At 43.3% G+C, this 288,358-nt stretch overlaps 1 protein-coding gene and 1 pseudogene across 2 annotated transcripts; one reads left to right on the forward strand and one right to left on the reverse strand.

The window, feature by feature from the left end:
* Window positions 1–40,716: 40,716 nt before the first annotated feature.
* Window positions 40,717–206,387, reverse strand: SORL1 (sortilin related receptor 1). 2 transcript variants are annotated; one of them, XM_045555782.1, is made up of 48 exons: window positions 205,980–206,387; window positions 190,531–190,647; window positions 184,087–184,212; window positions 177,068–177,229; window positions 174,745–174,812; window positions 169,440–169,623; window positions 155,442–155,543; window positions 154,263–154,432; window positions 149,079–149,271; window positions 147,243–147,360; window positions 146,961–147,034; window positions 131,973–132,061; window positions 121,858–122,036; window positions 120,128–120,314; window positions 116,133–116,261; window positions 115,548–115,633; window positions 111,933–112,105; window positions 110,725–110,856; window positions 108,690–108,781; window positions 107,255–107,501; window positions 106,446–106,584; window positions 100,029–100,202; window positions 98,342–98,455; window positions 94,218–94,340; window positions 91,345–91,464; window positions 86,464–86,589; window positions 84,497–84,604; window positions 82,739–82,870; window positions 81,654–81,785; window positions 80,877–81,011; window positions 79,901–80,056; window positions 75,629–75,778; window positions 68,198–68,329; window positions 67,424–67,550; window positions 67,093–67,262; window positions 66,024–66,136; window positions 65,705–65,809; window positions 64,807–64,879; window positions 62,012–62,094; window positions 60,690–60,786; window positions 58,522–58,706; window positions 55,044–55,163; window positions 54,017–54,181; window positions 52,705–52,879; window positions 51,697–51,803; window positions 49,057–49,249; window positions 46,606–46,818; window positions 40,717–44,864 (listed from the first exon to the last, which is right to left on the reverse strand). In XM_045555782.1, the coding sequence occupies exons 1-48, from the start codon at window positions 206,262–206,264 to the stop codon at window positions 44,797–44,799; spliced, it is 6,648 nt and encodes a 2,215-aa protein (XP_045411738.1). In that variant the 5' UTR covers window positions 206,265–206,387; the 3' UTR covers window positions 40,717–44,796. The 2 variants fall into 2 exon arrangements, with proteins under 2 accessions (XP_045411738.1, XP_045411739.1); XM_045555783.1 differs by lacking the exon at window positions 98,342–98,455 and having other exon boundaries at window positions 205,980–206,320.
* Window positions 206,388–214,917: 8,530 nt separating this feature from the next.
* LOC123641969 lies at window positions 214,918–228,365 on the forward strand (annotated as a pseudogene).
* Window positions 228,366–288,358: the final 59,993 nt, after the last annotated feature.

Raw genomic sequence — 288,358 nt, forward strand, 5'->3', positions numbered from 1 at the left:
TTGGTAAATGATTCCCCCTCCTAAAACCACTAACAATCACATTCTATGATATATTTAAGTACCTTACGATCTTCACAGGAAAAGCATTAATTAAACTCATGCAGGTGTTGTAGTCATGATTGTACCAAATATATCTATGAACTTTAAATGCACATTCTCATTAGTAGTACCTTATGTATTTGAAATGTGTTTCTTTCTTTTCTGTCCTCACAACATCCACGTGTAGTTACTACAAAACATCCCCATATTGCATTTGAACTAATGAGTTCTGCAGTTTCATGCTTCTGCTGTTGTTTTACATATTGTTGCATTTGCCTGGAATGCCCTAAGAATAGAAAGAGATTAAGTAAATTAATCAGTAAAACATACCCAATACACACAGAAGAGCCCCATATTATTGCTCATATTTGGCATTCCTTGGGTGTTTCAAATGATATTTGGAAATAAAAGAAGAGTTAAGATGTCTGATTATAATACAAATGCTGAGAAATCACGAAGACTGAGAAAGGTGATGTTAACAATAGCCTGGTGGTTAAACTGGCATTTTCTAATCAAACTGCCTTGATTCAAATTTCAGTTCCATCTTGTTCTGGTTGTGTGCCCTGAGGCATGTTATTTTATATCTCTAAATCTCAATTTCTTCATCTACTAAGTGAGGATAATAGAAGAACTCATATTATTATGATGACTCAAAACTCATAGTATTATGATGACTCAGAAAGATAATGTATATAAATGTTTCCAGGCACATAGTAAGCATTCTGTAAGTAAATGAATGTTATTTATAAATATTGTGTCGAAAGACCAGAAGTAAATAAATGTTTTTGTATTTTTAAAAAAATCACTTTCCAAAAGCTGCTTAATGATGAACATTATATTCTCTGGCAGAATCCTAGAAAATGTGATTAAACAGCTGACTTATAAAGAAAAAAATAGGTGATCCTTATTGGCTGGCATGGGTTTGTTATGACTAAGTCAAATCCACTAATCTTATTTCCTGTTTGGTAGGGATTATCAGACAGGTGAATTAATGTGATCATGCAGAGGTCATGTATCTTCATTTTTTGTTGGTTTTATACTCTTTTTGGTGATTTTTTTGGAAGAAATGTATACAAAATGAAAATTCTGTCGTGTAAGCTGGTTCAAAATATATGAATGGGCATGATGGAATAACTAATACCAGGTTTGCCCTCCTGTAGTAAATAGCTAAAAAACTGGACAAAAGAAATGAAACTATTATTTTCAAGCACTAGAAAACAGGCCATGCTGGATTGTGATCCCCAGGAAAAGAGATGCAAACTAGATGAGCCCTGTAATAGGCTAGGCATTCCATCTGGAAGCATTTTCAAGGCCACATTATAGGGAGAAGGAGCCCAAGCAAAGCACGGCAGTCTTGTTGAACTAAGGAGGCAGAAATCCGAGTTTGAGTAGGCTGAGGCTGCTGGAATTTATAGAATAGAATATCATAGAGAATGAATCTACACAGGAAAAGAGCTCCAGAAATTTGCACAGTGGGACCCTTGAATCTTTCATTAAGTATTAAGCTGCACATATTCAGGAAGAAACTTTATGAGGCCAGGCAAACAACAAATATTAAGGAACTGTAAACTAAACAATTTATTGCACTCACACGGGGCTGGAAGATAGTCAAGTTCCAACCAGCCAACATGGAGAGAGTTCATTGACCCTCAGAGAATTCAGTAGAGACTACAGAAGGTTCACTCTGTAGTAATATGATAAAGCTATCTTGAGGGTAAAGACTATTCTAGGCCCACCTTTTCAATTTTTTAAAACAAATCTCAAGAGGATCAGGCTGATGCACAAGTAACTTAATGGCTTTTCAAAACAAAATTTACCACTCTTTAAATAAAGACTACAAAATACAGATGCTCAACAATATAACATTCACAATGTCTAACACCCAGTGAAGGGCTGAGTGTGGTGGCTCATGCCTGTAATCCTAGCACTGTGGGAGGCTAAGGCAGGAGGATCGCTCAAGGTCAGGAGTTTGAGACCAGCCTGAGCAAGAGTGAGACCCTGTCTCTACTAAAAAAAATAGAAAGAAATTAGCTGGACAACTAAAAATGTATAGAGAAAAAATTAGCCAAGCATGGTGGTGCATGCCTGTAGTCCCAGGTACTCGGGAAGCTGAGGCAGAAGGATTGCTTAGCCCAGGAGTTTGAGGTTGCTGTGAGCTAGACTGATGCCACAGCACTCTAGCCTGGGCAACAGAGTGAGACTCCGTCTCCAAAAAAAAAAAAAAAAAAAAACACCCAGTGGACACCCAACACCAAAAATTGTTGGATATGGAACCTGTAGTCAGTTTAAAAAAAATCAGGCAGTAAGAACAACAGCAGAACAGACAGAAATGAGGAATGTAGCAGACAATGACTTAAAATGGCTAATATGAATATGTTTGAGGATTTAAAGAAAAACACAAAAGTATTAAGATAAAAGTATGAAAAAGAATCAAAATGGAACTCCCAGAGCTGAACAATATTATATCTGAAATGAAAACACTAAATGGACTTAAAGCAGATTAGACAGTGCAGAAAAAAAAACTGTGAACTCTTAGACAAAGCAACAGAAATTATTGAAACTGAAGCATAGAAAGAAAAAAAAGATTGAAAAAAATTAACATAACATCAGAAACTTTCAAGACAATAGAAAGCAATCTAATATATGTGTAACTGGAGTCCTAAAAGGGCAAGCATAAAAGGATAGATAAATAATGGTCACAAATTTACCAAATTTGATAAAAATTATAAATCCAGAGATCTAAGACACTCAACAAAGAGCATATAGGAAAAAAAAATGGGATACATCATAGTGAAAATAGCTGTAAATCAAATGTAAAGAGAAAACTGCAAAAGCATTTAAAGGATAAAAGGCATTATATACAAAGAAACAAAATAATAATGACTGCAGACTTCCCTCAGAAAAAATACAAGTCAGAAGGCAATTGAATGATACCTCTAAAGTGCAGAAAGAAAACAGTCAACTCAGAACTCTATATCCATTGAGAATATTCCCCCAAAATGGAGGCAAAATAAAGACATATTAAAAACAAAGCTAAAAGAATTTGTCAAGAGCATATCTGCATGGAAAAAGATGTTTTAAAAGATCAGGCTGAAGGAAAATGACACCATATGGAAACTTAGATCTACCAAAATGATAAATGTATGAGTAAATATAAAATATACTTGAATAAATTGAATCAATAACTTCAAATTTTCCCATAAAATGAATTCCAACCTCAGATGATTTTTTACTAGTGAGTTTTATCAAACCTATAGGGGAAAAAATACCTTTCTCACAAAAACTTTTTCAGAAAACTGAAAAAGAGAAAACATTTGCCAACTCATTTCATTGGACAGCAATTCTATGATACCCAAATCAAATAACAAAATTACCAGAAAAAAAATTCAAACCAATGTTTTTCATAAATATAGACATAAAAGTGTTAACAAAATATTAAAGAAGAATGAATTTGGAGAACTTATAGATCTGACTTTTTATTTACTGGAAAGCTTTGATAAATAGCACAATTTAGCACTGGTGTGAGGACAAGAAGACCAAGCAATGGAGAGTATAAAGAGTCAGGAAATAACCCACACACACATCTGAACAGCTGATTTTTCAAATTTTTTGGTCAGTTTATTCAAACAGTTGAATTGCCAAGGTAATTATATGGAAGAAAAAACAGTGTTTTCAAAAAACAGTGTTAGCATAACTGGAAATTTGTGGAGAGAACTATAAATCTTTACTTTTACTTCATGTCATATACAAAAAGTAACTAAAAATACAGTATTAATCTCAACCTAAAATTTATAACTACAGAATTTCTAGAAGGAAATATAGGAGAAAACCTTATCCATCTTGGGGTAGGCAATGGTTTCTTAGAGCTAATAAAGTATTTTATTTTATGATTATAAAAGAAAAAAATAATAAATTAAACTCCATAAAAATCTAAAATTTCTTTTCTGCTCTTTGAAAGATACTGGTAAAAAAATAAAAAGGAAATCCAGGGGTGAAGAGAATACATATATACTTAGGATTTGTATCCATAATGAAGAACTTTTAAAATTGATAATAAAAATACATAGCAAACAATCCAATTTAAAAACCACCACAAGAGATTTGAAGACACTTCCTAAATGAAGATATATGAATAGGCAGTAAGCATATAAAAAAAAGTTCAACCTCATTACTAACCATGGAAATAAAAACTAAGTCCACAATGAGATACCACTGCACACAATGCCAAGTGTTGGCAAGTATGTAAAACAACTGGAGCTCTCATACATTGCTGGTGGGAGGGCGAAATGGGACAACTACTTTGGAAAGCTGCTCTGCTGTCTCTAATAAAGTTAAGCATACACTGACCTTATGATCCACAATTCCACTCTTAGGCATTTACCCAAGAGGAATGAAACACACATCAACACAAAGACTCATACAAGAATAACTGAGATTGATTGAATCTTAATGTAGCCCAAAACGGTAGACAACCCAAATGTCCATCGACAGGTGATTGTGAGAAATCCATGCAATGGAATACTCCTTGGCAGTAAAAAGAACAAACTACTAATATATGTTAGCTCATGGGTGAATTTTGAAGACATCATACCAAATAAAAATAACCAGATACAAATAGTGCATGCTGTATGATTCCACTTATACGAAATTCTAGACGAGGCAATACTATAGTAATCAATAGTGACAGAAAACAGATTTGTGGTTGCCTGGATCCAAGGCAGGGGTGAAGACTGCATATGAGGAGGCGTGGTAGGTGATGGAAATGTTCTCTGTCTTGACGGGTGGTGCTTGCAGGGGTACATACATTTGTCAAAATTCATCCAAGTGAACACTTTAAATGGGTTCATTTTAATGTATGGAACTTATATATAAATTTTACTTCAATATTGTTGATTTTAAATAATCAAAAAAGATTGTATAAATTGTATTAAAAGTACAGGGCTTTGTTCTTGACCTTGCCCTATTCCATGTTTTTATCTACCAAGAAATCTTACTTATTGAAATTATTGGTGGCACTTGGTTTGGGATTGTTTCATTTATTTGTTTATCCAACAAACATTCTTTAAGTATCTATTGTGTTCCAGCCATTTAAGACTATAATGGTCTCTGTTCTCATGCCATTGCAATCTTATAGGGGAGGCAGATATTAATCAGATAAGTAGAATGTTTGAATTTAAGGTGAAAGAAGCTGTGTGGCTGGAGCCCTAAGAACAATGAAGTGAGATGAAGCATGAAAGGCAGGAAGTCATGTCCCAGCCGTGTCCTGAGAGCCATGGAAAGCCAGCCAGGGGACCCGTGCAGGAGTGCGGGCACTGATGCAGCAGTCTGGGTGAGAAAGACGGAAACTCATATTAGGATGATGGCAGTGGGGAGAGGGGGAAGTGGATGCATTTGAAAAATAGCTAGGAGGTGAAATGGACAGCTCTTAGTGAAGGACTGGATTTGGGGGATGAGGGACAAGGAGGCGTCAATTATGACAGCCAGGTCTCTGCCTTGGACAACTCTGTGGATGGAAGCATTTCCATCCTATACAAGGGCGAAGAGGCAAACTGGGAGTGGGAGGGGGCAGAGGATGAAGGACATGCTGGACCTAACGTACCTGGAGGACACTGACAGGGAAAGTGCTGATCACTGGACTGGACACAGGGTCCTGAAGTCTGGGACATCTGGGCTGGAGCTACAGCTATGGCAGCCATCAGGATAGAACCAAACCTTTGGGAGGATGAGATCACAAAACGGAAGTGTGAGGAGAGAAGAGTAGGGCCCAAGACAGAACCCAGAGGAGAACCAGTCCTTATAGCCTGGCCAGAGGAAGCAAAGAACAATGAGGAGTGTCCAGGAGGTGGGAGGAAAAATCTTAAACCGCAGAAGCCGAGGAAGGGAAGGGAGCATTTGAAGGAGGGTGCACATGGGGATGGTGGCCCTTCTATCTCAGAGTGCCAGACCCGTGCATGAGACCAGTGGGAGGTCATGATGATAATGTCTACCATGCTTGAGTGATTATTGTCTACACTGGACAGTACTCTGAGCACTTCATGAGGATCATCTCATTTTATCACTGCCACAGTAGCACTGGGTAGAAAAGGGGATCACTCTGCTCTAGTGCTCCCTGCCAGAGCCAGAATGAATATAAGACTCCCAACTCCTAGTCCAGTGCTCCTTTCCCTTGTTACCTTTTCCTTGGCCTAGCCTGCCTGGCCATCTATTTCTCCAAAACTGCCTCTCCGCCTAGGCTATCCAAATCTTCTGCACCATGGGATAAGAAATTCACCAGAGATATTTGAGACTTTGGATTTCTTGGTCTCCTTCCTGGCCCATGGCGAAGTCAGCTGACTCTCTGGCCAGAGAGGGGGGCAATTGCCAAGCATGTCACCAGGCAAAGGTATCCATTCCTGCAGGTGCCTGGTGCCCTTCCCACTCCTACTCTTTAGTTTTCCTCCTGCATCACACAGTTGGTGGCAGACCTTTTGCAGGAGTTATCCCTGCAAACTGTTGGGGGTGTGAATGAAAGGGAACATCTCTAGCTCAGTCGTGAGCGGCCTCCCTGCACTCTCCCTCCTCGTTAGCCCTTAGGTTGGCATCGTTCTCTTTCCTTCTCGGGCCTTATATAGTCAAGCAGTTTCTCAAAGACCCAGGCAGACTGTCTGCCAGCACCTCTAACCGCTCTGCTGCCAAGGCCATGGCTGAGGCGAGCTGCAAACTCCACGTTGGACCAGGCACTGAATATCCCTATTTTCTTCTTCTCTGAGCAAGGCATTGGAGACAGCCTCAGGCGCCCCTTCCCAGCTCAAGCCACCGGCATTCCACACATGCTTACAAGGAAACCAGGATGCCAGAGTGCACGGGCGCCTGTGCCTAGGACTGAGGGGCAGGCAGTGCATGGTGCCCGGCAGGTGCTAAGCACTGGCCCTTCTCCCGCTTGGTGCCTGCACGCGGCTGCAGTTCTTTGTGTCTGAATCTCTGCTCTCTGTCTGCACTAGACTGGGTGGGGTGGAGAAGCCGGAAGCAGCAAATCAGTGTCTGGTTCTTGAAAAATGCCTAGAAGGGTGGACATTTTCATTAGAAACCCTTGCCCATTTGGAGAAAACAGGTCTGCGTGTGCAGCAGCCTTCCCCTCCCTGGCCTCCTTCCCTCCCCCACGCCCACTCCCTATCACCCCACCTCCCCTTTCTGATTTCTCTACCAACACCCCCTCCCTCCCTGGTCATCTGGATCTCGTTGTTCTTGCATTTCCCCAGCTGCCTGTCTGCATTCGCAGCCCTGCACGTGCACAGACACACACGTGCTCAGGACACCCCCACCCTGTGGCTCTTCACCCCGACAACCCCACACCTTTTGCAAATTCACAAGGCAATTCCTTTCTTGGCTCCAGGATCCCCTTAACAGAATGGGCCCTTTATTCCAAAGTAGGAATAGAAAGGGCCTTGGGTATAGTTAACTGGAGCAGGAGAAGCCACCAGGAAGGACTGCATTTTTGTATGGGAGAGTGGGTGGGCGGCTTGTGTGGTTTGGAATGCTTTAGTCCTTTCCCAAAGAATATACTATAGGAACAATCTATTTCTGCACTTCGGGGGCTTCCCTGAACAAGACCGTTGAAAGGAATGTACTGGGAATGCCATTAACAAAATGTGCTCCCCTTGCTTCACCTACAGGCCTTTTGCTACTTCAACTACTACTCGTTTTTTATTTTACATGTTAACCGATGTGCTGAAAAAGATTAGCAAAAATATAGGACATTGTCACTTTAAGAATCTAGACTAAAACACCTTAAATGAACTCTGCAGTAGACAGAGGGGGAAAAAAAAAGCCCTTCTCTGGCCCTTGCTGCTTTTGCCATTATTCATGATGTAATTTTTCAGGTGTTAGTTTGGCAGAGAAAGATTGGAACAGGGCTTGTTGCTAGGACATGAATGAAGAAGAGGAATCCCATTGGTTCCCTGCAACTTGGCAGGAACCAATGGGAACGAAGGGGATGGAGGGTGGGGGGAAAGCCACCAAAAAAAAAAAAAAAAAGACTCTCCAGACTATCATTGCATTTTCTATGCTAAAGTAAAGTGGGGTATTGTAAATTTGTAGGGGGATTTTTGGTCTAGTTTTTAGGGTATAGGTGGGCAGTGGTGCCCAATGCACCAATGCTGAGGATGAGCAGTTAAGACAGCTTTGTTCAGACTGTCCTGGGTTTCACTAATAGCTCACTGACACTAGCAATGGGAGCAGTATGCAAACGAGGCTGGGCACATTTCACACCCTTGCCATGCTGCCACACACCGTTTGGGGAATGCGATTATGCCAGAGCTGGAGGCAGGGAGGCAGGGGCGCGGGCGGAGGGGCACTGGGATTCTTCCTCTGTTCTCAAGATTAGGTGAACCCCAAACAATGTAAGTGAAATTACAATGTAAGTGAAACAGCTCCGTGTGTGTAAGCGAAGGGCTCAGCGTGTTCCCTGCCCGAGGCTTCCCAGCCGCCTCCCAACACGCTGCCCCCGGCATCTCAGCGGGTCACAGGTGAGATCTGGCCCAGCAACCCCTCCAGTTCTGATAACAACCACGTGGACTCACAGTGCAACAGAGACTGTCACTGGGGTTTCCAGACAGGGACTATAAAACGTTCACCCACTTAAGTTGTGTGAGTCTCAGCCTCCTGGCTAGCAAAGTAAGCAGTTCTGTGTGCCAGTCATGCTTAGCTGCTGGATTCTAGGCAGTTCCTTGCAAAGCTGGGCAGGAAGAGAAGTATCGATCCCTGTAGGGTCCCCTCTTCTGATTGTGAAGACTTGACAATCATCGCAGGGCCCCCCTTTGCCATATTCCATTGTCTGGGCTCCGGCTGTAACCCACACCTTTTTTTTTAATAAATGGGCAGGCTTTGGGCTGAGTGACTTGAAACCCAGACACATAATAAATTGACTTCTATTGGGTTATAGACCTGGCCAGTTTATTTACACCCTGGAGGGGGCTCAACCTCTGCCAGATTCCTAACATCAGAGATTTTGTGGCTGGAGTCCAGCAACATAAAAGGATTTCTCCTTGTAATCGGAGCACTTCCTAAGACCACAGGCAGTTTCAACCAATTAACATCTCTGATTGCAATAGAAAAATTTTAGGAGACTCAGAAGGACCAGGAGGCAAGCACAAGCCTTTATTGAATCCACGGCAGGAATTGATCTGATTATTGATTTCTTTGTTGCTGATTTCTTCTCAGGTTGTTGAAGATTTGGGGGGAAGGAAGGTGGGGCGGAGGCAGAAAATAGGAAGACATGAAACAAAAGGGGAATTTTTTAATAGGCCTCTCTTTTTCTTTCAGCCAAACAAATCCGGGGCTCTGTTCACATCTACCCCTCAGCATTGATAGAAAACACATCTCCAAGTGCAGACCCTAATTGCACCCTTCAGGTGACAGGTAGCACGTGTGCCTCAGTTCAAAGCCAAAGTCCGGGTTGAGTAAATCTGATTTCAGACAGTCAGCATTTCAAAATAAAAGCATTCGACCTGAGCCCCAAAGAGGAGGTCTCCCTGCAGCTCTTTTCCAGGAATCCTATGAGATGCACTGCAGTCAAAGTCACCACTCAAACCTCACTTTGTTCTCAGTTCTCATAAAACCTCAGACTGCTTGCAAAGCTGCCCCACCCAAGCTGTGCAGAGGCTCCAGAGACTACTGCCAGGGAGCGTAAAACGCATAGGAAGGATGTTGCAGGCAGCCTGCCCCACTGGAGGGCGAGGAGCCAAGCAGGCAGCAGCCAAGGGGGGCAAAACAGTCCCAGGAAAGAAGAAGGAAGGTGACATGGTGTCTCTTTCCCTGTATCCCAATGCATTCATTAATCATTAATTAATTAGGAACCTTTTTATATTTACTGGGGGAAATGGGTAAAAAATCAGAAAGATCTGAGCTCTCCCTTTTATGGAAAAAAAGGCGGGGGGGGGGGGAGTAAGAATATGGAGCCAGCTGAACAATTGGTATTAGAGCTCTGTCATTTAAGCAATACAGGCTGTATTCAAAGCCAGCTTCTAACTTCAAGCCTCCAGATATCCACCTTATGTATTATTAACTTTGTATAAAAGCATTGTCATTCCTTGGTACAAAGAATTAACAAAGACCCCACAAGTTAACAGAGCTACTTAGTGACACACAGTCAGCCTGGGTCAGAGACCAGGAAGAGACATCCCCCCCCCCTCGGATCCACCCACGAACAGACTTTAGAAATGAGCACATTTTCATTGCCACTGCATGAACTATAAGCTAATTATGTTTTCCTGCAAGGGAAGCAAATTATATTGATTGTACAATAAAAGCTATTGTCATTCCCAGTATATTCATCATGACTCAGAAAGATGCAAAAATATTGACTTGCTCTAAATAGCATTTTACTTTTGTCTCCAGGCAGCAGTTTTTAAGGCACAGAATGACCAGAGATGGTTTTGTTTACCAGTCTTAGGGAGGGATCGTGGTGGAAGAAATGGAGTCATGGATATGACCTGGCCCACCACAGGTGAACAACAGCACGCTCTAAGAAAAAGGATGCATGCTTCAGACTTCAGGAAAGAGTTAACCTGGGTTGTTACATATATATTTTTTAGATTCCCTAAAACTCCCAATAGTACCTACAGTAACAAGAAAATAACGAAGCCCACTGACATCTTTGAAAAGAAGGTGATTAATTAAAGTAATTAGGCTGCACTGAATTATTAAAATATGAAGTCTTCTGTAGGGATGACCAAAAAAGGCAGAACACTTTTGCAGTTCAAAAATTAAAACCATATTCTGGTTCATTAGCTGAGATGGGAACTCACACGTTTTAGCCTACAATCTTACTCACAGATGCTTAAACATCTAATATTTCACACCTTTGTAAATGGTTCTTGTAAAAATTTTTGAAAAAAAAAAAGAAAGAAAAAGAAAAGGAGAAAAAAACAATCTGACTTTAGTTATTTTATTGCTTGTAGAGAAGAGGTGATCTTTTGAAAGAATGTCAAGGAGCCTTTCGAGTTTGCTTTGAAAATGCCCCCAGGCTTTGAAATGCCAGGTGTGTTGGGGCCGTGTCTAGAATCAGACTGGGGACAGTGAAGGGCAAAGAGGCACCTCTTAACACATTCCTCTGCTGCGTCTTCAAAGCAGTCCATGTCTCTTTCCCTCCTACTAAATCAAACCAGACTCCTTGGCCTGACTTTAAAATCCCTCTCCATGTTGCTCTGCCTCCTCTCACCCACCTTGTGAAACCTGCTCTCAAGGTGGTCAGACAAATCTCACTATCCTGTTTCAAACCATATTCTACCTCCCCAGCGGGCTTGTCCCCTGCCTGGAACATCCTTCGTTTCTCTCTGATGTGGCCATAGCCTCCCCATCACTCAGAACCCAGCTCCGAGTCCCCTTCTCCACTGCTCCCGTGTCTGGTCTTCACACTCAGGACCTGGGCCATGTATGATTTAATTACAAATCTGGTCATGTCCCTCCTGCTTTGAAATCTTCACTTGCAATCTCTGCCTTCAGATTGAGTGTGCAGGTGCATGAGCCTGGTGTTCACTGCCCTCTGGGATCTGGCCCTCACTTGCTCCTCCAATCTGTGGTTAACAGTATCCACTACAAATTCAGATGGCCTGGGTGACAGTCCTAGCTCTGCCATATAGTACTAGTGTGGCCTTGGGCAAGTTAACTTAAACTTAACCAGTACTTAACTTCTTTGAGCCTCAGTTTCGACAAAGGATTATTGAGATGATTAAATGAGTTAATATACGTGAAGCGCTTGAAATTGAGGCTGGCGTATACTTCGCAGTCAGTAAGTATTACTCATTATCATTGCCATTAGTATTATTCCTCCTCATCACAAATGCTGCCCTCAAGCAAACCACTCGATGTTCTATGTTGCTTTTCTGCCAATATGCCTTTGTTCAAAGAGTCTATAAAAACCTACCACATCCTTCAGGCCCCAATGTGATGCCATGTTCTCCAAAATCCTGGCCTGGATTCAGTCCCACCAATCTGTCCAGTCTCTCAACTAACTCAGCACTTTATCTGTACCTCTCTGAGGGTGCTTAGCACCATCTGTTTTGTATCATCATTTTGAAAGGGAATTGAGGGTAGGAACTATATCTATCTTTACATCTACTCCCACGTGTCGCAGAAGCTGTTGGTGCTCATCAAGTACTTCATGTGTCCTATATTGAAGTTCAGCTACGAGGAGGTGAGCTTCCAACTGTGTGGGTCCCTGAGTGACTGTGTGGAGCAGACGACTCCTGGCAAGCCCGGCTGGATGTATTACCTGAGCAAGCAATGATGTTTTGTGGTGTTAATTAAGGCTCTGGAATTTGGGGACTGCTGTTACTTCAGCATAGGCTGGCTTATCCTGACTATTATACCACTCCACCTTTTCAACATCTGATATAGAAAATTTAGTACGTAGGACACATTTAATGTTCAAATGAATGAATAATATGCAGAATTATTCTTTTTTAATGAACATGTCTAAAGCGTATGTTGTTCAATCTAATGTTTTATTTTGACTCCTTACCTAGAATGCACAGCCTTCATGGGTTTTCTTTATTGCCCAGAGGACCTAGCGTAGACATGTGCTTAATAAGACCTGTTGATGAATGGAGGGTCAGCTTCAGTTTGCCAGTTCTCCAGAAGTCTACTCCACCCGAGACCACAGCTTGGTAGTAAGGGCTCCAGTGATGGCTGATTCCTCCAAAGCTGCTCCTGACTCCACACCCTGAGTGTATAGTGGGTTTATAGCCATGCAGTGCAGAGACTGTCCCAGTCCCAGAGACCACAGCTCTTTGGTAGACATAGAGAACAAAAGGGATAAAATTGTTTTTCAATATTTTGTTTAACCCACACACCATTAGTCAAGATTTTGCTAGGACTTTTGTTAGGTGGTTTATATTATAAACATTCATTTTCTAAACATGAAAATATAATGAATATATTTCTGAAAAGCACTCAGTTTCTTCTTCCTTTGCCCACTCTGAAGATTCTGATATCCACCGGATGGTAGAGAGCTAGGTTAAGACCTGCTTTCTACCATCTTCATCCCAGATGGATGAACCAGGCAGTACATGTGATTTCTATAACCCGCAAAGAGCCTCTTCCTGTGGTAGGAATCCAAAAACCCAGGTTCAAGTCCTAGTGGATAATTCATCACTTCTGTGTCTCGGTAACCATCTGCAAGAAAGGGGGAAAGCTATTTCTCTCTCCTTCTTTCCCCTGTAGGATTGTTGTAGTAAAGATCAAATGAGATACAATTCGGAAATGCTTTGAAATAAAAAGACATGAATATTTTCCTTCTGGCTTCTTAATAAAAGCCCTATGCCCTAGAATGCTCCTATACCTTTTGAAGCTCTCACAGGCATCTGAGCATATGTTCTAGCTCCTGATGAGAATGTGACTCTCAGAAACCCAGGTGTCATGTTCCCCTTTACTGTCAAGGTCATGGAAAACTGACACGGAGGGAAAGACTAAAATAGCTATAGGATAAAAGCAACTCAGTTCAGAAGAAGAAGGGCAAACCTGGGGCTTCTCAGAGGGTTAAGAGAAGGCAAATTTGGTCAACACATCCAGGGAAAGTTCTCCACTCTGGGATCATGCTCTGAACCAAGATGTCATAAAACCAAGGTCACCTACCCTCAAAGAAAAAAACACTGAACTTTAGAGGGGGAATAGTTTAAGAATAGACGTCATCTGGGGTGAGATGAACCAATTAAAAGTATGTCCAGGATGTCAGAACGGTGTGCAGAGCATCCAGGGATTCAGGTAATTACCCTCGCCCTGGCTTGGAAAGTCCACCAATGGTAGATTATGCCACAGGTCCCAGGCATCTCTCAACTGCCCTCTTAATTGGTTTTATCCTGTGCCAGCTACTCTCCGAGGCTCTACGTGCCAGTTTGCCCTGTGGGGCATTGCCCCTGAGTGGACAGAACTAGCTCGGAGCTGCCAGGGCCACCAGGATGTCAGGCTGGTCTGAACAACTCAATGGGCAAGGTCAGGACATCCCAGAGGGGAAGGGCTGGCTGAAGTTGACCAGATGAAATCTCAGCCAGGAGAGATGGGCTTTGTCAGGTCACTGCTTAAAATGCAACAGGGAAGCAAAGCTGGTCTCTTGGGCCAGGTGGGAGCCAAGGCTGGTAATTAAGAGGTAAGAGACACTGGAGCCAGCGGGCTGGGAATTAACTAAGCAGATGGTGGAGGTGGAAGTGCAGTTGCTCTCCAGCCAAGTACCCTGGTGCACAAATGACATTGTTGGGTACATGTCCTACCAAGGGCTCCAGCTCTTTGACACAGCAATGTGACTGTCCTGCCTCCTGCTGTATGGAGACACATCATACCACACCACACCCACTGCTACATCTCCCCGCCCGGAGACAGGGCCAATCTCAGCCACAGATGCCTCGGCTTTGAGGGTATTTTATTCTCCTTGCCCTTTGGGATTTTTTTTTTTTTTTGCATTCATTAGACAATAAGCAAGTTCCAATTATTTGCCCAGCTTTTTGCTATGCCCTGGCAATTCTAAGATAAATAAGACATGATTCTTACACTCAAGTTCAGTCTAGACAGTGAGACAGACAGGTAAATAAGTACACTAAAGCGACACAGTTTTTAGGAGTGAAATTATCACATGGCTGACCAACGCTTCCTTCTTCACACAGTCTCCTCTGGGCTCCAGGGATAACACACTCGCCTGGTTTTTCTCCTAACTCAGTGGCTCATTCTTCACAGCCTCCTTTGCTGGATCCTCCTCTCCCAGCAGAGGTGGATTTCTTAAATCCACCACATTTCAGAAAGTCCTGTGGCTCATTCCCTGGCCTTCTCTTGCCCTAAGTGATAGCCAACCCAGTGCCTTACATATTATCTATGCACTGACAATTTCCAAATTTATATCTCCAGCCCACTGCCTCCTTGAGCTCTCCTTCATACATCCATCTGCCCTGTAACGTCTATCCATGGATGCCTAACAGACATATGAAGCTTACTTACTATTCTTCCTCTCTCCCAGTTCTGCTCCCACCTCCATCACCAAACCATCGCCCCCTCAGTACATGGCAGGTCATCCCCCCATCACTCAAACAGAAAACCCAAGCATTGTCTTTGCTTCTGTCCCTGCTTTCATGGCCTTCATTCAATCCACTGATAAATCCAAGACAAAATCCAGCATCTGCGACTTCTTACCACCTTTTATGCTCTAACTCTCACAGTGCTCTTGGACCTTATTCTCGGAATATGCACATATGCACCATTTTCCAGAACATTTCAGAAGTTTCATAGACTCATTCACAGACCACTGGGGGAGGGGATTGTCAAGGCTAAGAACCCGAGTCCCTGGCTGCTATAAATGAGTGTTTTTATCTGTTTAACAGTTTTAGATGTTAAGCCTCTTAGGGACAGGGATCCTTCATGTAATTATCTCAGCAGGACACCTGGCACAGTGCCTCGTACAGATAATCCCTTAAGTAAGTGTTTTTGAATATAATATGGAGAAGAAAATTAACCATTCATCCAATAACTATTTATTGAACCCATACCATGTGCAGTGCCCTGCGCTGATTGTCATGGAAAATACAAAACATACAGAGAAAGTCAGTCAACACCACAAGGAATGGCACAGACGGGAAGGTGATATAGGTGGGGACAGGACAAGGTAGGTTTGTTAAAGAATAAGGCAACTCGGCCTGGCGTGGCGGAGCCGGGGTTAGGAGTGAAGAGCAGCAGAAGCAACGCTCAGTGCTCAACCTTCACACAGCTGAGTTGGCAGGAGGACCATTTGGCACCATTCAAAATCCACTAAGACACCCGAAGGTGATGGGCACCTCCTTTATTGACCCATTTTCATGCTGAAAGATGGAAAATGGTTGGATCAAACCCTCATAGAGGGCACTGGGGTATCAGGGTGTTTACAGAGGGAACAGGGTGATCATACCATGTGTTTTTAAATGTTTCACAGGCATGTATCATGGCTTCTTGGTATGACTGTAAGCTCTTTGAGGGTGACTATAACAATAATGGCTCTCATTATTACAGTAGCTAAGAGCTTACAAGACACTTTAATGCGCATCACATTACTTAATCCTTAAAAACCTCCCAGTGAAGGCGCTGTTGTTAACCAGCTACATTTTGCAACTAGGAAATTTAAATTTAGAGAAAGAAAGGGAGAGGAAACTCAGATTATTGAGACTTGACCAAGTGCCAGGGCTTGCCATACATATTTCACTTATTTTTCACCAAAATCCCACAGAGTAGTATGAGTATTCCTGATTTACAGGTATAGAAACTGAAGTTCTGAAGAGTTAAATAACTTGCTGATAAACAATGAGGACAAGGTAAGATCAGCTTTGAGGGTGGGACAGACCTCCTTCCCACCAGCAGTGAGCACAGTGCTGGACACCTAGCCGACATTCATTAAACACAGCCCAAACCAGTGGATTAATGGATGGTGAGTTGACAGCAGGCAGAATTGCCTTGTGGAGGCCCTTTCAGTACAACATAGAACGGTGGTCTCCAACCTCCAGGCTGCGAACCAGTACCAGTCCATAGCCTGGTAGGAACCAGGCCCATAGCAGGAGGTGAGTGGCAAGAACCAGCTAAGCTTCAACTGTATTTACAGCCACTCCCCATTACCCACATCACCTCATAAGCTCCATCTCCTGTAAGATCAGCATTAGATTCTCATTGGAGTGCAAACCCTACTGTAAACTGCACATGAGAGGGATCTAGTTACATGCTCCTTATGAGAATCTAATGCCTAGGTAGAAGTGGGGCCAGAAAAAAAAAAGAGAGAATCTAACAACTGATGATCTGAGGTGGAGCTGAGGTGGTGATGCTAGCTCTGGGGAGCATCAGCAAATACATATTATCATTGTCAGAGAGGTTTGACTACACAATAAATGTAATTAACTTGAATCATACCAAAACCTTGCCCCTCACCCCGGTCCATAGAAAAACTGTCTTGCATGAAACTGGTCGCTGGTGCCAAAAAGGTTGGGGACCGCTGACATAGACCACAGAACCATCCAGAGTCACAGTGACTCAAGAAAAGGCCCCTGCAAGAAAGAACTCTGGAAAACTTGAGCAAAATTAATTTCAAACTTATCACTAACTTTTATCTAGGAATTCCTGAATTCCACCAGATAAAGATTACTAATGTTTTCCATTAGCCACTCTGAAAGTCCTACTTGTCAATATCTGCCTCTATTTCCATAGGTTTTTACCCAGTGCCCCAGTTCTGACTCTCCTTTCTGATGGCTATGGACCCCTGGCACCAAAGTCAAGGGAAGAGGAATGTCCCCAGATAATGAAAGCAGACCATTTGTAACCCTCTTATCATCAGTCCTCTGGATGGCAGGCAGAGGGTAGCTGTTTCTGAAGTCAGAGAATTTAAAGGTAATATTTCTAAGGGAATGGGTCTTAGAAAATTGAACTCAGAACTGAACCATTCTTTTACATAGCAACTTCGTTTAAGACTCTCAGTTGGGCCAGATGCAGTGGCTCACACCTGTAATCCTGGCACTTTGGGAGGCCGAGGCAGGAGGATTGCTTGAAGTCAGGGGTTTGAGACCAGCCTAAGGAAGAAAAAGTGAGACCCTGTCTCAAAAAAAAAAAAAAAAAAAAAGAAAAGAAAAAAATAAGAAAAAAGAAAAGAAAAGAAAAGAAAAAGACTCTCAACTGAATATAATCTCTCCCACTCCACCCATGTTCCTCTCTCCTGCGGTCCTCTTCCTCTACACCCAATTTATCTAATAGAATCTTAGGAGGAAATCAGTTCTGTGGCCCTATAAAAAGTTGGAGTAGAGATGGCTATAGACAGCCTTGAGGATAGGATCAATGTCTAATTCATAATATCATGGCCCTATAGCACCTAGTGTACCTTATTCATAAGAGCTTCTCAACAAAAAATAGTCACTGAATTTCATGGAGTTGAGCTGAACCAAAGTGGTTCTGTGAACAGCGCTCAGCAGAGAGTATGGTGTGGGATTCCTTGGTCACAGGCTTTGTCATTTATAGGGAAAGGATCCTGGTACTTCTGGTTTAAGAAGGTGGAATAAAGAGATGACAGGCCCTCTCTATCACAGGGTCAAGTCCCTAAGCCAGGTGAGTCTGCCAGGTGTCCATTCTTGGACAGTGGAATCAGTCCCCAAAGCCACTTCAAGTTGTCCTGCATGGGATTTAAGCTGTTATTTGATCCAGTATGAAACTTTTATTTTCTACAAGAACCCCACAAATATGGTCAGCTTAGTCCTGAGTTATGAGAGCACCTGGAGACTTGTTTTCATTCTTTAGAGATAGGGGCTCAGGGGTGACAGGCAGGGACAGAGAGAATATTCTGAAAACAGTAATCAAGGAAATACTGCCAGGACAAAACACACAAGCCAACACAATTACCCACCATCTGTTATATGGACTAGGGATGATTATTTAGTGCTCAGAAGAAACCCCATGGTTCCTGGCCTGGGCTCTTCATGGAAACTGCTTTGTGCTCTGAAGTTGGTACCTTTGTCCCTCAGCACACAATTTACTGGTGTGTCAAACAGAAGTGAAATGGCCATGCCTTTGTGGATGTGATGACAGTGCATTTTCCACATGGATTGGACAAGAATGTGACTCTACCAGTCTGTTGATTCAATTAGTGTTTGCAACATATTTGGAGGATCTACTAGAGAAAAGGGCCACATATAGCAGCAAAGTCTTGTTACTATGGTTTATGACTCAACTCTTTTCTCAAGCTCTCTGTTGATACATTTTGAAATCCCACTGTGATTTCAATGGCAGAATTGATCTCTTTTGCATGCATAGGAAAAACAGCTTCCCAGAGGAACACCACTAGAGGCTCTCAACGTCTTAGGAAGCCATACTTAAAACTCACATTAATACAAGTGAATGCGGAAATGAAGCTTCAATAAAGTAGACTCTCTGTGACCTATTTATGGCAGCTGATTTCTACACAAATAGTCAATTCTCAATTATATACTCAAATAAGGGACTAATGGTGCAGAAATCTAAATGGATGTCAATGAAAAGATACTTCTCTTTCTGTCCATTCATTTATCTACCCATTCTTTTAGTAAGCATTGACTGAGCATCTACTAAGTACCAGGCAGTGTGCTAAATTCTAGAGACTCAAAGCTATAAGACTTGCCCTTTAGGAACTCACAGTGTAGTAGAAGAAACAGACAAAGAAAATAATCACAGGAGAAGGTGATAAGTTCCATAATAATAAAGGTACACACAATTTCTCTGGGAACATGAAGGAAGAAATGCTCTTATTCCTATGCTGGTGAAGTCCCACTGGCAATGGCCCAGTTGCTGGGGGCCCCTGGCATAAGCTGGGCAGCAGTCAGGCCTCCTTTCTGTGGTCCTGGATCCACAGAGCGGATAAGCCAAGCTCACAGGAAGAAACCAAAGAACCGTGAGATCCCCTGTTGGTCATCCAGCAAGCAGAGCCTGAGGCAAGGGTGGGGAGCTGAGTTGTGGCACCCGGGGACTAGAGATCCAGAAAGGATGGTAAGCAGCAGTGAGTTAATTCTAGAGAAAGCAGCTGGAACTGGCTGTTGCCAAGAGTGGCCTTTCATGCTCCCCGTAACAGTGGCCATGAATGTGATTTTCAGGAACAGAAACAGAAGAGGCCAGAGTACCTGATTTTACCTACAGAGGCCGGGCAAAACTGTAGAGAGGAATTGTACACGCTAGTTCTGAAGAATGAGTGGCAATTCGCCCTGGAAAGTCCATTAATTCAATAACTGAATGTTGATGGTTATATAGTAGCCAGCTGTGGACGCAGGATGTTTGCTTTACTTCTCCTTGAGAAGATCAGAGTTTTAATTGCTTGTATGGCATTCGAGGCTGCCCATCATCAGACACCAACCAGTATTTATATCCCAGTACATCCCTCCCCACCCCCACTATCTTCCAGTTACATGGACTAATCTCTGTTCCTTAAACAACTTCAGGCTCTGTAACTTTGCTGCTATTGTCCCTCAGCCTGAATCCGCTGCCTTGCCCTTTTCCTATTGAAATTGTACTCAACTTTCTATACCTAACTCAAAAACTGCCCCATCGTGGGAGCCTTCCCTTATTACCACCAATGCCCTAGGAAAAATTAACCATTCTCCATTCTGGGCTTTCAAGATCTGCCACTTATGCCCCCTCTGGCCATGCATTCTATTCTGCCTTGGGTTAAATATAGTGATTCACATGTCTGCTCATCTTTCATGGGCAGTAAATGGTGAGTAAATGATAAATGGAAGCTCCTTGGGGACAGGGACCATTCTCCCTTTTTGTCTTGTCTTTTTATTTTGAAATTTTTTCATTTACAGAAAGATTGAGTTACTAGTCAATGAACACTCGATACACCCCATCCTTGATTCACCAATTGTTAAATTCTGTTTAATTTGCTTTTTTTTCTGAATTATGTGACCATAAGTTGCAAATATCATGACACTCACCCCTAAACACTTCACCATGCCTCCCCTAATGATAAGGACTTTATCCTGTAAAACCACAATGCTATTGTCAAATCTAAAAAAATTATCAATAATCCCATTATGAAATCTATATTCAAATTTCCACAATTGTCTCAAAAACATCTTTTCTGGCTTTTTTCCCCTTGGATCTAGGATTCAATCGATCTGACATTGTATTTAGTTATAATACCTCTTAGTCTCTTTTAATCTAGAAAAGCCATTCCTGGGAATGAGCATTTCTTGCCTACCCTTTTTTTTTTTTTAACATGGTAGGTATTTAATAAATGTTTATGCAGTGGAATAAATAGGTGGATGGACAAACAAACCCCAGTGATGCAAGATCTCTGGGTGGTCCCTCCAAGAAGAGACAGAATTCCAGAGGAAGTTCTCAGAGCAAGTGTACCATGAGAAATCACCAGGCACCAGGTAGGGAACCAACCTACCTCATTGTTTTTGTGTGGTGGCTCATCTCCAGACCTCCACTTTACAAAATCACCAACGAGTCCTAAGGCCTCTGGGGAAACGCCTAAAGAGGACTTGCAGAGAGAAGAGAATCTGGGCCTTCACATCTGACTGAAGATGGGAAGGTCCCAGAGATCAGGAACTCATTCTCTGATGGGATGTCAGAGCTGGGAGAGACCTCAGAGATTGTGTCCCACCCCTTGTCCTTCCAGAGGACATGCCTCAGGCACATAGAGGTGCAATGGCTTGTCCAAGGTCACATAGGACCTCAGAGATCATGTCCCACCCCTTGGTTTTCCAGAGGACAGAACTCAAGCACATAGAGGTGCAACGGCTTGTCCAAGGTCACACAAGACACCTGTGCCCTGGCTCCAGTCCAGCTTCCTGTCTACTTTACCTGGTCACCACAGCAATGCCTGAGCTCTTTGTCCCTCTTGTTCCCCAGGAGTTATGGTCATTTCCTCAACCTTCGAGCATCAAAGATCCCAACATATTCAAGTCAAACCTATTCTCAGACACATGGGGATGAGCCAGCAACTGCTTCCTAGCCTACAGAGGGTGGAGTTATTTCCCAGGGTGTTTGTTACCTCCAACAGGGAAAGACTAAGAAGCTAACAGCACCTTGAGCAGCCCCAGGGAAAGAACAGTGGGATTAAAGCCAGTGATCTCACCAGCTGGGAAGTAGGATGCCTCCATGCTCATTTTGCCTCTGCCGTCTACTTTAGCCTGAATGTGGTACTAAACTCTTCTAGGGCCCGCAAGCCTCGCCTATAAAAACAGACCATTGCAGAGCTGCTACCACCAAGAAGGCCATTTGCAGGTGTGAACTCCTTTTGGAAACAGTGATAAGAGGGCGATCAGGGTGATGGGTGATTCTCATTCTAACTGTTTGGGTATAAGCTTTTATTTACAGCTGGAAAATTGAAAATTCCTGAGTAAATACAGTCACCCCTGGCTATGTGTTTGAGGCTGGTTCCAGGACCCCTTGCAGATACCAAAATCTGTGGATCAGGCATGCTCAAGTCCCCGGTACAAAATGGTGTAGAATTTGCATATAACGGAAGCACATCCTCCCATATGCTTTAAATCATCTCTACATTACTCATAATACTCATACAATGCAAATGCTATATAAATAGTTGTTGCACTATACTGTTTAGGGATTAGTGACAAGAAAAAAGTCCATACATGTTCACTACAGATGCAAGCATCCATTTTTTATTGTAATATCCTTGATCCAAGGTTGTTTGAATCCATGAATGTGGAACTCCTTACACAGAGGGCTGGCTGCATAGAGGAATTTTTTACAGACAACAGCAACACAGATTTGTGTTGATGGAAGGTTTCATTGAACACGGACAAGAGGTGACTGGCTCAGTCCCTGATGAGCTTGAGGATTGAGGAAAAGCCTGAATCATCACTGAGGAGCCAAGGGTCTAATACAGAAATTCCAGGCTTGCACTTGCACGCTTAACTCAGGAAACTCATCTGTAAGACAAGGGAAATTGGGTTAGAATTGCAGTGATTTTTTTCTTCTTTTTTTGCTTCTGGCTATACGTTACAATCACCTGGGAGGGGGGGGTAAATTGTGAAGTCTATCTCCCACTTCCTTTCCACTATGATTTCAGTAGCCCTGGGTGAGGTCCAGGTGAGTCTTCAGTGGCCAGGCTTGAGAACCTCTGGATTATAGGTTGTCCAAAAGCTGATTCTCAGAAGGGAATGAAGTACATGTAGCAGTGCAAAGGAATACTGAAATTCCTCAACTACTCCCGGGGCATAAACTGTGAGCCTGTTCTGCCTAACTTGCTTATTTCCTCCCTAAAAGTCCAAGCATCCTCTAGGGTTGGGGTGTGGCTCTTGCCAAGACGATCAGCACTTTCCCAGCAATCTGTGGGGACACATGTATTTTTCAGGCTGAAAGGAAGATATCAGGAATCCTGGATTCCTAAATATTCTGAAGGCACTGGGCCAGCCGTATGTATGGAGGTCCCACCACCTTTCCTATGCCTGATCCACACAGTGGGGCAGCCTCTGGGGTGGGGAAGAGGAGAGAGAGTCCCCAGCCACATCTAACAAGATGGCTGCTCTGTCTGCCTGCCTGGCCGATGGCAGTGCCAGCCGCTAGCTCCCGACACGCAGGACTTGAAGCATCTGCCAGACGGGAGCCGGCTTTTGATCAGTACCATGTCGAGCCAGAGACCTGCAGGGAAATGGCCAGGCTCCCTGGAGCTGGCTAGCAGGAATGTTTCTTGCAGCGTTGAGAGAGGTGCTTGAAGAATTTGAGCACAGATTTAAAAGCGGGGTGCAGGTGGCAGGGGAGGGGGACGGTACTGCTTGGTGGTGACTGTCTCTTCAAGGCCAGGTTATTCCATCTCACCTAAGGGACGAAAGACACCCTTTCTTGTCCAGTGGTCGGAGCAGGATTTCTGGGTTGCCTTTGCCCATTTGGCTGTTCTGCCCCGGGGCTCAGAGAGAGCCTTTTAGTCAAACGCTGAGACCACCCGAGTGGGTCCCCAGTCTCCTCCGTGCCCAGCTCCGGGGTGTGGCAGAAACACTGCAGCAGGGCTGTTTACAAGACACTTGAGGACTCCAGCCCATCCGCTCGCTGGAGGGCCTGCAGGAGGGCTCCCGGCTTCTAAATGGGTCCAGTGGGGCCAGGGCTGCTGCTCTTAGGAAACCCAGTCTGCACCTTTGGCATGGAGATTCAGAATGTCCCTGAAAGCTGTGTGTTAAGATGGGAGACCCCCTCCTGCTCGGCCCCCTTCCCAAGCAGCCAGGCCAAGTGTTAAGCAGAGGCCCAGCCCCACACAGTGTGTTTTGTGTCTGACAATAGCAGCCTACGTGACTTGAGGGGCTCTTCTCTTAGTAAACCAAATGCCCACCAGTTTTGCTTATTTGCTATAACCTTCAAAGAACCCAGAGGTCCCTTCCTAGTTTAACAAATAAGTCCAGTTCCACTCTAGCAGGCCTCGGGACAGAGTTCTATTGTTATACCTTCCCCGGTCACTCCCTCTCCGGGCACCCCAGCCCCATGCCTGTTCCCCCTTCTTTCGTTTTTGGGATAAATCAGCCTCCGATTTTTTTTTTTTTTTTTGGTTTTGTTTTGTTTAATACTTTCAAAGGGTAAGGAATGTTGACACCCCCCCGAAACATGCCTCTGATGTCTGGTTAGACTTCAGACGGCTGTATTTGAACGTGCGCTGACGCAATCGGGCAGATTGGGTTAAACCAAATATTACAATTGCAAGAACTCATCTGGAACTAATAATTTTGAGGCCACCGAAAGTAGAAGGGCCCTGCTTTGGGGCCGGCCGGCGGCGGAGGCCAGCTCGGGCCGATGCTGCCACCTGCCGTGGGCGCGGGGAACAGGGCGCGCCGCCGCGGCCTTCCTGTGCTGGTCGCGACCCCCTCGCTGGGCTCCCACGCGGGCAGGTCCGCCACCAGCCAGACCCCGGCTATTTTGAAAGGCTAGCGCCTCTTCCCAGCCCTCGGTGTAAAGATAGCCAGTCTGGCCGTCCTGTGCCTTCGCTGGAAAAAGACAGCTTCCCAATTATAGAGCCAGGGCTGGCTACAAAGGCAGCTGCCGCTGGAGCGCGGTTAAACATGTGCCCCTTGGATGAAACGGATCATGTGTCAGTGGCTCACTTAGGAGGAAGGCTCGCTTAAGTTAAGAATTTTTATTTTGCGGGGGATGAAGGCGCCGTACAACTCTGGGTTATGTCGGCACATTGCTGAACTGCAAGTCACATGCCAGACCCAGAAATGATGAAAACATCTGTTTTTGCTTTAGACCAGCGAGGCTCCGGCGGCGGTGGGGAGGGGCGGGGGCAGGGCCGGGAACGGCTCTGCTCAGGAGCGCCATCTGCTGAGCCTGGCGTGGAAACGCGTGCGTTGGCGGCACAATGCAGGTTGCCTCTCGCCCCGGGAAGGGGGAGATCAACAGGTGGGGGTCTCTGCCCCGGCGATCACTCTCCGTGGAGGACAGCCCTGATTGTGCCCCGGGGACTGTGCAATTCCGTATTGTCTCGGAGTGTTCACAACAAAGAGCTTTGTCCCTGGGGACTGCTGTAGGGCAGAGGAGGAGGAGAGAGAAGCAGCAAATGAATTCCCAGGTTGGGAAGGAAGGAGGTAAAGGGGGAGGGGAGTAGCTCGCTGGTGGTTTGCAGACAGTAAAATTTTGCTTTTCCTTTTGGCTGAAATCTACCAGAACAAAGGAACCGCGTCTCTAGGAAAACTCTCAGCTGCACTCCCCCCCCAACCGTCCCTCTTTCCCGCTATGGTGGCTTTTACTCAGCATGCCTGAGAATGTTCCAGCATTCACAGAGACCACTGTGGTCTGGCAAGGCTTGACCAGACCTTTAACGCAAAATCCTCCCGGCCTCATGAACAGAGCGCTGGGATGTGTCCCGAGTAGGAGCCATACTGACAGCCCAGCCACCGCATTCTTTCAATGTTCGGCAAATATTTACTGCCTGCCTCTAGGTGCCCAGAACTCACTCAGCACAGCTATTTGTCATACAGTTTTAAAAACAATACAGATATGTCAAAGGAAAATGTATGTTTAGTGTCAAGAGCGTGTTCGAGACAACGACAGCTCTGAGCTCAGAGGCAGGGAGGATTGCAAACCCCGAATCTACCTTTTCTCAGTGTTTCGGGGGCAATGCTGAGAAGCAGCGCGATTCTCCTGATGAGCACTGGTTGTGTAGCCAAATCCCCTGAGTAACTGATTTTAATCAACGTGCTTCAGCCCCCCAGCCTAAGTCCTGCACAGTTCCCATCCCCATCCACACTGCATCCATTACTCACAGTCAGAACTGGGTGGGGACCTGAACTCCATTCCCAAGCATCTCCTTCGGGCCAGGCACAAACTTCTGAGACACAACCGATACCGAAAATTCTGTGTACAGCTGATACAACTCCCCACGTGAACAGTGCTTCCCAACAATTCACAGGCTGGGGTTAATCAAAAGGAGAGAAAACTTTGGTCAAATAAAAGGATCCAGGCTTGCAGATCTACTGAGTACCTACCTCTGCCTCCCCATACACTCGGCTACTGCCCACATTTGAGGTTCTCACAAGAGCAAATGCTGCTAATCCAGACCGAAGTCAGTCTGTCTGCTCCTTTTTGTCCACCTTACGTATAGACTCAAGAGGAAACTGAGGCTCTCTATTAGAGCCCAATTCTTCCCCTTCTTCTATTTCACCCCCAAATAAGTATAGAAAGAGCTGCCCTTTGCAAGGGTCTGGGGAATAACATCTAAGGGATGAGTCAGGAAAAGGCTCCTTCCCGTTTTATAGCTGGACAAATAATATAAGAACCAGCCCAGTCCTCACAGATCTTGCCACTAGCTATATCCCCAGTGGCCACATTTGTTTCCATGGGACCCCCCTGTTCTTAAATTATTAGGGCCCAAACTAGCCCTCAAGGCTGCCTACAAGTCCGTCTGCACCTGCAGCTGCTTCACTCTGGTGTTGGAAAATGACTAGTTTAGGGAACCATGCAGATCAATACGACCATCTTCACTTTTTGTTTCAAGGCCTCAAAAGATTAGAATGGGAGAATTCAGATTACTCTAGTTTCGTATTGTTCTGACGTGGTGGAGAGTTTTCATGAATTTTCTTTGTTTCATAAACTGAAGAAACCTGGGCACTGGCCCCTATTTCTTTTCTGGACTCTCTTGATAGTTTTTCTCATTTCTACCTGGTTTTGCAACAAGTCTGTGTGTGGATCCATTGAGGCCTCGTTATGGAATTTTTTATGCTGTATTGACATCTCTGAGCTCAGGACTTCAGGTGTTTTGTCAACAGTCAGCAAAATAAAATCTCTGAATAAGGTTGAAAAACTGCAAGAGAAAAAAAAAACGTGGCATGAAAATAAACTTTGGTGATTTTGTGTTTTAGTAGGTATAGCATGCCAACCTCCCAAACTATTTTTCCAGCCCTATGTAAGACTCTCTTTTTGTCATTATAAAAATAATTTCTATTGCCCCACTTCACTCCATATATCTTGGTGTGATTCCCTTCACACAGAGAAATAACCTTTGTTCAAAGCTCCACTCTCCTAAGCTGTGCTGAATTCTGCAAGATCACTCTCCACATACAAGATTAGCACCTCCTTTCCAGCTCCAAATAGACTATAATCCAAAAGCTGCTCTTTTAAATAGAGGTTTCTTTTATGCTTAAATTCCTAAATAAAAGAAACATCAATGCTACTGCTAGTCTCCCCAGTTAAATCCGATTTGCAAGAAATGCTGCATGCTCAAAAATCTGGGTGTGAACCGAAGTCTGGGCTCAGGGAACACATTTGGGATTCTCCAGTCGTTCTCTATCTGGAGGGCCCTCCAGTGGCCAAAATAATACCTGATATAAACAAAGACCACCAAAGCAAGTGTTACAACAAAGGCGTGGACGCTAGCCTGCATTGAAAATGCTGCATGTGAGCCCCACGTTTTGCCCCGTAGAGGTGTGTCTCATTTAAAGAAAGCCAAGACGGAATCTCAGCTTATGGAACAGAATCATTATTTGCATTATAAAAAGACCCTTCACTGAATAAAAAAAAAAAAGAGGCAGATTTGAACTCCATTAAACGACAACTCCCTTTATTTTTTTTTAAGATTCTATTGAATTTGCAAAAATACGCACACACACACGCACACACACAAACACAAAACCCTGACATACAAATTTCTAGAATGCATATGTGGCATAAAACAGGGAACATTTGTACTCAGTCTGCATTACTCCACCCACCGCACACACATTTCCACCTCTGAAAGCCTCATAAGCACCCTGACCGTGAGACACAGGAGAAAATGGAAGTCAGAACCCGGAAAGGTAAGATCTGAAGATGTGGAGCAAGTTCAAGGTCCTCTGGCTGAGAGCTGCCTTTCTGGAGGACTATGAGAAAAGCAGGTGCTTGTTCCAATGTGCTTTGCTCTGGACTTGGACGATGCTGCTCGTTTTCCATAGGAAGTTTCTAGCATGTTCTATCACACAGACATGCCTCAGTTTCTTCTGGTGTAAAATGAGGGGGTGGACTACATAAACCGGATACAAAGTTCTAGGACCTTGGATTCCCAGCCACCATGAGCTTTGTTCCTTTGGAAACATTGGGAAAGGAGGGGTGGGGAGAGGGGCGAGAGGCTTTCTCCCATAAAGTCCCTTCAGGCTTTCTGCCTCTGGCCCCAGCACCTTCTCCGCCCCTCAACCTTGCCCCCAAGCCTGTGACTTCAGCACCTGCCACACCCGCCCTCACCCCATTCCCACCTAGGAAAACTCCTCATTCCTCGTGGCCCAGGTCAAATGCCAATTCCACCCTGAAGTCTTAGCAAATTCCCCAGATATTGGGCTGTTTTCCTCCCCTATTTTATGTTCCCATGGTGTTGTGTGTCCGCCTCTGTCCCAGGACCTGGTAATGCTGGTTCCCTCTAGCTTGAGGATTGCAGGGAAGCCTTTGTCCCTGCATCGCCAGTGTGTGGTGCTGGGCATATGACAGGTGAGCGAATGCTAAATGAAAGCAGGGGACTGCTGAGAGCAGCTCTGTTTCCATTCCCTTGGGAGGAGAGACAGTGGTCAGGCGCTTGCAAGGCCTGCTGTGACCCAGGGCCATAGCAAGATGCTGCGAGAAACAGAACAGGTCCCTCCCCTCTGCGCAGCGTGGAGGGGATGGCCTGTCCTCTTCTCTCAGTCCAGCACCCACCGTCAATCAGCTCTCCCTTGGGCTAGAGACTGAATGCTTGTATCCTCCCCCGGACGTGTACAGGTGGAAACCTGATCCCCAACATGATGGTAAAAGGAAATGGGGTCTTTGCACTGTGATTAGAAGATCATAAGGATGGAGTCCTCATGAATGGGATTAGTGCCCTTATAAAAGGGACGCTGGCAAGTTCCCTCACCCCTGTCCCTGTTGCCATGTGAGGACACAGTGAGAGTTCTAGGAACCAGGAAGCAGGCCCCCACCAGACGCCGAATCTGCCGGCACCTTGATCTCAGACTTGCCAGGCTCCAGAACTGTGAGGAATACATTTCTGTTGTTTATAAGCCACCCAGCCTGTAGTATTCTGTTACAGCACCCAAATGGACTCGGACAATCTGGGCTCTCTTTTTGCACGTTCGGCAGCAGCAGCGAACATTCTGGAGCAGCAAGTATCTGTCTGGAAGCTGTGCTAGTGCTGGGCCCAGCTCCATCCAGTTCCAGAGAAAGGACACGTCTGAACAAGATGATGACGTTCCGAGGCAGGTGGGGGTACAGGCAGCAAAGCAGTGACAACTGAGTCCCCGGGCACAGGCTGCAGGGCCAACCTCCTGCTCTCCTGCTCTCCAGGCCGTCCACACTTCCCGTCAGCCCCCTGCCCAGCAAACCTGTCCCAGCCTTCCCTGGGCCATGGGATTCCCTCCCTTGATCTTTTTTCATGTTGAACCTACTGTTCTATTTCTCACTGTCTCAAACATTTGGAAAGAGGAGCCTAAAGTCACTTCTTCTCCTCATCTCCCATTCCCTGCTTGTCCTACATTAGACTAGTGTCCCTGCATATTGTGTGATTCTGCATGAAAAATGCACGCAAAGGTGCCTGGCGTGGACGAGGTGCTCCACAGTCGTCATCCCTGGGTTCTCCACGGTATCTGACAGAACTGGACGCTGCCTCTTTTGGTCTCTGTGGCCCCGGGTTCCTGAGCACGCCTGATCTCTACCTGCCTCCCTGGCCTCCCGATTGCAGTTTGTCTCTTGGATGTTGGAGGAGTCCTGACATGCATGTGTTCCTTTGAGATCTCCTGTCACTCCTGACACCCCTCTCCAGACTCTTCCACTTGCCCACGCCTCTAACTGCCACCATTCCAAATACAAATCTCCAGCAAACATCTGCAGCCTGGGTCTGGCTCTGAACTACAAAAACTGTCTACACCGCCCTCCCCAACACTCCCGCATGTCCAGTTCTCCTTTCTGAGCTCTGTTCCACCCCCTCCCGTAGCACTCACCACCTTCAGACACACTACGCCATTTAGTAATCTCGTGTTTACCATGTGTCTCCCTCTGCTTGAGGCGAAGCTCCCCGAAGACAGGTATTTTTGCTCGTTTTGTTCACTGTAGTATCTCCAACCCCTGGAGTGTCCCTGGTACACAGTCTCTCAGCAAATGTTTGCTAAATGAAAGAAGCCAGCTGTCAACTGGTTGACTCTGCCTGGAAATGCCACCAGCCCTTCGAACTCCACATTTCCAAAACAGAATGCCCCACTGTTCCCAGCCCTGGCCTCCCTCTAACGCTCCTGTCCTGGTTCATAGCGTCAGCCAACCCCTCAGTTTCACAGGCTGGGAACGTCACAGTCATCCCGAGCCTCACTCTACCATCGTGCCCCTTTCTTCTAGAGGCAGCTGTGCTGAGTTCTCTGGGGATGGCCTTCCCCCTCTGGGGATTTGCAAAATAATAATCTCTGCACTCAAGGAGATCTCTTACAACCTTATTAGGGAGAAGAGGTTTTCCTAGATGAAACAGTCGAAGACCCATGTAAGACTGGGTAATGAACTGTGTGGCACAAATACTGGCCGGTGCAGAGCAGTGGCGACAGCCACGAGAGGTACCAGGCTGGGCTGGAGTGATCATTCTCTGCACACCGTCTCCTTTCTCCAGACACCTGCGGAAGCTGTATTCTCACAGTGCCTTCCAGTTTAAAATCACTTGCTCATCTATTTCTTTCAGACCTCCCAGCAACCCTGTGGGCTCAGCTTGCACGTTATTCCACTTATGGACAAGAGAACTAAGGCGCGGGAGAGATCTGGCGAATGGTCTCAATGTCACAGAGCCAGTAAGCACCAAGGCAGGCTGACGCCTCAGCCCGTACTGTCTCCCCCACAGCTCCCTCAGAGTCACACCTGGTCCTCTATATAAGCTGGCTTGCTTTGCCTTCTAACTTTTGATTTGTTTTACTTTAAAAAAAATTTAATAGATGGGGTCTCTCTGTCACCCAGGCTGTCACCCAGGGTGGAGAGCAGTGGCATCATCATAGCTCACTGTAGCCTCAACCTTCTGGACTCAAGCAATCCTCCCACCTCAGCCTCCCAAGTAGCTGGGACTACAGGCACACACCACCACATTTGGTTAATTTTTTAAATTTTTTGTAGAGGCAGGATCTCACTATATTGCTGAGGCTGGTCTCAACCTCCCGAGCTCAAGAGATCCTCCTGCCCCGGCCTCCCAAGGTGCTTGGGTTACAGGTGTGACCCACTGCACCCAACCTTGTTTTACTTTTGTGTACCAAAGATGGTATGGTAATGATCACCAGCTGCCTGCTTCACATCTATTCTCTCCTTCTCCCTTCCAGTGCTGGAAGCGGCAAGGAGCCAGACTAAATGCATACAGTTTCCAGACTCCTTGCAGAAAGGGGAGACCAAGGAAACACAAACAAGAGTTGTTAAGTGGAGATTCTGGGAAAACTCTTGAAAAGGAGCCAACACATCTGAGAGGTACCCTTCTGCACTCGCCTCTTCCTCCTGCTTGACACCTGGCCCATGGACGTGGTGGCTGAACAGGAGCCCCGGGAAGAGTGCAGACAATGCACTAATGAAGAAAGCCACGCTGAGGATGGCAGGGCAGAAAGGTGGGAAAAACCTGGATGTTTAATGTCTGAAGCTTCTATACCAGCCTAGAACTTCTTTTACATGAAAACAAATAAATATATTATACAATCCCTCCCTTTTAAAACCCCTGTTCCATGGGTTTTAGGTTGTATGCAGCTGCGCCTCACACTAACTGACTCTTCAAGAACAGGTTAATTCACCCCTTCATTCATTCAACAGATTCACCAAGTGTCAAGGATTGTTCTAGGCTCTATGGAAAAGAACAGGTGAGGAACTCCAGTACAAAAGATTCTGTGTTTTCTGCTTCTTCATCCCCGCCCTGCCCCAACCTTCACTTAGGATCCAAGGCTGATGAATGACAGGTTTTATTCCACAAAAGCAGGCCCATTTTTGGGTAAAATCAATGATCTTCACTTTTGTGCTCTCCCCACCAAGCTCGCCACCTCCATGGGGTGACGCGTGCTCCTGAAATGGAGAGGTGACATTCTGTGCAGTCTCTCCCTATCACAGCCACTAGGGCCCACATGTCATATGGTGAAGAGGGACAGCACACGAGCTTAGAATGGCTTTTCAGGAAGAGTGAGTTCCAAAGCACTGCCTTCATCTGGCCCTTATTTGGAAAGTTGTCTATGTCTTAGGAATGTGTCCATTCATTCTAAACTGTCCAATGTATCACCAAATTTTGCAGCAGTAAGAAATATTAAAGATCATATAGCTATATAAAACAGGTTAACCTCTCTGTGCCTGTATGTGTCTCTGTCTCTCATGCTCAGTGAGGAATATGATGGTTAATTTTATGCGTCAACTTGACTGGCTGTCTGGTGCCAGATTAAACATATTTCAGGGTGTGTCTGTGAGGGTGTTTCCATTTGAATCAGTAGAGCATCTACTCATAGAACAAAAGGTGGAGAAAGGAGGAATTTGCCTGCTTGAGCTGGGTCATCTCATCTCACCTTCTCTGGCCCTCAGGCTGGGAGTTACACCATCAGCACCTGTGTTTCTCATCCTTTGGAAGAAATTACACCACCAGCTTTCTTGGGTCTGCAGCTCACAAGCAGTAGATTGTAGGACTTTTTAGCCTCCATAATTTTGTGAGCCAATTCCTTATGAAAAAATATATATCCTACTGGTTCTACCCTAGTGACTAATACAGGGAGATAGGGAAGTCACATAAATCTCTGGACTCACCCTTCCATGTCTTGCTATTGCCTGCAAGACAGAATTGTTCTGTCTTCACCTATTAGGTTATTAAGTATGAAATGTCCAATTTCCTTAAGTACTAAGTTTGGCAGTTGATATCTCTGACATTTCACTTTGACGCTTCCTATTTTATGTTTATTGTGAAGGTACATCCTCAATCTTTCAAACGTTTTGGCTTGTGATTATCTTTCAATTTTTTAGAGCAATTTTTGTGAAATTATGGATAAGTCAAAAATTTGTGTTATTTTCGAATATGAGTTCCGTCGTGGAACTAATGCAGCACAGACAGCTGGAAATAGAGATGAAGCGTTTGGGACGGATGTGGCTAATGAACACACAATATGGTTTGAGAAGTTCCGTTCTGGTGATTTTAATCTTGAAAATGAGCCGTGTGGGCGACCTGAGACCAAGGTGGATAATGAAAGCTGTAGTTGAAGTGAATCCATCTCAACCTATGGGTGAATTAGCAGCAAGGTTTGACATTACTATTCCAACAATATTGGACCATTTGAAACAAATCAGCAAGGTAAGGAAGCTGGATAGATGGGTACCACATGAATTAAATGAGTGTCAGAAGAGAAATCATCTCGAAGCTTGCCTTTCTTTGCTGTCACAACATAAAGGGGAACCATTTCTACACCGTAATGTTACTTGTGATGAAAAATGAATTCTTTTTGACAATAACAGCATTTGGCACAATGGTTGGATAAAGATGAAGTGCTGAAACACAGTCCAAAGCTGAATATTCATTAAAAAAATAAAAGCTAATGGTGTCTGTTTGGTGGTTCAGTGCTGGTATTATCCACTACAGCTTCATGAAACCTGGTCAATCGATTACAGCGGATGTCTACTGTCACAAATTGGATGAAATGATGAGGATACTTGTGATTAAGCAGCCGAGATTGGTCAACAGAGATAGGCCAATCCTCTTGCAAGACAATGTTCAACCACATGTTGCACAAACAATGCTGCTCAAACTATAAAGGCTGGACTTGGAAATTCTCTGTCATCCACCTTATTCACCAGTCCTTGCACCAACTGACTACCACTCCTTCCAGGCTTTGGACCACTTCTTGTAAGGAAAAATGTTCAAGTCTCAACAAGCTGTGGAAAATGCCTTTAGCGATTTCATTGCTGCTCACTCTCCAGGCTTCTCCGCTGCTGGCATAAACAAGCTACCGTTAAGATGGCAAAACTGTGTGGATAGTTCAGGTGCATACTTTGATTAATTGTACTGCTTCTTGTTTTAGATATAATAAACCACATTTTTGATTCGAAATTGGACATTTCATATTTATGACTTAATATCTCCCCTAGAACATCCAGGGCTCTGAACACAGGAAACATGCAAAAAGTAAACATTGATTCCATAAATCAGACCATCTACCAACCAGCACAATGGGATTAACCTCTGGGTCAGACAGACCTGGACTCAAACTAGCTTTATTGTCTATGTACAGTGAGATGATTGTACTTTTACTTCAAAGGAATTTTCATATTAAAGGAGAGGGCAGTCCCTGGCACATCACTGGTCCTCAATAAATGGCAGAGATTATCCACTCATCCAGCCATACACCCAAAATCATTTCCAAAACAATCTTAAATTCAGAGTAGTGTAGTGTCAGTGATAGAAAAGAAGTAGACAATGTGGTCTTTAATTTTAGAGAACTTAATTTTGCCATCCAAAATAGAAGTTGGGGAAATTTTTACCAGGTAAGAAGGTAAAATGAATTTCCCATCAAAGGATTCCAATAGCCATGGATCTCTGCAATCAAAACATTTTTTAATGAGTCCTCCAGTGTGATAATAAACCACATCATACCTCAGGCCATGTGTATATGTGTCATTCTTTCACGCAGCCCAACCTGGAAGATTAGCAGGAGAGAGCTGCCCTTTAAATGAAGCCTGGCACATGGCAAGAAGCTAGCCTCGCCTAGACTCAAAGATGCATTTTTCACGTTCATCCTGCTGGTACCCCTGTTATGGAAGTTGACAGGCAGAAGCATTCAGGGAAGGACTCCATCCCCTGCTCTTACGTGGTTCTTTGGGAAATGATGCTATGTTCACATCAACCTACAGCCATACGGGTATAGGATACAGCTGTTTGCACCACTGGTTCCACAGCTGTTTAAAGGATGAGGCAGGGAGAAGGAAGGTTCAGAGCAAGAAGGAAAATCAACTTGTTAATTTATGTTTTAGAGACTCGTTTTCAGCATGAACTATATTGTAGAGTTCAGGGTGAAATGGTTAAGATGGACATATGATATACGCTCCATTAAAAAGGGGAACTGAGAAACCCTGGAAAAACTTTAAAAGGTGGGTTATTAAAACTGGATTTTCTATGTGTGTTTCGTAAATAAAAAAAAAAGATTGCCTACTTTCATACATGTTGCTGAGATCATTACAATCAGCTTTCATTTCCCTAGTATAAAATAACAGAATGGTGTTAGGTTATATAATAGTATTTGGGTGCTGGGATTCTTCCATTCATCCCCCCTTCCATCTGAAGAAGTCTACATGTAAAAAACAATGGCCAAAGGAAACAAGGTATCATGTTATTAAAAAAGTCTGCATAAGCAGCCAACCACACAAGTCTTCCACCCCAACCAAGAGTTTCTCTGAGAAGCTGAGTTGGAGGCTGTGGCTTAGGCTGGAAATCAAATTGGAGCCTAATGCCCACCCCCACCCCCAATAGAATCACGGGATGCGCAGGCCCAGGTTTCACTTCAGGGTTTCAGGATTAAACTGATCAGCTCAGTGATTACCTGAGCTCTTGGGCAAGTCATTTAACATCCTCAATCTCCATTTCCTCTCATATAACATCGTTTATACCATGCATACAAGACACAAAATGGCTTCCCAATGTTGAGGTTTTATTATTTGTTGCTCTGGAGAGCAGGAGTCACACCTGTCCTGTGCTCTATTATATTCCCAGTGGCTAATACAGGACTAGACAGAGCACAACAGAAGTGCTGTATTTCTCGAATAAATGTTGCTATTGGATCCATGCATTGGGTGCCCTACTGACCAGGGAGTTTTGAATCTTGCCAGTTAGAGCCTGAGACCTGACATTAACTGTGAATTTCTCCAGAAACTACTCAGTCCTCATGATTCTCTTTCCGCTACTTGATGCCTCTCTATCCTACAGACTGCAGACATTTATAACAGATTTCAATAGGGGCTTTAGCATCTATTCACATAGAATTCACACTTTATACCCTCTAGCTCTGGCATAATAATCTCTGTAATATCCTTGTGCTGCAATTTAATCCTTAGGAAAACTGTTTTGCCATTTAATGCATTTCCGTTCCCAGTTGAAATGGAGAAAGTATTCACTATCCAACACTAAATACCTTCAAAGCTCCTTCCAACTCCTTCTCTTTATCCCTCCCCATCACACAGACTCGTGCAAACCAGTCCCATCACCCAGCCTTTAGCAGGATTTAGACACCCCCTTCTCTTCCTAGAGTTCAGACACATCCCCGTTGGCCAGTCAGGCTCCTTTTGTACTAAACACGCTTCACTTGACAGCTATGTCAGCTACCCGTCTGCTGCTTATGTTCTCTTGTGTCTACTTATGCTGCCTAGTTCCTTTGGTGGGATGTATTGATAGCTGTTTCTCCCATCTTCCAAGCAGCAAAACTCTGAATAAGGAAAATTTTCCATGTGGACTTAGTCCTTTTACCACGACAGAACTGTAAGCTGATGCAATTGCCCATATAGAATAAAGTGATAAAAGGACACTGTGTTAGTCTGTTTTGTGTTGTTATAAAGAAAATATCTGAGGCTGGGTAGTTTATAAAGTGGTTTATTTTGGCTCACGGTTCTGCAGGCTGTACAGGAAGCATAGCCCCAGCATCTGCTTCTGGTGAGGGTTTGGGGGAGCTTGCAATCAAGGTGGAAGGCAAAGGGGAAGCAGGCCAGTCACACGGTGAGAAAGGGAGCGAGAGAGGGAGGAGGTACTGCCAGGCTCCTTTAAGCAACCCGCTCTCTCGTGTGAACTAATACAGCAAGAACTCACTCATTATAGCCGGAAGGGCACCAAGCCATTCATGAGGGATCTGCCCTCATGATCCCAACACCTCCCACCAGGCCCCACATCCAACACTGGTGAGCACATTTCAACATGAGATTTGGAAGGGCCAAACAGGTAAACCATATGAGACATTCACCAGATATTAATTAACAGTAGTTATCTCTGGGATTACCTGGAAATCTCATTTTCTTCTTGGTGTTTTTCCCAAATTTTCTATAATGAATGAATACAAATTCCTTTTATAATCCCCCCAAAAGAACATCACTGCATTGAAAAAGGTAAACTGGCTGGTTAAATTCCTGGTGTCTGCACCCTATCAACAGGGTCACTTGGAGGGGCCGTGCAGTGAAGTAATTGAAAGCACATTCTGGAGCCAAGGCACCTGTGTTCAAATCTCAGTTCTGCCACTTACTAGCTCTTGTGACCTTGGGTGAATTTCTTAACCTTTCTGTGCTTCAGTTTCCTTATGTATGCGAATAATAATAACCTTGAGGGCTGTTGTGAGGATTAAATGAGTTAACATATAACAAGCTCTCAGAATAGCATCTGACATGTAGCGATTACATATTTGCTGTCACTACTTATTGCTGCAGTACTGCCATTGCTCAAAATATGTTTGGACCACCTTTTGGGAACATTGTCTTCAGTCTTAAATGTATTCCCTTGACTCACCTCAATACGGATAAAATTTCCTCCTTTGAAGGTGCTAATTCTAGGGAGCAGTCAAGTTGTTTGGGGTCCAAAATAAGGTGTATTTTGAAGCCAAGAGTGTGATGTTCTTGTGTGTTGTTCATTTACTGCCTATGAAGAATTCCATAAAACACAGGTACACAAACATCCCCCAGACAGTTATGCACCATCCAGGGCTTGATCAATCCCTGGATAATTAATACATTCTGCCTTTGCTAGAGAAAGGTTGAAAAATAAGTTTTAATTACGAAACTTCTTTGTTTGATCAATCTTGAAGATTGGTGTACAGATTGGTGTACAACCGAAGGGCAAATTTCATAAAAGGCTGATTTACATTTAAATCTGAGTCTTTTTTCTTCCTCAAAGTTTGCTGATGCTGAGTTTTAAGTATGAAATGTCATTGTTTTCATACAAATATTCGCAAACATTGCCAATTGTCATTTTGGCATTAAAGAGGGTTGCAACGTTACAATTGTTAACATTAGCATTTTTAAAAGCATAACATCATTGTTCTGTAAATTGTTGGAGGCTCAAATTACCCTACACATAATCTTTTTAAAAAATTAATGGGGCGCTAGCATCAAAGCCAGTTGGGGCTGGATGAAAAGAATGGCAGTCACCTCCTTTTGCTGGGACGCTGACAGTCTCATGCTAACCCAGTTATCACCCTAACAGAACATGTTGAAATGACTTGCCTCACTGTATAATATATAAAAGTGAATAAAATGTGTGCTAATCATTCTTTTCCCAAGATGCAAAGGATTTTGATAAAATCTACCTGGGTTGTTGCAAAGCAAAAGAATCCTCAGTGTTCCTAATTACTGAACTCTTTGCAAAAACATTTTCCAGTTAAAAAAAAAAAAAAAAAAGCCAGCCTGAGCAAGAGTGAGATCCCGTCTCCACTAAAAATAGAAAAATTAGCCGGGCATGGTAGTCCCAGCTACTTGGGAGGCTGAGGCAGGAGGATTGCTTGAGCTCAGGAGCTGGAGGTTGCTGTGAGCTAGGCTGATGCCACGGCACTCTAGCCTGGGCAACAGAGTGAGACTCTGTCTCAAAAAAAAAAAAATAATAAAAATAAATAAGTGAATAAATAAAGGCTTCACTGATCTACCATCAGTTGGGAATATTGTGTTCCACATAAATGACTTGATAAAAAAAATGTAAGTACACTTCTTTATGTCTCCAAACATCGTTTTTAATCTTTCTAGTGAGAATCCTTTAAAAATGTATTACCTGTATCCTTGGAATCCCTAGACAGGCAGTATCATTATTATAGACCTCTAATATTACACCAACAGGGCAAAACAGCATGTCAATTCAGTGCAGCAGTTTAAGGATGCAATAAATCTAGATTATTTCGACTCTGCCACTTATGTGAGACCTTGGAGAAGATACTCAATCTTAAGACTTTCTTTTTTTTAAAAAAACAAAGATTAATATCCAAACCATAGGATCACTTAGAATTTAAAAAAAAAAATTCATATGGAGTTTAACACAGTGACTAGCAAAGAATAGGGGCTCACTAGAAGGAACTATAATTACTCTAATCTGAGAGGCTCCTTAATTTAATTGCAGGACTCTGGCCCTATGCTAAATGGCCCCAACGAGTTGCATTCCTTGGGGTTCCTCTGTCTCTAACATAGATTTTCTAGCAGTCGAACTCTAAGGCTCTTCTCTCATTTCAGGGTATTTGCTTTTAGTTGCTCCAATCCACCTGTAATTTGCTGTGTGCCAGGGAGCCAGATAGATCATCAGAGCTGACAGGTGTAGTCAGAATTTGGGGACCACACTGAGTTATCTCCTAGGACTTGAGAAAGTTCCTACCAGAGAAACTTTAAAATCAACACATAATAGAATAATCTGACAGATACAAGAGTTCTCAAACCAGGAAGATTCTATGGTAACCCAGTCTAACTGCATTAATATTAGCTCCAGAATGTTTCAGTGATGGGGAGGAGTTTGCTCAACAACACAGGAAACAATGAGTCAGGGTGGCCAATACGGGTAGTACCCAAGCCCAGTCTAGGGGAACCGTGGCGAATGGACTTCAAATATTAGACCCCACTGGCAAGACCTTCTTAAATGGAAATGGATACAGGGAGTACATTATTCCTGCTGTGGAGTGTCAAACATTCGTTCATTCATTCCATATTTATCGGGCAGCCACTACCCTAGCCCAGACCCCTCCTACTTTATTCATTCTTCACCCCTGCTCATCAAGCAACCTTCCAGTAGTGACGGGCTCCCTGGGTAGATCTCCCCACCGGTGGAGAATGCACAGGTGGTGCTGACGTTGTGACAGGACTCTTAATTAATGGGCATGATGTTGCGTACCAGTCTCCTGAGCTTGGCTAAGGTGTGTTCGGCCACGAGAGATAAATTCGCTATCGTGCACTCCCAAAAATTATCTAAGCCTGAAAACCTAAGGGCTCAGCCATGACCAGGTAGGTTCATCCAGGTGGTCAGTCCCCCCTGGGGATTTTGCTTGGTGCAGTGTGTTGGAATGACGAGTTCTGACACTGAATCGTGACGTGAGGCAGTGTGGCACAGTGATTTGGGACAGGGTCTGGGGTCAGAAATACCTGGGATTAAAAGCTGGTTTTGTGTTTATTCTCTGGTGTCCCCTAGGCAAATGACTTAGCCCCTCTGTCCCTTTTTTCCTCCTCCGTGAAACTGGATGATTACTTCAAGGTTTTGCTTTGGCTCCATATCTAAACAAAAACTGCATATCAGAAGATCTGTTAAAATTTCAAAAACATGCTGCTCCCCCTACTCCCCCAGTCCCACACCCTGCAATCCTGACTTACGGTCCATTTGCCGTTCACCTGCCCGGGCGCGGCATTCTTCACAAGATTTGTCTGCAGAAACCTCCTCAACGTGCTCTTAGACACACAGCTCATCTATGCTGCTGTGCTTTCTTCTCGTAGATCTGAAAATTGCCTTCTTAGCAAACTGTCTCTTAGCAAATGTAGTTACAGCCTTAAGGGAGCCACTTTACTCATCGCCCCTACGGAATAATTCTATTTACTTCAAAACAGCCGCCCTGTCTCCCCACCCCTCAGCCAACACAAAGACAGCGTGTTCTTCAAGGATCCACCATCTGAGACCAGCTTGTTAATAACAAAATTACTCCAGGTCTTCGTGTTCTCTCATCTATGAAATAAACACCCTTTGAAAACAGACGAATCAAATGGTGTTTGGAGACTGCGTTAGCCATCTTTATTGCACTCAAAAGAACAACTCAAGACACATGTAGAGAGTGGGTTTTCAAATAGACATTTTCTTGACCCAGTTAAATTTTTATTCAGTGAAAAAAGTTGACTTGAGACAAAAATCATCTTAACATTATGCAACAATATAGTAAAATCTTCAGCAGAAATCAGTGACTTGGAAACGTATCCAGGCAATTGAAATTATAAATACCTAATTTCACTTTGGAGAGAAACAAGTATACAGTGTTTCACTTTAAATAAGAGCAAAATAGGCCTTTATTTTGCTGCAAATACTTTTGATTTTTGCCTAAAGTTTCTAATAATTCATAACAAGAGTCTTTAAATGAGAAGTGACATGGAATATCTGAGGATAATGTTCCACTTCAGCATTCATGCCTATTCCATTTGAGCTATTACACATGAAACTAATACCATTCTTGGGTTATTACTTGGCTCTGATGATTTAATTCATAATATGGCTGCTCAAAATTAGTGGGCAGAAACGTATGTGTAATCTATCCTCCCTCAACCCATGTTCCGTGGTGGTACTCCTTCTGAAAACAACTCTATTGTCCGGGTACCCAGCAGTACATATCTCTTGCTATCTATTCCACATCTCAGTCTTGCATAGAAAGTAGTCTATATAAACTTAATGCACTGGCTTTTATTACACAAAAATTGTACCTGAAAGGCAGCACACACTCCAGTTAAGAAAAATAACATGGTTAAGAACATCAAGATACAGTCCCAACACAAGATTCTGCACAGAGCTTTAGAGTCAATTGCCAAAATCAATACCGGGGTGGTTTTCAGTTTGGTTCTATCTATGGATCCCTTCTCTTTGGGTTTCCCCCAACTGTCTGCTGAAGGAAGAGAATTCTCGGGGATTCACCATGATCCCCCCTCCCTTAGTGGGAAAGGGACCAACCAAACCTGACAGCATAGGGTTTCTGCCCCTAAGCAAGTACTGTAAAAATACTCTTACCAGCTGGAGTGACCACTGGGCAGGTATCTGAAGGCAGGATCCCCCAAGCAGAAGTGGGTGCTTATCTATAGGGGGCTCACCATACTATTGCTCTCCCAGTTCCCCCCAAAATGGCCACTGCTTTCAAAAGGGTCACATTCCCTAAATAGTTGAGTATAGTTTAATCTAGTGGCCACACATGATGGGAAGGAGAGAACATGCAGCTGTGTGGCCCCTCTGTCCTACCCAAACATCCCTAGTGACACTACCAGAGACAGAACCCCAAGAACTACTTTTCCAAAAGTCAGAAGTTTCAACCAGTTACCCAGAATCATAACTTTTTACCCAGCTTGCCAGGGTGGCTGTAGTTACTAGAGCTTCTCACCTGTCTGGAAACAGGCATCAGAGACATGGCCTCTCCCTGGAAACCTCTGTAAAACTCCACTCTCTGTCACTATACCCACATGGACCCATGTCTCATAAGGCTCAGTACACCTAAGGGCAAAATCAGCTTCCAGAGAAAACTCACACAATCCCCCTGCCCACCAGGCTCTGGTGGCCCATCGTGGTCCATGTGGACACAGGCATCTGACATTCTAATGTACTCTGGGAGAGAAAAAGAACTTCTCCCTGCACAGTGTAAACTTCCAAAGTGACATCTCCGTCAAGGTACAAAAGCCCCTTCTTCACAAGCAACCAGGGGCTCCAGCTGGTCACAGTAAAGATAGTTATCTGGTCACCTTCAAAGGCTGCATGAAATAATTTGTTTTCATTTCCTCTTGTCACTCCAGCCTCTGGACTCTTGCAGACAGCATATATACATCAAATCCCCACAAAGCTATGCAGAGGGAAATAGGAGTGCGTGCTTCAAAAGTTCATAAAAATATACAATTTACACATAGCTGCAACTATCTAGCTTAGTCTTCAGGAACTTAGCTCTTCTGTTTATATAAAATACTCTAGCCCTAAAAGGCTGCTTTTTTTTCAAACAGCACAGTGGCATTTTCCAAGGAGGGGGGTGATGGCCAGTCTATACAGTACTGTGTACTAAGCATTGGGAGGCACTGGTAACTAGAAGTGGATGCTCGAAATGTCTCAAGCTGCCAACTGGAGACATATGCTCTGTAAAAAGGCTTGCCTATGGAATAATTGAAAATAACATCTCAGAGCCTTTTATATCATAGCTTTTACAAATGCCACCAAGAAGTTGGCAGAAAAAGAAAAGAAGAAAATACACTTTCTAGTGGCTCAATTAAATGACTTGCCTCCCACTAGATTGTTAATCTTTCAGCTACTTAAAGAGCTTATTAAAGGAGAGGTGGTAGGGCTCGGAGGTTTGAGCAAAACTCCAGGATAAGAAAAGATAAAGCCAAAGAAATTCCAGTCTTTAAAAAAATAAAAAAGGAGAATGATAGGAAAGAGAAACTATGCTAGAAGAAGGCTCATCGTTACTACCACTTGTTAAAATGAAATAGAGCCCTACCTATATGGCACACTAAATGTCTACAGTTTAAAATATTCCTCACCTAAAAAAACATATAAATAAACATTTGAAAAACTAAAACATTTAATCAGCTCTTTGTTTTCCAAACAATCCCTAGGTAGAATGAAACTATATTATCACCCAAGAATGATACCAACCACTGGTGAGAAGGTGATACATTGCATCTAAGGTGGCATGGGGTTTTACAAAGCTTGCATATAAAGGACATGTGTTTAGAGGCATGACTTTGGAATATTCCCAGAGCTCACTGCTTCTTGCAGGGAGGAGAGTGTGCAGTGAGGTTCATACAGTACAAGTCACAACAATGCTAGACATTGTGGGCTACAACACTACGTCTGAAGGGTGGGCATCAGTCCACATGGAGTCTACATAACTATCAAGTGGCCGTGATTGGAATACAGGGGTGGCATTTTAAAAGCAGAAGAAAAAAAAAGCACAGTTAGTTTTACAGAAAGAATAAATGAACAAACCCTAGTGTTTGTGGCTATTGTTAATTGGATGGAGTGGTCTCAAACTTTTAGATCTCTTCTATCTCTGTGAGAGGGTAGAGCACTTTCTTGTTAGATTGGGTAGGGGCACAGGTAAGGGAGTTGGAAGAAAAGAAAAAAAGAGAGAGAAGGCACTGACCCAATTCAAAATGACTGCATATATCAATATGGATTTTTAAGGACAGTTAAGTGGCCACCTCAACCCAAATACAAAATTTTACATTCGAGATTCTTCAGTGGTAAGCAAAAACAAAAAAACATAAAATGGAAAAATCACATGCTATATTTGCCAGTGTATCTATCATGGCACAGATGTAGAACTCCCATAACCAGGGTAATTTTTTGCAATGACAATGAAGCCAGTGTATAATAAAGCAGTGTTATCATTTTGTAGCTTTCAATGCTACATCTTGTACAGAGGCAGAGGCATATACAGTGAAATTCCACAAATTATTAAGAGCGGAAGCTGTTGACTTGCAGGGCTCCCCAGGCTGTGGCTCTGTTAAACTGAAATCCAGAATGACTCAGTGCTCTCTCCTGCCAAAGACCATTTCATGACACACAAGTGAATAAAAACAGATTACTTCTGGAACGGCAACAAAAACGCTTCGGTTCCTCACCCCTAACCCTAGGGGTGAGGGGCTCATAACACGTGTGGTGTCTGATGACACTGAAGTCTGGCCTTATACAGAGTCCCAATAAATTAACAAAATAACATAAAAATAACCTTCCCCCATAATACACCCAAACACTTTCATATAAACCAAATCCAAACAATATTGAAAATTTTAGCACACTTTCAAGGAGAAAGGATTCCACCCATCACTCTCTCCTGAGGTTTTCATTAAATACATTTCTGTGTCTTAGAAAAATAAAAAGAATGGCCAATTTACTGAACCAAAATTATCTCACAGACTTAAAAGCATGCCCAGCAAGCACAGCCCTGTAAGACTACATTAATGTCAAATCAAAGCAATTTGGTTACTAAGATCAACCTGGTTTGAAGTTCACAGTTGATTACTACAAAGTTTATTCATTCCTTTCCTTTTTTTTTTTTTTTTTCATTTTTGTTTTTGGCCCATATAAAAATAACATATTGCAACTCAAAGTGCATCTTTTAAAATAAACCATCAACTATCTTTATCAAATAAAATATTTACACCATTTGGTTTCTAGTGAAGGAAGCTCTTTCAGGCTATCACCATGGGGACGTCGTCTGAAAATCCAGTTATCATAGGAGCATCTTCATCATCCTCCCCTAAAGACAAAACAGTCAGGCCTTGGTGAGTTCCAGCACACTTTTACCTGACCCCACGTCCCACCGCTCTGCCCACCCCCTCCAACCCTATCGCACCCCACAACTGGGAAAGTCAACACCACAGCCAGCCAGGTACAATCATCAGTTCTAAAACCCAGCCCAGCTTCCCTCTGCCACCCCTGGTCACCTTCTCCCCATCAACGGATGCCCAAGCTTATTTTAATGGTAGCTTGAACTTAGCCAAATCAAGAAAGTAAAGCTTTTAGAAAAACATAATCTCATTACCTGCCTAAAAGCTCAATAGGTGATTTGGCTTCTGCAATTTAAGTTACCTACACCCTAATTAGCACAGTGAACGTCATTGTCTGCTTTCTCTTTTGAACCAAATTGCCTGAGGAAAAGGATCTTGGAGGGGTTTAAGTATTTTGAGGACAGCTTCCCAGACTAATGTCTGTCCCCCTGTGACCCGTGGTACAATCCTATGCAACTGAGTCCCAATCCGTATTCAGGGGTTACTGCATGGCACCACGGTGGGTTGACTTCTTTGGTCCCTACAGCAGAAGCAAAGAAGTGACCCCATTCATGAAAGGCAGTCCAAGTACTTGCTTATTAAATAAGAAAGGAAACTGGGAAAGAAAGGGAGCAGAGCTAATATCATATAATCAGTGGATGGGAATACATACATATCTCTATAAACATAGAAAAATAATTATAACTAGTTTACAGAAAAAATAAACATAAACTCACATTCAGCAGTCTGAGTTTAGGGAAGCCTTTTAACACACCCACTTTGTTACATGGTCTACTAGCTCTATCGTTGTTTAGGAATTACTGCCTGTAAAGACTTCAGAAAGGGAAATTTCCTTATTTTTCCCTTGCTATGTGTTACCAATACATAAAAGAATGGCTGGTGAGGTTACACCAGCAACTGGAAAGAGAAACATTAACAGAGGGCTGGGCATGGTGGCTCATGCCTGTAATCCCAGCACTCTGGGAGGCCGAGGCGGGAGGATCGCTTCAGGTCAGGAGTTCAAGACCAGCCTCTGCAAGAGTGAGATCCCATCTCTACTAAAGATAGAAAGAAATTAGCTGGGCAACTAAAATAGAAAAAATTAGCTAGGCACGGTGACACAAGCCTGTAGTCCTAGCTACTCGGGAGGCTGAGGCAGGAGGATTATTTGAGCCCAGGAGTTTGAGGTTGCTGTGAGCTAGGCTGACGCCATGGCACTCTAGCTCAGGTGACAGAGCAAGACTCTGTCTCAAAAAAAAAAACGAGGGAAAGGGCCTCTTTCAATAGAAGCTGATTGGGAGGCATCACTTTTTGACCTGACTAGGGTCTCCAGAGATGTCAGACCTGCAGGTCTGTGAAGGGGGACAGAGAGGTTGGGCATTCGTGAGAATTTCCCCAAATGTCAGGAGTCTCCAAAGCCCAGGGCCTGTCTACCCTTCTTGTGCAAGGCGAGTTCCTACCATTTCTTCCACAAAGCCGCTCCCTGATGGAGGCCACAACTGCACTATTGAGAACGTGGAATTTTAATTTAAAATTTAAATTTTTAACTTAAAAGTTAAAAGCTAGGGCCGTGACTAGTTTTAATCTGAAGCAGTGGAAGCACTGCTTGAGGAATAACTCTCTAGTGTCAAAAGACGAGCGGAAGGTAGGTGTTTCCTAATCAAACCCTAGGCTTGGTTTGGGGGCGGGTGTCTGTCCTGGGAGGAAACCAGCTTCCTCCGCCCCACTTACCCAGGTCGTCCCCCGAGGAGAAGATGGCTGACCCCAGCCTGGAGCTGTAGTGGCTGTTGGCAAAGGCAGTGAAGCTGCTCTGCAGCCTCCGATGCTTTGTGTACAGGACAGCAAACCCGACCCCCAGGCTGAGCAGTATCAGGAACAAGATGGGCACCACCACGGCGGCAACATCCGTAGATTTGGCAGCCTGAATCGCGGATGCATCTCCACCTGCCGAGGCAAAGTTCTCACCAATAAGCCTACCTGAGGGCAGGAGAACGGACCGGGCAACCCCTCAAGGCTCCACCCACCCAAACAGCGAGGAGCTGGCAACAGCTACCCAAACCGCCTGTCTGGTGTGACACGTTCCTCCTGCACGTGCATGATGCTGATTGTTTCCCAACTACTTGCCATGAGCTGATAGACCAAGGGCCTTGTGCATGCAAATACGGTAATTACATTAGACTCCTAATCACTGCCTTGTTGGTTATTTAGATAATCTCTTGGAACGGAGACCTTTGTTGGGGTATCAACATTGATTTCATTAGCATTATTACTTAAGACCACTTGCTCCCCTTACATAAGAGGATGTGAAATCAGACCACTAATTAACGAGATTGCAATTATTTCCCCCTACTTGGCACCAAAGTCACTCTGAACTGCAATTACCTGAAGCTCCATTAAGTGATACAAACGAGATTCCCTTACTACAATGCCGACTTAACAGCTCATGAAGTTTTATGAGCTTTTTTTACTTAAGTAAAAAAGAGAGAGAAAGAAACAAGTTTCTGTATACATTTAACATTTTTTAAAGCTCTTTGCAAAGCCATTTAGGTATTTATGTCCTAAAAACAACACCCCCTTCCCACTGTCTTGAACAAGCACTGGCTTCCTGATGATTTACTAGTAGATTTGTCCCACTAGGGCTCTAGGGCCAAGCCATCCCCCACCTCTCACCCTGCTGGGGTAGGGGCCCGTCAGTGTCTTTGAAAGGAGTACACTTTTTTCATGTCGAAAACCCTGGGAAAAGTCTGAACTTGAAGCAGGAAAATGACACTTTGGAATCAGATGTTAGCAAAGGAAGCAGGGTGGACTCTCCTTGGTCCAGGTGTCCATGAGGAGCCTTAACAGGCAGGGGCTGCTCCCCAGCATAGGGGGTGGCAGGGGCAAGGCCTCTGCCTCAGGCAGACAGCTCTGCAGCTGCCCGGGGTCTCATCCTGACGGGGATTTGTAAAGATGGATGAGGAAGCAGCCTTGTCTTACAAGCCTAATCTAACCATTCAATATTCATGTCTGTGTTTAAGTTTCTTGCATTTTCTCCTTGCCAGAAAAAGCTCCAGCAAAATCGTAATTTAATGTGTCCCAACCTATCCCAACCATACAGTGGTAAATCAAGGCAATGCCCTCGGCTGGAGGGTAGCGCAGGGAAGGCAGCAGGAATACGTGAGCTCCCGCCCTGGCCCCACTCCCGAGGGGAAGGGCAACACCGAGGGGCAAGATGCAGGCCAAGAGGCCCGACAAGAGAGTCCTGCCCAGAACCGTGGGTTCGTAAAGGTGGCTGGCAGGGGGTCCTCACGATAGGTTTTCCCACGGTATATTTCACAGGTTGCTGATTGGTTTTGCCTAAAAGTGGGGTTCTATTTAGGAAACACTACGCCAACAGGAATTTTGCTGTTTGTTTTTTGGTAGGACCTTCCCAGAACCTCTAACATATTAATACTGTGATTCCCCAAAGGGAGGTGGTAGGCAGTGTTTCCCTCTTTCAGCGGGGTGCCAAGGATAAGTACTGCACGAGATCACACCCTGGGAAGCATTATGTGATGGAACGTTTAGCAGCTCTAACACGAGATTCTGGCTTGAGCACTGGTTAGTTCTTGGCTGGGACTAAATGGAACTAAAAAGACCAGTGGCAAAACATTTGTTGAAATCCTGGCCAAGCGACTACAATATAAGCAGACTTTCTGTACAAACAGAAAGGTCCTTTCCTCCACGACTAGCCTGGCTCCAACACCAACATCTTTGAATGTCCCCAAGACAGAGATTACAGGCCTGATGTTGGTTCTGTGGTGACAGCTAAGGAACCAGGGGAGGGCTATAAAACCAGTGACTGTCAAGAGATCATCTGCTGACTTGGAGGATCCCAGGTTAGAGGCCCTGAGAAGTCCCATAAAACACAAACAACAAAACTCCTGTTAACCTAGAACCCCCTTTTTAAACAAAACCTTGCCCTTATTGCACTTTACATTCAGCATACGGTCACCTTGCAATCCCAGCCCCTGGTATCACACCTGGTTCAGGAAGCATTTGTTATATAAATCAGTACCTGATTAAATTGATTCATAAATGATTTTCTTTTGAGCTGAAAGACTATTTTAAATGTCTTATAAAGACGCATGGTTATCAAACCATACTATATTCTTGCGATTTTCCCAGAACTGCAGATGAAAACTGGCAGGGACGGCGACTTACCAGACCCCAGCTCGTCGTACAGCAGGACGGCAGCCTCCCCGCAGAGCTGGCTGCCAAAAAGGCATCTTGCTTGGACAGTGAAAGTGTAATTATGACCCATCTTCAGGTTGGAAACTTTAAAGAAATTGTCAGTAGTATTCCCAAGGTAAGCTGTGATATTCATGGCACTATCAAACATGTGTATTTCATAGCCCTGCAAACAAACACAAGAGATTGCTCAGCAAGATGAATAAGGAACCTGACAGCCGCTATTACTGCTTCCAGCTTTATGTGAGCTCCTTATTGCAGGCTTTTATAGATGCTAAAGCACTTTGGGTTTCTCACTAGCTCTTTTTACATTACCACGGAGATACTGACTTCGGAAAATGGAAATTTTCCCATCCCGAATGTCTCAAATAACTATCACACCCACTTGTGAGCTGCATCGTGGAAATGAAAACTGTAGCCCCAAGGAAAGCCACTTTAACGAATTCCCACTCAAAGTTCTGGTCAACAGTCCACTCCTCTCAGGCAATATTAAATGCCACAAAGAATATGGATAATTCAGCAACAGCTTGCTGCAATGGGATTTGGCTAATAATAAATCCAGATCACGGGGGACTCCAGCAACGGATTAAGAAAGGGGAACCTGCAATTACAAAAAACAGGACCTTTTCCCTTAGAACAATATGTAGGACTGTCATGGCCGGCTCACCCCCTGACTGCCTACTTTCTAGCTCTGCCTACGTTGATCTCAGCCCCTTAACAACCTGGCCTTGAAACAAGAAGCATTTCAGCAGGCTCAGCCCCTATTCACGGGAGGGGAGGATGAAATAATCTTCCTAGCTAGACTGTCTCAGAAGAGTCCTGAACTCCTGTGCTGGGAAAAGTCACACTTGGGACGGCCCCAACCCAGGATGCTGGCTGAGATGAGGGTTGACAACCTGACTTCTCTGCGATCCCCAAGTATTCCAGAGTCAAAGCTGCCAGCATCCCCACAGCCACCCAAAAAGACTCAATCCCTTATGTCTATCCATGTATTGGGCCCCCCTGCATAACCATGGTCTCTGGTCTCTATTCCACTGACCTGCCTATTCTCTGCACCCCAAGTCAGGGGGAGGGAAGAAGGACATGCTATGCCTATGCCAGAACCTTCCACTAAGAATGGAATACTGACCTGTAACCCCAACCTAAAAGCTGGGCTTCTCCCACCCAGGAAGGACCCCCTAATGGCAACTGGCTGCCAGACTGGGCTTCCCAATACCTGCCTAGAATCCCATCCCTGCATTTTTTTTTATAAACTAGTAGTTATTATTTTCTACCTAATATATATTTGGTGTAGAACATTTGTAAAATACATAAAGGTATAAAGAAAATGAATTACACAAACATCAACCACTCATAACTTAATTAACCAGTCCTCATCTGTTGGGCATTCAGGTTGTTTCCTCTTTCTTGCTATCGTAAATATTGTACATAAAGTCTGCATGCACATTGTTTTCTTAGTGTAAAATCCTAGAAGAATTACTGGATCAAAGAGTATGAACGCTTCTAACATTTTCGATACATATTACCCACAAGCCTCACAGAAGGTGAAACCAATTTATATTCCCAGAGTGCTTATTTCCCCAACTATTATCCACACTGGTAATACTCTTGCCCCCAAACCTTGCCAATTTAATGTGAAAGTGCCGTATCTTTGCTGTTTAGATTGCTAGTGAGTTTGGAACTTTTCCTTTTGCTTTCTTACTGTCGCTGGAATTTTTTAATCTGTTACCTGAACCTTTTTCCAAATTAGAATACTTCTGTTGTGAATTAATTTGAAAGCTTTCTTTATATTTAAGGATGGTATATGTCATCATTGTGAGATTTGTGAGAATTCTCAGAGTGGATGGTGAGCATTTTCAAATTTTAATTGAGCTTTGCTTCTGGCATTACACGGTGACTACTTAGAGTCCTGGGCTTTCTGCCTACACTGAACCTCCAGGTAGCCACAGCTGGTTCTCCTATTTAGCGTTGCTGTCGATGGGGCCAACCCAGCTCCTCTCAAGAATCTGCCCACCCTTGGTTGGCGAATCTACTCCCTAGTCTCACTCTCCTTCCCCTATTTCCAGCTGTGAATGCAGCATGGGCCTGCCAATGGCCAAACAAAACAAAGATGTTCTCTGTAAGTCAATAGAGTATCTTCATGTGCTTCTGGCTCCCTCTCATTTCTCTGCAAAGAGAGTGATGAGATGCCAGGTGGAGTGTGCAGCTCCGCTCCCGGGTCTGAAGTCACTGCCTGGCCCTCGGAGGGTGCAGGAAAAGTGGGGGCCCTAGGAGGTTGTGGGAAATGTAGAGCTCGGGGTTACCGTGGGAGCACCAGGCCACCTGCAGGAAGCACAGCAAGGGCTCCAGCCCATTTCCCTTTCCTCAGGGAAGACAAGTTCAGGATTAAAAACGGCTTGGTGCAGAGACTCTCCTCTTTAATGGGCAGTATAAACATTTCACTAATTAGCAATCCCATAGAAAATGGTCCTTTAATTCTCAAGTTCACTTCCATGCCCTATTCTTTTTTTTTCTTTTTACACTATATATGCCAGCATGCTGTTAACGAGCTCATCTCTAAAATAGCATTTCAATTAAATTTCCAAAGTCATTGAGAATGAGGGAGGAACTTACCCTGCTTTCATTAAAATGCTTTTCCTTTAAAGCTAGACTTTTCCAAAACAGAAGAACGTGATCATTTTCTGTTATGATTTTTAAGGCATCAGGTGCTGATAGCGAAACTGAAAATTAAGGATGAGATGGAATGCAGTTAGTGGATCCACATTTGAACCTCTGTTTTCTTGTTCATCAAAGAGAGATTAAATAATGCTAGCCCTGGAGGGCTGGGTTAAGGAAGAAATAAAACACATACACTGCTTAGTAGAGCCTAGCACATGGTAGATACTCTTTAATTGGCATCTCTTTTGCTGTTCTTATGGCACCTTTAGCCAAGAAATCTGGACTGTAGCGAATTTAATAGCCCTTGGACCCAAGGGTGAACAAAAACAAACAGGGTGGGGTAGGGGTGGTAGGGAAGTAATGAAACGGGATAAGGACTTCTGCCTGAACAAAGGGCACTGCAGTGACAATGGGGTCTGGCCCAGGCCCAAGGCTCACACTGCCAGCCTAGGTGGGGCTGAGCCTTCGTTACCCAAACTCCCAACACTGTCTGCTCCTATCCAAGTAACTGAGCTTATTTCCTGTTTTGAACTTGAGCCTGACTGCCCTTTAATCTACTGCCCAGTTACTGGTCTCCTTTTCAACATGTCAGATTGCCACAACGAACTGTTGAGAACCGTCAGTCCAGGCTCTCAGATACAATGCTTGGTCTTAGTGGTAACTATTCAGTTTTATTTCCTAACTCTCTTGGGAATTCCTCCTCTTCTCCCCTAGTAACGTCAAAACTAGCTAAGGGAGAATAAAGTAAAAATGACTTAGAGAATATAGAAAATGAGAGCGGGTCCCAGGCCACCACAATGCAGCCCACACACCAGCACCCAGCACTGCTCTGCCCCAGGATGGACCCTGAAAGGCAGCGTCTGCACTTGCTGGGCAGTTCCTACAGAGAGCACGTGTCTGGAGGTCTAGCAGCACTGCGGGCACTTGGCCACGTGAGAGGCCTCTGACCTCTCTCCTGCTTACCTGTGGTGATTTTTATGCTGGAATCTTTGCTCATGTTCCCCAGTTGGACAATGACATGGTATTTCCCTCCAGGTTCCAACTTGTTAAGTGTGTATTCCACTGTACTGTTGCAGGATTTTACTTTGTAGCTCCTGTCGGTCTTTCTTATTAGGTCTTTAACTGCAATGGCATATAACTAGAAAAAGACCAGAAAAAGAACATCTGAATGGGAATCAGAAAATGGACACTGTTTACTTCTTCCAGTTCAATGGTGGACAACGTAAGATAAGTATATCAATGGCTGTGACCCACAACAACAATACTTTGAGCCCCAAAGGCTGACTCTGTTCTTTGTAAAGCCTTTGGGGTGACCAGCCCCAGCCTCAGGTATTCACTCACAGATTTGCACACAGAATTATCAATTAGATCCCCCCAAAAAATAGAAGAAGAAAAAAAGAAAAGCCCTAGGGAAGGCCGCAGTTATTGTGGCATCACATCAGCAGGTAGGTTGGAGCAAGCAACATCCAGATTCAGAACTCAAGGTCTGCATCTCCACTACAGCCACAGTGGATGTTGTCAGTGGAGAGAGAGTGAACAAAAAGTGTTCAATCCTAGCTCTAAGGACACAGAGCTCTGCTTACTTTCTCCCAGATTGCTTCTTCTGTAATTGGAGGAGAGGGGGACATAAAGGGACATGTAGTAAGCGCAGGAGACTCCATCATCAAGAAGTTTAAAACCATCATGCATTTAAAACCAGCCACACCTTGATGGAGGGGAGGGGAGGGGGCAGAGGTAAAGGCACCGGGGGCACAGGAAAATAGGAGGTCTAGGATCAATGCCCCTTCTATTAGAGCAGCTGTCCTCAAACTTGTTCGTAAGGGTCCAAACAGTAAACATTTTAGGTTTTGAGGGCCAGATGATCTCCACGATAACTATTAGACTCTGCTGTTCATAGCATGAAAACAGTCAAAGATAATATGGGTGTGGCTTGGTTTTAAATAAAACTTTATTTAAAAAAAAAAAACCACAGGGGATAGGATGGAGTTGGCCTGCAGGCCTTTGTTTGCTGACCCCTGTTGTAGCAGGTCAGGGAAGGGGATGTGAGTAGTGGAGGAACCAAAGTGGCAGCTAGGAATAGTGCAGATGTGCCAGCTAAGAAGAGGTACCTGATAAGGACCCTGTCTTTGGCCAGACGGAAATGGGGGAGAGACCGCCTGCTGAGCTCTCAGCACCAGGCCTGTGTTTCTTGCTGCATTATGGGACCTCCTTCCACCCACCTCACCCCAACCACGCTAGGAATAAACAAGGCTGCCGGGAGGCCTCGCCCACGCACCAGGTCCTGGTCAGGAGAGTCGTACGGCGACTCCCACTTGATGACGGCTGAGGTTTTGCCTGTGTGGACCACATGCAGGTGCCGGGGTGGGAGCCTGCTGTCCGGGATCATCTTCACCACGACGTAGTCAGAGGACGGCCCTTGGTAGGGCACCACCACCCGGACCTAGGGCCAAAGCACACGCGTACGAATAAAACACCACGTGGGCTTATGCAACCTTTACTACTATTTGTTCAACAAAATAGTGACACAATTAAAACTCAATGAGTACAAAAGATATAAAATATAAAATAATTCCCCACCTACCCAGGTCATTTTCCAAGAGGTACCACTGGTTTTTTGTGCTTCCTTCCAGAAATGCCCTATGCACATGTAAGCACAGCTGTGTACGTGTGTAAATATGTACATATATGCATGTGTGCATATGTGTAGCTAATTTTTCTTAAATATTTTTTATACAGCTGAGAAAAAAGTACACATATTATGCTCTTAGCTTCTTTCACTTAATACAGCTTAGAGATTTTTCCATATCTGCACATTTAGAGTTGTTATATAATATTTCTTTTGGATGGCTGTCCTGTATTCCATTGCACAGGTAACCTATAATATTTTTAACCAGTCCTCCATTGATAGACATTTAAGTTGTTTCAAATCCTTTGCTATCACAAGTAATAACATACCAAACTTCTTTTTCCATATATCTCATCACACCTGCAAATGTATGTAGGCTAAATTCCTAAAGGTGGAATCTGACAAAAGCTTTTGATTTATCTAACCCATGACCCATTTGCCAAGTTATTGATCCTCCATGATGGAGCTGCAGTTGGTTAAATGGCTGCTCATTCTGCATCTCAAGTAAGAGCCCAACGATGCTTACAAAGAAGACGAACTTTCCTCGTGTCACACACATCGATCCTGGAACCCAGGTGTCCCAGCTCCCTGGCATCTGGGTTGAGTACAGGAGCCCAGACTTAAGAGATTCCTTAAAACATACAACTCCTCTTGATCCCTGGTATGGGGAACTTACCAGAAACAAATACTGCTCATCCCTGCTGACAATGACTGTTTTGTTGTGGAGTGAAGTAGTCAAGCTCTGCGGGTTGCGGTAGAGGTCGAGAAAGGACGTGGCATAGAAAATACCATAAACCTGGTTAGAGTAGAGAAGGGGGAGGACATCAGCTCATGGGCCAATGTCCTCGTTTCCTTCAAATCCATTAACAGAAGACCCTGGAACTGTGTCAGAAGAGCTCAGAGAGAAGCCTTCATTCAACATTTACTATATCTACAGGGAGGGCACTTGGGCCAGGCCCTGTATGTACAGCTACAAAGGTAAATATGATGGGGTCTCCATCCTCAACAAGCCCATTCTTAAGGAGACAGGAAGAGAAGAGAAATAGACATAATTATAAATAACAAGCTGCAAACATGGAGCATTAGAAGCTACACTAGAAGACTGCACGGTGAGCCTGAGAACAGAGGGGATTACCAAAGAGGGGGTGGCATTCTACCATCACAGCATGGATGGGGGGCCACCGAGAGGACATGCTGAGTGGGCTGGGGTGCCATGGGAGCTTGTAGAGTGAGCGTGAGAATTTCAAGAAGCATGGGGGGGAGGGGAAGATGGCAAACAGTGCTAGCTGCCCAGCAGATACCCACTCTCCCTTTCTTCCTTGGTAGAACCCTGGTTCTTAGGGAAAATTGCTACCTGGAAAAACGTCTACACTTCCCACCTGCCTGCAAGCTAGGACAGCCCACACGACAAGCCTCCAACCACCGAGAGGGAGGCAGAGGTGTCACACGGGAAGCCCTCAGAAGGCTCATTACAATGGAAGAACAAGCCCTTCTTCCTGTCCTCCTGCTGCCTGGAATAGAGATCATGGCTGTGGCCCCAGGAGGCCTCTTGAACCACAAGGTGATCTTGAAGATGAATATCACAGGCGACAGCAGGATCAAACTGTGCTGCTGCGGTAGAAGCCCTGGACTACTAAACTCCAAACTTCACTGAACTGAGGAGGAAATAAACTATTTCAAGCCACTGTTACTTTTGGTTCCTCAGTTATATGCAGCCATTCTTAATCCTAACTGGTACACACTGGAAACTGAGGGAGTTTCAAGCAGAGAAATGGGAAATTGGTGAAGCTTATGATACACAGTTTATAACAGGAGGGTAGAAGCTGATGGAGCTTTCTTTGTAAAGGAGAATTGAGGAGCATCTTCTCCAAGAGCACGTTGAGCAGGGAAGACGTGAGCGGGAAGACGTGAGCGGGAAGACAACTGTACGAGCTTGGAGGAGCCCAGGGAACGCGGCAGGGGTATGCAAAGGGATTTCCAAGTCCCAGACAACAGTGTGATTTTCTCTAACACTGCTCCGCAGCTGAAAACAGAGCAGAGAGGGGAAAGCATGCACACGGCAAGAGGAAGGGAGGCCCTGAAGCAGGGTCGTCTGGGAAGAGGTCGGCAAGAGCAGAGTTAAGGAACTCAGAGGGGTGAGAAAGCAAATGCATCTAGAACAGCAGTGGGAACTAGGGAGCTACAAAGCATGACACAGGACGATGAGGCCAGGCTGGGGGCCCAGAGCTCAGGAACAAGATGATCTTGCCGAGGACAAGGCCCAGGGTGACGCGGGGTGGCTCTGGCCAGTGACAATGGCAGTTCTCGTGGCAGAGAGGAAAACCATGAGAGAGCTGCTAGAGTCCTCAGTGAACTAAAGAGGAGCAGAAGGTGAGAGCTTCCAACAGGTGATCTCACTTGGTCCCTAATCCCTAAAGCCACGATGAGTGTGACCACTGCTTGAGCCAGGATGAGGCACGTCAGGCTACTCCCCAAGTTCACTCTTAACCAGAGGACCCCAAAATCAAGGGATGTCTAAGTGTTCTGTGCTCTACTCTAGGAAGACAGTTGGATGTGACTTGCTGGCTGTGCCCCGAGTCAGGTATGTACTCAGAGAGAAAGGTCCCTTTGTGAGTAGAGTCACCTTCCAGGTAAGAGGGAGTCCTGGGGATGGCTCAGGGCTTGTTATCACCGGCCCTGCCTCAGCAGCAGGTGCTGGGACACGCAAAACGGCAGCGGCTGCCAAGTCAGCCAGCCCTGAGCGCAAACTCAGTCTACTGCTTACTAGAAGCTTCAACTCTGGCAAGTGATGTAGCCTCACTGAACCTTAGTTTCCTCACTGGTAAAATGAGAATATTTACCCCACAGCTGCGGTCCCAAACCCCCAGGCTGCACCCCAGTACAAGTCCGTGGCTTGTTAGGAACTAGGTCACGGATCACCTACCTGAGCTCTGCCTTCTTCTCTCCCCTACCTCCAGGGCCCATGGAAAAACTGTCTTCCATGAAACCGATTCCTGGTGCCAAAAAGGTTGGGGACCGCTTTCCCATAGAAGCAATGAAAGGATTAAGTGAGAGAATGTGTTTAAAGGGTTTTGCACTGTTCCTGACACGAACAGTGGGTGCTAGGTAAATCTTACTTCTCCTTCCTTTTTCACTGCTGAACTTATAGATTCTAAACCTTGGTCATTCCCCCATGAATTGGTTCTGGTTTCTCCACTCATCACCAGGGATTTACTAGGAACTGATTATAGATTTAATTCTACATGCATTTCCATTTGGAAAACCCAGAAAATAATCCTTCCCTTCAAGGAATTTATAAACTAGTTTGGGAGATAAGTGTAACAGATAGAAACTATCGAATAGGGTAAAGTGTGCCTAATGAAACATTATGCTACATGGCACCAGCTATAAACATCTAGAGGGCTGATAAGCGAAAAAGATCCAATGGAAGGGAGTAGGATTTGCTTGCACAGCAGAAGGAGGGAAGGACTGACTGCAAGGAGGAGGAGGAGCATAAGGCAAGGCTCAGAGGCAAGAGGGGGAGGAACGTGCCAAGAGCCTTGGGAAGCCCCACCTAGCAGCAAAGGAAGGTGCACAGTGGAGACAGGTGGGGAATAAACACCAGCTTCAAAAAGAAGCAAGCACAAATCTAGTCACAGTGAATATATAAAAACAAAAGAGAAAGGAAAGCCTAAATACGTAACTACAAGCATAGCAGGGACAACAGAACACTTGGCAGGACTGGTCCAGAAGGCCACCTGTGGGTGGGAGATCATGTAAGACCGGAAGGGGCTGGAGGAGCCAGGCCAGGTACTTAGATCAATCCTCCTTGTCATCGCTGCTGACTTCTCACCAAGTCTGTGATGATGCCAAGGTGAGTCCCCAGGCATAGGAAAACGCCACCCTTTACAAGTGTGAGGTCTACTCAGTGACAAACAGCACAGGTGGAGGGGCGCTACCTCTCAGATGCCAAGCCAGGTATGGACAGGGACACTGGGGCTGGGACGGCAGGTGCCTACAGAAGGTAATCCAGAACTGACCAAGAGGGCAGCTTGGCTTGGGGTGGGAAAGGCAGCAGCAGCACCAGAAGGCAAAGCCCCAGGGCTATCCGGTGGCCTAGCATCAGGGACAGTCAGTCAGTGCTCACTTTGCGATGGTCCTTCTGGTCAACTCACCACATTCCGGGGCCCGGTCCAGGTACATTCCACTGCAGTCTGATTGATGGCCTTGGCTTTGAGGCTAGGAGCAGGTGGGCGAACCCCTCTGGTCATGACATGCTCAAATGCCAGAGGACTATCCCCCAAGTCCGTCTTGGCCCAGGCAGAAATCTCATAGGACGTGTGAGCTGTCAGATTGCCAACTGTGCAAACAGGACAAGGAGATGCCAGGAGGAAGTTGGGGGTGTTAGTCAAGAATTTGTCTTGATACACACACCATTATTTTTGCAAAAAAGTAGTATCTCTCAATTTAAGTTAGTCCCACATGTCATAAGACTTCCATTCGTTTACACATTCATTCAACATTTACGTACTCATCACTGCTACATGTGACACACCACATGGGCTCTGGGTAATTTGTTTAAAGCTGACCATCTGAGGATATAAATTGGTACAACACCCTAGGACAGCTATTTGGCTCTATAATAAGGGCCTGGAAACTCATATCTTTCAATCCAGTTATCCCATGAAATCAGAGAGAGACTCAAAAATGTGTGCAACAAGACAAATTCTTGTCACAGTGTTACAGTAGGAAAAAAGTGAACATAATCTGATTGTCCGGAGACAAGACAAAAATTAAATAATGTACACTCTACGAACTGCTATGCAGGCACTTAAAGTTGTTTCAAAGAATATGGAAAATGCTCACCATTTTATGTTAAGTGAAAAGGGCAGGACACAAAATTATATATAGCATTATTCTAATTTTAGAAAAAAGATATAGAGATTAATGCATAGAAAAAATATTAGGAGATATCTAAAGTATGAGAGTGAAATTATAGGAAAATTTAATTTTCACTGTACTTTTTTGTTTTCTCTAAGTTTTTTGCAATATCATAAACAGGCACCACTTTCTAATTAGGGGAAATGTTACTAAAACTGAAAAAGAAGGGAAGCAAGGGGAGGATAAGCTAAGAGGATAACCTTCGGGAGCAGCAGGACTGGGTTCAAGGCCTGACTCTACACTCTGTGGCTGTATATCCTTGCGTAAAGTAGTTAAACTCTCTAAGTCTATTTCCTTGTTTGTAAAATGGAGAAAAATAACAGCACTTACGGCAGCTGGCTGTGGCAGGGGCTAAAAAAGAAAATGCGTATAAAGTGCTTGGCATGGTGCCTAGCCCTGATAGATTTCAGAAAACAGCGAGTAAGACTTCTGTTCCCGACTCTGCCGATTTCTACTGGTGCAACGTTGAGCCCACAAGATCATAGGCTTTGGAATTAGAAAGACGTGGGTTCCCATTCTGGCTCTGCCACCTTCCGAGAGAATTACTTATTCTCTGAATCTCAGTTTCGCCTCCGTAAAATCAGCATACTTCCCAGAATTAATATTGGGACTACGGAAAACAACACACGTAGAGTGCAAGGGGAAATGCTTGTACACAGTAGGTGCTCAAGGTTATTTTTACTCTTGCACAACCTCCTTGAGCAAATGACTTAGCCTAGTACATCTCTGGCTACAAAAAATATAATAGAACACTTTGTAGTTTCTACTTCATAAGGCTGGAACAAGGATCGAATAAAAAGATGATTGGAAATGCTTTGCAAACAGGCTAGAAGGAGAAAGGAAGATGGTCCCAACTCGTTCTCAGCACTCACAGGCAGCTTTATGCCATTGAAGGTCTTGTCTTAGAAATAAATGAACATCGTCCTTTAACCCATTTTCAGGCACATGGATTTTAGTTGAGGCTCACTATCTGCACAGATGTAAGAGGGACTGGACCAGCTCCTCCCTTGGTTTGTTGGTCCATTCACTCAGTCAACAAATATTTACTAATGCCAATCACGCACCAGGCCTTGTGCTACCTCTCATTAGCAATGGAGGAATGAACCAGACTAGAAAAGAGAGACAGGTAACTAAATCCAGGAACTCTTTCTTTGGGAACTCTGGGCTCTTTCTTGTTTTTCCTCCTTTAAGGCCTTCAACTTCCATGAAAGGCCATCAGAGTAGAAGGGGGTCTGAGGAGCCGCTGCGTGAATCCTTCTACCTAGAGTCAGGAGCACATTGACAGTATCCTCTTCATGTAGAACGGCCTCCAGAGAAGACGCCCTCAAGCTCTACTGCTGGGAAAGTGTCAGTCTAGCCCCACTCCCTCCTGCCCACACATCTCCCAGCTCCAAGGTGTTACCTTTGTGTGACAGTATGCTCCCTCGGAAGCTCAAGGTTCTCTTCTCTTGTTTGTGCGTGTCAAATGCCCAGAAAAGGTTCACCACATAGCCATTCACCTGCCACGAACCAAGAAACATGTTAGACGAACTGCTAACACTGTCATAGGACACACCAAATACAAAAGGCAGGATTAAAAATACACCTCTTTTCTGTTGCTTCCTTAGGTATCTTATTTTCACAATGGGCTGGTTGCTTCTTTTGATTTTTAAACAAGTTCCATTTGTGCTACCGTTAAATAATGCTTAAATAATGCTTACACTTCTAAAAACAAATGTGGGCCTATTTATAATACAAAATATAGATTTGATGAATCAAAAAAGTTAATGCAGAATAAAAGGACAGGAACCAATTAGTAAAGGTGGAAAGAGGAAAAACTGAAAAGGTATTAGGCTATGGGAATTAAGGATAAATCTTAGCTCAGGGTGTCCTTCCCGTCAAGACCAAGAGGTCGATCAATACAAAGGCAGATTGGTCACCTCTCATTGTCTATCAGGAGTAAATACATCCATGCTTCGGAAAGACTACCTTTTCCAAGTCATGAACTCACAGGATTTGATCTAAATTATCTTTAAATATGGGACAACAAACAAAATAAGGATATTTTTAAGATCCAAGATTACAGACAAAGACCACATAAGGCCATCTCTTCGATCAACCTGCTATGAAGCCAAGGGCATGACACTGAGTTATAGTTAAGTAAACAGCACAAGGACTACTGAAGGCTGTTTATCCCACCACAACTTCGTGGATGGGGAGGGATGGAAGGCAGAACAAATAGGTAAGAAGGAACCCTATGGAAAGTGGATCTCAGCATGAGAAACCACGAGGACAGAGAGGATGGTGGTGCTGGAACAGGAGGATGCTGGGGGGATATAGGGAGATACGAGGTGGATATGCTTCCTCGGTATCCAACTCCTTCACAAGAAGGTTGCTCTTCCACTGTGGGAATCTCAGCATTAGCACTTAGCACCAGGAAATCCAATAAAGCTGAAAATTACAGGGCATATATATTCTGTTAACACCAACTCTTTATTTGCACCGTAGCTGTGAACCATTTAATTATACGGTTAAAGAAAAAAAAAAGGCACCAGGCTGAGGCAGAATAATTACATGTGAAGACTCAAGTTGTTCTTCGTGGGGGGAAGGAACCAACCTAGTTATGGTATTTTAGCTTCACTAGATCAAGTCGTTCATTTTTCTCCATCTTGCTGTGCTATGTCCTGTCTGTTCCCAGACAAAGCAAAGCCCCACCCGACGGCTAGTGTGAAATTTCCACATTACCTTGATATCACCCTCCATGGTCAGGGTGAAGCTCAGAGAGTTTTCACCATAGCTGTCAATGTGGATATCTGGCGGTGGGATCACTGAAAACAAAAAGGAATTCAGAGAGAGAAACCACACGATGAAAAGTGAGGAAGGCAAGACAACAGCTTTCAACTCAACAGACAAAGTGATCTTTCAGCTGGGGAAGAATGGACATTTCATTGGCAGTTTTTCTCATCTATCTCTTTACCACTGTTTTCGTGAAGCTGAGGTTGGGGGGACAGTCGCTGGGTGAACACACAGCTATCTTGGCTCAGGCTGCTATCCTGGCAATTAGGTCGGGCAGAAAGGTTACCTTTTGTAAAAGTCCCCAAAGAGCCCAGCTTCGGCCTGTTTCTTAAAGGTGCAGGGATCACCATGAGTGGTATCTTTATTGGCACTAACAAAGTTCCAGTGGTCTCAAGTCCTTTTTGAAAGTTGACAACAGGATAAATCATCCATAATAAATTAGAAATGTACGCGTGGCAAAATGGAAAGAACACAGCCTCTGGAATCTGGCAAACTTGAGTTCGAATTCCTGTTCTGACAGCTGCGTAACTCGGAGGAACTTGCTTATCTTCCTCAAGCCTATTTATCTACATCTCCCAGAGCTGGGAAAGTTAACTAAAATAAGGTATGTACGGTGCCTAGCACTCAACTAAGGTTCCCTTGCTCTTCCTTTCCAATACAGTCTCACCTGCGGCAGACTAAAGAACCAGCAAGCAACTGGAGTTCTCAAACAGACCAAGCTCAAGCTGAGAGTTGGGGGGCAAGAAGAGTGGCCAAGAAAAAACCCCTCAGTTCCACTGATGGGCTCTGTGCTGGCCATTGCCAAGGTCTTCCCACCAAAAAGCTGACAGTGCTCAGCCTAGCATGACCTAAGAGGGTTCAATGGGCTCGATATTATCAGAAGATATGATTTAAATGACAAGTTGTATATTAGACTCTCAGTACATATGCCCCTTACACAGCCAGAGCAAAAGAAACTCAAAGGAGCGGATAAGATTTAGTGGCAAAACAGATGTGTCAAAGTCTGGAGGAGTCTCTCTAGATGATCAACCATGTAATAAAACCAGGCTTGAGGAAAATGCAATCACCAGAAGAAGAAAGGATGTTAGAAGCTCAGGTGGCTGACTCAGAGCAGAAAAGCACAGTTGCTACGTACGGGAAAGGTGACCTGAATTACAATCGTGGCCACCAGAACAGGTCACAGTCCTCTCCAAACCCCAGTTTCTTCAGCCACAAAATGAGGATAAAAAATGCTTATCTCACAGGACTCGTCAGGATTAATAAGAAATCAATTCATGTAAAACAACAGCGTGGTGCTTAGCACACAAGAAATGCTCAGTGAACGGTGGTCTTTCTCACTGTCATTATCAATCCACTGCATTCACCAGTTAACCTGGTATCTCTGGCTGACACCTCTGCTGTTTTTGTCCTTCATCTTCCTATGCTTTTATAACAGCGAGTCACAGATATTTCAAATACTTTTGGATGCAGCACACAGTTGCCTTCTATATGTACCCTAGCCAAAATATATGCAACAGCTGAGATTCATCAAAATCATAGGAAAGAAAGTTAAGAGAAGCAACTACCCACTGAGATTTTCCACTGCACATGTGACCTGTGCCTATGGAATTCAACATACATGTTTTCTGTTGACTTTTTGTTATGTGTGGTATGTTTTAACCCAGATTTTGTAGAGAGAAATTATTTAAAAAATAAAAACTCTAGGAGAGTGAGAATTCAGCATCTTTTTTTTAATACTTGCAAGCATTCAGCCCCAAAGACTGACCGGTGGCACTAAGTCTGGCTGCCTCGTGCCCTGGTCTTAATGACTCCAGATTTTAGAGGCGATCAGATCGTGACTCTCCCTGACCCAGACCTTATTTCTCACAGGCTCGGGTTCAAGTAAACTCTCCCAATAATATTCTGTGCTGCAGTGTTCATCTGCAGGCCCACAAGTTAAAGTTTTAATATCCGCAGGTCCACAAGTGAAAGTCCCCAGTGCCAGGACTAAGATCAGGAAAACCACATAGGAATTGCAGTCCTTAACCCAGAGCGTGACAGAACCCTGCACTTAATTGCTTCAATTCACTCATCTGTCAACTATTTCTTTAGTTCCTACTAGGTACCAGTGACAGAGTGGAGAAAAACAGACCAGATCTCTGCCCTCATGCAGCACACATGCAAGGTGACGAGCCACCCACCCCCGGCAAGCAGGGCGGTCCAGGGGGCCATACGTGTCTCAGCCCGGAAGGAAGCACAGAGCACAATGGTTAGACTACAGGCTTTGGAGTCAGGCAGATCAGCTTCCAGTCCCAGCTCTGCCCCTTACTCTGGTACAAGAAAAAAAACCCCTACACATAGTTTGTCGGTGCCACTGGGAGACGTAACAAGCAACAGCATGGTGCTTTCCTTAAAACACTATAAATAAACATGCACAAAACCACCTTTAGTGAGAGGGAAGGACTCCTATCTTAGATATCGTACGTGCTCACAAAGGGATGGGCACGATGGCCTTCGGAAATCCCTTTGTATATGTTTGCATTATAAGAAATGCTCAACTCTAGGAGGAGGAATACACTCAAATCACCCCCAAAAGACTTTGTATCTAAAGCACCGCAGAGACACCCAGAAATGTGGCATGTGTTAGGGAGAAGGAAGTTGTCCAAAGGTTTCTAATCTGTGCTTCTCCATATCCCAGTTATATTGAAACTTATTTCCAAAGGGTTTCTATCTTCTCTAAATCTGCAAATGCTGGAATCATTTACCTTTTCCTTTTATGGTGGTAATGCATTTAGAATCGCTCCAGTTTCCTATTCCACGACTAGTCACCGCAGCCACCTTTTCAAATCAGAGTGTGAATTAGTATGAAATAAAGGCAATACACCATACAGCAAGAATTCTGAATGAGCTAAAGGGGTGAGGCTTTGGCAATGAAGGTGGAAAAAGCCCTATACAGAGTGATCCAGAACATTCAGAGGCCCCAGCAATTCAAACAAGAGAGGAAAGAGGAGAGACAGGGAAGAAGCTTGGGTAAAGGGTCTCATAATAGTCCTAAGATCATAACGTTTTTCTATTGATTGACAGATGTCAAGGTTCCTAAAAAGGGCCAGTGTGTGTAGGCGGGTATATACATATACACACACATATATAAAGGCTACTAAGGAAATTATCAGTGTGAGGGAGTCACTGGAATGTGTGCACTTAATGCTGTCAACAAACATGTTTTGCACAAAATCTATCTCCTTTCTGCCAAAGATATTAATAATACATTTCATAAGAACCTCACAAAATAAGTTCATAAGTATGACTTATCATAGCTCTGCATCACTCTGCAGCTAAAGATAAGCAGAAAAGAGGTGAGTGCAAAAGTATAGGAGCTGGAAAGGCAGCAGCAGAACATCTGGGATAAAAGCAGGTGAAGCTGCATCACCATAAATCTGCAGTTATCTGAGGGAACTCTGATTTCAAGTTCTTTGTGTCATCAGTTTAAGAGACTGAAAGAAACTATGACCTCCCCACCACGCCCCAGGGCAAGGAGTTGGGTATTTTGCAGACTACTAATGTGCATCTTGTAAAGGCAAGCACACAGAGTTCTCATGACATAGCCACCATCTCGCTAAGTTCTAAGACTGTGCAGACAACTGGAAGGATGTTACCACTCACTCTGACAGTGTATAGGGAATTGACCAGCAAGTTCTTTATTTCTGTAAAGTTACTTGCAGCTCTCTGGGAGGCCCACATCTTGGATCCACTCCGGCTGTATTCTACCTAAAGTGAGAAAAAAAAAATATGAATGAAAGGTAACCAAAGGTCTGGGGCACCCTAATACCTTGCGAGGAAGCAGGAGGGGAGAGAAGAGGGTAGGGCACGTAACGTTCTGACGGATTACAAAGCTACGCCACACTCAATTCCTAGGCATACAGAACGCCCAGAAATCTCCCAGCCTCCTGGCATATTCAGCCGGCTCGTGGAAGATACTTACAATGTACTCACGGATGAGGCCGTGGGTATGGATGGGAGGAGTCCAGTGGCCCACAATCACACCTTCTGCTTCCCTGTGGAGTGACAGCTGGAGATTTCGAGGGGCATCTGGCACTAGAAAAGAGTCAACTCGAGGTTAAAACCCATCTGCATAGCGGCCAACTGGGGGGATTTTCCTGAGCTTAAAACAAGGACAAGAAAGAATCCAGAGCTGGCACTGGGACCTATCCACTAGAAAGGCCATTAGCTTGGTCTTCACATTGACAAGACACCTTTCCTCTTCTTCCAGAAAGCAAGGTGTGCTGTCCACACATCAGATCATGGCTCACTGAAGTGTGACGTGAATTTGTGGCTCACAAGGGCTGCGGGATGGAATCACTTGGGCAGGTTGAGTCACCACTGACTCTAGAACTTTCATGCTGAGATCTTAATCGCCAACGACAGCACCTGCTGCCTCGGCTTCCTGTGCAACAACATAGAGTACTGCAGGCATGACTACCACGGAATAAGACCAATTTGCTAACGTCACAGAAATTCTATATCCAAATGAATGTGATAACCTTCAAGGCAGGCTCCTTAAGGAGTTTAGTTCAAAATACTTCAGGCGATGGAAAAAGATGACATTCAAGCAGATTGTTGCCCACATCAACTACTTTGAAGGTGGGGAGGAGGCAGGAGTCTCTTAGACACATGAATTTGGTAAATTTCTTTAAAAGGTAGCCACAAAACTGCTGACATGCCTTGTATTTTAATCATGATGACCCCATATATACTACTTACTGGGAAATACCTAGAGAAGGAACTTAGAGGCAGAAACTAGACAAGAAATGCAAAAGAGGGCAATGGTAGCGAGGATCTGAAATTAACTTCTTAAGATACAAGAACATTCTCTGACACAATAAGGAGAATCAATGTTCAACAACTCTGGCAAGACCATCAAACTTAGCCACGATACTTCTGCACATTAAGACACATGTATGTTCCCACACTCCTGAGCATCCTTGGGAAAACCTTCTCAAAATCATGCATAAGATCTCATGCATGCCATAAAAGTAAACCATAACACTTACATCCTTCTGGAGTCCTCAGGGTCACAAAGTCATTGGTGTTGTGTGCCTTGCTCAGACATTGAACCTGTACTTTAACCTGATACGTGGTGTCTGGTTTCAAGACTTTTAATACGGTGTTTGTTTTATTGCTGTGGGTCTCCAGAGTCTTCCATATGCTCTCTCCAACCACTCTGTCCAGAAGAATAAAGATACTGTCATATTGAAGTAGCACAGGGACTGAGATATGTGACTCAGCTAATATAGAGTCACACCATGCACATCACAGTGAGTTTACAGAACATTTAGTGGCAACAAAGACATCATTTCCTTCTGTGCCAAAAATAGGACCCACCTGTAGTAGACATTATAAACACAAGAAGCAGAGGGCATTTTTTTGGGCCTCATCCAGGTCAAAGTCACATCCCCAGAGAAGTCAGCTGTCCACTGAAGATTCTGTACTTTGTACACAGTTAACTCATCTACGGGGATAAAGGGGAAGAAATCAAAGGAAGTTATATCGTACAAATCCTTGGATTTCAAAGAACCCAAAAGGTCCCCTGCTTTTAAACACAACTACTATGATCTAAATTGTTAGAAGGCCACAATCATTATCTGAAAAGACATCCCAGAAAATGTAGTTGGAGAAACTTCCCTATACGACCTTTCCAAGGGTCTCCGACATTTCCAGTCGTGATATTTTTTACTTTCATTTCACCTCCCTCCCGCCTATGGCAATTGAACCCTGTTTCTCAATAAAGAATGCTCCAAGTCCAAGGACAATGTCACAGCAGGATCCATTACTAAATGCACTCCAGAGAGGACTGAGTTAACTGCCCCAGCAGCCTACGGCTCTCTGAGAGCCAAGGTGTATCAGCCTGAGGTGGGAAGTCCAGCAAAATCCAATCTAAGACCAGCATGTCAACAATGGGGAGGAGGCAGCTGGTAGTTGCATCTGTCTGGCCAAGGCTCACCTCACGTATAGCTCCAAAACTGGGCACAAATCCGTTTCATTTGCAGATGGAGGAAAAGCTCAAAAGGGTCCTAGCTAGAGACTCACGCACAAGGGCTCACCCTGGGGTAGCGGGGCCGCCCGGCCCAGCCCGGCCAACAGGCCAGCGGCACTCACCGCTGCAGGCCCTCTCGTCGCTCTCGTCCGAGCAGTCCAGGAAGCCGTCACACCGCTCCGACAGCACGATGCAGGCCTCGCCGTCCTCACACTTGAACTCCCTGCTCATACAGGTCAGTGTGCTGTGCGTGGCTGAAACACAAAGGGGAGGGGCCACGCTGTGCTAAAGGCTGGGACCAGGTTTACTCAAGTTTAGGAAAAGTGGTTTGAAATGTGTGAACTAACCAACCAGCTTTTACTTCAAAATACGCCTCCAGAATGAGGAGTGGTAGAATCTACACTGGTGCCGTGGTGTCTTATTTAATGTGAACAACTGAGATCTGCCCCCAGAGAAACTGAGCGCTATGGACTCAAACAAACTGGGGTTTAAATTCTGGCTTTGTGTGAGCTTGAGCAAATTGCTTAATATCACCCAAGTTCAGTTCCTCTGTAAGAACTGGGGTGACAATTCCATCACTCTTGTGTCTGCAAGGACCTAAAGAGACCATGCACCTGGGACAGTGCCTGGCTCCTGGCCGGCAGCAACAACTCGTAGCTGTTGCTCTGCAGCACCACTGATTATTCTGTTACTAGTATTTGCAGTCTAGAATGACAAGCTGACTTCTGATTTGGGTAATACAACTAAGGAGATGAATCCCAGTGATTGTAAGAAGCATCCCCACTTTGTGTAGTATTTTTAATTGCACAGGTTTTCAAAATATTTTCACAGAAAATGAAACAATGCAAATAAAGAGCACTGGTAAGTTAAGAGTCATGCAACTCCATGGTTAGGCTATTAACCAAAATGGGATATTCCTTTCAGTTCTAAAAGTAGATGTAAACTGCATGGGAGGCTCTAAAAAGGAAGAGATGATCATATAATTGCAAATGATCCTAAAAACAGGAAAGATGAGAATGGCTGTAGAAACCAAATCTGCTGCTGTCTGGGGTGGGCCCAGATGCAGGTGTTTCAGGCCTTCATGATACAGACTCATACCTGCCTGTCCCATCCTGGACAGGAAAGGGCTACATCAGAACCTCAACCCCACCAGAGAGTAGGGGCTAACATGCATCTTGCTCCTCCAAGTCAAAGAGGTCCACATCCCAATCCCTGGAACCTGTTAATATGTTATCTTACACACGTCATCTTACATGGCAGAAGGGACTTTGGGGATACGAGTAACTTAAGGTTCTGGAAGTGGGGAAGTTCAGACTGGATTATCCAGGTGGGCCCCATCTCATCACATGGGGCCTTAAGAGCAAAGACTCTTTCCTGGCTGGGATCAGAGAGAGAGATGTGACGACAGAAGGAGGGTCAGGGACATGCAATGTTGCTGGCTTTGAAGATGGAGGAAGGGGCCATGAGCCAGGGCATGTGGGTGGCCTCTGGAAGCTGGACTAAGAAAGGAAACAGATCTTCCCTAGAGCCTCCAGAGGAACCAGACCTGCTCACATCTTGTTTTTAGCCCAGCGAGACCTGTGTCAGATTTTTGACCTGTGGAACTGCAAGAAAATAAACACGTGTTGTTTCAAATGCTAACAATATGGTGATATGTAAAACAAAGAGCTCATCTTCTATTGAGAGAAACTGCAAACAAGCAGTAAACAAATATGATAGGGTTATGCCATTTTATACAGGACAGTCAGAGAGAGACTCTCTGCTCAGAAGAGGATTGTTTTAAAAAATACCAAGATCTTCATCATTTAAGTAATTTCACTTGCTAATATTGGGACTCAGAAAACAACGCCCCAAAATGAAGTCCTCAGGAGCAAACGTTTTTCTCTAACCTTCTCCTGCCCTCCTATCTCCCAGTCCCATTCTCCCGTGAGGCTGGCCAAAGAAACTAGAATTCCTATTCCCCAAAGGGGATCATAGATACCAGAACCCCTTTGCCCCAAAGCCAGCTATAAAATCTAAAAATGTTATTCTAACTTTCCCTCCGCCTTTCTGTGTAAAAACTGGCCCCAGGAACAAGATGATCAAAGCTCTCTGCGCTTCTGGAAGCTGCAGTTGAGGGACTCCAGTTAGCAAAAGGGTAAGAATTTCTTCCCAGCCAGGCTCCCAGCCTCTCTGAGCAATGTGGTTGGGCAGACAGGAAAAAAATCACCGTTTCCTCTGCAAAATTCTGATTAATGGAGAAAAGGTTTGTGTGGCTGGTCTTGGTGTAGCAACTCTCGTATACTTTCTGGTGCTTTGTGTTATGAATATTCATACTGTTTGATTCCTTTCCTCCCAGAAATAGTCTTTTCCTTTGTCTTTGTCCTTCTGTGCTGTTGATAGAAAGGGGTACAGGATAAAGTTCCCTCTTGTCTTGTTTTACGTCCTTGAGAGCTTGACTTGTGACCAAGTGGGAGCCCTCTCTCCTGGTCTCCCCCATCCAGCGGGTGTGCATTTTCAGGTCATATCAGGTGGCCAGTCTGAAAAGGGCTCGGAACCTGAGATTTTTTTGTTCCCAATGTGTCAAGTTCTTGGGAAAATCTGTCTTAATAAGAATTCCCATCCATAAGGGCTTTTGTCATCTCAACCTTTGTTGCCTGGTTAGTCTATAGCAACAAGAGTCTTTTGCTATCTTAGCCTATTCCTGGGAGTGAATTTTTTTGGTGGGGATCTTCAGAACTGCTTTGTTATGCCCTCCCCGGGCATGTATTATTCTCCTCTGAGTGCCAGGCAGGACCCTCTCTGGAACAGCAGTCTTAAGACCTACAGTCAAACAACACAGGTCAGATAATTTCTCTATGGCCTTGGCCCCTACAGTAAGAATGGGATAAAATATAATCAAACAACAGCTGAGTAGTAAAGCTGGAGGATGTTTGAGATTTCTTGATAAAACATGTCTCAAAATTTTAAAAGCAGGAAAACATGGGTTTTAGAATCTGGGAATAAGGTTGTCATTAATCTCTGAAAATTCTTAAGCTGATTATTAAACAGATGATTAATGGGGACTTGGAACAGGATGGAGTGGCCTTCAGGGGCCAGCTTCTCTAAGAAGAATCATGTTACACTAATCTCATTTCATTTTTTGATAAGGTTATCAAATTAATGTTGAAAAAAATTGTGGATACAGCACATCTTGATTTTAAGTCCCTTAACTAAGCAACATCATCGTGAATAAGACAGATTTGAAACAGGCTAAAAACACCAATTTAAAGAACATCAATTAATGAATTAACATCACCCAGGAGGGAAATCCTATTTCTTTTCCTCTTTGTTAATTATTTTTAATGTTCATCTTCTTATGTGGTTGCTTATTTGATTCAAATGTTCCTACTGTTATTCTGGGGAGTGTGGTGTCAACTTGCCCTGTTATTTGAATGCCCCACGGGTCCACTTTGTTCATTCTTTTAACATAAGCGTAGAATTGTACACTAATCCCTATTCCATTTCTCTGTGCTGGCTTTGGTGTCTTCTTCCCTGATGAGAACTTTCAATACGGCCTGATGTAAAGATCAAAACATTCTGCAAGAGAAACCTAAATAAATACCCCAGTCTCTTACGGACTATGGGATACTCTTGGAACCTTAATTTTCCTATCTCTAAAATGGAGAGAATACCAAAATAAAAGTAATGGTGAGAATTAAGTGAAATGAATATACGATTTACCTGAGAATGATGGCACCTTAAAACCCATCACCAAATGTTAGTTTCCCTTTGTAAATTCTCATTATTTCACCAGAAAATAAGCTATCTTGTTGAACTTTGTATTATTTGCAGATGCGACAGGCGTGCCTTTCAAGTTTTCATCTAAGTCACTAAGGATGTTTTAAACAAGATAGGGCCACTTAAAAAGCATCAGAAAATTTTACAACAGCAAATAGAAAGAGCAAAGCAGAAGCCATCTGAAGAAGATCACTTACAATAAAGCAAAAAAATAAATAAAACAACCCAAAAGAGCAAGAAAACAGACAGGCATAATAATGAAAGAAATACAGACGGCAACAGAATGAGAAGGATGGATCTGTTAGGGCTTACCCAAGGCTGCAGCACTCTGCAGACACGGAAGAATTTTTTTAAAAAAATTTGACACAGCAGAATGATTACTCCATTGTCAAACCTAAAACATGTAGTAGTGCAAATAAAACTTATTAATTTTGAAAATAAGCGAAAAGGCTCAACCATACAAAGTATAGAAGTGACAAAGAAATGAGAAAGGGTTATAATATGGAAATGTTAACCAAGGAAATAAAAATATTCCTTACTATCTAAATGAATTTAGTTTATTTATATGGATTTATTTATATGGATTTATACACAAGTATCAAGAAATACCAAATTATCTGAATCTTTCTGGTTCCTGATAACAAGTAGCAGGTACTTGATTGAGGGAATCATCCCCAAAATGCATTTGAATCTATTCAATTCCTGAGTTCAGACAGGCAGAGCTGTGTAATGTGGGATTTCTTACAATTTTCCTAAACCAAAAAAAAAAAAAAAAACAATAAGTAAACAAAATAAAAATCACCCTAGCTTGGAAATTGAAGAAGTAGAAAGATTCAAAGAGTATTTCTGGAAAAAAAAGACCCCTAGGTGGCAACTTATCAAATTCCCTGACTTTTAGACAAAGAGAGGACCCTCAGACAGCCAAAACAAAAGCAGAAGTGACATTCACGGAGATGAAAGGACAAATGAACAATGGGGGTCCTGGGACCCCTATAGACAAAGTGTTAGAAAAAAAACCTGTGTATTTTAGAAATAAATGAGTTTTATGTTTCAAGTTAAGGATTTGGCCGAGATTATTTTTCTCTTGAATCAGAGCATATCAAGACCTAAAGGAACTACTGAAATTTGTCCCCAAAAGCCTATGACAACAGAGTTCCTTATAAGGAACAATGAAGTATGAAAACTGGCGGACTCCTACCAGCAGTTAACTGGAGAAGATCACTAGCGAGAACTGGTGTTGTAAAGTGGAAAGGAAGGAAATGCCTTCTATGGTTTCTGATCTCCCCTTTGAACTTCCTACCGGGATGCCTCACGCTACCTTAGACATTATGTCAATCAATGAACCTGCTGTCATCCCCGGCCCCACCCAGGGAAACCCATGAACATTCATCCTCAGCGTTCTCCACCTTGTCTGGTAGCACCAGCTTTCACTCACCCACCCAGATGAAACACTCTCACTCTTCCTTCTTCCCGATGCCCACAGCTAAAATAAAACTCACTGGCTACTGTTAACATTACCTCCAATATATCAAGAGGCTGTTCTTCCATTTTCACCTTCAGAATTCCATCACGTCAGCCACTTCAGCCTCCTAACTAGCCCCTGGCCTCCAATCTCACCTCCCACTGCTTCCAAACCATCCGTCCATGATGAAGTCCAAGCGACCTACTATATAAACACCCCCTCCCTAAAATCTTCAATGGCTCCCTATGACCACGAGAATAAAGACCAAGCATGGCAGCTGTCCCACCCATGGCCCCGGCCTACCTCTCTGCATTGACCTCTGCCCCACCACAGCCATTCCACAGGTCTGATTTCTTACGCCTCTGAGCCTCACGCTGTCCCTTGTGCCTGGGATGGCCCTCATCCACCACCTTGTCCCAAAGTTCTCCATTAAAACCTTCTCAGGTATCATCAACTGGGATGCCTTTCCTGACCCGCTCCCACCTCTTCAGGAAATTGGCCAGGTCCACCTCCAAACCATATCAATTCCTTGGACAGACTTCTGTCACTGCTAACACCATGCTGTATAACTGCTGGCTCGATGTTCCTCCCACTAGAATGTGTGTTCCCAGCAAGCTGACTGATGCCTGCTATATTACGTGTGGTCAACAAATATTTGTCCAACCAGACTGAAATGGTACTGAACTCACACCCTTTCCTCTTAACCAAAACTCTCCAGGGAGGACCCGGTGGAGGACGATGATACAGGCAGAGAAAGGATAGCTGATTCCCTCTCTGCCCTTTCTCCCTGAGCCTCCATGGTTGAAATATTTAGGACAGAGAAGTATCTGCCAAACTTGTCTGAGGCTAAGAGTCAGGGTGCTGGCAGTATGGATTCCCAAGCACCTTCTCCTCCATTGCTCCTGATTCAGTGGTCTAGGGTGAAATCACCAAATTTATATTTTTTATAAGCATTTCCCACATGATCCTGCTAAGTCACATGAATTTGTAACTCCTGAATTAGAGGAATTAAGAGATGACTAAACTTCTCTGCTTTAGATTCTATTCTACCTGTAAATGGTGAGATTTAATAGGGTTCCACATGAGGCTCAGTTTTTCATTTGTTTAGGAAGTCTTTCTCTTCAGAGGGGAAAAAACAAAGGGACTAGAACAGGGATCAAAGAAGTGGAATTGAGGCGCCTGCTGCTTAGAGTGAGGGCTGGAAAAGGCTCTCAGCAGAGGTGAAAGGGACTCTGCCACTCTCTTCTACGCTGACCAGGGCAGAAGTCAGACGAGCATGGGAGAAACCTCTTCCTGGCCATGAAGGGAATGTGACTGGCTAGGACATCTGCTGTCTGAAGTCAGCAGGTGGCTGGATGGAGGGGCGGTGACCCCGCAAAGCAGGGAGCCCTGAGCCAGAGCAATGAGCCACCATCAGAGAGGCATGCTGGCAGCGGGCTGGACGGGCACTGTCCTCGCCACACCCTCCCTGGCCCACTACAGCAGTACTGGTCAGTCAGAGGTGACACTGGAGTGCAGCCAGAAACCAAAACGTGCGGGCTGGTCACACAAGGATACAAGGCATGACCTTATCTCTGTGTCTAACCTCCACGACACCTGCTTCCACTCCTGCCTTGTGAGAGTCACTCGGTAGCACATCCCCTCTGAGCAGACGCCGTGGCCCTCAGTCAGCTTGCAAAAGCCACTGTCTCCCTCCATCATCTACTCCAAAGACCCCCTCACCCCCCACCCCAGTGCATCAGAGGAGCGAGCACCAGGACCCGCTGTGTTTGACAACTGGCAACTCTGAACGTGCACAGAATGCATGTGTCATCTCCGCACCGAGCTCAGTTTGCCTTGTCATTATTCTGCAGGTGGTCAGTACACTACCCTGCCAGCTAGAATTACCCTAGGGCTGAGAATGAATTTTCTTAAAGGGGTGTTGGAGGTGATTCCTCTAATAACACATACTCTTTGCTAGTAGGTGCTCACTAAATACTTAGAAAAAAACAGAAGCACATAGAGAAGGTTATGGCTTAACCCATAGCATTTTAAAGAGTTAAACATGTTTATGAAACCTGTTTCAGATATCTCAGTCATTAGTATTTTTATTGGACATGCTCCTGGTATTTAACACCCAGACAACTTACTAAAAAGAAGGTGACTATCATAATGATACGGGTTACGGGTCCATGTGGCAAAGCCCTTGTGGAGAAAATGCGTAAAAACATGGTCACACAAAAGCACTCAGACCCACACACGTGTGTGCTAATCCAGACATGAGGCGTGAGCAGTGGGACAGAGGTGTCCCTGGCAATCTGCCCTGGGAGTGCAGTGCTCTCTGACTACTCACGGCAGTTGTCCTCGTCCCGGCCATCCTGGCAATCTCGATGGCCATCACAGCGCTTCCAGTTGGGGAGACACTTCTTCGGCTGGTGACACTCAAACTCAAACCGGTTACATCGCCCAAGCTGGGTGGGAGTGGAGGCGGAAGTGACATTTGCTAAAAGAAAAGATTTTTAAAATTCACTTGTTAGTATTGAGGGAGCTAGCCAATAACAGCAGGCAGTCGATGTGCCGGGAGACTGCAGTGCCGTAGGAATCACAAAGGGGACTTGAAGACAAACGTGAGCCCTGGGTAAAGACAGCAGATTGGACACAGACGTCTAATTCTGCCCCCTCACAGCACCTCCTAAAGCTACAGTCGGGAGGCTGTTTCTAAAGCCCTAAACCCACAAGGACATGGATAGAGGGAAAGGAGACAAGAGCAGCACAACGTGGGGAGCTGGAAAGGAGACAGCCATGGTAAGCGACTAGCGAGCCCAGAGAAGGCTGTGCCCTGCCCTAAGCTGTCCAGAGAGAAAGCTAAGAACCAACCAGATCGACAACACACACTCCTCAAAAAGCTCAGAAACTGGTGTCTCTTCACTGGGAATGAAGGCAGAGAAAGTTAAAATAAGCAACAGCTACATTCCCTACATCCCCTCCCTGACCAGCCCCACGAGACACACACCACACATTACCCCAGTAGAAGACTAGAGGGTTGTTATTTAGAGTGGGCAAAAAAAGGGATTGTTTAGACAGGCACAGTTGGGAGCAAAAGTATCCTACTGAGGAAAGGAGGACTGAACCCACAGACAGCTGAACGTGAGGACCCGGCCCACTTCCCCGAGAACCCCAGCACTGACACCATTACTGTTCGGGCAGGAGATGATAAGAATATTCTCTGGGGAAAATGACCAGCCTCAGACACTAACCCTGAGGTAAACAAGATAAAGAGCTCCCTGTAGTTCCTAGCCATGAAACTCAAAGCTGACACGCCCATCCAACGTGTTCAGAATTGCTCAGCAGCATCTTAGGCCCCAGCCCTAAACACAAGCAGTGACCAATGATTATCTGAGGGAAACCTTTAACAAGAAAGAGAAAAACAAAAACAGAGCCCTGCACCCCCCTAAAAAAAGCCATTTGGAGGAAATAGAGATTTTTGCAAGAAGAAAACTTCAAAAACAAATATCCTTAATATGCTCAGAAAGAAAAAATATCTATCCATGAAAAAAGAACAGGATGCCATGAAAAGGAACAGTACTAAAAATGAAAAAGCTCCTAAAATTAATTAAAACCATGATAGCAGAAATGAAAATCTCAGTAGAAGAGCTGGAAGATAAAGTTGAGCAAATATCCCAGAAAGTGAAGGAAAAAATAATAAAATTTTTTAAAAATAGAAAATAGTTGTTTTTTAAAAAGTAAGAGGACCAGATCAGAAGATCCAATAGATGAATGACAAGAGTTCCAGAAAGAAAGAGAAGACAGGGGGAAAAATATCATTAATAAAATATTTCAAAAAAAATTTCTCAAACTCAAATAATTTCCAGAATAAAAGAGCCTGTGAGCATCCACCACACTGGATAGAAAAGGACCCACATCAAAGCATATCATTGCAAAATTTCGAAACACTGGAGCCAAAGGGAAGATTCTATAAGCTTCTAGAGAGTTAAAAAGAGGTTATATACAAAAAAATCATAATTAAAATGGCTTTGGATTTTCCAAAAACTACTTGAAGACACTGGAATAATGCCTTCAAAGTTCTGAAGGAAATTATTTATAACCCAGCCCAACTATCAAACAAATCTAAAGATACAGTAAAAACACTTTCAGACAAGGAACACCTCAAATATACCTCCTACATACCTTTTCTCGTGAACTTTCTACCAAAACATGGGATTAAACTAAAAAAGAGAACAACTGGGATACAGAAAGCAGGAGTTCCAACACGAGAGGTAAAGTGGGTCCTTAGGATGGTGATGGTGAGCAGCACCCCAGATGACAGCTATGCCCCAGGCACAGAGGGTCACCGTACGAACTAGAGCAGCAAACTCAAGAGACAGACACATCGACAGCCATCATCATTTTCACCTGACAAAGCTACTGCAGGGTGTGCTCCACCCAAACAAGAGAGTAAACCAAGGAAAAGCAAAACACAATATCCAGGCAACAAGAAATCTAAATTGGGAGAAAGGCAAAGATAATTCCCAGGGGGCAGTGAAAGCCCCAGGACAATGGGCATGTAGCAGGCCTGGAGAACAGTTAGAAGGGATGTCCCCAAGAGAAAAACCAGGCCAGGTAAGTCACCGGACATGGGGACCTTGTAGAAAGTTATCCTGAGAGGCTACTGAAAGGGGAAAGCATTAGAAAATAGTGCACAATAAAACAAACGAAAAGTACAATTATTAACATTAGGATATTGTACATATTCCATAGCTTTAATTGAATTTTCAAAGGAATCTTCAGCCCAAACTCCAGAACCATTCGCTGCAACATAAGGCACAAAGAGAAGGGTGATTTAAAGACAAATACGTAAAAGAGGGGAGAAAGCCAGCCAAGGCAAATCATGCCACTTACCCTGGACAACGAGGGAGCCACCAGAAGGCTCCAATTTCTACACTAAAGAAATAAGAACCAGAGCTAGAGACAACAACTAGTTTAAATTTGTATCAACACTGCACACAAAAAGGAAGCACAAAAGCTGAATGGCATATGCAAATAGGGATTTGCTGGCTAGATTAGTCAGAATTTGTTCACATCTATTAACATCCCGGTCAGACTTCTAATAAGCAAACACACTCTTGAGAGGATAATCGAGTTATTCAATAGATAGGTGGGCCTTGAGGGGAAAAGACAGAAACAAAAGTTGGGTTTTTTTTTTTATAATTCATTTTGAGAAGCATTTATAGGACACCGACTATTTTCCTATTATTATAGCAGATGCAGTGGGGAATTCAAAGTAGTACACAGCATGATCCCAGAACAGGACAGCAACCCAGTTGCCAGGAAGAAAAGATATATATGCATGGGACAATTAGGAAGCAATATCTGGCAGATCATAGTTAAGAATCAAAAGGTCAATGGGTAAGTTCAAGAGATGGACACCAATTAAAAGAGTCAGTGAAAACTCCATGGAGGTTAGGCCCTATTTGTTCAAATCAGAAATCTAAAAATTTAATGAACCTAAAAATCATATGGGGATCCCCTGGGCTCCCCCAGAAACTGATTCTCCATTTTTTATAAACACCCCCAGGTGATTCTATTATAGGTGGTCTTTGTGCCATACTTTGAGAAATACTGATGGCATATCAAGGTTTCTTTTGTTACAAAACCTGTGCTTCTGTTTGCTCCAATGGATGGTGGGCTTCACTGATGAGAAAAGTGGGAAGATAAGGTTGAGATCACAGGGGTTTCTGGTAAGGGCAACCCTGCCGCAGGCATGCCGGCAGAGAGGAGCAAGTCTATGCGGAGCAAATGAGAACAGAAACAAGGGCAGGCAAGGAGGAGTCAGCTCACACAGGGCCTTGACAATAGAAATTAAGAGTCAAGAATTGATCTTCTGGACAAGAGAACAAGAGGAAACCGCTGATGATTTTTAAACAGGGAAGCAATGGAATGAACATAGCCATAAGAGGAGGAAAATCAGACTGTTGACCTAGAAGTTTGCTAGGGAAAGGATTATGCAAAGCATGGCAAACTGTCTATTCTCCTATCATAACTGAGTTCGAAATAGATTCCTGTTTAGGGAAGAACACAGCATCCTCAACTCTGTTCTGCCTGCAATTAGGGCATGCACTAGATGGAGTTGCAAGGTCTACGCCGGCCTCCATAATGTGACTACACAGACCTTCCGCTGCCTCGCTGAGTCCAGCCACTAGATGGCAGTGCTTACCCTTCTTTTAGTAGGACCGGCCGGACAGACTAGCGAGTGGGAAACAGGGTGCTCTCCCCTGTGAGTATGATACACGAAATCTTCCACTTACTTCCAATTTATAATTTCCCACCCAGAAGGAGGCAAAGGTGGCCCAACTGCAGCTGGGGTGGAAAGCAGGGTGGCTGGCCGTTCTCTGCAGGAGGCTCACAGGGCAGTTCTGGGTTCCCATGGGCCTAGATAACCCAGGGAAAGGCGGGAAGTCTCCCGCCCTGGAGGTGCACTGTGGGTGACAGGCAGCCTGGCCACCAAGCAGCGTCCCAGACGGCAGGGGACCTGGCCAGGCTGTCCCCAGGGTGTGCCCCCGGAAGGTCGTCTCCACAGCAGCAGGTGCACAGGAGAGGGCCAGGACTCCAGGACTCCAGGACTCACCGAGCGAGGGGCAGGCTTCCTCGTCCGAGCCGTCTGCACAGTCCCGGTACCCGTCGCACACCCAGGTGTCCATCACGCAAGCCCCGCTGCTGCAGCGGTAGTAATTGGGCAGGCACGTGGAGGGCGCCGGAGTTGGGGAGGGAAGAATATGCAAATCTGTGGCAAACACCAAGCAAGGAAACACGAAGTGTCACAAGAAGCTCGATCCCAGCCAAAACGGTGTCCCGAGCCTAGTGTGGATGTCTCAGTTTCGGCTGACCAGTGACAGGCATGGTTCTGAACAGCAGCTCATCTAAGAAATCATGTATAATGGGGCATCCCAACAGATGAAATTCTTTTCCCTTTTGGGCAGTAGATTTACCTTACCTCCTGTATTTGATCTGGGCTAATATTCGCATGTGCTTGTTTTTGCAGGGGCTGGGGAATGCTGATGGCAGGAACGGGTGGCTGAGGAGGCACAGGGTGGCTAAGAGAATGCCTACTGAGGCTGAGCATTGTGCTCGTTAATTGCTCTGCAGCTACCTCCAGACGTGGTACAGAGATGGGAATGCGGAGAGGAAAGGAACGAGCACGCACTCCACAAGGGTGCTTCTCAAATGTCCCGTGGCACACACAGGACCTGGGGATCTTGTTAAAATGCAGACTCTGATTCGGCAGGTCTGGGGCAGGGCCAGAGGCTCTACATTTCTAACAAGCTCCAAGGAGATGAGGGCAGTGCTGCTGGTCTGCCGACCACATTTTGGGCAGGAAGGCTCTAGATTTCTCACTGTGCCCTGCAAAATATGGAATAAATCACCCAGGAAACAGGAGAAACCAATCACACTGATTTCAAAATGGGACGGAGGGTTAGGAAAAAACTCAGTCACCATTCCCCCCAAAATCCAAAAAAAATCCCCAGGAATGAGCTGGCACACTCTGCACAGCAGGTGGAACTACACTGGTTGGTGTTGGGTGTGGGCTGACCTGGGGCTCTTACCTCCACAGTCCTTCTCGTCTGACCAGTCCCCACAGTCGTTCTCCCTGTCACATTTCCACCTGTTGGGGATGCAGTGGCCATTCTCACACCGGAACTGGAAGTAGCGGGAGCAGTTTGGGGCTTCTGTGGGGTTTTCTGGGGAGACGAACCACACCATCAGCTGCTTCCCCTGCACCAACGTGAACACCACGCTCCAACGACATGCATCCTCCTCAACACCCAAGTCCCCAGGCAACCTGCGCTGCCCACCCAGAGAAACATAAGGCAGCTTCATGCACCCAATGGGCAACAAGAAATACACCCACGAACTCAAGAGAATCCCATCTTGCCAGCCCCTAACTCACATTTCTCTGACCTACACTTCGATATCCTGAGAATGACCACCTGAGCACTCATTCTGGCATTTTGCCAGAGGAATAAACTAATGACTGATGATTACCCAATGGTGACAATAACTCTATCACATTGTGGACTGTAACTTTTAGGGGAGGAAAAAGTACATTCCATAATATTTACCATAATTCCTTATACATAATGTGGTCTTCCCAACTGGGAAAAGAAAGAAAATGGAATAAACTTTTCCCTAGCACCTACGAGGTGTCAGGTTCCCACGTCCAGACTCCATTCCTTGGTGGGGAATTCAGGAACCAGTGGCAGGTGCCACCGGGAAGGGCAGGCTGAGTCTGCGTGTGGGTGTGCTGGCAGTGCCTGGCCTTAACCACAGGTGTCACTGTCACTGGAGGATTAGGACGCAAGGGGGCAGACCTGAAATCTTACCGCAGTTGGCCTCATCAGAGTAATCGCCGCAGTCATCCATGCCGTCGCACTTCCAGATCAAGCTGATGCAGGCTCCATTCTGACACTGGAAACCGAACTCGTCACACACCTTGTGGAACTCGGGGTCTTGGGCTACATAAGGAACAAACATTGACAAAGTCCCGATGACTCCCACGCTAGGAGCTCAGAGCAGCAGTGCTGCTCAGAAACAAGAGAAAGAGAAAGTGTCCTCTGCCAAGATATCACCTATCTAAAAAATTCCCTGAAAGCAAAAGCCAAACCTAACCGTAACAGGGCACACAGTTTGTTAACTAATCCATTCCATGAATTTCTATTGAGTCCGGTTATGAGCTAAGTTTGTCCCCCCAAATTCACATGTTGAAGTTCTAACCTTCAGTACCTCAGAAATGTGACTGTATTTGGAAACGGGGTCTGTAAAGAGGTAATTAAAGTTAAAATGAGGTCATCAGGGTGGGCCCTAATCCAATATGACTGGTGTCCTTATAGGAGAGGAAATCTGGACACAGACGTGTACCCAGGAAAGACCGTGTGAAGACAGGGAGAAGGCAGCTGTCTACAACGGCAAGGAGTGAAGCCTCAGGAAACCAACTCTGCCAACACCTTGATCTGGGACTTGTAGCCTCCAGAATTATGAGAACATAAGTCTCTGTTGGTGCTTTGTCATGGCAGCCGGAGCAAACAGACACACGCACTACACACAGGGCACTGTTTTAGGAAGGGGAGCCACGGAAATGAACAAAACAGAGCCCCTGCTCCTGTGAAGCTCAAGCAGAGGAGGCAGACAGTAAAATGAACATCTAGGTGCAAAGTGGGGTGAGTGCTGCGAAGACCACGGGAGCAAGTGACCCCTGGGCCGAGCTCTTGGTCACTTGTTCACCTCCCGTTTGCACACACACTAGCAACTAGGAAGCAGCACTTCCTACACAAAGGAAAGTCTTTCTCACAGCAGGCAAGCTGGACACTCAGTCAAGACCTGCGAGCTAGATGGGGCACATCTCCAGGTGGCCAAACCCCCGTGCAGGTGCGTCAGTGACTGAGTCGCCACCCCCGCTGGCCCCACTCACAGCATCCCGCAAATGCCGCGTCCTCGTCCGATCCGTCGCGGCACTGGATGACTCCATCGCACACCATGGAGTGGAACAGGCACTGCTGGCGGTTCTTACACACGAAGTCCATGAAGCGCGTGCAGAGGGGCTCTGAGAAGGGTCCGTAGAGCAGAAAAGGCCATGAGCACCCAGGGCAAACTGGGCCCTCCCCAGCCCTGGCCAAATGCACACTGGGACCGACGTGCATCCACTCGGGACACAACAGCACCAGCCACTGTGTACTGAGCACTTGCTCTGTGCCAAGCCCAGAGCTAAAGCACTTGACATAATGTGCATCGTTAAACCCTCAGGACAACATATGAGAGACTTTATTGTTCCTGTTTTTGAAATGAGAAAACAGGGGGGAGCAGCATTAAACAGTTTGCCAAGTGCACACAGCTGATGAGGGTGAAGCCAAAATTGAAATTTAGAGCTGTCTGACATCAAAGCCCCTGATCGTAATCACTATCAATATGACACTGACTCTCTATTACAGGGGTCAAAAACTTTTTCTGTAAAGGATCAGTGTTACCAGACTGAATTGTGTCCACATAAAATTGAAATGTTGAAGCCCTCACACCCACTGCGACTGTATTTGAAGACAGGGCCTTTGGAAAGGTAATTAAAGTTAAACGAAGTCATAAGGATGAGGCCCTAACACAATAGGATTCGTGTCCTCTAAGAAAGGGAAGAGACACCAGGGATGCACACCCAGAAGGAAGGCCATGTGAGGACACAACAAGAAGACAGCCTTCGGACGGAACTGGAACCTCGGCTTGTCCCTGGGTCTCCAGCCTGCTGCTCTCTGCAGATTTTGGACTTTCCAGCCTCCATAATCTAACATGAATCAATTCCCTAAAATAAATCTCTCTCTCTGTGTCTACACACACACACACACACACACACACACACACACACACACACACACACACTTGGTTCTGTTTTTCTGGAGAACCCCAACTAACACAACCACAGAGCAAATATTTTAGGGTTTGTAGGTCACACACAGCCTTTGTTACGCCTACGTGATCCTGCCACTACAGCACAAAAGCAGCCATATGCAATATGTGAACAGGTGGTAGTGACTGTATTCAAAGACAACTTCATTTAATGGAGAGGTTATGGGCTGGATCTCACCCACAGGGCAGTGTTCCACCCCTGCACTAATGCATCGGCTCTCAGCCTGGCATGCACAACGGGACTGGAAACTGAGCATTGTAAACAATCTCAATGCCCAAGCCACTCCCTAGGCTAAGTAAATCAGCATCTCTGGGGGTGTCACCCAGGTACCAGAAGCTTTCAAAGCTCCCAGGTGATTCTAATATACACTCAAGGATGACCGTCACTAACCCAAGGCATCTTTCTGGGGCTAAAGGGTCACCTGGCCTAAAAATGTTTCCCAAGTGATTATCAGCAACACTAATAAAACCAATCAAGTAGAAGTACACAATTCTAAACAGTCGGCCGATTCACAGAACATATTGCAATGACACAATCACATTTACGGAAGTATGAACTGATTTACCAGCCCCCACCTCCTGCTCTGCTTTACCCAAACCTTGGCTCCCTGCCATGATCAGCCTCCACGAGTCCTGGCCAAGCACTCAGGGGTCAACTCAGTTAAAAGCTAACCTCAGCAGGTACTGAGGAAATGAAAGGATTTATTCCAGCATACACTCTTCACTCACACCCCTCGGGCCATGGTGCTACCCTGGGGTGGGGACTGGACTCACTCACCGCAGTGCTGTTCATCGGAGCCATCTGAGCAGTCACGGAGGCCGTCGCAGTGTTTGCTGGATGGGATGCAAGTGCCATTTGGGCAGCGGAATCCATTGCACTTCTTCTCTGAAATTTAATTCAACAACAGAGAAGAATGACAAAGAGGAACAGGCAGGCATGTATACTGTTGGTGGCAGTATAAATTTGTACCACCACTAGAGAGAGCAATTGGCCATAGCTAGCAAAATTACAAATGCACATAAACTTTTATCCAGCAATTCCACTTAGAAAAATGCATTCTACTTATAGCAATTAAAAAATGATGTTAAGTACAAGGTTACAATCTTGTTCTTAAAGTTAGTACAAGTGTCGCACTGCAACACTGTTTGTTATAGATTAAAAATTGTCCATCAATTGGAGATTGTTTAATAAATTACTGTACACTGGAACACTAGATAGCTATAAAGAGACTAAAGTGCTCTGTGAAAAATTATGTCCTAGATAAACAGTTATGTCAAAACACAAGTTAAAAAGCGACATGCAGAGTAAAACATTACTTGTGTAAAATAGGACAAGAATACACAGTATATTTGTGTATATATGCACAAAAATGTTCTGGAAGTATATACAACCATGGCTTCCTATGGGGAAAGGGTGGGAATTGGGCAGATCAACCTTTACTGTATACCTTTTTATACTTTTTCCATTTTCAAGCATGTGAATGTATCACCTATTCAAAACTCAAGTATATTTTTAAGAAGAGAAGAAAATGCTTCTATGAATAGAAAAAAGGAGGACATGAATCCTAATTATGAAATCCTGGCTTTTCGAAGCTCTCTAAGTCACTCACCACTTTAATTCTGCAGGAATTCTAAAGCAAAGCCCTTGTAGAGGAAGTACACCTAGCTGTTAAGAGCTGGAGTTTTCACAACCAGTTCCACGGGAAATTAAACTAGAACTAAGGTATCCTGATGCTTAGATCAGAATCCTCAGTAGGTCACCCTTCCTCCTGAGCAGGGACTCACTGCCAGACATTAGTTGGTAGAACAGTTCCATGAGTTTTAGGTAAAAGAAAAGAAAATGTGTTTTAATTGCGTAAAAAAAAAGTCATCATTCCTAGAAAATTAGTCAAAGGATATCAAACAGAAGGAGAAACAATAAATGAGTACCACTATTGGGGGAAATATCATTTAGTAGAAAAAGTTAAAAATACAAAGGTGTAAGTTAAAATTATGTAAGACAAACATATTAGTTAATTATATTAACTAAAAAGATAGAAATCTAGTATCCAAAGAGACTTAGGGGAACATGCACTATATTGCCGGTAGAGATGCATTTGGTATAATCCCTTGGAAATGAAATCTGGAAATACTTAAAGAGAATCATAAAAACTGGGCAGAACCTTCCACCCCACAACTCCATATTGAAGAATGTAGCCGAGGAAATATCTCAAAGGAAAAACAAGCCTTTATCTCCAAGGACATGAATACTAGCATCATAGCGTAAAACTGAAAAAACTTAAATGCCCAACTAAATGCCAACTTAGTCGGAAGCAACTAAGTAAATTATGTTATTATAAAGTGAATAAGCATCTTTCATAAAAATGCTAACTACTGAAAAACACAGATGTATAAAAACATCTTATTTAATATTATAACATGAAAGGAGTAAATGTCTCATAATATATAGACAACAACTACAATCCCATAAAAATTTGAAATGGCAAAAGAATAAGGACAGAGACCCTTAAAAACATTTAGTGTAAAAAAGCATTTTATGTATTTTGTATGTGTGTGAGGCAAACTGCTTACTTGATGCTTAAGACTATATAATACACCCTGATATATCACAAGGCAACAGGACATGGAAAGTGGGTGGGCTTGTTCAGTTGCCAGAGTGGAAATACGGACATTTCATTCCCTGGCCCATCTGCTGCCTTTCTTCCTGGGGAAGCTCCAGGTGGAACCTGAAGCATCTGCATTTACCACAGTTGACTGGATCCTCATCAGAACCATCCTGGCAGTCTGTGTCCCCGTCACACGCCCACCGCTGGGGGATGCAGTGCCCATTGCGGCACTGGAAGTTGGAGGCCTCACAGGTGTGGTAGATGGCTGCAACAGAGAAGAGACACAGTCACACCCCTCTGCTCCGTCCCCCACCAGCTGTCAAGGGGCAGACTGCAAGGAGGTTCGTACTAGGTTATAAGGTAGGACCTGCAGGAGTGTCTGAGTTTCTCCTCGGCCGGAAATTAGGCACCCAGGGCTGATCTTACAGTAGAGGGCAGCTCCCTCGATGGGCAATGACTTGAGCCCATGGGTCTATAAGCAGTGACACAAGCCACTGCATGGGCACAGATGCACACATTAAAACATCACTCACTCTTCACAACAACCTATGAAACCTTTCACAAATGAGAAACAGGCTTAGAGAGATTAAGAAACTTAGAGGTAATTAAGTAACAGCATCAAGGTGGTTCAAGTTCAAAGCCTATACTTTTGCTACTATACATTGGTACTTTATCTTCTCACATTAAATCCTCTTATTCATCCAGATACTGTGAAATAAGGAGAGGTGGGGTGTGCTCAGGAGACCAAGTTCTGGACCTGATCCAGCAACTGTCTGGCTGCCTCAATTTCATTATCCTTACACTGATATTTAAGGGCTATTCTAAGCTGTGAAAGGCCATGACCTTGTAATTCTTAAAAACACTACCCAATTCCAAATATAGAAAACTTCAGGCCTGAAGAACATAAAAGAGTCATCCAAAATTACAAATAAAGCAGGCCCCAGAACCTAGAATTGTCTAACTTTCTGTATAGTCAAGAGCAGCATCTACCAGCCAAGGATATATGGTGTCCATTACAATTACTAAGAGGAAAAAAAGGAGCTAGGAAACAGAGAGTCACTGTTATAAATGAACAGCCTCATCTGCACACATGGGCTGAGGCCACCTTGAAGTCATTTAGAAACATCTTGAACTCCTGGTCAAAGACTAATTCAAATGTGTACGATTTGCCTCAAACCCAACCAACTCGACCAACTGTCGGAGTTCCCTATCCTCCTCTGAAACAGAAAGCTGTTTGTGTCGGTGCATTGCTGAATGAAAGCCCAGACTGGCCTTGTTTACAACCAACACAAAATAATGGAACCTAGATAGATGGTCTCTGTTAGGTTAAATGTGTGGACAGGACGTCTTCACAACAGAAGGAGGCAAAACAAACAAAAGTGGGTTGTTGAGAGAAAACTATAGTCTTTGATTCAATTGGGACAGTTGGCAGTAAGCGGCTCAAGGACTGGGAAAATTGGCTTACAATGTCCCAATGCCTACTGAATTTGCAGCTATTTGTTGCAATGGTCGGTGACACAAAGAACCTGATTTTTCAAACCATGTTAAAACAAGTGGTGGTCCATTGTCTGTATCTTCCCATCACCCCAAAGACCAAGGCTGCATTTGGTAGGGTGTAAATAAGTCTACAGGAAGTTTCAGTATTTACAACCAATGGCATTCAGAATCCATTAAACATCTTCGTAAAACATACTTATCTCTGATAAGAATAATGAATGTATCATGCATGTTACATGAGTTTCTACCCCAGTAACAGCCATCGCCTGGAATACTTTTGATTTATCGGTGTTACAAGTCTGACAGCCTTTCAAAAAATTCCTCACCAAACCCTTGCTCACTTTCATAAAACACAAAGCTGCCTAACTGATTGCCATATTAATCTACTTGTTATTATTCAGCCTATGCATTTCATTTCTAATTGAGAACAACTTCAGAGTGCTAGTGGAGTTTCCAAATGACAATTCTGGGAAGCATGTCTGAGATATCCCGATTCAATCACAGACGCTGAGCTTGGAAAGACCGATCAGTCTGCACAATTTCATTCAAGTGGTCAGGTATGACTAGAATGCATTATATATTCTTTTTCTGTATTTTTCTATCGTCTGAGTAACTTGCTGCCTCTCTGATTTTAAATGGCTGGTAAATAATGCATGCTCCATAAATAGTTTTTTTTTAATTATATGGATAGAAGAAATTGTCTTTAATCCATGGAAATGGAATATCAGTTTCAAATACTTATGCTATGACTCAGACAGAACTTTTCTGATTCATCAAGACCTGCTTGAACACCTGATCAAAAGCGTTAGCCAAACATAAGTAGAGCAGAACAAATGAATTAGGTACTAAAAAGAGGGGTGTACTGCCTCATTTCTTACAAAACACTGGACTATTAGGAAATGCATGAAGGAAAAGAAATATGACTATAAACACAATTTGAATGATTAACGACACAAAAGAAAAAACAAAGCATAAGCAAAGAACACTGAAAAAAAAAAGGCGGATTTGAAAAAGAACCAAACAGAACTTCTAGATACAAAAACCCAGCTCATATTGCTTAATAGATATGTGAAATAGCAGATTAGATTCAGCTGAAAATAGAACTGTTGAACTGGAAGATAAATCCAAAAAAGTAACTCAGATTCTAGCACACTCATAAAGACAACAAACATATTTAACGCAAACAAGAGGCATCAACAGCAGAATGAGGCAGTCCAAGAAATGACTAATAGTAACTGCTCAAGATAAGACCAGAGAAAGTAATAAGCAGGCATAGCTGAAGAGTCAGTGGCTGTAATTTCTCAGAATTGGGGGAAAAAATTAATAAATCCTCATATTTTAAAAAGAAAACAAGTCTCAGGTATGGTAAATAAATTCACACCCAGGTAGGTGAAACTGCATAACAACAATGACAAAAAAAAAAAAAAAAAACTAAAGATAACTAGAGAGAAAAGAATACCTGCTATTTGAACAGATGACCTGACAGCAGAATATATAATCCATCAGCACAAAAGAGGCTGGAAAAAATGAAATAATTCTGCCAAAATACAGAAAATTATTACAAACCTAGAAACCCAGACTCATCTGAATTCAAGATTGAGGGTAAAATAAAGAAAATAAAGACATGTTTATACTAACAAAATCTTGAAAGAGTTTCCTGCTCACAGACTCTTGCTGCAAGAGCCACAGAAGGATGCACATCGAAAGGAGGCATTAGATGCAAGAAGCAAAGGTCGCTGGTAAACAGTTATATACCTATAAATAAATCTGGTTATTAAAAATAATGACTAATTTTAGGATTTTTAAAATATAAAACTAAGACACTAAATATTTGGTATTTTAAAATACTAAGTATTTTTAGTATTGGAACCGTGGGCAGAGATTTGAATCCAACCATTCTTAAGTCCTTGTACATTTAGAAGAGGGGAAAGATATTAAGAATATACACATAAAATGTCTAAAGGTAACAGCTAATATAAAAAAAAAAACACACCACCAGAAATCAGATGTGTAAGTTCAAAAACAATGGAAGGGGAGGAGTAGGAAGTGCTGAAGGGAATAAAGAAAACTCCGAAGGTCCCATGGAAAGCACAAGAGAAGAGTAAGGAATATTCCCAGAAGAAAGTATGGCTCTGAGCTGATGCCAACAGGAGGTCAGCCGGCCTTGACCTGTTTCTTCTGGCATTGCGTGTAGCTTAATTGAGTAGGTCAGAAAATGAAGTGTCATGCCACACATCATAATGAGCTCACATCTGACCTACAACTATTCTGAGACGACGGAGAAAGAGAATCATCCTTAAAAGGTCTGGGAGAACAGCCATTGGAATAAGGCTGCAGTTGAGCCGCAAGTTTTCCCCAGTTAGCCTTGCCAGAAGAAAACCAGAGATAAAACCAGGAGTTTATGACATGTTCGCCCACAGAAATGAAGTTATCAAATCATTCCTGAAGACCAGCACATGCTGCTGAAACACGAGTTTGACTAATGTGGTTGTGATAACAAGATGTTCAATCATAGTGCAATTTATAAACTGAAATGCCCGAGTGCACCCTTCTAATTTATTAACTAATTATCCATCCAAACCCAAAGCTTCCAAACAGCATTCATGTGTTTCCTGGGCTGATGGCAGCGCCTTCGCGGACCTTGGTTTTTCCCATCTTTCTGCAGGCCATACTTGCATATAGAGAGAGGCATTTTCCTGCAGTCTTTCCAGAAGCAGAGGTGCAGGCACTGAGACTGCGCCGGAAAGAATATGGGTGAACTTTCCAAGTGGACAGAATTTGGGAACATCACAGACTATCCTGTGTGTTGTAAGGCCATGTAAGGTCACCTCTAAACGAAAACAAATGGAGTGACGCAGTTACATAAAATTATTTAATCCACAAAGGTTCTCCGAGCACAGACCCTACTATGTGCTGGGTACTGTGACAACACAAAGGTCATCTCTGTTCTTCAGGAACCAAGTCTAACCCAGAGCATAATGCACAGTAATTTACACTGAAGTTTGGGATTTCACAGATCTACCTTCTTTGAATTTGCTTTTACAAATTAGGAGGCATGCTTCGAGCCACCAGATGCTGGGCAGTGTAGGAGGCATTGGGGTACCCTGGGGGCAAAGTCGGTTAAGATGTGGGATTAAAAGTCACTCCAATAATTCACAAGATTAATGACCGATCCCAGATGACTGAAAAGTTGACTCATCCGTGGACTGCAAAATGAAGCCTGAATTACTGGGTTGTAAAAGCAGATCTGCCCTGATCATAAAATGGTTAAACGAAACATCTTTATCTCCTCTGCCCAAAATCACTAGAGGAGTTTAAGAGGGAACTGAGTAACAACTTCTAGAAGAGGCTGTAGAGCAAATTTACTCATCAGGTAACAAAATCTGGGGTTTTTTTCCTTAATTTTTATTGTATTTTTTCATCAATGTATAATCACATATAATTATGGAGTATGAAGTGATGGTTATCAAACAGAATTTGTTTTCATTCCCCCACAACCTCCCCAACTCCTGGAAGTACTGACCGGTACAGTTGGCTTCATCAGACCAGTCCCTGCAGTCGTTGTCCCCATCACACACCCAGGAGGAGCGGATGCACATGCCAGAGCTGCAGTTGTATTCGTCACTCCGGCACTGGTGCATTTCTGCAGGGGAGACCACAAACAGATGTGAGGACAAAAGCTCTCTCAAAATTCCGTCCCTCGTGCAAAGCTCATAAGGGTCACAGACGGATCTATTATCACTGATTATCTGTAGAAAACACGGACAACCAGGAAAGTAAGGTCACCTGAGATAGTTTCCAATGAGTACGCTGCAAATGGGTTACAGGTACGAGATACCGATACCTTCAGACTCTCCCAGCTGGTTGCCTCTTGGCAAGAGCAGCCTGTCCATTCATCCCAGTGCACTCCACAAATATTATCATTTTCTATGCTTGCTGTGATGGGAAGAAGGTTAGGAAGCAGTGATTGAGGAGGCCAGGGAGTAGAACTTTCAAGAAACAGAACACTCCTAGAGACGGAGCCTGTGGTTTCAGAGAAGTAGTACCGGAAGGTCCTCATGACCTGATCACTGCGAGATGCTCGGCTCAGGGGAAGTGAGATTAGTGCTGATTTTTCTAAAATGGAGGAAAAATAGCTCTGGACTTTCTGTGGGCAGAGCTCCAGGGATGTGGGTAGAGGTACTGTCCCTAGAAGGCTGGGGACCTGGTGCAAACAAACCAGTACAGCTTGACCAAGACATAAAAGGAGGCCGCCCTGGCAACATCTTTCAAAGCTCCTGGGGAGATCATTAAAACAAAATGCTATGGTCTGAATTTACTATACACAATAGAAATTTATTTCTCACAGTTCTAGAGGCTAGGAAAATTCAAGTGTTTGAACTTCGTATGTTGAAACTGACAGTTCCTATGTTGAAATTTAATCACTAATGTGATAGTATTAAGGGAGGGCCCTTTACAAGGTAATAAAGTCATGAGGGTAGAGCCCTCGTCAATGGGATTAGTGACCCTATAAAAGAGGTGTGAGGGAGCCGTTCACCCCTCTGCCATGTGAGGACGCAGAGAAAGCGTCACCTATGAGGAACAGGCCCTCATCAGAATCTGAAATGGCTGGTATCTGATCTTGGACTTTCCAGCCTCTAGAACTATGAGAAATAAATTTCTACAGTTTATAAATTACCCAGTCTAAGGTATTGTGTTATAGCTGCCTGAATGAACTGAGGCATAGAACTTTCACATGGAATTTACAGAGTATCAGAAATCAGGAGTAGCCAAGCATGAGGCCCAGGGCAGCCGTCCCAGTCACTCTCCCCAAGAGACAGGCTGTTGGTAAAGTTGGTAAATCTGCTATTTATGAGGAAAGTGTGTGGAGACTTACGAAGGGGTCCTGCATCAGAGGAAGGGATTAACCGGGACCTTGCGATGAATTCAGGACAAACTAGCAAGAATGGGCCATGAACGGAGGGAAGAACGAAGCTGTTCAACAGTCAAACGTGTGCCCAGTGTGTGGGGGAGATGACCCCAGAAACATGGAACCATGTGGAGTTTCCCTCCTATGGAGCACAACTAGCTGCACACTTCACCCTTCTAAGAGCTGGGGAGAAAATGGTAGGAATGAAGGGAAAACAGTTGTGAATCCCAAAGACGTGTTCTCTGGCACTTAATGAAGGAAAACTATGAAATTAAAAAAAAAAAAAATTCCCCCAAGTGCCAGGCTGGGGGCATCTTTCGTGTGAAGGCAGCCCTGACTGTGTTGTGCTAGGTAACGTGCATTAGGGTGATGTACGAGCAGCCCCTGCCCCGCTTATTCCAGTCCCTGTGGGGCAAACCACCTGCTCATAAGAAAGCAGGCCCTGTCCGTGTGCAGGGAGAGAAGGCCAGGCAGGGCCAGGCCAGCTTATTGCCAGGTCAGCGTCAGCTCCTGGCCTCCACTCCACTTCCCCCCACACCTCAGTCCCGCACACTATGCATATCATGTAACATTTCCTTTGACAGCGAGCAACTATGAGCTTGGGACCGGAGCCTGTTAACTAACATAGGTCTCATGAAACTGACAGGGCAGTACATCACAACAGAAAGGGGCGTGGAATTAGAGAACAGGAGAGATGGATTCCAGTTCCCCATTCTGATACAAACTACTTGTATCACCCTGAATAAGCCCCCTGACATCTGCAGACCCCAGTCACTTAATGTAGCATTAAAAGGATTGGACTAGAGAATCCCTGTCATTCCTTGCCATTATAACCCACTGTTTCTCTAAATATAAACATTTCCATTCAGTAAACAGATACTCAGTCAATGCCTATACCATCTGCTGACTTCTAACAGAGCTTATTGAATTAAACTGGTTAAAAAAAAAAAAAAACAGTTCACAAAGGTACAGGTCTGTGTCTTTAGCAGGCTAATCTCACACCCATTTAGAGATATGGGCCAAGTCTGTAGAGCTGTTAATAATCCTCTGAATTCATTCAGAAATCTTACTTCCTTACTAATTGCCTTTCATTTTTACAGCATCTCTCCAATCACCAAGCAAAGCAGGGTCATTTCCCCATCTTTCAGATTAGAAAACAGAGGCTAATCCGAGAGCAACTAAGTGACAGGAACTGAGTCTAGGGTCATGAATCCAGGATCCCATTAACTCTAGATCAAGTGTTTCCGGCAGAATTGAATGCTCATGAAAAGCAGCAAACAACCTCTTAAGAAATGAATGGAGAAAGGAAATGACTCAACCCTACCATGTGGGTGGGGAGACGGTCATTCAGCTAGAATGTCATAAATCCTGAAATGACTATCAGAAACTCTCCACTTCCAACCCAGCCTGTCCATCAGTACAGCCCAGTGAGCAAGCATGGTGACCCCCTCTCCAAAATGCAGTTTCTGGACGGCATGTCCCCTTACCACAATGACTTTCATCACTGTTGTCTCCACAGTCATCCTCAAGGTCACATTTATAGGACAGCGGGATACAAGTCCCAGACTCTTGGCAACGAAACTGGGTGTCCAGATCACATATGGTGGTAGCTAAATGGGAGAGAAAGACATATTCCATTAGGTACGATTAATTCCCCCCAGATACAAACATCCTACTGGAAAACCAATTAAAAAACAGAAGGAAGCCGATTTTAATTATAGAAACAGAAATTAAACTTAGACTTATAGAAGAAATAAACTGCATGAGAACCTGAAATTTACAACTGAAGGAGATAAGGGCATATCTTTCGTGGACAGCTTCCAGATCAGAACAGGGCTGGGAAAAGTGAGAAACTGTCATCTGGCTGGGAGGGGGTGATGGGCTAGATCACCTCCTAAGATCCCCTCAGACATGAAGCTGTCTTCCTAAGTAAGTGGCACAAATACCTTTATCTAAAAAACTACTATTAGGGAATCCCAGTTTCACTCAGGCAGCTGGCGCCTCATCGTCTAGCTAGAGAAGGCAGAGGAGGTAGAGTTGTGTAGCAGGAACATGGGCTGTGCCTGCAGTCAGTCAAGACTGGGCTTCAGACTGGGCACGGTGGCTCACGCCTGTTTAATCCTAGCACTCTGGGAGGCTGAGGTAGGAGGATCGCTTGAACTCAGGAGTTTGAGACCAGCCTGAGCAAGAGCAAGACCCACCTCTACTAAAAATGGAAACATTAGCTAGGTGCTTGTAGTCCCAGCTACTCGGGAGGCTGAGGAAGGAGGATCATTTAAGCCCAGGAGTTTGAGGTTGCTGTGAGCTAGGCTGATGCCATGACACTCTACCCAAACAACAGAGAGAGACTCTGCCTCAAAAAAAAAGAGACTAGGCTTCAAATCCGGGCTCTACCTCTTCCCTCAGGCAATTAATTTTAACCTCCATAAGGCTCCGTTTCCTCAGCAGTAAAATGAGGGTTAGGTAACGTAGCCAAGCACCTGTGATCACAGTCAGAAAGACTAGATTTGAATCTTGATTCTACTACCTACAACTTATATAAGTGAGCCATTCCGTGCCTCCATTGCCTCTACCATAAACTGGAGATAACACCTACCAGGTAGCACTGTTATGAAGATAATAAGGGAACAAGTTTGGGACCAGAACCTACTAAACAGGATGTAACGGGCTCTAAAAAAATGTCACTTCTCTTCCTCAGCATTCCTCATGCCCTTTTGGCATCAGAATGAGCACAGAATTAGATTTTCTCTCTCTCCTATATGGAAATTTCTTGTGCTTAAGCACAATCCCTAGAACCCAGAGAAAGACCCCCCAGGAAAGGCGAGAGGAAGGCAGGCTGCTGTCGGGGGCAGTGACGGGCTGACACCAAAGGTGAAACGTGGCAGAACAGAATCCTGGGACGGAGGGTGGGGTGTGCCTGCGATGAAACGCCAAACAGCAGCACTGCTGTTAGACATCCCGGCAGCTTTTATTTGAGGCTCCATTTCTTCTCTGTAATTGAGCTCGTGGTGGGAGGCAGGGGATGAATGCAAAATGACAAGACTGCAGGGGATTCACGTCAAAACCCTGAGTGCCTGACAACCACCCAGCTGGAGGAGTCTGTTTAAGAGGGAGGGAAATCTACTGACAACATCCCTCCCACGTCCCTTCGTCCTCCCTCCTCTTCTGTTCCCTGGCGGCTGACGGGGAACCTCACTTAAATCCCCATCCAGCAGTACCCAGTCTCACGGCCTGTCTTCCTGCAGCCCTGCCGGTAAGCAGGGCGCCTCTCGCCACCTCCATAAGCAAGTCTCTCCTCCATGTGCAACTTCCCTGGTAAGGGAGCCATGCGTGAGGGCACAGATAAGCCCCTCTCTCTCGATTCCCAGGCTCTGTGTTTTATATCCCTCCGTTCATCATCTCCATGCCTCAGCCCCGTATGACGTGTGGGGACCTGAGCCAAGTGCAAGTGGGAAGGAGTAGAAAAGAGAGCAAGTCTTGGGGACTCCGGAAAGTCAATCCCAGCTGACACTCACACCAGGCGAGGAGGAGGGCAGTGCCAGCACCACACTTCACCCAGAGCAGGACCTTAAACTCTGCGTTTAAGAAAACTGAAGAGGGAAACGGAGCTCAGGGGCTGAGTAGAAGGAAGCCACTGAGGGCAGGAGGCTACTACCCAAATAGGGAGGTCTTCATTTCTGTCAAATCTGGGAGCCAATACAAGATCCAGCTTGTCCATTTAGTAGAAACCAAGCCCAAGGGCACAAGGAGGAATGACGTGCCACCTGTGTCCCTAGCTATTGGCTATGAGGTCATCTGGTGTGTATCGAGCTGCTTCCACTGTGCCCATGACTGGGCAGTTTCCTTGCAACGTGTTAATTCTAAAAAAGCATCTCTTGCCCCACCCCGATATGTAATAAATAAACTCCTTTCCACATTCTGCTTCAATGCTGTTAATAAATGTTTTTAAAGAGCTTTGGCTATTGCCCCACAAATACCACAATTCTTGCCACTCTGGTAGGTAGAGAAGGCTTTATAGGCCCTTTCTGTAGAAAAGACAGACACAGAGAGGCTTTCTCAAACCTGCCATTCAAGAAGCTCTTGTCCCTCGGGGTGAAAGCCACCCACTGAAGCCAAGGGAAAATAATCGAGGCTTTGCAAATAACCTCCCATCAGCCGAAAGGGACAGACGGCAGGACTGCAGGGCCCAGAAGAGTTTAAGGGGCTGAATACTTCTCAACTTGCTTTCTGGAGGAAGCGGCATGGGAGCCTGGCACAGGCTCCACAGGTGAGTGGCTATGTATCTGCCAGGGGCCAGGTGAGTATCTAGAGCCGCCCATCAATCTGCTCTTACAGGACAAATTGGAAATGAGCCTCTGGGTTGCCAAAGGTAAAACACGTGAAAGAGGGGAACTCTAACCTGGTTTCTGGCTTCCCTGCCTCTGGTCTTTCCCTCACCCAGTGCACTCTGCTCACTGCTTATCTTTCCCAAGGTGAAATCGTATCATGGTTCCAACTGCTCCTCCAATAATGTCCACAAGGCCCTTGCTGACCTGGGCCCTGCCCACCCATCCAGCCTCACCTTGCCCCCCTGGGCCCACCCAACGTTTCCAGGCCATGCCAACTCTTCCTCTGCTTGTCCTCTGGCTACGACATTCCTCCCTCCACCTCTGTGTGATTCACCCAGGCACCCGACACATTAGTGCTGACCCAAGTTTGATTTGGGTGTCTGTCCCACATGCACACGGCACTTCCCCACCACGGCACTCACGGCTCTGCTGTAGCTGCCAGCCTACCTTCCTGACTCCCACCTCAGGCTGCAAACCCCGTCTCCACCTTGATCACCAGTATAGACCCAAGCTCAGCAAGAGCCTGGAACAGACGGTGTGCAATACATACTTGACTGTATCACTGACAAAAGGACAAATCATCTCTTTATAATGTCAAAGCTATTAAAAATTCAGTGAAGAATGGAGAAAATCTGTGGTTAACAAATTATCTATTATAAGAAGGTGCTTTTTGTTAAATCCTTACAAACAGGGTCATATATTTTAGTTAGAAACTTACAAATTATACAGTCCAAAGATGACATTTACATGGCACGCATACCAATGTCCCCACATTCTAGGCAAACTACACACTACGAACCAATTAAAACAATCTCTCTTGAGCCTGGTATGCAGCCAACATCAACTGATTGGAGTGCCACACAAGGTAATACCTGTTCCCCACCCCTGAAAAGGCTGAATATTGAATTTACAAATCAAAGAATGTTACCTGGTCACCCGTCTAAGCCACCAGCTTTATTACAGTGCCAGAGCCAAGATTAGAGCCCAGATTGCCAAATCAGCTCAGTTTCAGCCATGTGATGTTTATTTATAAATCTCCTGTAATGAGTAGTCAACTAACTCACGTGGGTTGTTTTAAAAATAATATGTACCTAAAATTCATACTATACATCTATATATGGAAATGTTTTCTCTGCCACCCAAGCCTTATCAACTTAGATGGGCAACACCAGTAACGGGCTCATCGCCCTGGACCTCAGGCCCCCTGCGCAGGAAGAGCTGAGCAGCCTTCCGAATGGTCAACGCTCAACATGCCAGTGACCAGGCAAAGCCAGCAGACTCACGGCAGTTCCTCTCATCGCTCATGTCCCCGCAGTCGTTGTCGAAGTCACACCACCAAATGCTATTGATACAGTTCCCGTTGCTGCAGCGATACTGGTTGCGGAGACAGGTGTTCTCTAACCATTGGGGAAACGAAACCAGCATTATTCTTACTGCTCAACCACAGGACTTTCTCTTTTGAGTTTCCATTTCCCTTCCTCAAATAACACCCTGCCTTTATGGTAAAGAGACAGGGAGAATGTCAAGCACACTGTACACAGGGAAGGAGGCATCCCATAGTAGTCTCCTTCATTTCTCTCTTAATTACAAGTGAAGGAGTACAGGCAGGCTGGAAGGAAGGAATATTTAGAGGTGGTTACAATGATGAGAAACGATAATAATGATGCCAGTTGGGCCCACTGAGTAGAGAACACACCAACATTATACAATGCTAATTACACAGGAACTCCTTAGTGGACTGTTTCCACAGTATTAAAAACATACATATTCAATACATCTATAGCTATCTTTTTATGTAGTTATATATATCCTTATACATTCAATTTATCAACCAAATGAGTTATGGAGATTCTATGTACTGAGAAATTTTTCTGCCCCCTGCCATCTTTAAAGCAAGCACTTATAATTCCTTACTGAAAAAATGCATTGTTTGACCAACTGGGTCAAGGACACGTGATGACTGGCCTCTTATTTGGCTAATCAATGTCATTCTAAGGGGGACTATGGAGGAGCCTTTTTCTCCACCTCTTGGAATTTAGTGTTGACTCTATTGCTTTCCAAATAGCTTTAAGATGACATGGAGAAATTGAAAGAAAGTCTCTTGTTTCTAAGAAAGGAAGGCTTATCTTTTCTCCAATTGTATTTCTTAAGGAAGATCAACTCTAAGCCTTCTTTTGTGTATTTCACTGCTTGGACTCAGAGGCTGCTGTGAGCAGTGAGGTTAGAATTACAAAGCAAATATAACTTTGGGAATAAGGCAAAGCAGGGTTTCTGCCACCAATCCAGGCACTGCATGGCAAGGTGTCCTTCCAGGGCTTCCCCTCACTGACAGAAATATGAGGCTGGGGACCAGGGTAAAAACTAGACAGCAAGGAAAAATCACGTAGGTTTTCAGAGGACAAAAAATTTAAATCCGTACATTCAAATTCAAAAGGGGAGTAGGTGTGAGGCTGTTACAGCCACTTGGTCACAGTTTGGACATCAAGACTCAAATCCCTTTGCAGACATTGGTCTGGACATTCAGGACATTTCAGTCTGGGCTGGGGCGAGAGGAAGGATGACTGCTAGGTGCAAGAAAGTCAACTGCGAAGGAGTCACACTAGCTATTATTCCCAGTCAGTTTGGTCCAACTCACAGGAAGCAGGAGAATGTGGAGAACCCAACAAGTGAGGGACGAGGAGGAGAGGAAGCAGCAAAAGAAAAGGAAGGTGGGCTCCGAAGAAAGCCTATGTCATCTGACATGAAACCAAAAGCACAGCTGTTCCTTTCAAATGAACAGCCTAGGCCTGTTCTGACTAAGGCCCAGAACCCGAACCAGGATTCTTGTACGTATCTGGTGGATCTGACTTTTACCTTGGACTTTTCTGATAACCCAGAAAAGGTTGGGAAACAGAGCACTGGGAGGGAGGAGGGATGGAAGGAAGGAGGGAGGGAGGGAGGATGATGGGCAGAAAAGAAAAAGGGACGCACCTTCTTTGACACAGGTGTTGTTCTTCAGCTGATAGCCCCGAGGGCAGTCACACATCAGGTCCCCAGAAGCGAGTACACTGCTGTTCACACCCTCTGGACACCTGCAGCTTTTACTGTTGTTGGCCTTGGGCAGGCACAGCAGGCTGCACGGCCTGGCCACACAGGCATTGCTTCCTGGAGAGAAGACAACAGCAGCAGGGGATGGGTTAACACACAGCACAAGGGAGGCGCTGAGTAGAAGCATGAGATCTACTGCAACCTCCTCATCTTGTGGACATGACAATGAGAAGCTCAGAAGGGTCAAGGGTCAAGTGGCAAGCTTTGGGGCACCTGCCGTGCTGACAAGCTTTGCTCGCCCAGCACCCTGAGCAAGGGCCTGACTCACACGGCCACGGTTTGACCCCAGCTAGATCAGACCCAGAGCCAAAGCAGGCATCGGATGTTCCCCCTGGGCATTCTGGAATTGGGTTACTGAAAGAGAAGATAGGAGCTGGAGCTGGGAAAAGGGCCACAGAGGGTGGGTGGCAAAGGTGGTGAATGGCAAACCAAAACCTGGTGCAAGTCAAAGCTGTGCAGAAACAAACTCTGGGTGTGCAGACAAGGTCAATTTGCAGAAAGTCAGGAGACTAAAGGAGATTTACGGAGGGAAGAGAGGACAACACCAGGCACCCAGTGAGAGAGAAAGGATGGCCTTGCCATTGCTACTCCAGGCCCCCTACAGTTGACCTAGACTTCCATCTTTGGGTTCCTTACTGTCTCTCTTTATTTTTCAATAACGCTTTTGACTTGATCTAGCTTGAGTGGGTTTCTGTTCCTCAAGACCCCAAATTAGAATACCTGAGTAATGGTGGGGCCCGGGACAAAAATCCAACTCCGTTGTGCCAGGGCACAGCTGAGGGGCTAAATGAGGAGCCAACCATGGTACCCACTAGCCACTGTCAGGCAATGGATCCACACGAGGACTAGTTCATGCTGATCAAGCCACTACTGCCAGTCCTTTCTCTGGCTCAGCATGCCAAAGAGAGTGCCAGATACAGTCCATAAAACCCATTGCTGCACTCTTGAGAGAGGCTTTGTGGATGAGCAAAGATGGTAAAGGTGTTTTCCCATCCCCTGCACCTTTCCCGGGATTGAGGTAAGAGGGTGCATAAATCATTTTGTAACAACTGGAAACAAGACACAATTATGCAGTCACAGAAAAGCCACAGAAATTGCGAAATGTCTGTGTTTTCTTTTGCTTGTGACTATTAATCACAAAAATGGGAAAAATAAACATAAAAGCTTTGATAAAACTCAACTGCTAATTCTTCAGTTGTGCCATCTCATGGACAGAGACAACCTCCCCCCAGCAGAATAATATGCAAAAAATATTTCCATCCAGCCAAGCTTTCAGCTCAGTCACGCCTATACTAGTCTGCAGGCCGGAAAACAGGGTTCACTGAGGACAACCATTATTGCTATGGGTGATGATACACTCAGTAGCTTTGGGTGTGTGGGCACCTCATCAGTTATTATTAACTGGCATTGCAAATATAAAATGAAAATCACAATGCTATCTCAATAATGTTATTGTGATGCCAAGGAAGAGAGAGTAAGAGGCATTACCAAATAGATAAAATACACACACACTTAGGAAGAGAAACATTCAAAAAGGTTCAGCAAACAACTCCATCAAACTATAATGGCTTAATTACCATAGTGGATTAACCAGTTGACTAGAGCAGAAGTCCCAGATATCAGTTAACCCTGATCAGTCCGTGGGCACAGACTGCTCCTTTAGCTCAAATATACAAGCCATTGGCTGCAAGAAGGAAGGCAGAATTGACACACAGCCACCACTAATGAAAAACAACTCAAAAAAACGATGTGGAACATGTACTTTGTATTCAAAGGACAACATATCACTCAATGTTCCAAGATATTGAATGATAACAAAATGTGATGTTGGTTAAAAATACTCAATTACAGGATCATATTTTCACAGGGACTGTGTCTGTAAAGTAACGTGGCTAACATTTTCACATGTAGAGCAAATGTTCCTACCCAAACAGGCAAGAGCTAAGAGTACAGAACTCAAAATGGGGTGTCATATTTCAGGAGGCTGATTTGGCAAAGATGTCTGAGATGCACTACCCAGGGGCAAATCCCGAACCAAGCCAAACAATTCATTACAAGAGGTAGGCAGAGCAGGAGTACCCGGGCTGGAAGCCACAGAACAGAAAATGGGAGCGCGACATCAGAGAGAACAGGGAAGAGGATGGAAGGAGAATTCAGCAGAATTCCCATCATAACCACAGACCCTTTATCCAGGACGCCAATCATCTTGGGTGCGGGAGGCATGCAATGTGAACACCATCATCCCAAGGTGAAGAGTGGACAAGTGACAGCTATCATCTACAAAGTCGTTCCCTTATAACACTAAACATTCAGGCCCATGATGGCTTCACTGGGTGTATTCAGAACAAATGTTTAGATTTCCTCTTTGTGAAATTCTTCCAGAACCAGTTTAGGAGCCAAAAATGTAATTATCTCACTGAAGTGTCTATACACTTGAAAATTACCAAAATCAAATATACTCCAAATAATAAATATCTGCCCTCATTATATATATTTAAAAGCATGTACTTACTGCAGGCTCTGAAGGAGAATTCCAAAGCTCCGAAAGACTAAAGTCGTTGCAGGAGCAATTGAATACATTTTGATAATCTTACGAAGTAACCTAACCTCTTTAAAGACAAAATACTCTTTACAAAGAATAAATCCCAAAAATGTTACTTAAAAATCAGCCAGATATAAAAACAAAAAATGTACCCATTTATAACCAAATATCAGAAACTGATAAATGTTCCAAGTGAAAAAAATTTTTATTACAAACCAGCAACAATCCAAATCTAGTACAGTGCTTCTAAATTGCTGTCATATTACCAGGGCACTGCTAGTCCAACAACAGAAGACAGAGAGAGCAGAGCCTATTAGTTTCATTCAAGTTCAAGCTTTGAAGTCAACTGGGCCATGGTTCAAATTATTACCACTCATTAAAAGTGTGACACAGACAAGTTACTCAATCTGACTTTCATGTTCTCGTTATGAAGTAGAAATATTAATAGTATACATGGAAGTCTTTGCGAAGACTAAGTGAGAGTACCCAAGCCCACAAAGCGCATTACTGTGGTGCTTATGACACAGCAACCCCTCAATAAATGTTGTTATTGTCATTATTTTGATTTTACACTTGGCTAATACAGTGGTCCCCCCTTATCTGCAGGGGATACATTCCAAGACCCGCACACAGCTGATGCCCAAAATCACAGCTAGTCTCAGACCCTATAGATAATACACATGAATTTCTCTTTCCTTCTTCATAATTTCACAAATAGAAAATCTCTTCTTACAGCAGATTTTCACAACCTCAGCATAGGATTTTTTTTCTTTCCTTATTAAGTCAAGAACCTTTATCTTTTCACTTAAAGGAAGCACTTTCTGGCTTCTCTCTGGCATATCTGAACTGCCAGCATCACTACTCTTGAGCTTTGGGGCTATTATGAAGAAAAATAAGGGTGACTTGAACACAAGCACCGTGATTTTGTGACAGTCCATCTGGTAAGCGAGATGGCTACAACGTGGGTAGAGCAGACAGCGTGGATCTGCTGGACAAAGGGATGATTCGTGTCCTCGGTGGGACAGAGTGGGGTGGCCCAAAATTTCACCATGCTACTCAGAATGGCGCACTAATTCAAAACTTAGTAATTGTTTATTTCTGTACTTTTCTGTTTATTAATATTATTTGCGAACAGTGGTTGACTGGAGGGAACTGGAAGCATGGAAAGAGAAACTACAGATAAGGGGGACTGCTGTGGAGAGTCCTGAATGTGTTAGGAGCAGTCAACAAAACTAATAAAGCCTGACTGCCATCAGGGGTTGCCAGTATGCACTGTGGATTCGCAGTTCCCTCTCAGTGTCCAAAAATGCAGACAGGTTAGAGCAAACAAGTTCAAGGTCATGAGACATGTAGTGTACACAAGGCAGTACTGACAACCAGACACCAGAGCAAAAGCTTTGATTGAACCCAGGCTGGCCTGAGAGATGACAAACATGCTTCTCTGGCCCTGTTCTTGGAGGCAGGAGGTCTCTTGCTCACAACCAAAGGAGAGTAAGAGAATCCCAAAGGCAAATGGAGAAAGGAGCAAAATGAGGTAGTACTGGCCCTGGGCCAAAGGGACAGTCACAGATGTCTCTGCACAGATCTGAGTCTGTGTTCTACCCACCGGTACACATTTCCATTTTAAACCAGCCTTTCCTCTACCCAGACCCCACTATGACCCCCAGAATTACTCTGGTTAGTTTAAATGAAGGTGACTCTTTGAGGCATGAAGGGGACACCACACCCAAGGTGACACTCATAGGCTTGTCTGTCCAGCACCAGGACACCACGTATGGCACATGCTCACACCACAAACTCCCACCCCACTGCTCCCTGGTCACCCCCTGGTCATGGGCATGACTGCAGGTCCACTGTGCTCCAGCTGTTGGAATGAAGTGGCCCAAGACCAGCGAGTGGGGACCCAGGGACCACCAGCTTCATCTGAACACGGTGTTCGAGACGCTGCTGTGTGCACGAACGCGTGCTTACAAGCACTTGTGAAAATGAAGACCTGCTCTTGTGCCCTGGGTGGCAACTTTGAGAAAGGCTGAAAATCCACTCTGCCAGCCAGCAAGGCAGATCAGATGGAGTGAGTGTCCTCCCTCAACAGAGGCCCCCAGATTTTAGTCCCTGGGGCTAAGAAGCAAGATCCCTTCCTCTCTTCCCATTTTAACACATTAACTGCCACGTGAGTTGTATTTAACTCACGCTAGTTTTGAGCCCAGGGCCTCATAAAGCAAAACCTGGGCAAAACCCCGCAGTTGGTTCATGACAATCTTACTTGTTGATGTTCTTATTGTTACAATTAATACTGAAAAATTTATTCTAAAAACATGGATTAAATGAAGAGGAGTCAATAAATTTCATTTTTCATTAAATTTTTCATTAAATTAAGAAAGGATCCTTTTGTTTTGAAAGTTTTTATTCTATTTTCGTAATAAAACACCATAGCCCCACGGAAAAATTTTTTTTTCTAGTGTGGCAGTCACTGTGTTAAAACAGGCACCTCCTCTAAGAAAGAATCTGAGTTCTCCATACAGTGCCAGGGCTGCAACAAAAGCCAAGCTCCTAAACTAGTGAGGGCACTTTGGGAAAGCTAATTAATATCTAAGATTGAGTTCCCTAATCTACAAATCACGGCCCATAATACCAGCCCTCCCTGTCTCACAGGTCAGTTGTGAAGACATAACAATACAGACTTGCATTTGTAGGACACTTCATAGTTTTCTAAGGGTGTTCTCATGTGATCTTCGTGGTCCCAAAGGGATAACGATGATATCTATAACTGTATTATTTCCCCTGTCAATTTTCTCTTAGCACAGGGTCAGCCAAAAGCCACAAAACAATATCAACATTCTAGCTCAAAACAGGAAACCTAGCAGAGTTTGTCAATAAAGGAGAGTCAGCAGACCTGGGATGCTATTTAATCCTGCTGAGATAAAGAGGGAAATTCTTAAAGGGACTATTCTTCTTGGGAATACACTGATCTTTCCCCTCTAGAATGAACAGTATGGTGGGGAGATGAGGAAGGTGTAGTCAAGGAAGGATGAAGCCTGTCTACCAGAGAGTCTCAGACTCCAGGCCCTGCAGATCAAAGCCTTATGGCACTTCTTGAAGCCTCACCCAACAGATCTCTAAGACAACTACTGTCTACACCCATTGCAACTCTTCCCCCCTCCCTTTTCATTCCTTCTTTCAACAAATATGAATTGAGCACCTACTAAGTGCTAAACACCGGTGGATTGTTGAAGAAAAACAAAAGCCATACTGTCCTCCTTCATGGGGTTTAGAGTTTCGTGGTGGGGAAAATTGAATACAGCAACACATCACTGCACACACCACTGCAACAGAGGTAGGTTTGCTCTCCCAGCAATAGGTCATCTGCACAACTGCAGAGCAAGAAGGGAGCCCCGCGAACACCCGGCACGGTGCCACTCCCTGTAAGTGTGCCAAACGGGGATTAAGCACATGCTGGGACTCTCCCAGCTGCAACAGAAGCCACACCACCAATCAGTAAGGGGCCAAGGGCAGGAGGAGGGTGTAATTACCCACCAAGCACCAACACTCTAGGCAGGCAAAAACATGCTGTCTTCCAGCTGTTTGTGTATCGTTAGAAAAGAAATTAAGATGTCATTAGGAAGAAATTAAATAATGTGCATGTTGTCGTGACAACAAAGACGCAGGCTGCCAGATCCTGCTCCGAGCGGGGATTGCCCACACACAGCCCCTTGCTTGAGATCAACTCCGCAGAGACAAAGGAGGAGACTTTGCCTTACCGGTGTTCTTCCCCTTGTAGAAAATCTTCATGTCCATCAACCCCGTGACCTGGCTGGCCAGAATCTCTATCGGGGCCCCGCTGTATTTGGAAGCTCGGAATATGCTCAGCTGTGACCAGTCATTCCAGTAGACTTCATTCTAAAAAGAAAACCTTTGCCCATTAGTCCAGCTCTTTAGTTCTTTATTCTGGTCTCTCTGTAAGGACAAGAGCTCCCACGTGTGCAGGAGACAACTACCATTTATTGGCTAAATGACTGACCTGATCAAGAGTCGGCTTAAATGCAAGTCAGTGATTTTATCTAAACCTTACCAGATACCCACACAGAACGAAATGTCCAAAAGCAACCACCTGATAAGCATTCAGGTTTGACCACAAGCCCAGTCCCCTCAGTTTGAAATCTGCTTCCCAATGTTGAGAAGAGCCATTCTGTTCTCTAGAGTCAAAAGAGGACTGCAAGGCACCACAGGTACTGCAGAGCTCACCTGAAGTCATGGGGGGATGAAATGAGCAAACTCCACGAGAGATGAAGACACGAAACCCCAAAATGAGGCTCTTGACACTGAAGGGCAGACCAAGAATGTTCGTGGGAAGTAACCTTCACTTTTAACCCTTTGATATGTGAACCCTGGTGCCCCTGGCATTCCTCCAAATGGACTGAAATAAATTATCTCAACTTGGGAAATGAGCCATATTCTTTTAGACGTAAGACAGCATCTCTGCAAAAGCCCAGAGATGGCAGGTTCTTGCCCTCAGGTGCTCTTCACCAACTCTAGCAAAACACCCGATGGTGGCCTCAGACGGGCTCACCTTAAAGACAGCAATGGCATAGGGGTGTGGGAGGTTGTCCAGGACGACCGAGCGCTGCTGGCCGCTGAAACTCATCCGCTCAATGCAGTCCAGGTAGGCATCTGTCCAGTAGATCCACTGGCCGTCCACGGAGATGCCGTTGGGCCACTTCACATCCTCAGACACAAGACGACGGATAGCAGAACCATCCATGTTGCTCCGATAAATCCCAGGCTTCAGGTCGCCCCAGTCCGTCCAGAACATCACCCTGGTCAAAAAGGAGACAGAATGCATGTCCCATAAAAACTAGAGGAAAAGGAGCTCAAATACTTTTTGGAGTACCAAAAAGGTAAGAAATCCCTCTAGAACAATCAAGCCAGTATTTCAGCATTATTATATTTAATAATAATCTATAATTGTAATATTTGAAACCACTTAATTCCTTGACCCAGAAATCCCTCTACTGGAATTTATCTATGGACAGAATCAAATTATGCAAAGAAGCAAAGATAATGCACAAAGAACTACATATATGTACATCAACCTTAACGTTAATCTGTAGAGAAAGTGCTATGTTATGGTGCATGGTGCATATAACAAAATACTATGAAACCTAAAAATCTGTATGTGATCACATAAAACTATCATCAATACATATTAAGTATTTTTTAAAGGTACAGAATAGTAAATATACTATGTTTCTGTTTGCTGTGTGTGTGTTTTAAGGATAATACCAGTATGTGGGTAAACGCAGTGGTGAATGATACGCAACAAATTATTAGCAATGATTACACCGAGGAAGTGTCAGGGTGAAGGGTTAAGAATGAGAACAAAGGAAACATACTTTTCATTTCATAAACTTCTGTTATCTCTAAATATTTTCAATCAAGTACAGATATTAGTTTTAGAATTTTCTTTTAAAAAATAGTGTTAATTCTCAATCATAAATGCTGTGAGAAAAGAAAGGCCACAAAGGCTAATCCAGAATTTCCCTCTTAGTCATGTTTCCTTCAGTTAATGATTTAATAAAAAGCACCTTTGCATTTGCCAAGTGCATGCTGATTATAGGAAAACCTACACACACTGAGGAGGCAGGAGAAACATGGAATGAATTACATGTTTGTATCATGCATGAAACTCAAAGAGTCCTCACAACATCCAAGCAGGCCTGCCTATGTCTACAAAGATTCTCTTTTAACATCACCTTTTCTAGAGAAACACCCCACAGATGCAAGACATCTGGATGCCTAAAGAAATTCTGACGCTTGCTAATGTAAAGCGAATGGAGTTACCTGACTGTGATGACTAAGCTACAGTTTCAAAAATCTCAGTTAATAGATTATTTCAACCACGGTCATGAGAAACAGAGTTTTTTGTCCAGCCGTTTGTGTTTCCATGAGAATCTACTGTCGCAGCATTTGACATAACGCTCATTTCCACTTGGGGCGACACTTACCCTTCGTGGGGCACAAGGACCAGAGCCCTGGGCCGATCGAGCACAGAGGAATTGACGATCGTGAGTCGGAAGTCACCATCTGGATTAGCTACCTGACAAAAACAGAGAGGGAAGGCAGGGATGCATCCTTAGAAGACCCACCTTGTGAACGGCTCCTACTCAGCTTCTGCCTGCAAGCACCCCCTCTACACCTTTCTGATTCCCTCACCAGACTTATCTGGGAAACCTGCCCTGAATGTCAGTCAGAACGAGTTGTTTCTCCCTCTGGCTCATGTGAAAATGTCACGGTCTGACAGAGGAGCTAGAACCACATGTGCCCCCAGTTCCTGGGTCATGATGATCTATCTGTACAGAAGAAGCACTCAAGAAGAAAAGTACTCAGATAAGGACCTAAGCGTTTACTTATTTAACACACCCATGTTAGTCCATATTCCAAAGCCACCGATGGCTCCACGCTGCCCACAAACCCCAATGTCATTGCCGTGCAATGAACAGTCCCCAGATGGGCCTCACATTCTCTCCTCCGTTTCTGCTGGGCTGGTCACCTCATGGTCCTCCAAGCCCGATGCACACTCGCTCCTGTCTGCTCTTGCCATACCCCTTCCTGGGCCTGCCCACTCCACTGCTTGCTCTCATGGAGTAGGAACTTTCCTTCCAAACTCACTTCCAGGCTCACCTCCTTTCCTAACTCTTCCGACCCACCTCGATCAATAAGCATCAGCAGCTCTGGTCATTGACTCACTCACACCATTCTGCATAAACAGCATTTGAGTTGTGCAGTGGTCGCCCCACAAGCCTGTGGAAGGGCAGACTCTATGCCCCACCTGCGTTCCCCTCCCCTTTAGCAAAGTGCTGCCACACACAATCAGAGGACAGAGAGAAAGAGCAGTAACGAGACCACCAAGGCGATGCGCAGGAGGTGCCGGGCACTGCTCGTCATGTTCACTTCTGTTAGCATCCACATGAGGGGGGCACTAAATCATCCTCCCCGCAGTCGGGGCTCAGCTCAGATGGCACATCCTCAAGACACCTCTCTGGTGCCCTGCTAACATTGCTCCACGCCCCACGGCACGACCGGACTGTCCTGTTTTACATTCTTCGCAGCACTTATCACCAACAGAACTGATTTCTTTATTATTTTGCTTCCTCCACTGAAATGTGAGCTCTGTCGGAACAGGAACTTGTATGTCTCGCTCAGCGCCGTATCCTCAGGACCTAAAACCACACCTGGCATGTCTCATACAAGTGAATAGATGAATCTCCACCTTGCACACGAAGACGCTGAGAGCACAAGGACCTTGCCCCTGTCACTGAGCTAGCGGAGTGAATCCTGAACTCAGGTCTGTCTCTCAAGTCTGTGCCTTTTGTCTTGCAACTCCTCGTCCCCTTGTGTGTCCCTGTTTCTACTGTCCTGCCTCCTTACCCTGCACGCTACAGCTCCACGTGCAGTCAGGATAAAGGGGTGCTGAGGCTGCACTCTCGGCAGTTCAGTGTACCGACGTTCCTCGAGACGACGATTTTGGCAGTTCAGAGGCCACTCATTACCCTCACGTTGCCACAGGTATATGGAGCAGGAGAGGTTACTAGGTAACTAAGTGGCATAGATGTCAAGCGGAGATTAATAACAATAATAATGATGATGATCCTGTCATTATTACTCTAACCCAACTACAATAATACTACACCATTACTGTTATAGCATTAATGATAATGCCATAGTATTATTATCATTACTGTTATTACACTATGCCTCTTCTAGCCAAAATATAAACTTTCAAGTGTCTTAAAAAAAAAATCTCTGATGGATTCTGGCATCCTGTTTTCATGTGGCCCCTTCGTGGCAGTGAACAGTCACGCTGAGACTTTCCCCTTGTTCTCCCTTCTCCAGGGGCTCTGCGGGTCCATTCTCTGGAAATCCTCAGGAAATTTCCACAGCAATTTGACACGCTAGCTCCCATCTCTGTGTCAAACCTGGCTCAAAGCCCAGGTGTCTCACCTGCTCACGTGATTAAGAACAGCACAGGAATACACATACCTCAATCCTTTTAAAACCAGCGTCCACCCAGTAAAGTAACTGGCTGAGGGGTTCCAAAGCCAAAGCTTCTACTGTCTGCAGGCCAGAACTGATGATCAGCTCTTGCCCTGTGCTCCCATTCAAACAGAGGCGCTGAAGAGAGAAAAATAAATAATGAATGCTCTGAAATGTTCAAATGACCTCCTGCCCAGTCAGTCCCCATGGGGGGTAAACCTTTACTCAACTGGCAGGACAGGCAAAGGATGAGATGTTTCATGTTAGTTAACTTTCCAGATCCATGAAGTCAGGTTTTAATAAAGGCATTTTTAAAATATATTATGGTTCCCTTTTTTAAGCAGAATAATTAAACAGAATTTAACTGTATATATTACGCTGCATTATCATGATGAACATTGATTACTAAACTATGATGTATCACAATAACGAGGTTGGAGATTATTGAGATGTATGAGTCTGTTTGCTTTTAAGATAAATGAAACCAGATGGCTATGATTTTTAAGTTCTTCTGTCTGCTTTTACACACTTTCTTCCCCTGTGAGGCTCTTGGCCATCAAGTGCTCCTGTTGGGACAGCTACACTCAACGGTCACTGCCATCCCCTATCCCAGCCTCCTCAAATACCTAGACACTGTAAAATTTCTATTGGGTTGGAAGTCTAGATAAAACTTGCTGGAATTGCTCTTCTAAAAGGATTAAGTACACAATGAATAAAGATCAAATAGCTCTCCTCTAAAATGCATGGATTTGAGCATACGGCTATCTGCCCTGTCCAGGGATCTTTAATGCTTGCTTCCTGGTTCTTATCTGGGTTCAGAACAGCCGAAGTGGATAATCACACGAACAATGGATAAGTCAAGTGTTACTATAACATAATTTGGGAAGAAAGATGCTTAAAGAGGCAGTTGGCACAACAGGGGGTGACTAATAATCCTACATTATTAGTCCCAACACATTCTGGGCATGAAAAGTGAGACCTCACTTACAAGCAGGTCTGTGGATTTGGGGCTTCCTATATCCTTCTTATATGGACAGAGGAAAGCAGGGAAAGAAAAAGACTAATGTAGGAAACTGTGAAGTTTTATGTCGGCCCTGAGAGTTACCACTTACAAACCTCTAACTACCCATTTCCATACCCCTTCTGCATGAAGCTTATTGGGACTGGGCAATCACAAGGCACAGCCCCCAGGAGGGGACCCAGAGCTGACTCACCTGGATGATGTCCAGGGCCAGGTCAGCCCAATACAGGCAATTGCGTTCATAGTCAAAGTCCAGGGCCACTGCTGCCCGCAGCCCGGAAACAGGCAACTGCTCAGTGGCCCCCGAGGCCAGGTCATAGCGGTGGACAGACCTCCGCGTGCTGTACAGGATGAACTCGTTCTCCTCTGCCAGACACACAGAACAACGGGAGGTTGGACCCAGGGGATGCTACAGAGGTCCCGGCATGTCTGACCTATTTTTTTCCCAACACACAGACATCAAACCCACTGGCAAGTAGCGTGGATCAAGTGAAAGAGTGTAGGAGTCAAGACTCAGAAGGTGTGTGATGCACTCACATTTCTGCCCTGGCCAAGTTACTGAAATGCCAGTGGATCTGTTTCTTTGTCTGCAAGTGTTTTACTTGTTACATTTATTTTTTAATCTAAATCTCCCCATGTGCATGCTTCAACACCCGTACTTCAGAGCTCAGCTTAAACGTCTTCAAAGTCACACTTGCCAACGTGATTAGACCAATCACCACTTTCTCCCGTGTCATATGACTGTATCATGCAGCACCATAATCTCGCTGACTAGAGACCACGCATCACTGAGGCCTTGTATCTAAGCTTTCTAATCCATTTGCTCACTCAACTCCTGTTTTGTTCACAGTGCCATATGGCAATTATATCAACCTATTAGATTTTCAAAACAGTAATAATACATTTGTTCTTGACTATTTACAAAATGTTTCACAATATAATTATCATAAAGACTGTTTCCACTTAACAAATACTCACACAATGTACTTACTATGTACCAGGCACCGTTTAATCCTCATAACAACCGTATGATGGCAGGACTATTATTAACCCGATTTTATAAAGAGAAAACTGAGACCAGAGTCACATAAATAGCAAGCGGCAGAGCCAAGCTGAAGCCAGGCACTCTACGTCCAGAGTCTATGCTTTAACCACTACGCTGTGCTGCTTCTTAGGATACAGATGGCAATGTTGCCATTTTTTAAGATTTAGAAATACAGGCCCAGAGTGCTTAAGAGACTTGCCTAATGTCAGACAACCAGTCACAGGAAGAGCCAGGAGTGGAGACGAGCAGTATATCAGCATCCGTGTCTAAAGCATCCATTTTGACGGCAGGTTGCATATGGGACCAAGATACAAATCTGAAACCCTTTGCTACTGTATACCTGGATCACTCGGGCCCCCACCCAACCCCGTTCCATTCACTCAGTCAGTTAACATGCACCAGTCACCTTCTTTATAAAGGCTTCACTACAGATCAGCAGTCCCCAACCCTTTTGATACCAAGGACCAATTTCATGGAAGGCAATTTTTCCACAGATGGGGGAAGGGAGGGAGGGTTGCTGGAGGGCCAGGAGGTGGTGGGGGGGGGGCGGTCAGTAGAGCTCTGCAATCCGGTCCCTAACAGATCATAGCCCAGTACCAATCCACAGCCTGGGGGTGGGGACCACAGGTATAGATAATACATCACAAATAAATCCACCTAAAATTTTTAATAAGGTAAGTTTGCCTTCTTTTCCTTCGGCCTCATATTTCACTTCAAACCACAGGATAACTAACCTCTCCTTTTGGTCGTCCAGAAAACCTTCCCACTGTAATTCCCAGGGAGGGGCAGTCGGGACGCGGGGCACATGACAGCCACAGTCACAGCCGCGTGCCCTGTGCCCCGCATCTCTCTCCAGCAGCTATAAACCTCACTCTGCTACTTTGGGTTTCTTCCTTCTAAGAAACTAATGCCCTTACAGTAGAACCTAGGACCAGAAATGCTTGCTTTAGGATTAGGCACAGAGCAGTGCGCAACACTTAACCTAGAAAGGGAACAATTCTTGGCTGATCCCAGCCGTACATGAGCACGGCCTAAAACTGTGTGTTGTTACAGTAATCATAAAGGAAGAAAAATTACTGCATTTTAAAAATCCTTCCAGATGCCCAGATTACCTCATCTTTGCAAAGACGTTATGGTTCCCATTAGTCCTATGAAACCATCTTTTTCTCTCCAGGTACACCCCCGCCTCCTATTCCGTGACTTTTTTTTTTTTCTTTTACATTTAGGAGGTAGCCTACAATGAAATGAGATTTTTCCACTTCATTCCCTGTTCTGTCCTCTCCTATTAGAAGAGAAAATAGCTTTCCTGCCAGTTTAGATGGCTTTAAACAAACTGTTTTGTCCCTTGCTGAATTATCTCCAGAAATATTTATTACAAAAGTAGGTACTCCAGCCCCTTAAGAGCAATCACTCAAACCCTGCTAACTCAAGCCCTCATCAATAACAGCTCTTGTGAGGGAAATATCTGAATATTATCTGCTCATTTGTAGGAATCTGCTGAAGTGGTGGTTCTTTTTAAGTCTCCACAGTGAGGTATGTTAATTACGCTGGTAATGATGGAAGATTAAATTAAGGGACTAATGAGCTTAGCATGAAAAACACCCCGGCAAGCTGGCGGCAGTGAGAGAACGAGAGGGCCGCCCTGCCCTGCCCGTGGAGACGACTTTTCTTTCAGGATTCATCTGGCGCTTACGGCCACCCCATTAGACAACACCACCGCCACTGATGAAGTCAGCTCCAGTCTTTTGCCTCCACCAAGAGGTGTGAGCAGGAGGAGGGGCTCAGAGGCAATAAAGAAGCTCTAAATGAATAAGAACTAGAAACAGAGTGAAGAAAAAAAGAGGCCAAGAGGTCACCTACTTTCTAAAGTATCGTAAGTTCATGTCTATATTACAAATACCCCAACATGTTATGTCACCCCTAAATCAACTTAAAACGTGTTTTAGAACATGCTATACCTCTATAGAATGTATAATCACTCCAAAGATGTTTTTCTTAATTAGCATCCATAATGACAATCTAAAATAATGAGAATGACACTTATTATATTTACCATTTGGGCAATGTCCAATGAAGAGAATGGGGCTTGGAGTCTGAATTTTAACTTTATCACTTATTAGATGTATGACCTTAAGTTATTAAACCCTCTCCTCTGAACATGCTCCCTCATGTTAAAAAAAAAAAAAATACTTGTTAATATCTGTTTCACTGAATTGTTGAAAGGATTAAATTGGCAACACATGGAAAAGTACACTGAAATCTATAAAATTCCATTAAAATATTAGTGATAATTATTATTATAATTACTATTATTATAGCATTAGTTATAATATATAGCCCTCGTCAATAACATAGTATAGTATAGTATTAGTTATAATTACTACTATTATTATAAAATTAAGATAGACCGCTTAACTACTTCCTAGGAAGTCTCTATATTCAACTTTGACAAACAGATTAGGGAACACACAAAAGCTTATGGGTACCCCCTCCACCCCCAACGGATGCTGGTATTCTTCAATGAACAAAGGGATTTCCCTCAAAAAATTGAGCTGATACAAAATATTTTCCATTTCTATAAAGGGGTAAGGCTATATGTATGTAGTTTGGATACCAAGCTTATGGGAAAAAAGAAGCTGTGATGCCTGTAAATGCCATTGCTTTTCTCCACTAAGTCAGAAGAGCCACCAGCCTGGCCATGGGTGGGATCATAACGCTTCAGTGATGCCTCAGGAGTCAAAGGGAAGAAACCACCTCTCTTACCTGCCAGGGGACAGGGCACCAGTTCTCCTTCCAGTCGTGCCTCAACATCTCCTCCGCTACAAGTGTCCCCAGAAATCTTCCGGTAGCTGTCACCCCCACCCCAAGAGCAAGAGGTCAGAAACATCAAAGAACAGTCACGAAGGCATCCCAGGTGGGGGCGTGTTTCCTGCCCACGGACAACAGATTCCAACACCCTCTTCCCGAAAGAACTAGGAGGAGGACATTTAGTTGTTCTGAGCCAGGTCTGCTCATAATCAGACCAGGCAGGCCCAAACAATTTAGGGCACTGTCCTGGGCAAGATTTTTAAATATCTCTTTAATAAACTCTGAAGATATTTCTCTGCTGCTGTCGATGACTTAAGATACTCCCAGAGTTGCAGAGACACAGACTGTAATTTTTTTCTCACTGGAGATAGAACAGTTTGCAGACATCATAATTTTAAATGTTGCCCAAACGACTTGCAACCTGCTAACTTGGAATCCTAGAATTTGCAGTATAAAAGGAAGCCAGGTGGTCCTCTATGTTCTCTTTCTCCATATGCAGATCCCCTGTGAACCCGACGTGGCAACTTCTGTGATACGTACCCTCTGGTTCTCCTGTAGGTAGAACCCACAGGACAAGGCGCGGGAGGGGAGTATGACTTCCCAGCAAATTCCGGATCCGGAACACAAACCTCTAAAGACAAATCTTCACTCATCTTGAAACCGAAGTCGCTAAAAAGGCAATTCGGGTGCGTCAAGGCCATTGTTTTACACGTTTCAGGTATTTCAGTACCAACCCTTCTGGCTGTTACCATACCATCTGTCACTTTTAGTATAAGTTATTTAACACGTCCCTTTAAAGAATACTCTTTTTTCTTTACTATAAAATATATCTTCAAAAGAAGCTTTATATCTGAACTACAATCAGAAAACCACTGTCATATGTCATAGACAAAAACAATACACATCATCATGCCAAATCAAAATAATATTAAATTTTAGCTAGATCCAGTTCGTACTCAAAGACTCTGGGCCTGCCTTCTCTTTGTAAAAAGGAATTCACAAATGTTACAGAATTACTAGCATCCAGTGCATCCAGTGAGACTTTCTCCTTGACGTAATCAGAAGAATTATTAATAGAAGAGAAATTAAGAAACCTTTTTAAAAATTATTTTGACTAAGACCATGTCCACATGCTACCTAAATCATCTTGGGTGCCTCTTCCTGCACTGTGACAGATAATAGTTTAGTTCACAAGACCTCGTGTGATCTGGGGGTCACACCTGCCACACCTCCCAGCTCTATGGGCAGCACCCTGGAGTAGGAAGCAGGAGACCTCGGTGGAATCTTGGCTCTGCCTTCAGCTGCACACCTTCTCTAGGCCACACGTGACAACTCTAAAATGAGGCAGCTGCGCTATGCACTTTCCAAGGCCCTGCCCAAGCTGCAAAATTCTGTAACTCAAAAGGATTTTTCATGTTCGTTTGTTCTACCAGAAAAGCTTCCTTTAGTCTATTCAGTTCAACCAAATACTTATTAAACATTTCCCATATGAAAAGTATTAACAGATACAGGGCAGTCATAATCCACATTGAGCAATTTGTAGAGGATTATTCAAAAGGCAGCAGTCTGGCAAACCGTTTATATCAAACAGGTCTCATTCATTAAATCAGTTCATTTTTACTGAATGGCTACTTTAAATCTTTGTAGGGATGAGGTGAAGCTTTAGCTAATTACTTATTCGCCTCTAATAGCAAAGTACCCTTCCTGGGCAACTTTCTTGACTGTAGGTCATGACCTAGTGCACTGTGAAAGCACTTGGCAAGTCCAACGCCAGCTTCCTTCCCTCTGAAAAGAACAGAAGATTGCAAACTGCATCACACATTTAAAAGTAAATGCTGCTCCATAAAACTTTTGTTTTAATTATATGTGTGTATGTATCCACAATACATATATGTGTAGGTACAGGTTCATAATAGAAAATGTATTGCTTACTAGGGTTGGCAGTCAAGAATTTGAAAGCCACGCAATTTGGCAATGTGGTGAAGTATAAAGATGGAAATGAAACCACTCCTGAAATCAGGGGACATATGAGCCAACGACTGGGCTTCCCAGTGTGGTACGAAATGACTATCAGAAATATACTGATTTTCAAATACAGTTGTCAATCAGCACTTGAGCTAACGGACAGATACTACAAGCTCTCGTCTCATCTCCTGTTGTCCGTCTTGGGACCGTTTCCCTTCTCGCTGCCATGGTCCAATCCCATCAAATGTCTCCAAGCGCCACGCAGGCAGGCTGGCTCCTTTTTAGCAGCTATAGCAAGCACAGGAACCACCGCGGAAGGCCTGAAACCAATACGCCCTCTACCATTCTCACAGGGCCATCACCCTCGCCATCTCATTTGGCCTGCAACCCAGCTGTGCAAGGGCAGAGCAGGTGGCTCTACTGGTCTATAATAAAAAGACTCGGCACACAGCAGGGATAAGCATCCAGCAGGTTCCCGCAAGCCAGACAGGGTAGGCATGGTAGACCAGTAGGAGCAAGGCCAGCTTACCCAGGAAGGCACACCAAGCTCCATCTGTTTTTTATTTGCTGAGGAGGCTGGGAGAGGGGGAGAGGTACAAAGGAAGAAGGAAGATCTGGAAGATTTGAATGTTTGTTATTTTTTTTTAAAAAAAAGCCTAAAAGTGGTCATGAAGGAAAAAAAATCCCAGAAATTCACTGGATTTTCTTATGTGTTTTCTAGTCTTATTTTTATTTTGAAGTACCTACTGGAGATAGAAAGAGGGGCGAGAGAGGGCCCTGTAGTCTTTTCAGGGGTTAGGGCCTCTGCAGTCTCAATCCAGTCCAGGGAGAGTGGCCCGAGGCTAACAAAGCTCTCAGATTAGATCACAAGGCAGGGCGCTAAGAAGAGAGAAGGGGCAAAGAGCACTGAGCTGACGTCACTGGGAACATCAAACAACTCTGTGCTTTTGCCATCAAAGTGTCTGTGCCGTTACCTTTCAAAGGGAAGGACTGCCCTGTACGGTCTCAGCCTTGCTGCTGGAAGGGCGAACATGCAAATAAGCAGCACCCATGTCACCAGGGAGCTTGACGGTGGACGGTGGAACTGCAGGCCCCAGAATTCCTGACGGAGGCAGGGACTGCCTTTTAACCAGACCCCAGGTGCTTCACATGCACATTAAAGTTTCAGAAGCACTGGTCGTAGAGCAGAAGTGGTCACATCTGGTTGCCTTTGGCTGTTTTGTAGATAAGTTTTTATTGGCTCATAGCCACGCCCATTCATCTATAGCTGCTTTCATTCATCTATGGGTGCTGCCATGGGCCGAGCTGAGCAGCTGCAACAGAGACCACAGAAACCATATGGTCTACAAAGTCTAAAGTGTTCACTGTATGCCCCTGTTCCAACCTCTGACCTAGAACACATCAGAGTTTTCTGGCTTTAGTCAAGACAAGTATGGTTGCTCAAAGCAAAATTTAGTTCCTTTGTGCCTTGGCAACCACTGAAGTGAGTTCTGTGTTTATGTGCAATACCCATGGCTCCTTTGAAGCCCCTGACTAACCTACAGCTATTTCATGTTCATGTTCACTTATAGACTGTAGGGACTGTCTAGGAGCTCCGCGTGCCTATGTACTCTGCTGCCAGAATCATCTTCCCATAGCTAAGCTCTGTTCAGATCATCAATCCTCCCTAAAGCCTCCAAAGACCCCTGCGTATATGGCAAGGTCCATCCCCTACAGGGTCTCTACCCCTCCCGTATTCTGTCTTTTCAGCTTCATCTCCAATCACTGCCATTGCTTCATACACCCAAGGAGGGATCCAAACTAAACCACCAACATCTGCTGCCCCTGCACCTGCCCACTGCTGACACGTGGTCTTAGAATGCTTCTGTCCACATCTCCAGACGCTCCCTCAGAGTCCATCTCAATAGTGCTGCTCCCCAAAATGTCATGATTCCCCGGCAGCAAATCACAGCCCTCTCCTTCCTTGCAAGAATCACAAGAAAAACACCAGTTCCTCCTCCAAGGCACCTGCTGCCCTCCACCTCCTGTCCCAATTATCTATACATAGGTCACTGCCCCTACTTTTAATATTCTCAGCAGTGCCTTGGATATTTTGCTCAAGGAATAGCAAATGAGGCAAATATATATATATACTTCTAGCACTTGAAGGTTCCCCCCAAAACAAATACACACACACCCTGATTTCAAATAAAGAAATAAATCCCCTCTAGAATAGGGGGCCTAAGGAAAAGGATTTGCCTATAATGGAACCTTCCATGTCTTTCCTTTTTGGGTTACCCTCACAGAAACAAATCCCAGAGCTATCTATTCCTGAATAAATAACTGTAGCTTTCCCAGGTCATAACACGTCTACCATGTCACATGGCTGCAAAACTAAAAAGGACAACTTACGTAAAAGTTGCCTTGCATAGTTCCTGGCACACAAAAGACACTTAATAAAAATTTTTTTCCTTTATCCCCTTCCCTTCCTCAGGGAAAGGGATCGTGGCCTGACCTGTTTCCCCCACACTGCTGCCCTGCTGAGTGAATAAAACACAACTCAACTCCCTAACCACTGCAGAAGAACTAACCATTCATAGTCCTCCCGCGTGCAGGAGCAGTTGGACACGACAACCGGCCTGTCAAAATCTTCTCCATTAAAGCACGTTGCATGGGGCGTCCTCCGTTTGAAAACAGTCTTGTGTCCTAGCAAACACTCATTGCCCCGCTCATCAGACGGGGACCACAGCTTGTAGTCATTCTCTGTGCAGGGAACCCCTGAGGAAAAGAAACACAGCAGGAAGCATTAGAGGCAGGCCTGCATGGGGTTTCCTGTCATACCCGCCCCTTGGCCGAGTCCTCCACTTCCTGTCCATCCTATTGCTGCCCCACAAGCACACGGACCTCAGGAGCCATCCCAAGCCTCTAATGGGCTTGCTTTGAAGCTGGGCAGCACCCATGCAACTGAAAATGGTACCACCTGAAATGCAGGCATTCAGCTGAGACAGTAGGGAAGAAGCAAGCCACCCTGTGGCACTACCCAAACTTCTGAAATGTTTCAGGAGAGTCAGCAGTTCCCTTTAGAAACAGCTACTCAGAAGTGTTTCTCTCCTAGGGAATTAGGGAAAGGCTGAAGCCTTGATGGGTCCTGTCACTCAGGGTCATTGTTCCCTGCCTCCTCCCTCCGGCAGTATGGGCACATCTGGTAGTGTGGCCGGAGAGCAAAAGAGAGTTCACTTGCCCAATTAGGAGATACGGAGTCTTCCTGCAAAGAGGCTGAGAAATAGCAGGACACTGACACTGTCACTCCATTGACCCACATCCATTCAAAATGTAAGTAGAGTGCTTTCTACAGGAATTCCAAAGTATGCCTATGTCTATATTGGTACTTTGTGTCTTCAGTCAGATTAAACATGACCCGAAGATGACACACAACTGTCAATTCAATACCAGGCATGTCAGCAAACTTATTAAACCCCAGCTGACTACAAGGCTATCAGTCTGTCCAGCAGGTAGAATACTGCACGGGACAAGTTGCTGTTTGTAAGGACATTATAACCTAGTTGAAGGAAGATGGCACACACAGAGGAACAGACACAAATTTATAATTCAAGGCATGATGAGTATGCTTATGTGCTCGGTGGGTATAGAGAAGAGGGGAGATATCTTCTGGTTGGGGTATTGGCAGCAAGTGTATTGGACCCTGAAATATGAAAAGGATTTCAAATAATGAAGATTGAATGAGTGGGTTCACAAGGAACAGGGGGCATTCTGGGCAGCTGGAATAATGTTAGTCAAGGATGAGAAGAAGGCAAGGGCAGGGTAACATGGGGAGGTAGGGAGAGGATGCTGAAGTTTCCCTTCTCTTTGCTTACTTACGCATCTCGTGTCTAGACTAGCAGATCATAACTAGACCCTCGATGGCTTTGAGAGGACCCTGCATCCCTTGGCACACTGACATACAGACAGTAAGTCATCCTCACTATGTCCAATTGGACTGATGATTTGGAAAAAGGTCTTTCATTCATTCATTCATTCATCCATCCATCCATCCATCCATCCATCCATCCATATACTCAACAGACATATTATTAAACCTACTATGTGCCAGGAACTGCACAAGGAAACTAAGATACAAAGAATAACACACAGTCCTACTAAGAACTGAGCAAATTCTCAATTACCTCCCTGTGATTTTTGCTAAGTTGTATGTGCCCATATACCCCAGTGAATCACAAGCGCTTCTCTCATCTGGGGCTTTGCACACAACAGGTGGTCAATAAATATCTACGTGAAAAACGCCACGGAGGCAACAGCTTACCCAAGGCATCCGTGGCATTGACCTGGAGGATCAGCCAGCTGTGGACGTTCTCTTTGTTCGAGCCAAAGATGGTGAAGACGGTGCTCTTCTCCCCGGGTTCTGTGAGGAGGCCATACACAAACAACGGCTTCTCAGAGAAGATGAACGTCTTCCAGGTCTCCCCTTCATTGGTACTGTATCTGCCAAAATGCAAGTAAAACAATCCTTGCTGCTAATATCTCTAAAGCAAGGGCTTGGTTTCCAGACAATAGTCACCATTAATAGGAACCAGGGCTCCTTGGAGTAATCGCTAATCCTGGGCTAACACAGGCAGTTTAAGGCTGTACCAGAAAGCAAGGAAGAGCTCAGAGACTAACACAGTCATCTCACAAGAACATAGGAACCAGCTTAACGGGGCTCCAACTGGCCAAATCTAGGAAAATTTAAATATAAAAGAAAAATGATGGTAACAGACTGTCCATTGAGTAGGGCATGGGTCTCTAAAGATACTAAAAAAGAGAGGAGCAAAGGAGGGAATTTTTTTCCTCATATTAGAATATCACCTAACGAAGGTTGAAAACAGTAACAGAATGAGAAAACTTACCATTCTCTAAACCCCACTGCAATAACCAAATCAGACAAGGGTCATCATGACATGCTAAAACCACTGGGTGAAAGTGGTGGGAGCCAGGATGTTCACATGGTCTAAAGATATCAACCCATAGAAAAATCATTCACTACAAAGAGGGAAATGTAATTTTACAGTGGACAATCTGGGTATCACAACCTTAACCAAACTTAGCATCACCAACGGTGGGACAACCTGACATTATGTTCCCATTGAATAAAGCATTGAGACTAACACATCATCTGTGTACAACTGTACACATCATGTACACAACTGGATACATCCAAAATGTGGGACATTCTACAGGACAGCTGCTCTGGATTCTTCAAAAATATCAAGGCCATGAAAACCAAATAAACAAAAAAGGCAGAGGGCTTGTTATAGACCAAAAGAGACTAAAGAGGTGTAACAAAAAAATGCAAACATAAGCAAATTTGCAATGTGTGAATCCAATCCAGGATTCAGTTCAGGATGGACTAAATCCTGGATTGGACAGGGGCAGGTGGGGAGGAATAGCCGTAAATAATATGGGAGCCATAAAAAATATGGGACAACTGAGAAAATATAAATACAGTCTATAAATAATATTGAGCTTATGCTAATTTTCTTAGGTGTGATAATGACATTGTGATTATGTGGGAAAATGCCCTTATTTACTGGAGATACATATTTAAGTAGTTAACTGCGAAAGAGCATGATGTCTGCAACTTTCTTTCAAATGATTCAGCTAAAAAAGAATGAATAGGCTACATAATAGAATAGATAAATAGACTGAAGTAAAGTAAGGCCAGGTATGGTGGCTCACACCTTAATCCCAGCACTCTGGGACGCCAAGATGGGAGGATCGCTTAAGCTCAGGAGTTCGAGACAAGCCTGAGCAAGAGCGAGACCTTGTCTCTACTGAAAAAAAAAAAAAAAAAATAGAAAAATTAGCCGGGCGCAGTGGCACAGGCCTATAGTCCCAGCTACTTGGGAGGCTGAGGCAGGAGGATCACTTGAGCCCAAGAGTTTGAAGTTGCAGTGAGCTATGATGATGGCATTGCATTCTGGCCTGGGCAAGAGAGTGAAACTCTGTCTCAAAAAATAAATAAATAAATAAAATAAAATAAAATAAAATAAATTGGGATAAACAGGATATATAGATAGATGATAGAAGTAAATTGGCAGATATTAACAATTTGTGACCCCAGGGAAAGGTTACATGGTATTTATATAGCTCTTCCAACTTTTATGTAGCCTTAAAAATTAAAAAGTAAAAAGTCGGAGGAACAGTATATTCCAGGAAAAGTCTCCACGACAGACTATATCGGAACAAGGAAGCAAACCCTTGAAAAACTAAGCAGCACTTAAGTAACTGTACTAATTTTAAATTATCTTTTGTACTGAAGAAGGGGGTGAGGGAGAGGAAAAATATCTGCCTGATACTTGCTTCGTTACCCAGTGAGCTGCTGAGGTGCTCGACACTCAATCAGAGCTTTCTTTAGAATCACGGAGCTATTAGGCCTTTTGTAAATCCTAATTACAAACATAGCATTTTCTTTCACCTTTCCTGTGTTTTTGAGATTTTAGTTTTACTCCCTCAGGATGCTAACACTTGTCATAAGTCCTTTTTCATGACATCACTCAATCCAAACGCTTCCTCTCAAATTGAGATTACTAAAATTGATACTTCTACAAGAAGGCGAGGGGTTAAACCAAATGCTAAGGTTATAAGGCAATATAACAAATGTCAATGGGAGACTAAGAGATCTCTTCTACAGATATTTTAAAAGAGGAGAAATTCTCATCTGGCCTATATGCTTTTGGCTTAAACGAATTTCAAAGCAGATTTTTGGATATGTTAACTCATTCAAATGAGTTGTACCAGTGTAAAGACTTAGCACCACTTTTTAACAGAGTCAGCCCATTATCCAGACCCATGGTAGCTATCTGCCCACCCTGTGATAATGCTGGAGTCCACCTATTTGTACATTGCCAACTTAACTCTATTCACGAGCTCCTCGAACCCAAGATAACCTTAAGAAATGAATCATCCCATTTCTTGAGAGGTTCCCAGAGGATTCTAACAATCATTCATTAATGAAACTAACAAGCAGGTGCATGACCAAGCACAGCCTTGTATTTGAGAATAAACTGCACATTTAGAACATTATGCTTTTTCAGAATTTTGGGGAAAGGGCATTTGCATTATCAGCTACAACAGTTAAAAGAACATCTATTTTGGACTGAATGCTGATGCCTAAAGGAGAATCTGTGTTGGTGAAGTGAAAGTGACAAGAACCTTATAAGAAAACAAACCATCAGCTGACCAACATAGTGAGACCCCATCTCCACAAAATTTTTTTTTTTTAATTAGCCAGGCTTGGTGACATGCACCTGTAGTCCGAGCTACTACTCAGGAGGCTGAGGGAGGAGGATCGCTTGAGCCTAGAAGTTTAAGGTTGCAGTGAGCTATGATCACATCACTGCACTCCAGCCTGGGTGACAGAGTGAGATCCTGTCTCAAAAAAAAAGAAAAAAAGAAAAGAAAAAGAAAACAGACCAAGTCATCTTTGTACTCTTAAGTTGTGAAAGAGGGTACGGGGCCCTAGCCTTTAGGAATAGAGAATTCAAACTGTTCAGATAAAAATATAGACATAATCCAATGGCCAAAACCTATCAAAAGGATAGGAAGGTCAGAAAATGTAATAATATAACATAATAAACCACAGATACTTTAAAAGGAGGAAGCAGTGGTAGATACCCCACTTACGACTCTAACATGTAGCTACACAGAAAGGTTCTTGACAAGCTCAGGTTTTTAAAGAACATGTTCAAGATGGGAAAAAAGTCATATAATCAAGGATAAAAAATTAAAGAGCAGTAGTAACTGCTAGTTAATTCTAACTGTAATTTTGTATAGCTAGTAGTCTATTGGAATAATAGTCAGACAACTCATGTTCCAAATGTGTCAAGGATTATGTTTCGAATTACCAAAATAATTGGTAGATTGGTGGGTTGGTTACTTAGTAAGTTATATAAAGAATTAGAAAGGAACACGATCATTGTTCTGATAACCAATAGTATATATAATAACAGATACAACTATCAATAAAAAAGAGAGATATATATTCATTCATTTATGAAAGCCATCACCCAGTTCTGCCTATCTTTATTAGACCTTTGAACTCCAGACTATTTCATGTTTCCTGGCTAAATGGAAAAATGTGAAGAAAATAAAGATTTCATTAGTAGAAATTTCTAAAAAATAACCTAGCAGTAAAGTTGGGTCTCCAAAAAAAAAAAGAAAAATCAAAAAAAACCACACAAAAGAATCTTTATTTTGCTTTTATCTTTATCAAAAAGAATGATCTTCAAACAGAACAAGGCCAAAAAAACAGAAGTTAAAGGAAAATGAGTACAAAATAAATTCTAGGGAACCGAGGGCTTTAAAGATAGGATGATTACAGAGCGCCTTTTAATAATCTCTAGAAGAATCGTGGAGAACAAAGGTCTCAAAGACTAGAATAGGAAGAATGGTTTTACTTCCCTAAAGAAGAAAAGGTGGTTTCAAGAATGGATTATGAAACAGGTGATTTGAGAGCACTTAGAAGAAAAGGAAGTCAGGCTGGGACTGATGTAGAAATGGTTTTACACACAAGTCATAACAAACTAATCCCATTTCTTTTCTCATGATAATTCCTGATTTGAAGAGCAGGATAATGATATAGAACATTCTTTTTTACATGAAGATCTCTGTGGACCACACAGTTAGATAAAATTCACTGCTGGTGCAACAAACAAATCCCAAGTGTGCTGATGTATGTTTTGATCTCAGCCCAGAATGGGACCTCTAGTTCTCACAGAGCACAACACGTGTTGATGATCCGGACAGGGATCTGGAAGGTGAATCTACCAAATTTGCAAAGGGCACAAGGCTAGTTGTCCACATTATACACTAAATGCCAAAAACAGGATTCAAATCAAAAGAATAAGCAAAAATGAGAATAAAGACAAAGCTCTACACGTAGTTTCAAAAACCTATCTGCTCAAATACAGAATGGGGAACATCTGGTCTTTAATGAGATCCATAAGAAAAAAGGATCTCTGGGTTTTTTAGTTAAATTGAACTCAGCCTACTGATACAGGTTACAAGATGAATAAATCTCAAAATTATTATGCTGAGTAAAAGAAGCCAAATACAAAAAATACAAACATATGAAATTCTGGAATAGGCAGAACTAACCTACAGTGAAAAAGACCAGCCCATTGCCTCTACTTGGGGCAGGACGGTGGGGGTGGGTAGCATGACTGGAAAGGGGCACAGGGTATTTTCTAGGGTGATGGAAATGCTCTACATCTTTTCATGCATCCTTTAGAAGTAACTAAATGGTATATTTAACATCTGAGCATCTCATGGTATATAAATTGCACCTCAATTTTTTAAAAAAGTCGGAGCCACTAGAGTTTGAGGTGGCTGTCAAAAATGTAAACAGCCTGAGGCTTTTATTAACAGAAATAGAGTATCCAGAATCATGTAGATATTAATCCTAATGTCTTCTGCATGTCAGGCTACTGGGGTCAGATACGAACCCCACATTTCAAGGCACTGACATCGTGAGACAGACCTAAAGGAGAACGGAGAAGGTGGAGATTCAGGATTCTACAGCATGTGAGGAAAGAAAGTGGAGATGTCCACTGGAATGGCAGATGCTAGAAGGACATGGACAGGGTCCTTAAATATCTGAAAGGCTTTCAGGTAAAAGGAAATGCCTGCTGTGTATCTCCATGAAGCAGAATTAAGCCCACTGTATAAAAGCTAGAGGGAGGAGAATTTGGGCTCTCTTACTAGAAAACTTTGATTCATACATGAATAATTGAACAAATGAACAACAAACTGCCCCAAAGTGAAATAGAAGTACCTTTTGATGTATCTGGCAAATTCCCCACTACTAGGATTGTTCAAGCAAAGACTGGACGACCATCTATCAAAGATGGTACAGAGAAAATTCTTGCAAAGGGTGGCAAAAGGCTGAACCAGATGATGTAATGTGCCCAGATTCCTGCTGGACACCTCTCCTTGGACATGCCATAGCCTCTTCAGTTCCACTAGTCCACGCCTGCATTCATGATATTGCCCTGCAAGCCAGCTCCTTTACCTCTGCTTTCCTGTGAGTGGTACGATCACTGCCTCTGTCACCCCAGGATAGTTAGAAATCTTGTCCCACAGACCCAGTCCTCAAACCCACCCCAGCACCATCTCTCAATTCCAGTCTTGCTCCACTCAAATGCCTCCTCCTCGTTCTGCCAGAGACATCTTTCCACAGTGCAAATCTAGCCATGCCATCCCCCCATTGAAAACCCTCCAAGACACTCTACCACCTCAAAAGTAGAGTTTAATCTCTTTAGTAAGGCACAGGGAAGGTCCTCCAGGACTGGCATCTCCATCCATACACCTGACCTCAAGCCCCCTTTCTCACTGCTCCCCACCTGGGAATTTGCATTCTATTAACACTAAAGAACCTGCATTCCACACCGACTCATGCTGCCCCCACTTTGCTCAAGGTGTCTCTAAGCCTAGAAAGGCATTCCAACCTTGTTTTTCACACTTTTGGTCTGGGCTCAAGTTTCATCCCTGTCTCCCAGGCAGCACCAGCTGGCCCTCACTCTGCCTCCCACTGCGCCCTGTGCTCACCTCGATCTCACACCCTTTAGTTTGAGTGACCTGATCCTGTGAGCGTTTTCCCCCTGCCTGCCATTCACCAGGAGCAAGATCCCTCACTCGCTCTTCTGTCCCTGGTACCTGGCACCCTTCCTAGAACACAGAGGGGCATTAATTAATTTTTTAACCCTGTCTCTCAGTTTCTTGCCAGTTAAAAGATGATAAGATGAACACCTGCTCCTCTATACCTCAAGAGGCAGAAGAGGGGGGTTAGAATGAAGTACGGGCAGCTCTCTGCAAGCGCACTGGTAAGTGTTACTACTGGTGGTAGGCGCTGCAATCCAGTGAAGAGGTGAACTGTCACCTCCCACATTCTGGGACTATGGGGCTGCTTCCAGAGCTGATGACGTCCAGCAAAGACAGCCACTCTGCTTCGTGGGCTCTTTGCAGGGGCTCTTCAGGATTCCCGGAGCGAATCCCTAGGAAATTGGAAATCTCCTTAGAGAAAAGATCCTTTGGGGCAAGTCCAAAATGTTATTAGTAACTACCAATACTATCATCATGCTGACCCAGAAACTGCCGAGAAGAAACAAAAGTTGATCTCATCTTTCAGGGTCGAGCCAACAATCTTGTGTTTGGATCTTTTTTGGTCAGAGTGCAAAAACACATCCACCCCTTCCCTGAAGAATGCTGATTATACACAAGGAAAAGACACTGCTCCTATGCATCCCCGGAGCAGGTTCGCAGCATCCGTGTGCTAAATGAATGAGTAAGTGAATCCCCATTTCAGACATGTAGACACAACAGCAAAACAAAGCATTCCACTTCTCGCTCTCAATTTCAATTAACAATAACAAAGGTAACAGTCTCAGTGGAGAATCGATGCAGAAGCTGAAACAAATAACAATCAACTCTTAGTTATCTGTGCTAATCAGGAAGAGAAAGACATGAATAATTTAAAAGAACAACCAAAACACACACACACACACACACACACACAAACCCTCTTATTTTAAGCAATGTTTCAACTTCTGTCCCTACTACCTCTTACTGGAGTTACTGATGCTAATTTACTTGGCTTTCCTCCAGAAAGATGGGTAAGTAGCAGGTCAGAAAGCCCCCTTTCCACACAAGCCCCGCTCCCAGCTTCTTTCCCACTAGCTCGGAAACATCACAGAGCCACAGGGGGCCCTAGCAGCCCTGAACAGCGCCCCACTCGCCCTTGCGTCCTTGGTGTCTAGAACAACATCTGGTTCACTGTGGATGTCCGACAAATGTTTGTGTAATTGACCTGAAATGATTCCTAACAGAAATGTGCTCAAGTTCCAGCCAGGGCACTAACTCCTGACTAATCACTTGTTCCCTTGTATGAAAACTGAGGAAGATGGGCTGGGTCATTTCTGCTGCCTACTGGGCTCCACCGGGTTGCACACATCCAGGGAGCCCCTACTCACGGGTCTGCTCCAGGGATTGTCATTTACACAGAGCACAACAGCAGTGGTCTCCCTTGGAGTGGTGCAACTGGTGCCCTACCCAGGTTCCTTTCAGTTTTATAAATAAGTAAAAAAATTTAAAAAAAAAATAAGCAATCTCAGAAAACTAAGTATGCATGACATATTTCAATTCAGTATGTGCTAAATGCCTACTAATAGGTATAGAGCAGAAATACTTATCTACAAAGGCCTTACTAACAAATTGAAGAATTCAGGCAAATAATGAAAACATAACAAAAGGAACCAGGGTATGATCGATGCTGAATTAATGGGACAGCCAATAAATGCTATCGGACTCAAAGAAGAGATCACTGTGGTTGGGGAGGCCAGATTCAGAAAGGCCAAAAGCTCTACCAACAACAGAAATCCAGTTTTGTCAGAAGCAGCCTCCATTCATGCATGGGCATCACAGTAAATCACCAGTGTGGTTTAAGGATATGAACTCACTTCAGTATTATTTCCTGCTTTTCAGAGCAGCAGGAGGAGAAGCAAAACACCTCTGTGAACAACACACTGAGTAAATGCCAGGTGGCTACACAGATTCAGGCCAGGCTCAGGCTGCTATCTGGGACACACGCACCTGTCAATAGGAGGCCTGTATGTATTTTCATGTTTGCAAGTGATTTATTCGAACCATGCCTACAGACACCTCCAAATGGCCTATACAAATAGAGGAATGCTACAGTGTCCATAATCCCCCAAAGTCTACAACCCCAGAGTCATTTTTAAATGTCTGGGGAGGGCATTGTGATTTGTTGGCAGCAGGTTTATTTTCCTGATCATGTTTTGCTCCAGCTAGTGCAGAATGACGCTGCGTTCCCTGAGCACATATGCACCGACAGATGGTGTAAGAGGACTAAAATCACACTCGGGCCTTCAGAGGAGCCAGCTTGGAATGCAAATGTGATCTGTAGGGAAGTTAAACAAGGAAAATCGAGAGCGGACTCTAAAATCTGAAAGCCATACAAAGAATGAAATGCAGTCCTAGGAAGCCAAACTGTGTCCCTTACATGTCTTTCACACATAGCAGGGGACCAACTATGATTGTTCCCTCACCTATCTTACAGTAAAAGGATGAGGTGCTTGAGGGTGGGGGATAGCACCCTATTTATCTTTAGATACACAGTACCTGGCACGATTAGTGCTTGCTAAATGTGTGAGATGAGAATTAAATTAGTGGATATATAAATGACAGTATAAATGTGGGAAGCACTGTGCTTTGTGACAGTCATCCTCTGAGCAAACACCAGTCCGAATATGGATACAGAATGTGGCATACAAACAGGGCCTCTTCTGACTCCTGCCTCTAAAGAAACAGCTGACCAGCGCTACGCGGAACAGAGAACAGCCAGGTGGAATGCTAAATGCCAGTGCTCTGCTTCTTTCTCCCTCAGCACATGTCAAATTAACTACAGGGGAAAACCCAGCTGCTATGATCTCTTTTTCCAAACCACCCACCTCTCTCGTGCTGCTGGCTCTGTTTCTAAAAGGAGCAAAGGAAAAGAAAGCTTTTCCTTGCATTAAACAAGAAGATTACAGAAGCCCTCTCAGTCTCCTTCCATAATCTATCTAATGAGTTCAGCTCAAAAACAGGGAGAAGTTAGGGCCAGGCTGCCCCGACCTAACGTAAACTGTTCGAGAACTCAGACAGAAGTCATCAAAGGACTGATTCTGACAAAATCAAAACTTAAAAGAGTAGAAGTTACAAACTCCTGAAATGTTTGCTTTTCAAAACAATATACGGCAAAGAATACATGACATAATCTAAAGACCCAAGTGCTAATCCTGTCCCCATCACTAACAAATGGGAAGACCCTGGGCAGGTTACTTCACCTTGCTCAGCCTCAGTTTTCTCATCTGTAAAATGAAGCCGTTAACTCCAAATAGCCCTTCCAGCTCATCTATGAGAACCTCCATAACCTAATGCAGCACAGCAAAAGTCAACTGGCTATCAAGTCACATGCATTCTGTAAAGTATTGCTCATGTATTACTTATTCATTAGACATTCTATGAGTAAATCTGTGTGTCACACACAAAGCAAAGAAAGAGAAATTAAAGAGTCTCTAGTTTTTTGTTTTTTTTTTTTTTGGTCATTATTAATTATTTATATAGAGTTGTACTTTTTCAAATCAATAAAATGATTTTGCTTGTTCCCCAACAATACCCCTAGATAGGGGGTATTGAAAGGACAGGGATAGAAAGGACAGGTTGTTATTCCCATTTTACAGATAAGGAAAGTTTAAGTAATTTCCAGAGGTCACAAATTATGCTACCAACACGCTAACACTGTACAAAGGTAATTTACTCATAATCACAGACATAAATTTCTGGGAGAACAGTTAGATGTTAGAAGACTTAACCAGAGACACTTACTTCAGCTCATTGGTCTCCGTGCCCTGGGCAATGGCCATGATGATGCCTCCGTGGTCCCCCCATGTGTAGTAGTGAGGTCCCGGAAGTGCCTGAAGAGGAAAAGCCAGTGCTCATGTCACTGCTGTGAAGGTAGCTGTGTAGAAGCCATGTAAATGTGCGTGCACACACACACGTTAGCAATCAACCATTTGAATACGATTTTTCAGTTTATAATACACATTCACATACATTATCTCATCTGCTCCACACAATCCTAAGGATAGGCAGAGCAAGTTCTGGTATCCCATTTTTTTCCCCAAATGAAGAAATAAGCGGTTAATACTAACATGGCAAACTGTGAACAGCAGAGGTAGGTCTCAAGCCCAAATCTTTGACTCTCCCCAACCAACGATTAAAAATTAACCAACTAGGGCTGCAGTTCTACTAGGACAGGATAAGCCCCCTATAGCCCATCCTTCCTGCTAATTACAACTAAAAACCCTGGACAAAATACAAAAAGCAACTTCCAGAGGATGCTCAAAAGTAAACAAAAGCAGGAGCTTATTATGGAAGGGATCTAAAACCTGGAGAAGCTACTCACACAGTTGCGGGTTTCCTGGCATGGCTTTGCCCTGAGGGAAAGCCCCAGTCATGGAGTGCACCTCAGTCCCAGCCAGAGAGCTGAACTTTCTGCCAAAGGAACCGGGAAAAGGAGCCCCTGCAGGCTGGGGAAAATGCAGATGGACTCCCGGAGGGGCAGTGTCAAAAAAGTAAATCTCCTAATTCTGTGTATGAATTTACATAAGCCCCAGCCTAACACCTAATCTATCCATGTTCACACCCATACCAGCAGAATAAAGGTTTAGCAGACTAACCTGAGATTTGAAATATCACCCACAGAAAGCAAGACACAACAGTCAGAACCTAACAGGCCTATTACATGCTTTAAAAAAAATAAAAAAAAAATGCTTCAGAAGATGATTTCATTTCATGCATTTCATTCACATGTCCAGAAATGGAAACCAAAATTATTCAACATATAGCATGCAAACCTATTTATGTGTCCAATTCTCAAGGAAAAAGAAAGTAAACAGGCACAAATCCCAAGGCAATTATATATTGGACTTTTAAAACAGCTATTATAACCATGTTCCAGGAAGAAAAAAAAAAAAAACACATGAAATGAACAAAAGAATTCTCCCCAAAGGAGTGAAAACAGTTTTTTTAAAAAAGAACCAAATAGAAGTTTTATTAACAGAAAAACACAATATCTGAAATAAATTCACATATGGGTTCAATATCAGAGTAGAAATGACAGAGGAATTAGTGAATTTGAAGATAAATATAGACCAACAGAAACTATCCATTCTAAAGAACATACAGGATTATTGAACTTCCTATTACAAAATGGTGGCATAGAGGCAAGCTGGTCTCTTCTCCACATTAAAAAAAACAAGAGCAAATATGCAGCCCTGAGATCTTCATCAGCAACAACCCAGAACTCAAGTACAAGAAAGAGATAGTTCCCGGGGCACAGAAAAGTGGAAAAACTGAGCAGAGAGTTGGAGAACCAGACTTCCATATCCACAACACTCTTTCCCCTCATTTGTCCAGGCACCAGCGGCATGGAAAATCTCCCCTCAACTCAAAGTTCCTACACTGAAAAAAGTGAAATTGAGGTGGTCAGCCAGCTTCCCCACATTCTTGGGCTCTCTGGCAGGAGATCTGTCCTTTCCTTAACCTATGGGTAGCATCATACCTGCCTGAAGGAAGAAACATCCCGGAGGAGGTGGGATTACCATCTCCAGCCTTGAAACTCTGCTCTGTGCCTTGGACAAAGGAAATGACAAATAAGAATGGCTGTAGGAGGACCATTGCCCAGGACACAAACCCCTAGCCATTGTCTGGTTATCCCACATTGCTGGGATAATCCCTTTGGGACCTCCTCTATTTGGGACAGGCAGTGCTCCAATCATTTACCAGAGCAGAGGTGAACCTGGGCTTAAGGCGCCACCTAGAGCTGAAAAGTAGGCAGCCATCTAACAGGGAGGCTAGCAAATACATTCAATAAAAACCAAAACATTTTCCAGAATAGACTATATCTTAGAACACAGTCAGACAGAGTCTGGAATAAATAACTAATCTTTCAATGCAAAGACACCGATGTGTGCCCACAGGAAACGACAGCAAACAAGGAACCATGACCTCCCCAAAAGGACAAAGCAAAAATCCACTGGCTGACCCTAACGAGATGGCAATTTGTGAGCTGTCTAACCAAAAATTCAAAATAGTAGTTTTAGAAAACTCAGTGATCTCCAAGATAACACAGAAAAGCAATTCACAAATTCATCAGAAAAATTTGACAAAGAGATTGAAATAATAAAAAAAAAAATCAAACAGAAATCGTGGAACTGAGAAGTATATTTGCTAAACTGAGAAAATTTTTAGAGGCTCTCAACAACAGAATGAACCAAGTAGAGGAAAGAATCAGTGAGCCTGAAGATACACAGAGGAGAAAAAAGAATGAAAAAGAATAAATACCACTACAAGATATAGAAAATTACCTCAGAAGACCAAACCTAAGAATTGTTGGTGTTCAAGAGAGAGCTAAGCAAGAGCAAGGGGGAGATATAATAGCTAATTCAAAGAAACAATAACAAAAAACTTTCCAAAACTCGAGAAATATATAAATATCTAGGTATAGGAAGATCTTGGAACACCAGGAAGATTCAACCCAAATAAGACTACCCCAAGGTATTTAATAATCAAACTGTCAAAGGTCAAGGACAAAGAGAAGATCTAAAAGTAATGAGAGATAAGAAGCAAATAACAGGTAAAGGGGCTCCAGTTCATCTGACAACAGACTTCTCTACAGTCCAGAAGGCAGAGGAAGACATTCTCAAAATACTCAAAGAAAAAACAAACTGTAACCCAAGAATACTGTACCAGTAAAACTGTCATTCAAATTTGAAGGAGAGATAAAGTCTTTCACAGACAAGTAAGGCTGAGAGAATTCATCACCAGACCCATCTTTCAAGAAATGCTAAAGAAAGTTCTTCAAACTGAAAGAAAAAAAATACTAACATGCAAAAAAAAAAAAAAAAAAATGTCTCAAGGTGTAAAATCCGCTGGTGGATTAAGTACGTGGACAAACTCAGAATACTCTTTTATCATATTTGTGGTTTCAATCTACCTGTAACTCTAGTACAAAGTCCAAAAGACAAATCTATCAAAAACCATAATAGCTACTACAACCTGTTAAGAGACAAACCATTTAAAAATATGTAAATTGAGACAACTAAGAGTTAATATATTAGGGGAATGGAGTTAAAGTGTAGAATTTTTTTGTAAGTCTTTTTTTATTTTTTTATATTCTTTTATTTGTGTCCTAAGATAAGTTCTCATCTCTTTAAGATAACTTGTTATGTCTGTCAAATGTTTTTGTAAGCCTTGTGGTAATCACAGCACAAAAATCTATAATAGATTCTCTAGAAATAAAAAGCAGCAGATTTAAACAAACTACCAGAGAATATCAGTTAAGTACAAATGAAGACAGCAAGAAAGGAAGAAAGGGGAATCTCAAAACAACCAGAAAACAAGCAACAAAATGGTATTAGTAAGTCCTTATTTATCAATAACACTGAATGTAAATGGTCTCAATTCTCCAATTAAAAGGCATAGAGGAGCTGAAGGGATAAAGAAACAATTATAAGCTGCCTTCAAGAAACCCACTTCACCTATAAAGACACATACAGACTAAAAGTGAAGGGGTGGAAAAAGATATTCCATGCAATTGGAAACCAAAAAGAACAGAAGTAGCTATACTTATGTCAGAGAAAAGAGACTACAAAGCAAAGACTATTAAAAAAAGACAAGAAGGGTTATTATATAATGATAAAGGAGTCAATTCAGCAAGAGGATATAACTACAAATATGTGTGTACCCAACACCAGAGCTTCCAGATCTATAAAGCAAGCATTAATAGACCTAAAGGAAGAGATAGACTGTAATACAATAATAGGAGGGGATTTTAACACCCGACTCTAATGATGGACAGATAATCCAGGCAGAAAATAGTGTAGCTAGGCAAGGTGAACTCACACCTATAATCTTAGCACTTTGGGAGAGCGAGGTGGGAGGATCACTTGAGGCCAAGAGCTCAAGACCAGCCTGTGCAACATAGCAAGAACCTGTCTCTACAAAAAATAATTTTAAAAAGCCAGGCATGGTTGTGCAAGCCTGTAGTCTCAGCTACTCAATAGGCTGAGGCAGGAGGATTGCTTAAGCCCACGACTTCAAGGTTACAGGGAGCTATGATCACGGCACTACACTCCAGCCTGGGCAATACAGGAAGACCTTGTCTCTAAACAAACAAACAAACAAACAAAAAAACAAAGAAAGAAACAGCACACTTAAACTACATACTAGATCTAACAAGCCTAACTGACATTTTACAGAACATTTCACCTAACCAATATAGAAAACACATTCTTTTGATCATGGAACATTTTCCAGAATAGACCATATCTTAGACCACAAAACAAATCCGTACAAATTCTGAAAAACAGAAATCCTATCAAGTGTCTTCTCTGACCACAATGGAATAAAACTAGGTATCAATAACAAGAAGAACCTTGAAAAATATACAAACACATGGAAATTAAACAATATGTTCCTGAATGACCAATCGGTCAATGAAGACATTAAAGAAGAAATTTAAAAATTTCTCAAAACAAATGAAAATGGAAACACAACATACCAAAATCTAGGGGATATGGCAAAAGGAGTACTAAGATGGAAGTTTACAGCAATAAACACCTATATCAAAAAAATAGAGAGACTCCAAATTAACAACCTAATGATGCATCTCAAGGAACTAGAAAAGCAAGAACAAACCAAACCCAAAATTCATAGAAGAAAAGAAATAATAAAGATCAGAACAGAAATAAATGAAATAGAGACAAAAAAGTACAGAAGATCAATGAAATGAAAAGTTGGGTTTTTTGAAAATAAACAAAATTGACAAACCTTTAGCTAGACTAACTAAAGAGAAAAGACCCAAATACATAAAATCAGAAATGAAAACGAGACCTAATAACTGAGATCTCAGAAATACAAAGCATCATTAGGGACTATATGAACTATATGCCAACAGATTGGAAAACCTAGAAGAAATGGATAAATTTCTGGACACATACAACCTACCAAGAACCATGAAGAAACAGAAAACCTTAACAAACCAGGAACAAGTAATAATATCAAAGCTGTAATGAAAAAATCTCCCATCAAAGAAAATCCCAGGACCTGATGGATTCTGAATTCTACCAAATATTTAAAGAACTGATACCAATCCTGCTCAAACTTTTCAAAAAAACTGATGAGGAGGGAAACTTCCAATCTCATTCTATGAGGCCAGCATTGCCCAGACAAGGATACAACAAAAAAAGAAAACTATAGGCCAATATCACTGATGAACATAGATGCAAAAATCCTCAACAAAATACTGGCAAACCAAATGTAACAACATATTAAAAAGATCGTTCACCATGATCAAGTGGGATTCATTCCAAGGATGCAAGGATGGTTCAACATATGCAAATCAATTACCATGATTGTGTATGTTAATCATAATTGATAATTCATCATCAATTATCACACCACATCAACAAGAACAAAAACTATATGATTACTTCAATAGCTGCTGAAAAAGTATTTGATAAATACAACATCCCTTTATGATAAAAACTCTCATTAAAATGGATATAGAAGGAACAGACTTGAAAATAATAAAGGCCATCAAACACACAGCTAACATCATACTGAATGGGGGAAAACTAAAGGCCTTTCCTCCAAAAATTGAAACAAGACAAGGATGCCCATTTTCACTACTATTATTCAACATAATACTGAAAGCCATGACAGAGCAATTAGGCAACAGAAAGAAATAAATGGCATCCAAATTGGGAAGGAAGAAGTCAAATTCACCTGTGTGCAGACAACATGACCTTATACCTAGAAAAACCCAGACTGCACCAAAAAACTGTTCAAACTGATAAAAGAATTCAGTAAAGTTGCAGGACGCAAAATCAACATACAAAAATCAGTAGCATTTCCATACACGAACAACAAGTAATCTCAAAAAGAAATCCCATTTATAATACTTATAAAAAATGTAATACCTAGGGATCAATCTAAACAAAGAAAGGAAAGGTCTATACAAGGGAAACTATAAAACTCTGATGAAAAAAATAGAAGAGGACACAAAAAAATGGAAAGATATTCTAGGCTCATGGATTAGAAGGATTAATATTGTTAAAATGACAATACTACCCAAGCAATTTATAGAGTCAATGCAATCTCTATCAAAATTCCAGTAACATTCTTCATGGAAACAGGGAAAAAAATCCTAGAATTTATATGGAACCACAAAAGACCCCCAATAGACAAAGCAATCCTTTGCAAAAGGAACAAAGCTGGAGGCATCACACAACCCAACTTCAAAATTTATTCCAAAGCTACCATAACCAAAACAGCATGGTACTGGCATAAAAATAGATCCATAGGTCAGACGCGGTGGCTCACACCTTTAATCCTAGCACTCTGGGAGGCCGAGGCAGGTGGATCGCTCGAGGTCAGGAGTTCGAGACCAGCCTCAGCAAGAGCGAGAACCTGTCTCTACTAAAAATAGAAAGAAATTATCTGACCAACTAAAAAATATATATAGAAAAAATTAGCCGGGCATGGTGGCGCATGCCTGTAGTCCCAGCTACTCGGGAGGCTGAGGCAGTAGGATCGCTTAAGCCCAGGAGTTTGAGGTTGCTGTGAGCTAGGCTGACGCCACGGCACTCACTCTAGCCAGGCAATAGAGTGAGACTCTGTCTCAAAAAAAAAAAAAAAAAAAAAGATCCATGGACCAATGGAACAGAACAGAGAACCCAGATATAAATGCACACATTTACAACTAATTCATCTTTGACAAAGGCACCAAGAATTTGCAATGGGGAAAGGACAGCCTTTTCCAAAAATGGTGCTGGGAAAACTGGATAGCTATATGCAGAAGAATGAAACTAGACCACTATCACTGACCATACACAAAAATCAAATAAAAATGGATTAAAGACTTGAATCTAAGACCTGACAATACGAAATTAATAGGAAAAAAACATTGGGGAAATGCTCCAGGACATCAGCGTTGGCAAAGATTTCAAAAGCACAGGCAAACAAAGCAAAAACAGACAAATGTGATTACATCAAGCTAAAAAGGTTCTGCACAGCAAAGGAGAAATCAACAAACTAAACAGACAACCTAAAGAATAGGAGAAAATATCTGCAAACTATTCATCTGTCAAGGGATTAATAAATAACCAGAATATATAAGGAGCTCAAACAACTCAATAGCAAAAACATAAATAACCCGATTAGAAAATAGGCAAAAGATCAGACATTTCTCAAAAGAAGACATACAATGGCAAACTGATACATGAAAAATGTTCAGCATCACTAACCTTCAGAGAAATGCAAACCAAAACCACAATGCAATATCATCTCTCCCCAGTTAAAATGGTTTGTATCAAAATGAAAGGCAATTAGCAGATACTGGTGAGGATGTGGAGAAAGGGGAACCCTCATATACTGTTGGCAGTAATATAAATTAATACAGACACTATGGAGAACAGTATGGAAGTTCCTTAAAAAAACTAAAAATAGAACTTCCATATGATTCCAGCAATTGAACTACTGGCCATATATCCAAAAGAAAGGAACTCAATGTATCAAAGAGATGTCTGTACTCCCATGTTTGTTGCAGCACTAGACACAATAGCCAAAATACGGAATCAACCTAAGTGTCCATCAACAGATGAACAGATAAAGAAAATGTGGTATATATACACAATAGAATACTATTCAGCCATAAAAAAGCGAAATCCTGTCATTTGCAGCAACATAGATGGAACTAGAGGCTATTTATGTTAAGTGAAATAAGCCAAGTGCAGAAAGACAAATATTGCATATTCTCATTCATATATGGGAGATAAAAAAAAAATAGCAAAATCTCATGAAAATAGATATTAGATTGGTGGCTACCACAGTCCAGGGAAAGGCAGTGGGAGGGAGAGAAGAAGGGAAAAAAAAGAACATAAATGTATTACCACTGATCTGTAAATTTAAAAATAATAAAGATGGTAAATTATACATATTTTACCTCAATAAGAAAAATTTTTTTAAAATAGCATACAAGAAAAAAGATTTTTGAAAAAAGATTTTTGAAAAAATATCTCCAAGGACCTGTGGAATAATAACAGCTCCAATGTGTAACTAAAGTCTGAGAAGAATAGGATAAAGGCATTGAGGCAGGAAAAAATATCTGAAGAAATAATGGCTGAAGATTTCACAAATTTGGTAAAAGACATAAATCTATAGATTCAAAATCAGCAACCCAAACAGGATATACTCAAAGAAAATGCCTCCTAGACACATAATAAAACTGCTTAAAATGAAAGAAAAGGAAAAAAATCTTGAAAGCATCTAGAGAAAATGACATGTTACACACAGGAGAATGATAGCTGAAATGACAACAGGTTTCTCATCAGAAGACTGGCAAGAAGACAGTAGGACATCTTTAAAGTATTGGAAGAAAATTATTGTCCACCCACAATTCTATATCCAACAAACATACATCACCAAGAATGAAGGTAAAAGAGACATTTTGCAAATGAAGGAAAATCAAGAGAATTCATAGCCAGTAGACCTCCTCTAAAGAAATGCTAAAGGAATTTTTTAGGCTGTATGGAAATTTCCCATGAGATCTTCAGGAATGAAGAAAAAGCTAGAGAAATGCTAAATATCTGGGTAAATATGAAATACTTTTTCCTCTTAAGTTCTTTAAAATTCATATGATGATGTAAAGCAAAACAAACATTATTTGTAGGTGTTTCAATATATGCTGATGATACATATAACAATAACATAAAAGTAGCAGAGCAGAAAAAGGACTTATATATGGTTACAAGCCTTCTAAATTTTGTTAAGTGCAATATTAACTCAAAAAAGGCTATAAAATATTAGATATGTATATTGTAATCCTTAGAGAAGCCATTAAAAATACAAAGAAATATAATTTTCAAAATAAATAAAAACAGAATACTAAAAATATCTAATACAAGAGAAGATAGGAAATGAGAAACAGAGGAATAATAAACAGAGGGGATAATAAATAAATAAATAATAAAATATTAGATCTAAATCCAACCATATCAATAATTCTATTAAATGCTAATGGCTTAAGCTTTTCAGTTAAAAAGCAGAACTTGGTAGAATGAAAAAAAAAAGCAAAGCCCTACTATATGTTGACTGTAATGTAATATAATGTATAATATAATACTTATATAACACTTTAGATATAATGACACAGATAGGTAGAAAGTAAATGGATGATAAGGATCCACTATCCAAACAGTAAACATAAGGGAAGAGTGATTATTTCAATATCAGATAAAATAGACTTCAAAACAGAGTATTACCATAAATAAAGAGGGATATTTCATAACAATAAAAGGAAGAGTTCATCAGAAAAGATAATAATAAATTTAAATATACTTAATAACAGAGACTCAAAATATATAGAAAAATAAAGCAGAAATTGACAAAATTTAAAGGAGAAATAAATAATTCCACAATCATAGTAAGAAATCTTACCCTGCCTCTTATAGCAATTTAGAGAACTATACCAAAAGTAAACCAAAGGAAAAAAAAAACCAGTATAAAAATAGAAGATCTGAACATTATCAACCACCTTCATATAAATAATATCTATAAAACACTACAACAAATGCAGAATACACATTCCTTTCCAGTGCACATGATATATTCACCAGTATAGACCATATGCTGGATTACAAAACTAGTCCTACAAATTTCAAAGGACTGAAATCACACAAAGTATGTTCTCTGACTATAGGAAATTAAATTAGATATCAATAATAATAAGATATTTATGAAGTTCCCAAATACCTGAAAATTAAATAATACTTTTCTAAATAACTTATCAGTCAAAGACAAAAATCAAAAGAGATGTTATGGGATGGTGAAAATGTTCTGGAATTAGATAGCGGTGATGGTTGCATGCCCTTGTGACTATACTAAAAACTCTTGAACTGTATACTTTATAATGATAAATTTTATAGTATGTGAATTATATCTCAATTTTAAAAGGGGACATTTAAAAATATTCTAAACTTAAAGACAATTAAAATAAAACATAGATAAATATGTGGCATATAACTAAAGCAGTATTTAGAGGAAAACTTACAGCTTTAAATGCTTACATTAGAAAAGAAGGTCTAAAATCAATGACCTAAGGCTATACACCTTAAAAAGGTACAAAAAGCAGAGCAAAATATATAAGGGAAAAAAATATGAGAAGAAATCAACAAAACAGAAAATAGAGCAAATTAACAGAGCCAAAGCAAGTCCTTTGAAAAGATCGAAAATATTGACAAACATAAACTAGGGAAAATAGAGAAAATGTAATTCCTGATACTGATGATTTGTGCATTATCACCTAAGGTCCTACAAATATTAAAAAGATAACAACAAAATATAATGAATAACACAAGCCAACAAATGCAACAACTTAGATAAACGGACAAATTTCTTGAAATATACAAGTCACCAAAATTGATACAAAAGAAAACGTGAATAGCCCTATATCAACCAGAGAAATTAAATTTCCTATCAAAAATATTCACGAAAAGGCAACTCCAGGCCTGGATAGTTTCACTAATGAATTATCCAAGAAAAAAATACCATCAAATTTATACAAACTTTGTCAGACAATAAAGGAAGAGGGATCACTACTCAGCTTGTTTTATGATAGCAGCCAAACCCTAATACTAAAACTTAACAAAGACATTACCAAAAAAGAAAATTGCAGACTAATCTCTCTCACAAATAATGCAAGAATCCTTAACAAAATATTAGTAAATAAAGCCTAGCTGTATATTAAAAAATTAATGCATCATGTCCAAGTAGAGTTTATCCAAGTAATTCAAGATTGGTGTAACATTCAAAAATCGATTAATGGGAAAAAAATAATCAATTAATGTAATATATTAACAGAAAAATTAAGCAAATCCACATTATTTTAATAGATTTTAAAATGGCATTTGACAAAATTCAATATCCAACCACGAGCAGAAATTGTCGACAAGCTAGGAATAACAGGGATATTTCCCACATTGATAAAGTACATGTATGGGAATCTACTGCAAACACTATATCTAATGGTGAAAGGCTGTTTCCCTCTGAGAGAGAGAACAAGGCAAGGATGGCCACTTTCACTACTTCTCTTCAACACTATATACATGGAGGTCCCAGTCTTTGTAATAATACGAGGGGAGAAAATGGAAGAAAGGAAGGAGGGGGGAAGAAGAGAAAAAAGAAGAAAGGACGGATAAGAGAAAGAGAAAAGTCATAAAGATCAGAAAGGAAGAACTACAACTATCTCTTTTTGCAAATGGTATGATTGCTTATGTAGAATCTACAAAATGACTGCTACAAATAATAAATTACTTTTTTAGCATTACTCAGACAATACACAGTTAATATACAAAAATCAATTGTATTCTTATATGCTAGAGCAAAAATTGGGAAAATGAACTAAGTTCCATTTACAATAATACCAAAAAAATTAAAACTACCTAGGAATAAAGCTAATAAAAGATATGCAGGACCTCCACATTGGAAACTACAAATACTAAGAGAAATTAAAGAAGAAATGGAGAATATACTACATTGATACATCAGAAAATATAATTGTGTTGTCAATTCTCTCCCAAATTGATCTATAAATTCAATACAATCACAATCAAAATCCCAGGTTTTGTAGAAATTAACAAGCTGATTCTAAAATGTATATAGAAATGCAAAGGACCTAGGATAATCAAAGCAATTTTTAAAATGAACAAAGTTGGAGGACTTACCCTACTTGAATTCAACATTTACTATAAGGCTTTGGAAATGAAGACAATTTGGTATTGGTGAAAAGATAGATCAACAGAACAGAACAGAAAGTCCTGAAATAGAACCAATAGTCCTGAAATTGGCCCATATAGGACGATTTGATTTTCAAACAAGTACCAAAGCAATTCAATGGGGTAAAGAGTATTTTTGATAAGTGGTGCTGGATCAACTGGATCTCTATATGGAAAAAATGAATATCAACTCTTCCCTTATCATATATAAAAATTAACTCTAAGTAGATCATAAACCTAAACATGAAGCTTAAAACTATAAAACCTATAAAAGAATACATAGAGGAAAATCTCTGCCACCTTGGGAGAGGCAAAGGTTTCTTAGATAGGACACAAAAGGCACAAAACAGAAAAAGAAAACTGATCAATTGACTTCACCAAAATTTAAACATTTGTTCTTCAAAAGACACCATTAACAAAAAAGCCAGGCACACATTAGCAAAAAATGTTTACAACACATTCATCATACAAAAGACCTAAATCCAGAATATATTAAAAAAATCTTACAACTCAAAGATAACCCGATTTTTTTAATAGGCAAAATATTTGGACAGACACATCACAAAAGATTTTGAAATGGCCACTGAGCACATGAAAAGAAGCTCAACGTCATTAGTAGTCACGGAAATGCCAACTAAAACCACAATGAGGTATCACTACACACTTATTAAAATATCTAAAATTAAAAAGACTGACCATACAAAGTATTGGGAAAGATGTAGAGCAATCAGAATTCTCACCTGCTGCTTGGTGGAAACGTAAAATGGCAAACAATTCGGCAGTTCTTTAAAAAGTTAAATATATACCCACCACGCTACCCCAGCCATTCCATTCCTAGGTTACTTACTCCAGAGAAATGAAAAAAATATGCGCACATAAAAACATGTGCATGAATGTTCATAACAGCTACATCTGCCATCAGCACAAATGGGAATGTCCATCATCAGATGAATGGATAAACAACTACGACAGGATACTAAGCAGCAAAAAAAAAAAAAAAAAAAGGAACGAACTATTGATACATGAAACAATACAGATGGGCCTCAAAATCACCATGAGTCCATTTATTAGAATTCTAGAAAATGCCAACTAATAACCTACAGTGACAGAAGTAGACGGGGACGAGAGCGGAGGGAGGGATGAGTTACTAGGGGTCACAAAGATACTTTACGGAAGGTGATGGAAATGTCTGTTACCTTACTTGTGGGATAGTGACCAATTCTGATCAAATTGCACACTTTAAACATGTGCAGTTTACTGTACTTAACAGCTGCTTCAATAAAGTTGTTAAAGAAAAAAGCACAAAAAAGAAATTCTGAGGAGCAGAGAATTTGCACGACTAATTAGGGATTAAAGGAGAACTAGCATTATGGTCATCAGCGCTCCAAGCAGCATTCTGTCCACTGCATCCTCCTCCTCTGCCACCACTTGTCCCCTCACGCAACCTAGACTGTCCCTCTAAAATGAAGGCTCCCGCGAGGGCTCAGATGCCCACTCACACAGTCTCAATCTTTTCATCCCCCAGTTAGTTCTCTGCTTTTCCCAAAATAAGGTCTCTTGTGCACTGGCTGCTTCTTGGCAGGCATTAAGCATGCCTGGGGGAGGCACCGACAGCTGCCCCGGCAATCGCCAGATGATACCACTTCACTGCGGGAAGAACAAGACACTGCTTCTACCCAGAAGGAAATCACTTGCAGATGTTCAAATCCCAGATTACACCAACAGCAGAGGGTACAAATAAACCACAGGCTGATCTGCACAAGACAGAACACCCAATTTCAAAAGGAGCGTCCAGCTCCAAGGAAGGGGAAAGCAGCTGCTTAATCTTTCCCAAGGGAGCAAGACAAGCATGACCTGAGAATTCCAATTCCAAACTGTTCACGCTTTTGGACTACTCTGGCCTCAAACACCTCTTTTAGCTGAATATGTACTTATGTTCTCTACCATCTGTACACAGCATCTCTCTCAGCTGGAGGGAGGGTATGTATGCCCTGCCACAAATGAGATAAGGTAAGTGACAGGCCCCTGTAAACTGCAAACAGCCAAAGCGATGCTGGATATTATTACTGCTTTACACATTACATATTTAAATATGGAAATGTGCATACTGCTCTCCCACTAAGAAGCACCACGAGGATGGGAACTGGGTCTGCTAGCTCTTCTGAGAACTTGACATTACTCCTGGCATGGTGCTCAGCCGGCTAGTGGTCCTCAGTAAATTCCTGTCAAGTGATCTGTTAAGTTTTACCCTGGTGGCTCCTGGCATACACACGGTCACCACCAAAAGCAACCCCTACAGAATGAGACCAGATACATGTCCCTTGGCCTTAATAAATCACGAGAGGCTGGTGAAAAACAATTTTTTTGGAAATTCTCTAATGTCTAAAGCCGAAGCTGAATTAGCATTTTGGGGCCAAAGAACTAGCCTCACCTTCAGAATTGAGATAATGAATGCCTAAGGACCCAAATTAGTTACACAACCGTAAGGCAAAAACAGAGTCTATTTCCATAGCACAGAATGAGATGAAAGTACCCATACAGCATAGCCCAGGACAGGCTTGATTTCAACCTCACTAATGAACAAAAAATAATAATAAAAATAGCCAGTTTCAGACCTGGTACCACTACATTGTAATTTGTTGATATATTCAACAAATATTTACTGAGCACCCACACTTAGGTCCTATGGATAAAGAAGTGAGTAAAACAGACATTATCTTTGCCCTCATGGCACTCATAATCTTGGTACAATAAGTAAAATTCAGTTTTTTAAAGGCTCTATTTTGTATTTAAAGTAACTGTAACTACAAATCAGTGCAATTCATAAGTGGTTTCAGGTACCTCCCTTTACATTATAGTCATATGTGGCATTCTTGGCCTCGGCCATGGGCCATCTGTGTCCCTGCAATGTAGAGGCACAGTCCCTGTTGTCACACAAACAAGAACCAGGGTCAGGGGGAGGGGTTTGGGGGCTGACCTCTCGCCACCTGGCTCCAGCACTGCTAGAGATGTACACGTTTGTCTTGCTGGCCAAATTCTTTCCCACTGAGCCTAAAATGCAAGAGGAAGAATTATTTTTAATTTCAACAATGTCAGATAATCACCTTGCCCAACCAGAAATGCTAAGTAGTTTCTAGTAACTAAGAACACCTGAAAACCAGAGAGCGGTCACTATTAGAGATGTGGGTGATCACTCTGTATTTGGCTGCGTGTCACTGGACAACTGAACCCCCTGTGAGGTCAGGCAAAGCACACTTACCGGTGGCAATGATGAGGCCTGGAGCCGACTCCTTGGAGAGGATGGGCATTCTCCGAAGCTGCAGGTTGAGCAGCTGACTAAGGCGCTGGGCCAGATGCAGGGAACAGCCCTGGGAAAGCTATGGAACAAAAGGTCCAGGTGGTGTCAGCCCAGGATGCAATGCCTAGATCTCCCCGTGAACCCTCAGCCTGTGTTCAGGCTGGACACAGAGAGGGAAGGCCTAGCCCAGAGCAGAGCAGACTCCCAGCCTGGCTGTCTCCACCCTCCCCCAGACAGACAGGATCATCCGAACCCACATAAATGTCTCTCACTGAAGGAAAGAGAACAATAATGCCTTTAAGAAGCCTTCTGAGATTCTCCGGGAATAATAATTAGAAATCAGTGTCAACTCAACTAGATGGGAAAGGTAGCATCTAGCCACATCACCCAGAGAACCTCCTAAGTGACTCAGAACTAAAGAGAAATGAAATGATTTTGTGATACTTTCTAAGTCAGCAGAGATGTGTTTGAAATATGATTCCAGTAATTCTGTCAGAAGAAACACCAAGAATCAGAAGTAAAAAAATAAGTCTCACTGACAAGCCCCCAGATGTATAACATATGAGATACAAACACCAAAGGATTAACAATAATTTTTTAAAGTATTCTGCATTTGTGCAAAGGTGCAGGTGTGCAGGGCAAGGCTTCAACTCATTCAGTCTGGCCTCCATCACTTATACCCAGATTTTAATAGTTCTCCTGCAAACAATCAGGAAGAGGCCTTTTGCTACATGGTCATGCCCAGTTCTCCTAGCCAGAAAGTAATTGTTCAATATTATTCAGATGTGGCCAGTGTTCTAATCAGGGGAACTCTGTGTGCTTATGGTCAGGTAAAAACTGTAGCAAAGTTTGCTGGATCTACTTATTTTTGTCGCAAAAGGATCTCTAACAAATATCCTTCTTGCTAGCTTGGCCAATGAAAACTAGAGCAAATAAGGTTGGGTCTCAAAGAAATACTTATTTGCCCACACCCCTTTCTGACTCATGTTTCTTCACCTGCAAGCAAGTCTATTCTGCATCCTCAGGTAATCAGCCTCAACGCTTCCTATACATTCATTCCTTCCACCACCTAAACTCAGAAGTAGAAACCAAAAGCTGATTAACTGTCCTACAGTTCATAAATAAACTGGTCAGGGAAATAAAAAGTGGAATTTTAATGGTACCATTAATTCTATTCAACTAAAGCCTGACCCCCACAGCATGCTCAAAAAACATACCCACCCCGCTGGCCCCAACCACACCACGATCATGCTGAGTTGCTGAGGTCTGAGGACACTACGGAGGGAAGAGGAGGCACCTAGATATTAATATTTGTCTGTATCTATTTATAGCTTGCCTCTTGCCAAAATTACATTTGATGTGGTAGATCAATACTCATTGCCAACCAAATAGAGACGAAAAATCAAGAAGTGAATTCTAGGTCAAGAGTCTCCAAAAGAATTTTCCCAAGAGCCACAGACACAGCATACAGGAGAATCCACACAGCTTACCACGGACAAACAAAATTCAAAAATCCAAAAGACCAAGTAATTGTCTAACTAATACGTTCAGTTTCTCTAAAAATGAGTACTACTTGTTTTTTTCTGAGTTCCTTCTGCCTGGAAGTGGTGGTGGTGGTGCTTTGGCACAGAGTTTGGGAACTGCAAGGGTAGCACTACAGATCAAAGTTTGTTCCATGTGATATGAATGGAATAGCGATCTTGCATTTCTCTGATAAATACTTGATGTAGGAAACTACCACAGATCAGGGCTCTTTCCCTTGTGTTAAAAAGCAAAACAAGATTAAAGCATCTATACCTCACAATTGATTTTCTCTCCATATCCTGTGAAGGCTGGAGCCTGAAGAAATTCCCAGGTTCCCCCTTTGTCAAAGGTGATGACTGATCTCATGTTCTCCTCATTCATAGAACCGTTAATCAGAGTGGCAATGTAGACTCCTTGTAACCCTTCCACTCGGTGGAAGTCAGCAAATGGTTCATTTGCAAAATACCTATGATAAAAGAAAATAAACAGCTGCGAATATGAATTATTTGCTTTGTATTATATTTAATATAATATTTGCTTGCTATTGTATATAACATAAAATTTAACCATTTTAACGTATACAATTTAGTGGCATTAAGTACATTCGCAATGTTGTGCAAATATCATCACTGTTTAGTTCCAAAATATTTTCATCATTCCAAAAAGAAACCCCACAACCCTCGTCTGTCACTCTCCATTTCTCCTTCCCTCCCCAGGCCCTGGCAACCACTGATCTGCTTTCTGACTCTATGGATTTGCCTAGTCCGGTATTTCATATAAATGGAATCATATAATATGCGGCCCTCTTATATGGTTACTTTCACTTAGCGTAATGCTTTCAAGGTTCATCCATGCTATAGCATGTGCCAGTACTTCATTCCTTTTCAAAGCTAATCTGTTCTTTTTTAAAAAAGTGATGTTTTGGTTTTTTTTTTAACTTTGAGGACCAAGATGCTTATCTGATCAACAACTCCTAACAGGGGGTTTAGAATAATGAATACAATGTACGAAAGTTGCCGTCAGAGTCACATCTATTTCCTCACTATGGAAATTGACCCCAAATCCTCCAGTGAGCCTTGACAAACAGAAAACATTAAGCCAGAATTGCAAGACACTAATAACAATGCTGAGGCTTAAATTTTAACCCAATCTGTAGGAAGACAGCTAAGCCACAGCCGCTGTCCAGGTACTTACAACCCAATTATCCAATGCCCTGATCAGACAGAAGCCCAACAGAACTGGTCGTTCCTTCATAAAGAAACAGCACATACAAGGATGGTTCTAGAAAGCCTGAGTTTATATCTGTTAACAGTGAAGCAGAGAATAAGGACCTCCCAGGCTTTAACCACTGTGCTAAAATACTGTGATTTCACTGGAAAGTCGTTTTGTGCTAAAACGGAACACACATTGCAAATGTGGATGGATCTTTGAGAAACTGTGACCATGGTTCGACAGGAAGTGTGTGCCCTTCATATGGAGGGTTCTAAGCTACAGGGCTACAGCGTTAAGGCAGGGAACTGCTTTTCTGTCATCTGCCACACAATCTCTCCAGCTGGATGACTGTTCTGCCACCTCAAACAGAAAGACACAAATGACAACCTTTGAGGCAGAAAAAGGAAAAAGTGGGGAGCACCACAAGGCTACTTATGACTGAGAGACTGAGCAAAATCCTAAATAAAATGCCGAAGTTGAGACCAAACTCTCTGACGTGGTGTCCTCGGGTCTGTTTTAATTAGATTTCAGGCACTTCCTTAGGAACCGGCTGAAGGCCTATTACCCTCCTGTTCTGTTTACTTCTGTTCTACTTCTTTTGATTCTATCATCATGAAATCTGCCATCCCAAGGTTTATGGGCTTCTTTCATATATCTGGGAGGTCTGAGTTTCTCTCATTTGGACGAGCCCTGTTCCTTCCCCCCAGCCATAGTCCTGGGAGTTTTATCTTTTACTTCCCAAGCAGAAGCCTTCCCGCCGCTCCCCACTCCCGGCCCTTAGTCCCAGCCCATCCTTTCATTTCCGCTCTTGACCTGCCTAAGTACCTTCTCTCTGAGAGTCTGTTTTCTTCCATGTCATCCTCACTGGCCCTCACCAGAGCTTCGCTTCTCCCCTTCTTCCCAGAGTGCCCTGGGCCAAGACTCACTCACCAGGTCCCCTTCGGCCACACTCAGTACAGAATCCATGCCCTGTAGCCACTCCCGCCAACCGGCCGTGCCCCTCCTTAAGGTGCCCCCAGGGACCTGACATCTCATCAGTGCATGAGTTCCCCCCAAGCAGCCAATATCTTGCTACTGCTTTCCATAAAACTCCTACCCCGCACACCCCACCAATGCCAGGGTCATCCCTATTAACAGTTCTTTCTCCATTGCCCTAAGTAAACTAGAACCAGGTTGTGGGCATCACACTTTCCTGTTTAGTTCAAAGAATACCTCATTTCAAATACCTCAGAGGTTTATTCTAAGCCAGTTTACCCATGTAACCTGCTCATTCACCCTTATCCCATGTCATCTGGCTGAGATGGAGACGCAGAAGACAAAACGTCACTCAACTGAGCACAACTGAACCTCTCTAGTCCTGAGATAAATCTGAGAATAAGAAAACTGAGTTGGATGCTGGTCACTGACTCCTGACGTGAAATCTATTTTCAATTTCTTAACTGGACTGTACACTCAGGCAAGGCCGGGGGACCTTCGTAACTACATTCAGGGCCACCTGTATGCGTGAGGTGGCCCGATGGCCACATCAGTGAAGCTACTATGAAGAACCCCTCTCTCTGGCTTCTGACTCCTCCTCTGCCGTGTCATAAGATATTCATCCAGATTATCTAACAAACGAGGAAGACAAGGAAATCTTTAGCCAGCTATGACATACCCACCCCATAGCCAGAGGCTCTCAAAGGTAACAAAGCAAAAAAGCATCAGTGAAAGGCTGGAGAGATGATTCATGATTTTAATTACAAAAAAGGAGAATATTATCCACCCATAAAAATGAATGAGGTACTGGTATATGCTATACACAGATGAACCTTGAAAACATTATGCTAAGGGAAAGAAGCCAGACACAGAAAATCACATATTATATGATTCCATAAATATGAAATACCCAGAAAAGGTAAATCCACAGAGACAGAAATGAGCCTGATGGCTGCCAGGGCATGGGAGGAGGGGACAGTGGGGATAAACTGCTTCATCAGTATGGGGGTTTTCTTTTTTAGAGATGAACAGGTTTTGGAATTAGATAGAGATCATAGTTGTACAACACCGTGAATGCACTAAATGCCACTCAATTGCTCACTTTAAAATGGTTAAGTTTATGGTGTGTGAATTTCACCTCAATAAATTATTTTAAAAAAAAAAAAAAAAGGAGGTAGGAGCTGCCACTGACCAAACTAGGACAATCTGAGCATCAAAATGAATCATGGCAGGAACGGTGTATAACACATTAAATAATAAATAATCTTCGAGTCTGCTGGGGGGAAGAAAAGAAATGAAAGATAACAGCACCTCTAAAGGAGAGGAAAGAGGAAGTGGAGAGCTCTATTGGAGACCAGGTAGAATGCTGGGTGCTCGGATGGCTAACAGGCAGCTCCTACCTGATAAGTCCAAAACCGCACGCGGGATCTCTGCCCCACACCTGCCGCTGGCCCAGCCCTCCCTGACACACTGGGCAGCCATCACGCAGCGGCTCAGGCCAAGCAGCAGTGGTCCCTCAGCTCCTCCTTCTCTCAGACCCCTTGTCCAATCCCTAGGCAGATCCCACTGGCTCTCATTTCCAAATATATTTAGAACCTGACCATCTCTGTCATCTCCACTGCGACTGCCCTGGGTCCAGCCAGCATGCATCCCCACTGGCCTGGATTTCTGTAATACTTTCACAACTAATCTTCCTGTTCCCACCTTGGTCTGCCTACAAGAGTCAAATTTCCACACAGCCTTGAAGATAATTGTAAAGATGAGTCACACGGGTATTTACTTAAAATTATTTATAACACCCTCATTTTGTTTTATGTTCTTTTCTTTATATAATGCAATTTACAGTTTTTTAAATGGAAAAAAAATTAACAGGTTAAGTCAGATGATATCCGATCAAAACCTTCCATTTCACTTAGAAGAAAAAAAAAGTTCTTCAGATGCCCTTGAAAGCCCTGTAGGTTCTGAGCCACCCTGCTCTCTTGGGTTCTGTCTCTCACTTCTTTCTCCCTCCTTCAGCCCTTTGAACCACCCCTGGCCTCCTCTCTACTCCTGCAATACACCAAGGCAGTCAGTCCCACCTCAGCATCACTGTGCTTACTGTCCCCTCCGCCTACAGTGCTGCTCACCCAGGTGCCTGCCCGGCTCCCTCCCTCATGTAACTCAGGCACCTGCTCAAATCCCTCACTCCAGGAGCAGCCTATAGAAAAGAACACCCTTGCAAACCCCTGACCCCTCACCTTGCTTTATTTTTCTTCTCAGCATGTTACCAGGCATATCACATATTTGCTTACACTCTGTCTTCCCCAACTAGAATATAAGCTCCATGGATGGAAGAGGGACTTCATTCTGATTTTTCATTGCTGTATATATTATTTCATGGCTGTACCTAGAACACTGTCTGGCAGAGAGGGGCAGCAGACTTGTTGAATAAACCAGCAATGGAACGAACTGCCCCCGAGAGCAGAGACAGCAGACACAGGGCATGCCCTCTGACCTGGTGCTCATGGTCTGAGAGCCAGACCCCAGCCCAGACCAGCCAGCTTCATGCAGGAGACTCTTTCCAAGAGCAGAGAGGGACCCTAACCAGTCATACAGGTCACAAAAGCTGGCTTGTCAAGCGACAAATGAGCATCAATGGCCCTGAAAGGATCTTAAAAGGATCCCTCCCAAACCCCCAACTCCTTTGCAGCCCCTCAATGGGCGTGGTGCTCAGAGAATGCCCATCGCTGGGACCGCAAAACAGCACCAAGCATATGATTTATGGATAAAAGGATCAATGACGTCAGTGCCTTTCCTACAAAATGACACCATTAATATTACCTTTAAAAAGAAAAAAGAGTAATGATGTCAATTAACCTCAACCACTTGGAGGCAGAGCCCTGTGGCCACATGCGCCAGCTCTCGCTGACCTGATGTCTTCTAAGTTCTCTTTCCCACTGGCTCAGAGACCACAAAACCAGATAACCCAATAAAGGGAGCCCAAGGGAGTGGCTGACAGAGTGGCTATGACCCTAAATATCATTCAGAGCAGCGGTTTGCAGCCTTGGCTGCACGTACGAATCACCTGGGGATCTTCTTAAAATCCTCCTGCCCGGATCACACCCCAAACCAATTCCATTGTGATTTCTGGGCAGGTGAACCAGGCATCGTGGTTTCTGAAAGCTCTCCCGTGAGTTCCACATGTGCAGCCAATGCCGAAAACCACTGAACCAGGGAGAGGCAGTTGGCTGTGTTGTCTAAGAAGGCAGGGGAGGGACCCAGTCTCCTTACCTCACCAAGGTGTCACTGCCAGCCCCTCCCGGGCTGTAATAAAGCACGTTCTCCAGGGACAGGGAGAATTTCAGCCCTTCTGCCTCTGAGATGTATAAATTGGTGCGGTTGTTACTGTGACTGACACACACAAACACCTGGTCCTCGGAGGCATCTGCGATGTAATATTCCTTTGGAATCAAAAGTCAAAGATACATAAATCAAAAACAAATATGCCCTGTGGGGCTTTTTCTATACCCAGGAAAGCAATGACTTTCAAACGTCCCAGTGATAAGAGTGGGCCTAACAACCCACGGGAAATTCCTTAATCTTGGCAAAGAAGCTTGGACAACTTCTCCTTTGGAGAGCCAGAGGCAGGTCTGCAGCCCGCACAGGGTCCTTATTGGCAAACGGGGCACAAAGTAAGCATGGGCCACTGAACTCCATAAATGACCTAAAAACCTCTTTTTAGTTAATAATGTCTCCTTCTTTTCCCCCCATGAGACCTTTCAATATAGATATAGATTCGTGTGCATTTCATTTCCCTTTCTTTTCCCTAAGGTGACTAGAAGAAGGTGGAACCCACAGAAACTAGCAAAGAGCTGGCAAGACCATTCTCCACCACATCCCCTCCAAGTACTAGCCTTGCACCACACCAATGCCAATGCCAAGGCCTGCCAAGGAGCCCTCCCCTGTGGTCACTTCCGATGACCCAGCCCATGCTGATTTCTCCACGTTAACATGCTGCGTATTCAAGCACTTGACTACATATGGCTGCTTCTTGTGCTCTGTTCTTGGTCTCTCCAAACTGTCTGTTACTAAAAGATGAGACCCAAATCTTACCCATTTTAGGAACCTAGCCATCTGCAAGCAATACAGCAGGTATGTGATAAAAAGCTCCTATTGCATGTAAACTTCCCATTGCTTCAGAACTGGCACACTTAGGCCACTGACTCTGGCTCCAACCTCTCTGCCAGTCCTGCTCCACTTAAAGCAAATTAAGGTTCCTGCTCAGCTCCGCTTCAGTGAAGTGAGGAACAACAGGTCAAGATGCCCAAAGCATAAGGGCTCATTCTCTCTAGAAAGTGACTTCAGGGAGCCGCCATAAAATCCCCACAGCAGGACATCCCCACAACACCCTTCCCCTGACCTCTTGGGGACAGTAACACTTCCTCCTAGCCTCACCCAGACCCCACTCACATTAATAGGATGTCTTGTGACAAACTGGGCTGGTCGCATGGGCTTCCGGCCAAAGGAGACCCAGAGCTGGACAGAAGGCTGCTGCTGGCCACCCAAGAGATGCTGCCAAGGAAGAAGAGAAAAGTATTAATTGTGCCAGATTGTAGCCACTGAAAACAAGCAAAAAAGAAAACAGAAAAGTTAGACCCCTCCAAATCTACTACGAACACAAAATAGAGAATGCAACTGCAAATTCACATTTCTGCAGCGTCTGCCATCACTGGGCAGCTTGGACTGTGCTGCTTTACCCTGGAAACCTGATCCACCATAGATCCTAGATACTCCACGGGCATTAGATGAGGAAGGACAATGGCATGATGGGAGAACTTGGACGAGGGGAGAGTGTTTGAGGCTGCCAAGGCTTAAGCAGAGTGGGAGGGGGAGGATTGTGTGATGTGGCTAAAGAGACAGGCAGGGTGCAGTCTACAGCCCCCAAACCACCAGAGGATGGGATCAGCCACACACTGTGCACAGAAAACACATTCTCTTCTCCTTCCGACTCCTATTTTTAGATTGCAAAGGATACTCCAGTCATAAGGCTTTAATTTGCATCAAGACTTCAGGGAATCTTCATTGATTCTGTTTTTTAATCTGAATACTTCTTATTGAATAAGGTCTTTCGTTAGAATATATATTCATTGGCAGAATATTCAACATGACATTGACCACCATCACATTGCATTTTAGAGATTTTAAGCCACAGCTGGAATCTTGAAAATGTATATAAAAGCACTAGGTTAAGAGCTAGCTCTACCACCTAAGGAAATCACAAAATCTCTTCTAGCCTTTGGTTTATTCATGCACAAAATGAGAAGCTTATGTGCATCTAGACTTCCACTTAAATTATCTAAAAACCTGTAAATATATGTACAAAATGTTTACATATATGCACTTAGTCATTTTGCTAGGGAGGATCCATGCCTATTAATACTATCAGATTCTCAAATAAGTCTCTGACTCAAAAAAGGGTAAGAACTGCTATAAAGGCTCTACGTGGTTTCTTTCAGCTCTAAAAGAACGTGACCAAGAATTGAAGGCAAATGTTGCACACATATCAAGGAAGACACAGGGAGACACACAAACACTACCTGAGGACCAAGCTGAAAAAGTTACTTTTGATTCATTTGAGAGGTGTATATATTCAAATTACCACTGAACAAAATGATTAAAAATAGTTTGTTTTAAAGAAGCCAGTTAGAGAGGTACAAAAGACTGCCTTTCCAAAATGGTAACTTGAAAACCACAATAATAGCTTATACTCAGCGTGGGGCCATAGGAAATGACAGATCTATTAAAAATATACAAACATAGTACTTGAATGAAAAAACAGTTCCCAGCAAAATTGTTACATATAAATTCCAAAAGCCCTCATTAAGTCGATAAAATGTTATAGCTTTGTCAGATGATTAGTTTGTTACTCTACATACATATAAATATTTATGAATATATAAATACACAAATACCAATGAAATACACATTTTTATGCTTTACATTTTTTTCACGATTTCCAACTGTGAGTACAGCTTAAAAAGGATTAATTTCTCAGTGACACCCGGGCCCATCATTAGTTAAAAGTACTTAATGATTGCTGCTAGGAGCCCTGAGAATTGAGAATATATTTCACAGGCCAGTCTCACCCCATAAATGCAAAACTCACAGAATACTGGGGTCATTAGAAAAATCTCAGAATGCATCCAACCCACTACCTTACGGGAGAATCATTCCTAAACCTGAACAATTCAGGTTCACTCCTAGTGGATTCCTAAAGAGTTATTACTTTACTGCCACCAAGGAAAATATTAGCAATTAAACTATTGATGGTAAGATGCACTACAGGGCCTTGACACTTGTTTTAATAAACCACAGGTTTTTGGTAAGTTTGTTTTGTTTTGTGTCACTATTATTAGAAAAGTAAAACGTGCTCATGGAAAACATCCAAGAGCTAGATGGGTAGAAGGTAAAACGCAGAAGTGCAGCTCTGATTCTCAGTCCCACATCCCACTCTACCTGCTGCAGTGCCCACTGGCTAACAGCTCTCATGCATTCCTTCAGAAACGTTCTGTGCCATCACACACAGCATATTTATATAGTGACAGACACTGCTACACTCACCCCCAACATCCATCATACCACCCAGTCAGGTTCTCCCAGACTGGTTCTCTACCTTTTCAGCAGCTATGTGTGGTCATGTGACTAAGTACTAGTCAATGAGATGCAATGCTGGGATCAAAAAGACAATTAAGGAATAAGACATGGTTTCTTTCTTCTAGGAGCCATCAGTCTAGGGAGATGTAAGACATATCTAGGAAAGAAATAGCATATGTCACGGCCATTTGGGGATTAAAAATACCAAATTGTTTATAGCCTTACTACTAGGATTCTTTGGGGCCATGGTTCTGTTATACACACTGATCTATGGGTCTTTATGCACAGAAACAAAGGGAACCAGTGTTCATGCTGGATTTCTAGGAAGGCCGCTTAAAGGGCCTAAATTAGCTGGAAGAGGTCCTCCTTTGGCCTTTCTGTCTTTCCTTATTCTTCCTAACTGCACTAAGGACTCAAAGACTAGTGTGGACAGCTTGGAGCATGAAGTAACCTGGAGAATAAAAATCACTACTTAGCACTGTAGAACAGAAAGATAGAAGCCTGGGTCTCTAATAACACCAGAACACCAACACACCAGCCCTAGACTGCCTACAACTAAACTCCCATCTTAAATAAGCTACTTTTATTTCTACTGTTACCAGTGGCCTAACACAATTCCAAATTGATACAGGCAATCAAGTTTTTCACATACAAATGGGATCATGTACTGTTGTGCAACTTAACTTTTAGCCATTAACAGTGTATCTTACTATTCTATAATTTAAATTTGTATCACTAATAGTGTATTTAAACATCTTTCCATTTAACAGCTATTGACAGGCCTTTAGGTTATTTCCAGAAGCATTCTTCAATGAACACACTTCCATATACCATTTTCGGAACTTCACAACAGTATTCTATAGGATGCATTCTTTCTTAGAAGAATTCCTAAGTCAAAATTTTTAATAGTCATCATGAAATGGCCCTCCTAAAAGGTTAGCCAATTAATACATCCACTAGCACATATACCTTCATCAAAAACTAGGAATTATTTAAATGTCAATCTTACGGGATCTAAAAACTTATAAGAAGATTTTTTAAATTTTCTTTTTCATTTCTCATGATTAAAAACAAATTAAGGGCTGGGTGTGGTGGCTCAGACCTGTAATCCCAGCACTTTAGTAGACCAAGGCAGGAGGATCGCTTGAGGCCAGGAGTTTAGAGACTCCATCTCCAAAAAAAACTTAAAAATCAGCCAGACATGGTGGTGTGCACCTGTAGTCCTAGCTACTCAGGAGGTTGAGGCAGCAGGATTGCTTGAACCCAGGAGTTTGAGGCCACAGTGAGCTACAATCATACCCACTGCACTCCAGCCAGGGCAACTAGACCTGTCTCTAAAAATTAATTAATTCGTATCTGAATAACCTCAATTTCAATTTATATTTCAGATTACGTCAAGAAAAGAAATGGAGGATTAAGGAACTAAATAAATGACACATTCTTATCAAATGAAGGGCAAAGGATATTGCAGTGAGCTGTTCAACTAAAAGTTTTACAGTAGTCCAGCTAGAGAAAACTGGTGGAAGAACTGAGGTATCCAAGGCAGGTAGTACCACAGGGATACCAGGTCAGAAGCACCTGAGCCACAGCATTTGCTGCCGCATTCTCCTCTGGAGCAGTAACAAAGTTTCAGCAAAACATCATTATCAGCATCAGCGTCATTTACAACAAACATAAAAAATACACAGCTAAGATATGACATCTGGGATATTCCAGGGGAAAAAAAAATATTAAGTAGTGGGTAGATAGCTAAAGAGAGGTTAGCAAACGTAGGTAAGTAATACTGAAGCTAGCTGAGGGCACATGGGGAGGTCATAACAGTATTAACTGTTCTTTTGTGTAAGTTGGAAAATGTCCATAACAAAGTTTACAAAGTTAATATTAATTGGAAGCCCTTCTAGAATGGCAAAGAAATCTCGAAATCCACTCATCCATAAAAGCAAGAAAAACAATTACAAAAATTCTCAAAATCAACTTTTTCAGAATTCTGATAATTAAATAAAGGTTTGCAAAAATCCAAGGAGCATTTATTCAGGAACAATGGCTGAATCTTGGCAAAAACAGCCAACTTTGTGATGTTTTCATTTGCCCCAATCCCATTCCCCCACTCCCCCAGCTCTGTGGTAGCCTTGGAAACCCACAGCCTCACATTTACAATAGCTGTGAAAAATAGCAGCCTAGCAGCCACTAGAGAAGACAAAACAGGTTTAGAGCTCCCAAAAAGCCTGACCTGTCTGGTAGCTTACAGGAATGCTGTCTTCTCAGGTCTTATCTTTATATAACCTCACTCAGCTCACTATATAAACAGCCCTATAGCCAGCCAGGGTATTTATGGAAAACAGTAAGTGACAACTGCCAAATGTTTAATATTGCAGCTGCCAGAGGCAGTATTATCAGTTGGGACTAACAAGAGGCTAACTAAACAGCTTAAAAGGAAAAACTGGGGAAGAAGATGTCCTTAGAGGCTTTGATAAGCTCTGAAATATTCCTGAGACTCTACAAGGTTAAGCAGATAAGAGCTGTGAGTACCCTCAGGAAGTAATTGAAAGGGGTCAAATCTCTTACCTCTGGCTAATTTTGAGACTGCACGAGCAGGAAGTGAAGGCTAGGGCAGAGTTGTAAGTTGCCTGCCAGCACATACCCAGAGGCCATCAACAAATGCTGAGAGACTTATTGGTTCAAAGCATTTAAGAAAATCTCTACCAAGTCATTAGCTGACCACTAAGCTAAACTACCAGACACTTCAGTGGCTATACATGATAAAGAATACAAACTTCACAGCAATAGCACAGGAAACTCACTGAACAAAAAACCAGCAATGACAACAAACAGCAACAAGGAAAACCCCGAGAAGTTGGTATTTCGATGTCAGGAGCTGCCACAACATTTAAAATGTCCAATTTTTAACAAAAAAATTACAAGACGAGCAAAAAAACAGTGAAGTATGGCCCATACATAAGTAAAAAGAACACTCAATAGAAAGTGTCCTGAGAAAGTTCAGATATTAGACTTAGTAAACAAAATATTTAAATCAGCTATCATAAATATGTTCAGAGAACTAAACGAAATCATGTATAAAGTATCATAGGAAAGCATGAGGACAATATCTCATCAAATAGAGAATATCAAGAAGGAAATAGAAATTATTTTTTAAAAGAAACCAATAGAAATACTGCAGTTGAAAAGTACAATAACTCAAAAGAAAAATTCAGAGGGCTTGGACAACAGATCTGAACTGGTGGAAGAAAAAAGCTTTAAGACACGTCAATTGTGATGACTCAGTTCAATGAAAAGAGCAAAAGAAGAGTTTGAAAAATAATCAGAGCCCAAAAGACCTAGGGGACACCATCAGGTGTCCTAACATATGCATTATAGGAGTCACTGATGAGATGACAAAGGAAGAGAAAGAATATTTGAAGAAATAATGATCAAAAACTCCCCAAATTTGATAAAAAATAAATAAATCCAGTAAGTTCAATGAATTCCCAGCAGGATAAACTCATACTTGGGTACACCACAGTAAAACTGTAGAAAAGCCAAAGATTAAGAATCTTGAAAGCAGCCAGGCACAGTGGCTTACACCTGTAATCCTAACACTCTGGAAGGCCGAGATAGGAGGATCGCTTGAGCCCAGGAGTTTGAGGTTGCAGTGAGCTGTGATGACGCCACTGCACCCTACCCAGGGTGACAGAGTGAGACTCTGTCTCAAAAAAAAAAAAAAAAAGAATCTTGAAAGCAGCAAAATAAAAGTGATTCATCACACATAAGTAGTCCTCAATAAGACTAAAACTGTACTGATGGGCTTAAAATGTATAAATATGAGACAATAATAGCACAAAGGGAGGCAATGAGCTATATAGGAACCAAGATTTGGTACACTATTGAAGTTAATTTATGAATTGTTTGTTGTAATCCCCAAAGCAAGCATTAACAAAATATCCAGGGAAAATATTTAATAAAAGTACAAGGGAATGAAAATCTCACCCTAGAAAATATTTAATACAAAAGAAGGCAGTAATGGAGGAGCAGAGGAACGAAAAAAAAAAAGCAACAAAAAAAAACCCAAAACCATGAGACATATAGAAAGCAAATAGTAAAATAACAGATGTACAGCCTACTTTTTAGTAATTATATTAAATGTAAGTAGATTAAACACTCTAATCAAAAAGCAGAAATTAGAACAGATAAAAGATCTGACACAACTATATGTTATCTACAAGAGTTCAAAGACACAGACAGATTGAAACTAAAAGAAAAGAAAACAATATACTACATAGACAGTACTCAGAGAAAGATAAGCAGCTAAAGTAATAGGCAAAATAGACTTTAAGGCAAATATAGTTACTAGAGACAAAGGGCATTTTATAATGACAACAATCATAAACATACATGCACCTAACAACAGCACTCCAAAGCACATGAAGAAAATCTGCCAAGATTGAAGGGAGAAATAAATAATTCAAGAATAATAGTTAGAGATTTTAACACAGATTTCCCCACTTTCAATATACAAAGAATAAAACAGAAAACAAAACAGACCTGAATATCACTATCAACTAAGTAGACTTAAACATCTACATAATACCCCAAAACACATTCTTCTCAAAGCAAATGAAACATTCTCAAGAATAGACCATATGTTAAGTCTTAAAATAAGCCTCAATAAACGTAAAAGAAACTGAAACCATATTATGAAAGTATGTTCTGTGACCATAATGGAATGAAATTAGAAACCAAAAAGAGAAGGAAACTTGGAAAATTCACAAATATATGGAAATTAGCCAACATATTCCAAAATCATCAATGGATCAAAAAGAAATCACAAGTCATTAAAAAATACTTTAAGATGAATGAAAATGATAACAGCATACCAAGCATATGGGATGCAGCTAAAGCAGTGCTTGGAGAGAAATTTATACCTATAATCACTTATATTAAAAAAAGAAGAAAAATATCAAATCAATAACCTGATTTTCCACCTTAAGAACCTAGAAAACTAAGGGCAAACTAAACCCAATGCAAATAGAAGGAAAGAAGATTAGAGTGGGAATAAATGAAATAGAGAATAGAAAAACATAAAGAAAATCACTCAAACAAAACACTGGTTCTTTCAAGAGATAAACAAAATTTACAAACTAGACTACAAGCTAGATTGAACAAAAAGAGGGAAGACTCAAATTACTAAAATCAGGAAAGAAAAGAAGCATCACTATTGGTCTCACAGAAATAATAAGGATTTTAAGTGAACACTATGAATAATTGAACAATGACCTAGATTAAATGAACAAATTCATAGTGAGATACAAATTACTGTAACTGAATCACAAAGAAATTTAGAAACCTAAAGAGACTGAGTTAGTAATCAAAAAACTTCCCACAAAGATAAGCCTAGGTCCAGAAGTCTTAAGTGGTAAATTCTGCCAACATAAAGGATAAAAATGATTATAAACCAAGACCAAGTGGGATTTATCCCAGAAATACAATGTTGGTTTAACATATTTAAAAAAAATAAATGTAATATACAATATTAATAATGGATAAAAAAAAGAAACATATGATTATCCCAACTGACACAGAAAAATCATTGACAAAACCCAACACATTTTCATGATAAAAACACTCAACAACCTAGGAATAGAAGGGAACTTCCTCAACCTGGTAAACGACATCTAGAAAAACCCCACAGTCAAAAATTATACTCAATGGTAAAAGACTGAATGCTTTTCCCCTAAGATCAGGAATAAGAATGCCTGCTCTCTTCACTTCCTTTCAACATTTTACTAGAGGTCCTAGCCAAGGTGGTTAGGCAAGAAAAAGAGCTATTAATAAAAGGCCTCTGGACTGGAAAGGAAGAATTAAAACTATCTCTATTAGCAAATAATATTATCTTGCATACAGACAATCCTAAGAATCTGCCAAAAAATAAATAAACAAATAATAAAGAAAGGTGTTCAGCAAGGTTGCAGAATACAAGATCAATATATAAAAATCAATTGTATTACTATACATTAGCAATTAACCATCTGAAAATGAAATTAGGAAATGAATCATTTACAATGGAGTCAAAAAGAATAAAATACTTAGGAAAAAATTTTAACAAAAGTAGTACAAGACTTGTACATTGAAATCTAGAAAACACAGTTAAAAGAAATTAAAGAAAGCCTAAATAAATGGAAAGCTATCCCTTGTCTATGCACTGGAAGACAATATATTAAGATGGCAATACTCTCCAAATTGATCTGTAGATTCAACACAATCCCTATCAAAATCCCATCTGCTTTTTTTTTGCAAAAATTGAAAAGCTGATCTTAAAATACATGTTGGAAATGAAAGGAACCCTGAATAGCCAATACAATCTTGAAAAAGAACAAAGTTAGAGGGTTCTAACTTTCCAAATTCAAAACTTACTACAAAGCAACAGTAATCAAGACAGTATGAAGCTGATATAAGGACAGACATTTAGATCAATGGAATAGATTTAAGAGTCGAGAAATAAATCCTTATACTTATGTTCAATTAATTTTCAACAAAGGTGCCAAGATAATTCAAAGCACAAAGCACAGTCTTTTCAACAAATGGTGCTGGGACAACTTGTTATCCATATGCAAAAGAATGAAAGTGAGTATCTACTTCATACTAGATACAAAAATTAATTTAAAATGAATCACAGACCTAACTGTAAGAGGTAAAACTATAAAACTCTTAAAGGAAAAGAGAAGCATATCTTCATGATCTCTGATTGGGCAATAGTTTCTTAGATAAAACACCAATAGCACAAGCAACAAAACAAAAAATAGATAAACTGGACTCCATGAAAATTAAAAACTTTTGTGCTGAAAAAGATACCATCAAGAAAGTGAAAAGACAACCCACGGTATGGCAGAAAATATTTGCAAGTTATATATCTTGCATATAGAACATATACAGAATAAAGAACTATTACAACTCAACAATAAAGAGATAACCCAATTTAAAAATGGACAAGGGATCTGAATAGACATTTTTCCAAGAAAGATACACAAATGGCCAACAGGCACATGAAAATATGCTCAACATCCTTAGCCATCAGGAAATTCAAATCAAAACCTCAGTGAGATACCACTTCACACTTAACAAGCATAGCTATAATCAAAAAGACAGACAATAACAAATGTTGACAAGGATGTGGAAAAATTGCAACCCTAATACATTGCTGGTGGGAATATAAGATGGTGCAGTCCCTTTGCACAACAACTTGGCAGTTTCTCAAAAAGTTAAATATAGAATTACTGTATGACCCAGGAATTACACTTCCAGGTATGCACCCAACAGAACTAAAAACAGATGCCCACACACAAACTTGCACACGAATGTTCATAGCAGCACTATTCATGATAGTCAAAAAACAGAAACAACTCAAATGGCCACCAACAATGGAAAAATGAAATGTTATATCCACTACAATAGAGTACTACTCAGCCAATAAAACTGATTAAAGTAATGAGAAATGCTACGACATGGATGAAACTTGAAAACATTATGCTATGAAAGAAACCAGTCACTAAGGTCACATATTGTATGATTCCCTTTACACAAAATATCCAGGATAGGCAAATCCATAAAGACAGAAAGTAGGTTAGCGGATACCAGTGGCTGGGAGGAGGAGGGAAGTAATGCTAATAGGTATGGGGTTTCTTTTGGAGGTGATAAGAATGTTTGGAATTAGATAATGATGATCATTGCACAACCTTATAAATATACTAAATACCATTTAATTGTACACTTAAAAGGGGTGAATTTTATGGCATGTGAATTGTATCTCAATACAGGTGTTATAAAAAATTAACATTAATTTTTAATTTATTGGAATTATAGTTTTTTAATCTGTAAATGTCTAAGTGTTACTAGTGTATATGAGAATTATAAGCTTATTACTTAGCTTATATTTAGTTAGACCTAGGTTTATATTTGTATACATTTAGGTAACATAATTAAAATAGTTTGTAAATAGTTTGGTTTAGGTCAGTTATCCTATAATTCACAACCCAGTTTTGATCAGCTAACTGCTCCTCTGGAAGCCCACAATACCCTGAAGCAATTTCTAAGCTTTTCTGTTATCTCTGATCAACATTAGGGACTTTAAATTAGCATAATGAAAGTTAGAAATTGGTTTTTCAATAGTGAAATTAGTGTTTGGCCAGTATCATGAAAATACACAGGGGCTCTCGCAGGGACAATCAGTGGCATTCAAGGTATCTGAATTGACGACAATATTCTAAATATACCATCACATTAACAAGCATAACAGTTTAGATGCCTGTAACCTGTACTTTTCAAGATAACACCTTAGACTTGTCAAGAACTCGCAGTTTTGGTTGCCCCATGCCTACGGTAAGGGTAACAGACAAAAGGGGTCAGCAAACTTTATTTGTAAAGGTCCAGATGGGAGATATTTTGGGCTTCGTGGGCCATATTGCCTCTCTGTAGCTATTCAATTCTGCCACTGGGGCATGAAAGCAGCCCTAGACACCACATAAGCAAATGAGTATGCCTGTGTTCCAATAAAACTTCATTTACAAAAACAGGTGGCAGGCCATAGTCCGCCAGTGCCTACTCTAGAACATAGTGTTGCGATGTGCAAGGTGCGGGTGGCTGCCTCATCTATAAGCACACAGAGACTTTCATCAAGCCCACCGATCACATTCTTGCTTACTGATACATGTTAGTGCAAGACGTGTGAGCCTGGCTCGCACGATAATCTGGTAGTGAGGCTGTAGGGGAGTACCTAACCCTCATCCATCTCAAATGTTTTAGCAACCGCTATCTACTAGAAAGAACCCAACAGTTGTATATTACCAAATTAACACATCACAGAGGCACCTTGTTGTTTCTATAATGGCCCTATCATTTTGATGTAGACTATTAAGACAAATAAGTAACCTTCATGTCAAAAAGCAAGGAATAAAAATAAACTTAGGATAAGAAAAAAGCACATATGAAGCCAGAGCCGGCCAACAGGATACCAGTCCTGGAGACCTGGGCGCCAGCTCCAGACCAGAACTCAGGTGGCTGAAAAAGCAACTTGCAAAACATTATAATCATTCATGAGGCTGGAAGAAAGCAGAAGAGTTAATCACCCAAAACCAACTTTCTGTGGCTTTAAAATTAGGTCCTTGATTTGCCAAATTTGATTTGAATCCATTTAACATTAAAGCCAGTTCCCCAAACCCCGGCAACCTTAGACCTAGGCGGACTCCAGATAAAAAGTTATACTTGGAGGCTTCAACACTCCTACTAGGAGGGTTATCTGACCAAGGCCGACTTTGTTTATCCTTGTGATTTAGTAATCTAATGTAATAAAAAGGAGGAAAACAGGCAGGTGCGGTGGCTCATGCCTGTAATCCTGGCACTTTGCGAGGCCGAGGTGGGAGGATTGCTAGAGGCCAGGAGTTCGAGACCAGACTGCACAACATAGCAAGAATCCATCTCTACAAGAAAAGATAAAAAATTGGCTGAGTGTGGCAGCACATATCTGTGTTCCCAACTACTCAGGAGGATGAGGCAGAAGGACTGCTTGAGCCCAGGCGTTTGAAGGTGCAGTGAGCTATGATCATGCCCCTGAACACCGGCCTGGGGTGACAAAGCAAAACCCTGTCTCTAAAACAATAAAAAGTAAAAAAAAAAACAAAAGGAAGAAAACACCCATTTTATCATCCACTGCCAGTTGTGTTTCCTCGCTCATCAATTCATCCCTTGAGAAATGTTCCCTTGACAATAATGACTATTATTTGAAGCTTCTACCTACAGAAGGCTTCGGGACAGTTTCTCAAACTCTGGTGATTCTTAGGCACCCCTGGGATGCTCAGGGGAAAGCTGCGTGCGAGCCCTGCAATCTGCATTTGTAACAACCTCCCTTGCATCGTGCTGATGCATGTGCTCCAGAACTACAATTTAGGAAAACTCACCTTACCTGGAGCCTCTAGCTAACACCACTGACCTTGGAATCTAGTAGCCTGTCTGTGTGCAGGAGGGAGAAACCAACATGTAACTACAATTTTGCCACCCATAGCATATAAATGAAGAAGCCATACAGAAAGTTAAGAGTTGACTATAAAAGTAGCAATAATTTAATAACCCCCCCACACACAAAATTTTTAAAAATCCACTACTACTGGCCTATGCCTTGAAAATTAGGTGGGCAGAGATGGCATTCACTCAACTCTGTTGCACACTGCTACGTACCAAACATTGTGCAAGACCCTGGGTACTCTTATCAGTTATGATCAAAACAGACGTGACCCCTAATCTTACCACTGGCCAGGAATAATTAGAAACTCACCACAGGCACTCTGTAAATCAGCTATGTCTGCAGAACAGACATAGCTGTTCATCGGAATGGAGGATACAGAAAGCTCCAATCCAGATACAACTTAAACTCTTAGGTGTGAGATCTAGGAATAACAGAGTTAAGAGAAATGTACAACAGCTTTCATCTCAGCCCCAGTTCAGGCAAAAAGGAAGACAAACTAGAGGATCAGTCACTGTGTCTTAAGAGTTCAAAATTAAAATCATACAATAGCTCCAGACCCAGGGAACTAAGACAGAAAAGGCCTATGACCACTGAAAAATGGGAGAGAAGGTTTTGGACCATACTGGAACTCAGGATTGCTCAACTTGATGTCACACGTCACCAGTACTTGGGCCTGATTTCGCACCTGAGTGTTCCCATCACCCCATCCCTGCCAAGGCCATTCAAGGACGCTGTGTTCTTGGGCTGCTATTGTGTATGGGTATGTGTCTAAGAGAGAGAAAGAAACAAACAGGCAAGGCAGGAAGACAGTGATCCAGTGTCTATGGGTCAATGCAAACAGCCTGACAGAAGAAAAACTGCCATAGGTTAATGATTTCTAAAAATATTTTACAAGGTATATAACAGGGAACACCTCTTTCCTTTAACCATTTACATCACTCTTCTCATTGTATAAATGGGAACCTGGAGGAAAACATCACATCCTATCTCTGTCCCTAAGGTTAACAGTGACACATGCAGAGCAACCTCCCAGTTGGCAGAGGCCCCAACAGACCCTGAGTCAACGAGGCAAGGATGCCACTAGGAAAGCAAGCTGGGAGCCCCCCTGGAATAGGAGCCCCTCCTGCCCTTGGCCGGGCCTGCGTTTTTCCTTTACACCAAGATAATAAAGAGTGAATTCGATACAGTTGCAAAGCAAGTCCTGTTAAATAACCAACTCTGGTTTTAAATGAGCAAGCCCTCCATTTCAGCATCTGGTTCCAACACATCAAATCAAGGGGAAGATTTTCCCAAAGGCTGAGAGTTAAGCTACTTACTGACAGCTGGAAGCTTAATTACTGCTTTTCTTAGAGCATTAACTCCCACTAGCCAATGACTACACATCCTATTAGCCATGTAAATTAACATGTGTCAAAAAATCTCAAAGAAATCGGCCTAAATTTAAAGGAAATCAGGCAGTGGGATTAAAAGAAAAAAGCCACTGAGCTCCACCCCTCCATTCTGTGTTCTTTCCATTGGGATTTTAAAGAAATATGTCTTTGTCAAGGATGCTTTGCTACCAAGAAACCACCAACTTCCCAGAGCCAGGAGACACTATGAGTATTTGTCCTAAGCTTCTCCACTTCCCAACCTCTCAGCACCTTCCAAGCCCTTGGGGAATGTTCGCCAGGGCCCAGAATCCTTCATCTAGCTATCCCATGCACGTTGACCCAATTCCTGCTTACGCAAACTCACCTGTTTGATCACAGAATGACAAACTTCATAAAGGAAACTCAAAAGTCTACTCTTTAGCACGTTCAACTTACCACCACCACCTTTGTAGCAAACATGTACTTGTCTCGAAGCTGAAAGTCTCTCACTTCCTCGATGATCACTTCCTGGTTTTCCCGGGACTGGAAGAAGTCTGTGCTTCGGATAATGGTGGAGTAGCCAGAGGGTTCGTGCCGTTCAATGTAGATGGCATTTGGCTTGTCATAGGGATCGATTCCCCTGGAAGAAAAAAAAGTTGTTGTCATCATTTTCACATTTAATTACCAGAGGCATAGAGGGTCTGCCATACACACAATCAACTAGAATTTAGGGCCACCAAGGTATGACCTACAAATGATACTCTGTGTGCCTCAGACATATCCCTTTGGTTACTCCTCGGCTCAGTATAGAGGCACTCTTTTTCAAGCCTTTTATATGAGTTCAAACTCAAAACAAAGACATAAAACCACTTCAGTTGGGTGATTTTGGAACCAGCCTCATTCCTTTACACAGCAATGCGTCTGGTACACTGTATTACCCTGCTCATCATCGGGTATTTGGTGAGCTCCCCAGAGTACAGATGCCTTGAAAGGCCATGTCTTTTTATTCCTCAGGGCCCCCACGTGAAGTAACACTTGCTGCATTTAGATCAGTGGGCCATAATTACAGAAGCTAATCCAAAGTGAAAAATGTAGGACTTCGGTCAAATGACCTCAGAGAAGACTCTCTGAACTAGTGTTTCCCCCAAAGCAGCCCCACACAGCAGATGGGAGGATGCCTTACACGTCCCAAGTTTCCTCACATTCTCAAGAACCACCAAGGCCAGGTGGACCATTCAGCAAATGGAAAAAATATTAATAGCAGGGACAGTCAGGAAGATAGCGTCACAGTGAGGGTGCCAAGTGATGACTCAAAGAAAGGCAGAAGGCCTCAGTTACATGACTGCCTGTATACAGATCCATACGCACGATGGCTCTCAGAATAATGAAGGCAATTGTGTGCAACTCCTTCGGAGAGGTACTGTCAACACCATGTTCTCAAAAAAAGGCACAGAAGGGAGGAAGGAGGCAGGAAGATAATAAACAGGAAAACAGCCGGGCTCGGTGGCTCACACCTGTAATCCCAGCACTATGGGAGGCCAAGGCGGGCGGATCGTTTGAGCTCAGCAATTTGAGACCAGCCTGAGCAAGAGCGAGACCCTGTCTCTACTAAAAATAGAAAGAAATGATTTGGACAGCTAAAAATCTATATAGAAAAAAATTAGCCGGGCATGGTGGCTCATGTCTGTAGTCCCAGCTACTCAGGAGGCTGAGGCAGGAGGATCGCTTGAGCCCAGGAGTTTGAGGCTGCTGTGAGCTAGGCTGACGCCACGGCACTGTAGCCCAGGCAACAGAGTGAGACTCTGTCTCAAAAAAAAAAGAAAAAAAGAAACAGGAAAACAAAAGCGCCCACAATGGGGGAAGACTTGACTTTTGCCCTGCACTGTGGAGTCTGGCACTGGAGAATGCCAGCGGCCTCGGTCCTAACGTGGGAGAAAAGCGCTCTTCATCCTGAGACACTCGGTGTGCGTGTGTGGGTGGGTGGTGGCGTGTTCTCTTTGCCACAATTAGAAGTACTGATTAAAGTACTTCCTCTAGCCCAGAGGATATGCAAATTAAAATGAGGCTGCCTGGTATTTTTAAAAAGGCGAAGAGGAAGGAACCTTTATTGAGATATTTTGAGACCAAGCTCACCTCTATTATTCCTTCCTAGCCAAAAGCAGCAGCCAACATCTAGAGATAGAAAGAACTGTGTCTTTCATCCCAATTCTCTTCCATAAGCCATATTTGGACCTCCCATTTCTGCAAGCTGCTCCACCTACAAGTTCTCATACTTTGCAATCACTTAGCCTTCCAATTTCTTACACTCACTGACACCCACTTCTGTTCTCTTTGCCCCCATTCAGAAATTTCAGTCTTTGCTCTATCTCTGAGCACGGTCATCAGGCTTCATCTAGCCTCACCTGCAACCCTTCAGAGATGCTCCACGGGGCATCCTTGAGTCCTGCCCACACAGATCTTGCACTATTCTGTCTTGCAATCTCCACCTTTGGACCAAGTAAATTATTAGCTTTCCTTACTCCTGCTCCTCTCAGGTTGCCCAACATAGTTAAACAAATTATGTCATTATTCTCGAGAGACTAGATTACATTTTCACTTATTATGAAGAAACTTAGGGGGAAAAATACCCCAAATAGTCTAAAATCCCCTGACAACAAACATGTAACTACCTTAAATAAGACAGGCCAGTCCTTTCCCTAATATATCTGTGTATCTGCACAGAGGCAGAAGGTATAATACTCAAATTTTTAAAATGTTAAATTCCCTTAACTTATCCCTATAAGCTCCTGCTGGCTTTGCCCTCTTCATTTATAGTTTCTTAAACAGATAAAAGAACAATTCATACCTTTAAAACTCAAATGAGGCAAAAGAAAGTTATGATATTCCTGAAGCAGAGATCGTCCTTCGAGAAAACCGTGGTTCTAATTTCACTAATACCCCACAACCTCCACCCAAGGAAAACAACAAAAAGGTCAGAAAAAGCTCCCTTTATGAAAAGAAGGACCAGTGGAGTCTGAAGATGTTCAGCTGTAGGGCCCCTCCCTGTATCCTCTCCATCTTTACCATCCTCAGTTACCAAAGCAGCAGTACTAACTCAGAGACATTCTGCTTTCCACAGATAGCTAAAAGAAGCACACACAGTATCTGCATATTACGGGGCCACTACATTTAATGAAGACTAAAACTACATGTAAAAGTCAAAAGACAATTGACGGCCGGACGCGGTGGCTCACACCTGTAATCCTAGCACTCTGGGAGGCCGAGGTGGATGGATCGGTCAAGGTCAGGAGTTCGAGACCAGCCTAAGCGAGACCCCGTCTCTACTAAAAATAGAAATAAATTATCTGGACAACTAAAAATATATATAGAAAAAATTAGCCGGGCATGGTGGCACATGCCTGTAGTCCCAGCTACTCGAGAGGCTGAGGCAGTAGGATCGCTTAAGCCCAGGAGTTTGAGGTTGCTGTGAGCTAGGCTGACACCGCGGCACTCACTCTAGCCCGGGCAACAAAGTGACACTCTGTCTCAAAAAAAAAAAAAAAAAAAAAGACAACTGACAAACTGGGAAATATAAACATAAATGCACACACACACACAAACTATCTCATATCACAAAGGGTTAATCTCAAATATATAGAGTTCCTTAAAATCAATAATTTAAAAAAACTAACAATCAAATAGAAAAAGTACAAAGAACATGAGCAGGCATGTCACCAAGAAAAAAAAAAAAACCAAATAAATAAAAGTGACCCTTAAGCAGATTAAAAGATGTTCTGACTCATTCCTGGTAAGAAATATGCAAATTAAAATACACTGAGACAATATTTCTGACCTGACATACTGAATGTGGAGAGAGACACTATTCTATATTGTTGAGATGAGTGCAAATTTGACACTTTCTATAAAAAATTTGGCAATCTCTATCAAAATTAAAATTTCAAGGATGCATTCACTGTGGATATATCAGGGCACAAACTAACAAAAGTCCCTGCCCGTGGAGAGTTTTCATTCTATTGAAGAGAGAAACATAAATAATAAGCATAACAATAGCATATCAGAATATAATAAAGTGCGATGTGAAAAATAGGAGAGAATATAGCAGATGGAATAGTAGGGAAGTAGCTATAATTTTAAATAGGATCCTCAGGGTAGGCCTCATCTAGAAGGTGTTATATGAGCAAAGACTTGAATGAGGTGGTAAGGGCGTAAGCAGTAAGTATTAATACATCTTGGGTAAGAGCATTCTAGGCAGACAAAATAGCAAGTGCAAAGGTCCTGTGGTTAAGAATGTACCTGACATTTAATCCAAGAGAAATGATGAAACATTAAAGGCTTCAAGGCAGAAGAACAATATGATCTGACTTGTTTTAATGGGATCAATCTGGCCACCCACTGAGACTAATTATAGAAAAAACAGTGAAAGCAGAAAGACCAGTTGGGAGACTAATGAGCAATGACAGTGGTGGCTTAGAATAAAGTAGTACCTGAGTAGAAGATTCTAGATATATCAAGAGCCAGCAAGATTGCCTGATAGATTGAATGTGAAGCATGAAACAAATGTGGACTCAATGATGACTCCAAAGTTTTTGGCCTAAGCAACTAGACACTGAAATGGGGAAGATTATGGATGGGACTGATTTGGGAGATATCAAGCTTGCGGTATCACTCATCCATGTGAAAGAGTGGATAAGCAGTTAGAAAAACCCACTGGCCCAGCAAACTCGCTCCTGGAAATCTGTCCAATACATTTGCCTGCATGTGTGCAAATTCATATATTCAAGATCATATACTATATCACTGTAACAGTAAAAGATCAGAAGCAACTATAATTAGAAACTATACTTCTTGAGTAGGGTCTGTTTATTGCACCCCTCTTCTCAAACACCTGCAATGGTTCCCCACTGCTTTTGGAAATTAGTCCAGATTCCTTTGTCAAGCACTGCAGATTCTGATAACAACTTCCCTTTCCAAACTTCGCCCAAAACACTGTCCAAAAATAAGAGTCAGTGCTCACCCAAGCACCACAACGGCCCATCTCTGTGCCTTTGGCCACTCTGTTCCTCACCTGGAATTCCTGTCCTCCACACCTCTGCTCAGTAACATCCCACCTGTTGTGCACATCCTGGATCAAGGGCAACCTCCTTCATGAAACTTTCTATGATCCTCCCACCTAGAAGGAACAGGTTCCTCCTCTGGCTTCTCACGCTACATCTGTTTATTTCTGTGGCTCTTTCATAATGTGTGTTACGTACCTGAAATGTCTTTTCTTACCTCCTAAGGTGTAATTTCCTTAATAACTATATCCATAAATTACTCAACTTCTTATACCCTAAAGCATCTATCAGGTCTTATATTTAGCAGACATTAAAAAAATAGGTTGTGAATGAACAAATACATGAATTTTATATAAAGAAAAATCCCCCCTTCTAATATGATGCTCTAAGAATGAAGATTTTTAGAAACGCTACTAAGATGCAAGAGCTTCAGGATTCCCCTGGGTTTCCTGATGGACTGAAAAATGCAAAAGCTCTACCCTTCCTCTCATAAATAAATGTTACTTTCTCATCCCCTCTCCTCCTCCCCCAGTGAGTTTGTTATACTTGCAGCTCTGATTCTCAAGCCTGAGAAATTTATGTCCTGAACCAAATGTTTTCACATTTCAGGTGAGGGCAGAAGGTTTGTCCACCATGAAGGAGCTAGAATTAGAGAAAGGAGGTTACAAGAAAGGAGGTTACAGGATTTCTTGGATAACACAACTTACCAAGAAAAGGATTTCACATGTTCCTGAATCATGATCCAGGTCTGGCCAAAATCATCTGACTTCCATAGCTGCAAAGAACAAAAACAACAAGAAGTGGTCACGATGCAAGAGGCATGTACAACCTGAATGGTATCAACAAACACCCACTGAAATCCCACCTTGCATGACACACTCTCTATAAAGACAGGCACCAAGGTCACCAAAGCCAATTCAGTTACTCCAAAAGCAGACAAAGGCAGGAAAGGAAAGACAACCTTGTACCTATGTGCTATTCTCCATAGTCACTAAGGCTATTGAGAAATAGCAATTTTTAATTTGTCCTTTTAGGACAAATGAGTATGATTTTCCTTCTGTGTATGGATTATCAGAAATTATATTTTACTCATGGCCAGTCCTCAAAAGGATTATACTGTGCACTTCTCAACTGAGAAACAGTGTCCTTAAAAACCTTTAATGGGTAGCAACATGATTTGCAATAGCTACACTGAGGAAGCAACCCAAGTGTTCACCAACAAATGAATGGATAAGCAAGATGTGGTATATACACACAGTGGAATATTATTCAGCCTTGAAAACATAGGAAATTCTGGCACAGGCTACAACATGGATGAACCTTGAGGACATTATGCTAAGTGAAATAAATCAAATACAGAAAGACAAATATTATATGATTCTACTTATCCACTTCTATGAGGTACCTGCAGTAGGTGAAATCATAGAGACAGAGAGTAGAATGGTGGTTTCCAGGAGCTGAAGGCAGGGAGTTCTTGTTTAACAGGTATAGAATTTCAGTTTTGCAAAATGAAGAGTTCTAGAGATGGATGGTGGTGATGGTTGCACAACAATATGTACTTTTTTTTTTTTTTTTGAGACAGAGTCTCACTCTGTCACCCTGGGTAGAGTGCCGTGGCGTCATCATAGCTCACTGTAACCTCAAATTTGTGAGCTCAAGCAAACATCCTGTCTCAGCCCCCCAAGTAGCTAGGACTACAGGAGCATGCCACCACGCCCAGCTAATTTTTCTAGCTTTTGTAGAGATGAGGTCTCACTCTTGCTCAGGCTGGTCTAGAACTCCTGGGCTCAAGCGATACTCCCACCTGGGCCTCCCAGAGTGCTAGGACTACAGGCGTGAGCCACCGCGCCCAGCCAACAATATGCACTTAATACCACTGAACTGTACACTTACAGATGGTTAAGGTAGTAAATTGTATGTTATGTGCATTTTATCACAAAAAAAAGAGAAAAAATTGTAATGGGCCTTGGTAATGACAAATAAATGGAGAGGACACTGTCTAAGTACAAAAATACAAAGCATCAAAGGGAATCAACTGAATAGGCGATATGGCCATGAGTAATTAACTTGCTGAATTTTGGCAAAGCCCCTCAACTTCCACAGATGACACCTGAGGTCGCTCTGGCCCTAGTAATCATGAATGAAAAAGCATGGGACCAAAAATACCTACAAGCCCCCCCACTGGCAAACTGACCCAGCCCAGGCTTGGGTTACTCCCTGAGGCGAGCAGGGGTAAACAGACCCGTGTTTTGGTTAAACAATCTGCAAAGGAAAAGAAATGTTCCAAGGTTCCTCTGAGCAAAAGCATTTAAGACTCATCATATATCCAATCATACAGGATCTACAGGTTTCCTAGGTTGCTGCCGGACCAATATTCTTGATTTGGCACGTTTCAATCCTGAGATATAAATCCGACTCAGGCTCTCCCCTCATCTCTCAGTTTTCCTTCAAACCTGGGCTCAAGGAAGAAAGTACATTTATATCATACACACATGTGCACGTGCACGCATGTGTGCGCGCACGCGCGCGCGCGCGCGCACACACACACACACACACACACACACACACACACACGCTTAAAGGAAGAATGTCAAAGTTAATGGTAACATCAAATAAATGGTGGGTGAAAGCCAGATGGGGAGGGTGGAGCAGAAATCCAACAAGAGGTCCCAGAAGAGCTCAGACTCCAGACTTTTCTACCTGGTTTTTCCCTGATTAAATTCCAAAGCCACAGTTTACCCTAAGGGCTAACAAAGGTGCATGTGCACAGAGAAGGGCCTGACGTTTACCTAACAGGGCCTGCCAAGTGCTCGGTGTTGATCCCTGGCTGGGCTGCTGAACCGAGAGGGCCAGGGGGATATATTTTTCCCGAGCGAGCCATGCTAAGTGAAATAGTACCTACAGAGGCTGAGCCCGACAGAGGAGGAGGGAGGGGCAGCAGGCGAGGTCACTCAGAGGACACACAATCCACACAGGCAGAGTAGAAAATTAGAGGAGCCCCACACGACTGTGTTCCGGAAGCTCTCTTACCTGCTTGTTGGGGTGAGACCGGTCGAAGCCCAGGAGAAGGTTGGAGGCTTTACTATGCAGAAGGAGATCAGCTGCCCGGAATGGGATGGAAAAGCCTTGGATCGTGTTGCAGAAGTCAAACGTGATCCAGAGGTACTGGGCATAAGCGTCTGCAAAGATGTACTGCAGGAGAAAACAGACAAGCTCAGAGCCGGCCCTGGCCAGAGCCGCCCAACGCTCCCCCAAACCGTGTGCAAGGGCACAGACAGACATACAGAGGCCAGCTGGCATTAACAGGGTGCCACAGCCTTGCGGGGCTTCCGCCATGACTGTCTCCCCATCTCCCAGTAATGGAGAGATGCTGGCACATGCCAAACACGGCACAGTGAGAAAGAGGTGCAGAGATGGGCCAGGGTGAAGCCACAGTGTAGGCTTGATGCACCAGGTAATGAAGCTGGTTGGGCCTATTTTTCCTTTCAACTGACTTGGCCATTCTTACTCCCTGGAGAGTCACCTGGTCACAATGAAGGGGTGGTTATTGGCAAGTGGGACAGAGAAGTCCTGCTCTTCAGACTGGCTGAACCCAGATGGGACTGCTGACTCTCCCTGCATCCTCTGAGCAGCCACCAGACATGCCCTTCCAGGAAAATCACTAAAATCACATGCATCTAAGAAGGTAAGCTGCTCCTTCTTGCTACTATGCCAAGTGACTGGGCAGCGCTGGGGACCAAGCTGCCGCTGTGGCTGACAGGCTCACTCCAGGACAGAGCAGGAAGTGGATTTGGTGAGCAGGGGCCTCCCTTTATTTTGCTTCTGCATGGGTGAGTGACTTTGAACAAGTTCAGCGGGAGAGTGGCTGCAGCCTAAACAGTTCTCTGGGAAGGAGGATCCAGGCGATTCAATCTGACCAGCGTGGACTGCATACCCGCCACGGACCAGACACCGACCGAGATGCCACAGTGAAAACGAAGATCCTTTCCTCCGAGTAGCCCTAAATCGAATATGGGAGGCAGACACATCCACAGCTAATCACCATTCAAGACAAAATGAGGTTGAATGAGAAACCACAGAGTCCTGTGAGAACCTGTCTAGCTTGAGAGATCAGAAACGACTCCATGGAAGGTGGTGGGGGTGGGGTGGGGGGTGGGGGCTTGAAGGGCAGGCAAGACTCCACAGGGAAAGAACAACCCAAGTCTAGGGCAGTTTGGGTTTGGGCACAAAGGGGTGGGGGGAATACAGCATGGGTTTGATGACGGTCTTGAGGACCAGGAGGAAATGACTGGAAAACAAGGCTGGAAAGCACAGACGATAGAAGCCTTGAATGCACACCTGGAGTGACCTGGAGGCCAGTCCCTTCTCCCAGAATAAGGGAAGCTCAGAGGATGACACTTTGAATCAGAAACCAGAGCAACAGGGACCCAATTCCACCCACAAGCAGTCACTTAAATCCTAGAAGTCAACCAATCCAAAGCAATCAGCCCAAGGACATTTTCCCTAATTGACCCCACCTGATCCAGATCACGCTTGGGCTCTGAATCCTTCCAGCATAACAGCCTTGGCGGGGAGTGACACTTCACCCTCTGTCCCATGCTGCTTTCAGCTGTTCTCACTCCTTTTCACTTGTGCACTTTCTCCCCAAATGCAGACTGAAAACTTCCCAGGGACATAGTTTGTGGGTTTTCTCTTGTGTTTCCTCCTTAGCATCTACGGTAAATCTCCAAACTCTGTAGAAGTCAAATTAAATCTACCTGGAAAAGGTAGTAAACATTTTGAAAGTAGTTTTCACTACTATAAGAAAATGCAATATTGTAAGAACAATTATGATCCTAAAAGGATCATCATGATTTCTGGCACTAAAGTATTCCCTAGAAATAATTTAGCCCATCTTCCTGCTCCCAAACCACCTTAAGTTATTAGGGAAGGGAGGGTTCTCAGTTTGAATAGATTTCTCCAGAAATCTACTCCATGGCTTCCTGCAGTCTCACATTTGAGAATGTAATGATAAAAGTGATGAAGTCATAAAACTTATTATTATTCATGGTAATAGCTAAAATTTTTCAAGAGCACTTACTATGTGCCAGGCACTCAGCTAACAGTTTTGTATGCCTTATCTCGTTTAGTTCCTGCACTACTCACAACAACGCAATGCTTTGGATGTTACTGCTACACCCCCTTTTCATAACGAGTATACTGAGGTTTAGAGTGGTTAACCGCCCAAGGTGACGCAGAACTAGGCAGCATTGACGTCAATATCTGCCTGATTCAGAGCCCATCTCTTAACAGTTCATCAGTCCTTATCTCTCTTCTTCTAACAAAAAGGCAGCATTTCCGGAACTGAAATCGTAGGTCCTACATTGTACTATCTGACTCACTGGTGTGCCTCCTCTCCTAATCTACTCAAGTTTTCCCTGGAAACTCTCTTCCCTTGCTTTCCACGACACTGTCCCCTCTCAGCTTTCCACCCCCAACCCCTGACCATCTCAGTCCTAGATTCTCCTTTGCTGGCTCCTTTGCCTTCATCCACGCCCTACCCTCACATACCGTCATTACTCTTCCATCCTTTGCTGCTAAACTTGGCTTGTCCTTCCACTAAGTGTCAATGACTGCCTCTAGGAACAAGCAGGGCATGACTTTCAAATCTACAGTCTCACCCTGCCTTCTCCCTGAGATTCTACTTCTGTTCCTTCTTCAGCTCCTCAGCAGCTCTGCTTTTGATGGACCAAGATATTTTACTATGTCCAAAATTGAATTCTTTAAAACCTTCCCACCAAGACCTAATTCTCTCTCCCCACATCTCAACTCCCGTGCCCGCTACACCTTTCCCCAGTCCTGCTGCTCACAAGCAGATTGGGTTTTCACTCCAATCTCCCCTTCAGCCCCACTCTCAATCAGCCACCTACCCTGTTATGTTTTCCTTTAAAATCTTTCTCAAAATCTGTGCCTTCCTTTTTACTCCAGTGCTACCAGCGTGGCGTGTGTCCTTACTAGAGACGGTAGGGAAACTGGAGTAGGCAGTGGGTTTCCTTCATCCTCATGTCTAACAGGACCTAAGCGAAACACTTGGAGGGTGATAAGAGGTTTGGCTGAGTGATGGAGCAAGTTCATGCCTACATTGCCACAATGGTTCCCTTTCTAGACTCTTCTCTAATCTTTTCCTTCCAACTCATCATAAATATTGCCAGGAGACACATTTCCCTACAAGACACTATTCAGTTACTCCCCTACTCAAAGGTTCTTCCAGGGCTCCCCGCAGTCCTCAAGGTAAAAGACAGTCTCCTCCATCTTCAGGTCTGTCTGACACTGCAAAGCAGCACAGTGCGAACTCTCCACCCCCAAGAAGCAAATATCCTGCTGTCTTGCGTGGAAACCACATATTGGAACCTAGACGTCTCTACCCTCACCTTGCTCCTTCCTGGGGGCTCCCATCAACTCTGTTCTACCTACTGAGGTCACATGTCCACCCTTGAAGCTCCATTTCTAATCTGTGAAGACTCGTCTTCCCTGAACCAACTTCATAGCCATAATTATTTGTAGGTTCCTCACTTGGGCACACAGTGCTTCATGCTGTTATGTACCATGTCACATACGTGCAAGTTAGGAAGGCACATAATATCCTACTCTGCTTTTAAGTCCTTATACTACCTGGCTGTCAAGTTTACCGGAGGCCAACCCCACAGACTGACCAACAGCTGACCTACCAGGTGCTCCCTAACCTGTGCGATCTCAGGAGCATCTTCACGTACCCCAACCTCTCCAACCCTGTTTGCAATCACTTAACATTTCAGAGGAGCTTCACTCTTTGCCTTCAAGCTCTGAAAATACAAACATCTCTGGAAAGATAACTAAGCTACAAAATGTATCTGCAGCTTATTAGCCATAAGTGACTGTCTCTAGTTTTGCGTGGAGAAACCAAGAGTATAATGAGAGGAGAAGGGTAGAGAAGACAAAGAAAGAACTTCCCGCTAGAAGGTGAAAACAAAAGGAAAGAGAATTGTTTTACAATTTTACCTGGAAACAACCTCTGCCTGGAAAAAGGCAGGATCAGCTCTCGCTTCTGCTGGAGTTGAGGTTGTGAAGCCTAACTGCACTCCAGTGGCCTTTTTAAGAGAGCCCCAGACGTATTTAGCCACTGCCTGACCAATCTCAGGGGCCCAAAAAGGACAGTGGAACTGCCAGGTGGCTGGAGCTGCACACTGGTTCAGGGAGCAGCACACGGGGGACCAGGAGGGGAGTGGGACTGACGGCTAATGTGAAAATAAACCCAAAACTCACATGGCCCCAGGACCACTCCAGCTCCGTCACCAGGCAGACCCTCCAGACTGGAGCTGGTCACCCAGCTAGCACCTCCTCTCCCCTTCCCCAGGCACACAGCCCCTCGAGGTCCCTGACGCCCTTTCCTGACCTCTGAATCATTCAGGGCAGCTGCTAACATTCACTTCAGCCATTTCAAATGCTCCTTGACAGCCTACGGAACATTTCACCCAGGTGATTTGCCTGGACCCAGCACCCAGCTGTTGACAACAAGGCCCCCAGCCTAGTGTGATTTGTCTCAGGAAGTGGTAGGTCTGGTGGGGCAACTTGCCTTCCAGGGGACAAAGACAAAAGTAACAGAAGAAATCAGCATAATAACAGTCATCATTTCCTTCCTGAGAAGTCTGGGGAGAGTAACAGCCTTCTCTGGGGAATTAGAAACTCTACAGAGGCCACTGCCTCCCTAACCCACGCAGCCTGGTCCAGGCCTGAGGTCTAGCTGCCATTAAGTTCTCCAAGAGGGCAGCGTTTTTGTTCTCGTGAATCACCATCCCCACCGGCTCCAAAGCCTACCCGACTCACCCACTAACTGCACCACTCCTGAAGGCAGACGGCACGTGGGCTGCACACACGTTGCCCCATCTCTCCCTGCAGCACCCAAACTCCTTTGCTGCAATCGTCCCCACGTTGCTTCCTCCCGTGCCTCAATGCCACGGCCCCTGCTCTGCTCCTTCTCCAGACCCGATGTCCCCAAAGCCCCTGATCCTCCACCTGCACTAAACCTCCTCCTGCATGTCCAAAACATCATCCTTCCTGTCTTCTGACTCTTCACACTTGTGGTCTTAGCAGCTGCTCGCCACAAGCCGCACGATGAGCAGGAAGAAAGACAGAACCTGCCTGCAGACATCTGTGTGCTACGGGAGGTGGGGAGGAGACAGATGGAGCTGAAAGAAGATTCCAGCGGGACAACAGGGCAGTTTCAAGGCCACGACTTCAGCAAGAGTCAGCTCTGAGACAGCGTGTAAATATAATAACAACAATAACTGGTAACAATGACAACTTTATCAGCTAAGTACAGCCTGATAAAATGAGTAATCCAAGTGCTGATTTTTTTTCCAAATTTGTTTTTTAAATTAACATCATATCTATGTATCATGTACAACATAGTGCTTTGATACTCATACACACTGTGTAATGGATAAATCTAGCTAAGTGACAAATGCATGACCTCACCTAGTTATTTTTGTGGTAAGAATACTTAACATCCACTCTCTTTGCACTTTTTAGGCATAGGATAAATGAGCAAGTGTTATTTGCTTCTAGAGAGGCAGGGGGCTTACAGATCTATCCACAGGAAAGGCAGCACAGCCAGCAAGCTGGGCCCTGGGAAGGGCTCCTCGCAGCAACGCCCACCCACCCCTGAGTCCAGGACCTGACTGTCCACAGTGCCCGTGCAGTGGAGGGGAGGGACCCAGGGCCAGCCACCTGTCTACATAGCCAATTCCCTTCTCCTTGCTTTTTATCTCAGGGAGAAAACCTGCTCTGTCACCCTGGAGTTAGGTAAGAGAGGGAAGTTTGCCCCTAACTGCCACTCCGCTCTGAGATCATTAGGCAGGGCTGATGTTTAACCAGTATGTACCAGTAATGACTACTGCGGTTGTTAAAAACAACTGCCCTGTACTAGCTGGGAAACAGCCACTGCCCTGAAACGTGTGAATGGCTCCTCCTAAAGCCCAAGCAGCCTGGACCCTGCCCCAGGATCTGCCCCCAACTCCGCAGCTAAAAGGTTAATGCCTGGCCCAGCAGGGGTCCTCCCGGACCCAGCCCCCTCCAGACAGGATCTGCTCTGAGTGGTCAGTGCCCAAGCCACACCAGAGGCTAAGCATTTTGAATGCAGCCCCTTCTAAGAGACCTGGGCAGCCTGAGAAGCCAGCACGGGGGACCAGGCAGGAGGACAATGTAGACAGACATTGCTGGCTTGTTCCTTTCTGGATGCATAGAAAGCAGCAGTGACCCTTACCTCAGAAAGCTTTTGCAACTAGCAAGTTTTCCTTAGTTTTTCTACGAACGGTCTTTACCTAGAAGCCATTTGGCCTGGAAACAAGCTAGGTAACACAGGAGTGGGGAAAAAGCAATCAATTACAACTCTCCCTAATCAGCAGGAAAGCCTAGCAGCAGGCTGCTCCATTCCTGCCCTCCTCCCCCCACACACCTCCCTGGGGGCCCAGGGTCAGTGCTTCCTCCAAATCAAATTGCCTAAGGGGAGAAACAAAGCCCCCCAGGCCAGCCAGCTGGGAAAACAAAGCAGGAGACAGGGTGATGGCCTTGGTTTTCTTTCGGTAGGTGGGGAGGGGGGGGCCACCAACACATGTGTGCACACACGTGCACACACATACACCCATGCACACACCCATACACATGCACATGCACACTGATGATGTCTCAGAAGACATGGAACAGACTGCAGTGTTAATCCCAGTGTACCTGGGAAATATTTTTTCCACCTGTGAGTCAGGTGATTTATTAGTTGGCTGATTTTCTGTGGTTTAACCTGCCATTGTTTGTCTAGAAATCCTGCCTGACCAGTACTGGGCCTGCCTGATTATGCACAGACCCACCCTTGGAACATACTCCGTCACAAACTGTCAGGTAGCAGAAAAGCAGTCGCTGGCCACCGGTCCCGCTGCACAGATCACAAGGAGCGCCATCTCCCAGTCACCCTCTTCGTGCAGCAATCACCCCAGAACACAACCCCATGAGGTCAGCACGGGGCCCAGCTGCCTCCTCACCCGCTTGTTGTCCGCAGGACTGTGGTAGAACTGGGCAATCACAGCTTCACTGTTGTTTCCCACGCCAAAGTTTAGTTTCTCTGAAATCTTCTTGAATGATTTTCCATAGTCATAAGACACATACACCTGGAATGCAGAGGAGGAGAGGAAAAAGAAAAGAGCTGGTGAGAAACTAGGCAGAAAAACCTCTCACCCTGCCTCTACTTTCAAACACCCCACCCTGGGTCCTGAACAGGGTTTCCGTTAGGTTCCCGATATCATAAAACTACACATGTTACCAGATAACCCACAAAGGAGAAGCAGGGCACCTCTGCCTGTCCCCAGCTGTGTGGGGCAGAAAGCATGGGTGCGCTGCAGTCACTGCTGCTGGAATACACTGGCCTCTTTTCTGAGGCCAAGGCAGGTCCCTGGAGCAGGAGACAAATGACAGAAACAATAATAACCTCATCACCGCAGCTAAGTGTTTAACAAATTACATCCAGAGGCAGAGAGAATGTGGCTGTCCGAGGGGAAAGGGGTTCAGAATTTCCTTTGCCATCTGCCAAACTGTCCCCCAAATGTAATCTAATTCTTCCTCCCTCTGCTAGGAGGTTCTGTTCTTACAGCATTCCATACTCAAAAAAGGAAAAACCTCATGGGTCTTCACCAAGGAGCCCAAGGGATGGAAAAGAAAGAGCTAAGTGACTGAGTATGCAGAGGTTAAAATACTGGTACCAGAATCCCTTCTCCAGCACCAGTGTTGTATGACTCTGTGGTACGGGAGCCACTAACAGCGGCAGCATCCACGCATTTGCCAAGAGTATTCGCTTCTCTACTGCGTCCTGATCTCTGGCTATGCAGTAACTAGTGACAAAACGTACGAATATCTGGCATTCACTGAGTGCTCACTATGTGCAGAGATGGTACTATCCTCTTCAGATGGATGAGCTCAGTTAACTTCCACAACAGCCCTCTGTGGCAAGGGCAATTATTAAAATCGTTTTACAGACAAGACAACAGGGGCTTAGGAGATGATCCACCTGCTTGGGTAACAAAGAAAGTAAGTAGCAGAGTAGGATTCTGACCCAGGCTGCCTGCCTCCAAAGCCAGCGAGCTCAAAGCCATTATCACAGGCAACAAATACTAGAATGAAAGTTGTCGGATATTTTGTACCTAGATGTTACTACCTGTGAGATATGAAATATAATTAATCAGTGAGTTAAAAACAAGCCTGATGGATGAACATAACAACTTATGTTTTAAGGGACTTATGTGAAAGGGAATTGGGGTAAGCATTAAAGAAAAATGGCAGGTGAATCTCAAGAAGAACAGAAACTGCTAGACTAACCCCAGGAAGTGTGTTATCATCCTCGCCCTCCTGAGTCAACAGCAGACCTGCTTTGAGGATTTTACACGAGCCAGGCACTGTGCTAGGCATCAGACGTACACAGACTAACAAATGAAAGACATGGACTTTAGACACAATGGGCATGTCACATGTAAATGTTTGCAAACAATGCCCCGTATAAACACGAGCATGGACAAAGGGAACCCAGAGCACACGGGTCCTTAATACTTATCAGATGTCAAGGTTAGAAGAAGGCAAAGCAGAGTCTCTGCCTTTATCTGGGTCACAGTGGAAGAAACTATTAGCGCACACAATATGTGTTCCTAACTACCAAACGCACAGTACGGGGCTGCCACAAAAGCAGCTGCAGAATTTCTGCAGGTCCAGGGTTCACTCTGTGGGCAGAATGAACAATCTGAGTGGGCAAAAAGACGAAGCATAACCTTCTCGCTTTCATTCTGCTGGCCAAGAATGGACACCAGCGTCCTGGTTAGGTTCAGAAGTCACATGTAGCAAATTAATGGCTTCCCCAAAAGGGCGCTAAGGCGCCTTGCAGCCCCAACATCCCGTAATTTGATAAGCCACTATGATCTACTTCTCCAGAGACACAAAGTGATGGTTTACATGAGGGTCGCATCTTTCAGTATGTGACACTCCTCTATGTGCATCACCTCTCTTCATCTTTAGAAACCCTCTGAGTTAGTCTCACCTTTGCCTCCCTCAGTGTACCTGGAACATGGCAGGTATTCAACAAGGATTTCAGGAATGAGTATCATTATAAACCAAAGAATAAATGCTTGTGTTAAATTAATTAATTAATTAAAAAGAGTGAATTGAATGAATCAGCGAGTGACTAAGAGAACAATTATTTCCATTTAAGAAGTAAAAAACTAAGATTTAGAGAAGTAAATGACTAGCCCCGGGTCATCCTATTAATACCAGTAAGTGACAAAACTATGACAGTTTCTTCCAATTCCAAATTCAGTTGTCTTTCTACTCCCCCAAGTTACCTTCTAGAATGTTCTCTTCTCCTTATTTACATTTCTTTGTTAAAAGAAAAGCCATACACCAAATCCACAAGCCAAGCACTAGAAGGGATGCTGGCTAGCAGGGAAAAAAGACTGACTTTACCAAAGTACAGGGCCTTTCCCAGATTCTCAGCCACACTCTGACATTGGGCACTTGGAGGTAAAACCACCTTCACTACCAAAAATCTCTTCCTTAACTCTCACCTGCAAACAAAACCCATGGCTTTGGGTGTTGTACTTAATGGAAGTTAAAAGTAAGTATGCAAGGGCCCATCCTGTGCCTGAAGGCCATCATCAACTGCTCATCAACCTTCCTTCCCTTCTCCAGGTTGAAACACTCCAGCACAATATTTTTATCCTATCCCCATAATTTTCATTTCTATTTGATTAATTCAGACTATAAGCTCCACAGAGCAAAGACCACATGCAAGGTTGGCGCACGGTTATCCACTTTCCTCCACACTGAACAGCCCAGAAAAGGCCTCTGCGGGCGTGCAGTTAACATTAAGTGGGCTGATGGCTTTGTGGTCTCCACAAGGCACCCCCATGTGTGCATTCAGGTTCAGGCTGTCTTTTCCTTAAGGCAGCACTATGCTGCGGACACACTGTCCACTACAATCCCAGGTGAATTGGGGAAAACACCTAGACTCACTCATCTTGTGCTTCCACAGTTCGTTTCTCATCCAGACACAGCTTTCTGCACTAATTAGTCCTCTCTGACCTCAATGTGACATTACTCCCTAAAGAACAAAATACAACGGGGGAGTTACCAAACCGCTCAAAGTTGCTAATTAGATCCTTTCTTACCTATCAAGATGGTCCTTTAAAGTGAATGGTTTTACTTTCTCTCCCTTGTACTTCAAAACCATATAATAATAGAAGGGGAGGAAGAGGGCTAAAAGGTACAGAAAACATCCCCACATCTGGCACTGTCCTGAATACTTTACAGCAGTGCTTCTCAAACTTCAATACACCGACAGATCCCCCAGCAAGACACTGGCCAAATGCGGGTTCCGATTCAAGAAGTCTGGGGCAGGACCTGAGAGTCTGCATTTCTAACCAGCTCCCAGAAAACACCCCGGGGCTGATCCACAGACCAAACTCTGAGTAGCACGATTTTACAAGTACAGTCTCAACCTATAGATGAGAAAACCAAGAAAAAGTAAATAACTTGGCCCAAGGTCAGATTGCTAATGAATGAAGGGCAGGGCCAGGATTCCAACCCAGGCATTCTGATTTCAGAGCCTGTGCTCACCCAGATCCCCACCTTCCGCTGTTAGCAAGTACTGACCCTGCTCCCTGGTCGAGCCCCAGGGGCACCAATAACGTCACACCACTGCCGGGACAACGGCAAGGAGTCCTGTCATTCATGATATCGTCCCTGGTTGATTCCAACCTTCTGGTGGACACTATATCTGGATAGCTCTTCAGGCCAGTTACGTTGCACCTGAGTTCTTCATAAACCCGAGCACTTTGTAAAATACATCACGAGAGAGCAGAAACAAAGAGTTAGGAGGGGTCGAGATAAACACCATCTATTGTTTCCTTTCCGGGACTTATCACAGAAAAATACCAGCCCTGCAGGAGCCAGTCTCTTCATGGCATCACACTGCCTACACGTTCATCGGGTGCTGACAATTCTTTTTCCTTTTTCCTATTTAAAAGCGAATCTTTCTGGATTCCAGCTTCCAAATCCACCCCTTTTTGTACGCTGAGTATGCATGACCTTGGCCGTTCTCCGACACTCACAGAGCTCCTTATTTATTTAGGTTCTTTCCCTTCTGGACTGCTGACAGGGCCTTAGCAATCTATGCTCTCGGTCCTCTTTAAAGAAAATGCGGACTGTTGTTACTCCAGCACCACCAACTCCTGCCTCTGAGTCATAATTTATTTTTGCATTAATTTTTCACATCAGAACATCTCAGTTTCATCCGCCAGTCCTTTAATGCAGTTTGTATACAGATGGAGGACATTTCTGCCAGCCCAGTTTATTCACTCTGGGCATTAAGTTTTTCCATTCCATTTAATCTTATCTACTATTTCATTCCAGAATACTTCGTCACTTCAAAAGTTCAGTGAGCTCTTACTAAGACACACCTAAATATGCAGACACAGCGGAGCTCGGTGTGGACAGACTGGGAATACTCAGGGTGACCAACCGTCCTGCTTTTCCCAGGACTAAAGGTTGACGAAGGGGTCCCAAGATTTAGAGCTTTCAGCACGAAAACCCAGACCAGTTGGTCATCCTGGTCACACCACATCCTCACACACCGAGCACATGACTGGGTCTTAATTCTCATTAGCCCCGACTCTCCCACTGACGTGCTGAGTGACCTCATGCAAGTCCCTTTACACTTCTAGGCTCCTGTTCGTCCAGCAAAACTATAAAACATTGGTTAAGGTCTTTTACCTGCCTCACAAAAAATATCTGGGCAAAGAATTTTTTAAATGGATTAAAACTCTAAGGAGGATTTGTCAACACAGTGCAGCACAGAGTTGTCTCCTGTGCCCAACAGAGATACCTATGGGCAGTGACCTGTCTGAGCCCACACACAGGTGCATACGGAGTGTCTCGCAGAGCCAACAGGCATTCGTACGTGGCTGTCTGTGGCCACAGCTGAAGCCTGCAAAACCTAACTGCGTTATAAATGGGCCAAAGTCATTGGCCCAAACAAGTCTAGCCCTGTTCCAGAGCTCTACACCCAGACTGGCCGTCAGCAGCAGTGGTTTTCCACAGGCCACGGCTCAGGGCCCACCCTGGGCAAGGCTTGTGCATCACTGTCCAGCCCTTCTTCTGCCCTCCCTGTCTGTGGCTGCCTCAATTCAGCTCACTGGAAAACAGCCCCCAGGGCTCCCTCCAATCACCTACCTGAGAACACACCCAACCACACAGCAGATACACGGAGAGGGACCTCAGGGAATCCAAATCTGCACTCAAGAACTGCAAGTGTGTCCCTAAGGCTGATGTGAAAGTGCTGGCCAATTCCTCAGGAGGTGTCCTCTGGCCAGAACACAGGGTGACCGATGCTCTAGAGCGTGTTGTTCCATCCACAGCCTCACCCTGTCATGGTGTCAGGCCCCGATCCAAGGCAGGGGCTGTCCCACAAGGGGGGGTCTGGAGGAACACAGGCTGCAGACTTGGGACCCGAGGCCCAGCGCCGCCTCGCAGATGTTTTACTTGGCCCACTTGGTGTCTGTAAAAACTACACACTGGCTGCCAACTTGTAAGACTCAGCAGTTTTCACATAAAAATCCCGACCTCTGGGCTTCTCTCGAAAAATCAGAAGATCTGGCAACACTGGCCCCTGGATCCTGCATGGCAACCAGAGCCTAGAACTGATTAGCAACAGCCCCTGTAGAAGTATTTCTTCTCCAATTCGCCAAAGTCCCCTCCCCTTCCTCACTCCTCTCCAATACGGAGACCAAGTATCAGTCACCATGTTCAAATCAAGATACAGATGAATGTTTCTTGAACATGCACCTCTATCAAAAGTGGAGAAATGACATATAGTCCAAGAGGGCCACAGATGTCAAGAAAAATGGGAGAGACCACTTCTCTTTGCAGAGGTAGAGGATGGTAAACTTGGAGGCAGCTTCACTCCTGTCCTTTACCTGCCTGGCCTCATGGACCTTTGAGTTTGTAACACTTGGTCTCGTGTCTTCAAAGCACCTAACCTATTAAACATCGTAAATAGCCCATCAGTTTCAACAGCTCATCCAGCTGTAACGGGCTAGGAGAAATCAGCACATGGGAAAGACCAATTCGATTCCATCTGGCTCCGCGGCAAGCAGGCAGCTCTGCCCAGCAACGCACTTCTGGCATTTTCTTGAGCAGGTACAACAATCTGCCCCATCACTGCACAAAGGTAATCACACATTGCCTGGACCTGCCTGCAACACGACTATACCACCCTGTGTTCAGCAAACAAGGGGTATGTATGTGATCTTCTAGGTTTTCTTCCCTGTCGTATAATTCATCCCATTCATTCTCCAAATACCCACTATTTTTTCTGGCATGATAATCCCAGCACATCAGAAAAGGGCATGTTGACGGCACCAAGGCGTGCCCAGAGCCACACGAATACTTACATCACTGCTCTTGGGCCTCGCTAGCGCCAGGCTGTCTCGGGCTAAGGCCACGATCACGTTGCTTTTCTCTCCGGCCCAGTGCACCACCATCTGATTGTGGGAATCATTCAGACTGACCTGAAAGAGATCAACACAGGAATGAGGACCCACGACAAGGGACAGTCACAAACATTCTAAATCAAGCCTCCTTCCTCCTCTGTCAATCAGAAAGGACTCAGATTCTCACACCTAAAGCTTTGGGGCCAGGGTGGCCTATACCCACATCCCCCCATGCATATTCCATTAGACTCAATTCCCCAAGAAGAAACATGAGTCCCCTACTATTTCAGATGTCACTGGATTGCAAAAAAATCTTCTCGGGCTCTCAGTGGCATGGTGTTTTTACCAATTCCTCTGCTTCTTTTCATCCTTTGTGATATCAATCTCTGGTTACTCTGATCCCTACTCCATATGTGACATGCACTGGTAAGATTATAAACCAAAATATTGAAACACAACCCTCACTGAAAAAAAAATTAACAGGCCAGTCAAACTTCTGCTCAAACTGGCATTTTCTCTGGCCTGGAGGTACCATTATTTACTTTTAGCCTGTAATGAGATAGGAGAAAAGAAGGTATCATTGTGACTTTTTTAAAAAAATTTTTTGAAGTGCCCCAAGTAAGAAATTATTCTCCAGAATCAACAGAAATGATGGGATTATTGCTAACGGTAGTCCTCAGACTTTTAGGTTTTGTAAACCAGCAAAATAAAAATAAATGAGGAAGGCCAAGAGAGGATTGCTTGGCAACTTCTATTTTGCCAGGGAAGGACATTAACGAAAACAGGCACTGGAAATCTGTGCCCTCTGCCTCCTAGGGACACCACAGACTCCTGCCCGGCTGTGAGCAGGGAGGTGTGGCCCTGGGACTGAGTTCCAGCCACTGGAACGTGAGAGAAGGTCATCAAAGCCACCACCAGCCCTAGCCCCCACACTGCCCTGTTTTCCTTCCCATATGCAGGTCACATCCAGAGAGGACTCCAAAGTCCCAGAGGAGGGCAGAGCTGCAAGACAGCAGGAGCCTGCAACCCTGGGGAAAAAGCCCTGCACTAATCAGGAACTCTCATCTTAAACTTATAATCCGGTGATACCTTTGCACCACTACGCTTTTGGGATCCGTCTGTTATATAGTTGGCCGTACTAAGTGATATGACCACCATCTAGAGTCACAGTCACTTTTAAAAGACATTTTAACACCTAAAACTGAGGAAGAACATGATCTCAGAATAAAGAATGGTTCTTTTGTTTTATGAAAACTACAGTCCCGCTTTCGTATTTCACCGTTCCCTGATGGACCCCAGTTCACGGACTGGCATTTCAGAACATCTGAGCCATACATCTCCCCCACTCTGTGTGCAAAGCAAAGTGATGACAACAGTAACAAAAATTCTGAGGGCTGGTGCAACATTCAGAAGCAGGACAGAGGCCCCCCAGAGCATGTGCCGTCCCTCCTGCTGAGCGGTGTCTGAGGGAAGCGTGTTCCACCGGCCTCTGCACACGCAGAAGGGAATTGAGCTTCGGGACTCCCACCTGCGCTGTCCACCCCAGCCCACCCAGCATCAGCTCAGGCTGATGACAATCCAAGCCTCTGAAGACCTGCCCTCCAGCCGTCTTCTCATCAGGGCTCTGCAACAGAAAACCCACAGCTCCCGTCTCCTCTGGCTCCCCCACCTCGCCTCAGGCACGCCCGACTCTCCCCACCCACTCCCTGAGGTGCTCTCAGATGTCACAAGGGAGAAGAGAAACACCAGTGCCACACACTTGGCAGACACAAAGACAAAGGAACTAATCCTTAACGACTTGGCTTGGGGTTTTAAGCACCTGCCCCTAATTTGACGCAGTACCCAAACTCTTTTGAAAATCATTTGAAATGAGACCTCTTTACATTAAAGGGCCTTAGGAAAATATGTCATTCCAAAATGTGCCTTCTCATTCTCAGATAGATAAGTCCAGGCAGGCATCAAGAGAGAAGTGCAAATAAAAAATAGAAGTAAATGAATTATTTAACCTAAGATGCTACAAAGAGAAAGCAGCTAATGGAATCTCTACTGGTCACCGAAGCATTTCCTTTCCCTCCTCTCTCCTTCCAGCCCGAGCCTCTGGGAAGAACCTGGAAGCATCTATAGATCAGAAGCCCTTCAGCACAGGTGCCCTGGGAATTCCAGCTAAGGGTGCTCTCCCCTCCCAAAACATTCTCACCCTTGGAACCAGAGGGAGATAGAGAACCATGCAAATGTTAATACAGTAAAGGATTAGAAACCTAGAAAAACCACCCACTGTTCACCTGGGGTCTGGGAGGAGAAAGTTCTCCAACATTCAACTTGGGCATCCTCAAAGATGAAATCAAAACATTCCTTCTGGCAGGTCACAATCAGATAATGCTTTAAGTAGGTTAACAAGCTTTCAGTGATTAGAGTGGAAAAGAGCTCTGAAAACAACTTGCTGGAGTCTATCTACTTAGAAAACGTGAGATCTTCGAGACCCCCTCACCAATCCCTAGACAGGTGAGGGGTGAGAAGAACACAAAGGACAAGCCTCAAAACACCCAAGGGCTTTTTTTTTTTTTAACAGAGAAAACCTCTAGAAGGCAAGCTTGGTGAAACACCTGGGATTTTGTTTGTTTATTTTTTAAAGCCTTTTTTTATTAGATGTCCCTTTTATTCCTAAGAGCAGACTGTAAAAGGGCAGCCCGGTGGAGGGGAAACAAATCCCTGGCTAGAAAGGGCTTGTAAGAGGGCCACCAGGCACTCACACCAACAGTTCGGCTCCTTTGCTTGGCGAGATGTCAGGCACATCCTGGTCATGAGAATAACTCCCTCGTGAGTCATGGCTGATCCCCAAGGCAGCCCAGGTACCCATCCCCCCAAAGCACAAGGCCAGAATCAGCCACAGAAACGATGCACCCAGGAGACAGGAGAGCCAGCAGGCAGGCTGGCAGGACGTAGCTTTATTAACAGCAGGGCAGGCAGGCATCCTACTCCTCCCCAACTTCACTCTGCCTCCACCCCCAGCCCCAAGGGAAAGAGAGGAAGGAGTCAGAGCAGCCTTCTCCTGCCAGCTCTCCAGGGAATGTGGCCAAGACACCAGCAGCCCAGGGCAGCCCCCAGCAATCAAGAACCTGCAGGTCCTTGCGGCTAGATCCCCTAGTTAATCAGTGGCTTCCGGTTTGTTTGGCTCCTTTTCCATCCCCAGGATTCCCCCCAGCCTCCCCCTGCCTTCCCCATCCCCAGCCCGCTGGGGCAGCTGCAGGCTTCGAGATCCCTGTTATCAGCCTTGCCTACACCGCCCCACACACAGACCGAGAAGACGCTGGCCTGGGAGGGGACGGGAGGGCAGCTTTCCCAGGAACATAACCTTGACGTGCAGTCATTTATAACCACAACCCCAGGGCGTGAACAACCTTCCCTCTCCCATCTCTAGCTCATGGGGCATAGCTGGAGCTTGATAAGTGAAACACAATTATTGGAGCTGTTAAGGCAGCAAGGAGGGGGTGAGTGCCTCCCCCCAGAAGGCAAACAGAAAAATCGGGAGCCACAGAAACCTCGGAACACAGAAACTGCATCATAAACAGCACACAGCGACTGCTAGGCTCACAGGCAGATGGTTCAGACGCAGGATAACCCCCCGACACACCCTGGTCCTGGGGGTCCCCATGCCTGGCTGACACGCCACACCTGCTAGTTCAGAAGCCTTCTGCCTGGAGCCCACAAATCAGTATTTTTACGACACACCCCAAGTGTTTCTAATGCAGCTTATTTGGGGAACAATGAATCTAGTCAATTCACCTGCTTCTTGGCAGGAGGTGGGACTAAATGACAGCGGCTAGGAAGACTTGCTCTTTTTAAGGGGAGGGGTTCCTCTTTGGGGACTTGGGATGATTGTTAAGACTAGAGGACATACTGATATGCGCTACAATGTGGATGAACCTCGAAAACAATATGCTAAGTGAAAGGAGCCAAACACAAAAGGTCACATATTGCATGATTCCATTCACATGAAATATCCAGAAAAGGTAAATCCATAGAGACAGAAAGCAGATTAATGGTTGCCAGGGACTGGTGGGAGAGAAGAGGAGGGAATGACTGCTTAATGCGCAGGGGACTTTATCTTGGAGGGACGGAAATGTTTTGGAAGTAGACAGAGCTAGTGGTCACACAACACTGTCAATGTACTAAATCCCACTGAATTGTTCATTTTAAAACGGCTAATTTTATGTTATGGGAATTACACCTCAATTTTTTTTTTAAATAAAAGGCCTCTATGACCCGTAAAGAGCACCGTGTCTCTCAAGTACTAATCCAGAACCTAGGAGCTCCCACTCTTAAGCGCTTCTTTCATCTCCTATGAGCCCTCATGCTACCAAAATACGCAGCTAGAATGAGTCACAGAGGAGGCAGGCTGGGGACTGGGTCTCTGGCCAAACCAATCCTTCAAAGCACTGTCAGCAGCATCTGCAGAGCCACAGCACCCTCGCAGGCCTCCGTGTCCCCGGCTGCAGAAACGGCTGCAGGCACGAGGCTAGCGTCCCCTGCCAGCTCACAGCAGCCCACGCCACCCACACCTCGACACGCCTTGCCGGCTTCATCCAACAGGTCCAAATCACCCACACGTGTTGTCTCTCAGGCCCCCTGCATGCCCTGGCAATCCAAAGAGGTGGAATGATTTGCCACATATGATTCAGAGTGAGGGGAACAGTCTGCTGCCACCCAGTTCTCAAGCTCTGGGTTGTTAGAAAGGAGGGAATAGATTGCTTGGATGAAGATACTGATTACTCAGGCATCCACTTACCAATGAAAGCACTGAGGCCTGCTAGGTGTCAAGCACCCTGTAGGCTCTTTAACCATTTCTTACCTGTTCGAGTGCATAGAGAGAGCACTTCTGGGGAAATGAAGGTTGTAAGTTTCCAATAAAACCACCAAAATCTGTATAGTTGCTGAGGCTTATTCAGGAGGATGGGGGTCCTTCATGAAATATGTCACACATAACCTTCTCCGTTCATTCCTTCCGCCATTACCTCTTTCAGAATGGTCAAACCCAAAGATCAGGATGTCCTACACACCCACAGCTTGCAGCCCTCACCACTCCCACACAGCTTCCTCCCAGAACACAGCACGAGGAGAACAAATGAGGCAGTCTGATTCATTTCTCCGCTTCACTAGCGGCGAAATACAAAGAAGCATTTTTAAAATTCTACAATGAGGTATAAAACAAATATCCCTGTCCTTCAACTGTGAGGACAGAGACAGCCGCTCAATCCCCTGAACTATATACAACAGGCCTGAGGAAACCAAAGACAGATTCCCGAGGTCCAAGAATAACAAGGTTTTCCCAAACCATCCCTTTGCATGGCCTAAATGCTAGGTATGCAAATGGGCTCTCAGTGTCCCCTTTCAAGACTCTGTTCCCACTATATTTAGTAAGCTTATTATCCTCCTTGGACGCTCCCCCTCAGAAGGAGAACTGATCTAGTTTATGAGTGCTCCCTGAAGACAGTCCCTGTTCACAGAATCTCAGCTTGCTCGCTTGACTTCTGTGTTTGCTCAAGATGCTTTCCCCACAGAACTCATTAACTACTTTGCTGATAAATTCAGGCTGCCCATTTTACAGATCAGGAAACAAAAAGAGAATGATCTTGGCCTAGAACTTAGCATTTACTACAATTTCATTCACTGGAGCCATGCGCTCTCCATAGATAAAAACCATGAGAGAGACAGAGAGAAGGACCTTCTTTTTCCCAAAAGGATGGGAAACATATACTCGCTGACTTACAGTATCAGTTCAGAGAGACTTATTTTCATTTCAGAATTTCAGATTGATTCTTGGCAGGCAGAACCTCTCCACTGTCTACCTCCACGTGCCACTTTGTTATTTAGCAAACATGCTTTGCTGTTCTGGGTGGGGCTCCCTATTAAAAGGAACCTGTGAAAAGTCTCCTTGTCATGAGCATTAATATCACCCCTTAATTTATCAGTTGGAAGTAAGAAAAAGAGGAAAATATGAAAGCCAGAAGGAACATCTAAACCAATTGCTACATTTTGCCAACGAGGTTAAGCTCAGAGAAGGATTCAGAGGTGGAGTTCCATACTGCCTGGGGTCCCAGCACAAGGCACATGGTCAGGGCAAGCACCCCTCAACAGTGCTCATGGTTGCCAGGCACCCCAAGCCAGGACTCGTGCTGACTACACACCGGATGCCACCCTAGGTGTTGGAAAAACAGCAGACTTTCAGGCCCTGTCTCACGACTGTTAATATGGTAGGGGGAACAAGCATTAAACAACTAATTCCAGGAATGATGACTGGATTACTGTGGTTAAACAGAGGACCTAACCTCAGGTGGGGGAGTGAGGCGTCGCTGCAGGCCTGACCTGTTTGCTGACGCCATAAAGAAGAAGAAGGTGAAGTTAGGGAAAAAAGACCGAGCCACGAGGCAGAGAAGAGCGATCCACACCTCAGGGAGAGCAGAGCAAACGCCAGGACCAGGACCGGGAAGCAACTTAGCACTTGCTGCATTTGAAAAGTTAAAACATCAGTGTGGTCGGGACAGCCCAGGAGAGGGTAGAACTACATGAGATCTCTAAGGTTTTAAAGGTGGGGGGAAAAAAAAGAGTTCACAGTAAAAAAGCTGTGGATCCCTGCCTGACAGCAAAGATTCCACTAGATTACTTACGAGAGGCAAACGTGCCTCAGTAAATTTGACACAAGTCAGAGGCTTGGTTGGAGCCTTGGTCTCTCTGATTTACTGGCTGTCTAACTGTGGGTAAGTCACTTCACCTTTCTGAGCCTCGCAATACTCATCTGTGGAATGACATTAATAATAATTCTTATCTTCCCAGTTTATCAAGACTGTTGTAAGAATCAGTTGAGATGTAACCCATGAATGTCGTTTCATAAACCTCAACGTGCTCAAACATCATTTCTTTTCATTACCAAATGGCTTGCTACCAAAATAAGCCATTCTTCACAAAATGGCTCCACGTACAGCATTAACATTTGCAGGAGGCCTAAGAGCAAGCAATGACATATATAAAATGACAAAACCCTGCACGCTTGAGTCAAGCTCGGAGCTCGTGGCCGAGTGAAGCTCGCAGGCAGCTTTCCCCTCGTTCCACGGCCCGGCTCAGAAACCTGGGGAAACCCAACCTCCACGTCCCAAGGCTTCAGCCCTGTTTTCTAGCACTTTCCTAACCCCAAAGGGAAAGCATCTGAACATTACACCCCAGAACACAAGGCCTCAAGACCATCCCTGGGGCTTCCTCACCACCCTGTGAGTGGGGCTATAAACAAGACTAACGGAGAGGGACACAGCACATCAAACCCAGCGGCGTGGCCAATTTCTCAGTAACAGGAGATGCCCTCTGAGCTACCAGGAGGCGAGGCGACAGCCGGGCGCTGCTCTGCTAGCTTAACTCCCCTACCTTTGTTTGGATAGCTCTTTCACCTCTACCCAACTTTGCACATCCACTCCTTCCTTCTCCTCCAGGGAGTCAAGGCCTCGTTTCTGCGGTAACCCTCCCATCACCGCCGCCCGCAGCACACCTCGCCAAATCCAGCAAACCACGTGCACACTGAGCTGCAAGATTTTTTTTTTTTTTTAACTACTCAGTGAGAGAATTTCAGGCAACTAAATATACACAGATGAGGTAAGTCATAGGTACTGAGTCTCAGGTTACTCAATTAATTGAGCACAGGTTTAAAACATTCAAGTCCTTCCAAACGCTCCCAGTTCCACGGGCCACTCGCCCAGCTCTGTTCTGACTCCCTGCCATCTCAGGCTCTCTGCAGACACCCTTGGGCCAAGCAGCACTGCCCTTTCTTCCCAGGTCCCTGGGCGGCAGACCCACTTGGAACTGCTTTGGATATATCTCCTGGGCTAAGAGAGAAACAGGGTCCTTTCCTATCTGGGTCCCAAACCCCATAGCTGGACATGTCACAGACACCCATGGGAGTCTTGCAGCCACAGTGCCAAACCAGCCTTTCTCCCCAGGTGGCTCTTAACCCAGGCCCTCCATGCTCAATCAGATCCTCCCTGCTTTTCCCAATTCCTCTGGGTGCAGAGGTTCCTAAGAGTTAAAAATTTCATCATGACACCATCCCTCAGCTCGCCAGCCCACCAAAGGAGGATGGAACTCACCTCAGTACCACTCAGTACCACTCAGTACCCCAACTAAGGGCCCACTCGTTGGTTTATACTCAATTTATTTCACAGGAGAATCACCCTACCCATCTTCCCCCAAGCTCCCATTCAATCCACAGTTAACAGGGAAGAGGGTTCCATGCAATAGGCTAGTCTCTTTTCTAAATAATAGAAGCCATATCAGTTACCTTCTTCATATAAAAAACCTCCAAAAGGGGGAGGATAATAAACAGCATATTGGACCCTACATGGCACAAAATGCATTTGATACACGTACATCTTTTTATTGCCCTTGTCTGCCACTCCGATTTGGGATATAATCACATCAGCCTGCCTTTCTGAGAATTTGTAGCTGTGTTTTTAATCTAATTCAGGGGACTGGAGATAAATCATCGTGAAGGGTCCTGATTTTCCAAGCCCAGAGCCTGCAGCGGCAGCAACAGCAATGGCATGCTAAGTTAAAAGGTCAGCCAGGAAGAGGGGGAGGTTTATATGCCATGATGAAGACCACACGCCTGTATTGTTTGTCTTCATGCCAGCCTGCAGGGTTGAAGGGATGAAAGACAGACCCTGCTACATCGAGGCAAGTTAACAAGAGCACAGGAAGCAAAGGGCAGGGCAGGGAGATGGCCCCACTGTTAAGGCACTGTTTACATCTTTCACGGCTAAACAGAATGCACACGCCACCTCAGCAAAGCCCAGATACAAGTGCACTGTTGTGCAAGGCCAGATGGGAAGTGCAACACAGAGGTTCGGTGAGCCCTTTGAATGCCAGCCTTCATCGCCTAAGTGACCGATGGAAGCAGGCCACCGTGCAGAGGCCTTCCCTAAAGATGACCACTGGACCTGTGTTCCTACCCAGGAAAAAAGTGCCACCACCTCCCGACACTCAGCTTGGCAGTCAGCAGCTGCCAACACCTAGAGCCCTCCACTCTTTCTTTCGCTCCCTCAGTTTGCGACAGGAACATATGCAGGGCTTTGCTGTAACTTCTCTCTTGGGTGAAGCAGAGGTTGCCTACCGCTGGGAAAAGGAGGCCCCCTACATCCCACCAAAGCTGTGCTATCTACACAATAGTCATGAGCTACATTTGGCTATTTAAACTTTAAATTCAATAAAATCAAATGAAAGCAAATTTGATTCTTCACTCATACTTGCCACATTTCCTGTGCTCAGTGTCTACATCTGACCAATGGACATGCTGGACAGCACAGGGGGAACATCCTCGCTGCGGAAAGATCTATCACATAGTGCCATGTTGGAGAACCCATCATGAGGCCAGGAAGAAAGGCTCTTCCAGTCTTAGCTAGTAGCAGTGATATGGGCATGGATGTTACCATTATACTTAACAATTACCCAGTGGATAACAGAACGTTGTCATTATTTTTTAATACACTATTGTGCTTTGGTTGTTATGAAGTCCTATTTTTCAGGAACTCACCCCAAAATGCACAAAGCATTTCTCGTGTTACAATTTAAAAACTGAGCATCTCACAATAACACAGGATGAAACCCAAATCTTGATTCTGATCAGCAACCCACCCTGCCTTTTCTGGTTTTTAGCATCATCAGCCACTTCAATGCTAGGAGGCTGCCCATGCCACTTCTTCGAAGGCCCAAGGTTCACAAGTCGATAAACCAATAAATTAGGTCGAAATTAACTGTGGCTCGTTTTAAATTAAGGAAAATTGATTTTTGCATGTACGTGGCTGGACTGAATATGCCATCTGCCAACGGATTCTGGCATACCTAGAGAAGGCACAGGAAGGTCCCGTGCCCATCAGCAAAGAGAATGCCTCAGCCCAGACCCCTTCTGGAGAAATACTAATCCCACTACATTTTGGATCTGACCAAAATGTAGTGAGCTCTCCTTTACTTTCCATCCCATTTATTTAAATCCAAATAAATGGAGGAAAAGTCAATGTGATACCCCAGGCTTAATATATTTGTATGCAGTTCAACTCTCAATTATCTGTATCTGAATTATCATCAAAAACCCTAAACTCCAAACTGGCTTTCCCTAAACACATTCATGCCACCCATTTCCCATATCAGCAGATCAAAGAATGCAAACTCATTTTAATATTCACCTAAGCAAAATTTAATTAGGAAAGTAAATGAATGTTACAAAAAAAAAAGACTAAATAAATACATAGCAAAGGCAAATAGATTATTTTTTGGATTGCCTGCTCTCCAGATTATTAGAGTGCCCCTGTGTCCCTCCATTACAGTGAACAGGACAAGGCTGGCTTCATCCATCTCTGCCCTGGGATTAAACAATGACACTACAAAAATGGCTGTCACCTCTAAGGTTAGGACAGGCCAAAATCTGACAATGAAATGTTCCTACAACATCCACCTCTTGCTTTGGGAAATTCATTGCTGTTAGGCTCTGCCTTGTAGATCCCAAGTCTCAAAGCAATTTATTAAGCATACCGTTCACATCATTTTACAGAACATAAAGAAAACATTCTTGAAAAGAACGCAAGTGAAAATCAAGATCCATGATCTCTATATTCCGCTGCTGTCGCACACCTGGGCTCTACATCTCTAGGGCATGCTCTCCCGCATCTCTCCAAGTCACGAGAGCCACGTAATGCTGCTCTCCTGGTGTGCGGGAGCCCTCCAAGTGAAATGAGAATTGAGGGGTTTTTTCTTTGCTTTTGTTTTTTTTTTTAGCCAGCCTGGAGAAAAAGTATCTATTTTATACTGTGACACTTCAGGTAACTCCCTGACAATTCACCATCATAATGCTACAAATATATTTTAGAGCTAAAGTTAATCTCATTATTCATGACACCAGGGGCTACAGAGAACAGAAAGCCACTTAAAATTCAAGTTTCAAATTTTATGTACATACATGTTGTACATGCATAGAATATTTCTGGAAGGATACACACGCAACTGACGACAGTGGAGGCCAACTGGGAAGGGGCTCTGGGTGAATGGGAGGCACAAGAGGGAGGGAAATCTACTTGTCACTACATACTCTTTTGTACAGATTTCGTTTTGTAAACACACATTACCTACAGAAGGCTAAGTAAACAAATTGGATGGCTTTTCATTTCACCACACCTCCTCTTCTCACCATGCCCTTTCCTCCAGTCCTTCCGACTCTGAAAGCCTCTACCTCTGTGGCTTAAGACATGCAAGCTATTAATGAACTAATAATGGCCAGAGACTGAGCACAGAACTCAGTAAGAAGAGATGCCAAGTGGAACCAGGAAGAGTTTCTCAAGGTCACATCCCTCATCGAGCCAACCCAAGACACCAGGTAACTCTTCACCTGCGTACAAGCCAACGTGAAACAGCACATGCTTTGCCTTCTCATCTTCTTTTGGAAGCATACAGGTCAAATATCCTAACTTCAGAATCAACCAGCCAATTCTTTCCTAAGCAAGTGTATGGTGCAAGAATCTACTCAAAAGAGATCTAAAGCTAAACAGTCTTCCACCCCCAAAGGAGTCCCTTTGCTCCAGGGCCTTGAGCTGTAACAGACACTTTATTTTCAGTCTCAAATCAGGACACTGAATACTCCCTGGCCTCTAAAACGTAGGAATTATGAAGAGAGAGCTTGTTGAAAGGAAAATAAACCTGTAAATCCTGTTAGGCTTTGTGCTTCATTCCAAAGGATTTTTCCCCAAAACAATACCATTAGCACCAACCAGCATGACAGCCCTAAAAGGGAGGATTCTGTAAAATAGAATCCAAGCTCTTCACTCAAAATAACTCTCAGATAGCACAGGAAAATCAGGGCTTTTGGAGGGCATGCCGTTTGCATCATCACCACACCACCGAGTGAGCTGACTCGTTTTCACTACCCACTTGTGGGTTCACCACAGTCCTCCCTATAAATACCTTTAATATAATTTGAGTGTTGCTTCCTAGCCTCCGGGCCTTTCTTCTTCCAGATGTGCAGTTGATCCACAAATCATTGAGGGCCTCCCAAGTGCCAGAGAAACACAGAAGAGAAAGATTTGATCCATACCCTCAAGGAGCAAATTAGGGAGATGAGACAGCTAAGCAATTCTAACAGAAGGCAGTAAGTGCTGCACCCAAGCTCAAAAGAACTCTTCCCACAGGAGCCTGGGAATACCAGGAGGTACTCCTTGCATGTTGAAGAATGGAATAGAAGGGACTCAACTTCTAAACTTTGAACTTGGCAGAAAAGTCCTAATATCTAATAGCAAATCATTTTCACCACTATTACCATAGTTTATTATTATTAATACAAACACGCCTCTAAGTAACCATGGCAGACGCCAGTCTCCCCACGTAGGAGAACCCAAAGAGGAATATGGTCAAAATAACTAAGCCTAGTTTACACTACAGGTTAGCAAAGCAGGGAAAAAAGGACTGTCATTGACCCCAACATGGGGCTCTTTCTCAGATGCAAGTATTCCTCAATGAGCCTTCCCTTCTCTTCTCCCTGGAGCTGGTGGCCTTACCACCACCTCTGGGGCTTCTTCCTTCAGGCAGCTTCTGCTTCCAGCCCTGCTCTGTGCTGCCGTGTGTCCTCTTAACCTCACTCAAAGGTCAAAGGCCAAGAAGCTGCAGAGTGTCTGAGCCCACCTCCCCTTATCACTCCATCTCCCATGCCCTCCGTGTCACACAGCCCACCAACACCCCATCGTAAAGTTGCGGCTGGGTTACTGTGTCCGTGTTTACTGGCTCTTGTCCAGGTACATTTATACCTATCTCTGCATCTGCTTTATCTCCTCCTTCAATGTTAAGTTTTCTGAAAGCAGAAATGAAATCTTATTCCCCACCCCATCCGCACCCCCACAGAACCACACTGCAGTGTCAGAAAATACTGCAATTCCTTAGGTTTAAAAGTTGAAGGGGGGCTCGGGGAGTATGAAGTGGAACTTGGCTTAGGGCTAGAAGTAGAATGACCGTATAATTTACAGTTGCATCCTGACACTTTTGAGAGTGAAGGGGTGCCACTCATAACCAGCAGAGACAACTTATAAACCAGGTCTGAAGAGAAAAATAGAGGCAAATAGTCACCCCAGCTAGAAAGCTCATTCCAAATAGATGTTAGTTACTCCAGAGCTCCAACAGGGGCACCCCAAGCCCCTTCAGTCAACAGCTCCTCTGCCTGCAGTCTGAAGGGTCTGCACCAGAGAGAACTTGTGGCAGAAAGCCCAGTACCAGGAAGTTCTTCCTTTTACCTGACCCAAATCCTTAAAGATTCAAGTTAATACCACTTCTTATTAACCTCAGGGCAACAGAGGAGAAAAAACACAGCCTTGCATCCTCACCCTTTGGTAGGAATTCCTCATTACGAGTTCAACTGCTAGTTCTCCATCCTTCTTCAACTGAGCCACACTCAGTCCAGCTGGCCCAGAAACATAAAAGCCCAGGGCTCTGAAGTCACTCCCAGTGAGAACAGAGTTCATCTCTAACTTGCCCCACAGGCCCCTGGAGCTTTTCACAAACCAAACCCAAGGAAGAAATGGCACCTGGGGGCCTATTTTTGAGACCAGAAAGCTCTTCCCTCAACCAAATCTATAGCTTCAGGAGGCCTGAGTTCTGGGAGGGATTTTCTCCCACCACCACCCCACTGCCAGCCCCCAGAGCACTGATTCAAGAGCACAGCAGAGCTGGGCTTACTGGGGAGACCCAGTGAACAAGGGACCCTCTCCTCCTCCCCCGTCCTCCATTAGCCTAGTGCTGGCATCCCTGTTGAGAGCAAGGACCTAGCTGACTTTTTTTCAAGGATACAGTAAAGAAGTTTCAGATGGGGGTGGAGAGGGGACAAGGATCTGGGCCCATGAGGAGACGAGTATGCATGTCCCCTGGCAGCCAGTGCCCACAAGCATGCCTCAGGCACACGCTCTTGCCCAGGGACACAGTGGACAGTGAACAGACACAGTGGACAGTGAACAGAAGTCAAATGTTCCCACCCACTCACCACCACCCTTCCCCCCTTTATAGCCATATATATTTTATTTTGTAAAAGAGATATTTAAGAAGCATTGTATAAAGATAGGGTGATTATAACCAACCAAAGATCACTGAGACAACGCAGACAAAAGCTAAAGAGCAGGTGACCCTTCCCGGTATGACCTTGGACTAGTCACTTCACCTTTCCCGGCATCGGTTTATTCACCAACAAAATGACACAAGAGGGTGACAAGGTTTATAAGGTTCTTCCTGGCTCCAAGGGTTGAACATTTAACTCTATATATTTCCTGAAGAAATGACTAAAGCAAAACCAGTGAAGAAAGGCAGAACTCAGAGATTAATCTTTTATTTCTACTTTAAGAGGGAACAATTTGACTCTAGGAAACATGTATATTTACCACATCTACTGGTCCCACTTTTTCTCCCCCACTGACCTCCCAGTTTTGCTGCTGTCGATCTTAACTGCAGGACTGGGAGTCTCATGAGGCAATAACATGGTCAAATTAATCTTGCCAGTGCTGATACTAACCTACAAACTCAGTTTGCAATTCCTAGCAGTAAGTCGGGCCATAAAAGTGAAATTCATATTACTTATGATCTAATAAACCCATTGCCTGGACAGAAATAAATCACTTACAGAATAATAATGCCCACCCGATTTCTTGCAGTCTTTTCAAATCCCCAAGTGCCATGAGGGATATCCCTGTCCGTAATAAAGTCAATATCTTGAAGAGGGTGGGTGAGTCAATAGCTTGAAGGGTGGGAGAGGAGGAATGGATAGATTCTCATACCTTCACAAAAAAAAAAAAAAATTTTTTTTTTAATTCAGCCCTTACACACACACACACACACACACACACACACACACACAACCTCTCTTGTTTTGACTACACAGAGATAGTCGACAAGCTTTCAGGTTTGCCCACCTTTATTGTGGTTAATAATGGTAAGTGTGGAAACCCCCTCCTTTTGCTGTTCTGGGTAAGTGTACTGCAACCGCAGGGTGCTCGCCTCCTCTGCCAACTGATGATACACTAAAGAAAGCCCGTTTTTTATCCAGATGGAAAATGAAGCTGCACCCCTCCTCTACCTGCCGGAAACTACATCGGTCTGCACACACCCCGGGGAAACATGCCCTGCACCCCGCGAGTTACCTGTGATACGTTTGTTAAAATCGACATAAAGAAGGAAAGATCAATGCGATTCAAGTGCTGACGGTTGTACTCATGTGGGGGGAAAAAAACAAATGCAAGCCGGGAAGTCCCCAGTGGTGCCTGTACCTGGGAGGCGACTGCAACGGATGGATGCGGGGGTGAGGAAGTGCCGGGAGAGGGAAAAACTGGAGGAAGGCGGGTTGCAAAACTGCTCACCTGTCCGTACACCTTGATGGGCTCGGGCTGCAGGGCAGCGCTCCGTCTCCTCCGGAGCGGCTTCTCGTCGGCGCGGCTCGCCCCCCTGGCATCCCCGCGCGCCCACGGTCGCAGCTCGCGCGGGTCGCCCTGCACCACGAGGAAGCCCCGGTCCTGGGGCAAGGGCGCGCCGCCGCCGTGCAGCCTCTGCGTCCAGACCTCGCAGAGAGCCCACGGCGGCAGCAGCGCGACCAGGGTGAATAGGAAGGGGAGTCGCGACTCCCTCCTGCTGCTCCGTGTCGCCATGTTCCGGCAGACGCTGCTGCAGGTGGCGCCGCCGCCAGGAGAGAATGTGCAGCGCGAGGCCGGGAGAGCGGCTGGGCCGGGGCCGCGCGCGCCGCTCCCGGGGCTCCAGGCCGCCCGCGCCGCTTCGGGCCGCCCCGCTGCGCCCGCCGCCGCCACCGCCGGGTCCCGCTCGGCTCGGCGCGGCGCCGTCACGTGTGCGGCTCGCGGCGCGTCCCCTTCGCGCACTTTCTGCGCTCGGCGGCGACTCCCGCCCCTCCCCGGCCGGGGATGGGGAAGTCAAGGCAGCGAGCGCCCGCCCGCGAGGGTGCGTGCCCCTCCCCGGCGGGCACACCTCCCCGTCCTCCCCGCAGGAACTGGGAGTTGTGCGGGGCTCGCTCGTTTTCTCAGGAGTTAGTTGCTTCCTCTGCAGGGCCGTGTGGAGGTCGCCCCAAACCGTGGCCAGTCTCCTTTCCCGACCGCGCAGCCCCCTGTCCCGCCACGCGACCACCTCCCCGCGCCCTGGCCTCATCCCCACCTCCAAGGGAGACCCGAGAGCAGAGAATTAGCTCCGGTAGCACAACCGACAAATTCGAGTCCGGAGGAACCCGCCCCATTGGGAAACTCACAGAGTTTCAACTACTCTGGGCACCAAAACGTATTTCGAGTGGCCACAGCCAAAAACTAGCCTTGATCAAGCTAAAGTGCCCCCGCCTCAAGCACTGTAAATATACTCTCTGCAGAGAGGCAGGAAAAAAACGCGGGTACATCTGACAAGGAACGCGCCACACCTGGACAATCACACAGTTATACAATGTGCCCTTGCACGCACGAATACCTATACGTGACACAGAGCCCCAGCACAGTGGCTCCCTTGTGATCCCTCCAAGGTGAGGAAGCACTGAGCCACCCTGCCTCCCTGACTCAGGCACATGGGCCAGTCCCTTCAGCTCACAGCCAGAAGAGGGCAAACACCAGAAGAGGAGGGAGGGCAAACTTTAATCCTAAATTCAGTTTGAAGAGCCAGACTCTCTCTGAATGAACCACAAGGAGATAAAACTGCTGCCATGGGAACACCCAAGGGAAATATTTCTTGCAGGTTTGTGGGAGCAGCCAAAGTCTACAGACTGCAACTTCCCCTATTTCAGTTTATATTTCATTGCCCTCTGAACTCAGATCCTGGTTTTTGATAAGAAGAAAGACAGAGCAGGGCTGAAGAAGAGACTATCTCTATAGTTGCATACAAGCCGCTGGTTCAGAGGAAGGACAGTCAGTTCAATTTCCCCAAAATGCTCATTGTCCTCAACAAGCCACAGTAGCTTGATACCTACCCCTGCCCACTCTAGTACTTTCCAGTTAGCTTAGCAGAACCTCCTTCCCCTTCCTAGGGCCCCCAATGACAACCTGTGAAATGCTTCCTAAATCCAGCATTCTATCACCCAACCCCACCCCATGCCAGACTTGCTAAGGACCTTGGCCTCAGGTTCTGCAGTTCTCCCACCTCTTCCAACCTCAATTTTCTCTTCTAGTCAGATAATGTCTTTCTGTCCTTCTCAACATAATTACAGAACCACCTAGTTCTCCTTACCAAGCAAATCATGCATCCTCCATGCTAATTACCCTGATTTGATCATTGCATATTGTATACAGGTTTCAAAATATCACACTACACCCCATAAATATGTACAATTGTGTGCCAATTGAAAATAATTTTAAAAATCATGCCTCCTCTAAAAAAAGCCACTGAACCACTGCCACCTCCCACTCCCCATCTACACCAGCCTTGTATGTTCCGTATCACCTTACCAGAAATGTGACCACCCTGTGGTCTACCAAGACCAACAGCAAAGATATGTCTACCCCCATTTGGCCCCCAAAGGGAAAATGAAGGGAACATAGCTAGTGTTCTCACCCTGTAGATGATTTGATCATTTTTTCCAACTTATTTTTAATGAGAACCTTCTCTACAAAAGTGTCAGAATCCCAGCAGCAAACAGAGACAGGAGTCTCCTAAGTATGGATTTGAAGATAGAAAACTGTTTTGCCCACACAAACTGCTGGCTTGAGGTTCAGATGGCAATTTGCACAGAAAGATTAGTAGGGTAGGGCCAGCTACTTGCTCATTTTGATTGTGATTTGCAACTTGGATGCTGGAAAACTGGCAAGAACATTCCAACATGGTTAATTTACCCCTTGCAAGCCCTGTATAATCATTATCTACATTCCAAGCCATTCTCAGGTGGATAATCAGCGACTTCCGAGACCGTGTGTGCTGCACAACCACAGGGCAGTAAAAAGCACTCTGAATTTTGAGTCAGAAAGTCCACTTTCCAGTTATGAGAACTTGGCCAAACCTCCCCTGAGCTTCAGCTTTCACATCTGTAAAATAAGGATCTTAATCCATACCTATTTCACAGGAGTGCTGAGAGTATCAGATGAGATAATGTGTATAAAATAGCTATGCGAATTGTGAAGGCCCCCCAGATACAAATAGTGCATACAGGTGGCATTAGAGACAGGGATTCTAGTCCTGGCTTTGCAACCAAGTTCTTGTGTGATTTTTGTCTTGATCATCTCACTTCTCTGAGCGTTAGTTTCTTCACATGTGTAATGAAAAGAGACCTTGCAGCCCTGGACCATTCCTTACCCCTCAGGACCCCCACTGGGACGTGAGATAGGTACAGCCATAGGTAGGGTCACCCAGGACAGAGCTGGGGCTAAATTGTGCAATGGGAGTGGGGTGTTCCTCCCAGCGTCAAAACCAGCTCTGGGTTGTAAACAAGCCACCACTTCCTCTAACCCTCTGAAATAACACCAAAGTTGGGGGAGTGGGATGGAAGGGAGTACTCTACCCGCCTCTACCCCAGCTTCCATGGCCCTGATCTAGTACTGCCCGGCATAGTGACGAAAATCAACAGGCATGGTCATTTACTGTTAGACTCACAGCCATGTATAAAAAAGTCTGAGCCTATTGTCAGACTTTAAACTGCCCCCCTCTGTCCTTCTGCCCATCCTAGGCCACTGGTGATGGGGCTAAAGGAAACCACACAGAGGTCACAGTGTCCCACGGTTTTATCCAGATGGAGTAATGTTTAAAATAGCATCAAGGACAACCACAAAGAGAAGGGGAAAAAAATCCCCAAAGCCTAATTTGACTTCTTTCTGTTCTTCTGTCTCACCCCGTGGCCTTTCCACATGCTCACCCTCCTGGCTGGCCAACTTCTATTCATCCTTCAGGGTTCACAGCAGCCTCCCTCGGTACCTAAGCTAGGTTGCAGCCCTCACTCTAAGGCTCTAGCCCCCTGTAGCCTTTGATACTTCCTCTCTGGTCACATTGCCTATTTAACTACATCTTCCTCCTAAACTACAAGCAGCAGGAAAGCAAAATCAGACTGTCTTATGTTGATGTTCCCAGTGCCCTGCATACTCCCGGCACGTGGTGGGGGTTCAGTGGTATTTATAGGATGCACGCATGTGAATGAAGGGGAGCAGCGACACCCCCTTTTCCCCCCGTGGTGAGGGTTGGATAAGGGGCCAATGTATCCGAATCTCAGATCTTTCTTTTCACCATCTATCTTCTCCCTCCTCTTTTTTCTCCCAAAGCTGTCGCAGCTGGATGACAGTCATTACAGCAGAAAAGGGACCCTCCTCTCCTTGGGGTGGTAAATTTTTTTTCCTTCATCCATATAACTTTGGCCAAATACTGCCATTTACCTCACCAGACCCCGGGCAGAGGGGGAAGAGATAAAAATAGAAATCCCCTCTTGCCCCAAAGAAATAACTCTTTCTCCTGCTGTTGCCAAAAGCTACTTTAGTTAAGTAAAAGTCCATGATAATTAATGAGGTTTAAAATACAAATGCGCCCAGAACATAGACTAAGTAACTTATATTCTCACTCCTGAATAAATTAAATTCCAAGAGGAGGTTCTGGAAATAGCAGTAACTTATTTAGCATAGCAGTGATTTGCATTTGCATAGCATTATAACAGCATTATCTATCTTATTTCATCTCACAGCAACCCTTTGAAGTGGGCCAAAGCAGGCATTATTGTCACCCTCATTTCACAGATCTTGAGAATTGAAGCTCGGAAAGAAGATTACTTGATTTGCCCAAAGTTACACAGACTTGCTAACTCACAGTTAGTAAGGGATAGATTCAAACCCAGGCTCTCTGACTTTTTCTGCTGTCTCCGTTAGGAAGAGAAGAGCTAATTTCAAGTCCTGGGTATGGTGGGACAGTGAGAACCAGGGCAGAAAGGAGGAAAGGGGGTGGCTCCTGCCCTCGCCTCCTTCACTACTTGGCCCTCCCGGGTACCCCTGCTCTGCGCGATGCTGCGTTCGCGTTACTGTCTCTCAGACCACGATGGGGCCAAGCGGGCAGTGATGTTTCTGTTACGGAATTCACAAGTCCTGTTTTCTGTACTTTCCTAGGAGATAAATTTAGTGAGGGATTTGGTTTCCGATGTGCTTCAAAGCCTGTGAAAGAGCACAGGTTTTAGAAACTGCCCTCAAGTTTAGGTTCCACTACTTACTCTTGTCTGATCTTGATCTCTCAGAAACTTGGCTTCTTGAACTTCTATAACAAGAAAGCATGGAGGCCTTTCTCACCAAGTGTGTGAAGTGAAAACCTAGACACATCTGTTACTGTTATGTAGACACAAGGACAAGACCTCCTGACATAAGACAATGGTTTGCTGAGGGTCACTGGGAAATTAGCTCCTTCCATGTGAATATAGAAGAATAGGACTCCCCCTCTTGGGTTTAGGGTGAATGGAACTTAAGCTGAAGATTCTTTGAAAATCCCTGAATGATTACATTTGGAAGCTTTTATATCCTTCCCTTGGGGCCTTCGCAATACATGAATGAGCATAGGTTTAGGCACAGAAGTGCCAAGAGATGCCACCAATCAGCTTGGACACAACGCAATTTAAATGCTTGATGGTTTATTTCAACAGAGGTCTCCATGCTCTGTCAAAGCCAGCAAGACAGGGAAAGCAGCCACTCAGGCTAGCTTTTTGGCCCACCTCTCCTTGGTACATTCTAATAGCGACCTAGGACCCCCAGACCTCTTTTCCAGTCTGCTCTAGTCTAAACAAATCAAAATGCTCCCCTCTCTGGCCATTGTTCATTTATTAACTAAAAAACCACTTATTGACCTCTTCCCAGATTTCTCCCAACCACCCCACAGGCCCTGGAAACTTACATTATGCCTCTCTTGAGATGTTGATCATGTTCTGTCTTCCCTTTTAGCAACCATTTGGGTGCTTACCTCCTTTTCTAAATTGTAGTTGTGTCTTTGACCCTCTTCCTCTGTCTTGCACTTAATAGTTTAGATCCTGGTGAATTGAAATGACAGTGAGGGGGGTTGGGGAGAGAATCTCACACCCTTTGGCAGTTGGTTCTGGAAAGAAGAACAATTTTGAATTAATGCTCTGGGAAGACTGAATTTTCTATCCTAGCTTCCACCCTAAAGGGTGCCAGAAAGACCACTGAGGCCTGGCAGCACCAGAGGAGCCAGCCTGGCCAAGAAGTGAGTCCTTTTATTGCAACATGTTTTCCAGTATGCCCTAGTCATTATCATGTGCCTGATAACAGAGTCCAAGCATCTGCAAAGGATACAGCCACCTGCAAGGAACTTGAAGAAAGAGAAGACAGATAATTATAAAGCTAGCAGAAATATATAAATACAGGAAGAGTTCTGTTCTGGAAAAAGAAAAAAAAAAAAGATGAGTACTGGCTCTGGGGAAGGTGGCGGGGCAAACTGGCTGGAGAACAAGACTTTTTGAGCCCCAGTGTCAGGTGTGTGTATGGCAGTGGGCGGGGCAGGCAGGGAAGACCAAGTGCTCTGTGGCCAGGAGGAAGTAGGAAGTTATTTTTAGGCATCTAAGGAGAATGAGGAAAGGCTTCAAGGAAGGAGAGTGGCGACAAGGTAGGGCGAGGGAGCAAATAGGTAGGGTGGCGCCACTGTGGGAGGCTGGGAAGGCCAACAGTGAGAGACACCCAGAAGATCTTTGGGGGGCGGGGAGCAGCGCTTTCACCAGGACCAGAGCACATCCGCCACTTTTGTCCATCTCCTGCTGCGGATGGTGGCGAGGACTGGGGGACCTGTTTATCATGCATGTAGTCTTCCCCAGGGTAGGACAGATCAGACCTCTCACTGTCTGCCATCTCTAAATCCATCACCCTAGAAATTTTACATGGTGTCATCAGCTAAATTAACACCTGTTAAAATCATCATTCCCACCAGACTCAAAACTGCCAGCGCTTTTAATGAGGCCCTGCATAAAGGAATACATTTTCTCAGAGCCCTTAAACAAATTATATTAAATCCTCCACACCAAATAAATTATTGAAAACAGCGATTAGGGTTTGGATCATACCAACAGACCTATTCACAGGCAAATTTAAAACCTGCCCAACCACCTAAGTGGAGAGGTGAGTGAAAAATCCGTTCCCTTTCGGTGGTTATTTAAACAAGAATGCCAATGCTAAATTAGCAGTGGGTTTTGTGTATGAATTTTCTTTGCATTCTAACATTATGTAAATGAAAAACCCAACAAAGTGCAAATTAAGACTATTCTTAATTCTAAAAGCCTGCTATTCTGTGATAATGACGCCATGGAATACTTCACAGTCTGCCAAGCACGGTGTGTGGTTCCTGCTCCCCCATCTGCCTATATGCCTCCCAGCAGGGCGACAACCACTGTGACCTTGTTTTTTTCTTTTTCCCCTGCCCACTAAAGTCAGATCCCATCCACTCCTCCACTCTTCTTCCTCCTCCTCATTTAATCTTGCCCAGATTATTTAATCACCTAAAAGAACAAGAGGTTGAAATGGGCTTAATCCGCATGAGACAGCAGTGTGGAGAGGTGCTAGAGGCAGCTCACCTGGGCTTATATCCCAGCTCTGCCATGGCCTAGCTGGGCTGTCTCAGGCACGGTCTCAGAGCCTAATTTTCTTCATCTGTAAAATGAATCACCTACATCTGCAGGTCTAAAGGATTAAATGAGATTATACATGTCAAGGGTTTAGAGCCTGGCACATAAAACTTGTTCAACAAATGATACCTATTGTTACTAGGGGAAGTTCAGGTTCAATATTGCTGCTAAATCAATTTGGCCATTCAGCAGTTGTCAGGTTTTTAATTCAGATTTGTATGTGTACCCCTTCAACCTCACTACTTGGTGATGTGTTGCTAATGAAAACTAGTCTCAGACATCTGGGGCTGCCACACACACTCAGACATGTCTTAGCAAACAGGCTAGAGGCCACCACACAGCCTGTCCAAAGATGCTCAGGGCAGGCTCAGCTCCCAGGTCTTTCTCTCCTGCCCAAACCCCTTGCATTAAAACCTGGACCCCAAGTAGATAGAGCAGTGTTCTGAGGCCAAGATCCACCAAACTCCTGGTCAAATAAAATAATAGTTTCCTATTAAATGGAGGGACAAAAGACCAGATGAGCATGGCTCCGGAGGAGGAGGCACCCTGCTGGGTTTAATGGATTCTTCTATCTTGTCCATGCGAGCCCTCTCCAGCTAACCGTTTTTCTTAAGCAGCACTAATTTCACCAATGAAAAATTATTTCTATTATATCTTATGCTAATTAATGCATCATCTGATTCAGATTTAGGTCATGATATTTGATGTTCTTGGTGCAGCTACCTCTCTAGCTCGGATTCCTAACCACAGTGCTTCAAGTGCTGATCACACTCAGAGCGTGGATCCCTGACGAGGACCCTTCCAACGCTGACTGTGTGCTCCAAGCGTTGACTCAAGTTAAGCATCAAGAAGCCCACGGTCCCAGGCAGCTATTACAAGTGTTTTGGTTATCCTAATCTCAATCAATACAAGTGATTTTTTGCTAATTAGCATAACAAATGTTGAGAATGGATTTTCATTAGTGGTTTGTTAATTAGCTTAATAAATATTAGAAATAGGCTCTCAGTAAGTTCAGAAGTATTCAAGACATACAGCTTTTCAAAATGTCTTACAGACAGGCACACCCTTCCACTGCATGTCCTCTGGCCCCAGAGATGGCAGCCTACTCTTGATCGCTAACTCCTCCTGTGTCCTTGGGTCTGAGGATTCTGGTCTCCTGTTACCGAACATAAATTTAATTGAATGCTGACTCTGGAATGTTGCAACTGCATCTAGTGAAGCACATTCAAGTAAGGTGTGATGAAAGCACCTAAAAGAGAGCTGGGACTTCATATGCCCTGTTGCTAATAAGTGTTTATTTAATAAATGTCTGCATGTGCGTCAAGATCTGGTGTGAGATTTGGTATCATTAACATCTGGCAGTGAGGTTATGGGGGAGTAACAAACCCTCCCCTACTCTAACTTGGCAGCTACCTCTAACTTATCCATCATAACTAATGACTGGGCATGAACAAACTGATCTCGGTCAATTTCAACATGTATACAGTGATCCTACTGGAAAACAACGGTGAGGCTGGGGGTAGTAGCACACAAGTTTTCAAGATCAGTGTATTAGTTGGGATAAAACTTCATGTCATAGAGCCCCAAAACGATAGTGGCTTACACAAGACAGAAGTTTATTTCTCCCACACTTTAGCTGGTCTCTCAGCCGTAGCTTCACACAGCTGTCAGGAGTTCAGGCTCCTTCTGTATCATTACTCTGCCATCCCAAGGTGCCCCCTTTGTCTGCATGGTCCACAATGGACCAGCGCATCCTCAACCCAACCATTAGGAAGGAGAAAAGGCATGAACCAGTGAGGACACATCATTTCTGCTCACATTCTATCGGCCAGATCTTAGTCTCATGGACACACCTACCTGCAAGGGATGCTGGGATATAGATGCTTTATTCTGAGCATCCATGTGCCCACCTGCAAATCAAGGGTTCTTGTCCCATTACAAGAAATATTAATAGAAAACAATAATGAGAAATAACCAACAGTTCTTTCCAAAATCATAAAGTAGTAATGGAGAGAAGAGGGCTGAGAATCGGTAGGCAAGCTCCATTACTAGTGCTCTGGTTCTAAAAACATTGAAATACTTATATACCCTTTCGTAAATAGTTCTGTAGTGGCAGAAAAGGCATAATGCCTTCCCTTACCCATCATAAGGGTCACAGCCAATAAAAGACTGGTTAACAAAAGAAAAACATAATGACTTTATTTAATCAAAGTTTTACATGATACAGGAGCTTTCAGCAATGAAGACCCAAAGACCCAGGGAAATCTCTATTTTTTTTTTTTTTTTTTTGAGACAGAGTCTCACTCTGTTGCCCTCAATAGAGTGCCATGGCATCAGCCTAGCTCATAGCAACCTCCAATTCCTGGGCTCAAATGATCCTCCTGCCTCAGCCTCCCGAGTAGCTGGGACTACAAGGCGCATGCCACGACGCCCAGCTAATTTTTCTATTTTTAGGAAAGATGGGATCTCGCTCTTGCTCAGGTTGGTCTCAACCTCCTGAACTCAAGTGGTCCTCCTGCCTCAGCCTCCCAGAGTGGTAGGATCACAGGCATGAGCTACCACACCTGGCCTGAAACCTCTGTTTTTATGCTTAGGTTTGATGAAAAATGGACAGCTGTGTACAAATGTGATTGGACAAAAGGATATGAACCAGTGGTAATAGACTGAGAAGGGAAACCAGCAAGACTTGTCTGTTTAGATTCTTCTTCATCTCTCAGTGTAGCATTCCTTCCTCCTGGGTATGGGACAGAACCCCTCAGGAATGAGGGTCTTCAAGGGAAAAGAAAGAAGGGAGAGATTAACCTTTCCAGTTTTTATGGCTGGCCTTGGTGGGGAAAGAGGTCCTAGTTTCTGTGGCTCACCTTGGTGAAGAGGAATTCTGGTTTCTAAAACTCAGGAGGAAAAGAGGCCACAGACAGGAGGGCAGGAGAAGGTCAGAGAGAACTTGCTTCTGAGGCTGCTTCTGAGGACTTCCAATCTCCTTTAGTTCAAAGCACTCAGCATGCCAAAGTATCATACTTTGGGGTATCATTTTCTGAGCTCTAACAAGCCCCTGAGCACCACCAACCCCCGTTGTCCCAGGCACTCTGCCCCTCCCCCCAAGACACTATGGACTCCCCCAGGATCCAGTAACTAAAAGACTGATTACTGCCTGGTCCACTAGGGACCTCCCAGACCCTGACAGCCCAATAGCGTCTGTCCATTCTGATCAGCCAGTGTTCTTGTCTTACTGATTTTTTAAAATTTCAAATACAACTTGTGGCAGCAATGTCTGGAAATCATATTTTATGAAAAAGTTGAAGAACTAGAGATATTTAACCTAGAATAGAGGAGATTTAGCGGGGTGGGGGGGACAGCTCAGCCATCATCTTTAAACGTTTATATGAATAATCACCATGTTTAAATTTTATTTTAAGTTCCTATTATATGCCAAGACCTGGACTGGACGCAGTGCTTTATTTGGGCTTTGTCACATTCTCAAAGCAATCCTGTACAGTAAGAATCATTTTCATTTTACTGACAAAGAGACTGAAGATCAGAGATGCTGAGTTACTGTAGAAGACATACAGACAGAGTCTAGATTTAAACCCCTAGGTATCTGGCACCAAAGTGGAAATTTTCTTCACAGTGCCAAGGGACTCATAAAAAGAATATACAAAGGACTCTTACAAATCAATAGTAAAAACACAATCATTTTTAATAGGCAAAAGACATGTACAAACACCTCATAAAAGAGAATGTATGCGTGGCAAATAAGCACATAAAAAAGATGCTCAGCAGTGTTGGTCATCAGGGAAATGCAGATTAAAAATACACCAGGATACCACTACACACCCATGAGAATGGTTAACATTTGAAAATTCTAACAATACCAAATGTTAGAGACACCATGGAGCAACTGGATGTCTTACACATTGCTAGTGAGGGTAAAAAATGGTACAGCCATTTAGAAAACTGGCATTTTCTTATATTTACCTACCTTGTGATGCAGAAATTCCAAAAGAAATGAAATCACATGTCTACAAAAAACTTATATAAGAGTGTTCATGACGGCTTTATTTCTGAAAGCCAGACTTTGGAAACAATGCAAATGTCCATCGATAGGAGGAGAACAGATAAATAACTTGAGATATTTTCATACAGTGAGATACTGCCCAGCAATAAAAAGGAACAAGCTATTAATACAGACAACATAGATGAATCTCAAAAATATAATGTTAAATGAAAAGAACTAGACACAAAAGAGTACACACAATGAATAACTCCATTTTTGTGAAGTCCAGGAACAGGCAAAAGGAATCAAAGATAATAGAAATCAGAACAGTGGTTGCCTATGAGAGGGTGGAGAGAGGGTGGGTAACTGGAAGGGAACAGGGGCGAACTTTCTGAGTGATGGCAATTTTTACATTTTGATTAAGCCATTGGACACATAGGCATATTTGTCAAAACTTGTCAAACTATACACTTAAGTTCTGTGCATTTTCCTGTAGGTAATTATACCTCAGTTAAAGATGAATTAAGATAAATGGATGAAATGAGTTTCTTCTTCCAGTATTATGCTCCTTGGCATTGGAAGTATTTAAGCTAGACTAATGTATGTCAGAGATGTTGTGGAGGGTTCAAATTGAGAGTTCAGATTGAATAATCAAAAAACCCCCTCAGATTTTAAGACCTTGATATATGCAATGCTAAACTGATCATATATTTTAGAAAAGGTAAAACCTCCCGTCATCTTCCATTTTAGGGAATTAAACATAGATATGGAAACTCATGTTGCTAAAAACTTAAAAATGTTTTTTAAACTTTTTGTTTCTTTTTCTTTTCTGAAATTCTTCCCCTATTTAGCATTATCTCTAACTACTTCCCTGTTGACACACAAACTTTTAGCCACTATGTTCCTATATCTTAAAACATGTGGTGTGTTTACACATCTTTTGTTAAACATCCTCCCCACCCCTGCTTCCCATCAACTTCTGCCCCTCCTTGAAGACTCTACACAGAAGTCAACAGCACCCGTAAGACTTCCTTATGAACTCCACTGCCCGAAGGTTAAGTCTATGCCCATACTAGTTTACCGGTAGCATTGCACTTATTCCAGGCTAAATGATGCCAAGGTTCCCTCCAGCTCAAAGATTCCAGCTCTTTGAACACGGGAATCCAGGCTGAGGAATGAGGAGAAACAGCCATGCCATCAGCAGTAGCATAGTCATCAGGTTCTACATGAGATAGACTGAGTGGTAGATATGACCTGGGACACTTTTCTGTGAAAACTACATTGCTTAGAGTTAGATCAACAGTTGCAATACCAGCTGACTAATAAGAGAACTAGTTAAGACTGTCAAACTTGCATAGACTTGGAGACTTGCAGCTTTGGAGCTGGATGTGAAGGAATTCAACTCAGTGGTTGCACATGAAAATGGGTCTGTGCAGATGCCATGGACGTGCAGGGTTGGAAGAAAAAGAATGAATGAAACTCAAGGCTAAGTGCCAAAGCTAATATTCACGGAACACTTTCTATGGTGCCAGATCCTATGCTAAACACTTTATATCCATTAATCTTAATTAATCCTCATTGTAACTCTCTGTAGAGAGGTTAAGTAGTGTGCCCAAGATTTCATAGCTAGTAAGTGATAGAACTGGGTCTCATTTCCAGGTTTGTTTGACTCCAAAGTCTATATGCTCTTAATTGCCAGGCTCTACTAAATCCCAGAAAGGATTTGCCAGTATCATTCAGCCCTGTTTCCTGGTTCTAGGTACTTCAACCAACCCAAATTGGCAAACTTCTTTCCCACCATTTTTAGGTTTTTCTGGGAAGAGGGGTGTATAGCATTCCTCAGTAACCTGTTCTAGTGTCTCTAACATCCTCAGCAAGAATGTTCTTTGTGCTTAATCTGAGTCCTCCCTACTTTTATTTAACATGAGTAGGTGAGAACAAGGCTCTATTTATACTTATAATTTCAGTGAAAGCAGGAGGATGCACAAATCACTGCAGTAAGAATTTTACTTATTCTGGTGCATCTTCTGTTTGAGGTTTGTCAGGTTTCTACAGCAATGTGGTCTGGTGCCATACAAACGGAAATTAATGAGGGGACAGGGTAGGTCAAGAAGCAAATGTTCATTAAAGAGATTGGGAAATGGGTCCATCCTCATTGAGGTATAATTACAGCAGACCGTAAAATGTAGGGTAACATAAAGCTGTGGTCTAGCCAAGGAACATGCAAGGGACAAACCTGCTAGACATGGGAAGTAGGAACAGAAAACCACAGCAATGTTATGCCAAAGTTTTGTAATAGCCTTCTCCCTTAGTCCCTTTGCCTAAATAAACTAAAACCAAGTCTAATATATTTAGCACGTACTAGGAACTCATTTCTCTTCCCTCTCCTCTTCCTCTTGTGTGCATGTGACTATCTTACTGGGCAACCCTTGATTTTAAAAGCAGTGCTGTGAGAACCCAGAATATGGCACTTACTCAAGAGCCTGGTTGCAATCCTCAGCGTCGCCGCAACACAAGATATCTCAGAACACTAAGCTGGGGCACAGGAGGTTCTCCAGCTCTGGTGCCAAAGCGAGGAAAGGGCAGAGCTCGTATACAAACCCAGGCGGTCGAGCACCAGAGCTGATGCCCTTAACCAGTGCGCTTCAGTGCTCCCCTGTTGATTTATGACAACAACATTCCTCATCCCCTCTTAAAACAGAAATATCCTAGGAGGCCTAGCCAGGGGTTGACAGCCATGTTTTACATTTGCAACAGCAGAACTAGATTTTTTACAATTAAAATCTGCCATGGAATCTCAGTGTATAAAACAGATGAAAGCAGATGTGTGGTATTGGAAGGGCTGAAGCCCTGCTTACTGGTTCTTCTCAGCCCTCTCTCTCCGCAAGGTAGCTTCTGGAATAACTCTGCCAATCCCCAGGGTTCCGCAGAATTCACAGTGAGAACTACATTGGTCAGTTAGCAACAGTAAATTCACTTGTTTTTGGTTTTTTTTTGGGAGGGGGTTCCTTTTCATTTCTTCCTATTTCTTTCAACTAGATAGGAGAAACGGGACTCAGGACAAGTATATTTTAATAGAGACCAGGGCAGAGGGAAAGAACCAGTACACAAGAGTATTATCTGGGAGAGCAGAGCTGAGCATAGCATTATAGTGTCACATGCTGGTCAAGGTGCTCTCTATGAGATCATGTGCCAGTAAAGGATAAAAGGACGTGCCGTTTGTGCCTAACACCGGCCTCAAGTGGTTCTGAAGGAAGGGTAAAGACAGGAAACTGTAAAGTGGGCCAACATGTTGACACTTTCTGCCCTCCAACATCCCTTCTTGTTGCCTATGCAACAACCACATGTACTTTGCACAAGCCCAGAAACAGGAACCAGGTTTTCAGGCCTTTGCTTATGTTTGTAACCTTTCCAAGCCTACCTCAGGACGGATGTCTATTGAGCAGATGGGATTGTGAAATTTCCCGACAGGAGGAAGCCGTTTGCTAGAGCAACAGCTCAGAGGGTTCTGCAGCGCTCTGCACGTCAGCAGTTGTGCCAGCTGGTTAAGGAAGAGCACCAGGGGGACCGAAACTGTGAGCTGGTCCATTTGGGGTCAGAGGCCTATTTGAATGTAATTGATGGGGAAAGAGATTGAGAGAGGATGACAACAGCTCGGCTGACAAAATACGTAGGTATCCGTACTTGGTGGAGATTCCCTAAATCTGGGAGCTGGATTCTTAACTGGCAGGCTCAGGAATTCTGTTTTATCAAAGCCCATGCATGGATTTGGGCCATTCTCAGTTTCCAGGGCATCATCCATTTACCTTTAAGACAGTCTTCATCCTTTCTCACCCTGCTCTGTGCTGCAGGGGCTGGCAGAGCTGACTACATCACCAGGACCCCTGGCACTCTGGCTTCCAGTTGGCTTTGGCCAAAGGAGGCACTGGCAGGAGATCATAGTGTGGCAAACAAAGGAAGTCAGGGTAGTTATTCCCCTGGTTTTGTGTCTTCCAGGTAGTCAGGAGTTAGTCATGTCTCTCTACTGAAGGCCCCAGCTCCTATAGGGCAGTTCTCTTCCACATAGCTGTCCTCTGGGTTCCAGCAACTGCCCTTTCCCTTTCTCTCTCCAGGGTTGGGGTTTCTCCGCTGTTATTAGCCCAGAATACTGCATTATCTCTTGTCAATTTCCCACACTTTGTAAATCATAGCTTTTTAAAACTCTTCCTAAAATATCCAATTGCATGTGCCATCTCAGAACACTTCTGATATTTAATCATCATCTGTCAAACTGACAGCATGGAAATTAAGATCAGAATAACTGCCCCCCAAGGCAAGTTTATATACTGACTGTGATTTTATCCTATCACTTTGTTGGTTTGGATTATTGCAAAGAGAACTTTCAAAAGCTCTTAATTTTTTCTTCTGTACTATGATGCCAATTTGAATAAACTCCCTTCAGATGGATGGTAGTACCTGGGCGATGACCTTATTAAATATGTATAGATGTTAGATGTGCTTGCTTTTCCACTCAACTGTATGAGAATGTAAAACTAAAACACAGTAATTATTAACACAGTGAATTATTAAGAGTGACTAAATATTTATAGATAAAGTACGGTAATTCAGTGTACAAACTTTAAAGTGAGATAGGGGTTCAAATCTATTAACTGTGGCCTTTGGTAAGTTACTTAACCTCTCCAAGTCTTGGTTTTTTCATCCACAAAATAGTCATAAGAACTGAGTACCTACTTTTTATGGGTGTTGTGAGAGTTAAATGAGATTCATAAAGTATGAGTACAGTGCGCATTTGAAAACTGCTAGCTGTTATTATTGCTATTAGTTTTAATTTGCAATTCCCTAATGACATGATACTGAGCATCTTTTCATGTGCTTATTTGCCATCTATATAATTTCCTTGGTGAGGTGTCTGTTCAGATCCTTTGCCCATTTTTTAGTTGGGTTATTAATTTTCTTATTTTTGAGTATTATTATATTTTTTAATTTTTTGTACAATAGTCTTTTATCAGATATGTCATTTATAAATATTTACTCACAGTCCATGGCTTGTCTTCTCATTCTCTCGATATTATTGCTATTAGTAATATGCTGTTAAAATAATGATATACTCTAAAGTAAATTATTTTATAGAGTTATTATGAGGATTAAATGAATTAATATCTTTAAAGTACTTAAAACAGTACCTGGTACATAGTTACGACCTATACAAGTATTAATCAATACACAAGTAATATTTAATTGTACATACTTAGAAATAATTTCATTCTTTTCTCCCTACCTTTAAATTATTCTCAGTCACTTCGCAAACTACCTTTGGATTTCTTAAGTAGAAAAGACCCTTCTAACCTCATCTTGAATTTTTTTCTGGAATCAAAAACCTTCCTGAGCACATGCATGGTTGTTTTAAGTTGTGATTTTTAAGCATTGGTCAGCTAACTGTCAAAAGCTATTTTAAGCAAGTTTTATTGAATATTTTAATCCTCACACTTTTGAAGGAGATCTTAGATATCTTTATAATATAGTGGTAGGGGAACTGAAACTCTGCTTCCTAATCCAACCTCTCACCAGCACAATAAGGCAAGAAAACAAGCAGTTAAGAAGTGTCTGGGCCCAGAGCTGTTTATTGTCCGATAATTTAGGGATTTATAGCACTAAATTGGGAGATAACTCAGGATAATGAAGGGATAAATGCTTTCTTAACAAAATGAGCCAAGATTATTGCTCCTCAAGTGTCAAATTTATGATAATAGGGGAATATGAATTTCTTATTTAGACCAGATAAATGTTTTTCTGATAATGAATCCTTGAATTCATGACCTGTGTTCGGTTACAGAGAGTAAGGAAACTATGACATTGCTCTCCTTCTACTTCCTGCCCTTATCCTCAGGACTGATACTTAAACTGCCTCCTTTCCTGGGGAGCCAGCGGACCCCAACACCAGAACCTCCCCCTCCCAGCTGCAGAGCAGCAATACCCAGTGCATGAGTCGAGCCACTGATATCTCATGAAGCCTGAGAATGTGAAACTTACCATATGCAAGCAAAAATTTATGAGGACTCAAATTTGACTATTTCTCCAGGGAAGGTGGTGGGTTCTAAGAGAAGGAAGGTAGTAGGACTGGATGGGAAAGCAGAAGGAGAAGGGGTTAAAGGGAGAAAGTTAATAGAAATGAGAGAAAAGATAAAAAGCTTGGAACAAGGGAATTTCCTTGAGGGATGCCCCCTGAAGCCCTAAGCAATAAGATCAGGAGAAAATTAGAAGAGGCACTGTGTTTGATCTCCTCTGTCACCTTCCCCTTGTATCAGTCAGCAGTCTTTTGGATGTAAGGTAAAGACTAAAACTAGCTAAAGTGTTAAAGGAAATTTATTAGTTTATGTAACCAAGAAGTCCAAGAGGTGATGACTTCAGGCCTGGCTGAATCCAGGCATTCAAATTGTAAGCAGCTAGTTCTGTTGGCTCCAGGAAGATTTTCTTCATGTGACAGCAAAGACGATCCCCAGTTGTCCCTGGCTTATATCATCCTTAAAGGTAAAGAGAAGAGAGAGAACCTTCTCACTCTAGCACATCATTCAGTCCATGTTAGTCCCTGAAGAGGACCTGCTGAGGTCACAAGCCCATCTTTCTATATCCAGGAGGATGGGGCACCTGATGGGTCAACTGGAGACATGTGCCACCATGATCACGTGGTGTGGGGAGAGGGCACTGCCCAGAAAGAGGGCTTGGGGAACAGCTATTCCCTACCCCCAACTCCATTTTGCTTGAACTCTTTTCTAAATTTTTCAATATAAGGCTGTTTTGACATCCATGGAGTTTTGGTGTATATTCAATTTGGGAAAAGGAACACCGTGAATTTGGTGCCACCATGGGTATTGAGGACAGGGCTCAGGGGTGAGGGGTCATGCTCTCAGGACTCTATGCACTTCATAGTGGACCACTGGGTGATGAAGACAATCTACCCAGACGTTGCAATCTAGATTTTAAAAATTGGAGCATTGCTCAACTGTACCACCTCTCCAACTTGCCCTCCTCCTCCTCCCCAGCTAGTAGCTAGAGACACACCTGTGAGACAGAAAAGGAAAGTGTCTCGGCACAGATGACATCACTACATCACTCTCAGTTCCTCAGTCTGCTTTTTCTCTCCATTGTAGTAAAATCAAAAAGAAAGAAAAGAAACCATTGACCATATTATTCATAATTCCTCTGTGATAACCCCATGATACCACCTTATTTTTCAGTGAGGGGGTTTTCTGACAGAGGGCTTTTTAAATTCATCTGCTATATAGTTTTAATTTAATGACCAATTTCTTTTTAATAACCTTTGCAGGCCCCCTGGAGTTTCAGCCAGTTAAACAGAACGTAATAGAAATTTCCAAAGAAATAAAAGGTGATTTCTTTATACAGCTTCTCACATTCAAATACATTTGCATACGTGGTCTATCTGAAAAGCCAGAACTAATGAACTTATGAATGAGATTCTCATTTTCCTATTGTCAGAATCTTCTCCCTCCTTGCATCGTTCAAAACTATAATCTGAAATTATTCCTTCCAGGAAGTCTTCTTTGATTAATCACTCTCAAGTCTAATTACATATTTTTTTCATCGTACAAACAATAGCTGTGGGTCTAGTTCCACCTTCTCTCATGTATATGTAGATTTGGGGTTTTATGAGTCTTGGGATGTGACCATCCCCTTCCCCAACTCTTGGGCAGGGGTCTTCTCTTCTGTCTCTATACAGCCATTTCTTCTCTCTCCCCTCATCCTCAAGACTGCTTTGAGCAAAGACAAAAAGAAAAACTTATGTACTGGTGTAATAAAAGCTCCTGGGCTCTGAAAATTGCCAGAGTGGAGGTGAAATTCAAGCTCTGCTATTTACTTGCTGTATGGGAAAAAGGGTTGGTTTCTTAAAGCTTAATCTTCTTACATGAAAAAATGATAATAAATCCTTGAGGGTTTATGTGATAATTAAATAAAAGAGGTGTTCAAAAGCACTCAAGGATTCTTGTAGATCCTTTAAAAAATATTTGTTTCCTTAGTGATATGATCAAGTCCATGAAATTTCTTTCTCATTTGTTGTTGACATCTGAAATTCTTTTCTAAAAGACAAAGCCCTTTATGCCAAATTGGAAATAAGCTTGAAATTGCAAATAATCTTGGGGCAAGTAATAATGAACTTACGTACATTCACCCTGCCAGGTATGAAACATACCTGGCCACACATCCAGGCACTGCTCCCTCCCTTACCTGTAATTGATACTGTTAATTGGTCAGAGTAGAGTGTCCTACTCAGCCTGTGCTAAGTCTCAGAATTCTCACTCTGACACTGCTACTTTCCGAAGAGCAGGATTTGATTAGAGGATGAGAGGAAGGTTAGAGGAAGAAAATAAAGGAGCAGTCATTGCTGGATGTGGAGTGAGAAAGGGCACCAAGAGAGAAAAGATACAAATTTTCTAGCCCAGTATATTTTCTAAGATGTCACCATTACCCAGAGAGGTATTTCTCAGGGCCCAGTTGAAAGGACTGACCCATGGAAATGCTGCTTCTTGACCTAGTTCTTCATTTTCTTATCTTTACTGTCCTCATCTCTTCCTTATTAACTTTGACTCATCTCTCTGTTCCAAAGTCTATGTATCTAACTCCCCTGTTCATAAAGGAAATAGGGATTGGGTTACGTCAAAGGTCTACTCTGACTCTAGATCCTTGGCTCCATGTTCCTGACTTTAGGTTTCACTCTCCATTCAACCTTCCCCTTCCGGATTGACACTTCCTCTGGTGGGTTTCCCAATAACCACCGATTATAATATCAGCAAGCCCTGGGAACTCTCTCCTTATACACTGATCCCAGAGGCTTCCACCTCTGGACACAGTCTAATCAATGGTGGAATTAGTCATAGACTAAAACTGTGAGCCTCATTATTTTGCCTTGACCCTCACAAGCCTGGATGAGGCCATCCACAGAGTGGGAGTCAATTACATTGATGTCAATTCAAAGTGACTTAGGGATGTCAGAAGTTAATGAAGAATCTTGAATTATAATTGTAACTCCTACAAACTAACTGTGTATTTCCAAGCTTATCAACTCTCTTTTCTGAACCTTGGTTTTCTATTCTGATCAATGAGGGGGACTCAACTTCGGTGGATAAACTCCAAGGCCTCTTTCAGTTCTGACATTCTATGCTTCTCTGCAGAGAATGGATGGGCCATTGGTGGGCTCTGAGGAGAGACCATTCCAGGGCTTCATGGCTGTGAGAAGCAGAACCCAGGAGCTAGAAAAGTTTTGCCTTTGTTTTCAGCAAGTCTTACCAGATTCAAGAGAAGCTCTTCTCACAGCACCAAGAAGTAGTACCAAGAAGGAAAGTAAAGAGTCAGATGTGAACACATCCCATTATTCTTCACTCTTCCATCCATTCATCAGTCCGTGTGTTCCTCCACCCATTCATTGTTTATTCACTCTTTCTATAAATATGTAAATATGAATGACATATAAGAGACACTGAGATGCAATAATAAACTAATCAGAAGTCGTCACCACCTTAGGGAGCTACAGTTTAATTGTGGATGTAGATAATAACAAGTAAATAGACAACTAAAAAAAATAATCACTAATTGTGAAGTTCCTGAAGAAACAAACAAGGTGGTATGATAGAAAATGACATGAAAAAGTAATTTGGAGATAGCTCAAAGAGCTAAAAATAGAAATACCATTTGAGCCAGCAATCCCACTACTAGGCTTCCATCCAAAGGAAAAAAAGACATTCTATAATAAAGACATCTGCACTGGAATTTTTATAGCAGCACAATTTACAATTGCAAAGATGTGGAAACAACCCAAATGCCCATCCATACATGAGTAGACTAATAAAAATGTGGTATATGTATACCATGGAATACTACTCAACTACAAAACACAATGGTGATCTAGCACCTCTTATACTATCCTGGATAGAGACTGAGCCCATCCTTCGAAGTGAGGTGTCACAAGGATGGAAAAACATGCACCACATGTACTCGCCATCAAACTGGTACCAATTGATCAACACTAAGGTGCTCACATCGTAGTAATACTCACTGGGTGCCGATCAGGTAGGGGGTGGTGGGTAGAGCAGGTGGGGTGGGTATACCCACAGCTAATGGAGATGGGGCAAACTGCATAGGGGAAGGACACGCTTGTGGTCCTGGCTTGAGTGAGGCAAAGGCATTTCATGTAACCAAAATGTTTGTACCCCCATAAGATCCTGAATTAAAAAAAAAAAAAAACAGATAAAGATATTGTCCTGTAAAAAAAGAAAAAAAGAAATGACACGAAGAGGGGCCGTTGGCGGCCCAGCACTCTGACCCCACTGGCTCGTCCCCGCCGGCGGGCACAGCTGGGCTGCGGGGCGGCTGCGCTGCACGCGGTTCCCAGACAGGGCGGCGGGCGGGGGGCATGGCTGGGCGATGCCAGGCTGCCTGTCTGGGGACTTAGCCTCCCCGCTGCAGGTGTAGGCGCGCGGCCCCTTCGGCCCTGTCGCACCTTCCGCCCTGCTGCACTGACCTGCGATTCAGGAAGTGGCTTTTACTCATAGGAGCCACCTTCTGAGAATCCTCTCCCAGAAACCGGAGCATCTGTGCGTCTGCAGCTTAAGTCTGGTCTCCTCTCTGCAGGGTCTGTGGCTATTTAGGCCCCAGACATGCTCCAGGTGTCACAAGGCACGTTACTGCAGCAGACTGGAAACTGAGACATAAGCAGGCAGTTCGGACGATATAGTTCCTTTTTCCAGAGTTTGAAATTGTAGCAGAAACATAGGGCGAGATTACACCTGAGCTGTGGACGAAGGCAACTTGGAAGCACTTGAGGAGGAAGTGGATTTTGTGGCAAGCCATGAACCCGGGATAGATAGAATTTTCCGGAAGTTTAAAGCTCAAATGGTCCTTGAACCAGAACAGATTCTCAGATAATGGCACAGGGCTTGCTCCCATCTGGATTTCGGGCGAGGATATCCCTCAAGAAAAGGGTGTTTCCGATTGCCCCTGTGGCGCCCCGGGAATATTTGAATTCCAGGCCATGCCTGGGCCACTGAGCTACCCAAAGGCCGACAGACTCATGGGACTACTGACTGGGGCCTCCTGTCGGTCTTGACCTGTGGCAAATGCTGAGGCTCGGGCACTGGCTACACAGAAGAATTTTAGAAGCAAGATGTAACAGACACACCTTAAAGACAGCATTTTAAAGTCTTGAAAATGTTAATAATCTCTTAGAACTTGCAATTCCATTTATAGGATTTTATCATAAGGAAATAATTATATCAGAGATACAGGTAAAAATATACTGCCTGAGGCATTGTTTACAGTGTCTAAATGTTAGTAAGATGAAAATGTCCAATGAAAGGGAATTAAATGAATTTTTGTGAACACACACACAAAGACAAGAAAAGAAAAAGAAAGGAAAAACATGAGGCAACGCACTTGGGACAGACAGGGCTGTGTAACACCTTCTGTAGGAAGGTGACATTTGGGCTGACACCTGAACAATGATCTTTAGGAACCAGCCATGCAAAGAGGGGCAAGAGGAAGTAAGTAGGAAGGTTTCAGGCCAGAATTAATTTGGGCTCCTAAGACGTTGTGCAAAAACCAGTGGGGCTGGAGCCCGGAATCAAGGGAGAGTGACAAAGATGAGTTTGAAGAGGTGGCCAGGACTGGATCCCACAGAATTCTGGGGCCTGTGATGGGAAATTTGCGTGGCCATGGAAGGGCTTTTAGGCAGGGTAGTTGTATGATCTTAGTTTTTTAAATGCCTCTCTGGCCACTGTGTGCAAATTGGGTGGCAGGAGGTGAAAAATAGAAGAAAAGAGACTGGTTGGGAGACTAAGCGAGAGAGAATAGTGGCTGAGGGAGCACAGCCTGGAGAAGTGGGCAGCACTATGTATTTCTGGAGGTTGACACTAGGACTTGCAGATGCACTGAGAGTGGTGAATCAGAGAGGAAAGGAATCATGCATGACTCCAGGCTTCTGGGTGAGGGTGCCATTTACCCAGATGAGGGCTAACAGGAGGAGAAACGCCAGGGACGGGGACATATAATTTCTTGCAGAAAAGGTCTATGCATCTTTCAGTGGCCAGTTTCTTTTATCCAGTGGGAATTCTGGGCATGAAGTGAGGAAAAAAAACAAGATAGAGAACAAGGAGGAATGTGTGCTTTTATTTGATTCATTCATTCATTCAAGAGATATATGTGGGTGCCAGTCACGTGCCAGACCGTCTGCTAGGTCCAGGAATGGCTAAAGCTCTTGTTGTCACAGAATTTATATTCGACTTGACGGAGCATGTGTGTGCAAAAATCAGTATGTAACATACCACATGGTGATGAGTGCTATGAACAAAACGAAGCAATGTAAGGGGCAACAAATTGAGAGAGAGTAAGAAGGGAGTGGTTTGCTGTTTCATGTATGGTGGTTAGTCAAAACCTCTCTGGAAGGTGGCATTTTATTGGAAAGCTAAAGGAGGTGAGAAAGCAAGCCACCAAAATACCTGGGGGCATTCCAGGCAAAGGAACAGTGAAGCAAAGGCCCTGCTTGTTGTGTTGCAGGAACTGCAAGGAAGCCTGTGTGGCTGGAGCAGAGAGGTGGAGGGGTGCACTTGGGAAGTGAGATCAGAGAGGTAGTGAGGGCTAAGTCTTTCAGGGCCTTATATGGTCCATGTGAGAAATTGGTATTTGTGAGTGAAATGGGAGACACTGGAATGTTTCTGACTTTATTGATGACCCACCAAAGCGTCCTATTTGCAGTCCTTTTTCTTATTAAATGAGTGGTTTCATCCCTGGCCAGTTTGCAGTGAAGCGTAAGAAACACATCAACACCACACACTATTGGGATGGGAAGGCTACTGTCAAAAAAGCAGAAAATAAGTGTTGGCAAGCACATGGAGAAGTTAGAACGTGTGTGCACTGTTGGTGGGAATTTCCAGTGGTGCAGCTGCTATGGAAAACAGTATGGGGGTTCCTCAGAAACTTAACACATTAACTGCCATGTGAGTTGTATTTAACTCACACTTGTTTTGAGCCTGGGGCCTCATGAAGCATATGTAACTTACATGTCTCTTCACTTTGGGAGCCATGGGAACTATTTTTCAAGTTGCATATACAGAAGCTGACACACAGAAAGCAATAAAAAATAACAAATTTTTCATTAAATTAGATAGGATCGTTTTGTTTTCGAAGCTTTTATCCTGTTTTCATAATAAAACACCGTGGCCCCAAGGAAAAATTTTTTTTACTAGTATGGCAGTCAATGTGTTAAAAATAAAATGACCATACAATCTAGCAGCCCTGCTTCTGGGTATATATTTCAAAAGAATTGAAAACAGGATCTTGAAGAGATATTTGCACACCCATGTTCATTGTAGCATTATTCACAATAGCTAATAGGTGGAAGCAAATCAAATGTCCATTGATGGGTGAATGGATAGACAAAATATAGTACTTATAAATAATGGAATATTATTCAGTCTTACAAAGAAAGGAATTCTATCATCACATGCTACAACATAGATGAATCTTGACAGTATTATGTTAAATGAAATAAGCCAGTCACAAAAAACAAATATTACATGATTTCACTTATATGAGATATCTAAAGTAGTCAAATTCATAAAGACAAAGTATTAATAGAATGGTGATTGCCACAAGCTGGGGTGGAAGGAATGGAGTTGTTATTTCATAGGTATAGAGTTTCAGTTTTGCAAGATGAATAAGTTTTGGAGATGGTTGCACAACAATGTGAATATACCTGACACACTATCTTAACCACTTTTAAACACTTAAAAATGGTTAAGGTGGTAAATTTTATGTTATGTATATTTTACCACAATTAAAAAAATATTATTTGAAACTACTGACTTTCCTAAATCAAGATTCTCTCAGTAGCATGTAACCCAAATACTATTTAATAAGAAAGAAAAAGAAAACAGATCAAGAATAAAGTGATGACATGAGTGTGTATACATACTGGCAAAAATTGCCTAAATCAAGAAATATCAAAATATCTCTCACCCAAGCCCTTTCACCACTGATCAGCTTAAGATATACCAGTAAATGGCAAAATCTGCTATGGGGGGCATGATTTAGGGAAAATAGGAAAGTGCCCATGATTCTCTCAAGGTTTCTCAACTACTAAAAATTTCATTTATCCATCCATCCATCCATTCATCCATTCAACCAAACAGTATTTATTGATTCTTGACTACATGTATAGCAATATCTTAGGTACCCTGAACATACACAGATGGTAAGGTTTCCCCCAAAACACTTTCTCCCTCACTCTTTCTCTGATTCAAAAATTTCTTTCTTCCCTTTTCTCCTTGCCCTGCCTAAGGTATGGTTTCCTTGTTCAAGCAGTCTTGATCCAAGCCTCTGAGCCTCTGAGCCCTAGAAAATGGGACATTGGTCAGTTCTTGGTAGAACCATTTGCTTTTCTTGAGGTTCATTGTCCCTTGGCACCATTACTAGTAGGCTGTAGGCTCCCCCTTCATTTGCCTTTGGGCACTGCTTTAATTTTCCTTGCCCCTGATAATTCTCAAAGAAAACCTTGAATATCTTCAGGCCATTGCCCAATTTTAGAGAGATATTTCCACTCCAGTTATCACGGTCAATGTCTGAGCCTTAATGCTCCCTCCTGAGCTTTGGTTCATCCAGCTAAGGCACGCTCTAGTGATAATTAGGAAAGAGGTGACCGACATGGGGATTTGATTCCATGGCTTAGTTGTTGGGCAGATATATTTTTTATTGCTATCTTATATGACAAATCTGTGAAGCACTGTTGGCTAGCATAATTTGTTTTATTGGGTTTAGAGGGTGTGTTTTTTCTAACTCTTCAGTTGAGCTTACTGACCTGTGTAAAGTCAGCAAAATCTGATAATATTGTTTAAGTATCCTTGTAGAATCTACACTAAACACTAGCAATTGAGTCCAAGTGGATATGGTTGGTGTCCTCTGAATATTTATGTCCCAAAGCTGACATAGCCACAAAATAGTTCGGTACCATCCCATAACCTGCTCCCAGGTTATAATGATTAATTCACAATTGCTCACTCGCTAACTTTTATTTATTTATTTTTTTATTTCAGCATATTGTGGGGGTACAAAAGTTTAGGTTACGTGTATTGCCCTTGCCTGCCCCCGGAATCAGTGCTTCAAGCATGTCCATCCCCTAGACGGTGAGCATCGCACTCATTATGTATGTATACACCCATCCCCTCCCCCTCCACATGTGCCCAACACCCGATTAATGTTATTCCTAAATGTGCTCTTAGGTGATGATCAGTGAAACCAATTTGATGGTGAGTACATGTGGTGCTTATTTTTCCATTCTTGGGATACTTCACTTAGTAATCACTAACTTTTAGAAACTATGTTGGGCATTCCCTCTTACCAGACCCACTGAAATACACTGGAATTGCCAGGTGCTCAGCCACAGATCCCAATAACCATGAGAACATTCAGTGGCAACTTCCTAAATCTTGGAGTTAATTCTCCAAATGCTTCTACTCTGGACTCCCTTTCTTAGTGACTGGTAGCTTGGTGTTTGATTCAATATTAGTCTTTGACTGGCTATATAATGTGTTAACTCCATCTTCTTCACAATGTACATTTATCTGATTTATCAGACATCCCTTAAGGGGCCCCTCAATGACATAGAAAGGCAATGTGGCTCTGCAGCATGCATCTGTCCATTCCTCAGGAGAACTGTAACCACAACCCGAGTCCCTCCATCTTTCCATATGGCCTGGGGGAGCAGATTTTAATAACTGAATCCTGCATTTTATGGGTCAGCTAGCATTTATCTGAGTAATTAACAAGGCTAGTTTCCTGCTGTGCTAAACCTTTCAAAATCACACAAAGCTTCACCTGTAAATTCCTAATCCCACTTCCACATCCTGGCGTGGAGCTTGGTGTTGTAGTCACATTGCATGGGTTTATCCTTCAGAGTGCAAAAGGAAAATCATTCTGCATTTCAGGGAACAAAGCACAAGACAAAAAAACAGAGGCAGGGAGAGAGAGAGATGTCATTGACACATCCCCTAAAGAAAAACCTCAAGCTGCCAACATCAGCTCTGCAGGGAAATGGGGACTGAAACCAAAGAGAGGGATTTCAAACCTATGTCAGCTGAAATCTAAATGCAGTCATTCCTCTGGACAACAGCTTGGGAGTTATTTTTATGTATCGGTGACTTTGAAAATGCAGTTTCAATCATGGTGTTATTTCTCTTGGACTTGGGGCAAAAGAACTCGAGTGGAACGCTGCCCATTACTATAGCAATCTTCGAGGGAGAGAGACAAACATGTCTCCTGTTTGGAGGTTTTTCTCTCCTTCTCATAACTGATCTTTTAAAATCCTGTATGTAGGGATTTCACAAACTGGCTATGAAAAAGGAAGCCTTGCTATCTCTTAATGTGCCATCAACTCATACTGTAAAAAGAGCAAAAAGTGTTTTAAAAACTAGTTTGACAATGGTGAACTAACACTTACTTCTTGTATTATTCTGTACAGAACTGGAGCCCATTCTCCTAAGTGCAGTATCACAAGAATGGAAAAACAAGCACCACATACACTCATCATCAAATTGGTACTAATTGATCAATACTTATGTGCATACAGTAGCAACATTCATCGGTGTCAGGCAGATGGGGGGGAGGAGAGGATGTGTATATTCATACCTAATGGGTGCAGTGCGTGCTGTCTGGGGGATGGCCATGCTTGTAGCTAGACTTGGGCAGTGCAAAGGCAATATATGTAACCAAAGTGTTTGTACCCCCATAATATTCTGAAATTAAAAGATATTAGAAAAAGAAACTAGTTTGACATTAACTAATTTATTTTACTTTATTTATTGATAGATGTCAGTACCTTTATATATGTCTTATCTCCCTAGCGTTTTAGAAGCCTGGGGAAAGGCAATAGCTCTGTAATAGATAGCGCCCATCAGACTATATGCAAATGAGGACTGGCCATTGGTCACCCCAGGAGGTGATACATTCATTCTCAAGTTGCCGCCATTGCTCAACTGATTTTTGGAACTTTGAGAGAGGAGAATTTTCTAGCTCTCTGCATATACTAAATTTACTTTAGAATTGGTTCATAAGTCACCCCAAAATCAGTTTTTTATACTTCATAATCATCACACTTCTTTTTTTAAAGAAAGCTTTATTGATGTATAATTTACATGTAATAAAATTCACCCATTTAAGTATACAATTCAATGATTTTTAGTAAAGTCATAGTTGCAAAACCATCACCACAATCCAGTCTTACAGTATCTTCATCACCTGTTCCCACCCTTAGCCCTGGGCAACCATTAGTCTGTTTTCTGTCTGCATAGATTTGCCTTTTTTGGATATTTCATTTAAGTGGAATCCTGTGGTATATGATCTTTCATGACTAGCTTATCTCACTTGGCATAATGTTTCCAAGGTTCATTCATGTTGTAGCATGTATCAGTACTTCATTCTTTTCCAGGGCTGAATAATATTCCATCTTATGGATATACCACATTTTGTATAGGGGGGATATTGTATATTGTATATTGAAGGATATTCAGGTAGTTTGGGACTATGATGAAAATCTACAGATGTTTTTGTGTGGGCTTCATTTTTTTTAAGTAAGAAATTATTAAATATATTCCTCATTTTTATCTTGTCTCTACTCTCAATAGCTTTGCAACATTGAGTATATTAAAAAGAAGGAACCATAGACTCTGAGGGTGATGCCTAAAAAGAAGATTTTTCTAAAAAATACTTTCTACACCGATAACACTATTGGACTAAGAATATTGTCTCTTGAAGTAATTGTTCTGAAGAATACAATAGTAATTTGACATATAAACTTAGATGTATTGGTTGCAAAATAGTTAATGTCATGTGTACACCTTAATTACACCACTCCTGTGAATCCACAACAGTTTAGCACAGTATTTTGCAGGTTAGAGCTGCTTGATAAATATTTGCTAATTGATTTTTCAAACGCCCATAGTGGTTCCCCTTGGAAAGTAAAATATCAAAAGTTTCAATGTGTAACAGCATTTTTCCATTTTGTGTAGACAGCCAAAGCCCTCTGAGAGAACACAGCAAGCTATCCGAAGAGCCCCGAGTCACAATTATCTATTGGGCAGCTGTATTGATCTTCCTTCAGCTCAAGAGGCTCCAGTCAAAGCAATTTCGCTGTAGGCTTGGAGGGGCAGGAAGCATTTGTTGTGGGCCAGTGGGAGCGTTTTGTCTGCCACTGCATTATGCCTCCATGAGAAACAGTCAGGGGAGGCCAGCTTGTCTCTGCAAGGCCCCCGCCCCTGCTGGCACATTTTCTTAGAAGGTTGGTTGGCCCGGATCCAACGCTGGCTAACTTCCTCTCAGTCGCTCCCTTGCAGGCTGTTCAAGCCTGTGTGGTCAGATTTGGGCTGTTAACTCAATGGATTCCGACCGCAAGGAAACTAGAACCGCCTGGTGGCCATGCTCGCTGACATTTTAGCCACCTCGTTGGCTCTGGGCAGGCACTAATGCATCTAGGCTTGTGGTCTGCGGGCTCTGAGGCAGTACTCAATGAAATCCCATCTTTAATTGAACAAATGAAGTGTCCTCCTCTGGGTTTTCCCGGTGCTCAAGAAAATAGTGGATCAGAAAGGCAGCCTATGTGTCTGCCCACTGCACATGCTCTGTGATCTGCACTCCTCTTCCCTGGGATGGCTGCCCAGGGCAGGAGAACGACAGCAACAAGGGCAGGAGAACCTTTCAGCCAGTTTCTATTGCCTCAATAGTCAGCTCTTTCCCCCTATCATGTGGTCGTATGTGGTTTCTGTTTTAAATTTCAAAGCACCTTTTTATACACCTATCAGCTCATGTTGTTAGCACAGGTTTTAGATTTATTATAAAATAAATTTAAATAATTATAATCCTTTTCCACCATGAAATATTAAATTTCATTCTTAGTAGATATCAATGAAAAAAATCAACATACTCAACATTTTGTGTCCTCATAACTCATTTATCCTTCTTTTAAAAAAACATATATGTTATTATTCATTAGCCAATTAAAGAACTTTTTTCTAGCATTGCTGCTGTCTTATCAACTCTATTCTTAGAATATTGTAGTGCTTTCTACTTTCCTTTTCCTTTGAACAATAATCCCCAGTGTCTTTCTTTGAATGTTTGGCTCACCCAATGTAGGGCACCTTTATTTTTGTTTTCCCAGCACCCTTCTCTTCTGGGAGGAGCACTCACCTTCCTCCCCCATCCGTGAGATCCACATGGCACTTTCCTCTTCTCACCCGAGTATGATTTCCTGGCCCACGGATAGGCAGTGACGCAAACGTGGCTAATTTGAGCCCTTTCTTGTATGTTTTTCCACCTGGAACTGAAGAGGAAGAGGGCTGTTTGCTCTCTGATGAAGGTATTATCTTACTTGCTTAATTAAGCAAGACCCAGATGGGTTTTGTCACTTGCAACCAAAAGCCTTGACTACCTTCTCCCTATAATCTTGGCCACAGTCTTTCCAGTCCTAGAACTTTATTACTAACTTTTTAATTAACAAAATTTTAAACATCCCATGATACTTTTGCTTCATCCTATTTCTTTCCTGTAATGATCATTTAGTGGCGCTGAGGGTCAACAGAAAGAAGGGATGAGAATAGGAAGGTATTTAGAAAACTGTGTCAGTATGGAACATTGCAAACAATTGGATGTTTACTAGGAGAAAAACAAGAACAGCCTAGGGGAAGGGGTGGTAGCTGTAAAGCTGTTTGCGATTATTTGTAAAGCTTTTATGTGGAGAGAGTTATTGTCTGTCATCTTGGAGTGCCATTAATTCCCATGGTCCGAATTATTTTTTTTTTTTTTTTTTGAGACAAGGTCTTGCTCTGTCACTCAGGCTAGAGTACAGTGCCACGGTCACAGCTCACAGGAACCTCAAAATCCCAGGCTCATGCAACCCTCCTGCCTCAGCCTCTCCAGTAGCTGGGACTACAGGTGCACACCACCGCACTAGGCTAATTTTTTTATTTTGTGTAGAGATGGAGTCTTGCTCTTGCTCAGGTTGGTCTCAAACTCGTGGCCTCAAGCGATCCTCCCACCTGAGCTTCCCAGAGTGCTGGGATTACAGGCATGAGCCTGGTTGGAATTTGTAGAGAGGCTGATTTCTGTCCTTTATAAAGAGAATATACTTTCTAATAACCAAGGTGTACCAAAAATGAAAAGGGCCTCCACTCAAAAAGTAGGATTCTTGGGGACTTAGAGAGTATTTTTTTAAGGACTCCTGGGTGACGGATATAACCTCAAAGATTTTAATTCTTCAGAGTCTGGGATGTTGAAATGGAGACGAAGGTGGAAATATTTCTGGTGGAGAGCTGAGGAACCTGGAACTCTGCCTAGGACTAGAATTAGGCTCTATCCGAGCTAGAAACAGGTTCAGATTCCGTATCCTACCATGTCGAGTGACTGGTCATTAACTCCCCTGATAGGATTCTTTCTGTGCTGCCTGTAATAATTTTTACTTGGTATAATAGAAAGGTAAGATACCTGGAAAAGGATACTTAAATTATATTTAAGTCATAGTCTTGTAAAATGGGGAACTTGGACTATCATAGCAGTCTCTGTATTTTCCTAATAGGGATCCTGGTGGGAGGATGGAGAAGGAATCCTAAAGGCTGGAGGGGTAAGAAGTTGCAATCTCCAGTGCAATACTTTCTAGCTGTCCCCAGCCAGTGGAATTGTCTTACGGCAGGAGAGGTGCACAGAGGGAGGGAATGATGGAGCATAATGGCATATATGCAGGACTGGTTACATGTCATAATTTGTAGGGCTCAGGGCAAAATAAAAATGCAGGGCTCCTTGTTTGAAATTAATAAGAATTTCAAGACTGCAACAGTACAGTATGGAACGAAGCACGGATCCTTCTAAGTGTGGAGCCCCAGGCAACTGCACTGGTCATGCTCTCATGAAGCCAGCTAGCTATAGCCCCTGTATCAGTTCAACCAATTTAAAACAATGGATTTGAGGTTCCTTGTCTAGATGATTTCAAAACTCTCCTTTGGCTATAATAGAGGATGCTTGAATCAATAAATCGATCCATATCTTCACTGATCATCTGTACACTAAAAAAATTTGTGATTCTATAAACAGTACAAGAAACAAACAAATGCCCAACAATTACTAAATGTCTCTGAATCCCCCAGAATTGCCATGATTATGGCTTTAATTCACTACGACAATCTATTTCCAAAGAGGCCTGCCAATTAAGGAGATTTGCCTGCACTGTTTAAACATACAATTTTAACCCCATTTGTCTTTACTCAGGATCAAATGCATCCACTTTCCCTCTCCTCTGGGACTGGTGTCAATGAACTACTTTTCTTCTCTCCTTCGTTCAGCGACTACTTACCACCCCTCATGTATATTGAGTGCACCACACTGTACTGAGAGGCACCGGGAGCCAGGCCCCAGCTAAGGACGGCAGGTGGGGCAAGGTGAACAGTCAGCTAAAGGCAGAGAATGTCATGAGCCCAGGCATAAAATTCAAAATCTCACATTGGGAAATGGCAAGGAATCCAGCGTGGCTAGAGTATAGGGTGTACATGCAGAAGCATGAAGGAGGTGAACGCGGAAAGAGAGCTTGGAGACCAATAGAGGATGGCCTGTGAATACCAGAGTTGTTTTCCCCTGGCCCTATAAACAAGAAGGAGTTTTTGAACAGAGAAGTGCCAAGATCAGAGCTGTCCTTTTAGGAATTTAATTTGTTGGTCCCACTCAGCCCTAAAAAGTGGTAGCAATTACAATTATCATGTTATTATGTAATAGTTTAAACATTATTTGTTTAGGTAGAAAAAGTAACCACAAACAATGTGCAATGCCATTTTCCCACAGCCTCCCCAGTATGGAGAATTATCAACTCTGATGGTCTACCACTCTGTTTATTTAGGTCTTCTTTGATTTCTCAGTGTGGATATGTTGCACATCATTCATTAAATTCATCCCCATAGATTCTTCTTCTCCTTGTTGTAAGCAATACTTTAAAAAAATAATTTCCAATTGTTTATTGCTAGTATGTAAAAATAGAATTGATTTTTAGGTTAAAATTATATTCCATGACTTTGTTAAATTCACTTATTTCTAGCAAGTTTAGGATTTGGAGGTAGATTTTTGAAAAATCATTCTCTAAATGCACTATAACATTGTCCATGAGTAAAGTACTTTTGTACCTTCCTTTCTAATCTGTAAGCTTTTTCTTTTCCTTGCCTTATTTCACTGGCTGGTACCAATAGAAATGTACAAGCAGACATCTTGCCTTGTTTCCAATCTTAGGGGAAACATTTGATCCTTTACCAAGTATGTTGGTAGTTATTATTTCCATTTATTTATTTTTTTTAATAGTTCTTATTTCTCTGTTGAGCTTCCCTCTTTGTTTCCTCCAGTTTCCTGAAGCTGCTGCAACATATTCCCACAAACTAAGAGGTTAAAAACAATAGGAAATTATCCTTTCATTGTCCGGGAGGTCAAAAGTTTGAAATCAGTATCACCGGATTGAAATTAAGGTGTCAGCTGGGCTGCACTTTCTCCAGAGGCTCTAGGTGAGAAGCTGTTCTGTGCTTTTTCTAGCTTCCGGTGCCTGCCAGAATTCCTTGGCTTGTGGCTGCATCACTCCGATCTTCAAGGCCAGCATCTTTAAATCCCTCTCTGCTCTGTCTTCATGTGGCGTTCTCGTGTGTGTGTATGTGTGTGTGTGTGTGTGTGTGTGTGTGTGTGTGTAACCTCTCTCTGCCTTCCTCTTTTAAGGATATATCTGATTGCATTTAGGGCCCACTCAGACAATACAGAATAAATTCCCCATCCCAAGATCCTTAATCACATCACAAAGACTTCACCATGTAAGATAACATTCACAGGTTCTAGGATTAGGATGAACATATCTTTAGGGGGGCCATTTTTCAGTCTACTATACTCACTATATCGATTTTTTTCTTTTTAAATTTTCTAAAATATTTGTAAGAACTTTTTAGGTCATTGCCTGCTGATTTCAACATTTGAGTCTTTTTCTATTAACCTTTTTTCCCCTTAAAGCTATGAGTTACATTTTTCTTCTTTTTCATATATCTAGTAATTTTTGACGGTCTATTGGACACTGTGAATGCTACATTTTTTACAAGTTAGATTTTGCTCTCATCTTGTAAATATTCTTGAGTTCTGTTCTGACAATTCATCTGTTGAATTACTTTGTCTCATTAAGACTTGTTTTGGGACTTAGAATGAATCTAGAGTAGTTCTTACTTTAGGGCAAGTAGTCTTACTCTTATGATTGCAAATGAACACAAGGGCTGTCCAACAAGGTCTCTTTACTCTAGCTAGTTGAAATTCCAACATCTCCCAACACTGTGCGACCTACAGATTATCTGAGGATCTCACTGATCCACTAGTACCTATTTTCTGTCAGGCCTATATTAGTCTTACATTGTACATTTCTAACTTGGTATTTGGCCAAAGACTCAAGGTTACCCTTGGCCAATTTCTGGAGCTCCTTCTCTGTGAGGCTCTCTACCCTCCAATGCTTTGCCCTACAAAACTCAGTCAGTGGCCCCCACCTTTAATCTCTGTTTCTTTTGTCTTTATTTTCTCTTTTTTTGTGCCACAATTTGGGAAGCATACACAGGCAGAAAGCTGTGGTAAATGTGGAGCCCACCTTGTATACTTTTATTCTTTAAAGGGTCAAACTACTCCTATATTTTTTGTCCAAAGCATGAAGTGTTGTTTCATGTATTTTGCCCAGCTTTATAATTGTAATATAAGAATAAATTCACTATCTGTTATTTAGTCATGGTCAAAATCAGAAGTCCAGTATTACTAATGTTTTAATGCCTGCCATTTACTGACTATTTGTATGGGAAACTAAACATTTTACATGCATTTTTCTCATGTAACTGTCATGTAACTGTATTTGACATGTACTATATTTCTCTCCCTATTTTAGATGGGTAAATGAAATCGGAGATGTTAAGTAATTTTACCAAGGTCACAGATTCTGTAAGTGAAATATTCAAGATTTGCATTCATCTCTATCTGTTTGAAGATTCCAAACTCTTAACCATTATATAGTAATGTAATCTCATAAAGACTGAATGAATTTACATTTGAAAAACATAAGACCCAAGACTGGAAAATAGTCAATAAATTAGTAAAGCAGGCCTTTTCCAGTAAAGTAACTACACAAGCTCTGTAAGGTAGGTGGCTGGTCATTTGCCTGTTTGAGTTCATGGCATTTCTCCATTTCTCTATTTTTCTCTTTGCTGTTCACTTTTGCAGGAAACTACTTTTTTCCCTACCAGGTTCCCTTACCCTGTGGATTCAAGAAATAATAAAGGAACTTCTTCAGGATGAAAGTAAGTAATTCAAGAGTACTTGAATTACCCAAAGAGTAATTCAAGTACATACAAAACAAAACAAAACAAAACAAGACAAAAACAAAAAGCAGCAGTAAAGATAATTATGTACTTTTAAAAGGCAGTGTACCTGTCTCTGTCTTCTTTTTGCTTTTCAGTGATTCAAAAAGCAATTGCATAAAATGATATGTATATAATTGTATTGTTGGGCCTATAGCATATAGAGATGTAATATATTTGACAGTAATAATACAAAGGGGGTGGATGGAATCAAAGCTGTATCAGAGTAAGTAAATGACACCAGATGGTATCCAGATCCACAGGAATAAAAGACGAGAACCAGAAACTGGAAATAAGGTTAATATAACAAACTCTATGAGTGTATACCTGATCTTCATTTTTAGATTTTTTTTAACCTACATAAAATTATATAAAGTAATAATTATAACAGTGTATTACTGGGTCTGTAACATACATAGATGTAATATGTATAATGATAATAGCACAAAAAGGAGGAAGAAGAAATAGGGTTATATGAGAGTAAGATTTCTGTATCTCACTAGAGTTAAGTTAGTGCAAATCTGAAGTAGTTTGGATAAGTTCTGATGTATATGAGATATGGCCATACATATACAAACACTAAGAAAATAACTCAAACAATATAGTGAAAATAATCATTAAAGGAACTAAAACGTTATACTAAAATACATTCACTGAATGCAAAGAAAGCAGTAAAGGAGGAATGGGGGACAAAAAAGACAAGAGGTGTATAGAAAAAAAGGTAAAAGTGCAGATATAAATCCAACTACATAATAACATTAAATATTAATGGATTAAACAATCCAATAAAAGGCGGAAATTGTCAGACTGGATTCAAACAACAATATCCATTGTATGCGTCTACAGGACAGACACAAGATTCAAAGATATAAGCAGGTTGAAAATAAAGGAATGAAAAATATATATATCATCCAAACAGCAACCATAAGAAAGCTGAAGTGGCTATATTCATATCAGACAAAATAGATTTCAAAACAAAACATGTTACTAGAGATAAAGAAGAACATTTTATAATGATGAGTGTTAATCCATCATGAAGATATAACAATTATAATTGCCTGACAACAGAGCCCCAAAGTACATGAAGTAAAAACTCAGAATTGAAAGGGGAAAGAGACAATTTAATAATAGTAACTGTAGACTTCTATATTCTACTTTCAAAAATGAATAGAACTAAATAGAAGATCAACAAGGGAATAGAAGACTTGAGCAATACTGTCAACCAAGCAGAACTAATGGATATCTATAAAATGCTCCACCCAGCGATAGCAGAATACAAATTCTTCTTGAAGCACAGTGAAATATAATCCAGGATAAGCCATAGGACATAAAATAAGCATCAATAGATTTTAAATAATTAAAGCAATAATCATAAAAAGTGCATTCTCTGACCACAATGGGATAAAATTAGTAATCAATGACAGAAAAATAATTGGGAAAGCCACAAAAATGTGGACATTAAACCACACACTCCAAATAACCAATGGGTCAAAGAAGAAATCTCAAGGGAAATTAGAAAATACTTTGAGGTGAATGAAAAAAACCCACAATATTACAAAACTTATGGGATGCAGCTAAATCAATGCTTAGAAGGAAATTTATAGCTGTAAAATACCTATATTAAAATAGAAGAATTATCTCAAATCAATAACTTTTTTCCACCTTAAGACACTGGAGAAAAAGAACAAACTAATCTTAAGGCAAGCAGAAGAAAGGAAATAATCAAGATTATAGAAGAAATTAATAGAGAATAGAAAAATAATAGAGAAAACATAACAAAATACCCAAAGTTGGTTTGTTGAAAAGATCGACAAAATTGACAGTTTAGTTAGACTTTAGACAACTTTAGCTAGACTGACCAGGGGTGATGATGGAAGAGTTCAAAATACTAAAAACTGGAATGAAAGAGGAGAATTATTTCTTATCTTGTAGAAATAAAAATGATTATAAGGAATACTGTGAACAACAAATTGGAAAACTTAAATAAAATAGATAAATTCCTAAAAAGATACAAACCACCAACAATAACTATAAAATAAATAGAAAATCTGCACAGACCTATAAGAAGTTAAGAGCTTGAACCAGTAATAAAAGAGAAAAACTTCCACAAAAGAGAAGTCCAGGTCCAGATGGATTCACTGGTGAATTCTACCAAACATTTTAAGATGAATTAACAATAATGCTTTACAAAGTCTTGCAAAATACAGAAGAGGAAGAAACTCTTCCTAACATGTTCTGTGAGGCCAGTTTTACCCCGATATCAAAACCAGACAAAGACATCATAACAAATGAAAACCATAGAACCATATCCATTATGAATATGATGCAAAATCCTTTAACAGAATACTAGCAAACCAAATCCACTATTATATAAAGTTACAAAACAGGACCAAGTGAGATTTGTCCCGGGAATGCAAGGTTGGTTTAACACATAAAAATTCATTGATGTAATAGTACACCATACCAATAAAATAAAGGACAAAAACCACATGATTATCTCAACTGACACTAAAAAAATTATTGACAACCTGCAACACCTCCACATGATAAAAAAAAAAAATCAGTAAATTAGGAATAAAAGAGTACTTCTTCAACCTGACAAGGACATCTATGAAATCTCAAAATTAATATCATATTTAATGATAAAAGATTAAAAGATTTTCTCTGCAGATCAGGAACAAGAGAAGGATATGTGCCCTCTCTACTTCTTTTTATCATTGTACTGGAAGTTTTAGCCAAGTCAATTAGGCAAAAAAATAAAATTTTAAAAGCATCTAGATTGGGTAGAAAGAAAAAAACTATCTCTTTGAGCAGATAGCATGATCTTGTATATAGGGAATCCTAAAAAATCAGAATACACACACAAAAAAACTATTAGTACTAATAAAAGAGTTTAGCAATGTTGCAGGACACAGGTTAATATGCCAAAATTAATTGTGTTTTTATACACTAGCGAAGAGCAATTAAAAAAACTAAGAAAACAATCTCATTTACAATAGCATTGAAAAGAATAAACCTCTTAAGAAAAAAATTAACAAAAGAAAAGCAAGACTTGTACACTGAAAATTATAAAACCATTGAAAATAAATTAAAGAAAATCTAAATAAATGGAAAGACATCCCATTTTAGGAGTTGGGAGACAATATTACTAAGATGACAATATTCCCCTCATTGATTTACAGATTCAACACAATCCCTGTCATAATCCCAGCTGGCTTCTTTACAGAAATTGCCAAACTGAACCTAAAATTCATATAGAAATGCAGGGGACTCAGAATAGCCAATACAATCTTAAAAAAGAAAAACAATCACCAGGAGCAGTGGTACACGCCTGTAATCCCTGCTGCTTGTGAGGTTGAGGTGGGAGGATTCCTTGAGTACAGAAGTTCAAGGCCATAGTGCACTATCACCGTACCTGTGATTAGTTGTTGCACTCCAGCCTGGACAATATGACAAGACCTTGTCTTTATTTAAGAAAACAAAAAAAGAAGAACAAAGTTGGAGGACTCACACTTCCCAATTTCAAAACTTACTACAAAGCTACACTAATCAAGATGGCGTGGTACTGAAATAAGGATAGTCACATAGATCAATGGAAAGAATTAGGGTCCAGAAATAAACCTTTACATAATTCAATTAAGAAAGAATAATCTTTTCAACCAACAGTGCTGGGACAATTAGATATCCACATGCAAAAGAAAAAAGTTGGTCCCCTTCCTCACACAATACACAAAAATTAACTCAAAAATGTACCATATACTTAATTGTAAGAGCTAAAACCATAGGTTTCTTAGAAGAAAATATAGGCATAAATCTTCATGACCTTGGATCAGACAAAGCCTTTTTAGGTATGACACCAAAAACACAAGCAATAGAGGAAAAACTAGATAAATTGGACTTTCTGAAATGAAAAACTTTTGTGCCTCAAAGGATATCATCAGGAAAGTGAAAAGCAACCCACAGGATGGGAGAAACACTTGCAAATCATATATCTGATAAGGAACTTGTATGTAGGATATAAATCTTACAAATCAATGATAAAAAGACAAATAACACAGTTACAAAATAGGCAGAGGATCTTAATGGATATTCCTCCAAAAAATATATATGAATAACCTGTAAGTACATGAAACGATGCTCATGTGGTTCCCCATCTGGGAATTACAAAGCAAAAGTGCAACGAGATACCACTTCACATCCACTAGAATAGCTATAATAAAAAAGTCAATAATAAGATGTGTTGACAAGGATTGTGGAAAAATGGGAACACTCATGAATTGTTAGTGGGAAGGAAAAATGGTGAAACCACTTTGGAAAACAGTCTGCAGTTTCACGAAAAGTTGAGAGTTACCATAAGACCCAGCAATTCCACTCCTAGATACATATTCAAGTGATATGAAAACATATATCTATACAAAAATGTGTATAAAAATGCTCATAGCAGCATTATTTGTAATAGCTAAAAAGTTCAAACAACCTAATGTCCATCAACTGATAAATGGATTTAAAAATTGGTATATCCATACAATGGGATATTATTCAGCTCTAAAATGGAATGCAGTACTAATTCATGCTGTAACATGGATAAACCTTAAAAACCTTATGCCATGTGAAAGAAGCCAGTCAAAAAAGACCACAGATTATATGATTCCATTTATATGACATGTCCAGAATAGGACACTCTATAGAGACAGAAAGTAGTTAGTGGTTTTGTAGGGCTGGGGGACTTGTGAGGGAATGGGAAATGACTGCAATAAGCACAGAATTTCTTCTGGGGGTGATGAAAACATTCTAAAATGTATTGTGGTGATGGTTGCACAACTCTGTGAATATACTAAAAATGATTGAATTGCATGCTTTAAATGGGTGAGTTTTATGTATGAATTATATCTCAATAAAGATGTTATGTGTGTTTTTAGGAAGACTTCAAGGATGAGTAGGAGTTGACTAGGCCAAGGTGGCTGCAAGGACGGGATGGGTAGTTGTCTTAGTTCCTTTGTGTTGCTCTAAAGGAAGACCCAAGGCTGGGCAATTTATAGAGAAAAGAGGTTCGTTCGGCTCACAGGTCTGCAGGCTGTACAGGAAGCATGGTGCCGGCACCTGCTCAGCTCTGATGAGAGCCTCAGGCTGCTTCCACTCACTGTGGAAGGCGAAGGGGAACTCACACGTGCAGAGATCACATAGTGAAAGAAAGCAAGAAGGAGAGTGGAGGAGGTGCCAGGCTCTGATAGAGAGGGAACTCACCCCCTTCCCTAGGAAGTGACTAATCTATTCATGAAGGCTCTGCCCCCATGACCCAAACACCTCCCATTAGGCCCCACCTCCAGCCCTGGGGATCAAATTTTAACATAAGATTTGGAGGAGGCAAACATCCAAATTATAGCATCAGTGTTCCATATAAGGCATTTCAAATGAAAGGATGCCCTTTCCCAACCACTATAGAAGCCCATTTTATAGTATCTCTACTAGTTATCTTAACCTCTACTTGACTGCTTCCAGTGAGTGACCCTTCCACAAATATTTATTGACATATATGATAGGCTCTGAAATTGCTGTAAACAAAGCAATTCGGGAATGCAGTGAGCTAGGTGCTATGATAGTGATATGTACAAATGCCAAGGGGAGGTCTATTCAAAAAAGAGCACCAAAGCCACTGTGTGGTTAGTGAAGGCTTCCCAGAGGAACTCAGGTTAAAGCCCAGATTTTAAAAATTATTCAAACAAAGGAAAGGAGGCAAGGACACAAGAAAAATTGTCATAGAGAAAAAGCATAAACAAAATCCCCTGTTTGCTGGGAACTACAAATCATTGAAAAAAGGCTGGAATGTAAGAGTGTAGAAGCAGGGAATTGACGAGAGATAGGGCAAGGGACATGAACAAAGGCCAGTTGATAAAAGCTATCTGTATTTGTTTCCTATTGCTGCTATAACAAATTACCACAAATTTAGTGGCTTAAAATAACACAAATTTGTTATCTTGACTGTTCTGAAGGTCAAAAGCCCAACATGAGACTTATAAGCCTAAAATGAAGGCATTGGTGAGGCCGTGTTCCTTCCGGAGGCTCCAGAGGAAAACACTTTTCTTGCCTCTCCCAAGTTTGAGAGATGCTGTCTGCATAGCTTGGCTTGTGGCATCCTCCTCCATCTTCAAGGCACATCACTCCAACCTCTACTTCCATCTCTTTTTCCAACTCCCACCATCCTGCCTCCCTCTTACAAGGACTTTTGCGATTACACTGAGCCCACTGGGATAATCCAGGATAATCTCCCTATCTCCAGACCCTTAATTTAGTCCACATTTGCAAGGTCCCATTTTCCACATAAGGCAGCCTATTCACAGATTCTGGGATTTGGGACATAGACATCTTTGGGGGAAGAGGGCATTATTCTTCCTACCACACCATTAACTTAAATGAGACAGGAAGTGATGGAAAGCTTTTAAGAAGAGCAGGTACACAATAAGGTTTGGGTTAACAAAATGTTATTTCAGACGTGGTCATGTGGCGGATGAGATGGAGAGAATGTGGGACGCGACTGTAGGCAGGGTACCACTTGGGGAGCTTCTCCAGCAATCTGGGCAAGAGCAGATAGTGGGCCAAAGCAAGGTAGCAACAGTAAGAATGGAGAGAAGGGACTAGGTGGGAAGTATTAAGGCAGCAAGTGGTTGAATGTAAGGGAAAGGGAGGGCTCCGTGGTGACCTCCTAAAGACCAGTCTTCGGAAGTATCTCTATTATTTAATACATAGATGACAACTAGCCTTATAAAGATCCAAACATGTGGCTTAACCAGATGGAAATTTTAACCAGATAGTCTACCCAGATAGAAAATTTCCTTCTTACTTAGTTCAAGACTGAGAAGATAGGTCTGTGATGTTGGAAACTCAAGCTCCTTCCGTCTTGTTGCTCTGCAATTTCTAGATTTGTCCACATGATCAAGGAAGATTCACCATGACCACATTCCAGGCTGGAGGGAGGAAGAGAGAAAGAAGAAGAGAACACACTTTTTGCCTTTTAAGGGAATGAACAACTGGTGGCACACATCATTTTTGTATATATCGCACTGTCTGAACCTAATTCCACAATCTGAACCCAGTTCCACAACCATAACAATGGAGAGCAGAAAATGCATCTTTAGTTGGACATCCAGGGGCCCAGCTTAAACATTTATTACCAAAAAGAAAAAAGAGAGAGAGAATGGATGCTGGAGAGACAGGAGCAGTGTCAACCACAGCTGTTATATAGACCCAGGTGGTAGAAACTTCTGTATTCACCAAACTGAGTCTGCTTCCCTGACACTCAGTGGTTGGTCCTACATTTGGAGTCAAACAACATAAATCTATTTCATTTTCTATGCAATAGCCCTTCAAATATTTGAAGACATTTGTAACTTCTCCCTAGGACTTTTCCAGGCTAAACATTTCAATTTGCTTCAATTATTTCTCATAAACGTGTGTTTTAGACTCTCAAGATCCCAGCCGATGCATTGTGTATACTCTGGTTCATTTTACTTTTCTTAAAAAGTAGAACCAGAATATGGTGCATCAGGCAACAGGAATAAAATAAGACTATGATCTTTCCTGTTTGGGAGCATATAGTTCAACTAATATAGCCTAAGACTGCATGCTAATGCCTGAATCATACCATTCACCCATGTGGAGTTTGAGATCAGTCAAAGAACAGCTCTTTCTCTCAGCTGTTTCTCTCTCTAGCTCAAGTTAGGTCTCCATCTGGCATGTATGCAATTCCTTTACAAGGTTAAATGCAACATGTGTGCATTTAACACTTTTACTTTTTTTTGTTTTTAAGAGACTGTGTCTCACTATGTTGCACAGGCTGGCCTCCAACTCATGGGCTCAAGCAATACTCCTGTCTCATCCTTCCGAGTAGCAGGATCACAGGCGTGAGCCACTATGCCTGGTTCTTTTAGTTTTTATTGTATTACTTTTAGCTTAAGGTTCTAGGATGTCAACAGGATTTTATCATCTAATCTATTGCCTATAACTTTCAGCATAGATTTAAAAAAAAAGAAGAAAATTAAAAGACCAAATAATTATCAACTCTAGGAAAAATGAAAAGTGGTACAACAAAGAAAACAATAATAGTATACTATAATTCTTAATTCCTTTAAGGGTATACACTACTCAGCACTACTAATAATACTGTTACTACTTAATTAAGAGTATACTACTCTTCATTCAGTAGTAGTGTGCTACTGGTATACTACTATTAATGAATAGTAATGAATGTTATTTATGTAGCTATAACAATGAAAGTACTAAATACAAACTAGCAAAAGTTGAGATGAGCAGTAATGAAAGAGATAGAAGAAGAGAAAGAGAGGAGCATAAGAGCATGAAATTCTCATCTTCCAAAATAGAAAGATGAATAGATGCCTGAAGCTGATGAACCCAGATATCATTTGTATAAGCAAATTATTTACAAGTACAGAAATAAACACCAGCAGAAACAGCTTAAAAATGGAAAGTGAATGCATCTGGGGAGTGCGGCTAGAGACAGGAGGCACATGAGCAGGGGACAACAGCTTTTTTGTCTTTCTCAGTTCCCGCTTTTTTACTATGTGCATTTATTACTTTGTGAAAATAAATATGAATTTAAAAAAGAAGCTCAGTTTAATCTGAGCTGCTCAATAAGCCCCAGAACCTGTTAATTACTTCTTATGTGTCATTAGCTAATATTTTCAAGATAGGAAGAGGAAAGATGGCATTTTCTATGCAATTTAACACTGCATTTGGTATGGAGTTATCACTTGTGTCAGGGAGATAAATTTAATCCCCCCTTTGGTGTCCTATTGTTATGAAGTGACAAAGTTAATGCAATTTATTCAGTACTCTTGCTCCATTATTAATGTGTCACTCAGAATAAATCTGTAATTCTATGAAATGACTTAATTTTTCTTCCTGGTTCTAAAATCACCATTTTTACCAGTTTGCTTTAAAAAATGAGGAATTGGATGGGAAGTTCAGATCTAATTCCTTAAAATGTTTTAGTTTCAGGGGTGTGGAGGGATGGGGGGGGGTAAAGCTTTCCTTGGTGAGAAAATTTTGTCATTTATTTCTCCTAAAAAGTGATATAAAATCCAGGTGATAGAACCCTTAGTGATCACCCAATCCAGCCTCTTCATTTGGCACCCAGTAAACTGAGGCCTTAAGCAAGGTTAGGATTATATCACTATTGTCACTTTGGATACAGCACCTAAAGTAACTAGCAGTTCTTTCAGTGACCCAATGATCCACTTTTCTAACTCTTCTATTCTATTTTGGTGCTTTGGATTTTGGCTCAGCTTGTAAGAGAGACTGGATCCTGTCCTGTGGTTTGCTCCCATATGCTTTGGGCGCCTAATTAATATTTATTCATTCAGCAAATATTTATTGGTTTCTCTAGTGTGTGCAAGACAGTGGATGGAACAGGAAGCCCAATTCTCCATTTCGGGAAAGAAAACCTAGGAGTTTCTATAAGACCTGGGACTCTCCACTGCCTGGCTGCCCTGTGCAGAGTACTCCGTGTGCCCAGGAAAATGTTGAGGCGTTCACAGCAATCTGTACCTGTTTGCCATGCCCCCGCAGAGCAGAGCAACTCTTCAGAAGAGCAATGGATGACTGTTCCCCAGATGGACTCCCCTTCATCTGAAGCAAAATTGCTGGAGTTTGTGTGGGAAGAAGAGGGTTTTGCACGAAGGACCAGACACGTGAAGGCCCATGTGTGCCCTCAGGATCTTTGTAGTTCTCTCTGTGTGCATGCAAATGGGCCAGGGCCAGCTGCCTGATGTCAAACCTCCCGTCATTTCAGTACGGAGCGGTGACAGGGAGGCACAAACGGTGATATGGACAAGAAGGCATTGGATAATGCGGAAAATTTAAAGTAACTCCTTTTCAGATCTCTTTCTTTTTGTTGTTATTACCATGATACTAGGGAAGCCTTGTGGAAAGAATACATACTTTGGAACCAGAAAAACCTGAGTTCAAACCTCAGCTTCCCACCTTAACCCAAATGACACTGCACGAATCACTTAAGGGCTGTGAGCTGCAGTTTCCCCTGCTATGAAACAGAAATGCATCTACCTGATGTGCTGCATAGAACGCTCCGGAAACACAGCAAGCCTCCACTCCATGGGAGCTATGAAATTTGTGTTTGTGGAACACCAGCAGGATTCAATGTAAAACTCGTACGCAGGGAAAATGTCATCAAGATCACTGGAAAAATTTTTTTCTGATCATTTTCCTAACTCTGTTGGTGAGCTCTTGCTCCTGAGCAACTTAGAGACTCAGCCCAGATTTCTGGCAGGGGCCTCTGTGTAGTCATTGCCGATCAGAAGTCATGTCTTATTTAATCATCTGTCCCCAGAGTTCTATCAACTGAGCAAGTGAACACCTCCATCAGCTGGGAACCAAGAGGGGGTCAATACTCTTTCTACCTGGGAAGTACTTTTTAATGGTCTCTAATTGGCATTTATCCGGAACCAGATTGGCGTACAGCATCGTTTAATGCCCATCTTTCAAGCAGGCTGCAGCCCACCCCCACCAGGGGAAGGGGCAGCAATACCCAGGAGGCAGGAAGGAAACCAAGGACTTTCCAGGCAGGAAGAGGAATGCAGACGGTTCTTGGAGGGAGGAAGAAAATTAAATATTTCAGCTGCGATCTGACCTGTCCAGTGCATGGACTATCGCAGGGCCATCACATTAAAACCTCTGCATAGAGATTAATATCAACACAGTAATCTGTACTCTTCTGGTCACTCGAGCAGTTATAACCCCACCTAATTATTCTTGGCTTTAACCCATATTTCTCCATGTTGAGCACAAGGATATCGTGAGAGCTTAATAAATACTGTTGAAGTCTCAAAACATTCTGTCAAGTATAGTTCTCTGGTCTAACTGAAAAATGTGTTAAGTAGGCTATAATTCTGTCTGCATAACTTAAACAAGATAGAAGTTTCTTTTTTCGTCATGCAAAAGTCCAAGCTGGTGTGGTGACTTTGCTCCAAGAAATTATCAGGGGTGTAGGCTCTTGTTGCTGGAGCACACCCAGGTACTGGCCTCATCTGCTAGGTCCAGAAGGGCTCCCTCGTTCACTTTTCAACAAACAGCATGTGCTTGCCTTTAAGAGCATGACTCAGAAGGAGAATAGTTCACTTCCGCCCATACCCACTGCAAGCACTTGGTCACATGTTTGAAACCTAGCTGGAAGCAAGGCTGGGAAACCAAGCTTCCATTTTGAATGAAATGGATGTTCATGTCTAATCCCAGGAACCTGTGAATATGTTACTTTACATGACAGAGGGACTTTGCAGATGCGATTAAATTAAGGATTTGGGGATGATGATATTATTCTGGATTGTCTGGATGGGCCCAACGTAATTACAAGCGTTATTCTTAGAGGGACACAGGTGAGTCAGAGCGAGAGAAGGCAAACAATGAAAGTGGTAGCGGGGAGGGGGGGTGTTTGAAGATGCTGTGTTGCCTACTTTGAAGATGGAAGAAGGGGCCATAAGACAAAGAAGACAGGTGACCTCTTTCTAGAAAAGGCAAGGATACCGATCTCTGGCCTCCAACAGAAAGGCAGCACTGCTGATTCATTTTAGACCTCTGGCCTCCGGAATCATAAAGTAATTAATTTGTGTTTTTCGAAGCCATAAAATTTGTGTTAAGTTTTTTACAACAGCAAGAGGAAACTAATACAGCATCTATTTGTTCTGCAAAATTTCTGTTACTTTGGAAAAGACAGAGAATAGATATTGGAGGATAATTGTCTCTACCATGACTTTTTTTTTTTTTTTTTTGGTAGTGATATTATGGCTATTCCTAAAGATCACCTCTTTTTTCTCAAGTTACCCAGAAACATTCCTTCTAAAAGCCCACGGTTTACCTTGTTTGGGCTCATTGCCAAACTCACAGGTCTGTAATTTTAGGAATCCTTTCTATTAATATTTCTGAAAATAATTTCAGCTTTCCAGTGCTGTTATTGTTCCTGATGTATCAGAGGCAACCAACTGGACTCCAAACATCTGAGTTACACGTTCTCTTGGCACTTGGGGGTGAACCTTGCACGGACTCAAGACTTAAGTGATTAAAGCATTGGGGTGTTCTAGCAGTTCCTTCATGCATCTTGGAACATGTATTCTCACCTGTGAATGGTTGTTCATTCACCCTTTTCAGTAGGATGATCCTCCTGCCACAGCCTCCCAGGTAGCTGGGACTACAGGCATGTGCCACCATGCCCGTCTAATTTTTTCTATTTTTAGTTGTTTGGCTAATTTCTTTCTATTTTTAGTAGAGACGGGGTCTCACTCTTGCTCAGGCTGGTCTCGAACTCCTGAGCTCAAGCAATCCTCCCGCCTCAGCCTCCCAGAGTGCTAGGATTACAGGTGTGAGGGATGCTCATTCTTCTTGAGACAATTCAGAAACAACATAGATGCCAGAGTTCTGCCTGCTTTGTGTCATCCATCAGGAGTATACCATCGGCATCCAGCAATAGACTTTGAAGTTCTGGCTTAAATTGCCTTTGATGTTACCAGATCACTTCCATAGGATTGCTGGAGACCGGAGCCATTCCTATTCTCTCTTGCCCACCCAGAAAAATGCAAGGGATTCAGACTCCTCCACAGGCTCCGTAGCAACTGTCTAATTGCCTTCCTAGAGAGATCACACATCCCCATTTCTGAGCCTCCATGCCCCTTAGGCCTCTGCTCCCCATACCAGCAATAGTTTCAGGGTAGCTAAGACTGATGCATCTGCTCAGTTTAGTTCACCCAGGACCACCACTCCTTCCAAGAGCATTCACTGTCAGAGGAACAGCCTGTGGGATGGCAGCCAGGATAATGGGGAAATGGAATAATTCTAAGGCTTAAAGTTCCCAAGAGATGAGAGTATTTTTTTTGTTTTGTTCTTCTCACCTGCTCTGTGTTCTCTCTGCCAAAACTTCCTCTGCCCCAGATTCGTTGGCAGTCAAGGCAGGAGCCAACTGCCTACCGAGGCGTCCTCATTAAAATGCGCTGCTCTTGCTAATTAGGAGCCAAGGTTCTCCCACGGTGGGCTTGGCCTGGATACTGCCACTATCTTCATAAATAGACTCTTTACTTTGCAAACGGTGCTGTCATACCCAGGCATTCCTGACCTGGCAAATGCTCTGTGCATTCTTAAGCGGCAGAGGGAATGTGTGTTAGCAAGAGAAGGCAGAGGCATTGTGCTGGAGCAGGGCTCTGTCCTGAGCTCACCCTGCTACGTCTGGGCAGCAGGCAGCCAACACAATGGCTGAATCTGCATGTACAACCACAATTGGAAGCAACATATGGCCCAGATTTTCTGGGAGATCTTATTTCCTGTCATTTTCATCTTTACTGTAAAGGCAACTTGTTAAATGCATAAAATGCATAAATATTTTTTTAAAAAGTGATCTAATTGTTTTACCTTTAAAAAGACTGCTCCTATCAATAAATTTATGAATCAGGGGAAGAAAATCAGATGAGTTCTTGGTTGCCCAAATATTCCCTTATGCAATCTCATCTCTGAGAATGGGTTTACTCCATTAATTTCCTTCACTTACAAAACTCTCTGCCATTTCTGCCTGTCTAATGCTAAACCTCCATTGCTAATACTTGCTCTTTCTCAAGACCTGTTCTGATTCCCTTAATGAAATGTAACCTCTCTCGTTTCTGCAATGTCAGAGTAGGTTCATCCCTTTTATGCCTCCTATGATTATTAACATTATAGCTACAACTTGTGAAGTGCTGGCTCTCCCAGGAGCCATCCTGAGCACTTTATACATATCTCTAATCTTTGCAATGTACTTGCAACTTAGATGTTATCCCCATTTTGTAGACTAGAAAACTGAGGTTCAGTGACATTGAGAAACTTATCCAAGATACCCCTTGGCAAGGAGAGGAGCGAGACTTGAAGCTCAGTGAACTTTATCCTCTTACTAGATTGCAGACTCCTAAAGGAAAGGTTCTGTCTCTGCCATCTCAGCATTTTCTTTCTGCCCCTAGATGCTCAAGAGTAATGAATCAAGGAAACACAGTCCTTGATCACAATCTAATTAGGGAGATAAGACATGTTGCCAAGAAAAATAGCTATCTCAGAAGGCAGTCTCACAGCGTAGTTGGTGCAAACAATATACCTTCTGCTGATGAACTCACATTCTGCAAAAGTTATTACTAAAAGGTTCCTATAGCCTGATTAGATAATAAGACAAGTTGTTAGCCCTCCCACTTATACCAGTGGTATAAGGAAGCACTTCTTAAACTTTAATATGCATATGAACCATCTGGGGATCTTGCCTGAAATGAAGACTCTGATGCAGGTCTAGAGTAGGACGCAAGGATGTGCATTTCTACCAAGTTCCCGAGTGATGCTACGGCCGCTGGTCTGCTGGCCACACTGCATAGCAAGGCTGTGAGAGACTATACTACAAACTGTATCACTGGGGCAACCTGGAAGAAAAAGATGCAGGAGGGTGGTTATGGAGATTAGAGGCCAGAAGTGATCAGAAATGGGAGGAAATAGAGCAGAACATTTCACTGCTTGCTCGTCTTTGGCACACAGACCTACATGCCTTCCCCTATTTTGTACCCTTTGCCTAGAAATCCTTTGCACATTGCTTTGCCTGATAAACTTGCATTCATCATTTAAGACAGCTCAGAAGTCGCTGTCAGTAAACTTTACTGAACCTCCAGGTTGGGCTGGGTGCTCCTCTCCTGTACGGTCATGATGGTCAGTGCACATTTCAGTTCTGTCTGTCTGCTTCTCTACGTGATCGTCCATTCCTTGAGTCAGGGACCGTATATTAATGATCTCACACATGATGGGTGCTCTTTAATAAGCTGAGCTTACAACAAGGACTGAGGGGTAGTGTAGGGTAGGTAACACTTTACCTCTACCCTCTTAGAGTTTTTTGGCTGGGCCTGAGTATTAAGTTGACATAAGGTAGATCAACAGGAGAAAAATATACAAATGCATTTAATACAAGGTTTACATGGAACAGGAGGCTTCATAAGGAAATGAAGACAGAGTTGAACACTTATATATTGGATTAGACAAAGAATAATAAATTATGAAAATGTGACAGGCAAAGGGACTTGGGCTAGGGTAGTTAATTGGATGGAGAAGTGTCTAGGAAGATAAATTTAGTCTAAAAAGGTTTGTACAGATTTCCCCCCACCTCAGCTTTCTGTCTTTGATGATGAGAATAATACTCTCCTTCTGGTGCAGGGAGGACATCTTTCACGTGGGAATATCATCTCCTGCTTTTAAGAAATAGAAGGAAGTTCAGTCAGAGTGATCTTCTTGCACCTACTGTTTTTAATCTCCCTTTAACTCAAAATAGTCAATATGCCAGAGCAGCACTTTGGGGTGGCATGTTAGTAAGAAGACAACTGTACAGTACCAAGGCAGGAAGGAAAGAAGCTAGGATAGCAAAGGAGTTCTACACAAGTCATCTATGGCCACAATCGTGCTATATAAGAAACAACCATGAAACCCAGTGGCTTAACTCAGTAAGCTTTCATTTAAGTCATGCCTGTGTGAGTCAGCTGGGTAGTTCTGATCCCAGATAGACACTCTCATGTCTCTGCACTCAGTTGGTAGTCAGCTGCAGGTTGGCTTTGCAGATCTTGGCTGGGCTGTCTCACATGTTCAGGGCCCTAGCCTGGGTCCATGTAGTCTCTCATCCTAATACTGGACATCCTAGCCCAGGCTTGAACTCATGTCCAAACAAGGTTCCAAGAGAGGGAATGAAGCGTTCAAGACCTTTTGATGCCCAGGTTTGGATATGGTACACCATTACTTTTCCTTTATTGTATTGGCCAAGGCAAGTCAAAAGGCCAACCCGTAGTCAAGAGGCAGGGGAGGAGACTCTGCCTCCCAAAAAGAAGAGCTACAAATCAAATTGTAAGAAAGAGGCTACAAGGCATGGCTATAAGGAGGGGAATAACTGGGGCCATTTTTGCAATCGACTGCCATAATTTTGCAACCTGTTAGTAAGAGAGAATGCAAATGCCAGAGCACCCCCATAATGTGTCTTAACTCTAATGTGGTCACTTTCAGGAGGTGAGTGGGCAGCAAACGATGGCCACTCCTCACTATTTGCACATCAGTCACCCCAAGCGAATGTTCTTTCCCAGACTGACTTCTTAGCTGCTTCTTCCTGCTGTCCAGCTGGTATGTATTCATATAATTCAGACTTGGTCTAAAATTAGGGTGAGCCAAACATGATTAGAGAGGTGAACTAAAACTAAATAGAAATACTTTTAAGTTTAGCTCCATTCAGATTACCTGTGTTCCCACAATCAACATAGATACTTGAGTTTGTTAATGCGCACATATATTTTTAATTTAATGATTTGAATAGGTAATCCATTAGCTAAAGCTTAAAAGATTGTATGTGAATCTTCCCTCATACCCTCTCCCCCAGCCACTTACTTCTCCTCAGAGGCAAATAATATTAATTTTTAATGTATCCTTACAGAAATGTACATATAGTTAGATATAAATAAATACATATGTTCTCTCCTTGCTCCTGCATTTTGCTTTTATTTTTTCAATTAACATTTTATCTATAAAGATCCTTTCAAATCAGGGCATGAAAACTTTCTCATTCCTTTTTAGGGCTGCATAATTTTCCATTGTATAGTTGCATCATAACCCAATTAATCTGTACTCCATTGATAGCCATTTAATTTGTTTTCATTCTTTTGCGATTGTACAATTAAATCTAGACAGGACTTGTGGCAACACAGCGATGAATTCCAAAATTTGGCCTTGTGAGCGGCTTGATGACAATGACGACTCTATTATCTTCTGATTGGAGTTTTTGTCTTAGTTTCTAACCTTGCACCATTACAAACAAACAGAAAATTCCATGAAGATGATCTTGGCCTGCACCCAGTATTTTTGGAACTTTCTGTACTAAGTGTCCTCTAGAGAAGCCATTTGGGATAGCAGGGAGATGAGAAAGGAGCAGAATGATATCATTAAAAATGTGATCAGCCTTGTTGTATTTTTGAAGTGCCGTGGAGAACCGCCCAGGGGAAATGCCAGTTTGTCCAAGTGTCTGTTCGTGTTTACAGCTTTACTACGTCAGCCAGCTCTGCCTTGCTCCTCTTGGCACTTTCTGTTCTGGAGGGTGAATTGGAAGTGTGCAGAAGTGGCGTTCTGAAAAAACTATGCTGCGGCCATGAAAACTGGATTCTTAGGGGTTCCAGAGAAACTCAGAATAGCCTCAATGACAGTCACCATCTAAGACCCAGGGAGACCAAATCAACTGGGCTCTTAATTTACCCAGGGCCACGGTGCACACAAACTGTTTCCAAATGCCAGCTCATGCACCTGCTGCCTCAGAATCACTGCAGATGCATTGTTTAAAAACAAATTCCTGGGCCCCAACTTATCAAAGCCACGGACTCAGCCTCTCCGGAATCTATAATAGGCTCCCTAGGTGACTCGGAAGCATCATCAGAACTGGGAACTCTACCAAGGCAACAGTGTAGATAAACATTACTGCATTTAGAAACCAGGAAACTCAGCTCTTACAGACTCTATATATGGGATACGCCAAATGTTCTGAGCTCTACCAGGCTGATGCTCAAGCATGGAAAAGACTTAGCGTTCTCTGGCTTCCCAAGGTTCAAATGGGAAGAAGCTCTGTCTTATGCCAGTTTCTTGCCAGTCAGGTTTCTGACTGGGGCCCTGCATAGGACTCTGAAACGGAGGTGTCCAGAGAAACATGCGATAGGGCGATGCTGACCCGAGGACCAGTCTAAATCTCCCTCTTCTGCCTTATAGTCATAGACACAAGTCCTCAGGGTGAGGAATCAATGGTAGGTGGGAGGTTAGATTAGACACTGGGATTGGTCCCATTGTCAAGGAAGCTGGCCTGAAGACAGATACTACATCCAAGGCTGGGCCATGGTGCCTAAGCAGGCAGGGATTGCTTCCTGCCCAAGGAAGAATAGCTGCTTCCTCAAGGAAGTTGTGCAGACTTAGGTCATTGGACAGTGGTAGGGGCAAAGGGGGCAGGAGACTCAGGGAGAATGTCTGGTCTTAAAGTCCAGGGTCAATTTTGGGAGCTCTGCTTTCCCTGGGGGAAACTAGGTCTCCTTACCCAATCAAAGTCAGGTGCGGCTCCGGTGGGGCTCCGGTGGGCCTGTGTCCAGTGTGTAAATGGAAATAGCCCTAGAGGTGGGTGGTCAGAGGTGGCCACCCTCCCCTAGACTTAACTTGCCCCTTCACATAGGGAAGACAAATTTTCCTAGTTCTATGTAAACGCACTGAAGGTTTAATTTCCAAGCTCCAACCAGGATGCTAAAGAAGCAGGCAATAACACTTTGCTATTTCTGGATGGAGCTGTGCAAATAAATCCTGTTTTAAAAGTCAAAAGCAGTTTCTCAAAGTCCTAATAGCGCTTTGCACATGGTTGTCAATAAATATGTGGTAGACTTATGACAATAAATCAATTATCACCCCGAAAGTAAGTGATATCTAGATATAAAAAGATAGCCTCTCCTGTGGGGTGTAGGCATGGTGATGTTCTTGTATTTCCTAGAGTCCTGAATCTACACTACACTATTTGCCGACAATGACTTGCAATAATCTTTTGTGCTTTGAAAGTATGCCACTTCTATAAAGGGATAAGTGAATAAAAGATTCACATGGAAATGTCTTCACAGATTAAGGTATTTCAGATAAACACTTCAGAGAGAACAAGAGAACACTGCTCTGAACCCTCTTTCACTAAGTGTCAGTCCATGATTAATTTCAACTTTACCCTGCAGCTCGTGACAGTTGGTACCTAGGGCTAGATGAACCCAGGCTCCCACACAGACACCTGAGCAGACTGAGCACAGGTTTTTGTCTTACTGAGTTGGGAATGGATGGGAACAGGATTTTGGGAGAGGACAGACAAGACAAGGGCAGCCTAGAGAGAGGAGAGATCCTATACGTGGGGAGAGAGAGGGACTTAGTAACTGCTATAGGGAACGGGGCTTTGAAGGGCTGGGGAGGTGGGAGGAAGAAGTGGGTGTAGGGACACAGAAGCAGGGAGAAATTTTAAAGAAGTTTTGGGTGTGATATAATTACCTTCTCTGCCTCCATACAAAACCTCCAGTAATATCCCTATCATTCATCAGCACCCTCAGAGTTGAACTTGTGTTTTCACTGTGAGAACGAGAGATGTGTTTTCCATGTGAGACCTCCAGATAAACACAGAGCAAAGGAATAATTGGCCCAAGGACATCTAGTTACATTCAAGATATACTGGACAATACTACATGCTTATACTTTTAATTTTAAAAAATTATTATAAAAACTAAATAAAGAAAATAGACACTAATATAACAAACACCCCTTTATCCATCATCTAGGTGGAATAATTGCTAATACATCCCCGTGTTTGCTTTCTTTTATTTGCCGAGTTGCAAAAAATTTTCATTGTGTTTCAAAAAACCATAAAATGTACCATCTTAACCATTTTTAAGTGTACAGTTGAGTAGTGTCATGTATTTTCACATCGTTGTGCAACAGATCTCCAGAAAGTTTTTATCTTTCACAACTAAAACTCCATATTCATTGAACAACTTCCTTTTCTCCCTTCCCCGCAGTCACTGGCAACCACCATTCTACTTTCTGTTTCTGAATTTGACTGCTCTGGATAGCAGAATCATGTTGTATTTGACTTTTTGTGTCTGGCTTATTTCACTTAGCACGATGTCCTCAAGGTTCATCCATGTTGTAGCATGACTGTGTTCCTCTTAAAGGCTGAATGATATTCCATAGCATGCATATCCTACATTTTGTTTATCCGTGCACCTGTGGATGGACATTTGGGTTGTTTCTACCTCTTGGCTGTTGTGAATAATGCTGCAATGAAGATGGGTTTGCAAATATCTCCTTGAGTCCTTACTTTCAGTTTTTTTTGGATATATACCCAGAAGTCGAGTTGCTGGATCATATGGTAATTTATTTTTAATTTTTTGAGAAACCTCTATACTATTTTTCCATACAAGCTACACTATTTTACATTCCCACCAACAGTGCACGGGGATTCCAATTTCTTTACATCCTCATCAACACTTAGTTACTTTTGTTTTGGTTTGGCTTTTTCCTTATTATTTTGTGTTATTTAGTTCAGGATTTTTTTATAGTGGCCATCTTAATGGGTGTGAGGTGATATCTCATGGTTTTTGATGTGTATTTCTCTAAGAAGTAGTGAGGTTGAATATCTCTTTATATGCTTGTTGGTCATTTTGGAGAAGTGTTCATTCAAATCCTTTGCTTTTGCTGAATTTTTTTTTTAATTACAAACATCCTAACATTTCATAATTAAATACTTCAGCAAGCATCTTCAAAAAATCAAGGACATTTTTGTCCATTACCCCAATTCCATTATCATGCTTAACAAAATTAACAGTAATTCTTTAACATCATAGAATAATTAGTCCATAATCAAAGTTTGCCCGCAATTTTCCCTCAATATATTTTATAACTGATTTTTCCTCCAAATCAGCATCCAATCAAGTTTCAACAATTGCTTTGGCAATTGTTATTTTTAAGTATCTTTGAATCTGGAATAGTGTCTTCCCCCAGCCTTTTTGTCATGACCTTGATGTGTTGAAGAGACTGTACCAGTTGTCCTGGAATGGTCTTTCTTATTTTGGGTGAGTTTTGGCAGTTTGTTAGATGTATGTGCATAGTGTTGTTTACAGCATTCCTTCTATTTATTTTTAATGTCTCTTTGATACTGTACTAATATCTCCTCTTCAATTCTTGATATCAATAACTTATATCTTTCCTGTTTTTTCTTTATCAATCATATTAGAAGTTTACCAATTTTATTGCCCTTCCAGGGAAACATTTTTTTCTCTATTGATTTTCTGTTTTCAATTTTGTTGATTTTTGCTCTTTCTTTATTATTTCATGCTATTCTCCCCACCATACTCCCTCTCTCTTGCTACTTCCAAGGTTTTTTTTTTTTCTTTAGTTTTTAGCAATTTGATCATAATGTGTCATGGCATGGATTTCTTCAGATTTATGCTCTTTGGAATTGCTGAACTTCTTGAATCTATGCGTTAATGTGTTTCACCATTAACACATGATGTGTAGGAAATTTCAGCCATTATTTCTTCAAATTTTTTTTCTGTACTGCATTCTTTCTATAATTTTTCTGGGATTGTAATTACATAAATGTTAGACTTTTCATATTGTTCCATATGTCCCTGAGGCTCTATTCATTTTTTTCCCCACCTTGATTAGATATTTTCTATTGATCTATTTTCAAATTCATTGATTCTTTCCCCTGTCATCTCCATTCTATTGAGCCCATCCAATGTGTTTTTTAAAAAATTTTCATTATTATATTATTTAATTGTAAAATTTGCATTTGGTTCTTTTTATGTCTTCTATTTCTTTACTGAGATGTTATATCTTTCTATTCAGGTCAAGAGTGTTCAACCTTACTTCTTGGGAGATTTTTATAAGAGCCAATTTAGACCTTCTCTCTACAAAAAATAGGAAAATTATCCAGGTGTGGTGGCATGCACCTGTAGTCCTAGCTACTTGGGAGGCTGAGGCAGGAGGATTGCTTGAGCCCAGGAGTTTGAAGTTGCTGTGAGCTAGGCTGACGCCACTGCACTCTATCCCAGACAACAGAGGGAGACCCTGTCTCAAAAAAAAAAAAAAAGAAAAGAAAAGGAAAGAAAAAGAAAAAAACTGCTATAAAGTCTTTGGTAATTCCAACATCTGCATCATTTTATTGTTGACATCTGCTGATTATCCTTTCCAGTGCAAGTTGAGATTTGTTCATTGTATGCCAAATAATTTTAAATTATATTGTGGACATTTTCAATATTATGAGCCTGGGTCTTGTTGAAACCCTATGGAGAGTGTTGACATTCTTGTTTAGTAGACAATCAGCCTGGTTGGGTTCAAGCCATATGTTCCAACCACACTTGTGTATGTGTGCTTCCAATGTCAGCTCCTTTTCAAAAGCCTTGGCAGTGCTATTCAGATCTGCCCTCACATGTACACTGCACAGAGGCCAGTCTGGATGGAGCAGTGGACTCATCCCATAGTTCAGTTTGGATATTCTGTTTAGGGACAGATCCACGCATGTGCAGCTTGTGCGTGAGCTCAGGAATCCAGAAACAACTTTCTCAAATTCCTCCTTCTCTGTGATCTCCCAGTACATTTCAGCTCTCTGGGGTTCCGCTCTTTGCTCCTTCAGTCAGAAAGCTGGAGCTTTAGTTACCCAACTCTGCTGCATACTTTCATGAGTGCACCTGCATCTGGGGCCAAGTGGCAGGAGGACAGAGAGAGAGACATGCAACAGGGATGTGCCCGCCATCTTGGGACCAAAGCTGCTCCACCAGAGAGGGAGGCTCCGCTTCCTCTGAGTCTCAGGTGTCCGTGGGCCCTACTGCTGCCATTGTCATAACCACCTCAGGACTGTCTGGGGACTGGGGCACAACAGAATGAAGGAGAAAAAGAAAAAGAAAAATGGATCATTGCTCCCACTTCCCCTTAATGTTAGGAGTTCCCCTTTCTGCCCTCTCCAGCCAAAAGTAGTGGATTTCTCCTGGAACTCTCTCTGCCCGTGTCTGGGTTTCACTTCCAGTTTTCAGGCTACCTTGAGTCCAGCCCGGGGAATACCAAAGGGAAAAGGAGGGGTGGCAACTCACTGCTGGTTCTGGGGTATTTCAAATTATGGTCTTCTTTCCCAATGCACTTGCTATCATTTACTTTTCAGAGTCCTCAAATAGCTACTCCATGCATTCTTTTCCATGTTTATAGCTGCATTCAGTGAGGAGGGAAGGGTGGTGTCTGCTCACTCCATCCTCTATGCTTCTATTTTGCTTTGCAATGATTCCATCCACCCCTAGCAAAAAGACTGTGAACTGATGCAGGGGCAGAAAGTGGGTGATCTCTTGTCTCCCCATCATAAAATGTCATGGCCAGCACTCCTATAACAAAAAGCTGATTAACAAAAGAAAAGCACAACACATTTATTACATGCACACATATGAGTGGGAATCTTACATATGAACTCAAAGCAGGGCTAGATGGCTGAGTTTAAATGCCCTCTTCATAGGGGAAAGCGATATGAGAGACAATGGTTAGTAAGTGATTCTCTTTGGGAAGGTAAGGGGCAGAAATGCATAGGAACAAAGGTCGTCTTGTGTAGGTGAAGTTCCCCAGGTAATTTCTCTGACCTGGCCTCAGAAGAATAGAAGAAAAGTCTGTCTGGGCATGGTGAGGACTCCCAGTCTCTTTTCTTCTCTGGCGGTTGATCTTTCCTGGTTATTTCATGAGATTTCTAGGGAGGGGATCTTAAAACAATTGCACTTCTTGTGGAAAGAAGCTTTCTTAGTCAGATGAGGAAGTGCCAGAGAGAGAGAGAGACAGAGAGAGTGAGTCTCTACCTGCACTTGGTGAGGGTGGGTGCAGGGAGGGAGTACAGGGGTGTGTGTGTGTGTGTGTGAGAGAGAGAGAGAGAGAGACAGAGACAGAGACAGAGAGAGACAGAGAGAGGTTAAAGGGACTTTGATTCTGAGACAGCTTCTAAGACTGTCATGTCAAAGTATTTAACACCAGTCTTTGTGGTATTGGTTTCTGAGCCCCAGTGCTGATGAACTAGGTTTTTAATTCTCACTTTGTTTCATTCTGAGACAAATTCAAAAAAGCAAATATCGCTAAAGGTGAAGTTTATTGCTCAAGGAAAGTAAAATGTGTTTGGTTTCTTAGCTTTTCACATTACTTTGCTTTCTCTTTAAGATCATGGGCAAAGGAGATCAAAGATAGAGCCTGGTTACTGTGCACCATACGTTACCTGCTGAGAAAAATGTCTGTGATGCCTTAAAGTGCTCAGAACATAAACTGAACATGGCATCCTAATCTCAGGGCTGTGGCTAAGGCAAAAAAGGTCACTGTTTATACACAGTGGTCTCCCACATTTGCCCTGGGATTTAACTGCAATTCGCAGAAAAACCCTAACAATCTTGCTTTCTCAATGCTTTATGAAAACATGCAGTGAACTGCCAAGACCAGGATGTTCTTCATCAAGGACTTCCGAAGAGATAAGGTTTAATTTTCTGTTTTGTTGGCCTCTTTGGGGCACATGAATTCCAGGGAGTGATATATGTTTTCTGTAAAGTCAGCAAGCCACTGCTGAACAGAATTTCTGCAGATATTGTCAGTGGGAACATAATTTGGGTCAATGAATCATAAATTCTATTTTGGTAATTTGCCGAAGACAACACTGAGAACATAGCTATCCCAATGGGCAAAACTGGAAAAAGACACACATAACTAAACAGGATGGCAGCCAGGCAGGGGGGAAGAAGTGAGACATTCTGCCCAGCAGATTGCAGACTTCTCTTCAACTGATTAGTCACCAAGCAGGTTGGAGGTTTTTTTGCCCTCCAAGTCCTGGGAGTGACTGCAAAGCAGTGAACGCAGCCTGCACAGTCACAAACAAACAGAAACGCGACACTTGAGCTAGGTCCCCTAAGATACTCAGGTGACTACCTCTGTGCGGTTTAACAACCCATAAACAATCCAAACTTGTCCCTTGGAACAAATCCCCAGACCTTAAATGCAGCAGGCTTGTGCTGCTCACATTGGCCTAGTTTCTGCAAGTTACAGAAAGTAGCCAGTTCATACTTTGGCTTTTGTTTTCCTTCCTTTTGGTTCATGAAATCCAGGTGAAGCCATTGGCAGCAGGAGGTGGGAGGAGGAACAGTGAAAGTGAATGGATGAGGGTGATTTGTTCATTGGATGTGGCCTTTCCCCAACACAATTTTATCTGACTTTATAAATGAAGATATTGGGGATAAACAACAGTAACAAATAACCCCAAATCATCATTATTCATTCCAGGAATTAACACCAGGACCTTCAACTCAGATGCCCTTGTATTTAGCTCATCAGGAGCCCGGGGAAGAGGATTTTACCTGAGGGTTTACTGAAAAGCAAGGTCAGACAATCCTATATTTACCCTCCACCACCATCCTGCCACAGTCCTCAAGAGCTTTTCGCGAGTGACAGCAGCTGTCCTTTGTTTCAGACAAGGACGAGCAAGAAAACTGAAGTTTAATTGCAGCAGGAGGGACTTGGATTAAATGTGAGAAAACACTGCTGGACTCCAAGTATTGTGAGACGAATGAATGAGTTACAGGGAGAGTGGCGAAGTCTTTTTGCTGAGGTTTTAGAGATGACTCTCTTTCTGGAATGTCCGAAAATAGTCCTTCCAATTGGACCAATTACCAGAACGCAGCCCTCGGAGCTACCATCTCTATACTCATTCTTCTGGCTCATAAAGGGGGTTCCGCTTCACGTCCTTGGGGCAGGTCTCTCCGCCATGACTGCTGAGGCAGACAGTTTTTGTCTCTGCTAGAGAGTTTCTGCTCTCATGAGACACCAGTCCACAGGGATTCTCTGTTTCACGTGGAAAAGGGAAAGAGAAACAACCTTCTTTCAAAATGAGCAATTACCTGCCCCTTGTAGGAAAAAAATGCTGCTTAAATATCTCAAGGGGAACAGAAAACCACCTCACAAAGTTTAGAAAACCTTCTTAGCACTGGGCCAGAGGCAAAATCATAATGCTGAGTTCTCAGAATCACCAGGGACTTTGGGCCCTATTCCTGTCCGATGAAGTCAGAAAGTCTGGGTTGTAGGGCCCAGGCATTGGCATTTTTTTAAAAGTTCCCCAGGTGATTTGAAAATGCTTCCAGGATTGAGAAGTCTCGTCCAAGTATAGTTGATATGCTCTGTCCTCTCTGGGATCTTTTAGTAGTTCCATTTGGCTGGATCAAGGGAAGCGAAGTACACAAAGTCTACTTACGCGAGCTGTTCCAGCCTACTGCCATTCGACTGCTGTGTTGGAGGATTAGAGCCCCAGCTGTCATGAGGGCTATAAAGCAAGTGGACGGCTGGCTGGCTGTGAGCCTGGAGAGACCACTGGAATGGCCTCATGTCAAGAGCCCAGGGAAGGCAGAACCCAGGCCCCTCGGGGCTGTGTCTTGAAGGCTCCCTGCAGAGAAAGGGAGCTCTGATTCCATTGCTCCACTGAGGGTCTCCAAGCTGCTGATCCATCTCCAGCCCTCAGAGGGCAGAATGTGCAGAAATTCCAAAACACAACGGAACGGTTGTGTGTGGTACAAAGACGGCGCAGTCATGTGTGGATGCCTCGTGGCTGAGGATGTAAGGCCAACAAAGCGCTGGGTTAAGAATTAGAAATCTGAGCTTGAACCACCCTCGGTTCACATCCTGCCACTTACTAGCTACATGCCATCAGGCATCTTACTTGATGCCTTTTGGTTTCAGTGTCTTTATCTGTAAAATGAGGATAATAATAGTAACTACCTCATTTAGTTGCGATGATTAGGTGAAGTAATGCACGTGACACCTAATGAAATGCATTCAGTATGCGGGGCCTGCATTTGTGTTTTGGGGCAGGCGCTGCAGTGGAGTCTGTGATGACGGGTGGGAGCGGGGAGCAGGGTTTCCTCTCACCAGGGCAGTGGCAGCGGGGATGCAGGAGGAGGCTGGGAGGGAGACGTGTTCGCCAGGATACCAGGCTGGCACCAAGAGGCTTCTCTCAAAGTCAAGGTGCCCAGTCGCTGGTCCTTCGCGGCCCCCACGCTCGGTAGGGAAGGAGGGCGCCTCTCAACCCCACGCTGCGCGGCCCCTGGTCTGCTTAACTTTTACAGCAAGTGACGTTGTCACCTGGGTCTCTCTCTGTCCTCTTCATCGTCCCTGAAGATTGTGAGTAAGAAAGTCTGGGGTGGAGCCAAGGAGTCTGTATTTTCTTAAGCGTTCCCAGGATGACATAGCAGGTTTGAGAACCGAGGTGAGATCTGCTCAGTAGAATTGGAAGGGGCTGAAAGCGTCTCTTCCTGAGCCTGCTCGTGGCCTCTGTTTTACTGCCAGAGAGCGTCGGTCCTGCAGTTCACCAAGCAGACATTTGTTTCCGTTAACAAGTGGCCTCTTTTAAAATACACGTGGGCCTTGATGTGACATCATAGTCCTAGCACTTCAGACCCAGTTCAACAAGTGTGCAGCATTCTGCAGAGGGAGAAGGGCAGGAGGTGATTCGGGGACAGGGGTGATGAGGGAACAGCAGAGCTGGCCAAGGACTGGGGAGAGGGAGCCCTTGGCGACATGAAGGAAGAGGCCGTACGGGAGGCAGGCAAAGGGAGAGTACACCAGGAGGGGAAGAAGGGCCCAGAATGAAAAGAGTGAGGATTCCAAAGACAAAGTGCTTTTTAAGCCGGCGAGACACAGCCTTTAAACTGCTGTGTCCGGAGTCCTTACTGGGTGACAGGCCCTGTGCCAAATATTTTAACACCAATGTGATCTTCACAATAGTCGGGCAACAAAAAGGCGTTGCTATTCCTCCCTTACAAATGAGGACATTGAGTTTCAGGTACCTCGTTCAACGAAGCAGACAGGTGACATTACATCCCTGAGTCTTACGGAGTAGGGGTGAGGTTGGGTGTGCGGGGCAAGAGTGGGCATCTTTGGAAAAAAGCTCCGGCTAGAGATTGGGCCCCCTGTCACTTGGAGTCCTTTGTTTTCCCAGACCCATCCTGAGCTATAAACAGGTACAGCCCATCCTGACCTTAAGGATGGAGGGAAAGATGTAAGCACCCGTTCAGCACTGTGTTCAGAGATCGTCACAGCAGGGAGCTGAGCAAGCACCGTCCTCCCAGCTCCCAACCAGCGGAGACAGCGAACCCACTTGGAGAATCTCTTTACTCGGCGTCTGGTTTTCATGAGAAGACATTGCTCTTCAATCCCAGAACTCTTCATCGCACAGCCCCATCTGCCTCTGAACCTATCTCAGTATATCCCTCCTAACGACTGGAGGCAGTTGGCACCAAGGTGAAGCCTATTAACTGTCCCTACCTAGTCTATATCCTGGGAATAGCTACCCATGAAGGGACCCCCTGTCTCAGACCTTCACAGACGCGGCCGGACCCCTGAGGCGGTGCCTTGTCCCAGCCAGCCCTCCCCGCTGGGAGCTGGGCTCCCTACCACTGCAGTTTTCATAGATTAATCACATGCCGACTTAATGACATTGCTCTTTCAGGTTGAAATTTAGTGTTTTGTGGAACTTCCTGCTGCCGTGCCCTACCCACTGGGTTTGATCTCTTGGGATACCAATCTTGCCCAAGTCAACCCCAGCCTGGTCAAGGTTCTAGAAATAGTATAGACAGGGCTGTTGACAATCGAGAGACAATCCCAAATTATGTTCAGCTCCTCATTCATTCATTCACACATATTTATTGAGCTCTTTCTTATGCCTACAATGCTCCACTGGCAGTTAGCTAGGACCTGGGAATAGAATGACTATAACAGAGCCACGTCCGTGGCACTTAGAGTATAAACTGCCAGAGCAGACAGCAGGGACACCTAGCCTCAGGCATCAGAAGGGTATTCAAGCTGGGACCTAAAGGATGGTTTAGCCAGACAGAGATGGGGAGAAAGAAGATTCCAGGGATAGAGAAGAGTATGTGTGATGACTAAACATAAGGTGAGGGGTGGCCTGCAGAAGAAATTAGGAGAGGTTTAGTAGGGCCAGAGTGTTGAACATGCGAAGTATATTGCTTTCATTAACACATGCATCCCATTATGGAGTATCCAGCTGTCTCTCTTCCCTCACCAGCCCAAGAGCTCTGTGAAGGCTATGTCTGTCTTTTTATCTTCATACTCTCAGAGGCCAGCCCAGGAGCTAGTATATAGTAAGTGCTCAATAAATGCCCACTGCACTGAACTATATGGAGCCAAGTGACCCTGGCTGGCCTTGTCTGGTGCTTGTCTTTTCCCAGCGCTCTCATTCTCAGCTCATGTGCCTGAGTTATAGCAGAGCTCTTGCTGCGTGAGAAGGCAGCAGCATCTGCAACTCGTGGACCTCCCCGAAGCAGCAAGAACACCTCTGAGCATGTTGATGCACCAATAATGCAGATTTTTGTAGCTTGAAAGTTCATTGGTGCAAAACTCTTAAGACAAGGTGGGAGAGTCTCAGCATTAAAACCTGCTCTCTTTCTTTCCTTGTCAAAAAGAATTTTGTAGGCCATCAGTTTTTAAAGTCCTGTTTCCCACAAGTGTAATTCACTACCTAATTGTTTTCTCCCAGAAAGGCCTGGTATTTTCAAATGATGCTTACTAACTAACTTGTAAAAGTCTGTTTTCCTCTATGGTTCTCCGTGGCTTTAGGTGGCCCTAGGGAAATCTAGAGAAAGGCCGTGTTAGGTCCACCCAGCTGCCCACACTCCTGCGTCAGTGACGGCCAGATCGTGTCTTAGCTCCTGTTATTACACCTCTGCTGGACTCCCCACCCAGGGGATCCCCCGCCACTGGAGAATCCCCCGTCTTCAGTAGCCATCAGGACACGCTCGGCACCTCACTCTGCCCCACGCCCTCCTGCCAGCTCTTCACGGGACACAGTGATGGGCAGGTCTGGTCGTAGCAGCTCAAGCTTCTTGGCCTGGCGCCCAACACAATCTTTCCTCTTCTCACTTCTCTCACCGGGTCCCCGTCACCTCAGTCAAATAAACTACTTATTACCCCACACGCTCGCAGCTGGAATCCATGACCCTCCTAACTGCCATCTACCAGCCTCAGCTTCCCAATCAGTGCACACAAAGGAAAACCCAGCCTACTGCTGTTATTACTGTTACACTGCTACTACTACCACGACTGTCGGCTGATATTTACCTACCAGTATGAACCCATTTGGTCTGCATAACAATCTTCTGAGGTAGGTACATTATTCTTACTTTACAGATGAGGAAACTGAGGCAGTCTGGTTTCAAGATTCATGCTCTCACCACCATGTTATGCCGAGGTTCTTGTGAACACTCATTGTAGTATAGTGGGAAGAAAGTGGCCTTGGGGCTAGAAATGTCCTGGCTTTGGCACTTATTAGTTGAGTAACAGCCAGGAAGACAAAGGATCTCGTATCTCTGACTCTTGAGTTGGCCATGGAAATTCATCCCTAAATATCTAGTTTCTGCTTCTTTCTCCTGGACCTCATCTGGGCTCCAAAAGCCTGAAGGTCCCTGGAAACCTGAGTCTCCAATCCTCAAAGGCCACAGGTCTGAAAGCTCCTGAGAGTCTCCGAGCGCCACCGAAGCCTCAGAACTGCTGCTGTTCCAAAGTTCCCAAGCTAGGCCAGGATTTCCGAGGAGCAGGTTCCAAGATGGGGTTAAGCACGCGAGCATTTTATTATTTTAAGGGAAACGTCTGGCTAGAAAAGGGAGAGGGAGCTAGGAAGGACTAGAGAGCTGGCAGGTTGTGATACAAGTCTGGCTAGAGGTGGGAGGGTTGAGGGGAGCATCCTAGACGCCCATACAGTCTAAGGAAGCTTTGGAAAGGCTGTCAGGGAGTCCTTGAGCCAATATTGTCACAGGACTATCTGTGTCTCCCAGGAAGGGTCTATCTCATTATCCGCCTCCCCCTCTCTTAGTCATTAGCTGGGGGCAGCTCGTGGGAGGCTTGTCCTCTCTGCATCACTGGATTACAGAACAGAGCAGCTGGGGCCCTGGGCATCTGTGCTCAGTGTCCCTCCTATATCTGAGTGAGAGGAGATAGAAAGAAATAGGATCTATCTCCTTATTCTACTGCTTTTCTACCAGCTAGGAAGCTTCTTTAAAATAAAACATTGTGGGTTATTTGGCTTTATCTTTGAGTGATCCTATCTTTAACATTATAACACTCCATATTCATAGCCCTGAATTCTAAAATCTCTGGGCTGGCATCAGATATTGGAATTTCCTCTGTAATATCTCTGTGAAGGGGAGTCCATGGTAAGACCAAGAGTCAGTTGCGTTTGCTCCTGCTGGGGATGATGAGTTGGGGTCATTAATGCCCTGGACAAGTGGCTTTGGTTCTGCCCTTGCCAGGGGGCCTGTTTCCTCTCTCTTCTGGGGCCTGATCATGCGCTGTCTGCATCTTTGTCTACCAGTGATACACAACCTAGCTGTGCACTAGAATTCCCCAAGGAGCCTTTTAATAATACACATGCACAGACCTATTTAATCAGCATCTCTGAGGGTGGGACACAGAAGCTTCCATCTTCGACGATCTCCTCAGATGGTTCTCAAGGTTGGCCAAGTGTGGAAACAGTGATGAGGTCCACAGAAGCCTCTGTTAAGGAAGTTGGTGCAGATGAGAGAAAGGTATTTGCCAGCTACACATGGATCCCAAACGATATTCGGTTCCTTACCTGGGAACTGCCCGAAATCTTAGCAAATACCCACCTTACACCCCACCGTGTGCCTGTCCCAGCTCGGCCCCGTTTGTGTGCCATACCACCCTGCACATGGTTACGAGGCTGGGTGGTGCCCTCAGCACGGACCTATGATCCTCAAAGGGAGGCAGCCTGGATGTCTGTCTTTCGTCTTTTCAGAGGAATCTTACTAAGGTCTGTGTACTCTGAAAGCTTGTTAGCTTCCCTTAGTAGATGAGTGCCATCACGATCATTATGTCAGTGGAATGTATAATAAAACCCAGACACTCACTAGAATCTGACACAAAAATGCATCTTTGGCCAGGCATAGTGGCTCACACCTGTAATCGTAGCACTCTGGAAGGCTAGGGCGGGAGGATCATTTGGGCTCAGCAGTTCAAGACCAGCCTGAGCAAGAGCAAGATCCCATCTCTACAAAAAATAGGAAAATTAGCCAGGCATCATGGTGTGTGCCTATAATCCTAGCTACTAGGGAGGCTGAGGCAGGAGTATCGCTTGAGCCCTCCTGCAGTGGAGATTTGAGGTTGCAGTGAGCTACGATGACACCACTGCACTCTACCCAGGGTGACAGAGTGAGACTCTGTCTCAAAAAAAAAAAGAAAAAGAAAAAGAAAATAATAAAATAAATAAATAAATACTGCATCATTAAGATACATGATCAGCCATCCCTCTAATACACCCTCCACACCCTCCTGTGGTTATACCTCTCTGTGACACGTGCCTGGAAAACTGAACTCGGCTCCCTGAGAGCTGGTGGGTCCCTTCCAGTTCTGCAGAGCTGTTCTTGGGATCAGATGGCCAAGCATGCCCCTGAAGGTGATTCCCATGGGAGGGTAGGACTGGGTTTGTGACCAACTGTTCTGCCATCCTGTTTGTCCAAGTTCCTGGCAGTAGTGCCTGGAAAGTGCTCAAAAATGTTCACTGAACAAAGAATAGTTGTTCTTTGTATTTGGCTATGGCCTCTGCTAATGTATTGAGCCTGCCCAGTGAGTGCCAATACCTACTTGGTATTGCAAAGGAAGAAAAGAGTAATATGAAAAATATACTATTTGCCAGTCATGGTGCTCGATGCTTTTCCTGAATCATCTCACTTAATCCCCGCAACAACTCTGTGAGGAAGGCACTGTGATTGACATTTCACGGGTGAGGAAGCCTGGGTTTAGAGAGGCAATGGTTTCTCTCTTTCAGTGTGAAAGCTAAAAAGTGGGAGAGCCCCACTCAGCTGTCAAGATCAGCTAGTGGCAAAGGCTTTTCCTTTTCTCCCTCCCTCCAGATAGGAGGCTGTTTCCATCTGGATAGCTACTCACTGGGAATGTCTCCAGGGCCGTCTCTTCAGAGCCCTCCTTTCCCAGCCCCCTTCACAATCATTGTAGGTCTGGCTTGGTGTCCTCCCCAATGTGTCACCCCTGGACTCTCAGCCCTGTGTCCCCATCCTGACCATCTAGTTCATCTCCTTCCTTCTCTGGGTCCCTGGTGCCCCTGCCGTCCCCCAGCCTGGTGGTCCCGAGGAGGTGTTGGCCAAGGGAGCTCGGTGGTGACTAAAGCTTGGCTCACTTCACTGCTCTGTTTTCCTCCTGGTTTTCTCCAATGCCACAGGCACCATCCGTGAGTAACCAAGAAGGGAAAAGGACCATCTTTTCATTGAGTTTAATTTTTTATTAATTCTCAATTTAGTGACCTTGTGAAGTTAGCGTCTTATAATGCCTCCCCGTCCCAACTATTTCACTTACTTGCATTTGCTGTAATATAAAACACTCTCTTTCCCTCCCTGCCTCCTCCAACTTTGCACAGTTCCTTCAGGACCTTCAGGGCCAGTGAATAATATAAATATATTGTTCATCTCAAAACTGACCCTCTCCACTGCACCCAGTTAGAGTCCCTGACTGGGCTGGTGCACTCTGATACTCCCCTGGCAGGGTGAGTCTCTTGTGGTCTGCTTAAGGACAGATTCTGTCCCATTTACTCTTTTTTTTGAGACAGTGTCAGAGTGACCTGAATGCCAACTGCCTCCCTAGATCAATCTTTAGGTCTTGTCACCCAAAAAGGCAAAGAGAGTCAACCTCACACATGGTGGTGCAGCTGGACCCACAAGATTCCGACTGGGCTTATTAGGCTGAAGTCAGAGGCTGAGGACTCAGCTCTAACTGTGCTTGGGAATGACAATGAGATGCCAAGAGGAGTCAATAGTTGTCAACGGGTTTTAGAAATAGAATTATATGTCTGGACAGGGGAAGATGACATATTGGTGCAGTCAAGGTGCTGACGTTGTTTGTTGCTGCTCTGCCTTTGATATGTGATCAGTCAGTCATTCAGTCATGTGGTAAATATTTAGTAGGTGTCTTCTAAGTGCCTGCAGCCATCAGCTTGAAGAAGACATATGGGGTCCTGGTCTTCATGGAGCCAATAGTCAGTGAATGCCGACGATCTCTGTGCCATTCTTGCCTGTTGAGAATGATGTTGAACGAGAAAAAGCCAAATAAGTGACTTTTTATAAAATGTTTTGGGTATCTACGAGTCTGAGGATATAGGAAAAACAAACTCAATTTATTCTACTGTATTCTCATAACACAGAACACTTCTGACACCAGATGTACGGGGGCTTTTCCCCTACACACCAAACAAGCAATCATTTCTGCAGCTGACACCAGCTGGGAGTCCTCTAATTCAATTCAGCTCTGACACTATCTGCCTAGAGATAGCATCACATCCCACAGGTTGAGGGCTCAGCTGCACAAGACTAAAACCACTTCAGACACCAATCACAAGTAATAGGTTGTCACCTACACTTCTGACTCATGGGCTATAAATTGGGGTTCTCACTGTCCCCTTCTCGAGGGAGCTCACAGAACTTTACTTACATTTACTGGTTTATTATAAAAGATATTACAAAGGGGGCAGATGAAGACATGGAGGAAATGCACAGGACAAGGCGTGTGGGAAGAGCGTGGAGCTTCCATGCCCTCCCTGGGGGCACCACCCTCCAGAATCCCCCATGTGTTCGGCTATCCAGAGCTCTCTGAACCCTGCTCTTTTGGGTTTTTATGGAGTCTTCATTACATAGGCATGATTTATAACCTTTAGCCCCTCTCCCCTCCCCAGAGGCTGGGAGATGGGACCAAAAGTCCCAACCCTTTAATCACGCCTTGGTCTTTCCTGTGACCAGTCTCCATCCTGAAGACACTTAGGGGCTGCCAGCCCTCAGTCAACTCATTAGCATACAAAAAACCACTTTGGAGATTCTGGGGATTTTAGGAGTTGTATGCCAGGAAACAAGGAGGAAGACCAAATATATTTCACAATTTCACAGGGAGATAAACTTTAATTTTGCTTCATCAGTTATCCCCTCCAATGCCCTCCAGTTTGGGACAGCACAGTGGCAAGATGGAGCTAGGGATTGGGAAGGAGAGGGAGAAGCAGGTAACTGGGGGACCTGCTTGTCCCAGACGTGTTTATTTATGTGTCGACATCACCTCTCGGAGCCATGCCATCCTTAGGGTACACTCATTAGCTGGCTTTTATTTCTTCATTTGTTCAGTTATTCATTTATCAAACATTACTGTGTGCCTGCTATATACCAGGCCCTGAGCTAAATGCTGTGAGCTCAAAGTCAAGTAAGATATAAGCCTTGACCCCAAATAAGCTTTTAGTCCAGTGGCTGAGACTGTTGTGTAAATAAGCAGCTGTGTATGCTATAATACAGGTATGTAGAGGATATAGTGGGGCATAAAAGAGATTGGCCAACTCTACTTGAAGAAGTCAGCATCTCTTGAGCTGGGTTATGAAGGATGGGTCTGAGTTCACCGGCAGACAAGAAACAATGACAGGAGGAAAGCATGCGTGAGCAGCAAGGCAGGGTAAAGAAATGACAAGAATGTGTGCCAAGCTGGCATGTAGCGTATGAATTGGTGACAGTGTGTAGGGGCATAAAAAGGACAAGAGAGGCAATGATTAAAAGTGAGAATGGGGGCCAGGTGCGGTGGCTCATGCCCGTAATCCCAACAATTTGGGAGGCCAAGGCAGGAGGATCATTTGAACAGAGCACATGATATGTGCAGCAGTTCACATGTTGTGTGTAGGATGCTTGTGTAACTCATGTACCTTACGGTTTCTGTGCAAAGGCTACTGCTGATTGCTAGAGCTTTAGGGGACTTGTTGGAGCACGGAGGACGAGGAGGGCCCCTTGTGGTTCAGGTTGCCTGTCAGGTGAGGAGTTGCCCTAGAGAAGGTTGTTTAGAGGCAGTGGTTTCTGGAGAGCAGCTCCCTTGCCAGGCTTGTTGGCAAAGAGCACAAGGATGGCGGCAGCTCCCTCAGGTTTGGGGGAAGGCGAGTTGGCAGGGCTACGGAGGCTCCCAGCTGCTAAAACTCTCTCAGCTGGCTTCATGGGCCGAGAGAGAGGCAGCGGGGGCTGCCAAGGACATGATATTTCTCATGCTGAGTGGGAAGGGAGGCAGCATCCACAGCTCCACTGATTTATGTTTTGATGCTGGACATTAGGCCTTATCTAAGGATAGGTGAGAACAAGGACCTCTGCTTTGGAAACACTCCCAGAGCTTTGCTGTCAATCTTCCCTGTCCTCCTGCAGACACATGGATAGAGGCAGAGCTCAGCCTCTTCTCGCGCTGCCTCTAATGGGGTCACAATCCCCCCCTTCCTAGCCCATCCTGATAACCAGAGCGGACCACAGCAGTCTCAGTCATGAGAAAAAATCATCCTCTTGCTCTTATTAGTGAAACTCACTCATGACGCCAAACTTTTTGACCTCTGTGGGCATCTTTTGGGGAAGAAAGTCTTCCTGTTTGCAAGTGATCCTGATGCTGTGTGCGTGTGTGTGTGTGTGTGTGTGTGTGCGCGTGTGCGTGTGTGTGTGTGTGTGTGTGTGTGTGTGTGTGTGTGTGCATGAGTGCAGAAGGCTTCGTAGGGTCTTGGAAAGTGTCCACAGTACATTGTTAAATGAGAAAAGCAAGTTTCAAAATAGTAGATATAGTATGAACCTGGCATCACAAAATACGTTATGAATACATATGTGTGTCTACATAGTTATATAAAGAGAAAGTCTAGAAGAATTTATGCTAAAATATTAGTAGTAATTTTGCCTGTATTATAAGATTGAAGGTGGTTTGTGTGTGTATGTAGGTTTTGAATTTTGGCTTCTTTATTCTTATTTTCTAATATTTCATACATTCAATTTATCATATGTTCATATGATATCATATATTCATATGATATTCATATTCAAGGAATATATGATAACAATACTACTAAAAAAAAACATAAGGTGACAAGAGACTGAAATGACCTACTATCCTGATCCCTTTCAGCACAAAGCCTGAAAAACAGTCAGGGTGGACCTACAAGAAATCAAGACTATGAATCCAAAAGGATTCGGAGCAGCCTGCCTCTCAGCCCTACTTGGCTTCTTTTTACGTCTGTGTCTAATGTACAAGGAATTCTAAGTTTGTTGACCCATCTTGAAGATCTGTTCACCGAGTCTGTCCACGCAGGGAGCAAGAGAAGCTAAGGGTGATGAAGCTGACACAGGAGTTGGGGTGGGGGTGGAGGCAGCGTGGGCAACGTGAATAAAACATGAGAAGAACTTTCGCTGACTATGTTGGGAACTGGAATCTTTGCTGCTGAATGACCTGTGAACAATATTCCTATGACTGGGCTGTGCCACTCAAGCAAAGCATGTGAGACTCACTCTATTACATTTTTTTTTAATTTAGAAAAACCCTTTCTATATTACCCCTCCACCACCCCAACCCCTATTCCAGGATCATAAACCCCACCACACAAAATTTGAGTCGCTGAGTTTTTTGGAGTCTGACACAGTTGGAAGTGTGAAATGCAGCCATCTGGCAGGCCACAAAGCAAGTGGTTTTGAAATATTTATTGCCATGAAGCAATAGCTATGATTTTTAACCATGTATTGGAAGTTCTGAGCAGAAGCAATGCTTGGGCGCTGGTCAGCCAGCCAGGAGCTCCTGGCTGGGTTTTGTCCCCTGGAGGAAAGTAGGTAATAGGCCTAAAGGGAAAAATTACTGCCTCTTCTCCCCTTTTAGGCCCTTTCATGTTTTGTTTGGTTTTGTTTTTGCAGAAACGTTCGTTGAGAGAAGAGTGTGTCGATGCTGAGATTAATAACCCAGGGTACCCTCTGAGGCTCCATGAGCTTTAAAGCTGTTTTACAGAGCTGGGTAATTAAGAGTGGGGGAGAAGAGTCTATCTTAATCAGCAGCATGAGTTTAAATTTTGGGCTCCCTGTTAAAGTATCTGCAAGGGCCATTACCTTTCATTAATTACACAATAAACAACTCTTCAGTGGAAAAGGGCCACTGGTTACGGGAGGCAGGACAGGGAAGGCAGTTAGGCGCCCTTTGGGTGATAGTCATATCCTGCAGCCAGGGAGACAAAGCTTCCCCTCTGCACCTTGCAGAGAAGCTTGGCTCTGAGAGGACCAGTCCCTTTTGCAGGGTGGGAGATGGAACCTCTAGTCCACACAGCGGGTGAAATCATTGTGTGCTGTTCCCCTGTCTATTGTCAGAGAAAATGGGAACAGCAAAGACTGAAAGAACAAAGACTGTTTTCCCCCAACACTTCCAGCGGAAGCAGTGACTATTGAATCACTTTTACATGGGAGATGTTCTTGGGACTTTTCCAGATTATTTCAAGAAGGCAGGCACTTTCTGAAAATGAGCATTCTGCTTTTGGGTTAATTTTTGAAGGCCATCTGTGATTGATTTACTAGAGTGCTAATAATATTTTGCTTTTCTCTGTTTTCTTTCCAAAGCATCCTAAACTTCTTCCCCAGTCCTACATACCCCACTCAGCTGTAGAGAAGCCAAAGTCATAGACTGTAGGAGTCCACGGTATTTATAGGTCTATGGGGAAGGCTGACTTACAGGCTGGTGGTTTTCCTCCTAATCCTAATGCTGGGGATGGGGAACATCTTCTGTTAAAACAGAACTGTACCTGAGACTTGAGAATTTCTGTTGTGGGGTACCTTCTCTATTACAGAAAATGAAATCATAGAAGAAAAGAGAGCCAGGGCTCCAGAGAGGCCAGTAAGAGGTGCTATGTCAGATCTGGCAATAACGCTCACAGCTGCTGGTGAGTGCTGAGCACTGTGCTAAGCACTTGTCATGCATTGTCTCATTTAATCCTTGGCTGCTCTGTAAGGACCTACCATTATGACCACATCACAGATGGGGAAACTGTGCTTTAGAACGGTTAAGTAACTTGCTCCCGTCTTAATGTTAATATGGGGTCAGGATTTGAAACCAGATTGTTCTGTACAATAACTTATGTTTTTTACACCTAACTCTGTATTCTCTAGAAGGGAGTAGGGGGAGGCATTTGGCAATTAACTCATCTTCTCTAGAAATTATCCTCTGAGAGAGAAGAACTGTTCACCCCAACTCCTTCCTCAACTCCAGCTACAGGGCCTACACTTGGTGGTCTACACGATCGTCACTCTCTTTGCACAGTAGCTTATTGGTGTTAATAGGCACCTACTTGCTTAAAGGACTGAAGGGTCTCGTGCCAGGGAGCTTATCCTAAAGGGAGAAAGCAGCCAAGAGAAGGCAATTCCAAGTGCAGCAGGCTGTCAGTCACTAGGGTTTGTCCCCTAAGGCCATATATGAGTCCTATAGAGAACCAGGAATGAGCTGATCATCTGGTCTATTTCCATTGTTTTCTTGACATTACTATTGTGTCCATGTGGCTCATTAGAGAAGCTAATTGGAGCATCTTGGTAGAAGATACTTGTAGGGTTGTTTGCCTTGCTAGCCCAATTCCTTGACACTGTCATTTACAGCCATGGGGCGACTCTTGGCAGCCCCGATCCAGTCTTGTGGTGCTGTACACTCCTCACCTCACCCCGCCCCGCTGAACCTATTGCTGCAGAGCTGGGCACTTGCCTGAAGCTCAGCCAATCAGAACCCTTCCTAGGAATTCGGAATTGGCACTGAGACAAGGTTAATGGCGAGATCTGTTACATATTAACCTGAGAGCCCTTTCCACCAGGTAGATGGCTACACCAAGAAAGCTGGTCTTGAGATAGAAAAAAAAAATAATTCCTCTGCTGAGAGAGGAGCAGAGACAAAGGTGGGGAGCAAATACAGATGGCTTTCCTGTCTCTTTTCCCGGCCCCCTTCTTCTGGCCCTTGGCTCTGGACACACACTTAAAAAAATAATAATAAATTTCTCTTTTTGTTAAGCCAACTTGAGATAGTTTCTAAACTTGCAACAGAGAAATTCTAACTTTTACAAGTTTTATGAGTTAGAACACCATATAATGTGTTCATTGAAGCCATGGTGGTAGGTCCACTTCCCCTGTAGATAAATTAATTTTGCTTAGTCCTGAAGTAACAGTTTATCTCTTTATCTGTTTTCACAAGGTGGGGAAGTGGGTATGGATCAGCACCACTGGTAGATAAACAGCTTAAAAGCAAATGTACTTTTGATAGTGAACATCTATTATCTTGGAATGTGATTGATGGCGTATTATCTAACTGGGATTTTTTCCCCTTCATCATGCAGCCCACAACCTTGAGGATGCTAGGAGAACAAATCTTTTACACAAAAGCAGTTACTTTTCTTTATGTCCCTAGGAAGATGTGAGCCAGGCAGACTGAAAGTCTTTGCTGTTGTAACAAATCAAATAGATAAACTGAGAAGCCTGCAAGGGTCTTAGCCGCTGGCCATGGGAAATGCAGCAAGCAGGAGTGAGAGTCAGGTGGCTCTGGGCATAAGTAACTCAGATGTCAGGTCAAAAGGACTAAAGTCTGCTGTAAAGTTTCAGGATAAAGCAGGAATGCAGTCTCCTTCCTTCAGGTCCCCTAGAGATAGCCAGGAGGACAAGGTGGCACCTGTATTCTAAAGCTGCCATAACAAAGGATCACAAACTGGGTGGCTTCAAACAGCAGATATGTATTGTCTTACCGTTCTGGAATCTGGAAAGCCAAAATCAAGGTGTTGGCAGAGTCACGCTCCCTCTGGAAGCTGCAGGGAGAATCCTTTCTTGTCTCTTCTTAGCTTCTGGTAGCCCCAGGTGCTCCATGGTTTGCAGCTGCATAACTCCAGTCTCTGCCTTTGTCATCACATGGTGTTCTCCCCCTGTGTCTTCACATCGTCTTCCACCTGGACATGTTTGTGTCCAAATTTCCCTCCTCTTGTAAGAACACCAGTTATATTGGATTAGGGGCCCACCCCACTCCAAGTTGACTTCATCTTAACTAATTATATCTGCAATGACTCTATTTTCAAACAAGGTCACGTTCTGAGATACTGGGGGTTAGGACTTCAGCATACCTTTTTGGGGTTGGGGGCATAATTCAAACCATGACAGCACCCATGGAGGTTTGGCAAATTAGTGCTTGACTTGAAGCCATGCAAATGTCCCATGGGGTCTGATGCAATGGGTGTGTTAAGGTACCTGATGAGCTCAGCAAATTTGGTCAATAAATTGGCTCTGAGAAGACAATTTTCATGTGGAGCCAAGATTGAAAATTTATCTTAACAGAGGAAATAAGCAGGCATGTGACCCCGAGAAAAAGTCTTGCTCGAAAGGAAGAGGGGCAATTTCAAGAACAGCCTCTGGTCAGTTTCTTAGGCTGCCTCCAGGTCCAGAAATCATTAGCGTGTAGGAGATCCAAGAGTGAAAACTGAAAATGTTAAAGACTCCATAAAATATACTGGAATCCATCCAGTCAAAAATACCAAAAATGAGTTATGATAGTTACTCTTATTCTTATTTATACCCTGAGATCAGTGTAAGGACACCTTACTTATATCAAAATCAGACAGGTGGCCTCATGCAGGAGGGAGGAGGAGATGGCAAAAAGCCTCTCTGTTGGATCCTAGTATATGGTTTGGTCCCAAGAGAATGAAGTGGGATCTGTTGGTAGGATTTCAACCAAAGCAGATAAGGCTTGAGGCAGGTCTTCTATCCCCAGCATGGGAGCTGGAGTATGATTGGGAGATGGAGGCAGAAATCCCACCAAATGGCTTGTGGCTGGGATTAAGGCAAGGCTCATGCAAAGGAAGACTCATAATTAGACACTGGATTTGCGGAAGCTTGATTGCTAGAATACCCCATTTGCCTCTCCACTGAAAGGAGGAGGGATTATGTCCTTCACATTTCTATTCCCATCGCATAATATGGGACATATTTTAAACCAAAGGCTTTCTGAATATTTGCTGGATGAAGGAACACAAGTGTGCACAACTTGGTCAGAGTTGGCTCAGACACAGGGCAGGACCAGACCTATATAATTAGATCCTACAGTTGAAAGAGGCAGAGGTACAGGGACTGACATGTTCAGTCTTAGAGTTTATGTTACCTATCCCTGGCACGAGATAAAGAGGAAGAAAACATGAGGTGGAGAGAGGGAGGAAGGATGCTGGAAAGCATTATAACTCCTGCTGAGTTGGCTCTTGCTAATTAAGTTTCATTATTAGGTTTGTAATGTATCAGTGGCTATTCCGTATTCAAACGTAAGAATTTATTATCTTCTCAACTGGAAGATGAATTGGCATTATCCTTGCATTGTTTCTCTCCATTCTTTAATTGGCTATATTAATTTCTTCTGTCTGGGAAATATACCAGAACCAATGCACAATTATCATGAAGAAGTCTTATTCCTGTTAAAGGACCAGAAATACTCCTGGGATACTTAACACCCCATTGAGTGTCTGGACCCCTATTGTTACAGTTCACTAGTGCTAAAGGCAGAGAATTTGGGTGAGAAATCCTGATGTCTATTCGAATCATAAAATCAGAGACTCATAGCTTTGAAAGTAACATTAGAGAGTTTTTCTAATTCAAAGTTACTCCCAGGAAAGGAACTTCCATTGACTTTGCTGAAATCCAATCATCTAGCCACTACTAGAACACTTCCAGTGAGAGGTCATCTGTTTTCCAGGCAATCAGCTTTATTATTGGACAACGGCCTGAGATTTTGACTTACTAGATCTGGGATGAGACCCAAGAATCTGAGTTGTAATATCAATGATGTTGTATTATCAAGTTATAACAATGTTTAACCATGTTTTAGAATCACTGTTTCAAATTAGTGGTTTTCAAAATTATTTTAGCCAAGTAGTGTATAGATAGAGAACAAAATCTTACATGGAAGTAGGACCTTCAAGGAAGTGCAGAGACTAGGAGAGCCGTTAGGCTGGAGCTCTGAATTCAAGGAATCCTCAAATGTAGGTTATTGTCCACTGATGAGGATGAGGTCTGATCATAAGTGTTAGTTCTAACGATAGCCTGCCGACTTCTATAGCTAACTCTAAAGATGGGAAAATAGACCTATGAGTAAAGTGTCTTAAAATCTAAAAATAGTCCAGGCATCACTGTGCTCTTGTGGAAGCTGAACAGAGAAAGCTCATAAAAGAGGAGGTGGAACGGAGCTCCAAGTCCTGCCTGCTCAGGTGTCCCCCGCCCCCACTCCAGCGTACCCACAGCCATTGCTTGAGAGTTATTGGTCTGGATGCTTTCCCATTTGTCAACATCTCTTTTAATCTGTAGCAGCAAAAATGGTTCGTATGCCCAGCAGTGGATGGAAGAGTGAAGGCATAACCCATGACAAGAAAGAAAACAGTTTACTAACATTTCACCACAACCACACAGAGCCCAAAAGATGTGCCAGAGCATTGCTTTCTTCTGAAAATGTTTTCATTCATTTCATTCCTTGAAGGCCTCACAGAGTCCCTTCTCTCTCTGGTGTCCTGTCCTCTCCACTCTGTGCCCAGTATTTCCTGGAGCCTCCCTGGAAGGAAGGATGAAATTCCGTCTGTTGTCATAGGAGTATGTTTAAGTGTTTCAGATGCTTTAGAATGGAACAATCCCAAGACCACCTTTGGACCATCTCCCATATCATATTTTCAAAAAGTTACTATGATAAAAACATTGGCTTTTTTTTTACTATGTCTTACAAAAGACTCTCTTCCCACTAGGGTGAAATGAAGGATGGAATAAAGAAGATGAGAGAACAAAAATCTCAACCTCCACATTTGTGGTCCAAATGGGGTCTGGCTGGAGAGTTAGGGGGAATTAACATATTCTAAGACACACATTTGCCCCACATTTTAACATCTCTGAAATTGGATAACAGGTTACAATCAATGGTGTGTCTTAGTTTATTTGGGAACTTTTTCTTAATTGTATATAAAAAAGTAGTGTATTTATAATAGGTGATGACTTAGAGTCAGTGAAGCCCAATGATTTGAACTTCTTTTTCCTCTTTCTGAAAGTTTCTTATCCCAGTGACCTTCTGTCAACAGCCTAGGGTCGTAAGTCTTCAATTAACTTTGGATTTGCTATGAAAAAATGACAGCTTTTGTCAAATGCCTGGATGGATGAAAGAAAAGATATAGAATTTCTAAGATCTACCAGTGTAGTGACACTCCTTTTTTTTTCTTTAAAGAGGCAGTTCATTAACTCAATCTGAGTTATCTCAGCTTTTTAACTGAATACGTACTATGTACCAACGATAGTTCTAAATGTGAATACATATATAAAACAACACAAGTACGGTCCGTGTTCTTAGGAAGCCTTTTTTTCTAGGCCATTGCTGTCCAGTAGAAACATAATGGCAGCCGCAGATGTAATTCTATTTTTTGAGTGGCCACATTACAAAAAGAAAAAGGAAACAGGTGAAATTAATCTTAATAATATAATGAGGCATTTGGCATTTTTTTCATACCTATTCTTCAAAATCCACTGTGTATCTTCATTTCCAGGGCATCTCAATTAGGACTAGCCGCATTTCAAGTACTCAACAGCCACATGTGGCTAGCGGCTACTGTATTAGGGGCACAGTTCTGTGGCGTGGAGAGAGAGAATACAGAATTAAACAAACAAATAAGATCATTTTCGATGGGGATATGATCTATGAGGAAAATAAAATAAGATCATGGGATCAAGAGTGACCGAATGGGGGTTATTTTAAGAAAGCCTTCCCATTATTTTATTTTATTGTGGTAAGAGTAACATGAGATTTACTCTCCTAACAAATCAGATGTGCAATACATTATTGTTGCCATTAGGTACAATGCTGTAAACAGATCCCTGGAACTTGCTCAACTTGCTGAACTGAAACTTTGTGCGTGTTGAGTAGTAAACTCCCCATTTCCTCCTCCTCCCAGCCCCTGGCAACCACCATTCCACTCTTTAATTCTGTGAACTTGACTATTTCAGATACCTCATATCAGTGGAATCATGCAGCATTTGTCCTTGTGACTGGTTTATTTCACCTAGCATAATGTCCTCGAGGTTCATCCAGCTTGTTGCATATTGTAGGATTTCCTTCTTTTGAAAAGCTGCATAGTAATAGTCTTTTTTGCGAAGGTAATATTGAGATGAGATCTAATGGATGAGAAGGGGCTTGCTATGCTAAAATGGGATGAAAGAGGCCTCCAGGTTGCAGGAGTAGAGAGAGCAAAGTCCCTGTGGTAGGAATGAATTTGGAGCATTTCAGGAACAGCATGAAGATGGGTGTCGCTTCAGCAGAGCGAGTGTGTTAAGTGTGCGCCTTGGGTGGGGGTGGGGACGAGGGCTAGGGTAGGGGGGGTGAGGACGAGGGCTAGCGTAGGAGGGGTGGGAGGGCACCAGGAAGGACAGGTAGGCAACCACCAGATCATGAAGCGCCCCATGGGCTCTGTAAAGACTTGGGAAATGATGTTGGTTATATGTCTTGTTTTTACATGAAATCACACTAGTTTCTGGTGACCGCTGCATTCATTTTTAAAGTATTCACATCCACTTGTTTAATAATTAACTCTGGAGTTTTGCTGAGGATTGATGTTCGGATTTTCAGTGTGAGGTTTTCAAAAGTCACCCCGTTTTCCCTTGCTGAAAGTTGGGACATTTTCTTTTGGCATCTCTCCTCTTTCCCATGATTTTTTAAAGATTACCTGGAGTGATACTGAGTCCACACCTGCAAGTTCCTCCAGTGCTTGAGGATGTTGTCCAAATAGGCCTGGAGATGTGAACACATTTTCAGTGAGTAAATTCTTTTTTACTAGATCGTCATGTATTGTCACCTTCATTTCCCTTTTTATGGTATTTGTACTATTCTTTTCAGTTTGAAGATATCACTTGATGGAGAAAGCAGAAATGCCATAGCAACTGGATTAATTTCTCTTTCTATTGATTGTTAAAATTACATGATTTCCCCTACCTTCTCATTTTTGCTTTGAATTTACCAATCTTGGTGTGTATTTTACATGAGTTTTGGCTGATACAAAGTATATTGCTTTCTAAATATTAGGTTGGGTGCAGTGGCTCATGCCTATAATTCCAGCCCTTTGTGAGGCCAAGTCAGGAGGATTGCTTGAGCCCAGGAGTTTGAGGTTGCGGTGAGCTATGATTGTGCCACTGTACTCTAGCCCAGGTGACAGAGCAAGACTCTGTCTTGGAAAACAAAACATAAAGTATTTTGCTTTCTAAATATTAGTGTTTTTATTATCTCTTTGTCTTTTGTTTTCTGGACAATTGATGGTGAATCACCTTGTTCCCAGATCCCCCAACATCAGGACATTTTTGACTCTTTAATTTCCCTTATGCCCAATATTGGCCAGTCCTTATGTTAATCATGACTCTCAGTTGAACGTCACAGAAATCCAGCCCAGTTGATTTAAGCCAAAAGAAATCGGATTGGTTCACATGATTGGGAAGTTCACTAACTTCTAGCACAGTAGGATCTAAAGTCTTACAGATGTTACCAGGGCTCTGTCTCTGACTTTTGCTTTTTTTCCTTTTGTTTTCCTTTAAGAAAGGCTCTCTAGCTTGGCCACCCCAGCCAAAAAAGAAAAAAAAAAAAGAGTCTTTTTCCTGATAGTGCTAGCAAAAGTCGCAGATAAGGCTTTTCTTGGCCAGGCTTAGGTCACATGCCTACCCCAAATCAGTCCTCAGGGGAATGTGGTGTTCTCATCGGCCAAGCATGGGGGACACGTACACCTTGAGCCACATGGCCTACGAATGGTAAAGGTGGTTGGTTCTTCAAAGGAAGATCAATCAAAGTTCTGTATGACAAGAAGTGAGGGCCAGGCGCGGTGGCTCACGACTGTAATCCTAGCATTCTGGGAGGCCAAGGTGGGAGGATTGCTTGAACCCAGGCATTCCAGACCAGCCTGAGCAAGAGTGAGACCCTGTCTCTACTAAAAATAGAAAAAATATCCGGGTGTTGTGGCCCATCAGGTAGCCCCAGCTACTCGGGTGGCTGAGGCAGGAGGGTTGCTTGAGCCCAGGAGTTTGAGGCTGCAGTGAGCTATCATGACGCCACGGCACTCTAGCCAGGGCAATAGAGTGAAACTCTGTCTCAAAAAAAAAAAAAAGAAAGAAAGAAAAAGGAAACTGAACCCCACCCCCTTCCACACTCCCCACCCTTCAAAAAGAAAAAGAAAACTAATAAAAAAGGAAGTGGGGATAGACAGATAACAGATAAGTACAAAATAGCAAAGGACCCTGACAGGCTCGTGCCTTACTA

This window comes from Lemur catta, chromosome 7 (genome assembly GCF_020740605.2).
Source record: "Lemur catta isolate mLemCat1 chromosome 7, mLemCat1.pri, whole genome shotgun sequence".
Lineage (NCBI taxonomy): Eukaryota > Metazoa > Chordata > Mammalia > Primates > Lemuridae > Lemur > Lemur catta.

Excerpts from the sequence above, each read along its gene's own strand:
- SORL1 (XM_045555782.1), bottom strand. The coding sequence starts at position 206,264 with ATGGCGACACGGAGCAGCAGGAGGGAGTCGCGACTCCCCTTCCTATTC. Across the intron at positions 149,272-154,262 it reads GGCAGTGACACCTTGGTGAG|GTATTTTGCAAATGAACCAT; the intron begins GTAAGGAGACTG and ends CTTTTATCATAG. Across the intron at positions 122,037-131,972 it reads ACGGAGACCAATGAGCTGAA|ATACAGTACCAATGAAGGGG; the intron begins GTAAGTGTCTCT and ends GCATTTTGGCAG.